The 288,358-nt window shown below is 41.6% G+C and overlaps 5 protein-coding genes across 6 annotated transcripts; 2 read left to right on the top strand and 3 right to left on the bottom strand.

The window, feature by feature from the left end:
* Positions 1-39,141: 39,141 nt before the first annotated feature.
* rxfp2l (relaxin family peptide receptor 2, like) lies at positions 39,142-70,968 on the top strand. Its single transcript, XM_039006110.1, has 18 exons — positions 39,142-39,269; positions 43,598-43,726; positions 46,491-46,562; positions 46,870-46,975; positions 51,099-51,170; positions 63,036-63,107; positions 65,134-65,205; positions 65,902-65,973; positions 66,078-66,152; positions 66,959-67,030; positions 67,950-68,021; positions 68,152-68,223; positions 68,515-68,586; positions 68,672-68,743; positions 69,429-69,658; positions 69,830-70,240; positions 70,456-70,668; positions 70,772-70,968. Exons 1-18 carry the CDS (start codon positions 39,197-39,199, stop codon positions 70,966-70,968), a joined length of 2,154 nt encoding a protein of 717 aa, XP_038862038.1. The 5' UTR covers positions 39,142-39,196.
* Positions 70,969-75,686: 4,718 nt separating this feature from the next.
* On the bottom strand, positions 75,687-103,689 carry LOC120056569 (stAR-related lipid transfer protein 13-like). The gene is made up of 13 exons (XM_039004755.1): positions 103,617-103,689; positions 97,984-98,065; positions 93,089-93,152; positions 89,911-91,247; positions 85,983-86,156; positions 80,711-80,870; positions 80,280-80,478; positions 79,138-79,348; positions 78,521-78,635; positions 77,951-78,172; positions 76,533-76,750; positions 76,110-76,286; positions 75,687-75,804 (listed from the first exon to the last, which is right to left on the bottom strand). Exons 3-13 carry the CDS (start codon positions 93,119-93,121, stop codon positions 75,687-75,689), a joined length of 2,964 nt encoding a protein of 987 aa, XP_038860683.1. The 5' UTR covers positions 93,122-93,152; positions 97,984-98,065; positions 103,617-103,689.
* A 26,929-nt stretch (positions 103,690-130,618) lies between these two features.
* LOC120057179 (protein YIPF6) lies at positions 130,619-136,974 on the bottom strand. The gene is made up of 7 exons (XM_039005656.1): positions 136,921-136,974; positions 136,034-136,162; positions 134,599-134,677; positions 133,997-134,039; positions 133,387-133,512; positions 133,046-133,203; positions 130,619-132,521 (listed from the first exon to the last, which is right to left on the bottom strand). The coding sequence occupies exons 1-7, from the start codon at positions 136,951-136,953 to the stop codon at positions 132,400-132,402; spliced, it is 690 nt and encodes a 229-aa protein (XP_038861584.1). The 5' UTR covers positions 136,954-136,974; the 3' UTR covers positions 130,619-132,399.
* Positions 136,975-137,386: 412 nt separating this feature from the next.
* Positions 137,387-175,760, top strand: LOC120057178 (oligophrenin-1-like). Its single transcript, XM_039005655.1, has 23 exons — positions 137,387-137,820; positions 141,221-141,316; positions 142,158-142,219; positions 142,679-142,750; positions 149,851-149,952; positions 150,176-150,286; positions 150,934-151,038; positions 151,228-151,357; positions 151,462-151,562; positions 151,789-151,880; positions 152,617-152,695; positions 152,958-152,991; positions 153,148-153,210; positions 154,144-154,218; positions 154,825-154,909; positions 155,671-155,729; positions 156,799-156,904; positions 157,302-157,461; positions 158,007-158,157; positions 159,733-160,071; positions 160,304-160,454; positions 163,821-163,871; positions 174,698-175,760. Exons 1-22 carry the CDS (start codon positions 137,667-137,669, stop codon positions 163,861-163,863), a joined length of 2,370 nt encoding a protein of 789 aa, XP_038861583.1. The 5' UTR covers positions 137,387-137,666; the 3' UTR covers positions 163,864-163,871; positions 174,698-175,760.
* A 12,955-nt stretch (positions 175,761-188,715) lies between these two features.
* Positions 188,716-254,407, bottom strand: LOC120057177 (androgen receptor-like). Of its 2 annotated transcripts, XM_039005652.1 has the most exons (9): positions 254,102-254,407; positions 252,302-253,750; positions 241,412-241,563; positions 230,409-230,525; positions 200,198-200,476; positions 199,842-199,986; positions 194,594-194,724; positions 194,194-194,345; positions 188,716-192,924 (listed from the first exon to the last, which is right to left on the bottom strand). In XM_039005652.1, the coding sequence occupies exons 2-9, from the start codon at positions 253,726-253,728 to the stop codon at positions 192,766-192,768; spliced, it is 2,562 nt and encodes an 853-aa protein (XP_038861580.1). In that variant the 5' UTR covers positions 253,729-253,750; positions 254,102-254,407; the 3' UTR covers positions 188,716-192,765. The 2 variants fall into 2 exon arrangements, with proteins under 2 accessions (XP_038861580.1, XP_038861581.1); XM_039005653.1 differs by lacking the exon at positions 252,302-253,750.
* Between the last annotated feature and the right edge of the window lie 33,951 nt (positions 254,408-288,358).

Below are 288,358 nucleotides of genomic sequence, written 5' to 3'. Positions count from 1 at the left end.
GTACTGTAAGGTTAGGTGTATACATGTACTGTAAGGTTAGGTATATACATGTACTGTAAGGTTATGTGTATACATGTACTGTATGGTTAGGTGTATACGTGTACTATATGGTTAGGTGTATACATGTACTGTAAGGTTAGGTGTATACATGTACTGTGTGGTACATCTGATGTTTTGTCTTACTATGTATAGTACCTGTCAAAGGTTTGAACACACCTACTCATTCAAGGGTTTTTCTTTATTTTTACTATTTCGTACATTGTAGAATAATAGTGAAGACATCAAAACTATGAAATAACACAGATGGAACTATATATTCTTCAAAGTAACCACCCTTTGCCTTGATGACAGCTTTCCACACTCTTGGCATTCTCTCAACCAGCTTCATGAGGGAGTCACCTGGAATGCATTTCAATTAACAGGTGTGCCTTGTTAAAAGTTCATTTGTGGAATTTCTTTCCATCTAAATGCATTTGAGCCAATCAGTTGTTGTCACGCCCTGGCCTTAGGTATCTTTGTTTTCTTTATTATTTTGGTTAGGTCAGGGTGTGACATGGGGGATTTATGTGTTTTGTCTAGTCTAGGGGTTTTGTATGTTTATGGGGTGTTTTCTAGTCTAGGTGTTTGTATGTCTATATGTAAGTTGCCTGTGTCTGCACTTGTTTAATATATAGCTTTACGTTCGTTTGTTGTTTTGCATAGTTTGTTTAAGTGTTCTTCGTTTCGTTAAATAAATAGAAGAATGTATTCTTATCACGCTGCGCCTTGGTCCTCCTCTCTTCATCCAAACGATGAACGTGACAGAATAACCCACCACAACCGGACCAAGCAGCGTGAAAGGAAGGAACAGCGCTTTGTGGAGCAATGGACTTGGGAGGAAATATTAGATGGCAAGGGACCATGGGAACAGCCGGGTGAATATCGCCGCCCCAAGGCAGAGCTGGAGGCAGCGAAAGCCGAGAGGCGGCATTATGAGCTAGCTAGCTCGGCAGCGCGGCTGGAAGCCTGAGAGGCAGCCCCAAAATTTCTTGGGGGGGCACACGGGGAGTGTGGCGAGTTCAGGTAGGAGACCTGCGCCAACTTCCCGTGCTTACCGTGAGGAGCCGAAGATGGAACCAGAGCCAGTCGGGGTGGAATTGGAGGTGAGCAAGGGGAGTGAAGCAGAGACTGTGAAGGAATTAATGGGGAAATTGGAGGAGAGTGAAATGAGGGAGTTGATGTGTTGGTGCATGAGGCACGACATCCGCCCGACGGAGCATGTCCGGGATTTGATGTTACCTGAGTCAGCTCTCCATACTCGTCCTGAGGTGCGTGCTAACCGTCTGGTAAGGAAAGTGCCAGTCCCACGCACCAGGCCTCCTGTGCGCCTCCCTAGTCCTGCACCTCCTGTGGCAGCCCCACGTACTAGCTCTCCTGTGGCAGCCCCACGCACCAGCTCTCCTGTGGCAGCCCCTCGCACCAGTCCTCCGGAGCCGGCGCCACGAACCAGGCCTCCAGTTCCAGCACCCCGCACTCGCCTTGAGGTGCGTGTCCCCAGCCCAGTACCACCAGTGCCAACACAACGCACCAGGCTTCCTGTGCGTCTCCAGAGCCCTGTACGCCCTGTTTCTCCTCCCCACACTCGCCCGGAGGTGCGTGTCCTCAGCCCGGTACCACGCACCAGGCATCCAGTGCATCTCCAGGGTCCAGTACTCCCTGTCCCTGCTCCTCGCACTCGCCTTGAGGTGCGTGTCCCCAGCCCGGTACCACCAGTTCCGGCACCACGCACCAGGAAAACTGTGCGCATCCAGGGTCCAGTATGCCCTGTTCCTGCTCCCCGCACTAGCCTTGAGGTGCGTGTTCCCAGCCCGGTACCACCAGTTCCGGCACCACGCACCAGGCCTACTGTGCGCCTCCAGGGTCCAGTATGCCCTGTTCCTGCTCCCGTCTGTCCAGCGCCGCCTGAGCTGCCCGTCTGTCCAGCGCCGCCTGAGCTGCCCGTCTGTCCAGCACCGCCTGAGCTGCCCGTCTGTCCAGCGCCGCCAGAGCTGCCCGTCTGTCCAGCGCCGCCAGAGCCGTCCGTCTGTCCTGAGCCGTCAGAGCCGTCCGTCAGTCAGGAGCCGCTAGAGCAGTCCGTCAGTCAGGAGCCACCAGAGCCGTCCGTCAGTCAGGAACCGCCAGAGCCGCCCGCCAGTCAGGAGCTGCCAGAGCCGCCCGCCAGTCCGGAGCTGCCTTTCAGTCCGGAGCTGCCCGTCAGTCCGGAGCTGCCCGTCAGTCCTGAGCTACCCCTCAGTCCTGAGTTACCCCTCAGTCCTGAGCTGCCCTTCAGTACGGAGCTGCCTTTCAGTCCTGAGTTACCCCTCAGTCCGGAGCTACCCCTCAGTCCGGAGCTACCCCTCAGTCCGGAGCTGCCTTTCAGTCCGGAGCTGCCTTTCAGTCCGGAGCTGCCTTTCAGTCCGGAGCTACCCCTCAGTCCGGAGCTACCCCTCAGTCCGGAGCTGCCCCTCAGTCCGGAGCTGCCCCTCAGTCCGGAGCTGCCCCTCAGTCCTGAGATGCCCTTCAGTCCAGAGCTGCCCCTCAGTCCGAAGCTGCTCCTCAGTCCAGAGGCGCCCCTCCGTCCAGTGGCGCTCTCTATGATGGTCTTCAGTCCGGGACCCGCTGCGAGGGTCCCCGCTCCAGAGGCGCCACCAAAGCGGGTAATGACTATGGTGGAGTGGGGTCCACGTCCCGCACCCGAGCCGCCGCCGTAAGAAGGCCCACCCGAACCCTCCCCTTCTGTGTCAGGTTTTGCGGCCGGAGTCCGCACCTTTGGGGGGGTACTGTCACGCCCTGGCCTTAGGTATCTTTGTTTTCTTTATTATTTTGGTTAGGTCAGGGTGTGACATGGGGGATTTATGTGTTTTGTCTAGTCTAGGGGTTTTGTATGTTTATGGGTTGTTTTCTAGTCTAGGTGTTTGTATGTCTATATCTAAGTGGCCTTGTAAGTTGCCTTGTTCTTCGTTTCGTTAAATAAATAGAAGAATGTATTCTTATCACGCTGTGCCTTGGTCCTCCTCTCTTCATCCAAACGATGAACGTGACAGTTGTGTTGTGACAAGGTAAGAGTGGTATACTGAAAATAGCCCTATTTGGTAAAAGACCAAGTCCATATTTTGACAAGAACAGCTCAAATAAGCAAAGAGAACCGACAGTCCATCACTACTTTAAGTCATGAAGGTCAGTCAATCTGGAAAACTTCAAGAACTTTGAACATTTCTTCAAGTGCAGTCGCAAAAACCATCAAGTGCAATGATGAAACTGGCTCTCATGAGGATCGTCACAGGAAAGAAAGACCAAGAATTACCTCTGCAGCCTCAGAACTGCACCTCAGATTGCAGCCTAAATAAATGCTTCACAGAGTTCAAGTAACAGACACATCTCAGACTGCGTGAATCAGGCCTTCATGGTCAAGTTACTGCAAAGACAACACTACTAAAGGACACCAATAAGAAGAAGAGACTTGCTTGGTCCAAGAAACACGGGCAATGGACATTAGACCGGTGGAAATCTGTCCTTTTGGTCTGAGTCCAAATGTGAGATTTTTGGTTCCAACCGCCGTGTCTATATGAGACACAGAGTAGGTGAACGGATGATCTCCGCATTTGCGGTTCCCACCATGAAGCATGGAGGAGGAGGTGTGATGGTGTGGGGGTGCTTTGCTGGTGTCACTGTCACTGATATATTTAGAATTCAAGACACACTTAACCAGCATGGCTACCACAGCATTCTGCAGCGATACGCCATCCCATCTGGTTTGCTCTTAGTGGGACTATCACTAATGAACAAACACACCTCCAGGCTGTGTAAGGGCTATTTCATCCAAGAAGGAGAGTGATGGAGTGCTGCATCAGTTGACCTGGCCTCCACAATCACCCGACGTCAGCCCAATTGAGCGTGTTTGGGATGAGCTGGGCTGCAGAGTGAAGGAAAAGCAGCCACAAGTGCTCAGCATATGTGGGGAACTCCTTCAAGACTGTTGGAAAAGTATTCCAGGTGAAGCTGGTTAAGAGAATGCCAAGAGTGTGCAAAGCTGTCAATAAGGCAAAGGGTGGCTACTTTGAAGAATCTCAAATATGAACACTTTTTTGTTTACTTCATGATTCCATATGTGTTATTTCACAGTTTTGATGTCTTCACTAGTATTCTACAATGTAGTAAAAATAAAGAAAACCCTGCAATGAGTAGGTGTGTCCAAACTTTTGAATGGTACTAGACTTGTTCTATAGCAGGGCTATTCAACTTTATTCTTACAGGAGCCAGATGTATAAAAGTTTAATTGCAGGGGAGCCGGATATTTTCCACACATGATTATTCTTCTGAATAACTGTATAAAAAAGCAACATACACACACCAATAAAGCACTTTTCTTTAAATGAAATGTTGCTAAAAGTAACTAGGAAAGAAGTGGAGGGCGCTCAACCAATGTGAGTCGAGGTTCAACCTCACTCACATTTTTTTATTTTATTTAAACAACTATTAAATGCTTATTCAAAGTAATTCGTTAGTTTTAAAATCATCTGAAAACTAAATAATGCAACGATATTTGTAAAATCAGGTCATTTCAAATTCCAGTCTGAAGGAAGCATGCTTTGAATTAATTTCCCTCAGTCATTGGGTGCTTTAAAAAAAATCACACACCCTTCTAAGGAGTCCTTGTGAGCATCAGAAAGGAACACGGAAGGCACTGTCATTTCTTTGTTGGCCTAGTATGGTTCCCAATCAGAGGCAGCTGTTTATGGTTGTCTCTGATTGGGGATCATACTTAGGCAGCCCTTTTTCCCACCTTCAGTTGTGGGATCTTGTTTGTGTGTAGTTGCTTTCTGCACTGCATATTAGCTTTACGTTCGTTTTTGTATTTTGATGTTTTTCGGTGTCATTTTTAATAAAGAAAAATGTACGCCTACCACCTGCACCTTGGTCTCATTCCAACAACGGACGTAACAGAAGATCCCCCCACCAAAGGACCAAGCAGCATGGCCAGGAGGAGCAGGGATCCTGGGCCCGGCAGAAAAGTGAGTGGAGGACATCATGGACCTGGGAGGAGGTTAAGACAGGGGACAAGACCCTGCCATGGAAGCAGGCGGAGGCAGCAAGAGAGGAACGGCGACGAAACCAGGAATCAAGGAAACGACGGAAGCCCGAGAGGCAGCCTCAAAACATTTTTTGGGGGGGTCACACGGGATGGCGAGCGGAGCAAAGGTGGGAACAAGAACCAACTCCCTGTAATTACGATGAGGAGTTGGTCACGGTTCAGATACCATATTTTCCGGTTCTGCGCACCCTTAGCCCGGTGCATTCTGTGCCTGCTTTCCGAACTTGTCGGGCTAAAGTGAGCATCCAGCCAGAATGGGTTGTCCTGGCTCAGCGCTCCTGGTCTCTAGTACGCCTCCTCGGTCCAGGATATCCTGCGCCAGCTCTACGCACTGTGTCGCCAGTGCGCCTTCACAGCCCAGTGTGTCCTGTGCCAGCGCCCCGCACTTGCCGGGCTAAAGGGAGCATCCAGCCAGGACGGGTTGTGCCAGCTCTACGCTCCAGACCTCCAGTGCGCCTCCACGGCCCAGTATATCCTGCGCCAGCTCTACGCAGGGTATCCCCAGTGCGCCTGCACAGCCCAGTGTGTCCTGTGTCAGCGCCCCGCACTTGCCGGGCTAAAGTGAGCATCCAGCCAGGACGGGTTGTGCCAGCTCTACACTCCAGACCTCCAGTGCACCTCCACGGTCCAGTATATCCTGTGCCAGCTCCATGCACCCGGCCTCCAGTGCGTGTCTCCAGCCTAGTACGTCCTGTGCCTGCTCCACGCACGAAGCCTCCAGTGGTGATCCATGGCCCGAAGCCTCCAGTGGTGATCCATGGCACGAAGCCTCCAGTGATGATCCATGGCACGAAGCCTCCAGTGATGATCCATGGCCCGGAGCCTCCAGTGAAGTGCCATGGCCCGGAGCCTCCGGTGGTGATCCATGGCCCGAAGCCTCCAGTGATGATCCATGGCACGAAGCCTCCAGTGATGATCCATGGCACGAAGCCTCCAGCGATGATCCGCAGTGCGGAGTCTCCAGCAACGGTCTGCAGTCCAGAGTCTACAGCGACGGTCTGCAGTCTAGAGCCTCCAGCGGGGGTTCCCAGTCCGGAGCCGCCTGCGAGGGTTCCCAGTCTGGAGCCGCCTGCGAGGGTTCCCAGTCTGGAGCCTCCAGCTCCGGTCCCCAGTCAGGAGCCTGCGGCGACGGTCCCTGTCAGGAGCCTCCGGCGACGGTCCCCAGGCGGGAGCCTCCGGCGACGGTTCCCAGGCGGGAGCCTCCGGCGACGGTTCCCAGGCGGGAGCCTTCGGCGACGATTGGTGGTTCAGTTCCTCCAGCAGTGATCTATGGTCCGGAGTCCGCGACAACGATCTATGGTCCGGAGTCCCCGGCGACGATCCCCGAAACCAGAGGCGCCTCCGAAGTGGGGGGAGCCTCAAGCGGAGCGGGGTCTGCGTCCCGCACCGGAGCCTCCACCGAGATGAGATGCCCACCCGGACCCTCCCCTATAGGTTCAGGTTTGCGGCCGGAGTCCGCACCTTTGGGGGGGGGGGGGGGGGTGGATACTGTCACGCCCTGACCTTAGAGAGCCTTTTTTATTCTCTATTTGGTTAGGTCAGGGTGTGACTTGGGTGGGCAAATCCATGTTTCTATTTCTTTGTTGGCCTAGTATGGTTCCCAATCAGAGGCAGCTGTTTATCGTTGTCTCTGACTGGGGATCATACTTAGGCAGCCCTTTTCCCACCTTCAGTTGTAGGATCTTGTTTGTGTGTAGTTGCTTTCTGCACTGCTTTACGTTCGTTTTTGTATTTTGTTGTTTTTCGGTGTCATTTTTAATAAAGAAAAATGTACGCCTACCACACTGCACCTTGGTCTCATTCCAACAACAGACGTAACAGGCACGCACGTGTTCCTAAGACTCGTAGCTTGCAGGAATGTGGTCATAATATTTTGCAGCTTAAACCGTTCAAAATCATGAAGAAAACAGAATCAACATGCCACATAGGCTCAAGAAACCACTAAAAACTGCTAGAAACCACACTATAGACAATCACAATGGCGCTTGTCATTTTGGCACTGAACATCGGATTTTGGCGCGAATTTGTTTGCAGATCTTTTATTAACGTCCAGAATTGATCAAAGGTCCAGTCTAAATTAATAAAAGGGCTGGATCTGGCCTGCAGGCTACCAGTTGAAAAGCCCTGTTCTATAGTTCTTGAACATTGATGCTGTACTGCCCTACCTAGCCTTAGCGTTTTGCATGTTGTTCACTTAAGTTTAAGCCATTTCACTATTGCTACTTATAGCACCCTTTTGAGTAACATTATATGGGACATGTGTATTGATGAATTGTGGTAACTATAGCTTATTGTGGATTTATGTTGATAACTGTCACTTGTTGTCACGTTCCTGACCTGTTTTCTGTTATTTTTGTATGTGTTTAGTTGGTCAGGGCGTGAGTTGGGGTGGGCATTCTATGTTTTGTGTTTCTATGTTTAGGTCATTTGTAATTAGCCTTATATGGTTCTCAATCAGGGACAGGTGTTTGATGTTTCCTCTGATTGAGAACCATATAAAGGTAGGCTGTTCACACTGTTTGTTTGTGGGTGGTTGTCTTCTGTGTCTGTGTATGTTGCACCACACGGGACTGTTTCGGTTTGTTCGTTCGTTTGATGTAGTCTGTTCCTGTTCGTGAGTTCTTCGTGTATTTATGTAAGTTCCATGTTCAGGTCTGTCTACGTCGTTTTGTTATTTTGTAGTTTGTTGAAGTGTTTTCGGTTTTCGTTTTTACTTTAATAAACTTCATTATGTCAAATTATCACGCTGCGCTTTGGTCCAATCCATACTCCTCCTCTTCGTCTGAAGAGGAGGAGGACAGCCGTTACAGAACCACCCACCAACCATGGATCAAGCAGCGTGAGAGAAACCAGCAGCAGCGGCCAAAGAACCAGGACTCGTGGACTTGGGAGGAAATATTGGACGGAAAAGGACCCTGGGCTCAGACAGGGGAATATTGCCGCTCTGTTGAAGAGAGGGAGGCAGCTAAAGCCCAGGAGCGGTGGTATGAGGGTACGCGACTAGCAAGGAAGCCTGTGAGTAAACCCCAAAAATTTATTGGGGGGGGGCTAAAAGGGAGAGTGGCGAAGTCAGGTAGGAGACCTGCGCCTACTCCCTGTACTTACTGTGGAGAGCGAGAGTACGGGCAGACACCGTGTTACGCAGTAGAGCGCATGGTGTCTCCTGTACGTGTGCACAGCCCGGTGCGGTACATACCAGCTCCTCGTATCGGCCGGGTCAGATTGAGCATTGAGCCAAGTGCCATGAAGCCGGCTCTACACATCTGGCCACCAGTGCGTCTCCTCGGGCCGGCTTACATGGCACCAGCCTTACGCATGGTGTCCCCGGTTCGCCTACATAGCCCGGTGCGGGTTATTCCACCTCCCCGCACTGGTCGGGCGACGGGGAGCATACAACCAGGTAAGGTTGGGCAGGCTCAGTGCTCAAGGGAGCCAGTACGCCTGCACGGTCCGGTATTTCCGGCGCCACCTCCCCGCTCCAGCCCAGTACCACCAGTGCCTACACCGCGCACCAGGCTTCCAGTGCGTATCCAGAGCCCTGTTCCTCCTCCACGCACTCTCCCTGTGGTGCGTGTCTCCAGCCCAGTGCCTCCAGTTCCGGCACCACGCATCAAGCCTCCTGTGCGTCTCCAGAGCCCTGTACGCACTGTTCCTTCTCCCCGTACTCGCCCTGATGTGCGTGCCCTCAGCCCGGTACCACCAGTGCCGGTACCACGCACCAGGCCTATAGTACGCCTTGAGAGTCCAGTGTGCCCTGTTGTTGTTCCACGCACTAGCCTGAAGGTGCGTGTCCTTAGCCCGGTACCTCCAGTTCCGGCACCACGCACCAAGCCTACAGTGCGTCTCAGCCGGCCAGAGTCTGCCGTCTGCCCAGCGGCGCCTGAACTGCCCGTCTGCCCAGCGGCGCCTGAACTGCCCGTCTGCCCAACGCCGTCTGAACTGTCCGTCTGCCAAGCGTCGCATGAACTGCCCGTCGGTACTGAGCCTTCAAAGCCGCCCGTCTGCCATGAGCCTGCAAAGCCGCCCGTCTGCCATGAGCCTACAGAGCCGTCCGCCAGACAGGAGCCGCTAGAGCCTTCCGCCAGACAGGAGCCGCTAGAGCCTTCCGCCAGACAGGAGCAGCCAAAGCCTTCTGCCAGACAGGATCAGCCAGAGCCTTCCGCCAGACAGGATCAGCCAGAGCCTTCCGCCAGCCATGACCAGCCAGAGCCGTCATCCAGCCATGACCAGCCAGAGCCGTCATCCAGCCATGACCAGCTAGAGCCGTCATCCAGCCATGACCAGCCAGAGCCGTCATCCAGCCATGACCAGCCAGAGCCGTCATCCAGCCATGACCAGCCAGAGCCGTCATCCAGCCAGGATCCGCCAGAGCCGTCATCCAGCCAGGATCCGCCAGAGCCAGCCAGCCAGGATCCGCCATCCAGTCCGGTGCTGCCGTCCCTCAGTCCGGAGCTGCCGTCCCTCAGTCCGGTGCTGCCGTCCCTCAGTCCGGTGCTGCCGTCCCTCAGTCCGGAGCTGCCGTCCCTCAGTCCGGAGCTGCCGTCCCTCAGTCCGGAGCTGCCGTCCCTCAGTCCGGAGCTGCCCCTTATCCCGGTGCTGCTCCTTATCCCAGTGATGCCCCTTAATTTAGGTGGGGTTATTTGGAGGGTGGTCATTGAGAGGGGGATAAAAAAGCGGGGATTTATTATGGTGGGATGGGGACCACGCCCAGAGCCTGAGCCGCCACCGTGGACAGATGCCCAACCAGACCCCGTCTCTAGACTTTTGGTGGTGCGTCCGGAGTTCGCACCTTGAGGGGGGGGTTCTGTCACGTTCCTGACCTGTTTTCTGTTATTTTTGTATGTGTTTAGTTGGTCAGGGCGTGAGTTGGGGTGGGCATTCTATGTTTTGTGTTTCTATGTTTAGGTCATTTGTAATTAGCCTTATATGGTTCTCAATCAGGGACAGGTGTTTGATGTTTCCTCTGATTGAGAACCATATAAAGGTAGGCTGTTCACACTGTTTGTTTGTGGGTGGTTGTCTTCTGTGTCTGTATGTTGCACCACACGGGACTGTTTCAGTTTGTTCGTTCGTTTGATGTAGTCTGTTCCTGTTCGTGAGTTCTTCGTGTATTTATGTAAGTTCCATGTTCAGGTCTGTCTACGTTGTTTTGTTATTTTGTAGTTTGTTGAAGTGTTTTCGGTTTTCGTTTTTACTTTAATAAACTTCATTATGTCAAATTATCACGCTGCGCTTTGGTCCAATCCCTACTCCTCCTCTTCGTCTGAACATGCAAACAACAAATGAACAAATGCACATTTGTGGCCTGCTGGAGGTCATTTTGCAGGGCTCTGGCAGTGCACCTCCTTGCACAAAGGCGGAGGTAGCGGTCCTGCTGCTGGGTTGTTGCCCTCCTACGGCCTCCTCCACGTCTCCTGATGTACTGGCCTGTCTCCTGGTAGCGCCTCCATGCTCTGGACACTACGCTGACAGACACAGCAAACCTTTTTGCCACAGCTCGCATTGACGTGCCATCCTGGATGAGCTGCACTACCTGAGCCACTTGTGTGGGTTGTAGACTCCGTCTCATGCTACCACTAGAGTGAGAGCACCGCCAGCATTCAAAAGTGACCAAAACATCAGCTAGGAAGCATAGGAACTGAGAAGTGGTCTGTGGTCACCACCTGCAGAACCATTCCTTTATTGGGGGTGTCTTGCTAATTGCCTATAATTTCCACCTTTTGTCTATTCCATTTGCACAACAGCATGTGAAATTTATTGTCAATCAGTGTTGCTTCCTAAGTGGACAGTTTGATTTCACAGAAGTGTGATTGACTTGGAGTTACATTGTGTTGTTTAAGTGTTCCCTTTATTTTTTTGAGCAGTGTATTTGGATTGTGAAGAGCAGGTCTCTCCAACTCTGTTCTTGGAGATCTACATGTTGCAAGTGCACCATCAACTACTTAGTTAGCTAGCTATTTACCCGAATAACTACCAATTTCTTTTATAGCTGTCGTTGTTGCTGTAGCCTGCTCATCTTCCTTTTTTCACAGCTGTCACAAATCCTGTTGTGCCCCTGCAACTTTGATTTTGTTGTGAAATGATATTTGCTTCCGTTATGTTTTATCATCTTTGGTATTATATTGTGTCCTTTTTTTATACGTGGTCTAATTTGTACAACTCAGAGCAGTTTGTCTTGTACTTTTTTTTTATCCTTTGAATGGTCAGTTGTTATGATACTCTCAACTCGTCCTGTGGTATAAGCACATTCATAACTGTTTTATAACACCTCAAATGAATGCACTGTAAGGTGTCTGCGCACACTCTATAATGGCATATGACATGGTTATGATGTCCATTATTCCATTCAATATAATAATGTTATACAGAAGTTGGTAAATTACATAACACCCTGTAATATAATTTGGTATGTCGATTCTTATGTAGCATGTAATAACATATGACATAAGTTGTCATGCAGACTGTGTAATAGCAATTGTTATTAAACACAGTTTACATTAGAGTATAGGACAACAGGATGAACATCTATAAAACCCATTATAACTCGTTTTTATAACATCTTATGTCGTTATTCATAATTATTTAAAATGACTTATGACAGCTTATGTCAGATGGTATGCTTTATATAGCTGTTATAAAGGCTTTATGAATTAATAATAAGGGCACCTTATTAGCGTAAGGTCTCTTAAATGTTTTTCCTAAACAAAATGTGCCTTTGTCTCTTTAAGAGCCCAACTAGGTTGCTAGCAGAGCTTGCATTCCCACTGTCTCAGAGGAGCTGATATGATTGGTGCTGATGAGGTCCATTTCACATAACTTAGTTCATGTGGGCCCAATGTCAGGAAGTATCACTTCCACACAAATGCTCCTCAATGGAAAGCACAAAAGGCCTGCCGCTTCAACTTGTAATCCAAAACTTGCATGTCTATTTACTTCTAAATAAACAGTTTGCTTACGCAAGGGATCCGAGCAAGGTTCCTCTCTGATGTTTTTTGTTTCATTGGCATTTTCACTCAGATACATAGACGCAACTTAGCTCAGAAATCTGACCAAATGTTTAAAGGTTGGTAGATTAAAAACTACTAGCAAATGATCATTTGAATCAGTTGTTGTTTTTATACAGTTGAAGGCCTAGTAAGCTATTGTTTACTCAGTGTTTTGTAGTTGGCCTGTGCTCACTTTTAAAGATAATTATTTATTTGATTAATTTATCTGTTCTGCAGAGTGAACACAATCAGGAGGCAGGGATGCAGCAGACAGGCATTCAAATTTAATTTCAGAGTTATTTTATGGCGTAGAGAATCCACTGCAGGCTAATTAATTACATGGGCAGATAATTGATGGTGTTGTGGGCATCCAGTCCACCATCCAAACCTCCCATGAGCTGTAGCTCAGTCAGTGTCCTGGGGTGCTGGAAGGCAGGTTTCATAGGACTATGGGGATCTCAGCAGCGAGCCAAATATCATAAGACATGGCAAACAAGCTATTCGATGCCTTAATTTAGTTGTGAGTAGAGAAAATTTCTTATTTGTAATATCAGGGAAACCTCCCATCACGTTGGACTATTCATGAGGGCTGAGGGGTTAACTTAGTGCCAGAAACATACTCAATATAAGCAATTACATGATACTCATCTTCTTATAACAGAAAGCCCTTTTGAACTTAGGGTGTAAATCAATGAAGAGTAAATGGTCCGTTGGGACTTGTAGAGACATCTGCCATGTCTGACAGTCATATGTCGTTGGATCTGTCGAGTCTCTGTTTTTTTCTCAAAGGCTTTCTTATCTTTTGATATGACATATTCATGGCAGTTTAGAAAGGGAAGCGCATAATGTTTTGATTTCCAATTTTTTTATTTTTTTATATACCTACACACGTCATAAAAATATTAATTATACTTGACAAGAGACATGATAAATGTGCTTGCATTAAGAGCAAAATATATAGAGACAGACAAAATAACTGTCAAAAGACAGTGCACATACAGCATGCAATAACAGCAGTTGTCTTTGACTGCAATTCTTCCCTTTATTTTCATATAGCCATACTAATACATTTTCGTATTCAGACAAAGTAGCCTACTGTAGGCCTGCCTATTCTATACATTCTATGTAGGCCTATTCTAACAATAATCAACATTAATTAATGACATTTTACTGCAACTGCATTATATATAGTAATTTGTACCATGTAACCGACCGAGTGTATATGTCTGTTTCCTAAGACTCACTGTTCTGATAGAAAGTGTGTAATAGTGTTAACCAGGAACTCACCCTCCCATTGAAACAAAAGGAGCATGTGATCCCTTCCCCCAATTACTGCTCTCTAATCAGATCATAATGTGTGGCCCCTCGGTGGGGCAGGCCTGATCACACAAGTAATGAGAGGATTAATTGTGTATCACAACAAGGTGCCCTTCTCGCATGATTGGGATGCGCTCAGACCCGGACGGCTCCACCATCTGAAATGGCCATTTGTCACTGAGGCAGCAGACTGGTGCCCGTCTGTATTAACCACATCAGTGAGCCATTATTTCCACAGGGCATCATGAGAGAGAACCCCACTGTTCCTGTCCTCTCAATCATCTGCCAACGCGAAGGACATCTCTACTGAAAATTGTTACGTTCACTTATTGTGTTTTACTATATGGGTGGTACAAGATAATTGTAGTATACACTGAACGGAAATATAAATGCAACATATAAAGTGGTTGTCCCATGTTTCATGAGCTGAAATAAAAGATCCCAGAAATGTTCCATATCCACAAAAAGCTTATTTTTTCAAATTGTGTGCACATATTTGTTTACATCCCTGTTAGTGAGCATTTCTCCTTTGCCAAGATAATCCATCCACTTATCCACTTGACAGGTGTGGCATATCAAGAAGCTGATTAAACAGCATGATCATTACACAAGTGCACCTTGTGCTGGGGACAATAAAAGGCCACTCTAAAATGTGCAGTTTTGTCACACAACACAATGCTAGAGATGTCTCAAGTTTTGAGGAAGAGTGCAATTGGCATGCTGACTGCAAGAATGTCCACCAGAGTTGTTGCCAGAGAATTGAATATTCATTTCTGTATGCCTCGAACATTTTTTTGAAAATTTGGCAGTACGTCAAACTGGCCTCACAAGTACAGACCACGTGTAACCACACCAGCCCAGGACCTCCACTTCCGGCTTCTTCACCTACAAACTGTAAGAAACTGTCTCAGGGAAGCTCATCTGAGTGCTCATTGTCCTAGGGTTGTGGCGGTCATGAAATTCTGTCAGCCGGTTATTGTCATGCAAAAGTCTTCCAGTCTCACGGTACTTGACCGTTAATTAACCTAAACATGTTTCGCATCTCCAGGCCTCCAGGCATACAAGCCGCATACAAGCATCTGATGCACGCCTTTGGAACGTCTACATTTGAAAAAGTCTAATAAATCAGTTGAATATACACCATCACAATGAATCCATAATTTATTTTAGGCAGGTCTAAAGAAATACTGTATGAAGAAAATGTATTTCAGAAGAACAGAATATGAGTTGGCCTACTCTAGCATTTCACAAATTCTGATTCAAATGATCAAAGCTTGATGATTAGTTTATTTGAATCAGCTGTGTAGTGCTAGGGCAAAAACCAAAACATGCACAATTTGGGGTCCCAAGGACCGAGTTTGGGAAACCCTGGCCTACTCCATGTTATCTGGCTATACACCATGCCATGGACTGTAGACTTGTTCATTTAGCAGACAAGAAATTCTTATATGTCCCGTTCCATTATTTTATATTATTTTATAGTAAGAAGAATATAATTGAACTTAGCTGAATAAAATAGAAAGGATATTTTTCACATTCCAGAGGGCATATGAAGTGGCTATGTTGAGTGTAAAAGTGATCATTTGAAACAGGTCCTATACACTAGATTTAGAATTATTTGGCAACTTTAGTTGTGATTGGTACAAACCATAGAATGCCTTTGAAATCAAAATATTTATGGGGTGCATGATGCGAATATAGGCTATTGATTATAGGCTCTGTTCCTTGCCTCAGGCTGTTCTCTCATCAAGTGATCATATTTTCACCCATCAGACTATTCTCAATTGAATCTTGTCTTTACTAATATGCTAAATTAGTTTTTATTTAGAATGGCCTACTATCAAATGGGCACCGTGGTGTATTTAAAAAAATAATAATAATTAACCTTTATTTAACCAGGTAGGCTAGTTGAGAACAAGTTCTCATTTACAACTGCGACCTGGCCAAGAAAAAGCAAAGCAGTTCGACACATACAACAACACAGAGTTACACATGGAATAAACAAACATACAGTCAATAATACAGTAGAAAAAAAAGTCTATATACAATGTGTGCAAATGAGGTAAGATAAGGGAGGTAAGGCAATAAATAGGCCATGGTGGCGAAGTAATTACAATATAGCAATTAAACACTGGAATGGTAGATGCGCAGAAGATGAATGTGCAAGTAGAGTTACTGGGTTGCAAAGGAGCAAGATAAATAAATAAATACAGTATGTGGATGAGGTAGTTGGATGGGCTATTTACAGATGGGCTATGTACAGGTGCAGTGATCTATGAGCTGCTCTGACAGCTGGTGCTTAAAGTGAGGGAGATATGTGTCTCCAGCTTCAGTGATTTTTGCAGTTCGTTCCAGTCATTGGCAGCAGAGAACTGAAAGGAAAGGCGGCCAAAGGAGGAATTGGCTTTGGGGGTGACCAGTGAGATACACCTGCTGGAGCGCGTGCTACGGGTGGGTGCTGCTATGGTGACCAGTGAGCTGAGATAAGGCGGGGCTTTACGTAGCAAAGACTTGTAGATGACCTGCAGCCAGCGGGTTTGGCGACGAGTATGAAGCGAGGGCCAGCCAACGAGAGCGTACAGGTCGCAGTGGTGGGTAGTATATGGGGCTTTGGTGACAAAACGGATGGCACTGTGATAGAATGCATCCAATTTGTTGAGTATAGTGTTGGAGGCTATTTTGCAAATGACATCGCCGAAGTCGAGGATCGGTAGGATGGTCAGTTTTACGAGGGAATGTTTGGGAGCATGAGTGAAGGATGCTTTGTTGCGAAATAGGAAGCTGATTCTAGATTTAATTTTGGATTGGAGATGCTTAATGTGAGTCTGGAAGGAGAGTTTACAATCTAGCCAGACACCTAGGTATTTGTAGTGGTCCACATATTCTAAGTCAGAACCATCCAGAGTAGTGATGCTGGACGGGCGGGCAGGTACGGGCAGCGTTCGGTTGAAGAGCATGCATTTCGTTTTACTTGCATTTAAGAGCAGTTGGAGGCCACGGAAGGAGAGTTGTATGGCATTGAAGCTTGTCTGCAGGTTAGTTAACACAGTGTCGAAAGAAGGGCCAGAAATATACAGAATGGTGTCGTCTGCGTAGAGGTGGATCAGAGAATCACCAGCAGCAAGAGTGACATCATTGATATATACAGAGAAAAGAGCCGAGAATGGAACCCTGTGGAACTCCCATAGAGACTGCCAGAGGTCCGGACAACAGGCCCTCCTATTTGACACACTGAACTCTATCTGAGAAGTAGTTGGTGAATCAGGCGAGGCAGTCGTTTGAGAAACCAAGGCTGTTGAGTCTGCCGATAAGAATGTGGTGATTGACAGAGTCGAAAGCCTTGGTCAGGTCGATGAATACGGCTGCACAGTATTGTCTTTTGTCGATGGCGGTTATGATATCATTTAGGACCTTGAGTGGTGGTGCCTGGAGAAGAGGGCATACTCTTATTTTGCCAAAGATTTCCCAAACGGCCCGCCCGGCGAAGTAAAGGTGCCCTCTGTAAAAAATACTATGAGAAAAAGAGACATACACTGTGAATGACCTTAAACTATAAATCCCATCTTGGTCTTTCACAGGCAGGCCAACCCAAGCTGCACTGTGCAAGTAGGCTAATAGTAGGCCTAATATTGAAAAGATAAATGAGGCTGTCGACTGAGTTATAAAGGTCTTTGCTCTCAAAGTCACACTTGTTTTAATAGAAAACAACTCAATTGGATGTTCTTAGTCCATAACAATCACATTAGGAAATAGTTTGAGTGTAGTTACCCTTTAATTCAAGTGCACAGGCACCTAGCACTGTTTGGTTAGTGGTTTTATGTAGCATATGAGATGAAGCTTACAAAACAAATTGCCGTTGGATTGATGCAAACAATCAGGATATCATTCTGCTAGGTAGGCATAGGCTACTTTGTAGCTAGTTAACATTAAATTGAGAACGTTATGGGGAAGCTTTTCCATCTACCAAAAGACGGTTAGGCCTATCATTAGCATCTCAATATTTTCCTGTTCCTTATTTTTTTTTTTAAACCTTTACTTCATATTGTGAGGCTACCTTGGTTCAAAGACATAGCCAAAATATCACCATAGAAACGTGGAGGCAATTATTTTATAAAGACTTCCTCAGGTGGTTGAGATGACTAAACTGAATAAAAAGAAAAAGAAACTTCACTATGAAACAAAGATAAATGACATAAAGAATAACAGTAAAAAGCTTTGGAGCACCTTCAATGAAATTTTGGGGAAAAAGGCAAACTCAGCTCCATCATTCATTGAATCAGATGGCTTATTCATTACAAAACCGACTGATATTGCCAACTACTTTAATTATTTTTTTATTGGCAAGATTAGTAAACTTATGCATGACATGCCAGCTACAAACGCTGACACTACACATCCAAGTATATCTGACCAATTTATGAAAGACGAGCATTGTAATTTTGAATTCCGTAAAGTGAGTGTGGAAGAGGTGAAAAAATAATTATTGTCTATCAACAATGACAAGCCACTGGGGTCTGACAACTTAGATGGAAAATTACTGAGGATAATAGCTGACAATATTGCCATTCCTATTTGCCATATTTTCAATTTAAGCCTACTAGAAAGTGTGTGCCCTCAGGCCTGGAGGGTAGCAAAAGTAATTCCTCTACCTAAGAATAGTAAAGCACACTTTACTCGCTCAAATAGCCGACCAATCAGCCTGTTACCAAACCTTAGTTAAGTTTTTTTTAATTGTGTTTGACCAGATACAATGCTATTTTACAGTAAACAAATTGACAACAGACTTTCAGAGCACTTACAGGGAAGGACATTCAACAAGCACAGCACTTACACAAATGACTGATGATTGGCTGAGTGAAATTGATGATATAAAGATTGTGGGGGCTGTTTCGTTAGACTTCGGTGCGGCTTTTGATATTCTCGATTATAGTCTGCAGCTGGTAAAACATATGTGTTATGGCTTTACACCCCCTGCTATATTGTGGGAAAGAGTTACCTGTCTAACAGAACACAGGGGGAGTTCTTTAATGGAAGGTTTTCCAAAATAATCCAAGTAGAATCAGGAATTCCCCAGGGCAACTGTCAAGGCCCCTTACTTTTTTCAATCTTTACTAACGACATGCCACTGGCTTTGAGTAAAGCCTAAACCTCAACTAACTCTTGTAATAAATAATGTGGAAATTGAGCTTTGAGGTAACTAAACTGTTTGGAGTAACCCTGGATTGTAAACTGTCATTGTCAAAACATATTGATACAACAGCAGCTAAGATGGGGAGAAGTCTGTCCATAATAAAGCACTGCTCTGCCAATCTCTTAAGGATGGGACCCTTTTTTTCAATTTTCTCATAAAATGACATACCGAAATCTAACTCGCGAGTAGTCGCGAGTGGAGCGAGTAGTCGCACTTCGCTTCGCTCCACAGGTAATATTACATTTCATTACAGTACAACGGTTTGATTTGTTTGATCTGAGCAATTTTTCTTAGCTAGCTACATAGCCGTCTTTGTATCAAAGATAATTGTGTAGTTTAGAGTAATTATCGAGGTTAGCTAGCCAGCTATTTTCGTCCTTCTAACGTAGTCAACACTGCTAGCTAGCCAGCTAGCCAACTTCTACCGAATAGCAGCACTGTAGAAACTATTACATTACAACGGAACGACTTGATTAGTGTAGTGTTAGCTAGCTACATAGTTCTCTTTGCATCTAAGATAGTTGTGTAGTTTAGAGTAATTATCGAGGTTAGCTAGCCAGCTATTTTCGTCCGCCGCGCCGCGCCACCGTTCTCCTACCTAGTCAACAACTGCTAGCTAGCTAGTCAACTTCTACCGACTAGCAGCACTGTAGAAACTAATACATTACAACGGAACGATTTGATTAGTGTAGTGTTAGCTAGCTACATAGTTGTCTTTGCTGTCTTTGTATCTAAGATAATTGTGTAGTTTAGAGTAATTATCGAGGTTAGCTAGCCAGCTATTTTCGTCCGCCGCGCCGCGCCACCGTTCTCCTACTAAGTCAACAACTGCTAGCTAGCTAGTCAACTTCTACCGACTAGCAGCACTGTAGAAACTAATAAATACATTACAACGGAACGATTTGATTAGTGTAGTGTTAGCTAGCTACATAGTTGTCTTTGCTGTCTTTGTATCTAAGATAATTGTGTAGTTTAGAGTAATTATCGAGGTTAGCTAGCCAGCTATTTTCGTCGCCGCGCCACCGTTCTCCTACCTAGTCAACAACTGCTAGCTAGCTAGTCAACTTCTACCGACTAGCAGCACTGTAGAAACTAATAATACCTTACAACGGAACGATTTGATTAGTGTAGTGTTAGCTAGATACATAGTTGTCTTTGCTGTCTTTGTATCTAAGATAATTGTGTAGTTTAGAGTAATTATCGAGGTTATCGAGGTTACCTAGCCAGTTATCGAGGTTACCTAGCCAGCTACACTTTCAAACAAAGTCAACAACGCAGCCACTGCTAGCTAGCCTACTTCACCAGCCAGCAGTACTGTATCATTTTAATCATTTTAGTCAATAAGATTTTTGCAACGTAAGCTTAACTTTCTGAACATTCGAGACGTGTAGTCCACTTGTCATTCCAATCTCCTTTGCATTAGCGTAGCCTCTTCTGTAGCCTGTCAACTATGTGTCTGTCTATCCCTGTTCTCTCCTCTCTGCACAGACCATACAAACGCTTCACACCGCGTGGCCGCTGCCACTCTAACCTGGTGGTCCCAGCGCGCACGACCCACGTGGAGTTCCAGGTCTCCGGCAGCCTCTGGAACTGCCGATCTGCGGCCAACAAGGCAGAGTTCATCTCAGCCTATGCTTCCCTCCAGTCCCTCGACTTCTTGGCACTGACGGAAACATGGATTACCACAGATAACACTGCTACTCCTACTGCTCTCTCCTCGTCGGCCCACGTGTTCTCGCACACCCCGAGAGCTTCTGGTCAGCGGGGTGGTGGCACTGGGATCCTCATCTCTCCCAAGTGGACATTCTCTCTTTCTCCCCTGACCCATCTGTCTATCGCCTCCTTTGAATTCCATGCTGTCACAGTTACCAGCCCTTTCAAGCTTAACATCCTTATCATTTATCGCCCTCCAGGTTCCCTTGGAGAGTTCATCAATGAGCTTGACGCCTTGATAAGTTCCTTTCCTGAGGATGGCTCACCTCTCACAGTTCTGGGTGACTTTAACCTCCCCACGTCTACCTTTGACTCATTCCTCTCTGCCTCCTTCTTTCCACTCCTCTCCTCTTTTGACCTCACCCTCTCACCTTCCCCCCCTACTCACAAGGCAGGCAATACGCTTGACCTCATCTTTACTAGATGCTGTTCTTCCACTAATCTCATTGCAACTCCCCTCCAAGTCTCCGACCACTACCTTGTATCCTTTTCCCTCTCGCTCTCATCCAACACTTCCCACTCTGCCCCTACTCGGATGGTATCGCGCCGTCCCAACCTTCGCTCTCTCTCCCCCGCTACTCTCTCCTCTTCCATCCTATCATCTCTTCCCTCTGCTCAAACCTTCTCCAACCTATCTCCTGATTCTGCCTCCTCAACCCTCCTCTCCTCCCTTTCTGCATCCTTTGACTCTCTATGTCCCCTATCCTCCAGGCCGGCTCGGTCCTCCCCTCCTGCTCCGTGGCTCGACGACTCATTGCGAGCTCACAGAACAGGGCTCCGGGCAGCCGAGCGGAAATGGAGGAAAACTCGCCTCCCTGCGGACCTGGCATCCTTTCACTCCCTCCTCTCTACATTTTCCTCTTCTGTCTCTGCTGCTAAAGCCACTTTCTACCACTCTAAATTCCAAGCATCTGCCTCTAACCCTAGGAAGCTCTTTGCCACCTTCTCCTCCCTCCTGAATCCTCCTCCCCCTCCCCCCCCCTCCTCCCCCCCCCTCCTCCCTCTCTGCGGATGACTTCGTCAACCATTTTGAAAAGAAGGTCGACGACATCCGATCCTCGTTTGCTAAGTCAAACGACACCGCTGGTTCTGCTCACACTGCCCTACCCTGTGCTTTGACCTCTTTCTCCCCTCTCTCTCCAGATGAAATCTCGCGTCTTGTGACGGCCGGCCGCCCAACAACCTGCCCGCTTGACCCTATCCCCTCCTCTCTTCTCCAGACCATTTCCGGAGACCTTCTCCCTTACCTCACCTCGCTCATCAACTCATCCTTGACCGCTGGCTACGTCCCTTCCGTCTTCAAGAGAGCGAGAGTTGCACACCTTCTGAAAAAACCTACACTCGATCCCTCCGATGTCAACAACTACAGACCAGTATCCCTTCTTTCTTTTCTCCAAAACTCTTGAACGTGCCGTCCTTGGCCAGCTCTCCTGCTATCTCTCTCAGAATGACCTTCTTGATCCAAATCAGTCAGGTTTCAAGACTAGTCATTCAACTGAGACTGCTCTTCTCTGTGTCACGGAGGTGCTCCGCACTGCTAAAGCTAACTCTCTCTCCTCTACTCTCATCCTTCTAGACCTATCGGCTGCCTTTGATACTGTGAACCATCAGATCCTCCTCTCCACCCTCTCCGAGTTGGGCATCTCCGGCGCGGCCCACGCTTGGATTGCGTCCTACCTGACAGGTCGCTCCTACCAGGTGGCGTGGCGAGAATCTGTCTCCGCACCACGTGCTCTCACCACTGGTGTCCCCCAGGGCTCTGTTCTAGGCCCTCTCCTATTCTCGCTATACACCAAGTCACTTGGCTCTGTCATATCCTCACATGGTCTCTCCTATCATTGCTATGCAGACGACACACAATTAATCTTCTCCTTTCCCCCTTCTGATAACCAGGTGGCGAATCGCATCTCTGCATGTCTGGCAGACATATCAGTGTGGATGACGGATCACCACCTCAAGCTGAACCTCGGCAAGACGGAGCTGCTCTTCCTCCCGGGGAAGGACTGCCCGTTCCATGATCTCGCCATCACGGTTGACAACTCCATTGTGTCCTCCTCCCAGAGTGCTAAGAACCTTGGCGTGATCCTGGACAACACCCTGTCGTTCTCAACTAACATCAAGGCGGTGACCCGTTCCTGTAGGTTCATGCTCTACAACATTCGCAGAGTACGACCCTGCCTCACACAGGAAGCGGCGCAGGTCCTAATCCAGGCACTTGTCATCTCCCGTCTGGATTACTGCAACTCGCTGTTGGCTGGGCTCCCTGCCTGTGCCATTAAACCCCTACAACTCATCCAGAACGCCGCAGCCCGTCTGGTGTTCAACCTTCCCAAGTTCTCTCACGTGACCCCGCTCCTCCGCTCTCTCCACTGGCTTCCAGTTGAAGCTCGCATCCGCTACAAGACCATGGTGCTTGCCTACGGAGCTGTGAGGGGAACGGCACCTCCGTACCTTCAGGCTCTGATCAGGCCCTACACCCAAACAAGGGCACTGCGTTCATCCACCTCTGGCCTGCTCGCCTCCCTACCTCTGAGGAAGTACAGTTCCCGCTCAGCCCAGTCAAAACTGTTCGCTGCTCTGGCACCCCAATGGTGGAACAAACTCCCTCACGACGCCAGGTCAGCGGAGTCAATCACCACCTTCCGGAGACACCTGAAACCCCACCTCTTAAAGGAATACCTAGGATAGGATAAAGTAATCCTTCTAACCCCCCCCCCTTAAAATATTTAGATGCACTATTGTAAAGTGGTTGTTCCACTGGATATCATAAGGTGAATGCACCAATTTGTAAGTCGCTCTGGATAAGAGCGTCTGCTAAATGACTTAAATGTAAATGTAAATGTAACTGCCTGTAGCTCAGGACCTGAAGCAAGGATATGCATATTCTTGATACCATGTGAAAGGAAACACTTTGAAGTTTGTGGAAATGTGAAATTATTGTAGGAGAATATAACACATTAGATCTGGTAAAAGATAATACAAAGAAAAAACTTTTTTTTTTTTGTACCATCATCTCTGAAATGCTGAAAGGCCATAATGTTTTATTCCAGCCCAGGCGCAATTTAGATTTTGGCCACTAGATGGCAGCAGTGCATGTGCAAAGATTTGGACTGATCCAGTGAACCATTGTATATCTGTTCAAAGTGTTGTATCTCGACTGCCCAAATGTGCCTAATTGGTTTATTAATACATTTTCAAGCTCATAATTGTGCACTCTCCTCAAACAATAGCATGGTATTCTTTGATGTTGTTGATACCTTGTGCTTGGGGTCATTGTCCATTTGGAAGACCCATTTGCGACCAAGATTTAACTTCCTGACTGATGTCTTGAGATGTTGCTTCAATATATCCACATAATTTTCCATCCTCATGATGCCATCTATTTTGTGAAGTGCACCAGTCCCTCCTGCAGCAAAGCACCACCCACAACATGATGCTGCCACCCCCGTGCTTCACGGTTGGGATGGTGTTCTTCAGCTTGCAAGCATCCCCCATTTTCCTCCAAACATAACGATGGCCACACAGTTCAATTTTTGTTAAATCAGACCAGAGAACATTTCTCCAAAAAGTACAATCTTTGTCCCCGTGTGCAATTGCAAACCGTAGTCTGGCTTTTTTATGGCGGGTTTTGGAGCAGTGGCTTCTTCCTTGCTTTCATGTCTTTCAGGTTATGTCGATGTAGCACTCGTTTTACTGTGGATATAGATATTTTTGTACCTGTTTCCTCCAGCATCTTCACAAGGTCCTTTGCTGTTGTTCTGGGATTGATTTGCAATTTTCGCACCAAAGTATGTTCAACTCTAGGAGACAGAAGGCGGTTCCTTCCTGAGCGGTATGACAGCTGTGTGGTCTCATGGTGTTTATACTTGCATACTATTGTTTGTACAGATGCACGTGGTATCTTCAGGCTTTTGGAAATTTCTCCCAAGGATGAACCAGACTTGTGGAGGTCTACAACATCTTTTCTGAGGTCTCAGCTGATTTATTTTGATGTTCCCATGATGTCAAGCAAAGAGGCACTGAGTTTGAAGGTAGGCCTTGAAATACATCCACAGGTACACTTCCAATTGACTCAAATGATGTCAATTAGCCTATCAGAAGCTTCTAAAGCCATGACATCATTTTCTGGAATTTTCCAAGCTGTTTAAATGCACAGTCAACTTAGTGTATGTAAACTTCTGACCCACTGGAATTGTAGAACTATTATTTATAAGTGAAATAATCTGTCTGTAAACAATTGATGGAAAAATGACTTGTGTCATGCACAAAGTCCTAACCGACTTGCCAAAACTATAGTTTGTTAGCAAGAAATTTGTGGTTGAAGTTTTAAGTTTTAATGACTTCAACCTAAGTGTATGTAAACTTCCAACTTCAACTGTAAATACACCTGTTCTGAAAGGCCCCAGAGTCTGCAACACCACTAAGAAAGGGGCACCACCAAGCAAGCGGCACCATGAAGACCAAGAAGCTCTCCAAACAGGTCAGGGACAAAGTTGTGGAGAAGTACAGGTCAGGGTCGGGTTATAAAAAAATATCAAAAACTTTGAACATCCCATGGAGCACCATTAAATCCTTTATTAAAACTTGGGAAAGAATATGGCACCACAACAAACCTGCGAGAGCAGTCCACCAAATCTAACGGAGACCAGGCAAGGAGGGCATTAATCAGAGAGGCAACAAAGAGACCAAAGATAACCCTGAAGGAGCTGCAAAGCTCCACAGCAGAGATTGGAGTATCTGTCCATAGGACTACTTTAAGCCGTAAACTCCACAGAGCTGGGCTTTACGAAAGAGTGGACAGAAAAAAGCCATTGCTTAAAGAAAAAAATAAGCAAACACGTTTGTGTTCGCCAAAAGGCATGTGGGAGACTCCCCAAACATATGGAAGAAAGTACTCTGGTCAGATGAGACTAAAATTGAGCTTTTTGGCCATCAAGGAAAACGCTATGTCTGGCCTAAACCCAACACCTCTCATCACCCCGAGAAAACCATCCCCACAGTGAAGCATGGTGATGGCAGCATCATCAGCAGGGACTGGGAAACTGGTCAGAATTGAAGGAATGATTGATAGTGCTAAATACAGGGGGGAAATTCTTGGGGGAAACCTGTTTCAGTCTTCCAGAGATTTGAGACTGGGACGGAGGTTCACCTTCCAGCAGGACAATGACCCTAAGCAAGAATGGGGGAGAATCCCAGTGGCTAGATGTGCCAAGCTTACAGAGACATACTCCAAGAGACTTGCAGCTGTAATTGCTGCAAAAGGTGGCTCTACAAAGTATTGACTTTGGGAGGGTGAATAGTTATGCACGCTCAAGTTTTCTGTTTTTTTGTCTTATTTTGTAACGCTCGTCGTTGTAAGAATGGTCGGATCAAGGTGCAGCGTGGTAGGCATACATCTTACTTTATTCAATGAACACTGAAAAACAACAAATACAAACAAAACGTAAAGGTTAGTAGGGCTAAACAGCACAGTACCAAAACAAGATCCCTCAAACTACAGGTGGGAAAAAGCTGCCTAAGTATGATCCCCAATCAGAGACAATGATAGACAGCTGCCTCTGATTGGGAACCATACCCGGCCAACAAAGAAATAGAAAACATAGATTGCCCACCCTAGTCACACCCTGACCTAACCAAATAGAGAATAAAAGGATCTCTAAGGTCAGGGCGTGACATATTTCTTGTTTGTTTCACAATTAAAATATTTTGCATCTTCAAAGTGCAAGGCATGTTGTGTAAATCAAATGATACAAACCCCTCAAAAATCTATTTTAATTCCAGGTTGTAAGGCAACAAAATAGGAAAAATGCCAAGGGAGTGAATACTTTCGCAAGCCACTGTATGTTATTACATGCTTCTTAATACATTCGTATACATTCCAGATCATATTACAGGGTTTTATGTCATTTACCAACCTCTGTCACATTATTACATTGAATGGAATGATGAACCATGTTACACTGAAACATGGGACCAACACTTTACATGTTGTGTTTATATTTTTGTTCAGTATAAAATGTTATTGATCCATCCTTAGTTTTCTACTATCACAGCCACTAAACTCTGTGACTGTTTTAAAGTCACCATTGGCCTCATGGTGAAATCCCTGAGCGGTTTCCTTCCTCTCCGGCAACTGAGTTAGGAAGGATGCCTGTATCTTTTGTAATGACTGGGTGTATTCATACACCATCCAAAGCGTAATTAATAACTTCACCATGCTCAAAGGGATATTCAATGCCTGCTTTTAAAAACAATTTTATCTACCAATAGGTGCCCTTGTTTGCGAAGCATTGGAAAACCTCCCTGGTGTTTGTGGTTGAATCTGTGTGAAATTCACTGCTCGACTGAGGGACCTTACAGACAATTAATGTGTGGTGTACAGGGATGAGGTAGTCATTCAAAGTTATGCTTAACACTATTATTGCACATGCAACTTATTGTGTGACTTGTAAAGCACATTTTTACTCCTGGACTTACTTAGGCTTGCCATTAAAGGAGTTAAATACTTATTCACTCAAGACATTTCAGCTTTTCATTTGTAATTTGTCAAAATGTCTAAAAACATAATTCCACTTTGACATTATGGGGTATTGTGCGTAGGCCAGTGACAAAAAAAAGTTAAAGGGTGTGAATACTGTCTGAAGGCACTGTAACTTTTCACTGAATCTCCAAACTGGTCATGAAATTTCAGCTGTATAATTTGCTGAAACAAATGGACAGTTTGCAGATCCAATGAAAAGTTATTCAGAACTTGTGTCAGCAAATCATATCACTGGAATTGGAAGAAAAAGGGTGGGACACCAACAACAAGATATTTTTAATTTTATTTATTTAACTAGGCAAGTAGGTTAAGAACAAATTATTATTTACCGTGACGGCCTACCCCTGCCAAACCCTAACCCAGACGATGCTGGGCCAATTGTGAGCCACCCTATGGGACTCCCAATCACAGCCACTTGTGAAATAGCCTGGAATTGAACCAGGGTCTGTAGTGATGTCTCTAGCACTGAGATGCAGTGCCTTAGACCGCTGCGCCAATCTGTCTGTAAACAATTGTTGGAAAAATTACTTGTGTCATGCACAAAGTAGATGTCCTAACCGACTTGCCAAAACTATAGTTTGTTAACGAGAAATTTGTGGAGTGGTTGAAAAACAAGTTTTAATGACTCCAACATAAGTGTTTGTAAACTTCTGACTTCAACTGTATATATTCATACTGATAATGTAAATTGGTACATCCACTGTATATCAACCGTATACCCACTGTATATTTGTATATCTGCTCATTCTCTTGTAGCTTTATGCTCACTCTACCTAGTTGAATATATTGTATGTGAACTTTGTTTAAACTTTGCTGTCTGTTTTCTGTCTCTAAATGTTGTCTATCACTAGAAGCACCATATCACCAAGCCAAATTCTGGGTATGTGTAAATATACCTGGTGAATAAAGGTGATTCTGATTGACACTCCAAATATACTGTATCTCAATTTAACTGTTTTCTACAATCGTAATCATTTGAACACAACGTGGAAAACTGCAGGACTCACATACACCTGGACTGGATAAATTTGGAGGCAGTCACACATCAATGTACATCACTTTAACACTATGGCATGATTTCAGTATTTTCTTCACAGTTTAACAGCCATTATATAAATTGCCTAACCCACTTCACAAGTCCCTGTTGAATTGATCTGATATTCAACCTGTAGGTCATGCAGTGTAGCCTAGATGTAATCTCGTCTATATGTCCTGGTGCTGATATGTAATGCATGCCAGTAATGGCAAAATGACGTCGTGTCAGATTTCTCTGAAGTATCATCCCCACAACTAATACACTGCAGCATCGCTCCACATAGATGATATGACTATTTCCTGTAATGCAGGATAGATAGAATAAGAGCTGATCTTCCCCAGGGATGAGGAGAATAATGTAGGGAGAGAAAGTAAATAACAAACGCATGAAAGTCAGCAGAGCAGAGAATTACTGACTGAAACGGTCATAGAGGGATAGGTGTTGTAGTAGTGCTAGTGGCCATTAGACAGAACTATCACCAAAACCACACTATAACACTATATACTGTAAAAAGCAACCTAGAGTGTATGAAACCTTGTGATTTTCATATCATCAGATTGTGTAGAATTATGAATCAACTCCAAGTATACATTGTCTAATGAAGCAGTTGTTTAGAATCGATGCAAAATACATTTGCTTAAATTGAATACGCAGATCCAAAAATGATGTTACCCCTTTACTTGTTTATACAGAGAATTGGGAAAGTTACTTATGAAGGCCCGGGTGCTTTTACCCAAGCAAACAAGAATAAGGTTTTCGAGTTGTTTTTTTTTTGAACTCCGAGGTTTTCCAGAAATCCTGGTTGGAGGTTGTGGATTTCCTTCTTTTCCCTCCTGATTCCGGGAATCAGCCATGAATTTTGGGAAAGTTCTCATATTCTTGCAACTCTAATCATGACAAATTAGTGCACATTCAAGCTTAAATGTAGTTTAAAACTTACTTGTGTTTGGAATTTGCAGGCATGCCAATTATCGGTACGTAATTAGGAAATCCTGCTGAGTACCGAATGCTGCAAAACATTTTTTCCTGCCATTTAGGATTGACAACACTGTTGGTTAGCCCTGATGTTCTTTCATAATGTGTAGAGTTTTCTATTCCAACATAATTATATTTTGTTTTACTTCATTGCAAAGACTCTTTTTTCAATGTACATTATAGTTATTTGGTTGGATAACACTTTGAACACTAAACGCAAACTAAACTGGGTGAGAATTTCAGCTCAACCTTGAACAGGCTCATCAATATCCAGAACACAACTTTGACTTAATGCTGCCACCAAGGGGAATTGTGAGATAAAAATCTTACATTTAATTACATGCTGCTGAGCAGTTGTAAAGAAAAGTAGGATCATCATAGTATCAAAGTATCATCAACTGCCACAGGTAACAACACAGTAGGATAGTAAAACCCCACAAAAACAATAAATAAATTAAACAATAAATTAAACAATTACAGAACATAAAAGCATAACGGTAAAACAAGTCTCCAAAATGTAGAATGTAATTCAATCGTAATGACCTAATTTGGATGTCCAGCTTGGTCACTACAGCTGGGGTGGCTATAAGGTGACAATAATGCATTCTCCTCCCCTCGGCAAGCCCATGTTCTATAAAAACAGATCAATTTAACATACCCCATTAAGTTAGGAATGACAGCTTGTCAGTATTGAACACCACAGTTCTTATTTCAACATACCCCTGTTCCTCCTTATACAGCTGACAGTTCATGGACTCACATATTTGCTGGGAAATGTATCTATTCTAGGCAGAACTGAGTTATTTCACATATTTGTACAAAATAAAATAATTATAATAAAATGTAAACTAATAAAAGTTAAACAAAACATACAACGCTAAGGTTGGTAACAGAATGACAGCACAAACAGCACAAACCTTCATCCTCTTACCAAACTGAGCATCTGCACTGTTCTTCAAGTAATTGTGTTTTTGTAAAATTTTCAGTGGAAATTGTTGAAAGTAGTTCTTGTGCATATAAACTCAGCAAAAAAAAGAAGCGTCCTCTCACTGTCAACTGCGTTTATTTTCAGCAAACTTAACATGTGTAAATATTTGTATAAACATAACAAGATTCAACAACTGAGACATAAATTGAACAAGTTTCACAGACAGGTGACTAACAGAAATTGAATAATGTGTCCCTGAAAAAAGGGGGGTCAAAATCAAAAGTAACAGTCCGTATCTGGTGTGGCCACCAGCTGCATTAAGTACTGCACTGCATCTCCTCCTCGTGGACTGCACCAGATTTGCCAGTTCTTGCTGTGAGATGTTACCCCACTCTTCCTCCAAGGCACCTGCATTTCCCGGACATTTCTGGGGGGAATGGCCCTAGCCCTCACCCTCCGATCCAACAGGTCCCAGACGTGCTCAATGGGATTGAGATCTGGGCTCTTCGCTGGCCATGGCAGAACACTGACATTCCTATCTTGCAGGAAATCATACACAGAATGAGCAGTATGGCTGGTGGCATTGTCATGCTGGAGGGTCATGTCAGGATGAGCCTGCAGGAAGGGTACCACATGAGGGAGGAGGATGTCTTCCCTGTAACGCACAGAGTTGAGATTGCCTGCAATGACAACAAGCTCAGTCTGATGATGCTGTGACACACCGGCCCAGACCATGATGGACCCTCCACCTCCAAATCGATCCCGCTCCAGAGTACAGGCCTCGGTGTAACGCTCACTCCTTCGACGATAAACGCGAATTCGACCATCACCCCTGGTGAGACAAAACCGCAACTCGTCAGTGAAGAGCACATTTTGACAGTTCTGTCTGGTCCAGCGACGGTGGGTTTGTGCCCATAGGTAATGTTGATGCCGGTGATGTCTGGTGAGGACCTGCCTTACAACAGGCCTACAAGCCCTCAGTCCAGCCTCTCTCAGCCTATTGCGGACAGTCTGAGCACTGATGGAGGGATTGTGCGTTCCTGGTGTAACTCGGGCAGTTGTTGTTGCCATCCTGTACCTGTCACGCAGGTGTTAAGTTCAGATGTACCGATCCTGTGCAGGTGTTGTTACACGTGGTCTGCCACTGCGAGGACGATCAACTGTTCGTCCTGTCTCCCTGTAGCGCTGTCTTAGGCGTCTCACAGTACGGACATTGCAATTTATTGCCCTGTCCACATCTGCAGTCCTCATGCCTCCTTGCAGCATGCCTAAGGCACGTTCACGCAGATGAGCAGGGACCCTGGGCATCTTTCTTTAGGTGTTTTTCAGAGTCAGTAGAAAGGTCTCTTTAGTGTCCTCAGTTTTCATAACTGTGACCTTAATTGCCTACCGTCTGTAAGCTGTTAGTGTCTTAACGACCGTTCCACAGTTGCATGTTCATTAACTGTTTATGGTTCATTGAACAAGCATGGGAAACAGTGTTTAAACGCGTTAGAATGAAGATCTGTGAAGTTATTTGGATTTTTACTAATTATCTTTGAAAGACAGGGTCCTGAAAAAGGGACATTTCTTTTTTTTGCTGAGTTTAGTTGTATGCTTTAAATTTGCAATGATTGTTTTTTGTTTGACATACATTTTAAAGTGAAAAACTGGAGTCTCAGTGTCACTCTGTCAACATGGAATTGCCCAGACTGCTTTCGTTCTATGATTAATGTTTCATAATTTGGGATATGCTTAGGAGATGTCTGCTGCTGGTAGATATATGGAGACAAGAAGGGTATAGGCCTACAGTACAAATATGCTGCTAAATGTACTTAACATTTTGGCTGAGGATAAAACAATCTTACTGTAGTTTGGTTCCATGTTAAATACTGATCTACACATTGCTCATATTGGGATAGCAGGTAGCCTAGTGGTTAGAGTGTTAGAGCGTTGGACTAGTAACCGAAAAGTTGCAAGATTGAATCCCTGAGCTGACAAGGTAAAAATCTTTCGTTCTGCCCCTGAACAAGGCAGTTAACCCACTGTTCCTAGGCCATCATTGAAAATAAGAATTTGTTCTTAACTGACTTGCCTAGTTAAATAAAGGTTAAACATATATATATATATATTACAGGGATGGATGTACTTCTTTACACCACCAGGTGGCAATCCAGCTCTGTAAATTCTTCATCTGTTTCTGCCACGTCAAGTCTTACCATGTGTCGAAACTCATATTTCAAACAGGCTGCTACCTGAACACTCCAATCACATAAATTACTCAACAAAAAAATCTAAATGCACATGTTTGCAAAATAAAGTTTATAAATCTGTCAATATATGTTTTATTATTTAGTCAATCATAATCACATGTATTGTAACATTATAGGTTTTTATACTTTGGGGATACTTTTTATAAGCCAATTGTAAGTTTATGCATGTACTGTAACTATGTCCTGTAAATTGGCACATTATACAGTCTATGACTAAACCTGTGGCTGTTCTGTAAATAGTGGATACGGTCTGTTTTCAAAAGCAATATTCTCTTAAACAATCATCTTTCCACATTAATTGGGTGAGGTGACTTGTGAATTTCCTTTATCCATACAAACTCTGGATAACCCTGAAGCAATTATTTTTCTATGAGTCCTATCCTACTACATTAGTTTACACAGCCAGACAATCTGAAGTGGTTTCAGGGATTAATCAAAAACATAAGATTATTAATACACAATTTCTGGTGTAGAGTAGTAATTTAGACTTGATCCCTCCGAGTTTCAGACTTACAATGAGAAGCCGCCCTCCTCAGCTCTCATTACCTGTGCATGACTGGCTTCCTGAGCATCACATCCTCATTGCTTTTTAAAAGAGTCCCAGTCCAACCCAGCTGGAGTAGGGATAACCTTTTCCATTAACAATAGGCTGCTCAACAAGGGTTGTTTCCTCTCATGCAGAGAGAGGGTACTTAAAATTCATGCAGTCCTCTTGGTATAATCCTGTCTGGGGATTATGGTTGGTTGTATTTGCCTTATGCTCATTAATAGACATGTTTGGAAACCACTTGCAGGCTGATCTCAGTTGTCTTATTGTACAGCATCAGTAAGATACATCATGAAAACCTTTTATAGCATTCTGAATGAATCTGTCAGTGTGGTAAAGTTCAGTGGTGCCTGTCAGTGTCACAAATGTCTTGTATGTCCACCTGACGCATCATCTCCCAAATCACCAATTTCTCTTGCATAGTTTAAATTAATATTAAAATACTTTTGATCATATCAAACCAAATGAAATCCAACTGTTAACAGTTTGATGCGAGATATGACGCCGTTAACTGCCACTGCTGCTGAGGGATGAAACAGAGAACATCAGAAATTCATCCAACGTTTGTCTCTGGAAATTGCTGTAAGTGAAAAGCTTGATAACTGGTGTCTACTGCACAGCATACATTATCATGCACCACCTGGAGTCTTTGTGCAGTGAACTTTATATTCTTCAATGCTGCTTTCATACAAGACCAGAGCCACAGGGTCCTTAACAACATGCAACATTTGGATGGAGAAGCATCTAGTGAGCTTAAATAACCTCACAGGATTAACAGACATTTGCAGGAGAATCAATGTCTATCTCAGGAGGGATGCTCCAGGTGCTATTGCTCACCGTAGAGACAGACAGAAGTTTGGGTCAGTCAAAAGCAAGCTACTCTGCTACTCTACCTGGCAAGAGGCCATCAAATGTTTCAAACAGAGCAGCACCTTCACCAGAAATTGACATTTGGCACTAGTTGCAGGTTGAAACGTTACATGTATAACCTTGACGTGTATGACCAACACAGAATACAGTTTTCTGTTGGTGTGTACACTGAGCAACTGTGTCTGAAATCCTCAATCACTTGCCAGAAGTGGGATTGGAATCCTCACCAGCTCTTGTAGTCTCTTCTTGCTCATCCTCTTTCTTTCCAACTGCTTCTCAATCACTTTAGCAATCTGGGCACATGAGTCAGCAATTTCTCTCTGAAGAAAATTAAACAGACAATGTATAATCATCTACATTGTTTCTGAGCACCTGTTCATCCAGCAAGCAACATAATCACTTCAGGGTTGGGTAAATGACTTGCATAGACATTAAGGCTGGAGATTAAATTAAACAACTCAAAGTTAAATCTCTAAAACGCACACACACAGACACAAAGAGTGAAACTGTTTTTTGAGTATGATTCTGTGTTTTCACATGCAAAAGTGATTGCTTTTGATAAAATCGCTTTATCTGCCTTCGCAACGAAAACTTGTTTGAAAATTAAAACATTTATTTTATGAACGATACACCATGCTGCCTTGATAACAACATGCCAAGCAGTGCAGATTACTGGTCGATTTGAGAAGGGCACTCCTCCCTCTTCGCTTTCGCCCGATGACATGACGGGCCCAATGATGTATATATACACTAGATGACAGACAGGGGGCGCTGTGTTGAAGCCACCGCACCTCCATCATGGCACTCCCCAAAAATTGAAAAAATATATTTTGGAAGCTATAGAAATGCATTTATTAATGTATACATTTGTTTTTGTCACATTTATTCCAACAGACACTTTAATGCATACTTTTAAATTATGTGAACTAAACATAAAAACAATAAAAATATAAAAACATTTTCCTTAAAGTATAATTTTTTGAAAGTTACTGTCCACACTACAATACAAAATACTTGAATACATGTAATTTTGTCCTTGAAACTTTAAATGAAATACTGTAGAATTCCATTCATTCCTATGGAAGAGTTCATTCCTGAGTATTACCATTATGGCTAACTGTTGGCTTCAAAGCCTCTCCATGGCCAAAACATAGCATCAGCAATCCAGGGTTTATATACTGTACGTCATAGGAAGGGCCATAGCCCGGTGTACCCCGGGCCAGATTAATCAAATCTGTCCATTGTTTAACCAACTTTTCAGAGAGACGGTAGGTATATGGTTCTGTTCGGCACTGAGGTAAAGCTAGTTTTGTATTGGATATGGATTTATCTCATCAATAGCTATTGAGCCAAGCATACCATGGCAATGGATTTGTTATATTTTGAATCAGGGGAGAATGGATAACAATCCACACTTTAAAACAATTATTTTAGGGTTTTTTTAAGATCGAAATCTGAATAATAAAAAATACTATAAAAACATGCATAAAAAAGGTGTGGATTGTTTTCCATCCTCCCCTGATTCAGAATACTTATTGTTATTTTCAGAGGTAGACTGACTCTGACAGCCTAATACTCAATCTAAACGTGAATCGATTCTCAATTGCGATGTGGTTCTAGAAACATAAAGCCCTTTACTTTGATATCACATCAAAATAATTTCATAAATGCAAAATATACACTTACTGTAGTGTACTGTACACTGTTTTAACCGGCTTTATCACAGTTGGACCCAACAGTATTTGTCAGTATAGCCGCGGGAAGTAGGGGGGCTGCAGTACCCCCTGAGAAATCAGAATAAAAAATATATATTTATATTAAAATATTATATATTTTTTACATAAGTAGTGTACTGGTTCCTTTACTAGTATTAGCGGACAGATATGGACATCTCTAGTGCGGCCAAAAACATATTTTATGCATCTCAGCTTTGGTAAAAAAGATTTTGTCTTCCTAATGTTTTGTACACTCAAAGCCAATTTATGCTTGCTCTGGAAATGCGAGCTGGAGGCACCGTGTGGAGGCTTTGATGCAATTGTGGAGCCTCCAGAGGCGTGCAGAGGCCAAATTGAGCTCTGTACCGCATCACTGTTGCGCCTCCCAAATGTTTTAGCAATGAGGGCTCTTTATAGCTCTGCGTTACATGATTGGTTGATGGTAGTTGGGGGCGGGAGGTCCTGTTGACAACTTCCATCACAACAGCTCTGCTCCGTGAAGCGCAAGAAGTATGAATGCCCTGACCACTGCAGAGGCCAGTATCACAGTAAATGCTGTACGAGTCTTTCCGTACATTTCATGTGTAGCCTAATGTGCATAAAAGGCTCTGCATGGTGCGAACTCAGCAGAAATCAGAGCATTCATACTTCTTGCGTTTCGGGGAGCTGTCATAAGCAGCCAATAAATTGGTCTGCACCGCACCACTCCTACAGTAGTGATTCAGGGCTAATCTCTATAGCTATCCAGCTAGTTACAAGCAACTGGCTGACTGAAAAGACCTTAACTCTTCTGAGATGTTAGAGCCTGTTTCCCAGTTCTTGACATAGGAGCTCAGTCAAGATAGCAAGAAGTAAAAAGACTGCACCTTTTTCCCACCTGCATCTCCATCCCAAATCTCCCCAGCAAAATTTGCCTACATTTAGGCTACTGTTTATATATGTATTTCCCACTATGTTGAGGTAAAAATCAGAGTATAATACTTGTATGGATGTCAACCCCAATACATATTCATGTCACTGTCGTAAATAAACTGCATTACAGTTAAAAACCACTTTGACTACCACAACCTACTATGCTAACTATGCTACCAGCTTTAACGAATCAGAGTTATCTTTTAGCAGTCAACTTCTAAATGTTATGCAGCAAAAACAAGCAAATATATCCAAATCGGATTTTAGTAACCACATTGTGGGCGAGTTACAATACATAAATCATGACGGATTTGACAAATACCAACTTTTTTAGATCAGATTTGTGAATGTGTGTCACGATCGTCTTTGGGTGAGAGATTGGATCAAGGCGCAGCGCGTGAAAAATACATCTTCTCTTTATTTTAAGAAGAAAAATGAAACAAAACAACAAACAGACGACCGTGAAGCTAGAAATACAGATAGTGCTGACACAAACACTACACATAGACAATTACCCACAAAACAGCTAAAGCCTATGGTTGCCTTAAATATGGCTCCCAATCAGAGAGAACAATAACCAGCTGTCTCTAATTGAGACCCAATTCAGGCAACCATAGACTTTCCTAGACACCTACACTGAACACTAAAACATCTACTCTACTAAACCCCCTAAACCATACAACACCCTAGACAATACAAAAACACACAAACTTCCCCATGTCACACCCTGACCTAACTAAAATAATAATGAAAACAAAGATAACTAAGGCCAGGGTGTGACAATGTGTGCCAATCCAGCATCCTATCCCCCACGGTCTGCATTCCATTGACCTCTTAACCGCATCTATCCCCATAACCTCCCCGATCTCTTTCCAGGAGTTCAAACAAATGTTTGTCTTTGAAATTCCTGATAAGGTACTATAAATACGTTTTTTATTTGTGTACTTGTTCTGATAGCCTTTCGTCAAAGTTCTCCATGTTTGTTGTCAAGGAAGTGAGCTTGTTTATACAGGATGTACCGCCCCCATCTACTGTCAACCAATCACGTCAATGTGAAGTTATACGGAGCGCTCCGCATTGTTACAAAATTTGAGAGGCGCACGACAATGAGGTACGGAGCTCGATTTGGACTCCGCAAGCCTCTGCAATTGTGTCAACCCCTCCATACGGAGCATCCAGCTCACATTGTTGGAGTAAGCATGAATTGGCTTGTATGGAGCTCGATTTGATCTCTACAAGCCTCCGGAAGGTCTGCAATTGGGTCACACCCTCTGTACGGAGCCTCTGGATCACCCTACCAGATCAAGCATAAATTGGCTTTAATGATCTTGATTTAATGAATTCTTATAGGATAAGCATTAGAATAAGCTCCTCAATATTTGAAACCATAGGTAATAATGTCTTTGTAGGAGCTGATCCATCGACAGTATTGTGGAATAATTCTAATGTTAAGGTAAGATTTGAATGGAGAAAGCTGATCCGAGAGAAGTGTTACCTTTCTTTCGAAAAAAAATAAAACATCAGTATCGACACATGCCTCAAAGAAATGCAAACATTTTCTATGCATGGTGTTTTGGGAAATGTATGTTATATCTTCAGCCGTTGTAGGAAAAATGCATTGTTAAACCACTCATAATCTTAAATTACATTGCTATTGGGAAACCGGGCCCAGGACGTTAGTGTGTTTAAAGCTAGCTAGATAGCTCTGCCAATTTATTCTTGATTACAGAAAAAATACTGAAATTTCTACGCATAATGCTACTACACACATTGATTAAACGTTGTTTATGAATGCTTGAATATGAGCGTTAGCTAGCTAGGCAACTTGGCTAGCTAGTTGAATAGCTGCTAAATAGTTAGCTAGCTACTCACAGAGAACCACACAAACAATAATAACGAAGAGGCTTTTCTCCATCATCATATTCCTCTCGATCTCGGGTGTCTGAACAAACAGCACTTTGTGAGACGATCTTCGGCATTGTTCCTAAAGTAAGCTAGATAAATCAAATGGGGTAAATGAAAACTCAAATATTTACTCAAAATACAAGGGAACGTTTTGGTTTACTTCTTTAGCATGCTGCTAGTTAGCTTGTTGATGAATGATTACGTCGACATAACCGATGTCATATCTGAAGGCATGTAAAAATGTTCCCTGCCCAGCACTCCTGATAGGTGGTGGTGTTTAAGTAAAAGAACTACAGTAAAAAATCATTGTAAACCCAATTGTAATGTCAGATTTTGTAATAAAGTAGCTAAAAAAATACAGAAATACAAAGCACTCTGTAGGTTCCGTTTGAAAAACTGTACAGTATATTTGTGTTGAATCTGAAACGGAATTTCAGCTGATGCAATAGGCATGGTTTCTCATTCTTGCATCTGGTGAATAATATGATTCCATCAAAAATATAGATTTAGATTAGTTAAAATATATATATATATATTATTGATATTATCAATTGTTTCTCAGTTGAGAGAGAATTGTAAGGTTTCATTGCACTCCTGTCTTTTCTATGATGACACACCGTGATCACCTCACTTAGTTTTGGAATCAGATATTGGATTTCATCCAGACAATAAATGAAACAATTTTCTGTATGAGCTGCACCTGAAATCTCAGCACCAATCCAAGGTATAAACAGTGATTGATCAGACAGATGCAATGTACAGTACCCAGGCAGGACGTAGTCAAGAGATGATCAATAACCAATAATGGCTATTGTTGTATTGTTCTCTTTTTTCCACATTGGCAGAGTAATTGTATAAGCGAATGTTCAGCCGTGTGTGTGTGTGTGTGTGTGTGTGTGTGTGTGTGTGTGTGTGTGTGTGTGTGTGTGTGTGTGTGTGTGTGTGTGTGTGTGTGTGTGTGTGTGTGTGTGTGTGTGTGTGTGTGTGTGTGTGTATGTATGTGAGAGACAGAGAACAAGTAAGTGAGTGAATAAGTGAGAGAGAGTAAAATGAGAGATAGAGAGTGTGTGTATGCAGCACACACTTAAATGCAAGAGGCTATGTGTTTGAGAGATCTGACACCAAAAGCTGGTGGAGTCAGTGCAGTGAAGCCTCATTCTCACTTGCGATCACTTGGATCAGGATTACGAAAAGAGAGATGCATCTCGTTACTGCTCCTATAATGCACCCTCTATGCATCTTCGGTTATCTTTCTCTGACAGCTGTCATAGGTAAGTCTTTTAATTTTGGTATCAATAATAGGATAATAACTGTATAGACTGGGATTCAGACATTGACAAAATCAATGATTATCCTGCTTCTATGAATCATGTCATTCTCATTAGTGAAAATGAGGAAAGGGAATCAAAGTGCTATTGGATGGCACTGAAAGTACACCTTATTTGTGATAACATACACAGGTTTGAATTGCCTGTTAATGTCTACTAAATAATATATGAATATCCCTCCTGAGTAGAATGGGGGCATTGACCCATAACATTACATTATATTTGTTTTGCATTAGTCCAATAAGTGAGTTAGTTAACACATTAGTTAAGAAATTTGATGAATTAGTTAAGAAATTAAGAGTTCTAGTATAACATCCATTATATAATCCAGGGTTTATATATGTCATTGGCTGTAACTCTGCCACCTTCCACCGTAGATGCGGAAATCTGACATATGCAGATGTGGTGGATTTGAGATGCAGCCCATGCAAATTCTTTTATATATTTAGCTTAAACTGACATATTTTGATGGGGAATGTTTTATTCTGTTATTTAGATTGACGCACGGGTACGTCAATGGACTCTTAAGGATTAAGACATTTGTTAAGAAATTTGTTGAGTTAAGAAATTAAGAATTAAAATGGCCTTCTTTTATAGGAATTGGCCATGCTTTTCATTAAATAGCAGTAAACTTATTGATTATAGACTGGTTATAGCGATATTGTTCAAATATATAAATGCAGCTGCCACTGTATTGAAGCCATTGTACGCAGTTTATCATAGCACACTACGCTTTATTACGGACGATAGGTTCAGTACAGCATTGTATTCTGTATCAGAAAGTAGGCTGGCCCTCTCTGAAGTGTCGTAGATCGATGCATTGCACTCTTTTTGTTTCTAAAGCCCTATAGCATGAACTTCCACCGTACCTTACGTCATTGTTATAGACGTACGAGATACCAGACCCAGTCTCCACTGAGTTCGGTAAATCAGCTTTTAGGTTTTTTGCACCTTGCTTGTGGAATGGTCTCCAAGGCTCTCTAAAGTTGGATGAATTGGTGTCTCTAGGGAAATTCAAAAAGCTCATTGAACACATTATTACTGAAAAATGTGTTTGTTTTCTATGAATGTGTTTTGCTTTTTGTGTATTGATGTGAATAGTGATGTGTGTACTTTATATTGATGTGTATTGATCTATATTAATGTGTATGCAGTGCTTATCTGTGAAAGAGATGACTCTCTGTTGAAATAAAGGTTATACACAGTTCCAGTCAAAAGTTGGGACACACCTACTCATTCCAGGGTTTCTCTTTATTTTTTCTATTTTCTACATTCTAGAATAATAGTGAAGACATCAAAACTATGAAATAACACATATGGAATCATGTAGTAACCAAAAAAGTGTTAAACAAATCAAAAATATATATTTTATATTTGAGATTCTTCAAGCCTTTGCCTTGATTACAGCTTTGCACACTCTTGGCATTCTCTCAACCAGCTTCATGAGGTAGTCACCTGGAATGCATTTCAATTAACAGGTGTGCCTTGTTAAGTTCATTTGTGGAATTTCTGTCCTTCTTAATGCGTTTGAGACAGTCTGTCAGGTAGGGGTGATATACAGAAGATAGCACTATTTGGTAAAAGACCAAGTCCATATTATGGCAAGAACAGCTCAAATAAGGAAAGAGAAATGACAGTCCATCATTACCTTAAGACATGAAGGTCAGTCAATGTGGAACATTTCAAGAACTTTGAAAGTTTCTTTAAGTGCAGTTGCAAAAACCATCAAGTGCTATGATGAAACTGGCTCTCATGAGGACCACCACAGGACAGGAAGACCCAGAGTTACCTTAGCTGCAGAGGATAAGTTCATTAGAGTTACCAGCCTCAGAAATCGGCAATTAACTGCACCTCAGATTGCACCTCACAGAGTTCAAGTCACAGACACATCTCAACATCAACTGTTCAGAGGAGACTGTGTGAATCAGGCCTTGATGGTCAATTTGCTGCAAAGAAACCACTACTAAGGGACACCAATAAGAAGAAGAGACTTGCTTGGGCCAAGAAACACGAGCAATGGCTATTAGACCGGTGGAAATATGTCCTTTGGTTGGATGAGTCCGAATTTTAGATTTTTGGTTCCAAACGCCGTGTCTTTGTGAGACACAGAGTAGGTGAACGGATGATCACCGCATTTGTGGTTCCCATCGTGAAGCATGGAGGAGGAGGTGGGATGGTGTGGGGGTGCTTTGCTGGTGACTGTCTGTGATTTATTTAGAAGTCAAGGCACACTTAACCAGCATGGCTACCACAGGATTCTGCAGCGATACGCCATCCCATCTGGTGTGCGCTTAGTGGGACTATCATTTGGTTTTCTATTTGACCAAGAAGAAGAGTGATGGTGATGCATCAGATGACCTGGCCTCCACAATCACCCAACGTCAACCCAATTGAGATGGTTTGGGACGAGTTGGATCGCAGAGTGAAGGAAAAGCAGCCAACAAGTGCTCAGCATATGTGGGAACTCCTTCAAGACTGTTGGAAAAGCATTCCTCTTGAAGCTGGATGAGAGAATGCCACGTGTGCAAAGCTGTCATCAAGGCCAAGGGTGGCTACTTTCAAGAATCTAAAATCAATTTTGATTTGTTTAACACTTTTTTGGTTATTACATGATTCCATATGTGTTATTTGATAGTTTTGATGTCTTCACTATTATTCTACAATGTAGAAAATAGCACAAATCAATAAAAACCCTTCAATGAGTAGGTGTGTCCAAACTTTTGACTGGTAATGTATATATTTATTATTGTATTTTTTTTAAATTATTATTATTTATTTAAGTATGACAAAATGCCACATAGCATTCCTGAACACAATAGGGTCTCTCTAGAGTAGACGTACACTAATTTAGATACAGATTCAAATATCATACACATATTCATTGGTGGTGGTTCACGCAAGCAGCATGTGGGTGGAGATTTTCACAGTGTGATTACAAGCAAGCAGCCACTTGTTGCAATGTTTGATTTTTGTAGCAATTTATTTGCTATATCTGTTTGGTTTAGATTAACCTTGTTGCACATTTTGCTGTGTTTGTTTGCAGATTGTGAAATAGTGTTAAACATGGAATGACTTGCTGTTGTTTTATGACAAGCACTTATGTAAGACCCACATTTAGGAACTGCACTGAACAGAAGCAATGTATGATAGAATGAACCACAATCTTTGAACACTGAGACAGATCACAAATTCTCCACATACAATTACAGTCTACAAGACTATTCAAATGAGCTGAAACCGGTTGTCTTGAATTTCAAAGATACAGAATTAAAATGCAAGATTTATTATCGGCACATTTTAATGCTAAGTGTATATTTCAATATTCAAGTCAGCATTTGAACTAACCCTTTGAGCATGAGGGAAATTAAACAGTTGAAAGAGTTACCCCATGGAGTGGTGTTTTGCTTGTGATTATGCAGAGCATCACATGTAGGATGTACATTGTGTAAAATTAAACATACAGTAGTAAAAGTGTGAAACTGTCTAATGGCTTCATTCCCTTGGGTAACTCATTCAAATGTACAAATACAAACCAATGAACTGTAAAGTTGACTTTTATAATGTCTTGTTTTTTTAGATACAGATGAAATGTGGAAAAATTGTGTAATAATTAAGGAAAAAAACTTCATCCAACCCCGGAGCTGTTCCACTGCCACCATAGGGAATGTGGGGGAACACAGGGGAACCTGCGTGATGTCTTGAGGATGTGAGGTCACACGAGTGGTGGCAGATCAGTCAGAGTTCTAAGCACAGCTTCCATCAGTCATGTGACCTGACAGCATCATGAACTCAGACATCTTGGAAAGGAGGCAAAACTATCATCATAGATGTCATGTATAATCTATTAATTCAACGTCTTTAACGTAGGACTGTGTATTTGTTATATTTCAAAAAGCCTATTCATTTGTTTTTATTTAATCACTGTACTTAACCATAGGTACTCAGCTAATAAATATCTTGCATAATTTAGAATAAACCTATGGTCTCTACATGAAATATGACAGTGACAAATAAGTGCACTTAGCTGTACTTGTTTACCTCCAAGCAGGCCATTTACAAAGCCATTGTGCTCATACAATGTTTCAATGTATCATACATTTTTCATTTCATATGTCTTCATTTCTCTATTTTCTATTTGACTTCATTATCTTGTTTTTGATTACTTCTATCCATTGATACTAGAAATACGTCCATGCTACTCGAAAAGGCTTTTAAGATATTTTTGGATTGAATCAGAGATGTTTTAGTGTCTCCTTTAAAATCCTCCACAGACAGCAGCCTCTACCCTGTCTGTCCACTGGGCCAGTTCCCCTGTGGCAACCTGTCTGTGTGCCTGCCCCAGCTTTACCACTGCAATGGGGTCCAAGACTGTGCTAACGGAGCTGATGAGGAGAACTGCGGTGAGCCTTGAACAACAGCAGCTACAAGAGTGTAGACAGATGGCTATTGTTGTCGTGTCTTTGCTATCATTAAATTGAAGACTTATAGTTTTTATCAAAGATTCCTGTAATTAGGGATTACGCGATCACTTGAGTAATAACGTAACTAATTAACTATGAATTCGAGGGCACCAGGGAAAGTTATTAGATTACAAAGTTATAATTTCCCAATATAACCTTTCAGATATTTTCATATCTGATCAATAGTCTTCTGATTAATGATTAATTTATTTTTACCTCACGTTAGTCTCATTCCAAATGTCGTAAATTGTTGATTATCTGCACGAACCCAGTCTTCACTATGAGTCATCCATACATCAATTGTCTTAAATCATTTATTTATTACTAACTAATTAATTCACAGAAATGCATAAACAAACAAACAAACTTAAAAATAGTTACATGAAATGATGGGAGAAATATGCCCTAGTGGGCTGAACCGGCATAGCGGCTTGTTAGACAAAGGGAAAGTTGCGTTCGACTAAGAATTCACTACAGAGTTCACAATTATAACAATTGACATGCTAATCCTTTACACATGAACGCTCACTCATTCGGGAACAATTGCAATCAATATATATATAGTTACGCTCGGTGTGTGTCGTCTTGATCGTTGGAGAGAAGTTCGTTTTGGTTGGAGTTCCTTCTGTCTCGGTTATTGTGGATAGTTCAGAGTGACATTCGTTATAGAATGGATGTTTCGGCGGTTGTCTTTCTTCGCGTTCAATGATACCGAATTCCTAGCTGCAGACTAGTAGTCAATATCAAGGACTTGTTCTTATTCATCTAAGAGTTTAACCACGTGGTATGGTTAAAGATTCAGCAATGGTACTTAACCTTCGTTCTCCCCATGGAGAGAAACATGGTCTCAATGGTAATTTCTCAGAGTTGAGCTTTTATTCGGATAGCAGAGAGGGGCTGTCCTTGGATGTCTGACACAACTGGCTCAGGGGCGGGTCCTCGGGTTTAGTTCAAATCAAACGGGATTTGTATTTTTCTTCATTAAACAGTCCAAAATCATATTACACAATTATACAAACAGTATCATACTCACTCATTCATTTTATACAACAAACAGATGTAAACCTCATATCTGAGGTTATTATATAAACAGCGGTATGGTAATGTAGTCCCACAGTCTCTCATGAGTTTCCCACATGGGGACAAACGGGCATGTTAATAGCTGGACTCCCCACCGATCTTTTATACTTTTGCAGGAATATGAAATATGTTCGTACCTCAAGTTCTGTGAGGTGGAAGAGAATTCCTTTGTCCTGAAAGTTTACCCTCTCTCTTAATACTGTTTGGCCATGAGGAGATTCTCAGGAATTTACGACGTCTCTCTGTGATCACAGCATGGGTTGAAGGAGGAAAGGGAGAGGCAGGGAGATGGGGATGGGGTTTGCAATACCCAAGCAGGCAATGTCATGACATTGTGCAGTATGTTTTTGTCACACACCAGATAGGTGCAGTGAAATGTGTTGTTTTACAGGGTCAGCCATAGTAGTACAGCGTCCCTGGAGCAAATTAGGATTAAGTTCCTTGCACAAGAGCACATCAACAAATGTCTCACCTTGTCGGCTCGGGTATTCGAACCAGCAACCTCTCAGTTACTGGCCCTAACCACTAGGGTACCTGCCTCCCTAGTTGAAGTGGGAGGGAGGGCAGGGGTGGTGGAAATAAGATAGCATTTAGAAGACAATTATTTCTGCTGCAATGCATCTGCTCTGAGATAGTCATCAAGCATCTAGTCCAGGGGTATTCAACTCTTACACTACAAGGTCCAGAGCCTGCAGGTTTTCTGTTCTACCTGATAATCAATTGCACCCACCTGGTGTCCCAGGTCTAAATTAGTCCTTGATTAGAGGGGAACAATGAAAAAGCAGGAGAACTGGCTTCGAGGTCCAGAGTTGAGTTTGAGGGATCTAGTCACACCAAACATGAACAAACATATAGTTAACTGACAAATTTTAGGAAACACTTGGGTAAATAAGGATCCAAAGTATATTGAAAGCAGGTGCTTCCACACAGGTGTGGCTCCTGAGTTAATTAAGTAATGAATTAATCAACAAAACACTAAATTATGGTATTTAGCATTTTATTAGGATCCCCAATTAGCTAATGCTAATGCAGCAGATACTCTTCTTGGGGTCCACATAAAACATAAAACATGACATAATACATATCATTAATAGACAAGTACATCACAAGGCCAGAGCTACATAAATAAAAAATAAGAATACACGCTTTCATATATTTAGGCCTTCATAATCATGTGATTCATAGACACTACTGAATGCAAGTACAACACACAAAAACTAAAATGGAAACGCAATAACAATAGGGTGACACTTTTCACTAAATACTGCTGACATGAATATAGCAATCTTGTTTCGCTAAATTCCCCTGACGTGAATAAAGCTACCTTGTTTCTATAGTTACCACCCATAATGGGTATCCTGGGGTAAAGTATAGACTTTTTTCAATTTCTCGTGGAAGAATGGTGTCGCATCCCTCCAATAGAGTTCCAAACACTTGAAAGAATCTATGCCAAGGCGCATTGAAACTGTTCTGGTGGCTCGTGGTGGCCCAACGTTATATGCTAGTGTTTCTTTTGGCAGTTACCTGTATGTCTATAACTTCACACATTTAAATTGCACACAAAAACACACACATAATGTATGCACAAAAATAAAAACATTCACTGTAATGTGTCCCTGTACAGTGGATAACAGCGGGTGGCCACATCTTTTTGATGCCTTTATGAAGAAAAATGTTGAAGATTCCAAGGAATGCAGTGAGTTGATGAGTAAAATTTTTCTGATGCAAATGCAACTATTTACATAGCCTAACTAATGTTGCACTGCTTTGAATTGATAATACTTTAACTAAACCTGAACTAAAGCAAAAAATGTGTCAACCCATTTTAAATATGAAATCATGCTTTGAGGTCATCCATTCACATCCTTCTGTTACTGTAAATAACATAAATAATTTAAGCAATTCTAAGAAACTTTTAGGAATTATATCAAACAGTAATTTCAGGAAATGGTATGTGGGACAACTGCGTGTCTGTGCATGTCTTCTGTGCTTCTGTCCTGCAGTACTGGACGTGTTCCCAGAGGTATGTTTCTGTGAGGGCAGGAGAATAAACTGTAACAAAAAGGGTCTACTCAGCGTCCCAGCTGTGTCTTCCAATATAACAGCTCTGTGAGTATATTGGATTCCTGCCCTTGGAAAGTCTAACCCTAGAGCACAGCGATTGGTATTGGGACGGCTATAGTATATTGTATACACATATACAGCATCAGTCAAAAGTTTGGACACACCTACTCATTCAAGGGTTTTTCTTTATTTTTACTGTTTTCTACATTGTAGAATAATCAGGACAAAATGTCAGGACAAAATGTGTACATCTATAGCTAGTTTTCCATCCAATTGGCGACAGATTTTCATGAGAATATTCAAAAGTCTGCATAAAGAAAATATGTGCATTTTCCCACTAGTGGTGTGATTCCACCAAACTGACTTGTTGCAGATAAAAATCTGTTTGTAATGACATAGTGCACATAAAATGTACTTTTTCGCTTAAGTATTCATGTACCGAATAGTTCAATGTGTTTCCATCGCATTTTCAACTCTCCCAATAGTTTTGTCACAAAAGCTGTTGCGTTAAATGTGCCTAATCTGGTTTTGGCACGTGTGCTCTAGCCAACAGCTCACAGATACAGTGCGGGTAGGCTGTGTGGGTAGGCTAGTCTACATGATGAGATTATAATGGATAAGAGTGAGAATATTTTTATTTATCAAAGGGTAGTCAACCATGGATCATCATGTCACCAGAATAAGACCGTCAATATTTATTGGAAAAGAGCACCAAGCTCATCACGTGCAATTTCACCACATTGTGAAGTTCAATCAATTACAGGCTAACAGTGCATTCGGAAAGTATTCAGACCCCTTGACTTTTTCCACATGTTGTTATAGCCTTATTCTAAAATTGATTGATTTGTTTTTTCCCCTCTGATCAATCTACACAATACCCCATAATGAAAAAGCAAAAACGGGTTTTTAGAAATGTTTGCAAATGTATTACAAATACAAAACTGAAATATGACATTTACATAAGTATGCAGACCCTTAACTCAGGACTATGTTGAAGCACCTTTGGCAGCGATTACAGCCTTCTACAGTCTTCTTGGGTATGACGCTACAAGCTTGGCACAACTATATTTGGGGAGTTTCTCCCATTCTTCTCTGCAGATCCTCTCAAGCTCTGTCAGGTTGGATGGGGAGTGTTTCTGCACAGCTATTTTCAGGTCTCTCCAGAGATGTTCGATCGGGTTCAAGTCCAGATTCTGGGAGGCCACTCAAGGACATTCAAAGACTTGTCACAAAGCCAGTCTTGCATTGTCTTGGCTGTGTGCTGTCGTGACGTTGGATTGATTAATGTGAAGACTGCTGTTCATCAAATGATTAACTGTTTATAATTACGTGATTAAATGAATCAGGTAAATATTAACTCAGTAACCTGTGACAACATGGAAAAGTTTGGCTTTATTGGGTTTCTATTTCCCAAATGAACTCTAAGAATATCAGAATATCGATTGTACAACAGTCGCTAATTAATACATTTCCTCTACAGTCTCATTCTGAACATCGCATAATCCGGGATTCTGCACAAACCCGAGTCCCACTAAATAAGTGCGTACCACACCAATTGAGGTGATTATTTATTTACTAACAAGCTAAAATTATAATATAAGATACACATACACACAGTCTGGGCTATTGATTAGAATTTAGTACAATGAAACAGGTCCCTAACACAATATTACACGTGTTACACAAAATGGGGATTTCAATAGAGAGAGAAAGAGAGAGTGGACTATGCTTAGTAAACTATGCTTAGTTTAACCCTAACCTTGCCCCGAACTGCCGGCTCTTATGGGTCAGAATATAATGATGTAATTACGTGTCGAAGGTCTCCGATGGGGTCTCTCTTCATGGACCGAGTTCCGACTTCTCCTCTGATGGCGACACTTGTGTTGTTACTGGGTGTAACTCTCTGATTGTCCACACGACATCAGTGCCCTTTCTCTTAGTGGTCTGTTTCCTCGCGCTTGTTCCAAAAGAGGGGTCTTCTGAGGACGACTAATCGGCCATATAGGTGGTTCCAGCGTGGGAATGAAAGCAGTGTAGACACACGATTCCTTGGAGAGAATAACCTGGTGGTGATGCTTGAATTCCCCCTCTTAGCCATAACTACTTATCCGTAGCATAGATTATTAAAAGGTTCCTTTGTCTTCTTCAACCTCGTGTTGCGTTTTGGGGTTACAACTAATCGGACCTTGGCTGCAGCTCGTGGTCATAATGTTAATTCTTAACTCACATGTTTTATACCCTCGGGTCAGAAATGGGCGTTTCCATCTTGAGGGCAAGTTCTCTGGGCATAACTAGTTACGAGGCAAAGTCTGGATTTTACTCAGATCCAATTTAGACAACTAACTTCACATTTCATCTTTACAAAAACACTCTCTTTGATCTGGACATTTTCTACACAAAGTACATTATGCAAACATCAGGTGCATATTGTGAAAACTCTTCACGTTACAATGTTTTCGTTATAACGTCATCATTTAACTTTTAATAACATAACGAAAACAACATTCGTTTTCATATTCCATCTATCGTCATTACCACCATTTTGTCTGACGAAGCATATTGTCCCAAAGTCCATTTATTGCATGTTACTGTTCTGAGGTAGGTTCTCCATAGGCCCATCATACATTCCATTCCTCCATACTGAGAGGACAAATGGATTTAGTCTGCTGCCTTAAGATATACAATGGGCAGGAGGTGTCATAAAACCCCCCACCTCCATACCTCTCGATCTCTCCCCCCCTGGAAGATGTGTGACAAATGTCTCTTGTAGGAGTGTGGTCCATGGTAACCTGACCCAAACAGGCCAGTCATGACAGTGCTTAGGGTCATTGTCCTGTTGGAAGATGAACCTTCGCCCCAGTCTGAGGTCCTGAGTGCTCTGGAGCAGGTTTTCATCAAGGATCTCTCTGTACTTTTCTCCGTTGATCTTTCCCTCGATGCTGACTAGTCTCCCAGTCCCTGCCGCTGAAAAACATTCCCACAGCATGATGCTGCCACAACCATGCTTCACCATAGGGATGGAGCCAGGTTTCCTCCAGACGTGACGCTTGGCATTCAGGCCAAAGAGTTGAATCTTGGTTTCATCAGACCAGAGAATCTTGTTTCTCATGGTCTGAGAGTCTAAAGGTGACTTTGAGCAAACTCCAAGTGGGCTGTCATGTGCCTTTTACTGATGAGTGGCTTCAGTCTGGCCACTCTAACATAAAGGCCTGATTTGAGGACTGCTGCAGAGATGGTTGTCCTTCTGGAAGGTTATCCCATCTCTACTGTACAGAGAAACTCTGGTGCTCTGCCAGAGTGAACATCGGGTTCTTGGTCACCTCCCTGACCAAGGCCCTTCTCCTCCGATTACTCAGTTTGGCCGGGCGGCCAGCTCTTGAAAGAGTCTTGGTGGTTCCACACTTCTTCCATTTAAGAATGATTGAGGCCACTGTGTTCTTGGTGACCATCAATGCTGCAGACATTTTTTGGTACCCCTGTGCCTCGACACAATCCTGTCTCAGATCTCTGCGGACAATTCCTTCGAACCAATGGCTTGGTTTTTGCTCTGACATACACTGTCAACTGTGGGACCTTATGTAGACAGGTGTGTGCCTTTCAAATTATGTCCAATCAATTGAATTTACCACAGGTAGACTCCAATCAAATTGTAAAAACATCACAAGGATGATCAATGGAAACAGGATGCACCTGAGCTCAATTTTGAGTCTCATAGCAAGGGTCTGAATACTTATGTAAATAAGTTATTTCTGTTTTCTATTTGTAACACATTTGCAAAAAAATAAAAAAATAAAAACTGTTTTTGCTTTGTCATTATGGTGTACTGTGTGTAGATTGATGAGGATTTTTTATTTAATACATTTTAGAATAAGGCTGTAACGTAATAAAATGTGGAAAAAGTAAAGGGGTCTGAATACTTTCCGAATGCACTGTAACCGAATGACAACATGCAATATAGAATTTGATTGAATAGTTTGGGGTAGGCCTCATCTCCGAATGCTCCACAGAGCCAGATGCTAATGACAGGTTGCCCTATGATGGAATCTTCCTGTTTCCATCACAGCTGTCATGATTAGTTTTTTAATACGGTATGACTTTACTCGCATAAAAACTGTGGATGGAAACGTGGTTTATGCACAGTCAAACTAGCAGCTATCTATACCTTCAGTGAGCTGAACAGCAACCAGATAACAGCTCTCCAACCAGACCAGTTCATCCGCTACAAACACCTTGAGAGACTGTAAGTGTGACCCCCTCTTTTTGACCTTTCCTTCTTTTTCTGCACTTAACTCTAAATTGTAAAGTGACAAGTATTTATTTATTTGTTAAGTTTGTGTTCAATCTGTTTAAAGGACCTGAATAGTCAAAACCATGTTTTTCTTCAAATTGGATGATATTTGGAAGAAACCAGATCAAAGTAAAGTAGGATGACCAAAGCATGAAAAATGACTATTGCTTGTACATTGATAAAGTTTGGTTCATCAAAAACTTGAATTCAGGAAGCCATATTATTGGGGATGTATGCAACATCACATTTAGCCATTCATTTTAATACACAAATGGTAACGTCTTCTTCTCTTAAAGAAGAACCACCTTGTAATAATCATTGCAGAAGGCCTGTTTGCAGAGGGGTGTGGTTAAAGGGGAATGGAAACACTAGGCTTTCGAACACCAGCTAACTGTAACTCTAAATCACCATATTGGCATTGTTGCATCACTGGCAGGAAAGTTATGTAATTCCTGAATGGACTGAGTCCATGACCTATGCGTGCATTAACAGTACATAACATCATTGACAGTTACATTCAAGTCAAAAAGCTTGGCTGAGAGGCTAGCTAGTTATCATCATAAGGGTTAGGCTTCATGCTTAGTCAACATTACTTACTACAATCAACAGCCAGCAGGCTTAGCTACTATTTCTAGGAATCATGACATATCACAGAAACAGATACCTAATGAAAATTTCTAGCCATGTAGTTAGCTATCTAGCTAGCTAGCTAATAATTATAGCTATGGGGAGCATATCTAGCTATCTAGCTAGCTATATTTTACTGGTAAAATAGCAATCCTAATAGCAAAGTCAGATAAATAAAAGTACATTTTTGCTGAAATCTATGGACTGATAGGGTTAATGTTGTTGTCCTGATCTCAATGACAGAGCACTGTCAAAGTTGTAAGAAACCTTCAGGTCCAGTGGAGGTGAGGCGCCTCCTGGTGGCAGCATTGACTTTCAAAAGAGAGGATGAGGCAAAGCGAGAGGGATAACTGGGCCCAAAATCTGTTTTCTGAAAATCTGTTTTCTTTGTTTTTGTCTCTCAGCAAGCGAGGAGTTTTTGTATGGCGTTCAATGAGTGTCCAATTTGGTTAACAAAAAATGGAAAGGCTTATTTTCTACATGTGGCTTGTTTGATCGAATAGAAGTTTCGTAAGGATTAGGTTGTTATGAGTGTACTGATACAAATAGGACACGTGACATTCTGGCAACTTGGAGAAAAAACACTTTACATCGGAGTTGTGTCATGGCTGAACAAGGAAATGGATAATATGCATCTAGCTGTTTTTTCTATGCATCGGCAGGACAGAATGGCAGAGTCTGGTTAGAAGAGGGTGTGCAGCTGGTGTGCGACCTCTAATATGAAGAAAGTCTTGAGGTTCTGCTCGCCTGAGTTAGAATAATACCTCATGATAAGCTATAGACCAGCGGTACTCAACTCTTACCCTACGAGGTCCGAAGCCTGCTGGTTCTGTTCTACCTGATAATGAATTTCACACACCCTGATTAGAGGGGATGTTACGTCCGTTGTTGGAATGAGACCAAGGTGCAGCGTGGTAGGAGAACATCTTACTTTATTTTTAAATGAACACCAAAAACCAACAAAATACAAAACGAACGTAAAGTTCTGCAGGCTATACATCAACTAACAAAATCAAGTTCCCACAAACTAAGGTTGGAAAAAAGTCTGCGTAAGTATGATCCCCAATCAGAGACAACGATAGATTGGGAACCATACCAGGCAAAACAAAGAAATAGGAAAACTAGATTGCCCACCCAAATCACACCCTGACCTAACCAAATAGAGAAATAAAAAGGCTCTCTAAGGTTAGGTCGTGACAGGGGAACAATGAAAAAATGCAGTGGAACTGGCTTCAAGGTCCAGAGTTGAGTTTGACGGCTGTAGAACATACTATTTACCAAGAGAGTTTTCTTCTGTATTTTTTGTAGCTGTCTATTTACCATCACAAACCGATGTTGGCACTAAGCCTGCACTCAACGAGCTGTATAGGGCAATAAGCAAAGAAGAAAATGCTCATCCAGAGGCAGGGTTCCTAGTGGACAGATTGATTTTAATGCAGGAGAACTGAAATCCATTTGGCCTTATTTCTACCAGCGTGTCACCTGTGCAACTAGAGGGATAAAAACTCTAGATCACCTTTAGTTCACATAGAGAGATGCAAACAAAGCTCTTCCCCGCCCTCCACAAATCTGACCATAACTATCCTCCTGATTCCTGCTTACAAGAAAAAACTCAAACAGTAAGTACCTATGATGCGTCAATACGGAAGTGGTCCGATGAAGCGGATGCTAAAAACAGGATTGTTTCACTAGCACAGACTGTTCCGGGATTCATCCGATGGCATGGAGGAGTTTACGACATCAGTCACCGGCTTCATTTCATTAATAAGTGCATCGACAACGTTGTCCCTATAGTGACCATACGTATATATCTGTGAGGATCAACGCTGGAGACAGGAAGCAGGTACAGGGAGAGCATTTAATGAATAACGGACATAAAACAGGACAGGAACAGCGTTCAGGTTCAGGTGGGTCCAATGAGGCGCAGGTGCGCGTAATGAAAGGCAGTCTGGCGCCCTCGAGTGCCAGAGAGGGAGAGCGGGAGCAGGCATGACAGTACCCCCCTCCCCCCCAGGATCATCAGGCTCCCACGCCTCAGCCGGTTCGCCAGGCTCCCCCGCCTCTGCCGGTTCGTCGGGCTTCTACGCCCCAGACGGCTTGTCCATCGCCCATTCCTCCACCGGCCCCCCAGGATCATCAGGCTTTCACGCCTCCACCGGACCATCAGGCTCCCACGCCTCTGCCGGTTCGTCGGCATCCCACCTGGGCGAACCTGATGGTCCGGTGGAGGCGTGAAAGCCTGATGATCCAGTAGAAGCGTGAAAGCCTGATGATCCCGCTGAGACGTAGGAGTCTGACAAACCGGCTGAGGTGTGGGCGATGGACAAGCCGGCTGGGGCGTAGAAGCCCGACGAACCGGCAGAGGCGTGGGAGCCTGGCAAACCGGCTGAGGCATGGGAGCCCGATAGCCCGCCGAAGTAGGACGTGGGGTGGGCGCCTGCCGAGCCCACCGGGGCAAGAAAAACCTCTCGAGCCAGCTAGGGCATGGATGCCCGACAAGCTAGCTGAGGCACCCCCAGTTCCCGGACCCGACGTCACCAACAAAAAAACAGGCCTCCCTGATGCTTCCAATTTTGGTATCTGCATTCTGTAAGGAGCGACGCTGGAGACAGGAAACAGGTACAGGGAGAACATTTAGTGAATAACGGACATAAAACAGGACAGGAACAGCGTCTGGACAGGGGACAAAGTAACAACATCAATGCAGACATAGTGAACAAACAGAGGAAACAGATAGATAAAGGGGAGGCAATCAAATAATGATAGAGTTCAGGTGGGTCCAATGAGGCGCAGGTTCTCGTAACGAAGGGGAAAGTTGTGCGTAATGATAGGCAGTCTGGCGCCCTCGAGTGCCAGAGAGGGAGAGCGGGAGCAGGCGTGACACATATCCAAACCAGAAGCCATGGATTACAGCCAACATCCGCACTGAACTAACGGCTAGATCTGTTGCTTCCAAGGAGCAGGAACTCTAATCCGGACGCTTATAAGAAATCCCACTATGCTCTCGACGAACCATCAAACAGGCAAAGCGTCAAATACAGGACTAAGATCGAAAACCTACTACACTGGCTCTGATGCTCGTAAGATGCGTACCAGGACGGGTACTCAGAGCATGCTCTAAGTGTCTTCACTGACATTTTCAAGCTCTCTCTGACCCAGTCTGCAATACCTACATGTTTCAAGCAAACCACTATAGTCCCTGTGCCTAAGAAAGCCAAGGTAACCTGTCTAAATGACTACCGCCCTGTAGCACTAACATCTGAAGCCATGAAATGCTTCGAAAGGCTGGTCATGCCTCACATCAACACTATCATACCAGACACATTGGACCAACTCCAATTCACATATAGCCCCAACAGATCCACAGATGACGCAATCTCTATTGCACTCCACACTGCCCTTTCCCACCTGGACAAAAGGAACACCTACAGTATGTGAGAATGCTGTTAACTGACTACAGCTCAGCTTTCAACACCATCTCCGGTCCAGTTCTAAATTGGTTTCGGACCTATTTAACCGGTCAACAGTTTTTGGTCACCTTGGTGAACTTAACTCAGAGAAAATACAGTACATGACATGTGGCATTACACAAGGTTCGATTTTGGGTCCTGCATGGTTCAGTTTATATATGTTACCCCTTGGCAGTGTTATCAGAAAGCCAGCATTGATTTTCACTGCTACACAGACGATACACAGCTTTACATTTCTGTGTCTCCAGAGGATTTTAGCTGCACAGATAAATTATTAGACTGTATTAGTAATTTAAATACTTGGATGGCTCACAACTTCCTCCAGGTAAATCAAGACAAGACCACTGTACTTGGAGCCAAAGCACAGACAGAGAATCTAGCCACACGTTTTAATTCATGGACAATAAAGATAACACACCAGGTAAAACACCTTGGTTTTATTTTAGATTGTTAACTACATTTCAAATCACACATTAGGAATGTGACCAAGATAGCTTTTTACCACCTGAGGAACATTGCCAAGGTGCAGCCATTTCTTTCTCAGGCTGATATAGAGAGACACATCCATGCTTTCATTACAAGCAGGCTTGACTATTGTAACGCTCTCCTGTCTGGTCTACCCAAGAAAACCATTAGTCAACTAAAACATACAGAGCACACATTACACACATTACACCGGTTATAAGGTCTCTGCACTGGCTACCTGTGAGTTTTAGAATTAATAAAAAAATTATTCTATTGGTTTTTAAATCAATCCACGATTGTGCACCCCAATACATGTTTGACATGCTTTTAAGTTGTGTATCCAGTAGGTCCCTCAGGTCCTCTGGCACTGGCCTTTAAACTATGCCAAAGCCTTGGACCAAGAGGCATGGAGAGGCAGCCTTTCGTTATTATGCCCCCAGCCTCTGGAATATCCTGCCCGAGAACCTGAGGGGGGCCGAAACTGTAGACATAATCAAAAAATATTTTAAAACATATTTTTAGCTTTGCTTTTCCTTTGCTTTTCCTTTTTAGTCGTTCAGTTTGTCATTCTTTTGTTTTTTGTGTAAATATTTCAGCTTATATTTTCATTGTTTTTTATTTGTTTTTTTTCTGTAAAGCACATTGCGTTGCATTCCATGTCTGAAATGTGCTGTATAAATAAAGCTTGATTTGATTTGATTTAATTAGTGCCATCCAAGCTCATCACTAAGGTAAGGACCCTGGGGCTGAACAGCTCCCTCTGCAACTGAATCCTGGACTTCATGATGGGCCGCCCCCAGGTGATGAGGGTAGGCAACAACAGGGGTGCGTGCTCAGTCCCCTCCTGTATTCCCTGTTCACCCACAACTGCTTGGCCTCGCACGACTCCAACACCATCATTAAGTTTGGAGAAGACACAATGGTGGTAGGCCGGATCACCGACGACAATGAGACAGCCTATAGAGTGAAGGTCAGAGCCCTGGCAGTGTACCTCCGCAGAAGTCAGAGCATTCATACTTCTGGCGCTTCGTGAAGCAGAGCTGTTGTGAAGGAAGTTGTCAAGGAAGTGAGTTTGTGTTTATACAGGACCTCCTGCCTTCACATACCGTCAACCAATCATGTCAATGCGGAGCTATACGGAGCCCTCTGCATTGTTACAAAATGTAGGAGGAGCAAAGCGATGCGGTACTGAGCTTGATTTGGCATTCTCAAGCCTTCGGAAGGTTCAGAAATTGCCTCACACTTTCTATACTGAAAGGCTCTGCATGGTCAATCCGTTGTCTCCAGCGGCCATACAGCATTTACTGTGATGCGGCCTCTGCAAAAGTCAGAGCATTCAACCTTCTTGTACTTCGTGGAGCAGAGCAGAGCTGTTGTGAAGGAAGTTGTCAAGGAAGTGAGTTTGTGTTTATACAGGACCCCCCCTCCCCTCCCCCACCTACCGTCAATCAATTACGTCAATGCGGAGGGCTCCATATAGCTCTGTATAGTTACAAAATTTGGGAGGCGCACAGCAATGCGGTATGTAGCTCGATTTGGCCTTCGCAAGACTCCAGAGGCTCTGCAATTGCGTCAAACCCTCCATACGGAGCTTCCGAATCACATTTCCAGATCAAGCATAAATTGGCTTTAGGGTGCATTGCCACCAGTGTGATTGCGCTCAGCGTTGTTTGAAAATTCAGAGTGTTGTCAGATTGTCTGTTCGCTGGCTGTTGCATGTGTGTGCACCACAGGAGATTGGTAGCACCTTCATTGGGGATGACGGGCTCGTGGTAAGAATCAGTGGAATGGTATCAAATACACCAAACACATGATTTCCATGTTCTTGATGCCATTCCATTTGTTCTGTTCCAGCCATTATTATGATCCGTCCTCCCCTCAGCAGCCTCCACTGGTGGGCACCAATGATTTGTATACGGTATACATAATTTGTGTGCACCCATCACTTGTGCCCCCCGTAACGTAACAAAATGTAGATGAAGGGGTCTGAATACTTTCCGAATGCACTGTATCTCTCTGTCCTCAGTTTTTCTTGCTAGGGGCTGGAACATCATAATGTCCTCCCACAAAGGTACTTGCCCTATCCAGAGTAGCCTACTCTCTCTGACAGCTGGAACTTCTAGCTAATCTTTTCACCTTCTTACATGGCTGTTAGCTAGCTAGCTACTTAGCTACAAATGCATTTAGAGTTAGAACAATAAATACATCAACATAGGTAGCTAACTAGCTAATATGAAGTTAACTAGATGGTGATATTTAATTCACTTGGCTAGCTATACAGTATGTTTCGCTAGCTAGCGAACATTACGTTAGCAGCTCATTTGAGTTAGCCTGCACACACAGTTCCTGTAGCTATCATTTTCAAAATATATTTTCTTACTTGAATAGGTTCTGATTGGAGGACTGACTGATCTTCTAACATGGTGTCTGGTGCGGTTGCTAGGTGATGCAACTGCAAGCCCTCTATAGAATCGCAATACATATCGTATTGGCACCTGTGTCGATAATATCGTATTGTGAGGTCCCTGGCAATTCCCAGCCCTAGTAGGCAAGGTTACGTAACCTTATTTAGTCCTACCTGCTATGGTGAGTTTTAAGTGTATTTTTTGTTTTTGAGATAGAATTACTGTCATGTTATTGATGCCAAATTACAAACCTTATTTGCACCTTCTCTTTTCCAGAACCAATGGGTCTGCCTGAACCTTTCAACTAGGTAAGCTGGTTCAACCTGGAACACTATTCTCCTTCTTTGGTCTATTTCAGTCATTGCAGGAAGTCCTGAAGAGCAGGAGTGTGTAGGGTTTTGTCTCAGCCCAGCTCTAACATTTGATCAACGTAATCTATTGACCATGATCAACATAACTAATCACGGCGATAGGCTATGATTTGTAGGCTGGAACAAAAGCTTATACACACTCCTGCCATTGAGATCTGAAGCTGTCCATTCTTTGAAGATATTATTCTGTACTATGGGTACAATTGTGGGAGGGATTCATTTAGATGGTATTGATATATAACGCATGCTTCTCTCTGAAGACATTCAAATAGCAGTACTGGTTGATGTGCAGGCCTAAGTAACCACACATCAGGGGTGTAAAGTACTTAAGTAAAAATACTTTAAAGTGCTATTTAAGTAATTTTTTTGTGTTTACTGTACTTTACTTTACATATTTTTGACAAATTTTACTTCACTACATTCCTAAAAAAATAATGTACGTTTTACTCCATACATTTTCCCTGACACCCAAAAGTACTCATTAAATTTGGAATTCTTAGGACAGGAAAATGGTCCAATTCATGCACTTATCAAGAGAACGTCCCTGGTCATCCCTATTGCCTCTGATCTGGCAGACTCACTAAACACACATACTTTGTTTGGAAATTATTTCTGAGTGTTAGTGTGGCCCTGGCTATCAGTAAATAAATACAAAAAAACAAAAAAATGGTGCCGTTTAGTTTTCTTAATTTAAGGAATTGGAAATTATTGTTACTTTTGATACTTAAGTATATTTGAGCAATTAAATTTACTTTTGATACTTACGTATATTTAAAACCAAATACTTTTAGACTTTCATTCAAGCAGCATTTTACTGGCTGACTTTCACCTTTACTTGAGTCATTTTCTGTCAAGGTATTTGTACTTTTACTCAAGTATAACGATTGGGTACTTTTTCCACCACTGCCACACACACTCAAATGGACCCACAGCTGGGGTAAGATTCTTCCATCATTCACACACAGTAGAGAGTGTAAACCCCCATGCTGTCAACAAAATGCTGTCCTCAATGCTGAAGTTGTATTGTGTATGGCTCTGTGGAAATGCTGTGATCACTCATCGTCTTTAATGTTGTGATTCACAGACACACGATGACCACGATTTGAATGCTGCAACTGAGACAGAATGACGTTGATGGACACACACTGAGACACTGAGTAGGACTGGACATGGGCTGGATATTTGTGACAACGAACTAAAAGGGGTGCAGAAGCACACCAGCACCCCATTTTATGTTTATTCCATGGCTAACCATCTGAGTAGCTACCCCTAATTCCACACTATGCCTTCTATGCCCCATGGTCCCATACGGAAAAGTTATATGTGTTACATATACAGTATATGTATATTACTTGTGTGTTTTATGTGGGCATATACAGTGCATTTGGAAAGTATTTAGACCCCTTCCCTTTTTCCACATTTTGTTACGTTACAGCCTTATTCTAAAATGGATTAAATAAAATAAAAACTATAAAAAATCATCAATCATGTGCAGCGGCTGCTCAAGACTTCAGCTAATTTAATCTTTTGGCACCACTCACAGGAGCGAGCACCACCTTGCAGAACTACTCCCATTGAAGTCTATGAGACCTCCGCCGCTTACCATGGCCTGTCTGTAAGCACCTTAAAAGTGTTGTGGTGTACTGTTCTTGCAACCTTTTTTTGTCGTCCTCCTGCTTAAAGGCGTCATCAATACCCCAATATCCCACAAAGCAAAAACTGTTTTTTAGAAATTTTAGCAAATGTATTAAAAATAGGAAACAGAAATACCTTATTTACATAAGTATTCAGACCCTTTGCTATGATACTCGAAATTGAGCTCAAGTGCATCCTGTTTCCATTGACCATCCTTGAGATGTTTCTACAACTTGATTTGAGTCAACCTGTGGTAAATTCAATTGATTGGACATGATTTGGAAAGGCACAAACCTGTCTATATAAGGTCCCACAGTTGACAGTGCAAGCCATGAGGTCTAAGGAATTGTCCGTAGAGCTCCGAGACAGGATTGTGTCGAGGCACAGATCTGAGGAAGGGTACCAAAAAATGTCTGCAGCATTGAAGGTCCCCAAGAACACAGTGTCCTCCATCATTCTTAAATGGAAGAAGTTTGGAACCACCAAGACTCTTCCTGCCAAACTGAGCAATCGGGGGAGAAGGGCCTGGGTCAGGGAGGTGACCAAGAACCTGAACCAACCATATACAGTAATTTATTACAACAATATCTAAACCACAAATACAATGTGATTCCATAACCTTTTGGGCAGCCACAACTATAGTGTACGATCCTTGCGACATGGGGCTGTGCATTATCATGCTGAAACATGCTGAAGCAATTGCGTTCATTGTCCGAAGCTTATTGCTGCCCATACCATAACCCCACCGCCACCATGGGGCATTCTGTTCACAATGTTGACATCAGCAAACCGCTCGCCCACACAACGCCATGAAACCCAGATTCATCCGTGGGATGAGTACACTTCTCCAGCATCCCAGTGGCCATCAAAGGTGAGCATTTGCCCACTGAAGTCGGTTACAATGTCGAACTGCAGTCAGCTCAAGACCCTGGTGAGAACGACGAGGATGGAGATGATCTTCCCTGAGATGGTTTCTGACAGTTTGTGCAGACATTTTTCGGTTGCGCCGCCACAGTTTCAACACCTGTCCGGGTGGCTGGTCTCAGCCAATCTCGCAGGTGAAGAAGCTGGATGTGAATGTCCTGGGCTGGCGTGGTTACACATTGTCTGCGGTAGTGAGGCCGGTTGGACGTACTGCCAAATTCTCTAAAACAACATTTTGGTAAAGAAATTAACATGACATTCTCTGTCAACAGCTCTGGTGGACATTCCTGCAGTCAGAATTCCAATTGCACGGTCCCTCAACTTCGGAAACTTTGGAACTCGCCATCTCTATAAACCCACCCTACCTTCAACCATTTTCTCTATGCTGCTTCCTTCACTTGTTATTCTCCTGATTTGATAATATCTAGACTCAGTAACACATTTAAAGGCGCTTACACATGGGCTATGGTAAACGACAAATGAACCGTGAGACCAGCGGTCCCGGGTTGTTGACAGCTCGAATGTTGTCATTAAAACATTGTTTGATTGGTTAACAAGATTAACTTTGCTCATTGGTCAATCATGCGCTGCGGCCGCTCAAGACTTGCAAGACTTGCACCACCTTGCAGAACTGCCCTGCCGCCTTATTGAAGTCTATGAGACCTCCGTACTTACCGTGGCCTGTCTGTAAGCACCTTAAAAGTGTTGTCGCGTACTGTTTTTGCTACCTTTTAGTGTCATCCTCCTGCTTAAAGGCGCTACATGGTCATTCCGCAGTCTGCATTGGCCATGCAGCATTTAGGGTGATACGGCCTCTACAGAAGTCAGGGCATTCATACTCTCCGAGCAGCGCAGCTGTTGTGAAGGAAGTTGTCAAGGAAGTGAGTTTGTGTTTATACAGGACCTCACGCCCTCCCCTACCGTCAACCAATCATGTCAATGCAGAACTATACGGAGCCCTCCGCATTGTTACAAGATTTGAGAGGCGCACGACGATGCAATACGGATCTCAATTTGGCCTCTGCGTGCCTCCGGAGCTTCACAATTGCATCACAACATCCATACGGCGCCTCTGACCACATTTTCGGATCAAGCATAAATGGGCTCTTACTCTGGGATTCTGACTGAATGCAGTGGTAAATGTTCTCCTCACAATTTACCTGTTAAATTGACAAGAAGGATGTTGATATAGCTGTGTTTAGGCATGGCTTCCTTGTTTTGAGTATGTTAAGTGTTTCCATTCTACTGGAGTTGACCTCTACTGGAGTTGACCTTACATTTAACCTAGCTTATGCATCCAGTTGTTTCTCCATTTTTAACTCACCCACCAAAAATCTAAATATGCTGTTTTACAATTTGTGTTATTTGAACTGGTCTATTTCTTAAACGGGAACAAATATTATGGGTGAGGTTTAGATAACTCAGATGCTATTTTTCTTGGGGAAAAGGATGACTGTTCAGGATCTTTAAATGGATGCAATTCAAGTTGTATGTCTAATGTGAATGCAGACAAATGAAAATCGTGTGAAGCGTCCAGGTCTAGTAGACATGAATCAGATTAAAAATCAGCAATAAAATTACACAAAATAATCATAGTTTGAAAAAACGTATTCATTCAGTACATTTGTCTATTCATCCATACTTATGAAAAGGTAGGATGCAGCCGTACTTTTACATTCAAGTTGTTAATTAAAACAGTTGTGTTCGTCTTATACTAACATAATGATAATACTCAATATATTTATCCTCACTCTGACAATCATCATGTAGTTTTGTCTCATAGACTACAAATCGAATTAAATTATTTGTCACCTTTGCCGAATACAACAGGTGTAAGATTATTGATGAGATCTTATTTTCTTTCTCATTAAACCAGGCCTTTGTCATTTAAACCTTTAACAATATATTTATATTCCACAGACACCTGGAAGACAACAGGATCAAAAGAATCTCCAAGCAGGCATTCTCAGGACTCTACTCACTAAGAAGACTGTATGTCCTAATTCATTATGGGCCACCGTCTGACCTGTGGTACCATGTGTATATCCCTACATCACCACAAATTGTTGTCCTGGATACATCATACTTCATGCAATTTTTTATTGAACATTATGTAGAATGTAGTACTGTAGTATGTGTCTTTAGCTCCTTGAAATCAAAGAAAACCAATCAGTGAATACACTGACCCTTTTACTGGCGCTTCCTTGAGAAGTGTTTATACATTCAGGTTCAGATACTGTAGTCGTCTTCCGATATAATCCTGAGACGTGTGAAGTGCCCAGGTCTAGTGGACATAAATCCGTCTGGTCTGTAATTAAGGGAACACATGAAACACCTTCATCCACCTCCTTCAGGATTCACACAGAGGACAGTCATTATGAATCAGGGCATCCTGGAGATTATACACTGAGTGTACAACACATTAGGAAAACCGTCCTAATATTGAGTTGCACCCCCTACTCAGAACAGCCTCAATTAGTCGGGGTATGGACTACGAGGTGTTGAAAGCATTCCACAGGGATGCTGGCCCATGTTGACTCCAATACTTCCCCCAGTTGTGTCGACTTGGCTGGATGTCCTTTGGGTGGTGCATCATTCTTGATACACACGGGAAACTGTTGAGTGTGAAAAACCCAGCAGCGGGCCTCCCGAGTGGTGCAGCGGTCTAAGGCACTGTAGCATTGCAGTGCTAGAGGAAATTCTACAGACCCGGGATAATTCCCGGGCTGTGCCACAACCGGCCATGGCTGGGAGTCCCATAGGACAGCGAACAATTTGCCCAGCGTCGTCCCAGTTAGGGGAGGGTTTGGCCAGAGGGGCATTACTCGGCTCATCGCGCTCTAGCGACTCCTTATGGTCGGCAGGCCATGCAGGCTGACTCCGGTTGCCAGTTGAACGGTGTTTCCTCTGATGCGGCTGGCTCCCCGGTTAAGCTGGCGGGTATTAAGGAGAGTGTTAGGCGGGTCATGTTTCGGAGGATACATGACTCCACTTTCGCCTCTCGCGAGCCCATTGGGGAGTTGCAGCGATGAGACAAGATCGAAATTGGGGAGAAAAAGGGAGGTAAAATAAAACCAGCATGCTCAAACCGGTGCGCCTGGTACCTACTACAACGTTGGTTTTAGAAGTGGGGGGGACATAATATATATAGCACCACATAATATATAACCAGCACCACATAATATATATATCTATATATTTTTTTTTACCCAGTCGGATATTTTTTATCCAGTCAGATAAACACTCCAAACAGCCTACCTAACTGCTCGGAGGTGTCCGCATGGTCCTAAAGCACACCGTGTCCTAGTAGTGTATCACATTCCAATTATACAACTGGGGGGGTCAAAAAGGCCATTTCAGAATGTGGGGGGGACACTACCATACCCCGTTCGAAGGCACTTAAATATTTTGTCTTTCCCTTTCACCCTCTGAATGGCACACATACACAATCCATGTGTCAATTATATTAAGGCTTAAAAATCCTTCTTCAACCTGTCTCCTGCCCTTCATCTACACTGATTAAAGTGGAATTAACAGGTGACATCAATAAGAGATCATAGCTTTCACCTGGAATCACCAGGTCAGTCTATGTCATGGAAAGAGCAGGTGTTCCTAATGTTTGTATTCCATTTTCTCTGACAGCTAGCCTTGGATAGTTGACAGGAAATCAACTCCTCCTTTTCACATACAGCTTTATGTTAGTGTATCTCCTCTGCGTTCCTGATTATTGGTGTAGGTTGTAGGGCTGGGGAAAACAAACAACGACATGGAAAATGTGTCAGTGCTCTGTCCCTATACACTCAGATAGAATTTGCATGAGGAACAGGTGGATGTTACCCTACCTTACCTCATTCCACATTTGCAAGCAGTTGAATATCTGCACTTTGACAATATTGTTTTATTTACTCTATGTTGTCCCATATCAAATAATAATATATGGCTTTTTATCTTTACATTTACCTCCTTATCTCTTTTGATGTGTTTTCCCCTCCCTGTAAAACTGGCCTGCTGTGATAAGATTTCTCAGTCAGAATCGGATTACGTTGTTGAAGGCTGGCATTTTTGAAGACCTTTGGAACCTGGAGTGGCTGTAAGTCAACTGGGGGGAGGATGTTTTCAGTGACCAGATACCTTCATTAGGAAATCCTTCAGTGCCTCAGTGGGATTCATGAGATTGTAGACAGTATTTATTTAATTGATACAAAAACACCTGTATATCTTGTTGGAAACTGTGCTACACTGGGCGGTTGTTTTCAGTGACCTCAAAGGGATAGTTTGAGGGATAGTTATTTTTTCTACTTATCCAGAATCAGGAAACTGATGGATACCATTTTTATGTCTCTGTGTGTAGTTTGAAGGAAGTTGGAGGTAGTTTCTGGCGCGATTGCTAACGAAGAATAGCGTAATGACTGGAAGTCTATGGGATCAGATTAATTGCTAAAGTCTTGAACTATCCCTTTAAAGCCACCTTCATTATGAAATGCCTCAGAGAATGCCTCAGAATCTTGTTTGTGCTGCACTATTTTCCAAAGAAAGCAATGAGCATAAAGTATGATACAGTGTGACATTTATGGTGTAGCTAACAATCCTCAGGTATGATACATGATGGTATGATATCATGGCCCATGTACTAATGCTCATTAACGTTGTTCTCTTTGACAACAGTAATTACAACAGTATAGCTGCAGAAGCTTTCTATAGATTTTTTTCTAAAGTAATGTGACAATTATAGGGTTTAGTGTGACAAATAAATTGATATATTTTCCTCTGGTCTGTATGGGTGTAGGATTCTTGATGAAAATAGAATAGCATCTCTGAGACAGAACTCGTTTGAGGGGCTGAAATCGTTATTTTTCCTGTAAGTATCGTGCCACTGTGCTTATTACTTTAATTAAGATCTCATGAGATACACGTCATCATTTAACCAACACGCTCTTTAAATGTAATTTAATTTGGCTGCAGGTCTTTGCTGAACAATTCCCTAGAATCCATCCCCAAGAAATCTGTCTGCCAGGAAATGCCTAGATTAAACTGGCTGTAAGTAACAACAGAATAACATCTAACCCATTATGATGGATAATATATTTGATTGTATTTGACAACTCTAAATCATGTTTTCTCATAATCAGGTGTATTATTTATGACTCTGTTAGCCATAATCACTCTGCAACAATATCTGTTTTCACAAACTCATTATTACCCATACGGAAAAACCACATGACTTCTCAATGAAAATCTCGATTTCACATGTGAAATCATGTGAAACCATGGTGTTTTGGAACACTTCACATGATGATATTTTACATGAAGTTTCACATATGGATTTTCATCTGAAAAACTTTCTGTGTTCAAATGTTGAGCAGAAATGTTCACATGTGATAACAAAAGACAAATGAGGTCAGTTCTTCACATCTGAAACCATATGTTAACACCATCTTTTCACATGTGAGGAGAATAACATGCTTTCACCTCACATGTGAACTGCAGGTTCACATGTGGAGTTTGCAGCTTCACATGTGAAAAACATATGAACACATGAACATTTTTCACGTGAAAATTGAATTTGCACTTTCACATGTAAAAAACGGTTTAATGTTGTCACGTGTAGTTTCATGTTATCACATGTTGAAATTTTGCATCCCCATGTCACATTTATTTCACATGCTTAAATGTTTTCACATGTAGTTTCATGTTGCTTTTACTTGTGACCACACTTTATTACATTAACTTCACATGAGATCAGAAGTGAAATTCATGTAGTTTTTCATGTAGTTTACCAACTACCAGATACCGATGCAGATATCATTCATTAATGCCAGAATGATCTGACATTTTTTTCACAGAGAACTGGAGGGGAACAAGATATCATCTTTGTGGGTTTCCAGCTTTCAAAACTGCACCACTCTGACAGTATTGTGAGTTTTGTTGAATTTAAACGATATAGTTTCCTAAATTTCTTTACAATATTTGTTCATCTTTGTACCAAATCCAATTTGATAGAATGCCTTACTGTCAATAATTGCATTTGAAACAATTCCATCTGCACTAGAGAGATGAACGCAATGAAAAAAGACACATGCTCGGTTTTCATAGGATTTATATTTCAAATTAAATTCTGCCATACTCTAAGGGGACATTTTCTGGTGTAAAACTAAGACTGGTAAATGGTGCTTATGTTAAAGCTATATACTTCAGTCTGGAGCATCTGCACTACTGCAGCTGGTAATGAAATTCAGTCTGAGGGAGAGAAACCATTGGAGCCTACACAAATTAAGTTGGCCATTTCTATCACTGGCGATTGCTTCTAAGTCCATGTGTGATGGTGAGAATAATGAGTAGTCAGGAAAGCAAAATTCCAATCTGATATACATGGGGTGCATTAGCTCTCTCAATTGAAGGTGATAGGGGAGGCCATGGGTGGTTGAGAGCCTGGAAATCCTCTGGCTCTTTGACTCATCCAACCCTAAGTGCTAAATATGTATCCTGTGATGTCAGCTTAAGTGTATTGAATTATTGAGGCAGGGCTGGACTTCATCTGGTGAGGAATGAGTAAAATCAATAAATCAAATCTGAACAGACAGGTAACATAAATTGAGTTTGATAGGTATTAGTGGGAGTAGAGCATTTGTTTTGCTTTCATACTGTATAAATAGTACATCATTCCTTTAAGAAATACGTACAGTAAAGTTACTATCAAATTACAATTCTAAATCAAATCTAAAAAGCAGTGTATCCAAATGACTGTGGACCTACTACTATTCAAGTAATGTCATTGGTCTTGTAGGGACTGTTCTTGAAAAGTAATGATCACTTAGAGAAACATTTATTTTGCAGGGCTCTTCGAAAAAACAGAATACAAACTATTGAGGAGGGAATATTTTCTGGCATGCCAAACCTGATAGACTTGTGAGTTAACTCTACTTCACACAACATTACATGGGTCAAATAATGTAGTAATATGTCCAAATGCAGTAATGTATTTCATTGTTGAAACTATTTTTTTGTCAATGGATTAATTTAAACTTTGTCATTCCAGGGACGTATCTTTAAACAAAATTGAGGAGTTCTCACCAACTATATTTACAAATCTTCAAAACCTAAAACAGTTGTAAGTATATCCAATGACTATTTGCATCCTAGCCCTGATATATATATTGTTTTGAAAGATGTTCTCGTTATGGATTTACTGAACGCGTTTGATCCGCTTTGTACGATCAAGTAGGCCAAAAGTATAACTTTATATTGTTGAGTTTCAGTTTATTAACTTTACTTTTCATCGATCTGGCATTGAGGCCATGTTGACCACAGAGTGGAGGGGCAATAAATCAAAGTGATATAACCTGCCCTGTATTGATGTCCCCCCCCCCCCCCCCCCCCCCCCCCCCCCCTTTTCACTCAGGAACATCTCAAATAACCCTCTGACTCATATCTATGATGATCAGTTTGACATGTTTGTCAATTTGCAATCTCTGTAAGTAACGTATTTCATACTTATGTAACATGGTTTGCTAGTTTTAGGGAATTTGAGAAATAGTGACTTTTCGGTTTCCCCTCAGGAGTATAGAGGAGGTCGACATACCAAACATCAGTATTCAGATGTTTCGCTCTCTTAGGAACTTGGCCCATATGTGAGTACCGGTATATCTTATGTCTTCATTTATTATTCTTATGTCATCGACATTTAATTTCATGTGTCCATACTGTATAAACAGCAAGGCACTAAGACTGTAGAAGCTGCTAATTGGAATTTCATAATTTCTAAGTAGCTTACTGTAGGCCTAGAGGGTAAAAACGGGCTAAATATAGTATGAGTAAATGTCTAAACATTTGTTGCCAATTACCTGCCAACAACTAATGAATTCATGGCTTTGTATGCATGCATAATACAGGACTATTTGAAAGTGTCTGGTAAGCTACTTACTTATTAGCAGCTTATACAAGCTTAATTAGGCCACTATACAGCAAATTGACGCCTAAAATGAACAGCTATCTTTCTTGGTGTGCAGTGAGGTCTTGTTACTGCAAATAATGTTCATTCAACAATAATGTTTAATCAGCACAGGTCAGGTCCACACTGCATACAAAGTACCAAAGCCTGGTTAGAGGCCAATTCAGCACTGTATTTAACTACATCCATTTGTCAGCTAATTATTCTCTGACAAAGCATACTGTATACCCTAAACAAACCTGTCAACTGTCAACCATATCAATATAAAAGTGAAACTGTCAACATGATCAATAATAAAACTTCAGAAGGAAGTTTGTTGAAAAGTGATTAATTGTGATATTGTCATCGTTTTCTTATTTACCCAGTTATTTTAAGAAATTTGAATACTGTGGCTACTCTCCTAATGTGCGAAGTTGTAAGCCAAACACTGACGGGATTTCAACATTTGAGAATCTTCTTGCGAACATCATCCTTCGCGTTTTTGTGTGGGTGGTGGCCTTCATCATCTGCTTTGGCAACGTCTTTGTGATATGCCTGCGGTCTTGCATTGCATCCGAAAACCAGCACCACACCATGGCCATCATATCACTGTGCTGTGAGTAGACTACCTCAACACAATGAGGGCAGCAATCACTTCACATAACTTGTACTTAGCTAACTAATTGTTTTTTGAGATACATTGAGCAGCAGACAGTGCATAAACAACTAATCTCATGAAAAGCTATGCATATGAACTAAGTGCCCTGAAATCCATCACATCTGTTAGGTGCTGACTGCTTGATGGGAGTATACCTGTTCTTCATTGGTGCATTCGACATCAAATACTGTGGAGAGTACAACAGACACGCCCAGCTGTGGATGGAGAGCATGCAGTGCCAGTTGATTGGCTCTCTGGCCATGCTGTCCACTGAGGTGTCAGTCATGCTTCTGACCTACATGACTATGGAGAAGTACCTGTGCATTGTGTTCCCCTTCCACAACTACAGAGCCGGACGTAAACAGACACTCTGCTACCTCATCTTCATCTGGGTCCTGGGTTTCCTAATCGCCGTCATTCCCCTCTGGGACAAGCAGACGTTTGGGAATTACTACGGCAGGAATGGAGTGTGTTTTCCACTTCACTCAGACGAGATGGAGAAACCAGGTGCCCGATGCTACTCCACTGGAATATTTCTGGGTAAGAGGAACATAGAATCCCCACCATCAGGGCTGATTCCTGCAAGATAATGAGGACAATATAACGATGAGGATACAATTCCACAGGCCTTGGATTTTGCAATAGCTTTATGCTGATTATGGTTTTGCTGACATAATTCTGTTTTATTCAATGCTTATATCAGGACAGTATATTGTAGTGTAATGAAAGCATGTATTTCACATTTTATCTTTCAGGGTTGAATCTCTTTGCGTTCATCATGATCGTCTTCTCCTACACCAGCATGTTTTACTCTGTACAGAAAACTGCTAAGACAGCAAGACAGTCCATCTACAACAAGGAGGTCTCTATAGCCAAGAGGTTTTTCTTCATTGTTTTCACAGATGCCATGTGTTGGACACCTATATTCCTCCTAAAGATCCTCTCTCTTTTACAAGTGGAAATAGCAGGTAAACCAGATACATGTGGTTGTATGATTACTATTAAATTGCTATAATTTTGTTTAATCTTTGTGGCCTCATCCCCTTCCTCCTCATCCTCCCTTTCCTCCAGGAACGATCGTTCTATGGGTGGTGATCTTCATCCTGCCCATCAATAGTGCCCTAAACCCCATCCTGTACACCATCACCACCAGCTCCTTCCAGGAGAGACTGAAACTCTGCCTGAAGGCCAAGTGCAAACAGACTGGGCTCAGGGAAACTTCCCAAAAAGTATCTGAAGTCTACCAGAACCCCAGCCCTCCTCCTTAACAAAAAGGAACCTCTCAGTCAGGGAGCTGGCCAACCCTCCTGGGTATGCAGGCTTTTATTCCAGTCCTTCTGGAACACACCTGATTCAGATCAAGATCTTGCGGATCATCTGATTAATAGGATCAGTGTGTTTTAGCAGGGCTTGAGCAAAGCCTGCATACCGAATAGCTCTCCAGGAGGAGGGTTGGCTATCCATGCTCTTATGTATTTGATAGGGAGAGTGATGTATTCATGTAATCATTCTTTACCAGCAAGAGAACAAATTCTCTGGGAACCAATTTATTGCCAAATGTTTTGTGTGAATACATAATGTACAGTTCCTGTAAACACAGATGTGCAGAATCAACGTATTTTCCCTACCCAAATTACACTGAGTATACCAAACATTAGGAACACCTTCCTAATATTGAGTTGCACCCCCCCCCTCCCATTTTGACCTCAGAACAGGTCTCTGCAAGGCATCTACTACCATACCCCATTCAAAGGCACTTTAATCTTTAATTTGTCTTGCCCATTTACCCTCTGAATGGCACACATACACATTCCACATCTCAATTGTCTCAAGGCTTAAAAATCCTTCTTTAACCTGTCTCCTCCCCTTCATCTACACTGATTGAAGTGGATTTAACAAGTGACATCAATAAGGGATCACAGCTTTCACCTGGATTCACATAGGTCAGTCTGTCATGCAAAGAGCATCTGTTCTTAATGATTTGTAAACTCATTGCACATGCATTGTAGAAATGTATTATAAAAAAATCAACAAATATGGAATTGAAACGGTGTAAATTAGTGATATGTTTCAGGTTTTAGTGTGTGACATTTGGTAAATTTCACATACTGATGCAGTGATACAGCTTGCTTCAAGCTCAACTGTGACAAGAAAATAAACAAGAATACAAATTATGGTGGTGAAAAAGGGGCCGGGGGATTTAGGGAGAGAATACACATTTCACAACATCTATTGCTTTTGTAATATGTTTACAGTCAGAGCCGTGTAATACAAATAGGTAGTAAATGGAGAATAAAGAGTAATAGATAAGACAAAGACGTTGTGGGCTAAGATGTTAAGTTATTTACTACTGCTTCAATGATAAGTATAACAGCCTGTTATGTGTTACAAAAAATGATTAAGTTAAAAATGCACTGTAGTTCACAGAACTGTGTTTATGGTTATTGTTTCCACACAATTGTTTAAATTATTCAATGAGCGTAATTCCAGTTAGGAGCACTGGTTACTAGTGTATGTACTGTATGTAAAGCATATGGCATAAGAAAACACTGATAAAGGTTAAAAGCATTCAGTCATTGCATAACTCGGATTAAGATTAGATCAAACAAAACATCATCCCTGTACATAATGCCCAACAGAAAAATATGACCATGGACCATGGTTACATTCTGTACAGACACTTATAGTCACTTACATACTGGTAGTCACATTCATAGGACTCAATCATACAGACATAAATAAAACACTGATTACTGAGACACAATAGATAGGGAAGATACCGAGTCAGTTGTACCTTGTACCTTTCAGTTGAATGCCTTCAACTGAAATGTGTCTTCCACATTTAACCCAAGCCCTCTGAATCAGAGCGGTGCAGGGGGCTGCCTTAATCAACATCCACGGCACCCAGGGAACAGTGGGTTAACTGCCTTGCTCAGGGGCAGAACAGCAGATGTTTACCTTGTCAGCTCGGGGATTCGATCCAGAAAACTTCCGGTTACTGGCCCAATGCTCTGACCACTAGGCTACCTGCCACACTTACAGCAAATCAGCAAGCTACACTAACGTTTCCTAAAGCTCGGGCTGTCTGTCCACTGTGGAGCATGCTACAATCCTTTCCCATTCTATAGCAAATTACCCATGAATATATATTTAACTGACATCAATGTTTGATTTATTTTAACGTTTGAGCTCCGCGCTTATATCTTATAGTTTGGGCCTTGGTGAAAAGATATTTGCCCATTTAAAAAAATGTCTCTGTTCCTATTTTTAAACTTCTGAAGATCTGGGGAAGAAGACTGATCCCTAGAGCTCAGCAGCTAAATTAAAGTGAGAGGAGGTTAACCAGTTAGACTTATAAAGATAGGAGTAAAAGGAAGAGACATAACAGGAAGTCCAGAGTAGAGCCCCCTCTTGAGATGTTTATCATACAGTGTGTGATGATAAACACTTGAGTAATACAAGCAGTTGATGAGAATGTACAGCCGAAGCAAGGCCTGGGAGGGGGGTCTACTAAGCTAACATGGAATTGTTTTAAGATGGTCATACCATGGATCATTTAGCTATTTGATTTCGAATTTTAGGACCCCTGTCAGTATAAAAAAAAAATATTAAAACCTTTTTTTAATAAAATATTGAATTTGGCCTTTACTACTATAACCCATAGAAATACATTGAGTAACACACAAATAAATGGCAAAACAGAGAGTCAAAAAAATATATCATAAGGAATACGTTTTTGAAGTGTCTGTCCGATATCTAGGAAATATAAGAAAGCTCACTAGCACCCACTATGGTGTCTCAGTAAGCAACCCTTTTCTCTCTAACATCTAAGTATGTTTGCATCATCAATACTGGGTTTAGCTATTCAAATAGCAAGGTAAGGTGCCATTCTTATGTTTGAGACGCAGCGAATCACAGTAGTAAAATACATTAGCTCTGTGAATTTATCACAAATTGCATAGCGTACAGAACAAACAGGAATAGATTTTGCATATATAAACTATTTTATTTACTTCAGAGTACTTTTGAATATGTTATCGTGAGTTAAACCTGTTAAGGCTAGGGGGTGCTGTTGTCACTATTTATGGAAATCGTGTAATTTTTGAAACGGCTTCCTACAAACTTCTTGATCGTACAATATGCATATTATTATTATTATTGGATAGAAAACAGTCTATAGTTTCTATAGCCGTTGAAATTTTGTCTCTAAGTGGAACAGAACTCATTCTACAGCAATTTCCCTGACATGGAGTCAGATTTCACACATTTTGGCCCCTGTTCTGGAGTCAGTTTTAAGGCCACTGTTATTCCTATGAGTATACGGACACTGCTTACGTCTTCCCCTGGATGCCTTTACGTGATGACGCTTTGAATGGTATCGATTGCCCAATCACAGCCACTATAAATGAAAAAATCCTGTAGGTAGGACCTCTTTTCTAGGTGCGTCATGCGCGCGGAGGATACCGACCTACTGTTTTTCCAAGCATTAGTGTAGCCTGTTATATTTCTCCGGTCATATTTTTACTCGTTATAGGAGTTAAAAACATCATAAGGTAGTTAATTTAAAGCGTTTTATAGCAATTTATATCCGTTTAGTGCGATTTTGGGACATTTATTTCTGAGCCACTGTGAATCTCTGGGCACCGTTCCAGTTCATGCCGAACGCAATGTGCATTTCTGCATGGCAAGAGGACAGCTTTCGACCAAAAGACGATTAGACCCAAGAAAGGATTCTTTGCCCAAGATTCTGATGGAAGAACAGCTCAAAGTAGGAACAATTTATTATGATAAATCGTGTTTCTGTCGAAAAATGTTAGTGGCTTAGGACGCCATCTTTTTTGACGTAGCTTCGCTTGGCGCAAACTGTATTGAAAAGTAAGGATAATTTAAAAAATGTAATTCCGCGATTGTATTAAGAATTAAATTGTCTATCAATCGCTGTCCACCCTATATTTTTTAGTCACGTTTATGAGTATTTATGTATACGACTAGATCACTGTCTAATATGGCGCACGGCATTTTCTGACCAGCTCGGCTACTTTTCTCATTGTATAACCACGATTTTGGTGGCTAAATATCCACATTTTCGAACAAACTGTATATGTATGTTGTAATATGATGTTACAGGAGTGTCATCTGAAGAATTCTGAGAAGGTTAGTGAAAAAATTAATATCTTTTGGCGATGTTGACGTTATCGCGCTCTTTGGCTAGAATCAATGCTGGGGTAACGTTTGCATATGTGGTATGCTAATATAACGATTTATTGTGTTTTCGCTGTAAGACACTTAGAAAATCTGAAATATTGTCTGTATTCACAGGATCTGTGTCTTTCGATTAGTGTATGCTGTGTATTTTTACGAAATGTTTTATGATTAGTAATTAGGTAAGACACGTTGCTCTATCTATTTATTCTAGTCGATTTGTGACGGTGGGTGCAATTGTAAACTATGATATCTACCTGAAATATTCACATTTTTCTAACAAAACCTATCCTATACCATAAATATGTTATCAGACTGTCATCTGAGGAGGTTTTTTCTTGGTTAGTGGCTATCAATATCTTAGTTTAGCCGAATTGGTGATAGCTAGTGGTGTTGGTGGACAAAGAAAAAATGGTCTCTTTTGCTAAGGTGTTTACCTAATAGATTTACATATTGTGTCTTCCCTGTAAAACATTTTAAAAATCGGACATGTTGGCTGGATTCACACGATCTGTATCTTTCATTAGCTGTATTGGACTTGTTAATGTGTGAAAGTTAAATATTTAAAAAAAAAATTTTTTTTGAATTTCGCGCCCTGGCTTTTCAGTGGGGGGGGGGGGTGCCGCTAGCGGCACCCCAGTCCTAGACAGGTTAATGCATAGACTTGTTTCTTGATTTTGTCAGGTAGATGTAACATAATGCTACAGATTGGCACTCTAAATTTGAGTAATTGTGAGCTGTAGGCAGCACGTGTCTGAGGTGGGCTGTCTGGCCATCTCAGAGCTCAAAGCTTTGTCTCTGTTCCTCTCGCTGTGAGCATAGGGAAGGAGCCCCGTATCCTAGCAACTTCCACTGCACAGAGATGGCCAAACACTTTGCAGTACCACGCAGGTGATCGTCCCCTGAAAAAAATGACAACACAAGGGCAAATAAGACATTCTGATCCAGTTACATACTTCAATAACAGCGGAGGTTCACCCACTCAGAAAGACATATCAATAGCATTCACATTTAGATTATCTTTCACACAACAAATCTATGTTGCATAATTCTTTTCATGGTAATTATGACTATGTTTAAATGGCAAGGTGCAAATTAATTGCATGAACTCGAGGTCAACATGTTGTGCGTAGGCATCAATTAGCCATTTAAATCATCACAAAAAACATGGTGTCCAATAGAAATGAATGCATAGCTGGTTTCCTACCGGAGGTCCGCTCTGCAGTAGTGCGTCAGCCTGGACCGGCCCATCCCAGAGGGCTCAATCAGGAACCGTGAGGTTAGCAGCACTGCCCGTAGCCCCGCTTCCAGGTGAACGTTGTCATGGTCCACAGAGGAGGACACTAGCAGACATAGGCCCCGAGGAAGGTCTCTACACCACCGCCTATTCAGGAGAAAAATACAGCAAGGGTCATTGCTGTCATCTTTGGTTTCAATCAACAGCCTGAAGATTTAACAATTCACCATACTGAATCAACAACATGTTGACTAACCCTGAGAAAAGGGCAGACATAAGATTGATTGGTCTCTGGCCACTGCCCTTCAGTCCATGTCTCCCAATGAGGCCTTGGATAGAGCACCTGGCAAGACAGACAATTATTAAACAGCTATTCTCGTCCGCCATGCGTACCTCAGCACTACGAAGTCCCTGCCGGGATGAGGTGCCATGCTGTCTGTCACAAAGTGATACACCTCTGTGTTGTCCTCTAGAGCCTCGATTACACGGCTGTGTAGTAGGTCATCATCCCACAGGTGGCGCTCACGTAGAACTCTGTGCAACACTGTCTGGGGCGGGGCCTCGATCTCTGTGGTCACTTTCCAAAGACGGATGGGATGGCCATCACCTACCTGAAGAGAACAAATGGATTGTGATTTTATGGTTTAGGACTGGACCGTATACTGTAGCTTTAACAAGCTAGCTAACGTGCCTTCACTCTTCAAAGTGGACAGGATTCACTTCATTCCAACAGCAAAAGAAGCTATGCCAAATGGTAAATTAATTTTCCAGTCATACAAAGATTGAAGGCCATACTGTCGTGACAATGTAGGGCAAAATTCAAACTCAATTTCTCGTCAAAATAAAATATTTGGCAAACATGCTCCTGTGATTGAATGACCGCTAGGGGGCCCCCAACCCGAAACATTTAGAAATAAAATATTTAATATATTTTGTGATGTTGAAAAATTGTCATAAATATATATATATAAATAGTCATCTATTTATTATTATTATTATTATTATTATGGAAAGGGAAAGGGGATATCTAGTCAGTTGTACAACTGAATGCCTTCAAATGAAATGTGTCTTCTGCAATTAACCCAATCTCTCTGAATCAGAGAGGTACAGGGGGCTGATTATTATTATTTGTTGTTATTTTTAATGGAACTCAGTCAGGGTCTCAACTTACTGTTAAGAGTTAGAAAAGAAGAATACAAGGTGCAAGGTGCAATTTTGAAATGCGGTAGTGAATTAGCAGTTTTCCACTCGTTATGTCAGTCACTGACAGTCACTCAGTTAGCCTATGTCAACTACATTTTTTTTGATTGCTAAGGTAGTCTAGTCAGCTATCTAAACCTTGTAGTAAACATCACCAAATTACCGACCGGGCACGCAGGGCATGTGCCCAGGAGCCCTGACCTCCAAGGGGCCCCCATTGATTTTGTTAGTCACTCTCACTCGGATATCTTATGAAAAATGTGTAGAATTGCAGGAAATTAGCTTAAAAACTGCAACACTTTCTCTCCGCCCATGGACAAATGTGTAAAATTGCATGAAATTCGTTTTAAAACTGCAAAATGTTCTTTACACCCCATGGCAAAATGAGTAGAATTGCAGGAAATTAACTTCAACACTGAAATGCACTAAAATGTTTTGCCCGTAAGGTGGAAGGGCCCCCCCAACCAAATCTCGCTTAGGACCCTCAAAAGGCTAGAGGCTCTTCTGCCTGCAGGAAAAACTAATATTAGTATGATTGAGCAGTAAATTCTGCTCTTGTATGAGAACAGACAGCATTAGTACCAGCATGCAGCAGAGTCACTGAGCCGTACCTTCTTGTAGGTCAGCTCTGTGTTCTCTGGGCCTGGGGCACTGTGCCATCCTTTGCTCTTTGCTATGGCCTCCCTCAGTACAGCTTGGATGTTATCCTCCAGGTAGGCTCTGTAATCCACAGGATTGCCCTTCATGTTCAGGCCCAGGCCGTAGAGAGGGAGTGGCTGGGCATCTGCTGCGACGTAGGACTTCCGCGACTGCAACATCATCTCATGAGGGATCTGTCACATCAAATAAGAGGGCAATTGGGTTATTTTTTAAATGAATTACAGAGATGTATATAGCGGTTTTCATGAATGTATAGTGTAGCCTACTGAATTCCTCTGAAAGTACATCAAGTTCATATCCGATATCACATTTATTCTATGTACGGTACACTGTGAAAACATGATTATTTCAGTCATTCTAAAACAAATCTTTCTTAAAAATAAACCAGTCACATTTTTTTTTACAATAGTCAATGCAGCTGGATGGTCTTTTGTTAGAGACTGATTGTCCTGAAGGATCATGCTATTCAGAACAGAGATAATTTACTTCAAGGACTGTAGATGCACTATTCTGTATAATACCTGGAATAATTTCTTGCATTCCACAATCATGTGGCTGAGCCCTTGACTGGCAGCCATGTTCTCACTCAGGTCCTTGTGGTCTGGTTTTCCACCTGCCCCCTTTCGGTGGATTAATCTGGCAGAAAGATGGAACACTGTCAACACACGTCACAGTCATCCTCTAAGCTTTGAGTTCAATCACAGTACAATGTTGTCAATATGCAGCATGTGATGAGGAAATAGTCAAGAGGAAAATTAATGGTCCAACACTGTCTGACCTCTGTAGTTTTGTTTGGGCTCCATTTTGACATGACACATCCATGAGGATGATAATAAGCAGAATGTTGGGGCATTTCTTTAACCCAGAGGAAAACAACTGGTCCAACACTGTCAGTCCTAGGTAGTTTTGTTTGTACAAAATGTTGACTTGAGTCATCAATCAGAATGGGTATAGCGGAGCCACTAAAGCACTCATGTTCCCTAATGGTGATGGATGTAGGAGTGCAAGAGAATACACCAGAGGGAGCTCTGGGAGTCATTTAAAAACAATGATCCAGCTGCAAAGGCATTAAGTGCCATGCAGCACACGCCAAAACAAATCAATACATGCCATGATACACACGCATACCAGTATATACCTAGGGGAGGTGCCCTCCTTCTTGGAGACGTTGAGGTGCAGGATGGAGGGGGCCAGGCACACGGCCAGGTTCCCAGCTGTCATCTGGTTCTCCTCAGCAGAAGCGATGTCACTGAGGAAGTAGAGCAGGGTCTGCAGGACCTCCCGGTTCTCGTCAGGCAGCAGGATGACTGCAGCCTGGGCTGCCTGAAGACGCATGTCCTTAGGGACACCTGGAAAATACACATGACAGATACCATCACCATCTTTGGAATCTCTGATGTTCTGATGTGTAAGATGGTAATTTGACCGAGAACACAGACCAAAGCTGGTGTCTGAACGTCAATTGTTATGTTCATTTTAAGATGCTATTTTAATATATGAGAATTAACCAATGATATCAGGCCACACCCGGTCATGATTACAGACACCTGTGTGTGTCTTTTGACACTATATAAATGAGTCACCCCGCAGTGTTTGTCATTATACCCTGATGAAGACAGCTTGTCTGTTGAAACGTTGGACATTAAATTTTTGCATCTGAGATCCTAGAGTGTGCAGCTCTCCTTTATTTTTTTAAGTTTTAAGATCTTAGCATGATAATGAAGAAACTGATGACATCTGAATGAACCTGGTAATTATAGCAGTAGACATTCCATATAGATTACAACCAGACATCAAATCTAGACGATGACTTAATGCCATGTTTGTAAAACCTCTATCCTAGCTGGGGGACATCATAGAGTACTGTATCATTATTATGCCTCTCAATAAGCTGATTGACTTCTCAGAGGAGACGATCTAGTCAATGATTTAAATCTGAGAATTATGTGCTGAGGGGTAATCTGAGGGGTAAGTAGACACAGGAGTTCAGTGCTTTCCAGAGTGGGTGGGGAGCACTTAGAGCAGGGATGGGCAACTTTGGGGCTACAAAAAATGTGAACTCCTCATGAGGGTCCCCAGTGACTTTCAGTGACTGACATAACAAGAGAAAAACTACTGATGCACAACTACCTTTCAAAATTGCACTATTCTAACTCTCAACAGTAACGTTTTTTTGGGGGGGTCGGTGGGGCCGCTTTTGTAAATTGATCCACGGGCCTACAAAAGGGGGGGGCCCACAGGCCGCCAGTTGCCCTCCCTGACTTAGAGCCACTGACTCACACTGGTAGATCTGCAGGAAGGTATCAGTGAGCTTGGTGGTGAGGACGGGCTCAGGCAGGTCTCTGAAGTACTGTTTCAGCAGGTCGGCCACATCGTAGGCTGATTGGCCCTGGTAGCTCACATGATCTGGAGAATTTTCATTCAGCTTACGCAGAGTCTGGATCCTAGACTTCACCCCAGACTTACGGAAAATGCCAACCTTGACAGGCAAAGTAGAGAAAAACTTTTATTAATGTCACTGATGTATTAGCATAATTCATAAACTTCAATGCATTATCATATATAATGTATCACCAAGTACATGAAATCTCACTACAATGGAAATAACATAATATATCTAGAGTGGAACACATACTAAAGTTATAAGGTTATACACACAATGTAGCATGAGGGAACATATGATCACTTTGAGGGGATGAGAGTGAATGTACCTTTTCCAGACATTGGCTGCGGAGGTAGCGCATGGCCTGCTGAATGCCCTGGGGTAGGGGTTGCCCACTCCTTTGGACATTGATGATTGGCGGGACACCAAAAACCTGCTTGTCCCTGTAGTGAGGGACCTTACTTCTCTTCATAAACTTAGGAATTGACCTGCCAAAACGGAGGAAAAGGGGGATTAGATTCAATCTTTTCATGTAGATATCAGCATGTAGGTTGTTAGCTGAAATACGTGTAATAATTCATATCTCGAAATTCATAGCATACTAACAGCCTCTGTAGCGATGTATTTTTTTTGTTGCATATTCCTATTTATTTCCGCAACAACCCACTCCCCAATCCAAAATTGTAATCAAGCTAGTTGCCTCCTAAAGACATGAATGACATCGGGCAAAAAGGGTGGGCTATCGCTGATCATAAATGTTGATGATTGATGCACATCTGCTAGTTAGCTAGCTCAATAACTTTTTTATTGATTGTGATTCATCTTCAGTGCTCATAAATAATAACTTAATAATATAATATTCATAATATTTCAACTCATGATATATGGCTGGCTGGCTAGTAGCCTGTGTGGATATTTTAGTATATGGTGGTTAGCTAAAGTCGACTACCGCTGTGGCTGCTGCTGACACACATGTGCAACTCCCAACTGAAGAAAGGAGGGAGTTGGGTCATAGGTGCAGCTCCTCTTTATGTCTTTCTGCCTCTCTCTGCTGCACATATCAGCCAACCAGAACGAATATTGATGATGATGTAAATCAAGTGTTATCAAGTGTTAATCAAATGTTCTGCTGCAGCTGTGGCAGTACTGTTGATATTTAAAATAGGTAGCTTGCTACACACACTCACGCATCTCAAGACATGTTTGGATACCTGCGCGCCCGGTATACCGGGAAACAGATGCAACCGATCATGCGGGAGCTCCAGGGCAAGATCAACAGGCGCAATCAACTGACGGGGTCCGGGGCGGGGGGTGGCGTACTTGATGACATGACAACGACTTGCGGGCAGTGGGATCAGAACAACAACAAAAACTGTATACAAAAAAAACTATATTCCCTCCCAAAACTGCACTTGGTGAGTGGGAGGGCAAGGGGCAGGTGCTCAAGCACAGGTAGACTATCTGTGCACGTGCCTGACTGTCACGTTCCTGACCTATTTCTGTTAGTTTGTTGTATGTGTTAGTTGGTCAGGACGTGAGTTTGGGTGGGCATTCTATGTTGTCTGTTTCTATGTTGGTTTAGTGTTGCCTGGTATGGCTCTTAATTAGAGGCAGGTGTTTGGCGTTCCTCTAATTGAGAGTCATATTTAGGTAGGTTGTTTCACAGTGTTCGTTGTGGGTGGTTGTCTCCTGTGTCAGTGTTTGTCGCACCATACGGGACTGTTCGGTTTGTTTGGGAGTTTTGTGTAGTCATTTTCCTGTTCGTGAGTTCTGTGTTTTATGTAAGTTCACATGTCCAGGTTTGTCTACTCCGTTTTGTTGTTTTGTTAGTTTATAGTCAAGTTCGTGTTTTCGTTGTCCTAATTAAATCATGTCATTCCAAAACGCTGCGCCTTGGTTCAATCACTACTCCTCCTCTTCGGTTGAAGAGGAGGAGGACTACCGTTACAGAACCACCCACCTAAATGAAGCCAGAACCAAGCAGCGGGGTAATCGGAGGAAGGGACAGCGCAAGAAGGAGGAATGGACATGGGAGGATGTTTTGGACGGTAAAGGTTGCTACACATGGGAGGAGATCCTGGCTGGAAGGGATCGCCTCCCATGGGAACAGCTGGAGGCACTGAGGAGAGCAGAGGCAACCGGAGAAGGGAACCGGCGTTATGAGGGGACGCGTCTAGCACGGAAGCCCGAAAAGCCCGTGAGTACTACCCAAAAATTTCTTGGGGGGGGGGGCTAAGAGGTAGTGGGCCAAGGGCAGGTAGGAGACCTGCGCCCACTTCCCAGGCTAACCGTGGAGAGCGGGAGTACGGGCAGACACCGTGTTACGCAGTAGAGCGCACGGTGTCTCCTGTACGTGTGCATAGCCCAGTGCGGGTTATTCCACCTCCCCGCACTGGTAGGGCTAGATGGAGCATTGAGCCAAGCGCCATGAAGCCGGCTCTACATATCTGGCCACCAGTACGTCTCCTTGGGCCGGCTTACATGGCACCAGCCTTACGCATGGTGTCCCCGGTTCGCCTACATAGCCCGGTGCGGGTTATTCCACCTCCCCGCACTGGTCGGGCGACGGGGAGCATTCAGCCAGGTAAGGTTGGGCAGGCTCAGTGCTCAAGGGAGCCAATACGCCTGCACGGTCCGGTATTTCCGGCGCTACCTCCCCGCCCCAGCCCAGTACCACCAGTGCCTACACCACGCAACAGGCTTCCAGTGCGTTTCCAGAGCCCTGTTCCTCCTCCACGCACTCTCTCTATGGTGCGTGTCTCCAGTCCGGTGCCTCCAGTTCCGGCACCACGCACTAAGCCACCTGTGCGTCTCCAGAGCCCTGTACACACTGTTCCTTCTCCCCGTACTCGTCCTGAGGTGCGTGCACTCAGCCCGGTGCCACCAGTGCCGGTACCACGCACCAGGCATATAGTACGTTTTGAGAGTCCAGTGTGCCCTGTCCCTGCTCCCCGCACTAGGCTTGAAGTGCGTGTCTCCAGTCCGGTGCCTCCAGTTCCGGCACCACGCACCAGGCCTACAGTGCGTCTCAGCCGGCCAGAGTCTGCCGTCTGCCCAACGGCGCCTGAACTGTCCGTCTGCCAAGCGCCGCATGAACTGCCCGTCTGCCATGAGCCTACAGAGCCTTCCGCCAGACAGGAGCAGCCAAAGCCTTCCGCCAGACAGGATCAGTCTGAGCCATCCGTCTCCGCAGCGCCATCTGAGCCATCCGTCTCCGTAGCGCCATCTGAGCCATCCGTCTCCCCAGCGCCGTCTGAGCCATCCGTCTGTCCCGAGCCATTAGAGCCGCCCGTCTGTCCCGAGCCGTCAGAGCCGTTAGTCAGTCAGGAGCCGCTAGAGCCATTCGTCAGTCAGGATCTGCCAGAGCCGCCAACCAGACAGGATCTGCCAGAGCCGCCAACCAGACAGGATCTGCCAGAGCCGCCAACCAGACAGGATCTGCCAGAGCCGCCAACCAGACAGGATCTGCCAGAGCCGTCAGCGAGCCATGAGCGTCCAGAGCCGTCAGCCAGCCATGAGCGTCCAGAGCCGTCAGCCAGCCATGAGCGTCCAGAGCCGTCAGCCAGCCATGAGCGTCCAGAGCCGTCAGCCAGCCATGAGCGTCCAGAGCCGTCAGCCAGCCATGAGCGTCCAGAGCCGTCAGCCAGCCATGAGCGTCCAGAGCCGTCAGCCAGCCATGAGCGTCCAGAGCCGTCAGCCAGCCATGAGCGTCCAGAGCCGTCAGCCAGCCATGAGCGTCCAGAGCCGTCAGCCAGCCATGAGCGTCCAGAGTCGTCAGCCAGTCATGAGCTGTCCCTCAGCCCAGAGCGGCTATTTATCCAGAACTGCCCCTCAGTCCAGAGCTGTCTCTCTGTCCGGAGCTGCCTTTCAGTCCGGAGTTGCCCCTCTATCCTGAGCTACCTCTCTATCCTGAGCTACCTCTCTATCCTGAGCTACCTCTCTATCCTGAGCTATCCCTCTGTCCTGAGCTATCCCTCTGTCCTGAGCTATCCCTCTATCCCGGTGCTGCCCCTTGTGTCGATGTTACCTAAAAGATTTAGTGGGTGTAAGATGAGGGTGGTCATTTGTAGGGGGAGATGTAAGCTGGGATTGACTATGGTGGGGTGGGGACCTCGCCCTGAGCCTGAGCCACCACCGTGGTCAGATGCCCACCCAGACCCTCCCCTAGACTTTGTGCTGGTGCGCCCGGAGTTCGCACCTTATGGGGGGGGTTATGTCACGTTCCTGACCTATTTCTGTTAGTTTGTTGTATGTGTTAGTTGGTCAGGACGTGAGTTTGGGTGGGCATTCTATGTTGTCTGTTTCTATGTTGGTTTAGGGTTGCCTGGTATGGCTCTTAGAGGCAGGTGTTTGGCATTCCTCTAATTGAGAGTCATATTTAGGTAGGTTGTTTCACAGTGTTCGTTGTGGGTGGTTGTCTCCTGTGTCAGTGTTTGTCGCACCATACGGGACTGTTCGGTTTGTTTGGGAGTTCGGTCTTTTGTGTAGTCATTTTCCTGTTCGTGAGTTCTGCGTTTTATGTAAGTTCACATGTCCAGGTTTGTCTACTCCGTTTTGTTGTTTTGTTAGTTTATAGTCAAGTTCGTGTTTTCGTTGTCCTAATTAAATCATGTCATTCCAAAACGCTGCGCCTTGGTTCAATCACTACTCCTCCTCTTCGGTTGAAGAGGAGGAGGACTACCGTTACACTGACCACAGGTAACATTAGATATTTTCCCTGGACATCTGTCTTTTTTTATATGAAAACTGTTTGGTCTAACGGTTTCCATTTTGTCTGTTGAATATTCACATAATGCTTTTTCAGCTGAGGGAAGAAGCTTAATTGGGTGACAGTACAAGAGGGGAGATACATTAAAGTTGGAACCTTTTAGTATGGAGAATAAAACCTGCTAATTCACTGCTGACAACTGAGCGTGTCCTAAAATGGCCATTGCAAAGAAAAGGGGGATACCTAGTCAGTTGTTCAACTGAATGCATTCAACTTAAATGTGTCTTCCGCATTTGAATCAGAGAGGTGTGGGTGGCTGCCTTAATCGACATCCACATCATCTGCGCCTGGGGAACAGTGGGTTAAGTGCCTTGTTCAGGGGCAGAATGACAGATTTTTTACCTTGTCAGCTCAGGGATTCGATCCAGTAACCTTGTGGTTACTGGCCCAACGCTCCTACCCGCCAGGCTACCTAGTTTCTTTATGTAGGAAAATGTGATTTATTTTGGAGAAGCATGAGTCATCCGAATAGGAAATAAGAGCCTGAACGAGAGACGATTGTGAAATTGTTCAAATCAAACTTTTTAACAGCCATCTTTATGAAAAGCAGATGTAACTGTTATAATCCTATACATTAGCTGCAGACATGTAGATCAAAGGCCTTGCCATATGGAACAATGAATACAATTAATTTTAAAAAGCAACATCCTGACCACAAACAAAGCAATACTTGCTTCTGAGTAATTGGAAACATGAATCTCTTGAAATGAACCTTTCATTCCCTGGTTAAATGCATATCAAAGGTCAGTATAATAGAGTGCACTTCCCTACGTATTGGCCTTTATCTCAATTTCAGTCTCCACTCTCCAGTTCCCAAGGGCCCTCCACTCACCAGCTCCAGCCATGTTTGTTGGGTTCGCAGTACTTCTCCATGATAGCAGTGAGCCGGAGCAGAGAGAACTTCTGCAGCAGGTTGAGCTGAGCGGCTGACTGGCGGTTAATCTCCTGGGAGGCTGAAGTCAGGCTCGGCCTGTGAGAGTTCTGGAAACTATACCACCTTAGCTTCCTAGAGAGAGGGGAAATGTAATGGGAATAAAGGTGAATGTTGATCGATAGAGATGCTATGAGCATCCATTTGTGGTATTTCTTAGAGACGGTTAAATTGTTTCATTCATGTGTCTTTACTATTATACTCTGTCTAAACTTCAAGAGCTATTTAAAATGTTGTAAAAATATGGATGAACCTGAACATGTTATCTTCATGTTTATAACATAATGTGTATAATAATGTACACTCAGTGACCAGTTTATTAGGTACACCACCCCGTTCACAAAAATGGTTCGCTCCTGCAGACAGTGAGTCACATGGTCGTGGCTTGCTATATAAAGCAGGCATCGAGGCATTCAGTTACTGTTCGATTGAAAATGAGTGACCTAAGTGACTTTGAGTGAGGCATGATCATCAGCGCTAGGCGCGCCGGTTCCGGTATATCAGAAACATGTAGCCTCCTGAGCTTTTCACGCATGACAGTGTCTAGCTTTTACCGAGAATGGTGTGACAAACAAAAAACATTCAATCAGCGGCAGTCCAGTGGGCGAAAGCAGCTCTTGATGACAGGTCGAAGGAGAATGGCAAGAATTGTGCAAGTGAACAGGTGGGGCACAAACATACAGTACAACAGTGGTGTGTAGAACTGCATCTCGGAACGCACAACTCGTCGGTCCTGGTCATAGATGGGCTATTGCAGCAGACGACCACACTGGGTACCACTCGTATTAGCTAAAAACAAGAAGAAGCGGCTCCATTGGGCACGCGATCACCAACACTGTGTTAAGCAGAGCGACACAGGGGAACACAAGAGCAGACTCAGATGAGGAAACAGGGATGAATAAACCAAATATTCATTGTTACACAGGGAGATATGGAGTGCAGATCCGGGTAAGCTCGGATGAGTTGCAGAAAAACCAGACATGGAGACTGAGGTTGGAATTAGCTGAGTAGAACAGGGTAAACAGGTCCTGAGGGGAATCCAAGGTAGTGGTGGTGAGTAAAATCCAGAGCAAGGTAGTTGGGTGGTGAGATGTGGAACAGGAGCCAGCGACAGAGCGGTAATGAGCAGAGATTACAATCTGGCAGAGCGGAAGTGGCAGGACTGAGTATTTGTAGAGGTCTTCATTATGGAACAAGTTGCAACTGGTAGGGATCTACTCTGACTCCAGCACACCTGTCTCCAACCACACAATCACACAGAGAGGGAGAGGGAGAGAGAGAGAGTGTACATGGATAGTACGTGCAGGTCAAGAAGACACAGGACGAAGACCAGAGAGTGCAGCAGGAGCAGATGTGACACACTGGGCAATTGAGGAGTGGAAAAACATTGCCTGGTCTGACGATTCCTGGTTCCTGTTGCATTATGCTGATGGCACCGGAGGGAATGACGGACGTTTTACAGGCTCCTGACCAATTGTGCAATTTTGAGTATGTTTTTGCGCTTATCTTAACTTCTTTTGTACATAATGTTTCCGCCATCTTTTCCTATGACCGAAAATAGCTTCTGGACATCAGAACAGCTATCATTAACCTCTATTTGGACGAGAACATCTACTTCAATGAGTCGGTTAAAAGACATTGATTATCGCGGACCAGGCCCAAATCCCTGACACTCGAAGGAGGAGACGGCGCTATAGAGGCTGACGTGTGGAAGACCTGGCGAGACTACATCGGATAGAGGATAAATCGCCTCTACCCTCCGTTCTATTGGCAAATGTGCAATCACTGGAGAATAAACTGGATGAGCTCCGTTCGAGACTATCAATGTGATCTGAAGAACTGTAAAATCCTATGTTTCTCAGAGTCGTGGTTGAACAAGGACATGGTATATTAAGGACACCTGCTTTTTCAATTTCATAGACAAACCAGGTGAAACCACGTGAAAGATATGATCTCTTATTAATGTCACTTGTTAAATTCACTTCAAATCAGTGTAGATGAAGGGGAGGAGACAGGTTGAAGAAGGATTTCTAAGCCTTGAGACAATTGATACATGGATTGTGTATGTGTGCCATTCAGAGGGTGAATGGGCAAGACAAAATATTTAAGTGACTTTCAACAGGGTATGGTAGGAAACACCAGTTTGTGTCAAAAACTGCAATGCTGCTGGCTTTTTCACGCTCAATAATTTCCCGTGTGTTTCAAGAATGGTCCACCGTGTGGGGGGGGGGGGGGGTCAACTCAATATCTCAATATTAGGAGGGTGTCCTTAATGTTTTGTACACTCAGTGTAAATCTAGCTGTCTTTTCTATACTTCGGCAGGACAGAACGGCTGCGTCGGGGAAGCTCAGAGGAGGGGGTGTGTGTCTCCTTGTTAGCAACAACTGGTGTGCGATCTGTAATGTTAGAATACCTCATGATAAGCTGTAGACCACACTATTTACACTATTTACCATTTTTCGTAGCTGTCTATTTATCACCACAAACCGATGCTGGCACTAAGACCGCACTTAAGGAGCTGTATAAGAACATAAGCAAACAAGACAATGCTCACCCAGAGGCGGCACTCCTAGTGGCCGGTGACTTTAATGCATGAAAATTGAAATCTGTTTTACCTCATTTCTATCACCTTTACTACACACACAGAGATGCATTCAAAGCTCTCCCTCAACCTCCATTTGGCAAATCTGACCATAACTCTAACCTCCTGATTCAGACATACAAGCAAAAACTCAAACAGGGCGTGCCAGTGACGCACTCAATACAGAAATGGTCCAATGAGGCGGATGCTAAGATACAGCCCTGTTTCGCAAGCAGACTGTTCCGTGATTCATCCGATGGCATTGAGGAGTTTACCACATCAATCACCGGCTTCAGTGCATTGAGGACGTCGTCCCCACAGTGACACTACATTTACAGTACTAGTCAAAAGTTTGGATACACCTACTGAATCAATATTTTTTTATTTATTTTTAATATTTTCTACATTGTAGAATAATAGTGAAGACATCAAAACTATGAAATAACACATGGAACACATGGAATCATGTAGTAACTAAAAAAGTGTTAAACAAATTAAAATATATTTTATATTTGAGATTCTTAAAAGTAACCACCCTTTGCCTTGATGAAAGTTTTGTACACTCTTAGTGCTTCTTTTGTAAATTATGTCTGAGTATTGGAGATTGCCCCTGGCTATGCATAAATAATTGAAACAAGAAAATGGTGCCATCTGGTATGCTTAACATAAGGTATTTAAAATAATTTTTACTTTTGATACTTAAGTATATTTTAGCAATTACATTTACTTTTGATACTTAGTATATTTAAAGCCAAATACTTTAAGACTTTTACTCCAGTAGAATTTTACTGGTTGACTTTTACTTTAATCATTTTATATGAAGGTATCTTTACTTTTACTCAAGTATGACAATTGGGTACTTTTTCTATTTATTTATTTCTATTAAAAATAGTTTTTTAAATGTTTTCTACTATTTCTCTTTTTTCTCTGCATTGTTGGGAAGGGCCTCTAAGTAAGCATTTCACTGAGTGAAACACCTGTTGTTTATGAAGCATGTGACAAATAACATTTGATTTGAGTCAGGATTTGGCATAAGTAGAATGAGTCCATGAGTCCATGGCCCATCCTGACTTGTGTCAACCTGCTGGTGTAATAGTATGGGGAATGTTTTTCTGGCACACGTTAGGTCCCTTGATACCAATTGAGCAACGTTTCCACGCCACAAAGAATTCAGGCTGTTTGGAGGCAAAGCAGGGTCTGACCTGGTACTATGTACCTAATAAACTGGCAGCTGAGTGTACGTTTACCTGCTTGGCCTGGTTAAGGAAGCGCCCACTCCTGAGTCCCTCCTTTCTCTCATCTCAACATCCTCCACCTCATTCAATGAGTTTCCTGTGCTGTCGTAGTCACTGGCCATTGTGCCTACATCTGACATAGACTGCTCCTCAAAATGGAGGCTGGAGGAGCATGCTGTTTCTCTGGTCTCGTCATTGTCCTCCTCCTCATGCTCGTCATTGAGCTCCTGACACCACTGGTCTATATTCTGCTGAAGGCCATGGACATGTTGAAGGATATCATCCAGATGCTCAAATACCTTTTCTCTCAACTCATCTGAACTGCCACTAGCCTCAGGCATATTGTCATAGATGCTCCCCATGGAGGAACACAAGTTCCTTCTTCTAGGAAACATGTTGAAGTCCTGGGAATCCTGACTGCTGCCCAAGGAGAGGTTGACGTCCTCCATCTGCCATCCACCCAGCTCGTGAAAGTTGGAAGTAGTGCACAGGCTCTCGATGGATAGGGATTTGGGGAATGTTCCTGACTTGTGGTCCATTGGCAGATGAACCAGACAATCTATTCCATTTCCATAGCCACTCTTCTGACTAACCTGTTTAGATCCCTTCCACCCTCCCATCTCATAGTCCTCTAGATAGAGCCAACTGTTCTTCACCTTAGCTCTGGCCACAACTGGGAACCTACTGGCTGTCATTCGACAGATCGTATGGGCCTTTCCGCTGTAATTTACACTGCTATTACCTGTAGTGTTCTTTTTTAAACCAGGTAGACTTTCATTGGGAGTGCAATGCAAACTGCCAGGGGTTAGTGGGAGCTGCAGCTGAGTGGTCACAACTTGGCCATCTGTTACTTCCCTCTCTTTCTCTTTTCTCTTGAACAACTCCATTCTCCTCAGGAAGGTCTTGGAACACCTCTTGGTCTTCTCTCTGCAGACAGGAACAGTAACCAGGTCTTTGGGAAATGCAGTTTGGTCCTCACTGCTCAGGGTGGGTCCGTTGAGAGATTGGGAGCCACGGGATTCATGGTGGGAGGTGAGGGTGTAGGGCTCTGCCGTGCTGGTGACCTGACTGAAGGGGGTTCCCCTGCTGGACGTGGTTTCTCTGGCACTCTCCACACTCAGGCTGCTGCTGCTGTGGGTGGAGGTGACCTCCAGGTTACTGAAGTCACTCATGATGCTTTCGCTACTGGCTGAGGCCCTCATGGGGAGCAGGGTGGTGGAGGAGAGGACCTCCACGCTGGGGGAGATGTGCGGGGAAAGGGTACGCAGTCGCGACCACGTTTTACTCTCTCGTTGGAAAGCCCAGCGGTCACTGATGGCACACAGGTCATCCTCCTCAGAATCTTCACTCTGCATCAGATGAGACAACAATTAGAGTGCATTTTTTAACATGGATAATTTACATTGACAAGGGCTATGTATACGTGCAAAGTAAATATAGACTTACTTGAGCATGTAAAATGGAATATAAAACAATGATAATATACACTGCTCAAAAAAATAAAGGGAACACTTAAACAACACAATGTAACTCCAAGTCAATCACACTTCTGTGAAATCAAACTGTCCACTTAGGAAGCAACACTGATTGACAATACATTTCACATGCTGTTGTGCAAATGGAATAGACAACAGGTGGAAATTATAGGCAATTAGCAAGACACCCCCAATAAAGGAGTGGTTCTGCAGGTGGTGACCACAGACCACTTCTCAGTTCCTATGCTTCCTGGCTGATGTTTTGGTCACTTTTGAATGCTGGCGGTGCTTTCACTCTAGTGGTAGCATGAGACGGAGTCTACAACCCACACAAGTGGCTCAGGTAGTGCAGCTCATCCAGGATGGCACATCAATGCGAGCTGTGGCAAGAAGGTTTGCTGTGTCTGTCAGCGTAGTGTCCAGAGCATGGAGGGGCTACCAGGAGACAGGCCAGTACATCAGGAGACGTGGAGGAGGCCGTAGGAGGGCAACAACCCAGCAGCAGGACCGCTACCTCCGCCTTTGTGCAAGGAGGAGCAGGAGGAGCACTGCCAGAGCCCTGCAAAATGACCTCCAGCAGGCCACAAATGTGCATGTGTCTGCTCAAACGGTCAGAAACAGACTCCATGAGGGTGGTATGAGGGCCCGACGTCCACAGGTGGGGGTTGTGCTTACAGCCCAACACCGTGCAGGACGTTTGGCATTTGCCAGAGAACACCAAGATTGGCAAATTCGCCACTGGCGCCCTGTGCTCTTCACAGATGAAAGCAGGTTCACACTGAGCACATGTGACAGACGTGACAGAGTCTGGAGACGCCGTGGAGAACGTTCTGCTGCCTGCAACATCCTCCAGCATGACCGGTTTGGCGGTGGGTCAGTCATGGTGTGGGGTGGCATTTCTTTGGGGGGCCGCACAGCCCTCCATGTGCTCGCCAGAGGTAGCCTGACTGCCATTAGGTACCGAGATGAGATCCTCAGACCCCTTGTGAGACCATATGCTGGTGCGGTTGGCCCTGGGTTCCTCCTAATGCGAGACAATGCTAGACCTCATGTGGCTGGAGTGTGTCAGCAGTTCCTGCAAGAGGAAGGCATTGATGTTATGGACTGGCCCGCCCGTTCCCCAGACCTGAATCCAATTGAGCACATCTGGGACATCATGTCTCGCTCCATCCGCCAACGCCACGTTGCACCACAGACTGTCCAGGAGTTGGCGGATGCTTTAGTCCAGGTCTGGGAGGAGATCCCTCAGGAGACCATCCGCCACCTCATCAGGAGCATGCCCAGGAGTTGTAGGGAGGTCATACAGGCACGTGGAGGCCACACACACTACTGAGCCTCATTTTGACTTGTTTTAAGGACATTACATCAAAGTTGGATCAGCCTGTAGTGTGGTTTTCCACTTTAATTTTGAGTGTGACTCCAAATCCAGACCTCCATGGGTTGATAAATTTGATTTCCATTGATAATTTTTGTGTGATTTTGTTGTCAGCACATTCAACTATGTAAAGAAAAAAGTATTTAATAAGAATATTTCATTCATTTAGATCTAGGATGTGTTATTTTAGTGTTCCCTTTATTTTTTTGAGCAGTGTACAATGCCATCCAGCAAACTCAGATATACTGTGAAAGTCAGATGCATGTATCAACAGCAGTGGATCTAGTGACTGGCCTGCACACAAAAAACAGAGACAGATCACATTTACAGGTCTACTCACCTGTTTGCACTGAAAATGGACCTCCAGTCTCATAGAGGCACATTTGTTCAAGGTTGACAGCCTCCTACGTGGAAATGAAAGAGATCAAATGAATAAACATGGGAAATATCCATGTTTCTGGGTTGTTTACAAGTGCAGTGCCAATCAAAATAAGCTAGCCATCTATAAAAACTGTTTTGTGTTTCAAATTTCTTAACAATGACAACCTGAAAGAGAGACATATCGTTGGCTAGATAGGTAGTTAAACTCGTAGGTATTGACAAGAAAAATTTGAATTCACAAAAACAAATCATTCTGTTTTTCATGTCAGTAGCTAGGTTCCATCCAATTGGCAACAGATTGTCTGGTGAATATAAAAAAAAATCTCCATGAATAAAATATGCGCATTTTCCCACCAGAGAAGTTTTTCCATCAAATTGTGCATGATGACATAGCACACATAAAAGTTAAATGGGTTTCCATCGCACTTTCAACTCTGCTGATGGTTTTGTCTCTAAAAATGTTGTGTTATATAGCGAATGTGCCCAATCTGGTATTGGCACATGCACTCTAGCCAACAGCTCACAGATACAGCCTGGTATTTGCTACATGATGAAATTATTACAGACAAAAGAGTGAGATCATTTTTATTTGTCAAACAGCAGCCAAGCATCAATCATCATGTCACCAGAATAAGACCCTCGACATTTATTGGAAAGTAGCATCAAGCCTCATCATCATGCACTTTCACCACCCTGTGAAGTTCATTATAACTTATTTCATCTGTAGCCTATTAAACTGTATGCTTTCCCAAGTCGTAGTGGGAGGACCACACAGCATATCATCGCGTGACTCCAAAAACACTTCAATGTGAGGGTTATTCTATCAATATTTGCGCATTAAAGCATTTCCACCGCCATATCACGCATAATGTGTAATATTTCCGGTATGTTTTAAGGACCACATACATACCTGGCATCCCTTAGTAATTGTGTTCCAGATCAGTTTGCATCTCATGTATATATTTATCTTTTCAAGGGGTTATTTTAGGGCCCATGCGATGGGACTTGATAGTGAATGAAAACACATATGCAAATCCCCCACCCCCCAAAATTGGAATTCAAGGAGGCTCAAACATCTTTGATGGATCAAAATGCATGACTTATCTTTGGAACAGAACATAATTCAGTGCAAGACTATGCAGACATGAAGGCCTTGTAGCCAGGCTGTTCTATTTTTACATCACTCCACCCCAGAGTGAATTTCACACCATGTAAATTGCTGCACCACAGATTTAAATGAGTCTATGTGTGAGGCATTTCACTAACAGGTTTATTTAGATTTTTTTCCCCAAATGATATGTCAAAAAATGTCAAGAGTCAGAAGGTCTACCATTAACTTAATTTTGCTTGATTCATGACTTTTTGCTGAAGATAGACAACAGTTCAACTTTTCTCATACAGCTCAAAGTTTCAATAGTTGGAACTTGAAGACAGTAAAAAAGTTTGTCTATCTTATTTTTTCATCGTTATTGTATCGTATCATATCGAAGGGCCCCTCTTCACCTTCATTATTTATGCTGGTGTCGAAGACAAGCTATGACATTCACAATATTTTTCCAAAAATTATCTTAAACATGTCGCTGCTTAATGGTAATCAATGTAACAACATCATTATATTTTCATAAGAAATGCGCTATCTTGAGAATTATTTTATTAGTCACACATGCCATGTTCTCAAAAAATTATCAATTCAATATTTTTTAGAATGCCCAGCTGTCCTATATTTTGTTAAGTATATTTGTATTCTGGGAACATAGATTCATAGCTACTCCTCTGAGGAGAACCTGATAGCATGTAGTGACTCTCAGAGCTTAAGCGATTGTGGGATTTAATTGGCAACTCAGTCATGTATTTCTACTGCTCTTACACACACATACACAAACACACACACACACACACACACACACACACACACACACACACACACACACACACACACACACACAGAGAGAGAAAGAGAGGAATCCTATCAACTCAAATTATAGTTTGCCCATACACCAGAATGCTGTTCAACAGAGTTAATTTATTCATAGATTTGTGCAACTGATGATCGAGTTAATGACTGTTCTAAGATAACATATTAAATTGTTTTAATCTTGTCATACCAAGGATTTTTTTAGCAATTTGATTTAGAATTTTGAGACCCGTTAACATAACAAAAAATATATTATAAAAAATGTGGATTTTTATTTTATTTGGTATTACTGCAATTAGCCAATAGAAATGCATTGAATAACAGATTCACTACATGGAACATCAGATAGTCCCCCAAAAAATATCAAAACAAAGTTTGTTCTGAAGTGTCTGTCCTATATCTGAGAGATACAAGAATACCGTACTTCCATAATAAGCCTAACAAGACTTCAGACGAGTCTTGTTAGGCATGTGGGCGTCCTAGAGTGTTTGTGAGAGTCTCATCTTTCAATATTGGTCATAATATTTTGTAGGCCAAACCGTTCGGAAGCTACAGATGTTTTCCTGAGAAGACCAATTTTTGGGATGTCTCATGGTCTGACAAACACCGCTCTAGCTCTGCCACCTTCCACTGCAGATGCAGAAGGGCGACATCAGTAGATGTGGAAATTTGAGACGCAGCCCATGCAACAAAAAAACATATCTCTAGCTTAAACAGACGGATTTTGATGGGGATCTTTGTATTATGCGAATTAGATTTCCTCATAGGAGCAGAAATTGTACGGTAAGGGTAATTTAATGAAATGCAAAATCATTACCAGCAATGCATACCCTGAAAAAGAAATTGAGGCAAACTTCTTGCAAGTTTGTGGCAAATTTGCTGCAAACGAAATAGTGTGCCACAAAATGTTGCAAGAAGGTTGCCACTAGTGGTGAATCTGCGGCAAACCTTTGGCCACAATAATATTTATTGCCACTAGTAACTAGTTCGGCTGAGTTTTTTTTCTCTCTAGATTCTATTTGAATCTGTGGCAAACCTGGCAAACCAGTATTTATTGGCACTAGCGGCAAACAGTTTACCAGAAACCGTTTCTGGCGGACACATGAGTTCCAAGACCAGTAACCATTGACAAGCAGTCTGGGGGGAAATAAAAATCTGTTGGAAAATGGAAACCAAGCTATGTAGCTAGCTACCTTCCGAAGTTGTCCGGTGAGTGTCTAACTTGTTCAACTTCTTAATAGACTTTGAAATTGTGTTAGCTAATTGATTACTAGTTAGCAATGTCATGTTTTATGGCATAGGGTGACACACATTTTATTGATAACGTTACCAGTTTCAATCTGTAAACCACTAACTGACATGCGCTTAGCTAGCTAGCTAGTGATTAGCTAGCTACCTAACATTAGCTATCAGATTTTACACAAGCTTACTAATGATTTGCCTTATATTTTTAGGGATATACTTTTTCACTTTTGAAAATGAATACCCTACCCCCTACCCGTGGTGTTGGAAGAGGCTGCTTTGGGAAGAGGAGGCATCAACACCCTGGAAAGATATTTGTGATGCACCACTCACTCAATATTTTTTGGGGTGATACATTTGTGTGTATTCTTCAAGCTTGATAAGGTAATTAAATGCATGTATTGTTCTCATAAATGTTGCCTATTAATTATTTGTTTGTAACAATTCGATCTTTCATTGTTTTAAACTAGCTCATCTTGATCATGTGTTCTTCCTTCTCTCTTTCTAGAAGCACTCAGTTACAAGTCATAAACACTGGTTGCGGCCTTCAATCAAACCGAGGACAGAGAAATGTATGTGCACCAGGTCAAGGAATCTCAAATGCATGGCTTTGAAATGTATTTTAACAATAATGAATTAAAAAATAAATAATAATAATTGCCATATTAGGCATAAACAATTTTATGTTGCTTTTCTTTCACCCAAGCCTTATACACCTCGGTCAGGAAGAAGAGACAGCTAGTAGACAACTGTCTCTTAATGATGGAGTCCCCAGTCTAGAGTGAAGATAATAATTAGTTAATTAATTTGAATCAATTGTTTTGAAGCTTGGCTGGAGACAAATCTTGTATACTGTGGCTCTATAGGAACAGTTGACCACACATTAAAAGGTAGATTTAGTAGGCCTAAATCGCAGTTTATGCTAGCTGCATTTGTTTATATAGCATTTATACAAGGCAGAAACATTGTTTCCTTGCTGAAAAATACATACAGTTGAAGTCGGAAGTTTACATACACCTTAGTCAAATACATTTAAACTCAGTTTTTCACAATTCCTGACATTTAATCCTAGTTAAAATCCCCTGTCTATTGGTTGATAGCTCATTGCTCTGTTATCACTTGGGCCATGTCAATTCTGTAGTTGCCTGTTTAAACTTCCTAAGGTCAACATCCCCCATAATGTTCACATTTGTCTCATGTTGTAGCTACCAAAAATATTAAATAAACAATTTATTTGGGAAACATTCAGTCTTTGCTCTTTTTCTATTAGCATGCTGATGATTTCAGTTGTTTTGGATGTATCTTTATCAATAAAGACATTGAATACATACTGTTTAGTATATTTAGTATGTTTAGTTTACTCTGTGAGAAGCAAGTTAATTTAAAGTTATATTTGGTCATGTATATTTGACATTTCAATGTTAATACACAAAGCAACCAAACCCCTGATTTAATTAGCATATTCATAATTTGCAGCAAACAGTACAATTTTTGCTAGAAGTTTCCCAGAATTGTTTGCCAGAAGTTCACAAGTCACTGCAAATTTGCAACAGTTTTTTACATATGAAAAGATGAGCTTGCTGCAAATTGGCAAAAGATTTGGCTGAACTGTTTGTCAGAAGCTTGTTTTTTCGGCATTAATCATAGTATGAAACTTGGATGCAGACGTGAAAGGTACTGGAAATGTAATGTCTTACCTGCATAGTGACTTCAGTGAATCCTGGTCCAGAAACTCATGGTCTTTTTTCACAGAGGAGATGTCTAACGGAAACAGTGCCGCTGTAGATCAAGAGACATGGATATGTTAATACCTGTGTGTTTTGACACTATTACAATGGGAACTTTACTCTCTCTGCACCAGAGACACCAGAATAACAGCATACGGCCATGTCAAAGTATATGACTGTATGTTTTGCGGGTAGGTTATACTGTTGAGTGATTTGATCAGGTTCTAGGAAAACATGACCAACCTCTGAGATCAAAACCATTTCTTTCTTTGAAACATCAAAGACGCCTTTGGCTGAGGCCAATATAAAATTCATTCCACAGGGCATGTGCAGACATTCATTTTGAGAGACATGTTGCCTGCAGTCGTTGGCAATACATACAGCTGAAGTCGGAAGTTTACATACACCTTAGCCAAATACATTTAAACTCAGTTTTTCACAATTCCTGACATTTAATCCTTGTAAAAATTCCCTGTCGTAGGTCAGTTGGGATCACCACTTAATTTTAAGAATGTGAAATGTCAGAATAATAGTAGAGAGAATGATTTATTTCAGCTTTTATTTCTTTCATCACATTACCAGTGGGTCAGAAGTTAACATACACTCAATTAATATTTGGTAGCATTGCCTTTAAATTGTTTAACTTGTGTCAAACATTTTGGGTATCCTTCCACAAGCTTCCCACAATAAGTTGGGTGAATTTTGGCCCATTCCTCCTGACAGAGCTGGTGTAACTGAGTCAGGTTTGTAGGCCTCCTTGCTCGCACACGCTTTTTCAGTTCTGCCCACAAATTTTCCATAGGATTGAGGTCAGGGCTTTGTGATGGCCACGCCAATACCTTGACTTTGTTGTCCTTAAGCCATTTTGCCATAACTTTGGAAGTATGGTTGGGGTCATTGTCCATTTGGAAGACACATTTGTGACCAAGCTTTAACTTCCTGACTGATGTCTTGAGATGTTGCTTCAATATATCCACATAATTTTCCATCCTCATGATGCCATCTATTTTGTGAAATGCACCAGTCCTTCCTGCAGCAAAGCACCCCCCACAACATGATGCTGCCACCCCCGTGCTTCACGGTTGGGATGGTGTTCTTTGGCTTGCAAGCCTCCCCCTTTTTCCTCCAAACACAACAATGGTCATTATGGCCAAACAGTTATATTTTTATTTCATCAGACCAGAGGACATTTATCCAAAAAGTACCATCTTTGTCCCCATGTGCAGTCTGCCTTTTTTATGGCTGTTTTGGAGCAGTGGCTTCTTCCTTGCTGAGCGGCCTTTCAGGTTATGTCGATATAGGACTCGTTTTACTGTGGCTATAGATACTTTTGTACCTGTTTCCTCCAGCATCTTCACAAGGTAGTTTGCTGTTGTTCTGGGATTGATTTGCACTTTTCACAACAAAGTACGCTCATGTCTAGGAGACAGACAGACCTGAGCGGTATGACAGCTGCGTGGTTCCATGGTGTTTATACTTGCGTACTATTGTTTGTACAGATGATTGTGGTACCTTCAGGCGTTTGGAAATTGCTCCCAAGGATAAACCAGACTTGTTGAGGTCTTGTTGAGGTCATGTCTGATTTCTTTTGATTTTCCCATGATGTCAAGCAAAGAGGCACAGAGTTTGAAGGTAGGCCTTGAAATACATCCACAGGTACACCTCCAATTGACTCAAATTATGTCAATTAGCTTATCAGAAGCTTCTAAAGCCATTACATCCTTCTATGTAATCTTCTGACCCACTGGATTTGTGATACAGTTATTATAAGTGAAATAATCTGTCTGTAAACAATTGTTGAACAAATTACTTGTGTCATGCACAAAGTAGATGTCCTAACCTACTTGCCAAAACTATAGTTTGTTAAACAAGAAATGTGTGGAGTGGTTGAAAAATGAGTTTTAATGACTCCAACATAAGTGTATGCAAACTTCCGACTTCAACTGTATATTCTGAACAGCTTTAAATAGTTACGACTAAATCAGCAAAACAATCATGTTTGACAAGCCTTCACATTACTGATCAAGATATATTCCATGACTCTGGATGGTATTGGCTAATCTTTTTGACAACAGTTTGATGAAACCGGTCTTTAATGCAAGCGTCTGGGATACTTAGGCTGAGGGACTGCTTGAGCTCGGGGGTTCGGTGCCGCAGTGCGCTATGTTGAATGGGTGTGATTGGTTGGTTAATTCTGTGTGGCTCTACGAGAGGTTATTTTGTGTGCATGGGTATGTTAGAGAAAGAAAACTGTGTGTCACACAACATTCCTGAGTCTTCTCATTTCAAGCTTTTGTTTCTCTCTACTTCCTTTGCAGTGGCTATACTGTTAGGTGAGGGTGCTTCCCTTACATCTGATGAGTACTAATTCCTAGCATTTTAAACAAAGTTCAAAAACGATTAAGATAGGTTGAGAATAAAATTCAGTAGCGAAAGGAGATTATTTGTTAACATTACCACAAACACTAAATCTTTCAATCAGAATTATTTTACTATAGCTTCTTCTTCTTCTTCATTTCTAATTCATGTGAATTATCACTAACATTGAACCTTGGGCCTTTTCAAATTTGCCAGACTTTGATCTATGATTTACATGTTGAGTTCATGCTCCATAGAATGGGAATAGCTACAACCAGCAAATTAAAAGTGATGCAGACAAGAATAATCAGTTATTGCAATTAAATTAGCTTTCAACCTGGTGAAAGCAGCATATTCAATTATCATGTTTGCTAGGCATGGGGACAGCTTGATAAGAAGACTACTGAGCTGAGGGAAATATCATTGCCCATTGGCAGCTTCTGCATCATAACTGACATATAGCTTAAGAGTCAGGTATATATTCTGCTACCCCGATTTAAGCCAACTCTACCCAGTAGTGTAAATTACTTAAGTAAAAATAAAATACAAAAGTACTACTAAAGTAGTTTTTTGGGGTATCTGAACTTTACTTTACTATTCATATTTGACAACTTTTACTTCACTACATTCCAAAAGAAAATAATGTACTTTTTACTCAATACATTTTCCCTGACACCCTAAAGTAACTAGATACATTTTTAATGCTTAGCAGGGTAGGAACATGTTCAAATTCACTCACTTATCAAGAGAACATCCCTGGTCATCCCTACTGCCTCTGATCTGGCGGACTCACTAAACACAAATGCTTCGTTTGTAAAGATGTCTGTGTTGGAGTGTTCCCCTGACTATTCGTAAATAAATAAAAAGAGAAAATGTTTTGCTGTCTGTTTTGCTTAATATAAGGAATTTGAAAGGAATTTGAAACTTTTTATACTTAAGTATATTTTGGCAATTACATTTACTTTTGATACTTACGTATATTTAAAACCAAATACTTTTAGACTTTTATTCAAGTAGTATTTTACTGGGTGATATTCACTTTAGTAATTTTCTATTAAGGTATCTTTACTTTTACTCAACTATGACAACTCCAAGTCAATCACACTTCTGTGAAATCAAACTGTCCACTTAGGAAGCAACACTGATTGACAATAAATTTCACATGCTGTTGTGCAAACGGAATAGACAAAAGGTGGAAATTATAGGCAATTAGCAAGACACCCCCAATAAAGGAGTGGTTCTGCAGGTGGTGACCACAGACCACTTCTCAGTTCCTATGCTTCCTGGCTGATGTTTTGGTCACTTTTGAATGCTGGCGGTGCTTTCACTCTAGTGGTAGCATGAGACGGAGTCTACAACCCACACAAGTGGCTCAGGTAGTGCAGCTCATCCAGGATGGCACATCAATGCGAGCTGTGTTGTAAGAAGGTTTGCTGTGTCTGTCAGCGTAGTGTCCAGAGCATGGAGGCGCTACCAGGAGACAGGCCAGTACATCAGGAGACGTGGAGGAGGCCGTAGGAGGGCAACAACCCAGCAGCAGGACCGCTACCTCCGCCTTTGTGCAAGGAGGAGCACTGCCAGAGACCTGCAAAATGACCTCCAGCAGGCCACAAATGTGCATGTGTCTGCTCAAACGGTCAGAAACAGACTCCATGAGGGTGGTATGAGGGCCCGACATCCACAGGTGGGGGTTGTGCTTACAGCCCAACACCGTGCAGGACGTTTGGCATTTGCCAGAGAACACCAAGATTGGCAAATTCGCCACTGGCGCCCTGTGCTCTTCACAGATGAAAGCAGGTTCACACTGAGTACATGAGCACGTGACAGACGTGACAGAGTCTGGAGACGCCGTGGAGAACGTTCTGCTGCCTGCAACATCCTCCAGCATGACCGGTTTGGCGGTGGGTCAGTCATGGTGTGGGGTGGCATTTCTTTGGGGGGCCGCACAGCCCTCCATGTGCTCGCCAGAGGTAGCCTGACTGCCTTTAGGTACCGAGATGAGATCCTCAGACCCCTTGTGAGACCATATGCTGGTGCGGTTGGCCCTGGGTTCTTTCTAATGCAAGACAATGCTAGACCTCATGTGGCTGGAGTGTGTCAGCAGTTCCTGCAAGAGGAAGGCATTGATGCTATGGACTGGCCCGCCCGTTCCCCAGACCTGAATCCAATTGAGCACATCTGGGACAACATGTCTCGCTCCATCCACCAACGCCACGTTGTACCACAGACTGTCCAGGAGTTGGCGGATGCTTTAGTCCAGGTCTGGGAGGAGATCCCTCAGGAGACCATCCGCCACCTCATCAGGAGCATGCCCTGGCGTTGTAGGGAGGTCATACAGGCACGTGGAGGCCACACATACTACTGAGCCTCATTTTGACTTGTTTTAAGGACATTACATCAAAGTTGGATCAGCCTGTAGTGTGGTTTTCCACTTTAATTTTGAGTGTGACTCCAAATCCAGACCTCCATGGGTTGATAAATTTGATTTCCATTGATCATTTTTGTGTGATTTTGTAGTCAGCACATTCAACTATGTAAAGAAAAAAGTATTTAATAAGAATGTTTCATTCATTCAGATCTAGGATGTGTTATTTTAGTGTTCCCTTTATTTTTTTGAGCAGTGTATATAGCAGCAAATGTGGATTGTTTCATATCATTGTAGTACATGCCCCTGATGAGCTAAAAGTTAAACGATGGAAACCTTTGTTTGTACTGTAGGAGCTAACCAAACACAACAAGTCTCTCTGGACCATAGTGGTCATATTAACTTGGTGGAACATTTCGTAAAACTTCAATTAATAGCCTGTGCGTTTATTTGCTTAAAATCACTTAACACAACAGGAGCTTATTAGAGACAGGCGTATATTTCCTTAATGCACACAACCTTTGCTCATTTGCATAGTTAATTGTTTAATTCCAGCATTCGCATCCAGCATTTGAATTAACTTAATTTCATGCACTAATGTGTTAGCATTTGCAAACTCTGTCACATTTATTTTGGTTAAGTATGCCATTTAAAAAATAAAAACACTGTCCCTTGACATAGTAATTATTATCCTCTGTGTATGTTCGGCAGTTTGAAGATTTCTGGGGGTCTGTACTCCCGAAGTTGTTGACCGTTTTTGAGATTGACAGTTAGCTAGCAGTTCTCAGCTGTTAGCAGCCAGTGGCTAGCAGTTTCTTAGTGGCGATAACAATGGATGATTGCCATAATTTGTTTGAGTCATTACTTAATTATTTATTACCTTCATAGACCTGGGCATACTGCGGAAATCCAGCTGCCTGCAGCCAATTACAAGCTTCTTTAGCCTCCAGTTCTGAAAAGGAAAAAACAAAACACAAAGATACGCAATGTATTGTACTACTGTTACAACCTAATGACTTCTAAATTAAGAGTTAGGTGGTTATGACCTGACTTGTTACACAAAGCTAGAAATTCCGCAAAACTATCTACTTTACATATTTCTCCAACCAGATTCGGGGAGCTTGATGGAAGGCAATGGTGACGGCCAAATGAAAGACCACAATGCACATACAGATGCTTATCTAGAATTGGTTTAGCATTTTATTTGGCTTTACCACTTTCCAGTTTACCAGTACTGTCACTGCTGGTGCATGACATTGGCTTGACACAAGCTAAAATAAATTCATAGAATCTAAATAAGTCTGGGTGGGATATGCGGAGAAACTGACATTACTTCCTCCGGAAGATTGTCAATGTGGCCTTTTAGCAATGTGGTTGGTTCAGACAACCACCTGGTAACAAAAAAAAGTTTAAATAATATTTATTTTTATACAGCGCTTTTCATACAGAATCTCAAAGTCACTTTTAAAAACAATACAGTTCATGGGAGATGGTCTTCCACCGAAACAGGAGATGTAGTAACATCCTAACAGCTGCGTGTGACAAGGCAGTTGTTCCTGAGAAATGGCGTCCAGCTGCGCTTGAGACCTTGGCGTTAGACAACTACTTCACTAATTACACACTGAATGGAAATGTGCAATTTAATGTGTATCACAAATAGCTGTCGATTCTGTGACCATCTGAAAAAAAGGGTCATTGTGGTTTCTATTCTGATCCGCTGTATCAATGTCTTTGCTACAATGTTTCAGCGCTGTTTTCAGATCCAAGGACAGCGCCTCTATACAATGTTTCGATCTGACATTCAATTTTCCTATGCATAGACCAGACGTGCGCTGTTTTCTGAACCATGGACCGCTTCTCTAGAAATCAAGGTTCTGGGACTATCAACCAGCGCTTAGGTAGTTTTGCTTTACATGGCAGTCAATACAAAAATAACTAACGACCAAAGAGCCCCTAAAATGTCACTTGACAACCAGTGTTAGTGAATGTAGCGTCATGTTTTGTAAAATAAAAAATAGTTTGGGAAATAATCTTGATTTTTAATGCTGGTAACCCGTTGTATAAAAGCAACAATACAAGCAACAATACACTGGAGGCCATGACCACACCAGAGCCATGATACAAATGTCATGGTCTCATGTATTATTGCTTAAGTATATGTTATTGGAGCATTATTTCAGTGATACTTGTAGTCATGGTAATAAAACAATAGAACAAACCACACAAAACACTAAAAACATAATTTAAGGGTAGGGAAGATGCAAACCGCTGTGCTCCTCTGCCCCCTGCTGGTGACAACAGGCATAAGGAATTCCCAAAGTAAATCCTTGGAAGACTCAACCTAAAATAATCTAATCTACAGATATGGATCAAAACAATATCTAAACCATGTTTTATGAATACAATGTGATTCCATAACCTTATGGGCAGTCACAACTATAGTGTACGAAAATAAATATTCTTATACGTTTCTGTGCATTCTCAAAATGTGTACATCACATTTTAGCCACTTAGCAGAAACTCTGTCTAGTGATTTACAGGAGAAATTAGGGTTAAGTGCCTTGCTCAAGCCAAATTGACAAATGTTTCACCTTATTGGCTCAGGGATTCAGAACAAGCAACTTTTTGGTTACTGGCCGAAGGCTCTAAACCGCTAGACTATCTGCCATCACAAATGATAAACCTACACTAGTCTACGTCATCTCAATCTAATCTCAAAAGGAGATTGCAAGTATCATCTACAGTATATACAAGAAACAACTAAGTAGTCCTAAGGTTGCCTAACACGAAATGCATCTAGAAAATAATTCATCCCTACGTGTGAGATTTACGCATTGATTTAAAGTATATACACTACCGTTCAAAAGTTTGGTGTCACTTAGAAACGTCCTTGTTTTTGAAAGAAAAGCACATTTTTGGTCCGTTAAAATAACATAAAATTGATCAGAAATACAGTGCAGACATTGATAATGTTGTAAATTACTTTTGTAGCTGGAAACAGCAGATTTTTTATTGAATATCTACAGTACATAGGCGTACAGAGGCCCACACTCCTGTGTTCCAATGGCACGTTGTGTTAGCTAATCCAAGTTTATCATTTTAAAAGGCTAATTGATCATTAGAAAACCCTTTTGCAATTATGTTAGCACAGCTGAAAACTGTCGCCCTGATTAAAGAAGCAATAAAACTGGCCTTCCTTAGACTAGTTGAGTATCTGGAGCATCAGCAATTGTGAGTTCGATTACAGGCTCAAAATGGCTAGAAACAAAGAACTTCTTCTGAAACTTGTCGGTCTATTCTTGTTCTGAGAAATGAAGGCTATTCCATGCGAGAAATTGCCAAGAAACGGAAGATCTGGTACAACACTGTGTACTACTCCCTTCACAGAACAGCGCAAAATGTCTCTAACCAGAATAGAAAGAGGAGTGGGAGGCTCCAGTGTACAACTGAGCAAGAGGACAAGTACATTAGAGTGTCTAGTTTGAGAAACAGACGCCTCACAAGTCCTCAACCGACAGATTCATTAAATAGTACCCGCAAAACATCAGTTTCAACATCAACAGTGTAGAGGCGATTCCGGGATGCTGGCCTTCTAGGCAGAGTTTATCTGTCCAGTGTCTGTGTTCTTTTGCCCATCTTAATCTTTTCTTTTTATTGGCCAGTCTGAGATATGGCTTTTTCTTTGCAACTCTAAATTTTCTGGAATGCATTTCAAAGCAATAAATGCATAGAACAAAAAAAAGAATGTTTTCAGTTCATTTTGCATGATGAAATACTTACCCTTTTTATAATTTTTTGTATGGGGTTGTGAGATTTATATAGATTATTGAAATATATGATCATGTATTTTAAAATCTAAGTCACATTCTTTTATATATAAGGCCAAATATGGCCATATATTACTTTTTCGTATGGGTAACCAATGAGCCTTTCACACAAAGACCTCTAGCATGAGTTTACTGTACTATAGTCTACTGTAAGTTGTCTAAATTGGCCCTCTCTTTTCCTCTCGGAGGGACTCCACCTCTTTGCGACATTCCTTAACTCCCTTACTCCCCAAGCTCAGACTGAATATCATAACTGGAGGCCTGTGTTCCCAAGCACCATTACTGTTTCACTGTGCTCTCCACCAGGGAAAGCCTGAAACTCCAGCAGTAACTGGAAAATTGTGAAATACGTCTTCACAACACCAACTTTCAGAAGGAATAGAGCTGTATCTGAACAACTGCCAAATTACCAGTCTACTCAGTTATTCAGGACATCAACATTTCTATCAAGGGAGAAATGAACTAAATCTGTGTGGCCCATATCATCATTGAGATGATTAGAGTAGTTGTAAGGAACCTGTAGTTAATTAATGAGTTTCAAGCTGAAAGCCCTGTAGAGTGAGCTGTGTGGGTTCCTTCCCATGCAGATCTCCTTTCCCTTACTGCCATACAGCAAACTGGCTCCAGGAAAAGGTCTGGGGTACTGTAAATGCAGACTCATTGGGATCACTCATTGGAAACAGATTAAACCAGTACAAACCCCCCACTGAAACTAAAATAGCTACAAGAGATACACTTCCACCATTGAGACTTGGTTAGCCTAATGTCCTCATAATGGATTCATGGGTTTCTATCACATATTTAAGCCAAACTAGCAGAATCGTCTCTGCTGTGGAGTCATTAAGTAACATGATTCATTTCCAAAGGGAAAGTCAAAACCTAAGACACCCAAAAACAAAACAAATACTACAGTGACTGACGTTTACAGGAATCTCCTATTGTTATGTCAGAAAGCTCCCTCACCAAAATAGTACACTATTCCATATCCCGCCTCTCATCTCTAAACATCCACTGTCCCTTCCCTGTGATCAGTTCGAGAAGCAGCTGGAAGGCTGTTGAAACTTCAAACAGATTTGCCTTGAGGCAAGTGCAGCATCCTGACCAGCGCTACCATCTGTTTTTCCTTCCCTACGGTGTTCAATTGAGCCGCCTGCCAATTGGAGTCTAGTCCTTCCCTCATGCTGAGTCTTAAAGCCGCCCTCTGAACCTTGACACCATCAGACACCAGAACAGCTGAGACTTGGGGAGTCTTAACACATCTTCATTCAGAGCTCCTTACAAGGGAACACTGATCATGTTCTTCTCTGACTTGTGTACTTCACTGCCACTATCTACAGTGCACAAGCTTTACAGCCATACAATAATTAAGTATATAATATGGATGCCATATTGTAATTCTACAAGTGATGATTGAAGTAATTAAATTGGCAGCAGATCTTTACAAAGAAATACAGGTCGCTGCATTCGTATAAATCATATTACAGTATGAGACACTTCAACCACAGTCTTTTCGTTCATCAGCAAATTTACGTCAATCATGGCGTTACTGGCTCAAATTCTTTTAGTTGCCAGCATATGGAGCTTTCGCTTATGTTAGCCTAACTGTGTTTCATAATCAAAGTAATCTAAAAATACCCAATATATCAGGTCATTGAGCATTTTTATGAGACTTGTTGCTATGCTTGATTAGATTTTATGACTGTCTGAATGTAAATGTGGCTGTCTCTTCAGGGGTCCAAGGGGAACAGAAGGGAGGACTGTCATTCTGGACGTGAGAGGTGAGCAGGAGGCCTGCCTGCCTGTCTTTCACAGGTTGACTGGAAGGTTAGACAGAGGAGATGTGGGTCTCTATGAGAGAGCAGTGTGGTCTTATTTTTTCTGGAGTGAAGTGAAAGTTAACCACAGAGCAAGATGCTGTTTCCCCATCTGGGTGTGAGGTGAGAAAATGGTCAGAACGGTCGGTGGCCGTTCTGCTTTGGGTTGGGGGAGAGAGTACTGATCAGGAAATGTGTCTGTCTCTGGTAGTGGAGGTGTTGCTTCTATGTTTGACACCACGGAGAAACAGAGCCATGGTGGAACGGGGTGGGGTAGGATGGATGGGAGGCTGATGGCCGACAGGAAATCCCCAGCACTGGGTTTAAACCACAGTGTCCTGAGAGGATCTACATATTTTATGATAGTGTGTTCTCTGTGCTGCTGAGAGCATCAATTACTATATAACACATCATTTATGTGCTATCTTATGATCATGTTCTTCTCTGACTGTTGTACTTCTCAGGGAATTTCTGAGGACCATGAAACCAGAAAATAAAATAGACAACATTGTGTATGGCCCTGGGGCACGCCTTTGGTTTTAGAAGTGTGGGGGTCCTCCCATTTTTGGGAGCATCTAAAGCTCATTTTCTGCATTTCTACACAATCTAATATGGCCCATGGCCCTTCTAGCGGTATCTATTTAGAACAACAAAAAGTAAGCAAAAACACCTACAGGCATCAGGCTAGGTAAGAGATCAGTATTAAAAATGTTTAAGCGATTGATAAGACTGAAATAGATCTAGGATAATTCAATAATCAATATTGTGTTGCACATTTAACCAGTAGCCTAACAAATTGACAACTCTAACAAGTAAAGTACAAAGACAACTTTTGATTATCTTTAAGACCCACCACCCGCCAACCCCTCTTTTACGCTACTGCTACTCTCTGTTCATCATTTATGCATAGTCACTTTAGCCGTATCTACATGTACATACTACCTCAATCAGCCTGACTAACCGGTGTCTATATGTAGCCTCGCTACTCCATATAGCCTGTCTTTTTACTGTTGTTTTATTTCTTTACTTACCTATTGTTCACCTAATACCTTTTTGAGCTATTGGTTAGAGCCTGTAAGTAAGCATTTCACTGTAAGGTCTACACCTGTTGTATTCGGCGCACGTGACAAATAAACTTTGATTTGATTTTGACATCCTCTTGTCAAATTTCAGCCAGACCACCCAGCCAGGCCGAGCCACCTGCACGCCCACCAGTGTATCTAATAACTCAGCTCTCTCCCCAACAACTTCCTTCCCATCTTTTTTTTGTTCTGTAATGTCTCAAGGAAGCGTTTTGGAAAACAAAAGTTAAAAATAAAAAAACACACATACACCTCCACATTAACACACAGAAACAGTACATCCTCCATATCATTCCTATCATAGGCCTAATAGTCCTGTAGAGCTCTTTTTACTTGCACACAATATAGCTGGGTCACCCCGTCCTGCCCCTAGGGGTCCACGGCCCTGCAGCGCCCCAACCAAACACAGCCCACTCAGATAGGGGATCATTATTGGTTTCAAGTGTGTTAGGCCAAGGTCAGCGTGACAACCAACACAACGGCAGACCCCCAGGGCCAGGTCTGAGCAGCCCAGCAGCTAGGGATTGCCTAAATAGGTATCTCCCCTGATGTAGGCATGTTTTCAAGACTCCTTTTGCTGAACAGTATTCCAGATAAGGCATCCAGACCTTATGAAAGTTGCACAGTATACCCTTAATCTTGTAATAAATCAAATCTAGTGATAAATCACTTGACATTTCTTCCATCCATTGTGGGAGGATAACCTACCTTCCAATTAAAGGCAATGCATTTCTTAGCTGCTGTAAATGCTAGGTTACACAGTTTCTTCTGATAACAGTCTCCAGTATCAACATTTCCAAGCAAACAAAAACAGGGAGAAGGGAGAATATGACATGCTGAGATAAAATAACACACTCTTTGCCATAATTCAGCCAGCCTTCACAAGACCATAACATATGCAAATATGTCCCCCTTTGTGTTTTCAGCAGAATAAGACCATTTTTGAGTGCATGATATTCAGTTTCACTTAAACTGCAGTAATTTATGTCTGAGATTATATGCACATGACTGAGCATTCTAACATACAGTATCTGTATCCGTTCATCATCATCATAATAATCATCATCACCTATAGCGTCTCCCAGGTCTTCCTCACATTTTTGTTTTACATGTTTTGTACCATCGGGTAAAGCCTCTATCAACTCTTGATACAGTTTGAAAATCAACTTTAGAGGTTTGTCAGACTGCCTTAAAAATAGTTTCAATCTTTGAAGCTTCTTGCTTATCCAGTGTTTGCTGCACAGAGAGAATTAAGTGTTGTATCTGAAAAAGTTCACCTCTGCGCCGTCACAGACTGGTTTCCCTGGCTGCCTGACCTTGATGAGACCCCTGTCACCACCTGATCCTACTCAGATGATGCATGACAAAGAATTACCTTGGTGTACATTTATGCACTATAGAATAGAAATGGTTCAATAATTGAAATGACCATTATTCCCAGATCTCAGACTGTAGCCATCAACTCAAGATGGAACTTTGTATCCATTCACTGATTGTTATAATATATATATTTTTTAATTCACCTGAGCTCCATAGGCTGGTCTTCCCTGGCTGTCTGACCCTACACTTGTCACCATCTGATCCTGCTGAGACATGATCAGCACAGTGTTGTGTACTTACTGTGCACCATGACAGTGAAGCCTATCGAGCTGTTTATACTGTGTCGGTGTGAAAAGTAGGGAATTAGCTAAGGAAACGGAGAGCTCAATAACGTTACATTGCTATACTGACTAATAAAAACTCACATTGTGACAAAAAAACGTCAGAATATTGGTCTTCAATTGTAAAGATGCTGGTTTCATCGTTTTATTTAAGTCTAGTGTGATTGAGGGGAAATTAATAGCTAAAGTTATTGAGCTAGCTAGCTAACGTTAGCCAACTTTTGGCTGGCTCTAGCTAATGGTACATCATCAAATGTACTTATGTTGAAACGGGACAAAACGAAGGCTACATAACATTTCCATATATACAACAGCTGTTAGATACTGCTACCTGACAGACAGCTAGAGGCTAGCTAGAGCTGACCTGGCTGTGGTAGCTACTAGCTAGCTGCTAGTAGTTTATTAACTTCAGTCAAGATTGGATGAAACATTAGCAAACGTAACATGTCAGTTACACTACTAGCTCAGCACTGGGAATATTTTTTTCCTTCTGTCAAACAGCAGTTACCTTGCCAGCTAGATCAGTCAACTAAAGAGTAGCCAGTTTCTGCACTGCTTGCTTTTACACCTCAGAGAAAAAACTTAACACAGAAAGCAGCTGCCTCTGTTCATCTCTCCCGTGCTGGTCCTATAAGCAAAGCTTGCCTTCACACAGCCTGCCCGCACGCTCTATGGTGTCAATTTCAGAATGTGGGGGGGGGGAGGGAGGGGATCATGTCCCGCCTGTCCCCAGTGAAAGTTGCGCCCATGGTATGGCTTAAAAAGCCTTGCAGTGGTGCCAGTTCCACATTTTTTGTTTTTTTATTTATTTAACCTTATTTAAATAGGAAAGTCAGTTAAGAACAAATTGTTATTTTACAATGACAGCCTACCCCAGCCAAACCCTCCCCTAACACGGACGACGCTGGGCGAATTGTGCGCCACCCTATGGGACTCCCGATCACAGCCGGTTGTAATACAGCCTAGGATTGAACCAGGACCACTGCGCCTCTCGGGAGCCCAACATATTACATAAAAATCTCCAAATAGAAGAATTTAATGCTTGTGCCTTTTTTCATACAACTTAAAACAATGCCTTCTCTTTAAAACCAAATCCAACTTTCCATTTCGGACAACTTTAATAATTCACTGAATTAATGCAAATGTTTTAATCAGTGCTTTACCATAGACACAAGAATAACACTGTGGTCCCAAGATAGAGAGGGAATATTCACCCAAGTAACCACAAATCCCTGCGTTCCCATTTCTCCTTCAAAACGGAATAATTCGTTTTGTTCATAGGAGATGTAAGGCTGCCATTGTTTCAAACCAAATGTTGCAATAGAAGGCCAAGCAACTACAATGTGAGCCATTGATCACCAAGGGTTCAAAGCCCACACGACCAACAAGTTGTACTGTACATTTCTATTTGATTAAAATTCCAGCAGGATTGAGCGTGTGTGGTGACATCAGGAACAACGCAGAGTTCAAAGGTATCATTCTCTCTACGCAGTGGATGGCTTTAACATTAGTGTTAAGCCTGCGGCATTATAATATACCACAAACATAAGGTAAAGAGCTGTTTCATTTTTCACTACAATTGGCTTTAAAAATAAATACAAACTATTTAGAAATGGATGAAAGTACTGACGAAAGTAGACAATTTCTTTAGAAGACAGAACATGTGATGTTTGCAAAGCACATCATAAGCTTTTGTAAGAAGAAATGTATCAATCATATCGTCTAAATTGTCCCTCTCTTTCTCTCAGTGGGACTCCATAATATACTTTTGTAAATAAACTAGCTAAAAATAGTATCAGCTATTCAGAGGGGAGTCTCATACGCACCATTTTTTCCAAGCAGTTGTTGAAACTGAATCCGACCACTCATTAATTAACAAATTAAAAGAGCATTGAAGCACAAAACACTCAACAGTAGCCTTGTAGTGGTCAAAAGTGTACAGATTCCAGAAGTGATTGGGAGTTAGAGTTACACAAATCCAAGAAAAATACGTTTCAAGCAGGCAAAATAAAATAAATTAAGGAAACAGAAGCCATGAACTCCAAAGTTATGGCCACTATTCTATATGTGAACGACCGTACCAGCCTAAAATAACCTGGCCTTCCTGACACCTTTCATGCTGAAAACCATCTGGTTCCTCTTGAACAAATGTCCCACCTCAAACACCCCACCCCCTTCCAGGAGGGCCATACCATTTGAGCTAGTGAGGGGATGAATTACAAACTCTTAAAATGGCCTTAACAACCACAACTAATACAGAAAGATAATTCCTTTCTTCCTTTCAAACTACAACTGATGGCGCAATTGTATATTTGTCATAACTAGCCTACATTTAGGCCTAATACAGCTTCACCGACAAGATTTCAGTAAATAGCTTTCTTATAAAATCCATGATACTGTTGAAAAAGCTATTAACGCTAAACTGAGTGTACAACGCATTAGGAATACCTTCCTAATATTGAGTTGCACCCCTTTTGCCCTCAGAATAGCCTCAATCCGTCAGGGCATGGACACTACAAGGTATGGCTGAATATCATTTGGGTGGTGGACTATTCTTGATACACACGGGAAACTGTTAGTGTGAGAACCCCAGCAGTGTTGCAGTTCTTGACACACTCAAACTGGTGCACCTGGCACCAACTACCATGCCCCGTTCAAAACCACGTAAATTGTTTTGTCTTGACCATTCACCCTCTGAATGGCACACACACACACACACACACACACACACACACACACACACACACACACACACACACACACACACACACACACACACACACACACACACACACACACACACACACACACACACACACACACACACACACACACACACAATCCATATCTCAATTTTCAAGGCTTAAAAATCCTTCTTTAACCTGTCTCCTCCCCTTCATCTACACTGATTGAAATGGATTTAATAAGTGACATCAATATATAGAGATCATAGCTTTCACTTGGATTCACCTGGTCAGTCTATGTTATGGAAAGAGCAGGTGTTCCTAATGTTTTGTACACTCATTGTATCTCTGAAGCTGTCACAAATGTTATCTCAAACCAAACATTATGTACTGTAGCCTGTGTGAGCTTTTTTCAGACAAACCAACTTTTTTGAAACAAGTCAACAAGCCAAATTTGACGAGAGTAAACAACGTACAGGTAACTGCCAAAATAAAACAAACACCCACATAAAGTGTCTTAATATGGCATTGGGCCACAACAAGCACCCGAAACAGCTTTTATCTCCAAGCCATCAGACTGTTAAATAGTCACCACTAGCCGGCCTCCGCCCAGTGCCCTGCCCTGAACTTTAGTCACTGTTATTAGCCGGCTACCATCCGGTACTCACCTTAGAGACTGCTGCCCTATATGTACATAGTCATTGAACACTGTTTACATACTGTTTTACCCACTTCATATGTCTATACTGTATTCTAGTCAAGGCTCATCCTATATAGCTACTGCTGTACACACATTTTCTTTTCATAAACTGTCCATGATGTCTATACACACATTCATATACATATACAGTGCCTTTGGAAAGTACTTTTCCCACATTTTGTTACGTTACAGCCTTATTCTAAAATATATATTTTTTTTAAGAATCCTCAGCAACCTACATACAATACCCCACACCGACAAAGCAAAAACAGATTTTAAATGTTTGTTAATTTATTACAACAAAAAATAAAAAATAGCTTATTTTCATAACGATTCAGACCCTTTGCTATTGAGCTCAGGTGCATCCTGTTTCCATTGATCAACCTTGAGATGGTTCTACAACTTGATTGGAGTCCACCTGTGGTAAATTCAATTGATTGGACATGATTTGGAAAGGCACACACCTGTTTATAGACCAGGTATCCCCCTTTTCCTTTCTTTTCCTTTCCCACAGTTGCCAGTGCATGTCAGAGCAAGAACCAAGCCATGAGGTCGAAGGAATTGTCACTAGAGCTCTGAGACAAGATTGTGTAGATGCACAGATCTGGGGAAAGGAACCAAAACATTTCTGGTTCATCGTCCAACAGGATAACGACCCTACGCACAAAGCCAAGACAATGCAGAAGTGGCTTCGGGACAAGTCTGAATGTCTTTGAGTGGCCCAGCCAGAACCCAGACTTGAACCCGATCGAACATCTTTGGAGAGAACTGAAAATAGCTGTACAGCAACGCTCCCCATCCAACCTGACAGAGCTTGAGAGGATCTGCAGAGAAGAATGGGATAAACTCCCCAAGCTTGTAGCGTCATACCCAAGAAGACTCAAGGTTGTAATCGATGCCAAAGGTGCTTCAACAAAGTACTGAGTAAAGGGTCTGAATACTTATGTAAATGTGATGAGGGGAAAAAACTGTTTAATACATTTTAGAATAAGGCTGTAACCTAACAAAATGTGGAAAGTCAAGGGTTCTGAATACTTTCCGAATGCACTGTATATTTATATTGCAGACTCTGACATTGCTCATTCTAACATTTCTATATTTCTTAATTCCTTTCTTTTTTCAATTTGGGTGTATTCTTTTCTATTGTTAGGTATTGCTGCATTGTTGGAGCTAGGAACATATGCATTTAGTGACACCTGCGATAATGTAACATTTGATTTTAATTTGGGTGGGGTTTGGGGTGTTAAATGACATACTTCTTCTTCTCATTTTTCCTTCTACTTGTTCTGTCCCGGTCTGTACAGTATCTTTGCCTTTTGAGAGGTCGAGCTCTCAAGGCCAACGGACCTCGCTGTTACCATATTGTAGAGCAACAAAGTTTAACCTTCCACATAAAGCTCCGCAATAGCACACTATATGATGGGATACTCTTCATAAGTATTTTCAGATCTGATAGTTCTAGCCGAGGTAAAGCCATTAGTGCCTGATATTCATGATCAGATCAAAGTTCAGAAGCAGTTTGGAACTTTCTCTTCATTTTCCATTTATATGACTAATCCATGACAGACATTTCCTTACATACAGGCAGATGGGTTCAGAGGGAAGTATGGACTTCTGGGAAACTACAGTGAATATGTAACACAGACAGCAAAGGGAAAAGGTGTGGTACAGATGAGCTGATCTCTCAGGAAATGGGTTGTTAGTGGAGGCTGGGAAACTAGAACATGTCATAATCCTCCTAAACACGTGTCTGCTTCACTGATTTTTTTCATTGCATAATATGTTAGATAGGTGCAAATAAATCTAATATTTTACGCGGTACTAGTCAAACACACAAAAAAATGCACAAATTGTCACATTGCTCACGTGTCCTAAACCTGCAGCTGCACCTCAAATTCAATTTTGGAAAATAAATGCAACAGAATGAGTAACTACAAATCAATCATAGAAAATGCCGGACCACACACTATTTATAGTCTCTTCCTCTACCAGTATCAGGTTTGAAGGTAAGACCTAGGTGCAGACAGTGTCGAAGTAACAAAAGTTTATTAAATTAAACATGGGCAGGTAAAGGTACAGGACGGCAGGCAAGCTCAGGGTAAAACTAGAAAACAGGAACTATAGACAAGACAGGAACAAGGGGGAAAACGCTGGTAGGTTTGATGAACAAAATGAACTGGCAACAGGCCGGGCACATACCCGGTTGACCAGGGTGTCGGTATTGGAAATCTGCGATGAGGCCTGGGTCCAGGATGTCTCTGGCGGGGACCCAGCGCCTCTCTTCTTGGCCATAACCCTCCCAGTCAACCAGGTACTGGAACCCCCTGCCCCGAGGTCGAACCTTCAGGAGACGCCTCACAGCGTAAGCATGTTGGCCGTCGATGAGATGGGGAAGCGGGGTGGGCCTGGAAATAGGAGACAAAAGGCTGTGAGACATGGGTTTAACTCTGGACACCTGAAAGGTAGGATGTATACGAATGGTCCGGGGCAACAGAAGATGGGGATAATGATTTTGGAGATGGGAAACGGGCCGATAACCCGGGGTGAGAGTTTGCAGGATTCCACCCCGAGGGGCAGATCCCGGGTGGACAGCCATACCTTCTGCCCCGAGACGATACCGGGGAGCTGGGGTCCAGTGGCGATCCACTTGTTGTTGATACCTGGAGGTGGTCTTGAGGAGGGCCGACCGGGCTCTCCTGCAGGTACAACGACAGCGGCAGACAAACATCTGGGCAGAAGTTATGCTGATATCTTCTTCCTGCTCAGGGAAGAGCGGGGGCTGATACCCCAGGGAACACTCAAAAGGAGATAGGCACATGACAGAGCAGGGAAGGGTGTTGCAGGTATATTTGACCCACACCAGTTGCTGGCTCCAGGTGTTGGGGTTGGCGGAGACCAGGCAGCGCAGAGTAGTCTCTAGGTCCTAGTTGGCTCGTTCCGACTGGCCGTTGGACTGGGGGTGGAACCCGGAGGACAGGCTGGCCGACAATCCAATGAGGGTGCAGAACGCCTTCCAGAACCTTGGACGAGAACTGAGGGCCCCGGTCAGAGACCATGTCGACTGGTTGTCCATGGATCCAGAAGATGTGCTGCACCATGAGCTGGGCCGTCTCTTTGGTAGAGGGTAGTTTGGGGAGAGGAATGAAGTGGGTGGCTTTGGAAAACCGATCCACCACACGTCAAGATGGCGGTGTTGCCATCAGATGGGGGAAGACCCGTGACAGAGTCCAGGGAGATGTGAGACCAGGGACGGTGAGGGACAGGCAGAGGTTGGAGGAGACCAGCCGGAGCTTGTTGAGGAGTCTTGTTTTGTGCACAAACGGCAACGAATGCGAAGACATCAGGGACCATGGTAGGCCACCAAAAGTGCTGTCACACAAAAGCTAATCTCCGACAGGAGCCCGGGTGGCAGGTCAGTCTGGAGGAGCGGGCCCACTTCAGGACCGCGGAGCATACTGCACCAGGCACAAACATCCGTTTATCTGGTCCAGGGCAGAATGCTAGGACAGGAACACCCCCACTCTTACATCAGAAGCATTGGCCTCTACCAGGATGAACCAAGATGGGAGCAGTGGTGAAGCGATGTTTGAGGTCTCGGAATGCCCGGTCAGCAACAGGGGACCATGTGAACGGAACCTTGGGAGAGGTGAGAGCCTGGAACACAGCAGGGGCATTGGTGAGGCCAAATGGCATGACCAAATACTCGTAGTGGCTGCTGGCCATGTTGAAGGCGGTCTTCCACTCATCCCCCTCCCGTATCTGCACCAGGTGGTAGGTGTTCCATAGATCCGCCTTGGAAAATATGGTGGCCCCCTGGAGCAGCTTAGAGGAGATGAGTGGTAGCGGATCTTCACCGTTATTTCATTGAGTCCCCGGTAGGGTCTTGTCCTTCTCCACAAAGAAGAACCCTGCGCTGGCGGGAGAGGACAAAGGACAGATCAATCCTGCAGCTAGGGAGTCCCCAATGTAGGTCTCCATAGCCTTGGTCTCCGGTCCCGACAGTGAGTACAGTCATCCCCGGGCGTAGTGGTGCTAGGGAGAAGGTCAATCCCGCAGTCATATGGTTGGTGCAGCGGAAGCGAAGTGGCCCGGGCCTTGTTGAACACCTCCCGAAGGTCCTGGTACTCTGCGGGAATGGCAGAGAGGTCTGGGGCAGGTTGCGCAGACTTCAGACAATGGGCGTGGCAGAACGGACTCCAGCCCATGATTGCACCAGTAGACCAGTTGATGAGGGGATTGTGTCGCTGGAGCCAGGAGAATCCCAAAACCACGGGAATCTGAGGAGACTTGATGAGTAGAAATGGAATAGTCTCGCTGTGATTCCCTGACACCGTAGGTTGATGGGAGTGGTATTATGAGTGATCCGGGCTATAGCGCGCCTGTCCTGCGCTCAACATCCATGGGAATGGAGAGGGGCTAAGTGGGGATGTTCAGCTCGGAAGCCAGTGTGGCATCCAAAAAGTTCTCATCGGCCCCAGAGTCAATGAGGACCCAGAGAGATTTAGACTGGTTTCCCCACAGCAGAATGACATGAAAAGGGTTGTGAGCAAGAGAAACTGAAAAGTTCTCCATATGGGCCACCAGCGTACTCGCTCCTACCGGTGAGCCTGGTCTTTTAAAGGGTAAGAGGACACAAAATGACCAAGAGTCCCGCAATACAGACAACTCTTCGTGTTGATCCTGTATTGTCGTTCCGCTGGCGACAGCCCAGCTCTGCCTAGTTGCATATGCTCGAGAAGAGGTGACTCAGCCGTCTTCAGCGACTCTCGGGGGACGTTGGGAAGCTTCGGGTTCTCTCGGCAACGGGACCATCAGGGACTTCAGGAATGACTCGGAGGCAAGGTGGATTCCCTGTACGTGCGAGTGAAATCGAATATCCTCTCCCTCTGTCGTTTCCGTAAACGCCCATCAATTCGGATGGTCAAAGCGATGAGGGAATCGAGATCCGTAGGTAACTCCCGAGCAGCAAGCTCATCCTTGACCTCCTCTGACACGTCGTGCAGGAACATATCGAACAGCGGAGATGCCCCGTTTTCTCCCGGAGAACGGGGCATCTAAAACCTTCTTCACCTCTCCCACAAACCTCCTAAAAGGCTAACACATATGCCCGGCTGTTGTTCCCATACAGCAGTATTCCAGGTGAGAGCCCTCCTGGACATCAGCGTGATGAGGTTGGCTATCTTGGAGTGATCCGAGGGGAAGGATGAGGGCTGAAGCTCGAAGACAAGGGCACACTGAGCTAGAAACGCCCGATAGGTGCTTGGCTCTCCATTGAAGCGTTCCGGGGAGGTAAGCGGGGCTCCCGAGAAGGTGGAGTGACCGATGAGATGGCACTGCTAACAGCTAAGTTACTGAAGGGCTGTGAGGTTACCACCGTGGTAGGCTGCCTCCCAGACAACCCGCGGAATTGCTCCAGCAAAATGTCCAACGCCCAGTCATGGTGTTCAGCCAACATTTGGACCCCCTCCATAAGGCCACGAAGTAATTCCTTGTGCCTACCGATGGTGGCTCCTTGGGAGCATTGCACCGCTGGCCCGAGTCTGCTGGGTCAGTCTTGGCCAATTCGTACTATCAGGTTTGAAGGTAAGACCCAGGTGCAGACAGTGTCGAAGTAACAAAAGTGTATTAAATCGAACATGGTCAGGCAGGCTCAGGGATGAACAAAACAAACTGGCAACAGACAAACAGAGAACACAGGTATAAATACACAGGGGATAATGGAGAAGATGGGCGACACCTGGAGAGGGGGGTGGAGACAATCACAAAGACAGGTGAGACAGATCAGGGTGTGACAACCAGGATGATATGTGCCCAATACTTCACCACCAATGTCATTCCTCAAATAGCAGCTGGGCCCCTGTGATGCTGTGTCCACCACACGGCTGCACAAGACTTTCTTTCACCCTTGTTTTAAAACAACACCTTCATTTAAAACATGCTGGGTGTCTGTCTATGCATTTTAATACTCATTTTAATATGTCTGAGGGCACCTGAAGACAGCGTGAGCTTGTGCTGAACAAACAATGCATCAGATAGTCTCTCATTCCAATTTCATCTCAACAGGATTTGTACTTCTTACTTTGTGCATCTTCTGCCCTAACCACTGAATCATACCACCGACTATAGAACATGAGAATTTGTGAAAATCCTGTGAGGATTGAACATGCTTTTTCAGTGATATTATAGAGGAGAAACACTTTCACAAGACAGGTATAGAATAGGGACAATCATCAACAACCTCCAAAGGATTTCCATCACCTTTCACCTGTCAGAAAAAGAGCATTACCATAAATAAGATGCTTAAATTAGTGCTCACATGATAAAGCCCTTGCAATTACAAGTAGGCCTGCCGTAATGTACATTTGCATTCTGACATAGAGTCCTATGCATGAAACTAGAGTGTAATTCACTCACATATGCTTTCCTAAACATTGAAGGTATCACTGAAATGCCATTCCATTCGCTCCATGCTGGTCATTCTTATGAGCCGTCCTCCCCTCAGCAGGCTTCTGTGCACTGAAAGTAGCAATAACATAATCAAAGTATTTGTTTAAAGGAGACACTTCTAATCTGTTTTACATTTGTGCTTTTTTAGAAGCTCTGAAATATTTTAAAAGTACAAAAAGCACTGCCTTAACCCCTCACTATGTTAGTAATGGCACTTGGCTGTCTCTAGGGAAATCATGGCCAGTAAACCTTAATCCTGAGTCTGAAATTGGACAGTAGCTGTTGGTTTATTAAGACCATATAGCTCTTTCTACTATACAACTGGTTTCAAATGGGTTCAAATGAAAAGGATAAGAGGAAATCACAAAGATAATGAAAAAAAAGTTGCACAAAAGGGACTGCTCGTGTTGTTGCATTTCACAATATGAGAAGCATGTCTTCCTGTTGTTAGCAAAATACACATGATATACCACAGCTACTGCAGCTCATGAGACAATAGTGTTGTGAAGGCTGCGTTATGGCTGGGTTCCCGGTTGGAGCCTGCTGATTAGACCAAACAACCCTTCTATTACAAGAGATAGTTGTAAATCATCTGGACATCAAATTAAATCAAATTGTATTTGTCACATGCGCCAAATACAACAGGTGTAGTGAAATACTTACTTACTTAGTATTTACTAAAATAAATAAAAAATATAAATAAAGAAGAAAAATGGCATCATGAGGGAGGAATATTATGTGGCTATATTGAAGCAACATCTCAAGACATCAGTCAGGAAGTTAAAGCTTGGTCGCAAATGGGTCTTCCAAATGGACAATAACCCCAAGCATACTTCCAAAGTTGTGGCAAAATGGCTTAAGAACAACAAAGTCAAGGTATTGGAGGGTCCATCACAAAGCCCTGACCTCAATCCTATAGAAAATTTGTGGGCAGAACTGAAAAAGTGTGTGCGAGCAAGGAGGCCTACAAACCTGACTCAGTTACACCAGCTCTATCAGGAGGAATGGGCCAAAATTCACCCAACTTATTGTGGGAAGCTAACCGAAACGTTTGACCCAAGTTAAACAATTTAAAGGCAATGCTACCAAATACTAATTGAGTGTATGTAAACTTCTTACCTACTGGGAATGTGATGAAAGAAATAAAAGCTGAAATAAATCATTCTCTCTACTATTATTCTGACATTTCACATTCTTAAAATGAAGTGGTGATCCTAACTGACCTAAGACAGGGAATTTTTACTAGGATTAAATGTCAGGAATTGTGAAAAACTGAGTTTAAATGTATTTGACCAAGGTGTATGTAAACTTCCGACTTCAACTGTACTGCAGGTAGAGTTAAAGTGACTATGCATGGATAATGAACAGGGAGTAGCAGCAGCGTAAAAATATGTGTGGGAGGACAATGCAAATAGTCCGGCTAGCCATTATATTAGCTGTTCAGCAGTCATATGTCTTGTGTGTAGAAGCTGTTAAGATGCCTTTTGGACAAAGACTTGGCGCTCCGGTACTGCTTGCCGTGTGGTAGCAGAGAGAACAGTTTATGACTAGGGTGGCTGGAGTCTATAGCAATTTTTATGGCCTTCCTCTGACACTGCCTGGTATAGAGATCCTGGATAGCAGGAATCTTGGCTCCAGGGATGTACTGGGCCATACACACTACCCTCTGTAGTGCCTTGCGGTCGGAGGCCGAGCAGTTGCCATACCAGGCGGTAATGCAACCAGTCAGGATGCTCTCGATGGTGCAGCTGTATAACTTTTTGAGGATCTGAGGACCCATGCCATATCTTTTCAGTCTCCTGAGGGGGAATAGGCGTTGTCGTGCCCTCTTCACAACTGTCTTGGTGTGTTTGGGCCATGATAGTTTGTTGGTGATGTGGTCACCAAGAAACTTGAAGCTCTCAATCCGTAGCCTAATAGGCAATTTCACTATGTTAACATATTTTAATATAGTTTATAACTCTGTCTTCAACAGCCCTCTGTTGTAGGTTACACTGTGGTGTACAATCTCTTTGCAGGAACTAAAGTAAACTAAAATGAATAGGTTGGATCAGGCTTTGCAACCACTTGTTGAGTGGAGCTTGGCAGTAAAGAAAAGTAATAATATGTGTTTTCTACGCACATTTCAGTATATCTAGGCTACTGAAACAACACACAATTGATAGCCTACATTTTAAGACAAAAGTCAGAAATCAGTGAGTCTATATGACCCACATATTGGCTACATAAATAATATCATCCACTATCATCCACATAGTGGCCTTTCAAAGATTACATTTCAAGTCTATTATATATAGATTTTTATAAACTGGGTGGTTAGAGCCCTGAATGCTGATTGGCTGACAGCCGTGGTATATCAGACTGTATACCACAGGTATGACAAAACATGTATTTTTACTGCTCTATTTAGGTTGATAACCAGTTGATAATACCAATAAGGCACCTCAGGGGTTTGTGATATATTGGCCATATACTACACCCCATCCTGCTTTATTGCTTAAATATATCATAGTGTATATTAAATAAGGATAACAAACAGCACAGTTTGCAGTGGTAGTCTATTTTAATACTAGATTAACCAAATTATATTATAGATTTAGGCATAGCCTATTTTATGATTTACCTGCAACAGATGGGTGTTCCTTAATTCCTTCGCAATAAAGCATTCGCTTTATTCATGTAGTCTTGAGTTGGAAAAGTTGGAAAAGTTGGGGAATTTTACTATACATTCTCAGCAGAAACCCTTGTCCATGATAACTTTATTTTGACTTTAAAACATCTTGACCTAGGCCCATTTCGAGATGTAGGCATAGTCCGTGAAGTCATTTGTAGTTATGTCCTGTATTCTACGAAGATAAATCAAATTCAGCGATCTTTCTTTCCCGCTGCGAAAGCGCTCCCTCTGAACATTTAAATGTAGCCCTACACCGCTGAGGTACACACCTTCCAAGAAGGGCATGGCACACGACGCGTAGCCTACATCCACTCTCTGGTGTGGTGTGGGATATGAAGTTTTTGGCTATAATTGTCCTGCAAATCCTGATGCCTAGCGGATTTAAAACAGCAGTGTAGATTTAATTTGAAGATGAACAACAATTGATCAATTGAAATACTTCTGTACTCCACGTGACTGCCACTTTCTAAATAGTGGCAACCCCTCTTTTTCGGGCACACTACTGTGCAAATGAAATGCTCCTCTGAGATTACCATATGTAGTGCTACTACCTGCAATTGAATACCTATGTTTTTATTCCAGAAGACCAGCTGATGGTAATAAACATCTAACCTATTAGACAACATGTCCAACAACAACAAAAGAGATGCACATATTTTGCTCCCAATGCTCAGATCCTAAAACAATTTCATCTGAATGATAGTCAGTCTCTTATCCTTACCTCCATTCTTGTAGCCCCATGATGAGGACATCACCTGAAAGAAGGAAAATAGTGCATCTAATTTTCCATACTTGGGTTAAGATGTAATGTTTTGCAGCATCAAATGCAGTAACTCCTTATTTATTTTCAAACATATGATATGACATTTGAAATGTGGTGTAAACCCTTATGAAAAAAGATTGCAGCCGGAGTGTAGTACAACTGCAGTATGCTGCAGATACTGCATCCAAAATAACCGTTTTTTTTGCATTACACTGCAGTTATTCTGCCATTACTGTGTCCAAAATACCACAGTCGACTGCAGTTACTGCACTTTTACTGCAGTTTCAAAACTGACATCTTTTTTTGTAAGGGAATACATTGTTAGAAACATTATTTAGGTTACAACTTTGTCATGTTAGTCATAGGGCCAACATTCTTGAAGTAAAATTAGACAAATTAAGTAAGACTTGAAAAATGTACTAGACTGACATCTATACTCAACAAAAGGAACCACTTGTCACGCCCTGATCTGTTTCACCTGTTCCTGTGATTGTCTCCACCCCCTCCAAGTGTAGCTTATTTTCCCCAGTGTATTTATCCCTGTGTTTCCTGACTCTCTGTGCCAGTTTGTCTTGTATGTTTAGTCAAGTCAACCAGTGTGGTTTTCCCATACTCCTTTTTGCTATTCTCCTTTTTCTAGTCCTCCCGGTTTTGACCCTTGCCTGTTTCTGGACTCTGTACCCGCCTGCCTGACCATTCTGCCTGCCTTGACCACGAGCCTCTCTGCCACTCTGTACCTCCTGGACTCTGATCTGGTTTTGACCTTTTTGCCTGTCCACGACCATTCTCTTGCCTATCCCTTTTTATTATTAAACATTGTAAGACTCCAACATTCTGCCTCCTGTGTCTGCATCTGGGTCTCGCCTTGTGCCTTGATACCACTATTCTATGTAGTTCCTTTGATTTTTGATGATGTCAGAACTTTCTAAAATAAGCATGATTGGCTCCATGTGAACTCGATGTGAACCCGTTGCTGCGGTAACTCTGGGGTAATACATCCTTGAGAGCATGCTCACTGAAAACAAGCCAGTATTCACTCCATTCCCACACCCACTCCCAACTGACTGGAAAGTCTGTTACTTTGGGAGTCACTTACATGATGAACCGACTACTACTATGAAACCGTAAGCAAGTTATGAGAACTCTCATACTTTAATGTTTCTTTCTGAAAAAGAGTATACAACTGCAACTATATACATGTGTAGTTTATAAAAAAATAAGTGATGTTTCAAATAAGTGATGTTTCAATATGGAGTATCAAAAATACTTAAATGTACATTTAAAAACAGATGCTCTCTATCACATTAATTCTTGTCCTTACCGGTACATGTATTTCAAACAATATTCCAAAACATTGTTTACATAAAAATAAAAATCTTACTTTTGCCCTTCCAAACAATGAGCACAAACAGCTGAACAAGGCCATGTTCAGGTGTCCTATGAAAGGCCACAGGTCCTGGATGTGGGGTTAAAGGGGGGCCAAATGTGCTGGGTCCTGCATGGCTGTTCAGTGTCCACCACAGCCAGCTCTAGAGCTGTAGCTGGGAGGCAGAATATCAAGAGGCAGGCTGAGGGAAGTGGGCAGGGCTTGGGACAGTAAATCACAGCAGTAGCACAAGCCTGTTCCAAATGATGGTTGGTGCATACCAATGGACTGAATCACTGGACACTGGTTCTCTCTCTCTCTCTCTCTCTCTCTCTCTCTCTCTCTCTCTCTCTCTCTCTCTCTCTCTCTCTCTCTCTCTCTCTCTCTCTCTCTCTCTCTCTCTCTCTCTCTCTCTCTCTCTCTCTCTCTCTCTCTCTCTCTCTCTCTCTCTCTCTCTCTCTCTCTCTCTCTCTCTCTCTCTCTCTCTCTCTCTCTCTCTCTCTTCAATGATGGTGAACACATAAGCAAGCATCTCTTGACTGACGTAGAATGCACAATGGTCCCAATGTGCGCTGACCAAGGAATGTCCTCTGGAAACATGCTATACCCACACACTGTGGGATGATTGACAACTGAACAATGGACAATATTGTTATACACTGCTCAAAAAAATAAAGGGAACACTTAAACAACACAATGTAACTCCAAGTCAATCACACTTCTGTGAAATCAAACTGTCCACTTAGGAAGCAACACTGATTGACAATACATTTCACATGCTGTTGTGCAAATGGAATAGACAACAGGTGGAAATTATAGGCAATTAGCAAGACACCCCCAATAAAGGAGTGGTTCTGCAGGTGGTGACCACAGACCACTTCTCAGTTCCTATGCTTCCTAGCTGATGTTTTGGTCACTTTTGAATGCTGGCGGTGCTTTCACTCTAGTGGTAGCATGAGACGGAGTCTACAACCCACACAAGTGGCTCAGGTAGTGCAGCTCATCCAGGATGGCACATCAATGCGAGCTGTGGCAAGAAGGTTTGCTGTGTCTGTCAGCGTAGTGTCCAGAGCATGGAGGCGCTACCAGGAGACAGGCCAGTACATCAGGAGATGTGGAGGAGGCCGTAGGAGGGCAACAACCCAGCAGCAGGACCGCTACCTCCGCCTTTGTGCAAGGAGGAGCACTGCCAGAGCCCTGCAAAATGACCTCCAGCAGGCCACAAATGTGCATGTGTCTGCTCAAACGGTCAGAAACAGACTCCATGAGGGTGGTATGAGGGCCCGACGTCCACAGGTGGGGGTTGTGCTTACAGCCCAACACCGTGCAGGACGTTTGGCATTTGCCAGAGAACACCAAGATTGGCAAATTCGCCACTGGCGCCCTGTGCTCTTCACAGATGAAAGCAGGTTCACACTGAGCACATGTGACAGACGTGACAGAGTCTGGAGACGCCGTGGAGAACGTTCTGCTGCCTGCAACATCCTCCAGCATGACCGGTTTGGCGGTGGGTCAGTCATGGTGTGGGGTGGCATTTCTTTGGGGGGCCGCACAGCCCTCCATGGGCTCGCCAGAGGTAGCCTGACTGCCATTAGGTACCGAGATGAGATCCTCAGACCCCTTGTGAGACCATATGCTGGTGCGGTTGGCCCTGGGTTCCTCCTAATGCAAGACAATGCTAGACCTCATGTGGCTGGAGTGTGTCAGCAGTTCCTGCAAGAGGAAGGCATTGATGCTATGGACTGGCCTGCCCGTTCCCCAGACCTGAATCCAATTGAGCACATCTGGGACATCATGTCTCGCTCCATCCACCAACGCCACGTTGCACCACAGACTGTCCAGGAGTTGGCGGATGCTTTAGTCCAGATCTGGGAGGAGATCCCTCAGGAGACCATCCGCCACCTCATCAGGAGCATGCCCAGGCGTTGTAGGGAGGTCATACAGGCACGTGGAGGCCACACACACTACTGAGCCTCATTTTGACTTGTTTTAAGGACATTACATCAAAGTTGGATCAGCCTGTAGTGTGGTTTTCCACTTTAATTTTGAGTGTGACTCCAAATCCAGACCTCCATGGGTTGATAAATTTGATTTCCATTGATAATTTTTGTGTGATTTTGTTGTCAGCACATTCAACTATGTAAAGAAAAAAGTATTTAATAAGAATATTTCATTCATTCAGATCTAGGATGTGTTATTTTAGTGTTCCCTTTATTTTTTTGAGCAGTGTATTTCTATTGCTCATGTCATAAACAGTACTGTGTTTTCTACTTTCCAGGATAGCGCACAACATATTTTAATTAATATTGTCATGAAGACCTGTCATGAGGAGACAAGCATGCCGATCAACATGTGTCTCAGGCTTATAAGTAACAAGATCTGAATATTTTGTATTTTTAGATTTCCAATATATTAAGTCAACAAAGCTCAAAGACTGCATAATATGGTGTTTCCATCCACAACAATAACATAAACGTGGTTCCAATTTAATAGAGTCCGCATGGATCCCTTGAACTGTTGATGTACAGGCTTTATAAAATACATTTGATTGAATTTGAATTGGCTGGTAATGTCCTTCAATCAGATGGTTTTCACTCTTGACTACATGCAGAATACATAACACAAGTTTATTGTTTGTGGTATTATCATGAATGCAAAGAGAAGCTATCACCTTACAGACTGACAAGCATAATGCAGAATAAATAATGAACTGTCAACAATGACAATAATGGATTTGTTCTATATTGTGGGGATATATTCATCGTCAATATATTCATGGTCATTCATCAGAAAACACTTGACCTGGTAGGGATTACATGCCAGTCATACTTAGAATTTCTCAAGTGCTCTTGGAATTCATCACAGTGCCTTTTGGAAATGTTCTATACTACGTGCATTCATTACATGTCTTTGTTTTCATTACACAAATGATACAATGTGTATGTGTGTTGTCTGCTATAAGAGAAGCCCATTGGTAATTGAACACACCTCTCTCTACGGCTAAATGTACCTGTCCATTCAACAAAAGGACAGTGCTGCTTGAGTGACATTTCTAGAACACTGTTGAGGTTGTTATAACAGATATATAGCGGGTGATTTGATAGACAGATACAAAAGAAAAAGTGTCTGCTAGGCAGGCAGCTAAGCCTGACTTCTCGACTCAGGGGAAGTGGCAATCTTACCTGCTTTTTTGTCCTCTACAAGAATATCAAACTATCGCTTCCTGGGCCAATATAGTTCATTTTACAAAGATCCCTCTAAAGCTTTAGTGGACTTATATAATGCTGGTGAGATGGTGATGGGAAATAACTTCAATTAAAATGCTTTAGTGGGATCTATGCTGTCTTTGTTCTGTTGGTGATGGTCTTCAGTCCAATCAAGGACTTTAGATGAGTGTCAGATAATAGAGGGTGGCTCGGGTATTTGTGGGAACTTCAGTAACTGTGGAGAGAAAAACCCATCTAACTGAAACATGTTCTGTAGACTACACTGAATGCAATATGTCATTGAGATAACTTTAGAAAATACTCCTTGAGGGATTTCTCACACTTTATTACCAAAATACAAGTGGATGAAAATGTACAATACTGTGATTAGTCAGTGTAACTCAGCACCGTGTAGCCTAAGTAGCTTCCGGAAAACTACTAATTTGACAGAAAAGGGAACATGCATTTTCTTCCCTTCACTTATTTTAGGTGTAGTTACAGTCTTATATAAGTACAAACTTCATGATGCAGGCAGAAACATTTGCAAGAGGTTAAGATTGTTTTTGCAGACAAGCTACAGGTAACTACCAAATAAAGGAAACACCAACATAAAGTTTCTTCACTGCACCTTGTCATAGATTCTACAAGTGTCTGGAACTTAATTGGAGGGATGCGACACCATTCTTACACGAGAATTTCCATCATTTGGTGTTTTGTTGATGGCGGTGGAAAATGCTGTTTGCTGTAAGAAGTTTCACAGAGGTTATTTAACTACCTGTATTATATGCAAAAATGCTTTTTAGTTAAACTGCTGCTGTTGTAGTCCTCAGTTCTTATTGCACACATTGGAGTTATACTATTAGTGACATGAAAAACACATACCAAGGCAAGGACTTTTATTCTTCCAAATCCCTATATTTGAACAGTTCAAAATCAGAAACACTACATGTCGACTGTATGTCTTTGGTATGACCTTTACAAAACCATGTGATCAAAGGTCATGAACTTTCTACTGCAGTCGACTGGAAATTTGCTCCTCGCCAACAGCAAATTGAAGTCGGAACCAAAGCATTGTGGGAGACAACCTTCTGGGATTTTTGGAAGCAAAGGGCACTACAGGCTCTATATCCTTACAATCGAATCACGTAGGCCTTCATGTGATCCACATGAATAAATGAAATATCCTACTTGCAACAATATAGCTATCTCAATGTTACTGTAATGTAATGTGCTATGTTATAGCCTACAATTTTTCTTGTCTGTAATAATGTCACCAAACATTCAAATTTGTTGATTGTCTAGTATGTGTGAATAAAATGGAATAGATATTGTAGGATATGTATGGGTTATTGTAGGGGATTTCTACACAATTGTAGAGGCTTAATCTGTGTCCAGGACACCGTCCCTTAATGAGAAACTACCCGACACCAGTCGTGGGGTCAATACCAAGTGCATTTGACTGCTTTTCATATTGTTTACCCAGTAACTTATGTGAAGTGATGTACATGTATAGTCTAATCCTTTTCTGTACAGTGTGTTTTGTCCTTCATGTGATTAAATACAACTGTGTTCTTTACATGCTTACTAAAGGTTGAGAATTAAATAAATACACTGCAGCCTGAAGTGATGCTGACATGCAATAATTACCATACAGTAAGAATCTTTGTGGACCATATTTAATCACATCTGTTACAATTCCATGTTGCGCAATCACAAATAATGAGGAAGGTACAAGGGCATAAAGTAATGACAAAGAAAAGAGCATATCCCATATAATGCAATAACACATATGTTCTCATTCTAGTAGCCTATGCACTCAATTCCTGGTTATATTTTGAGAAAACCATCACAGATACAAAACAAGTATTGTGAATGTTAGAGCTTGGGCTGGTGTCTAATTTCTTTATCAGGATATTCATTCCTTGGACCATGCTGATCATGTTCAGCTTTGTGTAGAAGTGGAATTTCAATACCATCCACCTCGTCGGCAATAACAAAGGCGAATCCCATGTCTGCCACTGACGCATTTCCTAGAAACAGCAGAAGTCATCCGACAGCAGATGCATATGTGCCTCTTCCGGCTTTACTTGTAAACTACTTCCGGCTTACCCCTAAAACTTACCACTAAAGCCCAATATCTTCAAGCCAGGAATCCCTCTGCGTGATGCCACTTGTCAGTTTTAAGGGGGAAATTCACCCTTTTTCAACATAAACTTACTTTTGCTTACTAACCTTTGCCTGCTCATAGATGTTTAAAAATCACGATGCACACCAGATGTGATCAGTGGCCGTGTTCGAGAGCATAAAACCGTGATGCATCATGGGTAAATGGTGACTGACTGATCTACAAGTAATATTGAGTAGTTGAGTCTAAACTCGCCTTTAAATGGGACTGTTCCTCTGCCCAGGCTTTCCTGACACATGCCCGATCTTAGTACACCTGGATAGGTATTTTAGGTAACAGCTAACCACAAGGACCAATGGCCAATTGTAAGTGGTAAATGGCAGAGCGATTACCCCCATGTACAATACATTTGATGACTGTACTTAAGGTGTACTTTGTGATTCATGCTACACAAAGATCTTGACTGGCATCTGAACAGAAAAAATGATTTTGCACCATATTACAGAACCAAATAAAAAATAAAAACAATTATAGAACCAAATACAAATTATTCAGATTTTGGAGAATTACAGTTTATATTCACATTTCTGTTTTAATAGAATTATATTAAATTACTGAGAGAGAACAGGGCATTTATAAATATATAATAACATAACTTTCCCCAGAAAATGTTAACTACAGCCACCTACTGTACATAATTTTAAATGTTGCTCATATGAAAATTGAGCAACACTGCCACTTACTATCCTTGGATAATCAAATCTTAATTTCTAAATGAGAATACTACTTGTAAATAATCTAAATAAAACAGAAACCTAAGAAATGTTGAAAATGAGGCATAAGGCAGTGTACAGTATACATACACACTGGCATCACATATTAGTCAGTGATATAGGTAAATGGACCATGTCACATAGAATATAGATCTCATGGTCCCCTTTACTCCTGCTAGTGTACTAGTAAGAAGTCATCTCTTCATGGGAGACACAGAGAGCCTGTTTAATCAAGCAGATAGTCCCTGTAAGGATATCAGAAAAGCCTCACTTTGACTCTTTTGTATGCATTGTACTCCACTGTATTTCTTAGCTGAGCTTAGCAATAATGGAAACAAAAAAAGAAAGAGGCAAAGCACTGTGCACTTTGGTCAAATCTCACTATTTTCCTTGTGGCACCAAAGGAAAATGCACAACGTTTTACACCAAGAGTACCCCCAACACATCATGGTCCTCGTCTTCCACAAATTACATGGTGTTGATTTGTATCCTTCTATTCCAAAAGGATTGTGTTAAGTTCAGTTTAGAGACAAGTCCACTGCTACGCAGACGGTGAGAACGTGAGAATCATCCATCCAATAACGAAGTAAAAGAGGAAGACGGGATACACCACCAAAGCTTTGCGATTAGAAGGCTGGCTATCTGCTAAGAAAGCTGTAGAGGCTGGGGGAAAATAATATACATACATTCAGTTACATGTTATCAGTGACTTGTTTTATGATTAAGCAATAAGGAGGTGTGTTTTATGGCCAATATACAATGGCTAAGGGTTGCTTGGACACAGCCCTTAGCCATGGTATATTGGCAATATATCACAAAGCCTCGAGGAGCCTTATTGCTATTATAAACTGGTTAACAATGTAGAGCAGTAAAAATACATGTTTTGTCAAACCAGTGGTATACAGTCTGATATACCACGGCTTTCAGCCAATCAGCATTCAGGGATCGAACAACCCAGGTTATAATAAAGATTAGACTGTATAATCTATTAAAATGTAGTACTAATGTTATGAGGAACACTTGAACAGGTTTAATCTTTATGCAACAGCTCCACCTACTGTAAGTCAGTATGACTGCAAACAGTCAATGTGTTTGTAGAGGTGTGTAGAGGTGTGGCACCAATAAACGTAGTCAACCAAATAAGACGTGTAATATAGTTGTCTCCTTATGAAAAGGACTTTCCTTACCAAACGTGGACCAACTGAATGATGCTGTGACCACAATTAGTCGGACGATGAAGCTGACCATCCCAGACCCACCCAGCAGCACCAGCCTACAGACAACCATTGCCACAGTCAGAGGCATGATGCAGTAGCCTAGCACACACAGGCTCTGGAAAAAAGATCTAGAGGAAAGAAAAACAGGAATTTGAAATGCACATATTTCTAAGTTTTCAATTAATAAATAAAATTCACCTCAAGGAACTAATCATATTACAGTACTTGCATGTTCAAAAGCATTTTTAATTTGACTATAATGATTGGAAGCTGGCTAGAAAGTTGGGCAGATGTAAATGATGGATACGTACATGGTGCCTCCCAGCAGCTTTGAGTTCAGTGTGATGATGACAGATCCAAACCAGATGATCACAAACACCTCTGCAAACTGGGGCCCTCCATCTTCCTTACTGTCAACTGAACCCCCCTGCAGCATCCTGAAAACAAGAAAGAAACATTATAAATCCATAGCACATCCTTTTCCAGTTGTCTTTCATTCTTAAATGGCAATCATCACTTGAAACAATAACAAATAATTTTACCTGCCCCCATTTTAGTAAAAAGCTAAAGGGATGGGGCTGGAGAAAAGCAACCATTCTCAAATTCATATACAGGGCTATGGATACAAAGACCATCTATTACATTAAAATGATCGTTTTAACCATATTTTGAGGCTATATAGTGTTTGCTTACATTTACTTTGTTTACAAACATTGGAGTAAAACAATTTTACATTTTGGGTTCTGATGGGGTATGACAGTGGAACCAAGCTCATGAGGCATTTCTAAGTTATATTCTTCAAGAATCAATGGGTACATATGATTCATTTATAAGTCCAAAAATGGATGTAGCAACTGCAGATTGCCCCTTTAAAAAAGTATCAGTCATATTCTGCTACTACATTGACACACGAATACTCACAGAGCCAGTGTCACACAGAGCAATAATGGGCCCCACAAGTCCCCTGGAAAAGAGGAGGAAGTTATCACAATCTTCCTAGAACATCAAACACAATTACCATTGTCACATTTGTCTAGGTAGTACAGGAGGAACTTAAAATAATATTACTAGAACACCTGGGTTTTCACTAGTTACCACTGCTACAAAGTCAAAATTGTCTATATCGTAAACATTTATGAAAACAAAAATTTGCTTTTTGGTCTTAATTTAAATGTAGGCATAAGGTTAGCAATGGAGTTAAGGTTAGGTTTAAAATCAGATTAAAAAAATAAAAAAAAGGATTGGGGAAAAAAAAGGAAATTATTGAAAGCCATAATTATGACTTTGTGGCTATGTTAAGTAGTGATGACCAAACACCTGGCACATTTAGTTTGTCACATTTTCCTAGGTACTATTACAAATGTCAGTTTAAATCATGTTTGTTATATACATACTGTTATTCTTGTACGTGTTGGATAGATATCACTAAGTAAAGTACAGCTAGGTCACATGATGTAATACCAATTTATTGTGTTGGAATAGTATAAAAGATTAATTAATCTTTCAAAGTATATAGTACTCACAGTCTCTCAGTAGCGTTGAACTCTTCTTAGGATACATCACATGAACAAACTTTTTCCCCACTGCTTTCAGATCTCGTAACTGTAATTGAGACATGAGAGGGATTTTAGAAGAGGTTTTAAAGGTCTAATGCAGCCGTTTCTATCCCTATATCAAATCATTTCTGGGTGACAATTAAGTACATTACTAGCTAGGTTTCCATTCAATTGGCAACAGATTGTCATGTAAATATTCAAAAATCTGTATAAAGAAAATATGTGCATTTTCCCACCAAACTGACTTGTTGCGGATAAAAGTCAGTGCGTGATGACATAGTGCACACAAAATGTACTCTTACATTATCATGTACCGAAGAAAAATCTAAAGTGACAAAACTCTACTGATAGTTGTTACGAAAACTGTTGTGTTGAATAGCAAATGTGTCTACTCTGGTCTTGGCATGTGCACTCTTGCCAACAGCTCACAGATACAGTGCGGGTAGGCTGTGTGGGTAGGCTAGTCTACATGATGAGATCATTATGGATAAGGAATATTTTTATTTGTCAAACGGTAGTCAAGTATCAATCATCATGTCACCAGAATCAGACCCTCAATATTTATTGGAAAGGAGCATCAAGATCACTGTGCACTTTCACCACCCTGTGAAGTTCATCATAACTTATTTAATCTGTAGCCTAGGTTTCCGCGAGTCATAGTGGGAGGACCACACACCATATCAAGTTTACCTCGATATGATGGTTATTATATCAATATTTGCGCACAAAGGCGTTTCCACCACCTCCACTTCTCGAATAATTAATTTTACAGACACGAAAAGATCCCACCATGTCAAACAAACAAATGACCTGTTGCCATTTTTTTTTTTTTTAAATGTACCGAATCTACCTGTTTCCATCACATCTGTAGTGATTTAAAAAATATATATGGTATGACTTTACTTGCATTAAAAACTGTGGATGGAAACATGGTCATAGTGATGGATTTCAATTGGAATGGTCAAAATGAAACAACAATAGCTTCTTGGCAAAGACCAATTTCTCAAGCAAGAATTTTGCTAGGACTGTCTGGGAGGGGTCTGAATGGGGAGGGGAAAACTGAAAACTAGCAGTTATTGACAGAGGTTTACAATTGTCTTTCTTATTGGTCTGTTAACAACAGTAATTTACCACCTGGTGATATCACCAGGGAGACAAACTCCATCCCACCAAAACAGGCAGAAATTTCAGGCAGTCTTTTTAAACAGCTTTTACACTAAAAGGGCATTATTATAATTGTCCCAATATTATCCCAACGCTCATAGTGTGGAAATATATATAAAACATATGAAAATCTAATTTTTGACTGCACTGGGCCTTTAACATATAATGTAAGCCAAATTAAAAAGGGGTCATGTAAGATGGAAGTGTGCACAGTATGGCATGAAGAGGGAAATCTTACTATGGTGTCTTTGACAGGTTCATCCAGTGTGGAGTATTCATCATCATGACTGGGGGTTCCAACAGGCACATTGATCTCCCCCTCAACAGGGATGTCTCCTGATATGGATACATCTGACAGACCTGCAAACTGGAGATAATAACAGGAAAAGGGGTTGTACAACTGAATGCATTGAAATGAAATGTGTCTTCCGAATTTAAGGTGCGGGGCTGCCTTAATCGACATCCACGTCTTCGGCGCCCGGGGAACAGTGGGTTAACTGCCTTGCTCAGGGGCAGAACGACAGATTTGTACCTTGTCAGCTCGGACGCTCTAACCACTAGGCTACCTGACACCCTAAACACAGATAACGTTACACATAAATACTTCTCAATAATGACAACAACCGATTTTTGGCATTTAGCCAATGCACTTTCGTCGTGATAATTCACTGCAGTCTTATTACATATTGTTAGCAAGCGCAAATATAATTACTGTACTTTAGCTAACGTTAGTAACGTTAGTTACACAGTTAGCTAACTAGCTAACATTAGACAGCTAGCGTTACAGTTGCTATAGTTCTCCCTCAGGTTTTGGAAGCCATTTAGTACTTTTGCATGGACAGTGACTTTTCAGAAACGAACACCGACTTTCATTGGAGTGCTTGTCTCTCTCGCTCTCTCTGTGTTGACGCGTTTACCTAACGTTAGCTTAACTACAATAGCTAACAGCTAGCTAGCTAACTTGAACACCCATGTTGACATTCCCTTACTAGCTAATAGTATTTAATATTGGCATCAGAAACGCTTAATAGAACGTTCATGTATAATATGAAAAACAAGATATTAAAGAATTCATACACTGTTGTACAATAATACCGGTAGTTACATTATGTACTTTATTCTTACCATAGGTTTACTTAACTCATCCACTTCCGCCATTTTCTCTGTCCAGACGGATATGAGACGTCATGCTTTGACCATGATGTCACGTGGCTTGATAACTGGCTACATGCTGGAGAGAAAAAACGTACAAAAACTAGACAAAGTAGACACACTTTTATGTTTGCATGATCTCCAGAATTTCTAAGATTAGCACCTTTTCAAAAGGAATATATTCCGGTTAGAATGCAATACTAGTATAAACAGTGACTGATACAAATAATGGGATGTTTGATGCCAATATGGAGGGGTTTGCGTTGCAATTTTCAAGAGCATGGGCGCTGCGCTATGTGGGGTTCGGGGATCAAAGTATATTGTCTTGACTTGTCAAATTGATATGAAGTAAGAGACAATAACTACAAGTAAAATATTACAATATGGAAAATATTTGGTGTAGTTGTCCCTTTAAGAATTATACTATGGGTGTGAAAGGAGGAGGTCCTTGGCAACACAGACCCAGATAGACACGAAAATACATTGTAACAAGAATCAGCTAACATTGTTTACCTAATGAATTAATGCGTCAAGGAACCAAAGAAGAGTCACTGTGTGCCACGGGTCCAAGGATTCGACAGCATTCATATCTGGAGGAGTGGGCTATTCAAATCTCAATCTGGAAATGTTATCAACAATGTTCTGCACTGATTCGATGCATTAATTCAGATTTCTAACTTAAACATCTAGGCTACTGTACAGCATTCCAAAAATAAGCAATGGGGCATCCTCCTCTTGAGTTCAGCGACTGCTATGAGGACAGTCCGGATTTTAGAGAAAGACTAAAATGCTATGAATTAGAATTGGAAAGAACAAGCAAATTTCTCAAAGATGTAATCAAAGACGGCAACAGTGTAATCAATGCAATCAAGGGTAAGCTTCTCTCTTTCTTCACCCTTTTTACTATTTTCTATATAGACTGTTTGTGGGTTTTAAATGTTTTTCTATGTAGTATGTCGAAGAAGAGGAACCTGCATTGTTTAGACACAGCTAACATACAAATTAGTTGAGCAATTGTTTCCAAAAAACAAAGCCTGCTTTGATATGATATAATGAAGCAATAAGCACGATGGGGTGTAGTATGGCCAATATACCAGGCTAAGGGCTGTGCATATATACGAACCACGACGCAACGCGGAATGCCTGCATGGATACAGCACTTAGCCTTGTATGTTGGCCATATATCACAAACCCTCCAGGTGCCTTAATGCTTTTATAAACTGGTTACCAACGTAATTCGAGCAGTAAAAATAAATGTTTTTGTCATAGCTGTGGTATATCAGACCATATACCAGGGTGTCAGCCAATCAGCATTCGGGGCTCGAACCAGACAGTTTATAATCTGTTGGAGCTCCTGATGGATTCCTGTAAAAATACATGTGTGAACAGATCCATAACATCATCAATGGAAAAACATTGCCAATTCATTGTGTGCCAAATAGTGACCTAATATGACTGTATTGGTATTGATTTCTGTTCAATTTTGATTTAACAAAATTTTACAGTAACACAAGTTCAGTATTTGTCTAGCAGCTGAATGACAAGCTAACAGTTTCAACCAGTTTATCAGCCTAACTAACATGTTACTTTTCTTGATAAATAATTTGTGGATGACAGTGGGCTGTGACGGCAGACTATCAATTATGTAACTAACAGAACATGTAAAAAATCATGACCTAATATACAGACAACCTACAGCTATAGTGTAACTTAACTCTGGTGAACTCTGGTATGTATGACTCATCCTATGCTGACTTGCGCATGTGACACTTTTACTGTGCTTCATAAAGTCAGTCAAAATCCACAGAGCATTTTAGGTAGGCTTAAATGTTTGTTTCAGTCATACAAAAAATATGACCTGACGTTTGCACAGTCAATAACCAAACCCAAACCACATGCTAAGCAAGCGTAAGTGAACATTGGCCTTCCTCAGTGATTCCTTGTTTGACGCAACTGCATAAGCAACATGAACCTGTAGCATAAACAAAGTTTTTTCATTGTTGTCGTGCTGTGCCTTATCCGTGCCATGGTCCTGTCTCTTTTCCTTCCTGTTTTCTCCTCCACCAAAACCACTGCCATGTGATATTTTACTCTACATATAAGGAGAAAATGCTGCCTTTGCAGATCATAAAAAGTGCAGCTTAAGGATTCTTACCCATCCCTTCCACATTACATAGCTGTGCCCCCCCCCCCCCCCCCCCCTCCCCTCATATACTCAATATAGCACATCCCCTTACTGTCCAAGGTCCCTGAGCATTGCGCATAATGTTATTGCACAACCCTATAATTTCAATGTCAATGATTCCATGATTATTTTACACAGTTACATTTTGCTTATCACTTTTCATTATTGCACGTTCCTGAATGAGTGAGTCAGCGCCTAATGTCCTTATTTGTTCTTAAGGGTCAGTGGGTGTAGCACAAATTAGTTTTTGTAGCGTTTGTAGCGCTTCCTGGACAGCAGGAGCACAAACTCTGAGTTTAGCATATGGGAGGGGTCCTCTGCTATTTTGTTTGCCATCCTCAGCATATGTGTGGTAGCTGTCCAGAAAAGTTGTGTTGGTAGGGTTGCTGATAATTCTTTCTTGCAGTTTCAGCAGACTTGTCACACTGGCTTTTGCCTGTACAATGACACTGTTCTACCACGCAGTGATGCAGGTGCGGGACACATACAAACTAAATATACTTTAAAACCAAATTGAAGCTGTAGAAATTATAATGGACCTACATTCATACAGTTTCTTGACTGTCCAGCTTGCTAATCACCCAAATGAAAGGTCAGGGCCACTGGTTGGTAGTCATTGTGTTCCTTGGGGCATGGCTTTTTCTTGATGTGGATGATATGAGATGTTTTCCAGTCATGTGTGTGTGAGAGAGAGAGAGAGAGAGAGTTGAGGGGTGACTGGAAGATGGGTTGCAAGACTGGGCCAATGGTTTACTGAAGGCTAGCCTCAGTGTGTCACCAAAGTACCACTGTGCTAATCCCAAACGTCAGCTCTTGGATGTTCTCCATGAGTACCGCTGCCTTTGTTGGTATAGGACCAAATTTACTGGAACAGTATTTGCATTGTTAGACCCACCGAGATTCCGTTCTGTAGCCCAATTCACAAAAGTCAAGCTTTTTATCTCGAAAACAGAAACTGTCATTGTAAGGAGAGATGCAGTGTTGCTGAGTATAGGATATGTCACTTATTCTGTCTTGGTGATAACTGGGAGTCACTTGAAGAGAGTTTTTGTTGTCGAGGTATTAGGAGCTGAAATAAGAGTTCCCCCCAACACCCATCTGGGTGCAAACACAAGTCCTCTAGTATAGTATATCATTTATTTTTTTAATCACTGAAGTGAGGAGGTTGACTTTCTATAAAGAATTGAAAACCCTAATTACAGAATTGCCTTTGAATGAAAGGATGGGCTATGTTATTGTTGGACTAGTCTGTCTGATATGTTCTGCCTCTTCATTGGCACACCCCTGAGGTAAAAGGAATTTGACACACCTATGCTAATGTAATGACTGTCTTCACTCATTAGAATGCTGAAAATAGATTATTTATAAACTGGGGGGTTCGAGCCTTGAATCCTGATTGGCTGAAAGCCGTGGTATATCAGACCATATACCATGGGTATGACAACATTTATTTTTACTGCTCTAATTACGTTGTTAACCAGTTTATAATAGCAGTAAGGCATCTCAGGGGTTTGTGATATATGGCCAATATACCACGGCTAAGGGCTGTGTCCTAGCACTCTGCGTTGCATCGTGCATAAGAACAGTCCTTAGCAGTGGTATATTGGCCATATACCACACCCCCTCGGACTTTATTGCTTAAGTATATTATTTGTATTTCTGATAGTTTTTGGTTGCTGAATTTCACTATCTGATATGTTCTCATGCTGCCTGTCTGGGCTAGTCATGGGAACCAACCAGTACCTGTCTCAAACTTTGACAATAGTCCTGAGTTAGCTCAAACCAAGAGTTGTCTAAGAGGAAGTAGGTGGGCCTCCTTATTCTTATTATTCCAGGCAGCATGACTTCCTCAAACATACCTTTTCTGTTTAGTTGCTCTCCAAATACTGTGCTTATTTATTTATGGCTGAACTGTAATGATGACAGTTCAATCACATATAAGCTCCATGTTTGGCAATCACCAAAATAAATATCACAATTTAATTGATAATGTCCTAATTACACCCTTTATCCTTTTATATCTAAATGTAAAGTGCTACTGTTATTATGTTGATTGTGTCGATAAAGTGTAATGTGTGTTTTATGAAGGTTATTCAGTGGCAGTGCAGAAGTTCTCCCAGACACTCAGTGTGTTCCAGTTCGACTTCATTGGTGATTCTCTGACAGATGATGAGATGAACATTGGTAAGTTCATATAGTGCTTTGTCATACATACACTTACTATATTGGTCAGCCTGAAAGCCATATTACATTTACATTACATTTAAGTCATTTAGCAGACGCTCTTATCCAGAGCGACTTACAAATTGGTGCATTCACCTTATGATATCCAGTGGAACAGCCACTTTACAATAGTGCATCTAAATCTTTTAAGGGGGGGGGGGGGGGGTTAGAAGGATTACTTTATCCTATCCTAGGTATTCCTTAAAGAGGTGGGGTTTCAGGTGTCTCCGGAAGGTGGTGATTGACTCCGCTGACCTGGCGTCGTGAGGGAGTTTGTTCCACCATTGGGGTGCCATATAGAGATATTCTGCATATCTCTATATGGCTCTAGTCTAGTCAGCCTTATTACTTTTCTCCCCAGCATTGACTGGTTGGCAATAGATTTCTTAATGTTTCTCAAAGTTTCAGTGTAATTGACTTCATTGAATTAGGAAGTTCTTTTTTGTTGTTGGTGATGGCACAAAGCCTTTATTGATTTCACTTCCTCCCTTGTTCAGTGCATATTAACCTGTCATCTTCTAGGGAACATGTTTACCCCATTAATTACACTATATAATAATGAAACAAGAACTCTGCCAAATATATTCACTATACAGTTACATAACACAGGCCACACCATAATGTAATGTGACATTACAAGACATACTGTAAATGTATTGTGACACCAGCACACAGGTAGAATGTCTTGATAACACATTACCTTTTTGTCAAAACAGTGTCCAAGGTTAAAGAATATGTAGTTATGTACATGTGTCCTAGTTATGATATGTAACCTAATATCTATCTTTCTCTTTGTCTACAGCGGAGTCTTTCCAGGAGTTTGCTGGTCTCCTACAGGAAGTGGAGGATGACAGGATGATGCTGGTGGGTTATCAGCAGCACCTTTTTGACCCTCATACAACCAGAGGTGGAAATAAGAGAAACCCCAACTGGAACTGGCTTCCTGGGATGAACTCTGTCTCTGGTCTTGTCCTCCTTTGGGCCTGTGCAATATAAATAATGATGTCATGATACTGCATTATCAGTGTGCAGTGAAAAGCAGCAGATCCTGTTATACTGGGCTTTCTGGATGCTTTACGGATTTTTTAAAAACACAGCTACTCTATAATTACAGCTGATGCTCTTTTTGAGGGGAAGAAGAGCAACACCTGCTGGAGTACAAGATAATTCCCGGGTTCATTTCTAGGCTTCTAATTGCTTGGTTACCTTTTTCATCCAATTTCTTATCATAACTAATCTTGCATGTTTGTAATGTAATGCATGGCATGCTTTTGCCAAATGGCCAACAGAACACTCAATGTTTCATGTTTTTTCCTCGTTCAGGTTCAGAATGCTTGTGATCTGCTTATCAAGCCACTGGAGAAGTTTCGCAAGGAGCAAATAGGAGTGACAAAGGTGAGTTCATATTTAGCTTTATATTAATTAATTTATAATATTTAGTGTGGTGGATACTTCAGTATTTACATTTGACAAATATTGGTTGTTGGATTGGATTGTTGAGTATACCTACTTTTCATTGAACAGTCATGTGCCCATGTAGCACTTTTTCACTTTAACTAGATGGGAGATAAACAGGATCTGAGTTTTGGCAGTGCATATAAATCACGCTCATGTGCTGCTGAGGTGACACGGGCCCCCTTCCCCTTCCTCCATCTCCTCCAGATTTGCTTGTTGTGAAAATTCAGTGCGAAGCTCATGACACCAACCTACTTATTCAGCAAGACATTCAGTCAAACACAATGCATTTGTTTTTAGTGTACCTACCCAGTCCCACCATAAACTGACCCAGTTGATCAACTTTAAACTTTTTTACCATTGCAAAGACTATTCAAATGTACTCTTTCTATCTATACTTGGTCCTACTGCAATGCAGGTTGATTGAATTGAGCCTTTAGATTAAGTGAATAAATAGCCAAAGTCAGTGGATGTGCTGTAGTAACACCACTAGTGTCCAACTACATAAATGTAGAAAGACATGTCCTGGAGGAAGGAGCTTCCAACTGGGCACAAACTGGTTGAATCAACGTAATTTTTCAACGTATTGTGATATGGAATCAAAGTGGAAAATACGTTTATAGGTATTGCGTGTTCGAATGTCATCGCGGACAACTTTAGAATTTTAACTAATTGGCAACTTTGCAACTACTTAGCATGTTAGCTAACTCTTCCCCTTAACCCTAACCTTAACCCTTTAACCTAACTCTTAACCTTAGCCTCTAGCCTTGCTGACGTTAGCCACCTAGCTAACATTAGACACAACAAATTAAAATTCATAACATATCATACGAATTGGAATTCGTAACATAACAAACAAAATTGATGATGGACATCTACAAATTAATACAAACCATACAAAACGTAACATATCATACTAATTGGAGTGTAACGGATTTAAATGTACTATGTTACATCTACCCCTGAGTCCAGGTTGGTTTGGGCTCCTGAGTGGTATAGTGGTCTAAGGCACTGCATCTCAGTGTTAGAGGTATCACTGCAGACCCTGGTTCGATTCCTGGCTGTATCACCACCGGCCGTGATTGGGAGTCCTATAGGGCGGCGCACAATTGGCCCAGCATTGTCCGGGTTGTAAATAAGAATTTGTTCTTACCTGACTTGCCTAGTTAAATAAAATAAATTAAAACTGAGCAAATGAAATGTGGCCATACTTCAGCAATGATGATATTTAGACCTATGTAGCATTTTACAAAGTCATCAACAACAATTGTTTGAATTCAACCCAGAATTGTTTAAAATAAACAGTCTAGGGTTTCAAGCTCTGGTTGATTTCAAATTTAATGTGATATTGAATTATTAAGTAATGGGACAAATTCACTTATGTGTATTAAAGTAGTCGAAAGTTTAGTGTTTGGTCCCGCATTTCTTGATGTAATTAATCATTGCGTGCTAGGAATATGGGACCAAATACTAAGCTTGTTAATTTGTCCCAATACTTTTGGTCGCCTAAAATGGGGGAAAAATGTACAAAAAGTGCTGTAATTTCTAAACAGTTCACCCGATATGGATGAAAATACCCTCAAATGAAAGCTGACAGTCTGCACTTTAATCTCGTAGTCATTGTATCATTTCAAATCCAAAGTGCTGGAGTACAGAGCCAAAACTAAAATCTGTCACTGTCCCAATACTTTTGGAGCTCACTGTAAGTGAAAGTATAGGACTAACTCAAGTTACACTTTATTTATAGTGCATTTAAAGTCAGTGGCACAGATGGAACTACACGCATAAAATACATCTCCTTCAAATGTTTATATTTGGTTGTGTTGACAACCAAACACACTATCACTTTTGAAATCCAATAAATAGCCTATTAACTTGTCGACAAGTTAACAAATGATATTGGATTCACATCTCACACTCAACCAAAAGTAAAATAATGTGATTAAGCCTGTGGCTCAGATGGAAATATCCAAGCAGTAGATACATCTCCTCCTTTAAATGTTGATATTTGGTTGCATTGTCAACCAAACACAATTTAATATTACCTTTGTAATGCAGTAAATAGTTTCCTTAATTTAGGTTATCTTACAAAGGAATGTAATATTCTACCTTAAAATGAGTAACACATCTGTGGCCACATGTTGAGGTTACTAAAACTATAAAGGTCTTATGTAATCATATATACTATGTTCAAGATCACATTCATAAGTCATCACAGGTCTGTGGAGATCTTCACCATTGCTATAATAATCTGCGCTGAATCTCAAATGGCATTGATCACTTGCACCATGTACTTTTAATGTCATCTCAACTGCAATCCCAGTCATTTGGTTCTGCTTTTAGATGAATCACAGCAATGTCACATTAATCTGTTGTCTAAATAAACAAAATGTCTGATATTGTATTCCCATTTTAACTTTGCTGTGCTTTTAAATGGTTGAAAGCACAGTGATAGACATTTGGGTGACAACTAAACCAAAAATCAGACATTGTTTTCCATGGGAATTTGGTTGTGCTTTTAGATAGTTGAAAGCATAGTGATAACACATAGGAAATTCAACTGTCTTTTTAAAAGGGTGAATATAATTTGTAATCCCATTGATCAACGTCTCAACCACATTGAATTTATGTAGTGTGTCCAGATCTATCTAACACACATTAGTCTCAGCATTTGTACTAAATACATGGACATTGCTTTCAAGAAGTGGTAGATTGCCTTTATCCAACTAAATATTTGTGTGACTCTCTTCCCTTTGCCAAGTAAGCTATGGTCTAGGTTGTGGACTGTAGTGCTTTGGCATCTGTAATCAACTGCAGATGACCTCAGCTGAGACGCTAGCTCAAACAAATGCTTGGCATCCCAAGCGTGTTGGCAGTACTATCTACACCAGGGTTTCCCAACTCTGTCTTTGAGGATGTCCAGACAGCCCACATTTTTGTTATAGCCCTGCACTAACAGACCTGATTCATCTAATCAACTAATACTCAACGCCCAAACCTTCTATTTTAACAAACTAACGCAATGGTAAATCTTAGCGCTGACGGTAGCGCTATAGGTCCGGGGGTGTGTCAGAAATATTTTTGCTAATTTCACAGCAGGAATTATGGGAACAATAGGTGACTGTGCTACGAAAAGGCTGGGTTTTGATTCATATATAAGTTGTCGGTAGGAGTTGTGGGACAAGGGCTTGACCATTCACTGGCCAATCAACTTGTTCCAAGGATTAATACTTCATGTGGTTGTCTCAAGTTGTGTATGTTATTGACTGCCTTTGCGTTGCCATCAACTCCAATTCGGCTGGAGGCACGGAATATTTGTGTCCTCGTCCGTTTATTAAAGGCCCAATGCAGTCAAAATTCATTTTTTCCTTTGATCAATTTGATCAGTGTTATTTCCTAATAGTTGCTGTTTGGAAACACAATCTACACAGGACCTTCTAACCAGCAGGTTTGCATGGGTGTGGCATTTTGGCTGTCCATGGTGATATGACCATCCTGTAAATTGGTCAATAGACCAATAGCAGCAAAGAGTTCCAAACCTCTCTGCCAATAACAGCTAATTTTCATTTTTCCCTTCCCCATTCAGATAGGTCCCAGAGACAGTCCTAGCTAAATTCTTGCTTGAGAAAAGTATTTTTTTTTGCTAAAAAGCTATTTTTGCCCATTTTAATGGAACTCTATTACAATAAGGTACTTAATTGTTACCCAGAAAATTATATGCGTTGTTCTTGACCCCATTTCACACGGGCTATTTTGGAACCATGTTTCTTGGGCTAGCCCTGAAAAGTCAGCGCTAACCCTGCTCAGGAGCAGGGCCAGCTATCCCTAGGCTAAGGTTGGTGCTTGCCCACTTTAGAATGTGCAAGTGTGAACACTCGCTCAGCCCCAGGCTAAAATCTCCCTTAGCCCTGGGCTAAGGTGCAGTGTGAACGCGCCTCACGTAGGCGCCTCACATATGCCCATCATGGAATGAGAGATGAGACGATGACGGTGACACACGTGCTGTATTTAGAAACATCTAAGTTATTTTCATTCGATTAAAAACCAAGCCCTCAGTAGGCTACCCTTACCCTACTATAACGAAAGCTGGTTAAATAGCAATGTGTCTGCTGTCTTTCTGGCCATGCATTAGCCAAGTAGCCTATCATAAAAGGTGTCTAAATGGTCATCTTGTGAGGCTTTTACTGGCATGCTTTTGAGTTATTCACAATTCACATACAGTAGGCCTACCTGCATACTCCATTTTGCTTGTATCCATCCCCATTTCCAAAGAGTGCCTCTTGTCCAGTTACCAAAGACGTGCTCCTCCAAAATTACTCAAATTATTCTGTCCTATTGTAGATAAAAAGGGGATGCCCGCTTACTGTTTTGCTGCTCCCAAACATTATTTTTGAATAAAGCTTTGGTGATTAAGATTTATTTCAAAGCGGTCTCATGAGCCAAACCTTTATTGATAGTATTGGGTACTGGTGAATGCATTGGGCAGAAAAAAAACTGCCTTCATTGATATGTACACGGGCACAAAGAGCACATTTCTGTTGTTCCATGAGCATTTGGGCACTGTGCGTCATGGATATTACATTACCAAACGCTTTAATGCTAAGACCTACTTTTGGTGAGTCAAATCTCCCTATTTACGCTGAATGAAATTGTCACTTTTGCGCTAGTTCAAATATTGCCACTCCTTTCACCTCAGTGCAAGCGAGATGATACTGGGGCAAAGGTTGGAAAATGCCAGAGTGCCAGTTTTTACATGCTGTAATTGCCAGCTAACGTGTGTTTTGACACTTGCACCGCCTTAGTGCCAGACAAAAATAGAGCCCTTTGAGTAGTTGAATCAGGTGTGTGAGGGTTCAGTGCAGGGCGAGAACAACACTGTGGACTGTTTTGTAGTCCCCCAGGAGAGAGTTGAGAAACACTGATCTCAACTGATCAAGGCCAGTTATGGCTGTGTGGAGCAACATGTGCATGTACAAACTCAAATCAAATCAAATTGTATTTGTCACATACACATGGTTAGCAGATGTTAATGCGAGTGTAGCGAAATGCTTGTGCTTCTAGTTCCGACAATGCAGTAATAACCAACGAGTAACCTAACAATTTCAAAACAGCTACCTTATACACACAAGTGTAGAGGGATGAAGAATATGTACATAAAGATATATGAATGAGTGATGGTACAGAACGGCATAGGCAAGATGCAGTAGATGGTATCGAGTACAGTATATACATATGAGATGAGTAATGTAGGGTATGTAAACATTATATTAAGTGGCATTGTTTAAAGTGGCTAGTGATACATTTTTTACATGTATGGCAGCAGCCACTCAATGTTAGTGGTGGCTGTTTTAACAGTCTGATGGCCTTGAGATAGAAGCTCTTTTTCAGTCTCTCGGTCCCTGCTTTGATGCACCTGTACTGACCTCGCCTTCTGGATGATAGCGGGGTGAACAGGCAGTGGCTCGGGTGGTTGTTGTCCTTGATGATCTTTATGGCCTTCCTGTGACATCGGGTGGTGTAGGTGTCCTGTAGGGCAGGTAGTTTGCCTCCGGTGATGCGTTGTTGTGCGTTGTGCAGACCTCACTACCCTCTGGAGAGCCTTACGGTTGTGGGCGGAGCAGTTGCCATACCAGGCGGTGATACAGCCCGACAAGATGCTCTCGATTGTGCATCTGTAAAAGTTTGTGAGTGCTTTTGGTGAGAAGCCGAATTTCTTCAGCCTCCTGAGGTTGAAGAGGCGCTGCTGCGCCTTCTTCACCACGCCGTCTGTGTGGGTGGACCAATTCAGTTTTTCCGTGATGTGTACGCAGAGGAACTTAACTTTCTACCCTATCCACATCGACGGGACAGGAGGCTGAAGAAATTTGGCTTCTCACCAAAAGCACTCACAAACTTTTACAGATGCACAATCGAGAGAATCTTGTGCTCCCTCTGCTGTTTCCTGAAGTCCACGATCATCTCCTTTGTTTTGTTGACGTTGAGTGTGAGGTTATTTTCCTGACACCACACTCCGAGGGCCCTCACCTCCTCCCTATAGGCCGTCTCTTCGTTGTTGGTAATCAAGCCTACCACTGTAGTGTCGTCTGCAAACTTGATGATTGAGTTGGAGGCGTGCATGGCCACGCAGTCGTGGGTGAACAGGGAGTACAGGAGAGGGCTCAGAACGCACCCTTGTGCTGAGGATCAGCCGGGTGGAGATGTTGTTACCTACCCTCACCACCTGAGGGCGGCCCGCCGGGAAGTCCAGTACCCAGTTGCACAGGCCGGGGTCGAGACCCAGGGTCTCGAGCTTGATGACGAGTTTGGAGGGTACTATGGTGTTAAATGCTGAGCTGTAGTCGATGAACAGCATTCTCACATAGGTATTCCTCTTGTCCAGATGGGTTAGGGCAGTGTGCAGTGTGGTTGCGATTGCGTCGTCTGTGGACCTATTGGGGTTGCGATTGCGTCGTCTGTGGACCTATTGGGGCGGTAAGCAAATTGGAGTGGGTCTAGGGTGTCAGGTAGGGTGGAGGTGATATGGTCCTTGACTAGTCTCTCAAAGCACTTCATGATGACGGAATTGAGTGCTACGGGGCGGTAGTCGTTTAGCTCAGTTACCTTAGCTTTCTTGGGAATAGGAACAATGGTGGCCCTCTTGAAGCATGTGGGAACAGCAGACTGGGATAAGGATTGATTGAATATGTCCGTAAACACACCAGCCAGCTGGTCTGCGCATGCTCCGAGGACGCGGCTGGTGATGCCGTCTGGGCCTGCAGCCTTGCGAGGGTTAACACGTTTAAATGTTTTACTCACGTCGGCTGCAGTGAAGGAGAGTCCGCAGGTTTTGGTAGCGGGCCGTGTCAGTGGCACTGTATTGTCCTCAAAGCGAGCAAAGAAGTTGTTTAGTCTGTCTGGGAGCAAGACAAACTGTTACTATTATGACATTATGATCTTGCTATTATTATTGTTGACACATGATGTCTCACACTGAAAAACAATTCAAATGTTTTGTCGAATTATTGTGTAATTAATTGAATAAACTTCTGTCTATCTTTTAGGAAAGAAGAAAGAAGTTTGAGAAAGAGAGTGAAAAATATTACTCTCAGTTAGATAAACATCTGAATTTGTCAGCTAAGAAGAAGGAAACTCAGCTGCAGGAGGTTGGTGGAAATCCCTCAACAGAGACTTCCTGTAAAGAGTTTAATGGAACTCTGAAGGGATTAAAAGTTTTGTTTGTAAAATGTGAATATTTTATTCTAATGCTCCCTAATTGGATAACTCAACTGGCTCAAGCTCACCGGCTTAAAGTTTAGCCAATAACAACAAATATTAAGACTATTCGGAAACAAGCTGCTTTGTAATCACCATTTCATTCCTCCAAAGGCTGACGAGCTGCTGGACAAAGAGAGGCGGAACTTCTATGAGTCGTCAGTGGAATATGTGTACCAGATCCAGCAGGTGCAGGACAGGAAGAAGTTTGATGTGGTGGAGCCTGTGAGTGTTTTCTTCCTCTCGGTCGTCCACACTTCCTGTTTACACCTCCCTGTGTTGCTGCACGGATACACACACACACACACACACACACACACACACACACACACACACCACACACCACACACCACACACCACACACACACACACACACACACACACACACACACACACACACACACACACACACACACACACACACACACACAGAGACAGCTACAGATGCTGCCTGTGTAAGCTATTAAATGATACGGCCACAGTGGATCAGTGGCACACATCCTGAACAACCATAATTACCTCTGAACACCATTGCACATTGAGACAGGCAAGTCTAACATGGCACACTAGGAAAGAATTACTCACAATCTCATTGATTTTGATTTCTCATTTGAACCAATGGCTAGATTAGCAATAGGTCAGTGTTAGAGTACGGTATGAGTGAGTGTTAAGAACAGCCTTTGATCAGCTATGAGAGTCTAGAAGTCTGGTACGCAAGGCTACTGTAGTACGGAGGTGAACTCTTACACTTCACTTCATTAAGTATTATAAAATGTATTTGCCCATTATAAGAATATAGTGAACGGACCATTTTTGAATAATTATCAATATACTAATAATCGGTTGTATGTTGGGTTGTTTTCAATGAACAGGTGCTGGCATTTCTTCACAGTATCCTAACACTCAACAACCTGACGGTGGAGATGACTCAGGACTTCATGCCCTATAAGCAGGAGCTGCAGCTCAGCTTGCAGAATGTGAGTAGCTACCGATGGTAATGACAACATTAGTTAAATGAGACTCAATAATGATGATGCCTAAACCTGGAGGCGATAGATATATTAATGGTGATGGGTCTAGTTAGGACTCCAGGAAGCTGTCATAGGGCTTCCCAATAACCATCCAACATGACCGTGAGTCTGAGTGTGTTTTGATGTGATCTGCAGACGCGGAACCACTTTGAGAGCACTCGTGAGGAGATAGAGGAGCTGATGAAGAGAATGAAGCAGCAAACCCAGATTGGTAAAATGCACAGCAAACCAGTCATTGAGGGCTACTTGTACTCTCAGGAGAAGTGTAAGTATGCATGCTATAGTTTGTAAACCTGCTACATTCCTCTCAACATGTTGTATCCAATAAGCCCTGACCTGACATGATAAACTATCACCCTGCTCTCTCAGGGGCCTTGGGTGTGTCATGGGTGAAGTACTACTGTAAGTATCACAAAGACAGTAAGCTGTTTGTCATGGTCCCTGCTGAACCAAAACCTGCAACCAAACAGGTAGGTCATAAAATGGGTCATATAATCTGTATAAGACACTTGAACAACTATTTGTCACATCTCTGATAATTGATCAGACTCAATGGAATTATTTAAATGCACATGCGCTCATATATTACTTGTGTTTTTACTGTTTTATTAACTTTCTGCAAAGTTTTAATGTAGAGATTCTCTCTAGTCCTCTCTCCCCCACCTTTTAACTACACACTATCATGGTTTCTTCCAGGGCCCCACAGAGCTGAAGCTTAAATCCTGCTTCCGCAGAAAGACAGAGTCCATAGACAAGCGCTTCTGCTTTGATATTGAAACTTACGAGAGGTTAGTACAAATGCTCCACTTTGAGACTTCGAGATGAGGTAGACTTTGTATTAGATGATACATGCCTTGTGGGATAAACAAGTTTGAGCAGTGAAGTGAACAGGTGGTCTACAAGGACACTAAATGTGTGGGTACAGAGTGGATTCTAGCCCAAACAATCAGTTGGCAGCAGGCTCCTCTATATCCTGCTGGAAGCAGATGGCAAACTCAGTGATTTCAGGGGAAGGGAACACCATGAACTCATGTATACAAGCAACACATTCTGTACAATATGCACAGCAGAGGGACACAAGCCATACACTGACATTTCATATCAGACCGAGGGATGTCAGACACCAGTTCATAAAATGTTGATCAATCAGGGCAGACAAATACAGGTAACTACCAAAAGGAAACACCAACAAAGAGTCTTAATAAGGTGTTAGGCCACCACGAGCCGCCAAAACAGCTTCAATGCGCCTTGGCATAGATTCTACAAGTGTCTGGAACTATTGGAGGGATGCGACACCATTCTTACATGAGAAATTCCATAATGTTGTGGTTTTGTTGATGGTGGTGGAAACCACCTGCTTTCAATATACTTTATATCCCTCATACTCAAGTGTTTCCTCTTTTTTGGCAGTTATATGTAGATTTAAGTTCATTTTTATTTTGACTATGGGTTTCATGTAACAAAACTGTAGACAAATAAATGAAATATATGCCCTAACTGTGACACTTGTTCCTATAACCATAGAAACACACCTGTCACACTCCAGGCAGTTTCGGAGGCCAACAGGAAGTTGTGGATGGAGGCCATGTACGGAAAAGAGCCTGTGAGTTTCTTTGCTGCCTCCTACTGGAGGGTCCATACAACCACCCTGGTCCAAAAGTTATTCTGTACTGTAAAGGCATTGTGTTTATAGTCCTCATCTTGCTGTTTACTTTGGTTTTGATAAACAATAATATGATTATAAAAGCAGCATCTCTTTATAATAATAGCATATATTCTGCATCATACAGATCATTTATGATGGCCACAGAAAGCTCCACATATACTTCTGTTTCTTGGTGTCTTACATTTTCCTTTCATTCCAGATTTATCATTCCCCAATTCACAAGCAAGCTGAAAGTATGTACCATTACCAGTGTTCATTTTTTTGAATTTTACTGCAGTATATTATAGTGAATTAAAATGTATTCGTCTCATTGAACATCCTTACACACACACATTTGTATGTAGTGCCACTGCTTGTGAAATCTATAAAATGTTACTTGCCTTCCACAGTGCAATTGAATGAAGTTGGATTCAAGTTTGTGAGAAAATGCATCAACTTTGTTGAAACTGAAGGTAAAGTTACCAGAAAGTTCCAGTACACACCATGTGTTTTCTCTTTGTATGTCTCGGATCAGATTTCATGCCAGTTTTGTCATAGTCTAGTCAGTTTGCCTCATTGCCCTTTAGAGGGCAGAGATGAGTTGTGTTTGGAATGAGATCTGCTAAAGCCTCACTGCTATCCTGAATGAACCTTCTCACCAAAGGCCAGCACTAAATAAAAACACACTGGCTCCAATGTGACGTCCGGCCAGGAGAGCATAACTTTGGCATGTAGCTCAACATAATAAACTTCCTTACAGTAGAGTACTTCAGTCCGTACTAAATGAGCTGTTTTACTTTGTTTACATCAATGGAACTATTAATAACGCACCAGTACTGTGCATAGCTTATTAATAATCATGCTTGCAGGTAGGCAACAAAGGTATTACTCCAGAGGGAGTCTATTCACATGTGGCATCAGAACACTTTTAACAGTGTGGTCACCTCATATTCAACTGTTTCGATTTCTCAAGCAGCTTAAATTCTTTAGATTCCATGGGCCTTCTCACTTCAGCCCTCCCTAATTCACTCTTCTATACTCTACTTTAATTTAGTAAAAATACACTCAGTCTGTATTTATGAGTTTGGTGAAGCACCAGCACTATGATATGCTCCCTGTATCTTTCACAACCAGTAAGATATGCAGGCATCATATAATAACATAAACTCCAGCTGTCCACTGGAGCAGTGAAGCAAATCATTCATTTGAAAGAGGTTGAGACGTAGGCTAGCGTTGTCAAGGCGGTGTCTGCTACGTTCCCATTTTCACTCCAGTTCAGACAGGCCTGCACTGAGGAACAGCCTGCACATTTCCACTGCTTGGAATTTCTCTGGAGGAAACTCCCCCTTTAGTTTCCTTTTACCTCAACCCCATCCACTCTCTCCATCTCCTGCTCTCTTTTACAGGACTCACACAAGAAGGAGTGTACAGAACTGTTGGCAGCAACATCCAAGTCCAGAAGCTTTTAAATGTATTTTTTGGTGAGGAAATTACCCAGTCAACATCTGTGCTCTCTATTGAGTTGGGATTGAGGAATGCATAGAAACAGAAGGGCTGTTTTGAAGCAGAATAAAATGATTAAGTTGTTAAATTTACCTGTTTTACTGGCACACACAACAGGATTTGAAACAATATTAAAAAGTACTAAGTAAATATTGTTTTATTTCAAATTTATGGACTAGTTTATAAGTAATTTCCTCGCCCCTAAGGCAGATGACAATTAATTGATCCGATATTTAAGATGTGCCATTGCAAAGGCTAAATTTATTATATTGTATCCATGTTTGCAGCCCTCTATAATGATGTTGTGGAAACATTGAAATGTTATATTTACTTGCCTTTTTGAATGAAGGAATACAATTAATGGTTGCATATAAATAAATAATCTGAGACAAATAAGCTCATTAATAAAATAGTTTAATTAACTCTAGACCAATACATTCAGATATTTCAACTGGCTGGACCTACTGTAGATAACTTGCCAGTTATTTTTTTTTTTTATATATATATATATATATATAGCTATATATTTTATTTTGACCATTACTGCATATTTGTTTTTAATTGGTTCCCTCCTCTCTCTGTAGACCAGAAATGCCCAGGGGATGTGGATTTCCACAGCGGTGACTGGGACATAAAAACCATCACCAGTGCCATGAAGTTTTATCTCAGGTGTGTTCCCATCCTCTTAAATCATCCAGCAGGTGACACACAAGAGCCAGCTGCTCTGGAACAACAAGTTCAATAGAATTATGTTACACCAGCCTTTGTCCGAAGCCCATTAGCACTCAGCTTCTACATCAGAGCCATATAAAATTATATACGGCTCTGTATTGCGTGAAGTGTACAGTATGCACAGTATAGTATGTACATTTTGCAGTTCTATGGCATTTCCAGACTGTATATTCTGTATATGTTTTATATGAAAATATTATGTTTCAAGTTAGTTATGTCTAATGATTAGAGATACTTTGTAATAATCTATGTTGGCTGAGGATGAGAGGTTTTTCTCTGCTCCATGAGCCTAGTATAATTGTTTGCTGTTTGAAGTACTCCGTTACAAGGCCTCTTGGCTTCAAGGCCAGGTTTTTATCCTCCCCCAATACCCATCATGATGATTTACTCACATGTCTTTTTGCCATGCTTGGAAGAGGCCAGGCAGCTGTTTGAAGGAGCTTGCTCAAGGCCTTTGGTCTCTCATGCCTTAACACTGTGCTGATAAATCTAATTTCAGATCAGGAAATAAAAATGTTGATAAAGAGAAATTTGCCAGTGAACTCTCATTCATTCAGAATGAGTAGCACTTGTTGATGCTGAAAGTGCATGAGCAACACATGAGTAGCAGTTGTTAAAAAGGGTGTTTTAGGGTATGATGTAAGTGTTGGAGTATTTGTACTGTACTTGTTTACCTGATCGCGTGTGTTCATCCACAGGAGTCTAGCAGAGCCTCTGATGACCTACGGTCTCAACAGGGACCTCATCATAGCAGCAAGTAAGACGTGTTTTCGCACTTACTGACTTAAAAACAACATTGGGGAAACAATTACTGAAACCCACTTCAAGATAAGATATTATCTGATTTGTATATGGCTTACACATTTAAAAAGAAACTGCACCAGTCCCCTAAACTGATGGAATTCTGTTATCATAACAGACGTCAGATTTATAGATTCTTTAGCATAGTCTCATTGCACATAAAACGTACGTTTCCTTCTCATGTGAGGGCATGTTTTTGTAGGACACATTTTGTCTGACACTACTGTACATTTGTATTGTACAAGTCATTACATTTTTAAGGTTGGCTTTGGGAGCTGAGCAACAGGTTGTTTACTTCCACATCTTGTCGTGTGTTTGCCAAATGCTCTCTGTAGAGTTAATTCATTGTGCATTTGTTCTCCATCAGAGTGAGTTCATTCTCAAGTTCTACAGGCTGGGTTACAGCTATAAAAGGGAAGAAAAAAAGTACACAGGCACACATCTGTGTGTTCCTTACATAAGCAATAACAAAGAACAAATGCATTTTCTTTTATTAGGTCTTTCCAATCAATTAGAAGTTCCAACCTCCAGATAGCTTATTCAGTTCTCCTGCGGGTGATTCTAGTCCCTGCCTTCTTTTGTGTTCCGTTTCTCCACAGACTGGATCCACAGTATCCTAGTGGGTGTGTGAAACTCCATATTTTGTATTTGAAAATGCCATAATTAAATGGTAAAATCATTGTAATGGTATGTTGTACACCAGCTCTAATCCTCTTAACTGAGACAAGCCCCCATGCCCCAGGAGACCTATTGTTCAACTGAATGAGGTCCTCGTTTCACATTACACCACAATGCAGCTGTGTGGAGCTGGACCCCTGAAATGTTTTGACTGGGATTAGGCTTTGCTGATTTATTTGCTCATGCACAATGTCTATGCATGTTTAATTAACACCCCATATATACATAATGGATTGTGTAAAATCGGCAACAGATAAATGCCCTAAAAGCAGTGATGTTTAGGTCAGTCTCAGTTGAGGATAATATAGAAATTATTGAGCATGTAAAAAGTATTTCTCGTCTCTTAGAATCGGATAATCTAGATGATCGACTGGGTGCAATCCACTGCCTGACGTACAAACTCCCAGAGAAGAATCGAGAAATGCTAAGCCTACTGATCCAACACCTGGTCAAGTAAGTTGTGCTGCAGCCTCTGTGCCTTGCCTCCTAACTGATGCAGTTACAAGGGTTATTCTTATTTAGGCCTTTTATTGTGGTGTAATTACATATCTGTTGTGTTGCCCGTGGGCCCAGTGAAGGGGTTAACTGGCATCTGTTCAGATGATTACTGTATCGGACCTAGAAACTTGTATCTATGTATAGCACTTGTAATGTACTTTTCAATTGGGAAATACCTGTCCAGTCCTCCAATATCATCAATATCCTGTTCATTCATTTATGATAGTTGTGCAATTATAAATTGACATTAACTGGCATTAAGTTTTTCACTATTTGAGAGATGTTTGTTCCTATTGGACATGTCTTTAGAGAGTCATGTTGTTTACGAACTTGTCTGGATTGCTATTGACAGTGTCTGCGGTAACAGTGGGGACAACCTGATGACTCCCTCCAACATGGGTGTGATCTTTGGCCCCACCCTGATGAGGGCAAAGGAGGAGACTGTGGCAGCCATGTTGGATATAAAGTTCCAGAACATTGTTGTTGAGATTCTCATTGAGGACTATACCAAGGTGAATTTGAAAGATTAATTTACCGCTCCTCCCTTGCAAAGAGGTCAAGAGTCATGTGATGGTTATTTTATGCTCTGTGGCATCATAAACATTCAAGTAGGCCATGGTACATTCTCGATCAGTGAATCTCAAAACACTTTTTCTCTCGGGGGGGGGGGGGGGGGGGGGGGCTCTCTTCCATCATTGGGGAACAATTTAGCTAAAAAGAAAAAACGTCAGCTGACATGGGCTACTTGATCTGGACATTTCTGACAAGTTATAAATGGCTTTCAAAGGTCTGCAATGCCTGACATGACAAGAGGAAAACTGATGATGTACTACCCATTTTCGAAATTGCACCTTGTGTATTCTACTATTACAACTTTCAAGAGTATGTTGAAAGCCTGAGTCGGTCATTCAACTTACTCTTGAAAGTTGGATTAGTAGAATGCACAAGGTGCACAGTTTAGGAACCACTGATCTAGATACTATTTAATGCGTATTCTCAAGTATAATGTAATGTATATTAAATGTAAGTCCTTTTAGATGAGCTGGTGTGATTACAGATCTTCTGCAGCGCACCAGATGAGAGTTCCACAGCCCCACCGATGCCTCCTCCAAGGATCACCCCAAGGAAACGGCAACCAATCACCATCGCCAAGCGTCCGCTCCGCATCTGCCTAGCAGTTAATTGTGGCCAGCTCCAGAACACTGAGAGTAATTATTTGCCTCTGGTTTAATCATCATGATCCTCCTCATCATCACCATAACCATTATTATCATTACCATCCCTTGTCCTGCGAAAGCAGATTATATTTAGATTATTACAGTGTTCAGTTGGTATGAGTAAGGTGATTTATACAGTAGGTGGCTGATGTTTATTCTGGACACAGTATTACTGATGTGTGAATCCTAAGTACTTGTGAATTGCTAGCATAGAATGATAAAAAAAAAAATATATATATAACCTTTATTTAACTAGGCAAGCCAGTTAAGAATGAATTCTTATTTACAATGATGGCCTACCCCGGCCAAACCCTAACCTGGACAACGCTGGGCCAATTGTGCGCCGCCCTATGGGACTCCCAATCATGGCCGGTTGTGATACAGCCTGGAATCGAACAAGGGTCTGTAGTGACGCCTCTAGCACTGAGATGCTGTGCCTTAGATCGCTGCGCCACTCGGGAGCCAGAATACAGCATGTACTTTTATTTCTAAATGTTTGATCTTTACATTAATTGCATGCCCTCTGAGGGAAAAGTGTGAGTTATGTTATCAAGTTAAAACCAATTTTGTTGAATTGGAAACAATAAACATAACAAAATGTCATGTCATATCTAGATGTTGGCTTACTCCGACCTCTTCCTAAGCCAAGCTTAACCATACTTTTTATTTGTTAACTGCACTTAGAGAGGCAGATGGAGGTCTTGTGTGCTCACTGAATGGAAGTTTTTGCTTCAGGCTAAATCATGTAATTTATACCTCTTGTAACTTTGTGTTAAATGTCTCTGTGTGAGTCAGTCCTTTCATTTACTGTGGTATGGATAGATGTGGAGCACTTGCTACGTGTCCTCCCCTCATTGTGTGGTATTTTATTTATTGCTATTCTCTGAGTTCCTGCGTGGAGTTACCAAATAACCAGCTCCGCTTTGCATGACAAGTAACTACCACCTGTCTGAATCCATCGCAGCATTTGAATAGTGCATGTACCACTGGAAACCTGGCCAACAGCATGACTCGAGATGAGACAAAGAGTACACCGAAGTCGTCTGTTTACTTTTTAATCTCCTAGATGAATAGATAATTGTTATATGCAATCCTCTTTCCTAAAAACATAATTTTTCTCTGGATCACAGACTATATTAATCCACAAAATGCTTTGTTTTTTCTCTCCATTATTTAATAAATCTGCCCAAATGCCCACATTAGACATTGCTTTCATAATACTCAGAATGCATGAATGAATGAAAGTACTAATTAAAATAATATATCTTGGTTTGTGTGGGTCATTTGTTTGTATTAGTTAAACATGGTTAAATCACATATACCACATGTATAGTAGCAGTATGCTACACGTGATTGGTAGGAGCTCAGGAGAAGTAATGATCATATCAAGTTCTAAATCCGTTGTAAAGCAGCAACCTCTGCATTATGACTGTGGGGAATTAACTGCATGTTCTTTAACCAATACACCCACCACAAGAAGGTGGTACAGGAATCGGGCTATGATGAAAATGTGTTGCACTTTATTTGTATTTTGATTTAACTATGTTTTGAAACTGTTTGTCACAGATGAGCAGAAAGGCAGCAGGCAGAATGGCAGCAGACCAGAGGGGGTGGATTTTGGCGGGGACACCCCAACGAGCCCCACACCTCTCCAAAGGACCAAACCCATTACCGCCCCTCCACGGCTCCATAGGGACACTCAAAGGCAGGCCCTCCTGCCCAAGCCATCCACCCGCCAGGACAGACACTCAGACTCTGACGTTGCCAAACTTGTCGCTAAGCTACAAGACGGAGATCAGAGGTCAGATGCAACAGCCAATGGTGAGATAGGAGTCACTGTGAACCGAGCGCAGTCCTTCCAATGTAGGAGACCACCTCCTCGAAGTGTTGCAGTCATCAGAGAAGGTAGCAGAACAATCTAGCCTACTACATCATCTCACAACACAAACACACTATGAATTCTAGACTTTTATATGTGGCTTAACCACAGTGCCTAGCTGGTCTGGGATATTGATGCCATATCATGTGCAATGAGAAGAGAAATTGGAAAGTGGCTTTTCATACATTGTTAGCTTTTTTCATTTTGAATCTACATTTTACAACAGTTTACCTAAGATTTTCCTTCCTTGCATTGCAGCAAAAAGTGACGGCATGATAAAACCGAGGTCTCTAGCTGAGAAGCCTGCCATCTGCAGACCTCCAACCAGACCCCCTGACCCCCCTAGCCGATACCCTGCACCCCACAAGAGCCCCACTGCAGCCCCCAGCGAGGACACCCCAGCGTCGTAGTAAGTAGATCTTAGAACTCAGACCCAGACACTCCATCCAGACTGATTCAAATTGTAATCAAGAGAACAATCACAAAATGTTAGCTATGAGTTTCCTTTTGGTCTTCTTCCAGTCCTTGTAAGTCCCTTGTTAAATGTTTCCCCTGTCAAATTGAAATATCACATGAAGTTGTATCCCCTTTTCCTAATGAACCCTCCACACATACCAATTCCATTGACTGCATTTGTTGCCAACATTGTCTATCTGGTTTACTCCTCTCCAAACATGTGTTATTCTGTTTTGGAGTTGAGTTGTAAAGCATTATATAGTCAAGAGTTTTTAATTTTTTTAAATTTTATTTCACCTTTATTTAACCACGTAGGCTAGTTGAGAACAAGTTCTTATTTGCAACTGCGACCTGGCCAAGATAAAGCAAAGCAGTTCGACACATACAACAACACGGAGTTACACATGGAATAAACAAACATACAATCAATAATACAGTAGAAAGGTCTATATACAGTATGTGCAAATGACGTAGGATAAGGAAGGTAAGGCAATAAATAGGCTATGGTGGCGAGGTAATTACAATATAGCAATTAAACACTGGAATGGTAGATGTGCAGAAGATGAATGTGCAAGTAGAGATACTGGGGTGCAAAGGAGCAAGATTAATAAATAAATACAGTATGGGGATGAGGTAGTTGGATGTGCTATTTACAGATGGGCTATGTACAGGTGCAGTGATCTGTGAGCTGCTCTGACAGCTGGTGCTTAAAGCTAGTGAGGGAGGTCTCCAGCTATAGAGATTTTTGCAGTTCGTTCCAGTCATTGGCAGCAGAGAACTGGAAGGAGAGGCGGCCAAAGGAAGAATTGGCTTTGGAGGTGACCAGTGAGATACCTGCTGGAGCGCGTGCTACGGGTGGGTGCTGCTATGGTGACCAGTGAGCTGAGAAAAGGCGGGGCTTTACCTAGCAGAGACTTCTAGATGACCTGGAGCCAGTGGGTTTGGTGACGAGTATGAAGCGACGGCCAGCCAACAAGAGAGTACAGGTGTGGGCAGCGAAATGGTTGAAGAGCATACATTTAGTTTTACTTGCATTTAAGAGCAGTTGGAGGCCATGGAAGGAGAGTTGTATGGCATTGAAGCTCGTCTGGAGGTTTGTTAACACAGTGTCCAAAGAAGGGCCAGAGGTATAGAGAACGGTGTCATCTGCGTAGAGGTTGTTCAGAGAATCACCAGCAGCAAGAGTGACATCATTGATGTATACAGAGAAGAGAGTTGGCCCGAGAATTGAACACTGTGGCACTCCCATAGAGACTGCCAGAGGTCCGGACAACAGGCCCTCCGATTTGACACACTGAACTCAATCAGAGAAGTAGTTGGTGAACCAAGCGAGGCAGTAATTTGAGAAACCAAGGCTGTTGAGTCTGCCGATAAGAATGTGGTGATTGACAGAGTCGAAAGCCTTGGCCAGGTCGATGAATACGGCTGCAAAGTAATGTCTCTTATTGATGGCGGTTATGATATCATTTAGGACCTTGAGCGTGGCTGAGGTGCACCCATAACCAGCTCGGAAACCAGATTGCATAGCGGAGAAGATACGGTGGGATTCGAAATGGTCGAGAGAGGTTGAACAGGCTAGTAATAGGGGTTGCAACAATTTCGACAGATAATTTTAGAAAGAGAGGGTCCAGATTGTCTAGCCCGGCTGATTTGTAGGGGTCTAGATTTTGCAACTCTTTCAGAACATCAGCTATCTGGATTTGGGTGAACGAGAAATGAGGGAGGCTTGGGCGAGTTTCTGTGGGGGGTGGTGGGCTGTTGATCGGGGTAGGGGTAGCCAGGCCAGCCGTAGAAAAATGCTTATTGAAATTCTCAATTATAGTGGATTTATCGGTGGTGACAGTGTTTCCTAGGCTCAGTGCAGTGGGCAGCTGGGAGGAGGTGCTCTTATTCTCCATGGACTTTACAGTGTCCCAGAACTTTTTTGAGTTTGTGCTACAGGATGCTAATTTCTGCTTGATAAAGCTAGCCTTAGCTTTCCTAACTGCCTGTGTATATTGGTTCCTAACTTCCCTGAAAAGTTGCATATCACGGGGGCTATTCAATGCTTATGCAGAATGCCACAGGATGTTTTTGTGCTGGTCAAGGGCAGTTAGGTCTGGAGAGAACAAAGGGCTATATCTGTTCCTGGTTCTAAATGTTTTGAATAGGGCATGCTTATTTAAGATGGTGAGGAAGGCACTTTTAAAGAATAACCAGGCATCCTCTACTGATGGGATGAGGTCAATATCCTTCCAGGATACCCGGGCCAGAACGATTAGAAAGGCCTGCTCGCTGAAGTGTTTTAGGGAGCGTTTGACACAGGGGTGGTCGTTTGACCGCAGACCCATTACGGATGCAGGCAATGAGGCAGTGATCGCTGAGATCTTGGTTGAAAACAGCAGAGGTGTATTTGGAGGGCAAGTTGGTTAGGATGATATCTATGAGGGTGCCCGTGTTTACGGATTTGGGGTTGTACCTGGTGGGTTCATTGATAATTTGTGTGAGATTGAGCGCATCAACTTAGATTGTAGGATGACCGTGGTGTTAAGCATGTCCCCGTTTAGGTCACCTAGCAGCATGAGCTCTGAAGATAGATGGGGGGGGAAATCAATTCACATAATGGTGTCCAGGGCACAGCTGGGGGCAGAGGGTGGTCTATAGCAAGCGGCAACTGTGAGAGACTTGTTTCTGGAAAGGTGTACATGAAGTCTTAGTCAATGTATTTTCTTATTATTCACTAGTCTTTTCAGAAATTCCCTGCTATGATTTCAGCTTCAGTGTCCTATTCGATATCACATTGTAGCAACAAAATAACCTATATTTTGCTACTCACCATTGACCCTTGTACTCTGTTCATGCCTGCCCCTGTTGTTTTACAAGGGGTATGCCGTGCAATGCCATAATATATTTAGGGAGATATTTTCTGCCCACTAAATACAGCTAAAATGCACAAAAGAAAAACAATGTTACTAATAATACTTTCACTGTAATGCATCTCAAAAGCTCTCTTTTACAATGTCCATGTGATTGTGGCAATCATTTATGTGGATCTCAAGTTAACAGTGTGCTCCACAGATGTAGGTAATGAGATCACAAGCTGCATTATTCCAAACTCATTTTGTATTAGGTGACCTGTCTATTTCAAATACTACAGTTGTTTTGTAACATCCTATTCTAAGTAACATGTCATTTTCACATTGCCAGGGCTGTTTAGTGGGCAGAAAATGTTGCCCATAACTTTTGTCATTGTACTCCAGCAGTGTTTGGTATGCTGTAAGACCAACATGTCTCAGGGATCATCTGGGATTAATCTGTCTTTCTCTTACTCTTTTTCCAGTGTTGCTTCCAAAGCCAAGTTTTTTGAGAATGCTTCAAGGTAATTTGGAAGGTAGGTTTGAAAATAAACTCAATCTCTACATGCCCCTTTGCTCCATGAAATCCTTATGTAGAGTAAATCAGCAAGATATGCATGTTACATGATGAGATGGCAGTGGCTACTGCCATGGTTGGCAAGGTCTCAACATGCTGCAAAGCCAAGTTGTTTAAACATTATGCTTCATGCTGATGGCTGAGAAATAAATCAATGAGTTCACTTTAAAGATGAACTATTGAAAGTAACTTGCTCTTAAAAATGAAGTAGTCACTGTCCCTGGTCTCAGCTTGTTTGGCCGTTTATAATTAAAGAGGAGCTGAGAGGTTGCCTTGAATGATCTCAAATGAATGTTGAAAATTATCCATACTTGGCCATACAACTATGTCCATGCTTGTATGACTAAAGTGATAAGCCCCCAACTTTAACTGCCACAGACCTACATGTCTTTCCCACGAACAAGCTTTAACAAGTGATTGAGCTCATGATTAGGCTCTATTTTCGCCTGGCGCTAAGGAGGCGCAAGTGTCAAACACACTGGCATTTTCCACCCCTTATGCCAGGTTCAGCAAATTACCAGTCTAACATCAGCTCGCTTGCGCTGAGGTGGAAGTGGTGGCAATATTTCAGGTGTGTCCTTAAAAACAAGCGCAAAATTGACAATTTCATGCAGTGCTAATGGGATGTTTTAAGACCCACAAAAAGCGGGTCTTAATGGTAACACAGTTAGTAATAGCATGGATTATGAGAGCAGTGCCCATGGAATGTACCTTTTTGTGCCAGTCAATCTCGTATTTCAAAACATAAAAACGAAGGTTACGTATGTAACCACGCTTATGTGAGCTATATGGATCGCTCCAATATATTGGTATCACTCCACGGCGGAGGGACACATCCGAGGTGAGGATTTACAGAATTACTCCCATGTACACCTGTGTCACGACCGGGGTCCGCCCCTATATATAGACCCCATGGCCGCGACACACGTTCTCTACATAATTTTTGAGGCGCCTCTAGCTCCATAGAGGATTGGAGTGATCCGAATAGCTCACATAACCGTGGTTACATACGTAACCTTCGTTATGTTTCACTATATTGGATCACTCCAATATATTGGTATACCCGTACCAGATTAGTCGGTGCTAGAGGGACCTGGCCAACCAGCGGAACAGTCCCAGCGTGGGACCAAGACTCAGGGGCCGTCAATGTGGAAGTCCCCTTCCGGGGACTGTGCCGCCCAGGTCCGCTGAACCAACCGCAGAGGGAGGTGCCACATTTACCCGATAGTACCTAGCAACGGTGCCCAGCTGGCCGCAGCACAGATATCAGCGAGGGGCACTCCTCTCAGTAGAGCCCAGGACGCAGCCACACCTCGTGTTGAATGTGCCACCACAGATCCCAGCACTGGCTTGCCAGCCAGGCGGTATCGTGTCCACGATCCAGTGAGAAAGAGCTGGTCTGTTGTTCTCACTGACCGTGTCCGCTCCACAAAGGCAGCCAGTGCCCTCACAGTGCACAGCATGCCAGAGGGAGGCCCAGACTCCCCCGCCACTGCCGGGGGGGTCGTAAGCAGATCGGATAAAAAGGGATGTTCACATGACTGTCTGATAGGACCTTCGGCAGGAATGAAGGGTTGGGGCGGAGAGATATACTCCTCTCCCCAGGGTCCATCCTGTAGCACTCAGAACTTACTGAAAGAGTATGGAGCTCACCCACCCTCTTCATGGAAGTAATCACTACCAAGAAAACCACCTTCATAGAGAGGTGTTTCAGGGAGGCAGACTCCAACTGTTCGAAAGGCGGCTTTGCCAAGCTGCCAAGAGCACATACAGATCCCAGCTCGCCATTGAGCTGGTCCTAGCTGGACCCAGGCGACAAACCCCCTTCATAAACCAGGAGACCAAGGGATGGCGCCCCACTGGCCTGCCCATCCACCCCGCATGGTAGGCAGATATAGCGGCCAAATACCCTCTCAGTGTAGAGGCTGCCAAGCCCTCATCCAAGCGAGACTGCAGGTATTGGAGGACATACTGCACCCCGCATGACTCGGGCACAACCTCAATACTAGTGCACCAAGAGCAGAACAACCATCAGCGCAACTGGTATGCCGCGGTTGTAACCAGCGCCCTTGCGCTCTGTATGGTGTTCATTACACCCTCCTGTAGTCCTAAAATAGACCATTGGTGCCGTTCAGTGGCCAAGCCCACAGACTGAGGCGGTGCGGCCTCGGATGCCACAGAGTTCACCCGACCTGAGACAGCAGGTCCGGTCTCAGGGGAAGTTGCCAAGGTGTCCCAGACAACAGGGACAGGAGAAGGCTGAACCAGGGTCGTCTGGGCCAGTATGGGGCCACCAGAAACAGACGATGCTCTGCCATCCTGGTCCTGTCCAGCACAGCCTGGATCAGGGGAAAAGGGGGGAATGCGTAAGCTCCAGCTCTGGCCAATTGTGAGCCAGAGCATCCAAGCCCAGAGGCCCTGGTGGCTCCGACATGGAGTACCACAGGGGCCAGTGTGCATTGTCCAGGGAGGCAAACAGGTCCACCTGCAACTTCCCGAACTTGTCACACAGGTGCTGCACCACCTGGGGATGTACAGCGGGGAGAACAAGTATTTGATACACTGCCGATTTTGCAGGTTTTCCTACTTACAAAGCATGTAGAGGTCTGTAATTTTTATCATAGGTACACTTCAACTGTGAGAGACGGAATCTAAAACAAAAATCCAGAAAATCACATTGTATGATTTTTAAGTAATTCATTTGCATTTTATTGCATGACATAAGTATTTGATCACCTACCAACCAGTAAGAATTCCGGCTCTCACAGACCTGTTAGTTTTTCTTTAAGAAGCCCTCCTGTTCTCCACTCATTACCTGTATTAACTGCACCTGTTTGAATTCGTTACCTGTATAAAAGACACCTGTCCACACACTCAATCAAACAGACTCCAACCTCTCCACAATGGCCAAGACCAGAGAGCTGTGTAAGGACATCAGGGATAAAATTGTAGACCTGCACAAGGCTGGGATGGGCTACAGGACAATAGGCAAGCAGCTTGGTGAGAAGGCAACAACTGTTGGCGCAAGTTCAAGATGACGGTCAATCACCCTCGGTCTGGGGCTCCATGCAAGATCTCACCTCGTGGGGCATCAATGATCATGAGGAAGGTGAGGGATCAGCCCAGAACTACACGGCAGGACCTGGTCAATGACCTGAAGAGAGCTGGGACCACAGTCTCAAAGAAAACCATTAGTAACACACTATGCCGTCATAGATTAAAATCCTGCAGCGCACACAAGGTCCCCCTGCTCAAGCCAGCGCATGTCCAGGCCCGTCTGAAGTTTGTCAATGACCATCTGGATGATCCAGAGGAGGAATGGGAGAAGGTCATGTGGTCTGATGAGACAAAAATAGAGCTTTTTGGTCTAAACTCCACTCGCTGTGTTTGGAGGAAGAAGAAGGATGAGTACAACCCCAAGAACAGCATCCCAACCATGAAGCATGGAGGTGGAAACATCATTCTTTGGGGATGCTTTTCTGCAAAGGGGACAGGACGACTGCACTGTATTGAGGGGAGGATGGATGGGGCCATGTATCGCGAGATCTTGGCCAACAACCTCCTTCCCTCAGTAAGAGCATTGAAGATGGGTCGTGGCTGCGTCTTCCAGCACGACAACGACCCGAAACACACAGCCAGGGCAACTAAGGAGTGACTCCGTAAGAAGCATCTCAAGGTCCTGGAGTGGCCTTGCCAGTCTCCAGACCTGAACCCAATAGAAAATCTTTGGAGGGAGCTGAAAGTCCATATTGCCCAGCGACAGCCCCGAAACCTGAAGGATCTGGAGAAGGTCTGTATGGAGGAGTGGGCCAAAATCCCTGCTGCAGTGTGTGCAAACCTGGTCAAGAACTACAGGAAACGTATGATCTCTGTAATTGCAAACAAAGGTTTCTGTACCAAATATTAAGTTCTGCTTTTCTGATGTATCAAATACTTATGTAATGCAATAAAATGCAAATTAATTACTTAAAAATCATACAATGTGTCCAGGAGTGAGGAAATCTCCAGCCGCAGGGTTTTCTTCAGGGGGTCGGCCACCGTGGTGACACGAAGGCCCCTGAAGAACGGAGGCCGGCACCGGAATTGGAGTCAGTACCCCTCGAGCATTGAGGACAACACCCATGGGGATCCCACTTTACCCTTTGAGACTGGGAGAAGCGGCAGGGGAAGGGTGTGTCAGGGGACCTGCCGGGGCCCGACTCTCCTCTGGCGCCCTGAGCGCATGGGTCCCCCAGGCACGTCCCTATGGCGGTGACGGTTGACACCTGTCACAAAGGGAAGCCATAAGCTCAGCCAAGAAGGCCACGGAGCAGGGGTCCGACGCCCTGGGAGACCTTATGTTGTGACCCGCCCGGAGGAATAGGAACCCGGTGAGGGATAAATTACCCAGTACCTCTGCAAACCCATGGGAAGGCCCCTGTGGGAAAAACAGGCAGACAAAAAAAACAGCAACCAGGTAATGGATTTGATTTGTGTTTTTTTGTTTTTGTTTTATGCCAACTGCGATTTTACCTAGCAGGTTTAATATCCAAGCAGAAAACAAAAAACAGCACCGTATGATGTTAAGGAACTCCAAAGTTAATGTCTCAACGTAGTGGCAGCCCACCACCATACTCTTACATTCTGCAGAGAAAGAACAAGAGAAAGAACAAAAAAAGCCTGTAGGGGAATTAGCAGAGAACCCATGTATAGTAATTAGCAGAGAACCCACGCCTGTAGGCGTGGGGACAGCATGTTAAAGCAATTCACAAAACAAGCCAGTCGGCAAATTGTGTAAGGTAAATACAGTTTGTGGCCGCAAGAGCCACCAATATATTAATAGATGCTGTCACGCCCTGACCTTAGTTATCTATGTTTTCTTTATTATTTTGGTTAGGTCAGGGTGTGACGAGGGTGGGTATGCTTGTTTTTGTATTGTCTAGGGGGTTTTGTATATCTAGAGGTTTTGGTATATGTAGGTCTATGGTGGCCTGAATTGGTTCCCAATCAGAGGCAGCTGTTTATCGTTGTCTCTGATTGGGGATCATATTTAGGTTGCCATTTTCCCTTTTGGTTTAGTGGGTTCTTGTCTATGTGTAGTTGCCTGTTCAGCACTCTTTGTATAGCTTCACGGTTCGTTTTGTTCAGTGTTCATTCTTATATTAAATAGAATGTACGCATACCACGCTGCGCCTTGGTCTCCTCCCTACGACGGCCGTGACAGAAGAACCCACCATAAAAGGACCAAGCAGCGTGAAAAGGAGGAGCAGCGTTTCATGGGGAAATGGACCTGGGAGGAGATACTGGATGGAGCAGGACCCTGGACACAGGCTGGGGAATATCGCCTTCCGAAGGAGGAAAGCGGAACGGCGATATTATGAGGAGAAATATAAACAAGGCAAGCACTAGAGGCAGCCCCAAGAATTGTTTTTGGGGGGGCACACGAGGAGATTGGCTGAGTCAGGTTGGAGACATGAGCCAACTCCTTGTGCTTAGCGTGGGGAGCGTGTGACTGGTCAGGCACCGTGTTATGCAGAAATGTGCACGGTGTCTCCAGTTCGCATTCATAGCCCGGTACGATCTATTCCAGCTCCTCGCATTTGCCGGGCTAGAATGGGCATCCAGCCAGGACGCATTGAGCCAGCTCTACGTTCCAGATCTCTAATGCGTCTCCACGGCCCAGTGTGTTCTGTTCCTGCTCCCCGCACTCGCCCTGAGGTGCGTGTCCTCAGCCCGGTACCACCAGTTCCGGCACCACGCAACAGGCCTCCAGTGCGCTTCCACAGTCCAGTACGGCCTGTGCCTCTTCCCCGCACTCGCCCTGAGGTGCGTGTCCTCAGCCCGGTACCACCAGTTCCGGCACCACGCATCAGGCTTCCAGTGCGCTTCCATAGTCCAGAGCTTCCGGCGACGGTACCCAGTCCGGAGCTTCCGGCGACGGTACCCAGTCCGGAGCTTCCGGCGACGGTACCCAGTCCGGAGCTTCCGGCGACGGTACCCAGTCCGGAGCTTCCGGCGACGGTAACCAGTCCGGAGCTTCCGGCGACGGTAACCAGTCCGGAGCTTCCGGCGACGGTAACCAGTCCGGAGCGTCCGGCGACGGTAACCAGTCCGGAGCGTCCGGCGACGGGCCACAGTCCGGATCTACAAAGGCGGAGGGATCAGTGTAAAGATGGGGGGCGGCGTCCAGAACCAGAGCCGCCACCGAGGGTAGATGCCCACCCGGACCCTCCCCTATAAGTTCAGGTTTGTGGTTGGGAGTCCGCACCTTTGGGGGGTGTACTGTCACGCCCTGACCTTAGTTATCTATGTTTTCTTTATTATTTTGGTTAGGTCAGGATGTGACGAGAGTGGGTATGCTTGTTTTTGTATTGTCTAGGGTTTTTTGTATATCTAGGGGTTTTGGTATATCTAGGTCTATGGTGGCCTGAATTGGTTCCCAATCAGAGGCAGCTGTTTATCGTTGTCTCTGATTGGGGATCATATTTAGGTTGCCATTTTCCCTTTTGGTTTAGTGGGTTCTTGTCTATGTGTAGTTCCCTGTCCAGCACTCTTTGTATAGCTTCACGGTTCGTTTTGTTGTTTTGTTAGTTTTGTTCAGTGTTCATTCTTATATTAAATAGAATGTACGCATACCACGCTGCGCCTTGGTCTCCTCCCTACGACGGCCGTGACAGATGCACACAGAGTCGTAGTGTAACACTAAAGAAATATAAGCACGACAAACCACGGGCGGAAGATGCAGATCAACCGCACGCAGCGAGTGGAGCACTCAAGAGGAGGGGCTGGTCATGTGGCCAGCTGCTCCAGGCTGTAAACAGCCAGTGAGTATACTTCTACGCAAGATATTACACTTACCAGTGACTTACCAAGCAAACTTCAGAAAGTTTGTACCTCAAACCTTACAGATGTCCGCCGAGAAAATGAAAGAACGTGTGTCGCGGCCATGGGGTCTATATATAGGGGCGGACCCCAGCCGTGACACAGGTGTACACGGGCGTAAATCTGTAAATCCTCACCTCTGATGTATCCCTCCACCGTGGAGTGATACCAATATAATGGAGTGATCCAATATAGTGAAACATAACAATTGTTTTCTGCCCATTTTGTTTATTTTGATACAAAACCAAGCATCAAATCACATTTTATTGGTCAAATACACATATTTAGCAGTTATTGCGGGTGTAGTGAAATGCATAGCCTAACCTCCCCTTAACCCTTTAGACTCGTGGGAATTGGCCTATACAGATAGGGATAAATGTAAACGTTTCGTACAGAAGAATATAGTAGCAATTGAAAGGGAACACTGGAGATTATGGGGGAATTATCAGACCAAATGTGAGGACACAACAGTTCACCTGACACAAAGCTGAATCCAAACATTACACTGTTGATTTTATGTGCATTTTAGATTTACTGTACGTTGACATATTTGTTTATAACGAAATCTGAAAATGCTTTGGATACATTCAGTAACATGATAAGAGTATTCCTGGAAAATGTGTTGTAGGTACGACATAAGACAAAATAATTACAAGGATTTGAGTGAGAGTACTAACTGGTGTCTCCAAATGGCCACACACCTCTCCAAAGTGCGCACATTTCCTAAGTAATTTCAATGCCCTTTTCAAAGAACAGTCTTCAACTATAAGGTGCTGTTTTGAGCTCTCCTATCCTTGCCATTAAGGAACTAGAGCAAGCACAATTGTAGTAGTTTTGTTTGGAACACAACCCTGCATCCCTGCCATCACAAAGTTACTGTTGTTGTTTACGCAATCCAAAGTTATAAAATACGATATATCAGTGTTAGGTTTTCACAATGCAATTCAGAGAAACATAACGTAATTTTGGTGCGGATAGAAAGGAGTCATGAGGGCATTCAGGTGCGTGTGCCGCGGTACATTTTCTTCACAGACAAACATGATTCTGTTCAGAACAACCCAGGGTATGATGCCATGTCATCTGGTAACTGTACATCAAACATTGTGATCATAAACATTGACACTGTATATGTTTTATGACATGAAATGTGATGTTCATATTTCGACTCACGGGTGTTTGACTTGCTCATGTGACATAAGTATTTATAATCCTCAATGTCTCATCTTTTAAAATATATAGTCCTCTTAGACCTTTTTCACAATGACGATAGCAAAGGGACATTTTCGACAGGTTCTCGAGAGGTATCGATTCTCTAGAGACAATACTGTTGTGTAAACTTGTGAAATTATCACGTCTCGAGCACTACCTCAAAATGTTTAGATATGTATGTCAAAATGTTGAGATATGCAAGTAAAACTGCGTAAGTCAATATTCATACGAATAGAATGTTTTTTAATTTGTAACATTGTGTGGTGATTTCAAAGGTGGCACAACAGATCCCAGAGTGGTGGTATGACTAATAAACCAGCTGTAAATAAAAACTGTTTTATATGGGCTTTGATGTGAATATTTTTTTTTATCCGGTCATATGGTTTAAAATATTTAAAAAATATGAAATCCTGGAAAAACCCTAGGGGGATGAAAACATGAACATCCTGTCAAACAAATCATGAGGCGAATCAGTCTAAACAACAGTGCTTTGTCCCTCTTTTCAACGCTTTTGTGTCAATATTTTTTATTAAACCAAATCAAAGTGCTGGGGCAAATGCCTGCTCGCCACACGTCTACCAGCGGCCCGCTGCAGCATAGATAGATGGAAATCGACACAAAATGGCACAAATGAAGAAACGCAACCTTTATTTTTGTGTGGCGGGAATGGGCTTCCATATAAATCTGCTCAACATCTCAACTCCCGGTGAATTATACCCACGTTTTCAGTTGCAATTTGCTTTTGCCACATGAAGCCTAATGATTTGCATGATATTGATCAAAATTAAGCATGTTTTGTTGTAAGTTAGGCCTACAGTACTTTTATATTCGTATTAGAGGGGTAATCATTCATTTTTGATAGGCTAGCATTACTTGGTGAAGAGATTTTGTTAGCTATTAGTAGGCTAACTCTGCTTTTGCCTTGAGGCTAAAATGTAAAGTGTAGAGACAAGAAAATAAACTATTTTTAAAGGGGAATGGAAACACATTAGGAAGTAAAGCTAAGCAAAGAAATTCCATCCACTAATACTAAACATGTGCATTTAACATAGAAACATCTCTATTTTTAGGATTTTGATAATGAACCAGGTTTATTAGAGGTATGGATAGTGCCATCTTGAATTGTAGTGCCTGTAACTGTATTAAGACATAACCTATTTAAAACAACTTGTTTCATTTGATTACAAATATTCACTCTCTTTTGAAGCCTTATCAATAGTGAATTTAATCTTGCTTATTGACAACGTTTGGCATGTCCATGGCTCAGACATGGCAGACATAATTCAATTTACTATAGGCCTAGCCCCTATATCAGTGTGAATGCTATGTTTAACAGTATATTTCCATATTGAAGCCATACAATTAGGCTTCTTACATGTTCAACATATTTAGAAAAGATGGGATAGGCCTACATACATTTTGTTTCTGTAGGCTATTTTTAACTAACTAGCCTATAATGTACTAACATTTGAATTGGAGTTGATTCCAACGCAATACATAAGACTGTAAATACACAACTTCAAGAAACCGCATATTTAGTCATGGAGCACGTTCCCATTGGTCAGTGAAGAGTCAATCATCAACACATACAACTTGTTTATTCATCAAAACCCAGCCCTTTCCTGCCTCTCTCATCTACTGCGCCCATAATTCCAGTTGTAAAAATATTGAAAATATTTTTTATACCACTGAACCTAAAGTGCTACCGCCAGTGCTAAGATTCAACATTGCGTTAGGTTTGTTAAAATAGAGCCATGAGTAATGTTGTGTTTTCCTGGTGTCAGGTGTGACCTGGTAACTATGAGTTAAACCTTGAAAGAACCACTTGAGTTTCAGAATAAATAAAGCTCAGGCACCGATGGGATGGCTGTTGTTTTGTCCTAAATTTAGCATAGAGGCCAACCTCAAATGATCAGTAGTCTCAGTGACCGTTTGGATCAAATCCAGTAAATCATTGTATGCTGTTACAGGTAACTACCAAGATAAAGGAAACACCAACATAAAGTGTCTTAATAGGGCGTTGGGCCACCAACAGCTTTAATGCACCGTGGCATAGATTCTACGAGTGTCTGGAACTCTATCGGAGGGATGCTAAGTGTTGTGTTGAAGGTGGTGAAAAATGCTTTCTCAGGCTCCGCTCCAGAATGTCCCATAAGTGTTCAATTATGTTGCGATTGGGTGACTGAGACGGCCATGGCATATGGCTTACATCGTTTTCATACTACTTCATCAAACCATTCAGTAACCATTCGTGCCCTGTGTATGGGGGCATTGTCATGGTAGCCAAAATAATGGCATGCCCAGAATTTTTATACATGACCCTAAGCATGATGGGATGTTAATTGCATAATTAACTCAGGAACCACACCTGTGTGGAAGTACCTGCTTTCAATATACTTTCTATCCCTAATTTACTGGAGTGTTTCCTTTATTTTGGCGGTTACCTGTATATACAGTAATGATAAACTCCAATCATCAATTATAATAGTATTTAATAATTAAATAATTATTGTATACACAAGCCAGGCTGGTAAAGCAAATGCAGAATAATAACGTAGAGGGATGTTCTTTGAAGCTGACAGGTTAATGTAGACAATAGTATTGCTTGCCAACTGTAACTGTTGGAGAAATTCTAAATGTATTTTTTAAATAATATTGTATCTGACATTGTTGCTTATTTCATGTTTAATGGGTTGTTCTGCTTTCCTCATGTAGCTCATCGGTCTCACCTCCAGCATCTACTTTACTCAATGTGAAAGAGGAGGTATGATGTCCTGTGATTTCACCCCCCCCTCCCCTCTTACACTTTGTGAACAAGCAGACAGAGGGAGAGTAATGGTTTGACTGAGCTACTGCAGAAGCGATTTAGAGCTAGTTGAGATAATAGCTCAGCTTCATACGTACAGTATACCTGGAAATGGGTTTCAAACACGTTACTGGTTTGAAATAGGCCTTGCTAAGCTTTTATGAACAAATTTTGCCCTTAAACCAGAAGTAAATGTCCGGGCCCTCTCCACATTTGTTTTTTAAATAATTTTCCTTGTCCCTTTGTGATCAAAACCACTCTTTATTTTCTCTTAGAATTTAAGTTGATGAGTCTGTTTCCATGGCCTCTACTCCTGTCACTGACCTGTGGAACTGCAGTGAGTATCTGGACACATACTGTACTGTAGTGGAACAAAGGAAACAGAGTGCATTTTGTCCTGTCAGTGGACACCCTCCTGCTTGTTGCTATAAGGGACCCAATTAACATGTTGTTTAATTTGTGATAAAGGAGCTCCAGTCTAGATATGAAAACAATCTGTTTATTAAAGGAGGCCTTTATATGTCTCTGTCTGATCCAAATCTTGGAGATTTTGGCAGCTGGATCGATATTTATACATTCTATGGGATCAACCCTATAATGATATAATTTAAACAAAAACAATTTACCTGTTAACTAAATTATGTAATGTTAACTAAATGAATCCTGGTCCAAGTGGCTAGTTCCAGTATACAGTTATTTGACTTTTAAACTGCTCGAAAACAAGCTACTGTAGCTACCTAATACCATTTGGATTCACATACAAGTAGGCTATACTGTAGTACCCTACTGTAACAGGTTGAAATGAAAGCAAGCGACTCGGTTGTAGCACAATATTGTTAACTACTGTAGTATCTTAAAGCAAAACTGAGAGCCAAAGGTGCAGATTCTAAGTCTCAGTTGTTATTTTACTGCTGCCGTTTAATTATTTGTGACTTTTATTTTCAACTTTTTACTTATCTATTTTTTACTTAACACTTATTTTTCTTAACTTCTTAAAGCATTGTTGGTTAGGGGCTTGTAAGTAAGCATTCCACTGTAAGGTCTACACCTGTTGTATTTGGCACGTGACAAATAAAATGTTATTTGATTTGAGTTATATGATAGGACTGTTGACTATACTCCTTCTGTTCATGATGCACTTTGATGATTGAAAACAGACCACAGGAATTCTGATGTGCTGAATACCATAATTAATTTGGTTAAGCTTAAAGTCCTACTATACCAGCCATGATAGCAAATAATAAGTAACGAATAATGATCCACTCTCTGTCACACTATGTTAGATGCTGTTAGAGGGAAAGTGTCTCTGACAAAAAATCACAACCATTCCCATGTTCTTAAGAACCCTTAAAGCTGGAATCCCTAAATTCGTAGTGGTGAAACTGCCATGTTATTTGCGATATTACAACAACAAAGACACTTCAACAACCAACACAGTTTTTTCCCCCCTTCGGACATCATTGCACACACAATAGAACAGCACAGTATGTACAACGACTTGTTTTTACCACGATGCTAGATGCTACTATCCTCTTCATAATCAAAACAAATAAGATATATGCCTGGGGCGACCATTGATACTGTTTCACCTTATTCAAATCTCAGCTTTAAGAACTCGTAACTAAATTATTTTGGATAGTGGAAGCCAAATTAGCACTGGTTTATTTGAAGGCTCAGCAGTCCTAGTTTTTGCCATTGTTATTTTGTTGAAACTGATGGTTGGCATCTCCCCATTTCCATTTGGATACTGTCATTCATACAACACTCCAACATGAATGTTTATTAAGTAGTGACATGTATGTAGTGTGACTAAGACCATCATTTACAGTTGAAGCCGGGAGTTTACATGCACCTTAGCCAAATACATTTAAACTCAGTTTTTCACAATCCCTGACATTTAATCCCAGTAAAAATTCCCTGTTTTAGGTCAGTTAGAATCACCACTTTATTTTAAGAATGTAAAATGTCAGAATAATAGTAGAGAGAATGATTTATTTCAGCTTTTATTTCTTTCATCACATTACCAGTGGGTCAGAAGTTTACATACACTCAATTAGTATTTGGTAGCATTGCCTTTAAATTGTTTAACTTGGGTCAAATGTTTCAGGTAGCCTTCCACAAGCTTCCCACAATAAGTTGGGTGAATTTTGGCCCATTCCTCCTGACAGAGCTGGTGTAACTGAGTCAGGTTTGTAGGCCTCCTTGCTTGCACACGCTTTTTCAGTTCTGCCCTCAAATTTTCTATAGGATTGAGGTCAGGGCTTTGTGATGGCCACTCCAATACCTTGACTTTGTTGTCCTTAAGCCATTTTGCCACAACTTTGGAAGTGTGCTTGGGGTCATTGTCCATTTGGAAGACCCATTTGCAACCAAGCTTTAACTTCCTGACTGATGTCTTGAGATTTTGCTTCAATATATCCACGTAATTTTCCTCCCTCATGATGCTGTCTATTTTGTGAAATGCACCAGTCCCTCCTGCAGCAAAGCATCCCCACAACATGATGCTGCCACCCTCGTGCTTCAAAACAGTTCTATTTTTGTTTCATCAGACCAGAGGACATCTCTCCAAAAAGTAAGATCTTTGTCCCCATGTGCAGTTGCAAACCTTAGTCTGGCTTTTTTATGGCGGTTTTTGAGCAGTGCCTTCTTCCTTGCTAAGCGGCCTTTCAGGTTATGTCAATATAGGACTCGTTTTATTGTGGATATAGATACTTTTGTACATGTTTCCTCCAGCATCTTCACAAAGTCCTTTGCTGCTGTTCTGGGATTGATTTGCACTTTTCGCACCAAAGTACGTTCATCTCTAGGAGACAGAATGTGTTTCCATCCTGAGCAGTAGGACGGCTGCGTGGTCCCATGGTGTTTATACTTGCGTACTATTGTTTGTACAGATGAACGTGGCACCTTCAGGCATTTGGAAATTGCTCCCAAGGATGAACCAGACTTGTGGAGGTCTACGATTTTTTTCTGAGGTCTTTGCTGATTTCTTTTGATTTTCCCATGATGTCAAGCAAAGAGTCACTGAGTTTGAAGGTAGGCCTTGAAATACATCCACAGGTACACCTCCAATTGACTCAAATGATGTCGATTAGCCTATCAGAAGCTTCTAAAGCCATAACATCATTTTCTGAAGTTTTCCAAGCTGTTTAAAGGCACAGTCAACTTAGTGTATGTAAACTTCTGACCAACTGGAATTGTGAATTATAAGTGAAATAATCTGTCTGTAAACAATTACTGAAAAATGACTTGTGTCATGCACGAAGTAGATGTCCTAACCGACTTTCCAAAACTATAGTTTGTCAACAAGAAATTTGTGGAGTGGTTGAAAAACGAGTTTTAATGACTCCAACCTAAGTGTATGTAAACTTCCGACTTCAACTGTACATAGTAATTACATTGGCAGGTACTGTACAGTGTACCCAGTGTGGGTACACAACCCACATAGGACCAGCAACTGTTAAACCGGTTTGTGGCTTGTACCATTTCAAAGACTTGCAAATTAATTCACAATGGAGATTACGGTGTCATTTTAAGAATGCGTTATATTAAGAGGGGAGGTTTATGCAAAGCTAATATGTATTAAAATGTCAATGTATCACAGATGTGAGGACTGTAATTTACCTACCTGAACTTTAGCACTATAACTTTAGCAACACTTACTATGAAGGAAACCATTTTATCTAACATGTTTTTAACCACCTTTTTTGCACTTAACGTGGGTCCTTTAAAAAATATATATTTTCTATCTACATTCGGATAACTTGTCTTTATTGATTTAATTTAATTGATTCATTAATGAATGTTTCATTTGTGGAATGTTGTGAAAATGAAATTTTAATAAATCGTTTAAGCAGTGAAGGGAATTGTTAGGAATCCTGGGTTGTGTGGAAGGTGATGAGCATTTTATTTAGTTGTCTTTAAGGATTTCTGTTTTAGAATAATTTGTGAAAGATTGACAGCGCAGTTAAGATCTTGTCATTGGTGTTCCCAGAGATTTTTCATCTTTAAATTGAGTCTCAACTCCCATTTTATTTCTGTGAACATTTGAACCATGAAACATACATTTACTTGTATGTGTCTGACCTGCTTGACCGTGTCTGTAATTTGTTCTTACAGGAACAACAACTGTATTCATCTGTCTTTGTATGAAAATTATATGATTGTATAAAACCAATATGCTCTTCAATGTCCTGTCATTTCTTATCTAATGTTTACATTTTCCTTTTCTTTATCCCTTATATGCATTCTATAATGAGTTTTTCAAGAAACATTTCCCATGTATCAGCATGGTTTAGGTAAACATTGAAAAATAAAGTAACATTTTTTTTTTACTTTCCACTCTGTCTCAATAACAATGAAAAGTGGAATCAGAATGGTTAATAAGTGGAGCAAAAGGGACTAGTGTGGTCATATCCAAATCCCTATAACACAAAAAAACAACTATAACTCAGATCCAGGGCAAGATAATACTGTATAAAAAACAACTATAACTCAGATCCAGGGCAAGATAATACTGTATAAAAAAACAACTATAACTCAGATCCAGGGCAAGATAATACTGTATAAAAAACAACTATAACTCAGATCCAGGGCAAGATAATACTGTATAAAAAACAATTATAACTCAGATCCAGGGCAAGATAATACTGTATAAAAAACAACTATAACTCAGATCCAGGGCAAGATAATACTGTATAAAAAACGACACACACATTGCTGCTCCCAAATGACCTTTTTAAGAAAGTTTATAAAAATGGATTTAGTAAGTCAGAATTTGAGAAAAGGGAGATTTCGATGAACAGTGGCAATGATACATGTAGCAGTACAGCTTGTCGCCAGTCCTCTTCTGGCTGTGCCGGGTGGAGATTATAACGGAACATGGCCAAGATGTTCAAATGTTCATAGATGACCAGCAGGGTCAAATAATAATAATCACAGTGGTTGTCGAGGGTGTAACAGGTCAGCACCTCAGGAGTAAAGTTGGCAGTTGGCTTTTCATAGCCGATCATTCAGAGTATCTCTACCGCTCCTGCTGTCTCTAGAGAGTTGAAAACAGCAGGTCTGGGATAGGTAGCACGTCCGGTGAACAGGTCAGGGTTCCATAGCCGCAGGCAGAACAGTTGGAACTGGAGCAGCAGCACGGCCAGGTGGACTGGGGACAGCAAGGAGCCATCAGGCCAGGTAGTCCTGAGGCATGGTCCTAGGTGTCAGGTCCTCCGAGAGAGAGAAGGAAAGAAAGAGAGAGAGAATTAGAGAGAGCATACTTAAATTCACACAGGACACCGGATAAGACAGGAGAAATACTCCAGATATAACAAACTGACCCTAGCCCCCCGACACATAAACTACTGCAGCATAAATACTGGAGGCTGAGACAGGAGGAGTCGGGAGACACTGTGGCCCCATCCGACGATACCCCTGGACAGGGGTAGAGTTGTAGTGAGTAGAGTTGAGTAGAGTTGTAGTGACGTGTAGCAACTGATAATGTAATAACTGGCAATAATGTAATAGCTGCTAAAAATGTAATAACTTGTGCATGTATAATGTTATAAATGCTGCTATTGTCATAAATAATGTGCTAAATATGCTGAACGCATAATGTAATAACGTTTTAACATTGATGTAATAATGTAATAATGTTGATTATTACATGGTAAAGTAGATTTAAAAAATCTATAGTGTAATAACGTAAACAAATAATGTAATAACAACCTAAAATCACACTCTTTCTTTAATGGAATGCAGTATCTCACACTTGAGGAACACTTTGTATTTGCATTAATTGCCAAAGCAGACTTGTTTGACATTGCAAACATCCAGTGTCGTCAAGAAAAAAAGACACACCTCGCAGTGATATTCAAAATTCTCACTCCTCCTTATCCCAGGATTGACCAGGCTACTGTCTCCATACAGTAGAAAAATAGTTATGAGGCAGCGCGAAGCCCCACCCACACCACCCCTATGACCGTCAGAGAGGAGTATCCCCAGATGGCTAACCTTTTTGTTCATTTTTGTTTTTCCAAATCCCCATGGATAACCTTTTAGTTAATTGTTATAATTGTGGAGAAAAGTTTGGTTAAGTGTTTTATAAGATTAATATGTTGGTTAATTAAAGATTTTGGTTCATTAAAGATTTGAGCACAAGTTAAAATAGTGGCACATTTGTTGAATAAAACTGTGATTGTTAAGTGTTGAACAATGTTTGATTAAATAAAATACTTTTCATAAAAACAATTGTTGAAAGTGTCTTGGATTGTTTCAACATTGTTTTAACAGTAAACAGCATCTTAGGAGTTTTTGCATTTGATTATATTGGGGGGGGGGGGGTTTAGGGTCTGTTGGGTGTGTATTGGGGAGTCAATTGTGTCAATTCAAAGTCTTGATATTACTGCGAAAGTAAGCTTCAGAGCTAGGATTAAGGAATGTGGTTTGGTGTATAGTCAGCTATTACTGAAGCATTACACTTGATATGAGTTTGAGTTTGAGTTTGAGTTTATTTTTACAGGGACAGTGCACATTAATCAACGTTTCTGCATATGCATGAAAATAAATAGTCCATTTAGTTTTACATGTTTAATTGGTTGTTATTACAATATTGGTTAAAGTTATGACACAATTTATGTTTGTTTTTTACCCACTTCATAATGTAATGATCAACGCATAAAAATAATTATTACATTATGCACAAAAACGTTATTACGTTCAGCATATTTATTACATTATTGGCAATGTATTACATTAGCACCTTTTATTACATTATAAATGCAAAGGTTATTACATTATGTGCAGCTATTGCATTATTGGCGGTTATTATATTATTAGCTACTACTACATGTTTTTGGGGTTAAGAGATATCTATTATTTTGAATGCTGGAGAGTAAACAAAAGTATTTAATATATTGTATAGTTAAATAAAAACAAAGGCTATTAAAAAAAATATATATATATATATATATATACAGTATATATATATATATATACACACACTACCGTTCAAAAGTTTGCGGTCACTTAGAAATGCCCTTGTTTTTGAAAGAAAAGCAAATTTTTTTGTCCATTAAAATAACATAAAATTGATCAGAAATACAGTGTAGACATTGTTAATGTTGTAAATGACTATTGTAGCTGGAAACGGCTGATTTTTTATGGAATATCTACATAGGCGTACAGAGGCCCATTATTAGCAAACCTCACTCCTATGTTCCAATGGCATGTTGTGTTTTATTTTTTATTTTTTTATTTCACCTTAATTTAACCAGGTATGCTAGTTGAGAACAAGTTCTTATTTGCAACTGCGACCTGGCCAAGATAAAGCAAAGCAGTTCAACACATACAACAACACGGAGTTACACATGGAATAAACAAACATACAATCAATAATACAGTAGACAAATCTATATACAGCAAGTGCAAATGAGGTAGGATAAGAGAGGTAAGGCAATAAATAGGCCATGGTGGCTAAGTAATTACAATATAGCAACTAAACACTGGAATGGTAGGGTGTGCAGAAGATGGATGTGCAAGTAGAGATACTGGGGTGCAAAGGAGCAAGATGAATAATTCAATCAAATCAAATTTGGGGATGAGGTAGATTGGACGGGCTATTTACAGATGAGCTATGTACAGGTGCAGTGATCTGTGAGCTGCTCTCACAGCTGGTGCTTAAAGCTAGTGAGGGAGGTCTCCAGCTATAGAGATTTTTGCAGTTCGTTCCAGTCATTGGCAGCAGAGAACTGGAAGGAGAGGCGGCCAAAGGAAGAATTGGCTTTGGGGGTGACCAGTGAGATATACCTGCTGGAACGCGTGCTACGGGTGGGTGCTGCTATGGTGACCAGTGAGCTGAGAAAAGGCGGGGCTTTACCTAGCAGAGACTTGTAGATGACCTGGAGCCAGTGGGTTTGGTGACGAGTATGAAGCGAGGGCCAGCCAACGAGAGCATACAGGTCGCAGTGGTGGGTAGTATATGGGGCTTTGGTGACAAAATGAATGGCACTGTGATAGACTGCATCCAATTTGTTGAGTAGAGTGTTGGAGGCTATTTTGTAAATGACATCACCGAAGTCGAGGATCGGTAGGATGGTCAATTTTACGAGGGTATATTTGGCAGCATGAGTGAAGGATGCTTTGTTGTGAAATAGGAAACCGATTCTAGATTTAATTTTGGATTGGAGATGTTTAATGTGAGTCTGGAAGGAGAGTTTACAGTCTAACCAGACACCTAGGTATTTGTAGTGGTCCACATATTCTAAGTCAGAACCGTCCAGAGTAGTGATGCTGGACGGGCGGGCTGGTGCGGGCAGCGAATGGTTGAAGAGCATGCATTTAGTTTTACTTGCATTTAAGAGCAGTTGGAGGCCACGGAAGGAGAGTTGTATGGCATTGAATCTCTTCTGGAGGTTAGTTAATAGTGTCCAAAGAAGGGCCAGAGGTATACAGAATGGTGTCGTCTGCGTAGAGGTGGATTAAAGAATCACCAGCAGCGAGAGCGACATCATTGATGTATACAGAGAAGAGAGTCGGCCCGAGGATTGAACCCTGTGGCACCCCCATAGAGACTGCCAGAGGTCCCTCCGATTTGACATTCTGAACTCTATCGGAGAAGTAGTTGGTGAACCAAGCGAGGCAATCATTTGAGAAACCAAGGCTGTTGAGTCTTCCAATAAGAATGTTGTGATTGACAGAGTCGAAAGCTTTAGCCAGGTCGATGAATACGGCTGCACAGTAATGTCTCTTATCGATGGCGGTTATGATATTGTTTAGGACCTTGAGCGTGGCTGAGGTGCACCCATGACTAGCTCTGAAACCAGATTGCATAGTGGAGAAGGTATGGTGAGATTCGAAATGGTTGGTAATCTGATTGTCTAGCCAGGCTGATTTGTAGGGGTCCAGATTTTGCAGCTCCTTCAGAACATCAGCTATCTGGATTTAGGTGAAGGAGAAGTGGGGGAGGTTTGGGCGAGTTGCTGAGGGGAGCGCAGGGCTGTTGACCGGGGTAGGGGTAGCCAGGTGGAATGCATGGCCAGCCGTAGAAAAATGCTTATTGAAATTCTCAATTATTGTGGATTTATCGGTAGTGACAGTGTTTCCTAGCCTCAGTGCAGTGGGCAGTTGGGAGGAGGTGCTCTTATTCTCCATGGACTTTACGGTGTCCCAGAACTTTTTTAAATTTATACTACAGGATGTAAATTTCTGTTTGAAAAAGCTAGCTTTAGCTTTCCTAACTTCCCTGAAAAGTTGCATATCACGGGGGCTATTCGATACTAATGCAGAACGCCACAGGATATTTTTCTGCTGGTCAAGCAAGGGCAGACAGGTCTGGAGTGAACCAAGGGCTATATCTATTCCTGGTTCTACATTTTTTGAATGGAGCATGCTTGTTTAAGATGGCGAGGAAGGCACTTTTAAAGAATAACCAGGCATCCTCTACTGACGGGATGAGGTCAATGTCCTTCCAGAATACCCCGGCCAGGTCGATTAGAAAGGCCTGTTCGCTGAAGTGTTTTAGGGAGTGTTTGACAGTGATGAGGGGTGGTCGTTTGACCGCAGACCCATTACGGATGCAGGCAATGAGGCAGTGATCGCTGAGATCTTGGCTGAAAACAGCAGAGGTGTATTTGGAGGGCGAGTTAGTTAGGATGATATCTATGAGGGTGCCCGTGTTTACGGATTTGGGGTTGTACCTGGTAGGTTCATTGATAATTTGTGTGAGATTGCTAGTCCAAGTTTATAATTTTAAAAGGCTAATTGATCATTAGAAAACCCTTTTGCAATTATGTTAGCACAGCTGAAAACTGTTGTTCTGAATTAAGAAGAAATAACATTGGCCTTCTTTAGACTTGTTGAGTATCTGGAGCATCAGCATTTGTGTGGTTAATTACAGGCTCATAAAAAAACATGAGCTAGCGCACACCCAGAATAATAGTTTGTGTGGAGGTGCTGACTAACGGCGAATAAACTATAAACTATCAAAATAAAGAAAGTCACACACTCCATGTATAATCTTACAGCCATTTCATGGGTATTTACCAACGTTTCGGAATCACTGTGCCTTCCTCAGAGTGACTACAGGCTCAAAATAGCCAGAAACAAAGAACTTTCTTCTGAAACTCGTCAGTCTATTCTTGTTCTGAGAAATGAAGGCTATTTATTCCATGCGAGAAATTGCCAAGAAACTGAAGATCTCGTACAACGCTGTGTACTACTCCCTTCACAGAACAGCGCAAATTTGCTCTAATCAGAATAGAAAGAAGAGTGGGAGGCCCCGGTGCACAACTGAGCAAGAAGACAAGTACATTAGAGTGTCTAGTTTGAGAAACAGACACCTCACAGGTCCTCAACTGGCAGCTTCATTAAATAGTACCCGCAAAACACCAGTCTCAACGTCAACAGTGAAGAGGCGACTCCGGGATGCTGGCCTTCTAGGTAGAGTTCCTCTGTCCAGTGTCTGTGTTCTTTTGCCCATCTTAATCTTTTCTTTTTATTGGCCAGTCTGAGATATGGCTTTTTTTTTGCAACTACCTAGAAGGCCAGCATCCCGGAGTTGCCTCTTCACTGTTGACGTTGAGACTGGTGTTTTGTGGGTACTATTTAATGAAGCAAAAGTGGGAAAAATATTGTATGTAGTTTGAAAGAACAAAACTTTTGAATAAAGCTGTAACCTAACAAAATGTGAAAAAAGTCAAGGGGTCTGAACACGTTCCCGAATGCACTGTATATACAGTACCAGTCAAAGTTTAGACACACCTACTCATTCCAGGATTTCTTTCACCATTGTAGAATAATAGTGAAGACATCAACACAATGAAATAACACATATGGAATCATGTAGTAACCAAAAAAGTGTTAAACAAATCAAAATATATTATATTTTTGAGATTTCTCAAAGTAGCCACCTTTTGCCTTGATGACAGCTTTGCACACTCTTGGCATTCTCTCAACCAGCTTCATGTAGTGGACACCTGGAATGCATTTCAATTAACAGGTGTGCCTTGTTAAAAAAAAAAAAGTGAAATTTCTTTCCTTCTTAATGCGTTTGAGCCAATCAGTTGTATTTTGACAAGGTAGGGGTGGTATACAGAAGATAGCCCTATTTGGTAAAATACCAAGTCCATATTATGGCAAGAACAGCTCAAATAAGCAAAGAGAAACAACAGTCAATCATTACTTTAAGACATGCAGGTCAGTCTATCCGGGACATTTCAAGAACTTTGAAAGTTTTTTCAAGTGCAGTCGCAAAAACCATCAAGCGTTATGATGAAACTGGCTCTCATGACGACATCCACAGGAAGGAAGACCCAGAGTTACCTCTGCTGCAGAGGATAAGTTCATTAGAGTTAACTGCACCTCAGATTGCAGCCCAAATAAATGCTTCACAGAGTTCAAGTAACAGACACATCTCAACATCAACTGTTCAGAGGATACTGCATGAATCAGGCCTCCATCGTTGAATTGCTGCAAAGAAACCACTACTAAAGGACACCAATAAGAAGAAGAGACTTGAAACACAAGGAATGGACATTAGACCGGTGGACATTAGACATTAAACCGGACTGTTGGAAAAGCATTCTGCATGTGTGATTCCCACATGAAGCATGGAGGAGAAGGTGTGATGGTGTGGGGGTGTTTTGCTGGTGACACTCAGTGATATATTTAGAATTCAAGGCACACTTAACCAGCATGGCTACCACAGCATTTGGAGCAATACACCATCCAATCTGGTTTGCGCTTAGTGAGACTATCATTTGTTTTTCAACAGGACAATGACCCCAAAAATACCTCCAGGCTGTGTAAGGGACCAAGGAGAGTGCTGCATCAGATGACCTGGCCTCTGCAATCACCCAACCTCAACCCAATTGAGATGGTTTGAGATGAGTTGGACTGCAGAGTGAAGGAAAAGCAGCCAACAACTGCTATGTGGGAACTCCTTCAAAACTGTTGGTAAATAATTATTCATGAAGCTGGTTGAGAGAATGCCAAGAGTGTACAAAGCTGTCATCAAGGCAAAGGGTGGCAACTTTGAAGAATATAAAATATATTTTGATTTGTAAAAAAAAAAATTGGGTTACTACTTGATTCCATGTGTGTTATTTCATAGTTTTGATGTCTTTGCTATTATTCTACAACATAGAAAATAGTAAAAGTAAATAAAAACCCTATAACGAGTAGGTGTGTCCAAACTTTTGACTGGTACTGTATATATATTTACAAATATAATATTTGTACACAAGTTTGATGTCATTGGTGTTACTGCCTTGAAAATCAATCACTTATTACAAAGATATACACTGACCTTGAGCATTCCCTCCAGTACTAAACTGCTATCTGGTGTTGGGCATACACTGAATATACCCCCTCCACACCACCACAGGGATGCTGGCCCATGTTGACTCCAATGCTTCCCACAGTTGTTTCAAGTTGGCTGGATGTCCTTTTCTGTGGTTGGCCATTCTTGATACACACAAAAAACTGTTGAGCATGAAAAACAAACCGGTGTGCCTGGCACGTATTACCATACCCTGTTAAAAGGCACTTTTTTATCTTGCCCATTCACCTTCTGAATGGCACACATACAAAATCCATGTCTCAATTGTCTCAAGGCTTAAAAAACTTTTTCAACCTGTCTCCTCCCCTTCATCTACACTGATTGAAGTGTATTTAACAAGTGACATCAATAAGGGATCAAAGCTTTCACCAGGATTCACCTGGTCAGTCTGTCATGGAAAGAGCAGTTGTTCTTAGTGTTTTGTATACTCAGTGTATATTAAAGAAAGTTATTAGCTAACCACTTTTTTAGTATTTCATACCATCTAAAGTCATAACATATCTAAAAAATAATAATAATAATAACAGCTGTGATGGAAACAACAGGTTTCGGTACAATTGTATAAATGCAGACAGATAATTTGTTCATTCTATATGGTGAGATCGGTAAAAAGAATTATGTGAGAAATGGCGGCGGAAACGCCTTTATGAGCAAATTTGATATAATAACTTGGGAAATCAACTTGGAGTCACGCAATGGTATGTCGTGTGGTCCTCCCACTACAACTCGGGAAACCATGCAGTTTATTAGACTACAGATTAAATACATTATGATGAACTTCACAAGGTGGGGAAAGTGCACGGTGATGAGCTTGATGCTCATTTCCATTTCCAATGCTTTTTATCTGCAACAAGTCCATTTGGTGGGAAAATGTGCCTATTTTCTTAATGAGTATTTTAGAATTTTCACATGAAAATCTGTTACCAATTGGATGGAAACCTAGCTATTGGTGTTACTCAATTTAAGAAAGTCCTCAATTACCAAAAATGTGTAATTGATGTTACCATCATTGATGTTACTACTCCTACTGGTGGCACAATGTTATCATAATGGTTAAACATTGAAATCATTAAGCTGCCATATTAGTTGATTTAGTATGGGAAGATGTACCCAAATGCATTTAAATAAAAAATGCAAGAATGACCAAAATGTCTTTCTGAGAAATGTTTAGGCTAATTACTGCACATGAAGTGTTTATTGGTGAGGTTGGGTAAAAAAAAAATAATGCAGGCGGGTGCTGGTCAATAGCTAATTTCTCATGACAGAACATAAACATAAATGTTGACATCTGTTGGCGATATTTGCTTAATCTGAGATAGGGGAACAAAAATCTTCTGGTGAAGAGCAGCATCACTAATTATTTTGATGAATCAAGTTAGTGCTTGAAGTGGAGGCGGGATTTTAACCAGAATTTTCATAGTGGTTCTGTAGTGGGGATGGTCTGAATCAGCTGTTTCCATTAGCTCATATTTTTACTTCATCCCCCAAAATAAACTGAGTAGATCGCTAGCTGGTGCACACAAGATGGCTTCAGAGATTTTAGAAAAATATTAGGAAAGTTAACATAAAATAACTTCAGTATATAAATAAAGTTCACACACACACTACATTTTTGATCGTTTTTAATAATATGCAAAGGAACACAAACAAACAAAACCCAATTTACACTAAGACTTATCTGACACAATTCATATCAATAGCTGAAAATGAACAATCAATTTACAGATTATGGGTGGAGGGGGGGGGGGGGGGCATTTTTAAATAATGACACATTCACTAGTAGTCACTTCACATGACAAATTGTAGAAATACTACAAACTTTCAAATATTAGGTAACACCATTTTGATGGTCAGAATTGCCTCAAATATCTTTAAAAAGTTATGCAAGTTTGCAGTTTAAAAAAAAATCTCACAAAACACATAGAGTACATCGTCAATACTACAGAAGGTAGTTAAAAAGCATTAACAATTGATTTCCCAATAATTTTTTAAAATCAGTTACATGTGCACAAAGTCATTGTACCATTTACACAAAACCAGGCTAATATGGTTTATAAATACATACAGCTGTGTCCATTTTGACATTTTAATATACTTGTGATGTAATTTACTTATATATAACATTTTACATACCAGCATTACCACTAATAACAACAGTATGAAAACATCAATTCTAGGAACTGGATTTTCTTTAAATAGATTTTGTCATTATGATTCAATGTTGGTCTACCATGGTACATTTAAAGTAAAGTTTATTATGGCAAATTGTTTATTGCTTGGCAGTGCAATCCTGTTCTCCAAGTCAATCAAAAAGGCATGTTGACAATGTTTTATATGATAAACAAAGCAGTCATAGCATGACTACTGGGTGTATGAAGAGAAATAGCTTTATCTTTGTGATAATTTCCTTAAATCAGAGACGATTTTACCAACTAATTTACCTCGTCATTTACCTCAGAATTCAAGTTAAGTAATGTGGCCTCAGTATGGTAGACACAACTGCTGATCATTTTACTTTACAGACAATTGAATCATAACAATTGTACCATATATTAATCTAAAATAATATATGGTACAAAATCTCTATGCTTTTTAAGGCAAATCTATGGCTTTAATATTGAATTACTACTCATAGAAATATTTTTTGCTGATTTAAGGTGTCTGATTTGGGATGTTCTTTTGAGGAAAACCCTGTAATGAGTATATTTTATTATCAAGATGATTAACAAAGGAATACGACAATACCAATGTAAAGTATGTGCCCATGACTTTTACAAATTGTCATCTGATGTATTAAAACATTTTCTTATCAATATTCAAATTAATTGTTTTATTGCTTTTATGTAGGCATAGCCAATGTCTCTATGACGAGAAAAGATCAGATGTTTTCAGATGGGCAATTGTAACCTAGGGCCAAATTCAATTAAATCTGCCATAGCAATATTTATGCAGTATCCTTGTTTACACAACTGCTGTCATGCACACGTGTCTGAAAACTGAAAGCACTACCGGCTGTTTCTATCAAAACCATTTTGCCATTTTGTTTACAACGGAAAAGGTATGTTTAGATTTGTGCTACTGCTTGAATATTGCAATGTGGTTTCATTGAATTGAGATCCATATTATTGCAGTACATTTATAAGAATTATGGTGGTCAACAAGTAAAGTTCCTCACAACACAAGAACAACAACAACTTGAACTTACATTTGTACAAATGCATTTGATTATGGTCTCAATTGACTAATGGTAATATGCGTTAAAGGATTTAAGTCACAATGTATACAGTTGATTTGGATTTTTATGCACAAGCTATTGAAGAAATATATAACAGCACTATAATCGACTGGTTTTCTGCATGCCCAGAGTAGACTGGAGTTCTAACGCTTCCATTCTTGCATGCGTCACATGCATGTGTCTGAGAATGAGTGCAATTGTTGTGAAGGATGCATGTTATTGCCATTTATGGTGACAGAACAACAACAAAAACTACTGCTGTCAAATTATCTTTTGATTCATCCCTGGACATTTTTATGGTGTCAGGCAAAGAAAGGTGCAAGCAATCACTGCTTAAAATCTGAGAAGCATGTGTATTGTAACACTAATTGATTACAGTAAGTGCTACCTGTTGTAGGTTTGATGTGGTCTATTTAGGGACAAATATTAACAGTCACTTTTATTCTATAAAGCACTTTCAACTTGGCCTAGGTTTCAGTCTGGAGTCATATATTCTAATTATCAGCTATGGTGTTGTTATAAATGGGTAAACACCTGCAAGTAATTGCATAGTGCTTGTGGCTGTCAAACGTAAAGTGTATTCTGACAACCCATTCTTTCCACAGCCTATAGTATTTAGAGCGTCAAGATGCTTCCCAGCAAACTCCATTTAACATTACTGGTTCAGCCAATGTTGAACCACCATTTGTTCAATCAGATGTCGAGGCCATGAACATGTGATCTTTCTGGAGTTTTGCTGTTTTCCAGATATTTGCATGAAGATTTCAGCATTTGAAAGGCATTTAAATTAATTTCTAAATATGATAATGCATTTCACCTAGTCTAAAATATGAAACGGTTTGATTTGATGTAGCAATTTAAGATACAGTTGGCATATAAAAGCAAAGTCAGGGACTATCCCGTGCTATCATTGAATCCCATAGTTTAGCACCTGTTGACATTTTTGTTGAGGTATCTGAACAAAAAGACCACACTCACTTAGTTTAAACATAGTTTGCATGTTATGGATCTTATAACAGAGCTTTTCTTGATTGTTTTGTTGTTTTTCACTACTTTTTGAAACAAGCAAAAGTACAGATTATTGTATAAAAAGACTTGTTTTGGTATAATAATGGTGTAATGTCAGAATGTTTTGCTAGTGCAGAGAATAAAATGTCCCTGTTTGGCACTTAACTGCAAAACCAGAATGAATCATCAAGAAAAGACGATGTCTTAATAAGAAATCATGTGAAAAAAGCGGTAATATTTGACTTGACTCAATCTAAACTAATGAAATGTCAACATGCTTTTACAGGTAGAATGGCAGATTGGAGATTACTCTGAACACAATAACTATCATAGCTGCACTGAACTTGCAAAATGTACACCTGGCATGCATTGTTTTCAATAAAGATCGAAGCATTCTAACATCTACAAACACATGGAGCATGAACTAAATAATGCAAATATTCAGGCCATGTTAAACCTTATAAGAGCATTTTCAGCATTGAGAGATTATGGGTATGCTCCATTTGACCAAATCATTTGGCCTCCTGATACTACACGAAGAGACAAAATGTGCAGCCAAGTTGTAGCAGGTTTCATACTATATCTTTATAGTATACTTTTAAAGATCCACTGCCACTAAATATATCTGAAAATGTATTATTTGCAATTGTCTCACTCTGTGTGTCTATAATTAGTAAGTCACATTTGGATGAATTATTACAACATTTCCCATAATCAGATGAAATTATGACGTACCATTAGAATGTATTGTTTGTTCACTGACTAAATAACTAGCAAGAAAGTTGTAAGTACTGTACAATAAATGTAGTGATGTATGCGTTGTATATATATATGCAATTTAGCTAGTAAATACAGATAGACTATTGTGTATGTATGTGAGTATGCTGTAAACGACTAATTCCACATTCCTTTTGGTAGTTGTTTTTTAAATGAACATAGCACAATCTCATGAAAGTTCCAAAAGTAAAGATATGCATAGATATTTTTAACAATTTCTGCATTTGTTAGTTTTATTATTTAGTTTTATTCGTTTTATTTTCATTCAGTCAACGAATGGTATTCTTCTGTTTCTTACATTTGACATAACCCCACTGGTCTTGTGTGATATTTGTTCTTGAAATACAGGACAGATAGGGCCGTCAACACGGTGACACCTTGCAACTCTTGATATAAATGCTAAAACCTTGCTGCCTATTTGAGAAAATGATCTCAATTATGTCTGATAAGCAGCTAAACTACCGTGATGATGTAATGATTTAAAAATGGTATGTTGAGCTATTCGATAAAAAAGAAAAGGAGCTGAGAGAGAGAAAACAATGGCAGGGAAACCAAGAGCCTTGGCTCTGTAGGGTTATAGAGTCAGCTTGGATCGGATCAGATTTTCTCGGGAGGATGGCAAATCCTGCTACTTGCTACTTGTGGAAAAGGATTGGTTTGGCCAAGCCTGCCAGGATCTTTGGCACATGCACTGAGATTATCTCGGCAATCATCTCTGGAAAGCTGACCTTGGTGGGCAGAGACTGGGCCTGGATAAACAGATCAAATGTAAACTGCTGGAGTTTCCTCACGATCTGGTTGTTGGAGAGATGGACAGAGACAATACAAAGTTACAATTCTGTCACTTCAAATTAACATTTGGAAACGGCGCCACTCCAAAATGTTTAAGACGTCACCTCATTTCACCTTTATATTTTTGTCCGGGCAGGCTAACGTGTTTCGGCAGTTGTGCCTTCATCAGAGCATCAAGAGATGTGCCAAAGCCATCGTTTTTATGCAAATGCATAAGTGTTAATTACAATTGCCTGTGTGAGGGTGGTACATAGTGGTATTCAAGCAATTGTTACTATATATACAAATACATATTCAAATACACAGATCTGCTGATAAACAATAAACTCGACAAATAGCATTTAGGTATTCATGATGTAGGAAATTTGAGATATGTTGGCGCAATTAGTTACTAACTAATGCACAATAAAGCTTACAAAAATAGATGCATTGGGGTATGGAAAATAAACATCTGCATAGAAAGATTGTGATTGAACAAGTTTGGGAAACCCTGGTCTAAACAATGAGTTCTCATTCAGATTATTCTTGTAGACTATTTGGCCGCGCTGTCATTTGTATGCTCATGTATATTTTCCCACATTCAGTCGCAATATTTCTATCCAGACGTACATTTTTTATACCCCAAAGCATCTACTTTTGTAGTCTTTATTGTGCACTAGGAAGTAATTAATTGTAAGAAAATATCTCAAATTTCCTACATCATCATGAATACCTAAATGCTATTTGTTGAATTTATTGTGCTGATCTGTGTATTTGTGCTGTATATTTGTATATGTATTTCTATATATATATTGTAACAATTGTTTGTTGGCTAATGTTTTGAATACCACTATGCACTGCCCTCACACCGGTATGGGCAATTGTAATTATCACCTAGGCACTTGCGTAAAGAACGATGGCTTTGGCACATCTCTTGATGCTCTGATGAAGGCATAACTGCCGAAAACGTGAAATGAGGTGACGTCTCAAAAAAGAGGAATGCCATCGTTTCCCAATGTTCTTGAACTTGGTTCATTTGAAGTCATTGTCATATATGGCAGAGCACTCAGCGAATAAGGTGAGATAGCACACCTGTTACCCACTCCATTACAATTCTGTCGCATTATCTGTTTTTGTTTAGTTAAACATGACAAAGTTAGACTTTTATCACTTAGATAAAATATGTCATTAAATCTTGGTACTGTAATTTAAGATTGTCATTAAGGCTCGATACATTCTATGATAACAGAATAAATAAAATACAGTTATTGAGGATGCTCATTGTCTCTTACCGGTTGGAGGGAATCCAGGAGGCGGGTGAGCTGATAGAACCTCTGAGAGCAGTTGGACTTCCTTCCATAGTTAATGACGCGATCAAGTTCATTGATGTAGGTCAGCCGCAATTCATCAAAGTACTTCTGACTCTTAAGACCATCGACTGGAACTGCGAAGGAGACAAGCAACGTTATTGTTAATTTGTCCACAATATTGCATTTCTGTTGCTCAACTATTGATAATACACTGTTTGGTTTTATAAATCAAAGCTATCTCTGATTGTACTGGATCATTTCGACAGTATTATGAAAATGGCTTAGACTAGGACATTGCTTGCAAATCAATTTAATGAAAAAAGGAAATACACAATGTGAGGCTCTCTACATTATTTTAATTGGGCTGGGCAGCAACACTCACTGATGCTGAAGAGGAGCAGGGCCTTCATGCAGAGGAACTCTTCCTGAGTGACTTGCAGCAGGACAAACTGCTGGGAGAGGTGTCTCATCCGTATGCAGTGCTCGAACATGCTGGAGATGTGCATCCGATGGCTGGGGACGAGAGAGAATCATATCAAATCAAATTGTATTTGTCACATGTGCCGAATACAACAGGTATAAGTAGACCTTGCCGTGAAATGCTTACTTACAAGCCCTTAACCAACAATGCAGTTCAATAAATAGAGTTATGAAAAGATTTACTAAATAAACTAAAGTTTAAAAAAAAAAAAAATCTAAAAGTAACACAAGAAAATGACATAACAATAACGAGGCTATATACAGAGGGTACCGGTATGTGCGGGTGTACAGGTTAGTCGAGGTCATTTGTAAAGTGACTTTGCAAAGATAATAAACGGGGGGGGGGAGTCAATGTTAATAGTCCGGCTGGCCATTTGATTAATTGTTCAGCAGTCTTATGGCTTGGGGAAAGAAGCTGTTAAGGAGCCTTTAAGTCCTAGACTTGGCGCTCTGGTACTGCTTACCATGCGGTAGCAGAGAGAACAGTCTATGACTTGGGTGACTGGAGTCTTTGACAATTTGTTGGGCTTTCCTTTGACACCGCCTAGTATATAGGTCCTGGATGTCAGGAAGCTTGGCCCAAGTGATGTACTGGACCATACGCACTACCCTCTGTAGCGCCTTACGGTCAGATACCGAGCAGTTGCCATACCAGGCGTCGTTGCAACCGGTCAGGATGCTCTCGATGGTGCAGCTGTAGAACCTTTTGAGGATCTGGGGACCCATGCCAAATCTCCTGAGTCTCCTGAGGGGGGAAAGGTGTTGTCGTTCCCTGTTCACAACTGTCTTGGTGTGTTTGGACCATGATAGTTTGTTGGTGATGTGGACACTAAGGAACTTGAAACTCTCAACCCGCTCCACTTCAGCCCCTTTGATGTTAATGGGGGTGTGTGTGGCCCTCCTTTTCTGATAGTCCACGATCAGATCCTTTGTCTTGCTCACATTGAGGGAGAGGTTGTTGTCCTGGCACCACACTGCCAGGTCTCTGACCTCCTCCCTATAGGCTGTCTCATCGTTGTCGGTGATCAGGCCTAACACTGTTGTGTCGTCAGCAAACTTAATGATGGTGTTGGAGTCATCCTTGGCCACGCAGTCGTGGGTGAACAGGGTGTACAGGAGGAGACTAAGCATGCACCCCTGAGGGGCCCCAGTGTTGAGGATCAGCGTGGAAAATGTGTTGTTGCCTACCCTTACCATCTGGGGGCGGCTCGTCAGGAAGTCCAGGATCCAGTTGCAGTGGGAGGTGTTGAGTCCCAGGGTCCTTAGCTTAGTGATGAGCTTTGTGGGCACTATGGTGTTGAACGCCGAGCTGTAGTCAATGAACAGCATTCTCACATAGGTGTTCCTTTTGTCCTGGTGGGAAAGGGCATGATGGTGTTGATGTGAGCCTTGACCAGGCTTTCAAAGCACTTCATGGCTACCAACGTGAGTGCTACGGGGCGGTAGTCATTTAAGCAAGTTACCTTCGCTTTCTTGGGCACAGGGACTATGTTGGTCTGTTTGAAACATGTAGGTATTATAGATTCGGTCAGGGAAATGTCAGTGAAGACACTTGCCAGTTGGTCCGCGCCTGCTTTGAGTACACATCCTGGTAATCCGTCTGGCACCGCTGCTTTGTGAATGTTGACCTGTTTAAAGGTCTTTCTCACATCGGCTACGGAGAGCATGATCACACAGTCGTCCGGAACAGCTGGTGCTCTCATGCATGCTTCAGTGTTGCTTGCCTCGAAGCGAGCATAAAAGGCATTTAGCTCGTCTGGTAGGCTTGCGTCACTGGGCAGCTCGCAGCTGGGTTTCCCTTTGTAGTCTGTAATTGTTTTTTAAGCCCTGCCACATCCGATGAGCATCAGAGCAGGTGTCGTAGGATTTAATATTAGTCCTGTGTTGACGCTTTGCCTGTTTGATGGTTCGTCTGAGGGCATAGCTGGATGCCTTATAAGCATCCGGATTAGTGTCCCGCTCCTTGAAATGGCAGCTATAGCCTTTAGCTCGGTGCGGATTTAGCCTGTAATCCATGCCTTCTGGTTGGGATATGTACTTACGGTCACTATGGTGACGACATCGTCAATGCACTTATTGATGAAGCTGGTGACTGAGGTGGTATACTCCTCAATGCCAATGGATGAATCCCGGAACATATTCCAGTCTGTGCTAGCAAAACAGTTCTGTAGTGTAGCATCCGTGTCATCTAACCACTTCGGTATTGAGCGAGTCACTGGTACTTCCTGCTTTAGTTTTTGCTTGTAAGCAGGAATCAGGAGAATAGACTTATGGTCAGATTTGCCAAATGGAGGGCGGGGGAGAGCTTTGTATGCATCTCTGTGTGTGGAGTAAAGGTGGTCTAGAGTTTCTTTTCTTCTTCTGGTTGCACATGTGACATGCTGGCAGAAATGATGTAAAACAGATTTATGTTTGCCTGCATTAAAGTCCCCGGCCACTAGGTGCGCTGTTTCTGGATGAGCATTTTCTGGTTTGCTTATGGTCTTAATACAGCTCATTGAGTGCGGTCTTAGTGCCAGCATCGGTTTGTGGAGGTAAATAGACAGCTACGAATAACATAGATAAGAACTATCTTGGTAGATAGTGTGGTCTACAGCTTATCATGAGGTATTCTACCTCAGGCGAGCAATACCTCAAGACTTCTTTAATATTAGACACCACGCACCAGCAGTTATTGACAAATAGACACACACCCCCGCACCTCGTCTTACCAGACGTAGCTGCTCTGTCCTGACGATGCAAGGAGAAGCCAGCCAGCTCTATATTATGCGTGTCATCGTTCAGCCGCGTCTCGGTGAAACATACGATATTACAGTTTTTAATATCCCGTTGGTAGGATAGCCTTAATCATAGATAATCCAGTTTATTTTCCAATGATTGCACGTTGGCAAATAATACGTAGGGTAGTGGTGGTTTAACTACTCGTCTGTAAATTCTTACAAGGCACGACAAAGCAGTATATCCTTTGCGTTCGGACTCATTAAAGAAAAAATCTTTGTCCAGTTCGAGGTGAGTAATCACTGTTCTGATGTCCAGAAGCTCTTTTCGGTCATAAGAGACGGTAGCAGCAACATTATGTACAAAATGAGTTATAAACAATGCAAAAAATAAAAATAAAAATAGCACAGTTAGTTAGGAGCCCGTAAAATGGCAGCCATCCCATCCGGTGCCATTATTGGAAGAGAGGAGGGAGTGGGGCAGTGAGGGTCAGGGTGAGATACAGTATAAAGAGAATGAGCCAATGAAAAATCAGAGCGGGGTTGGGGAGTTTATCGGGAATATATTAAGAGAGGGATAATCTGTGAGCATGTTGTTGTGAGAGATAAAGATAGAGGGGGCAAATAGGTGAGAGGGTAAGAGAGTGAGACCCTTATGTGAAACTGTTGCAATGATTACAATTGTAATCCTCCCTCTTTATGACCATAGTTATATGCTCATATGTGACCTTTGACCTACTGCCCAGCGGGCAAAGCTGGATGAAATCTGTTTGTAATGATGTCATTTCAACTAGTTTTGCCTGCTGGGTTGAGTGTGGTCTGATAATACAGAATCACAGTGATTGGTACTGAATGCTGCCCAGGATTATTTTCAAACAAACTGAAAATGTGACCTGATTACATGATTTTTTATGATGACATTGTACATCTAATGTATAAATAATTTACAGACATAGTTCACAGTAATAGATGTTAATATACTTACTTAGCTACATGGATCACTAACCAGGTTTCTATCCAACCTTTTTATGTGAGTAAAGTACATATTGGATAAAAAATGTCATGACAGGCCTGATGGAAACAGAGAATTTTTCGGTTAACTTTCCAAATGTCAACAAAACTCAATACGCTAGACAAGGTGGGATCTTTTTGTGTCGGTAAAATTAATTATACGATAAATGTCGGTGGAAGCGCTTTTATGCGCAAATATTGATATAATAACATCATATCGAAGTAAACTTGGGAGTCATGACCATCAACGCTTGGCTGCCATTTGACAAATAAAAATAATCTCACTCTTTTGTCCATAATAATCTCATGTAATATATTGATTAGAGTGCACATGCCAATAACATAATGGGCACACGCTATATAATACAAACATTTTTGTGAGAAAACCATGAATTGAGTTGAAAATGTGTTGGTATTTTTTATTTGGTACATGGGATTTAACCGCAAAATGTATTTTTATGTGCACTATGTCATCACGCACAGACTTTTATCTGCAACAAGTCAGTCTGATGGAAACACATCTCTGGTGGGAAAATGCGCATATTGTTTTTATGCGGATTTTAGAATATTTGAATGAAAATCTGTCACCAAATGGATGGAAACCTAGCTAATGATAATAAGGGTGCTTTAGTTGTAACATTTACAGTATATTACCAATAATAAAATATTTAATTTACCTCATGGCAGGGTAATAATATCTCAACATTTTTCTGCACTGTTGTATCTGTACATATTCCTCAGTAATGGCTATTCTGGCAAAATCCCGGGACCTTTCAATAAATGCCCTGGTTTTCCAGAAATCCTGGTTGTTGGGTTCCAGATTTCCTGCTTATCCCCTCCTAATTCTGGGAACCCTACAACCTTGATTTTGGGAAAACTAGAGAATTTATTGAAAGTTCCCAGAATTATGCAACCCTAGTAATGACACTTTAAATACCATTGAACTACCTTAGTCACTTACAATACTTGCGTACCCCGTAATATTCAGATTTGAACTAAATATCACTACTTCTCTTAAAACCTGCACCATAGGTGATGTAATGCTGAAAAAATCGAATCTTCCTCAGGGCTTATCATGTGACTAAAGAACACCAAATAAGGAAATTAAATATAAATGTTACTGAAAGCCAGGCTTGTAAGCCCGTGTGCACATGGAATTCTAGACATATCGGTGAGAGAGAGACAGAGAGAGCGAGAGGCAAGTAGAGAGAGAGAAAGAGCGAGAGAAAATGAGAGCGACAGGGACAAGGAGCAAGACAGACATAGAGGGAACAAAATTGGCATCTGCCGTACTTATGACAGACAGAAGCCACTGTAGGAAATCTCCACCAACATAATGGGACAACACTGAGTTGTGGCCCTGGGGGTAATAAGATAATTTCACAGAAATAATTGAATTCAGTATCACATAGCTGCACATACTCATTGAAAACAAGGTCTGGGGCGAAGTAGAGCATTCTGGCATTGACATTTTTGTAGGACCTCCATCCCAAGCCGAACACCATCACCCCCATCCATGAATGCTGGATTACTGTCATCTGGTCATCCACATGCAGATTCTGAAAACCTGAGAAGAAAATGAAAAACCAAATGGAAATGGATTATTATCAAAACATGTCTCTGATGAATTCTTAATGCCTTCACTACCTGCAAATTGCTGCAATGCCATTGCAAAGTTGTTATAAATCAGATTATGATATCTTCTAAGGATCACATGGACATCTTCAAGGACCACATGGAAATATGTTTTGTATGATTCTTCTATTCCAGTACTGTACCTGGCATGCCTTTGGCCCACTTGACCACTTTGACCAGTTGGCGCTCCCCAAGTTCGTTGAGGCTGGTGAGCAGCAGTGCAGCTGAGTCCGGTTGGCAATGGTCATGTCCCGCATTAACCACCTCTGGCTCGATGGACTCCAAGATGTTGAGGAACACCAGCTGGGAATGGAAGGTCAGGCCGGACTGGGGAGAGACACACTGGATGGCATCAGTGGGGCCTTGGGTGGGCAGATCCTCCTCCGGGCTCTTCAGCTGTCCAATCTTCTTCAGTTTACGTGCTACATATGGTCAAGAAATGGAACATGGATGAGTAATGGTAGAAGAATAGTGTAATATCTGGTGTAGCTGTTAACAATTGCCAAATGCATGATACAACTGTACATAAATGACAGTTCAGATTGTGAGGGAAATTAGCAATATACAGTTGAAGTCGGAAGTTTACATACACCTTAGCCAAATACATTTAAACTCAGTTTTTCACAATTCCTGACATTTAATCACAGTAAAAATTCTCTGTCTTAGGTCATTTAGGATCACCACTTTATTTTAAGAAGTGAAATGTCAGAAGAATAGTTGAGAGAATTATTTATTTCAGCTTTTATTTATTTCATCACATTCCCAGTGGGTCAGAAGTTGACATACACTCAATTAATATTTGGTAGCATTGCCTTTAAATTGTTTAACTTGGGTCAAACGTTTCGGGTAGCCTTCCACAAGCGTCCCACAATAAGTTGTGTGGATATTGTCCCATTCCTCCTGACAGAGCTGGTGTAACTGAGTCAGGTTTGTAGGCCTCCTTGCTCGCACACTCTTTTTCAGTTCTGCCCACATATTTTCTATGGGATTGAGGTCAAGGCTTTGTGATGGCCACTCCAATACCTTGACTTTGTTTTGTGTCCTTAAGCAATTTTGCCACAACTTTGGAAGTATGCTTGGGGTCATTGTCCATTTGGAAGACCCATTTGCGACCAAGCTTTAACTTCCTGACTGATGTCTTGAGATGCTGCTTCAATATATCCACATAATTTTCCTTCCTCATGACGCCATATATTTTGTGAAGTGCACCAGTCCCTCCTGCAGCAAAGCACCCCCACAACATGATGCTGCCACTCCCGTGCTTCACGGTTGGGATGGTGTTCTTCGGCTTGCAAGCCTCCCCCTTTTTCCTCCAAACATAACGATGGTCATTATGGCCAAACAGTTCTGTTTTTGTTTCATCAGACCAGAGAACATTTCTCCAAAAAGTACCATCTTTGTCCCCATGTGCAGTTGCAAACCGTAGTCTGGCTTTTTATGGCGGTTTTGGAGCAGTGCCTTCTTCATTGCTGAGCGGCCTTTCAGGTTATGTCGAAATAGGACTCGTTTTACTGTGGATATAGATACTTTTGTACCTGTTTCCTCCAGCATCTTCACAAGGCCCTTTGCTGTTGTTCTGGGATTGATTTGCACTTTTCATACCAAAGTACGTTCATCTCTAGGAGACAGAATGCGTCTCCTTCCTGAGCGGTATGACGGCTGCGTGGTCCCATGGTGTTTATACTTGTGTACTATTGTTTGTACAGATGAACGTGGTACCTTCAGGTGTTTGGAAATTGCTCCCAAGGATGAACCAGACTTGTGGAGGTCTACAATTTTTTCTCTGAGGTCTTGGCTGATTTATTTTGACTTTCCCATGATGTCAAGCAAAGAGGCACTGAGTTTGAAGGTAGGCCTTGAAATACATCAACAGATACACCTCCAATTGACTCAAATTATGTCAATTAGCCTATCAGAAGCTTCTAAAGCCATGACATCATTTTCCAAGCTGTTTAAAGGCACAGTCAACTTAGTGTATGTAAACTTCTGACCCACTGGAATTGTGATATAGTGAATTATAAGTGAAATAATCTCTGTAAACAATTGTTGGAAAAATAACTTGTGTCATGCACAAAGTAGATGTCATAACCAACTTGCCAAAACTATAGTTTGTTAACAAGAAATTTGTGGAGTGGTTGAAAAACAGGTTTTAATGACTCCAACTTAAGTGTATGTAAACTTCTGACTTCAACTGTATATTCTCATATACAGCTGAATACATGCGGCTCAGAAACACACAAGAACACGTATATAAAAGCATGCTCCCCCCATCCACACATACTACCAAATACACTCACAATTTAAATTATGTAATTTTAATAAAAATTACATTTGTAATTCACCAAAATAATGGCAATACTGTTCCAAGGTGCCAAGATTAGTCACTGTGTTGTCAGTAAAAACATGAGACAGAGAGACACCTGCTAACATGCCAAAACACAAACTTCCACTTTGGAAGGGTCAAAAAGACCAAAAGTTCAGCATGTTTTCAACAGCCTGTTTCCAGAGCAAAAATGGCGGACATTTAAAAAACTAATTTGAGTAGGAGCCTGACTAAAACGTTATCTCCTTATCAAGATGCAATATAACCAGTCTGCTTCAACACAAAACAGTTTCACAATGCAAAACATTTCCTTGCGCTTTATATGGGGGACAAATTAAGACTCATAATATTGCATGTTGAGTTCATTGGTTTCCTGCTTTCTCAGATTAAATCAGTTCAGTAAAAGTTGGTGAAAAACAAGGTCACGTTACTTCAGCTTGAGCACAACACTGTTAGTGTGCTCTTTCTCCAACGGTAAACAGCTAGAGCTTCCTCAACACAGCCACAAGAAATGGGCTCTATTCTGTAATGCTGGAGCAGTAAGGTGAGCTGGCATGATGAACTAGATGTCAGCCATCTTTCATCAAATCAGCTTAAGATGAAGCTACAGTAGCAACATTTTGAAATTGATCAACAGAAGCAGGTTCCTTGAAACTATGTTGGAAAAATATGCATCAAGTTGTTATAGATGTAGCTAGTGCCGTGGGTGGATACGATGTGGAGGCTAAGGACAAGGGCAAAGTTTGCAACTACTATTTTTGAAGATTAACCATGATACTGAGTTTTAAGTTTTATCTTTACTAATATTACCAAGTATCTTATCTTTACAATCTGACCCAAGTAGTACATCTGGCCATAATAAGTGCACACCAAGGCATTCGCAAAATACCAAAAAGCACTTTTTCTTATTTTAATTTTTTATACAGTTTCTTTTTAAAGCAGTTTCACCAATGAAGAATCCTTAATTGGTGAAACTGCCACATCTGTTTGAGATATTACAACAAAAAAGAAATTACTGCAAAAAACGAACACAGTTTCTTTCCCATGGACATCATTGCATGTGGAATAGAACTACAGAAGAGTATTAGGGACAAGTGAAGAGAAAAATAAAGAAACGGTGATGGTACTTGGATAATGTTTTTGGCAAAAAAGTGAATACATATTAGGAACTCCGTCATTCCTCCTCCTCAGACCTCACTTAGTCAAGTATCAACCTTCGACTAGTTAGGCGTCACCCCTCCTCTTCAACCCTCGTCACCCCTGCATTGGTCAGTTTACACCCCTACTCTAGTTAAGCCTCACTTCTCCTTCTCATCCCTCACCCTTGCACTAATTTATTCAAAATCATTTGATTTTCAATTTCCAAATACAGTGCATTCGGAAAGTATTCAGACCCCTTGAAGTTTTCCACATTTTATTACGTGACAGCTTTACTTCAAAATTGATTAAATAGTTGTATTTCCTCATCAATCTACACAAAATACCCCATAATGACAGAGCAAAAACAGGTTTTTAGACATATTTGCAAATGTAAAAAAATGAAATATCATATTTACATAAGTACTCAGTACTTTGTTAAAGCACCTTTCGCAGTGATTACAGCCTCGAGTCTTCTTGGGTATGACTCTGCAAGCTTGGCACAACTGTATTTGGGGAGTTTTTCCCATTCTTCTCTGCAGATCCTCTCAAGCTCTGTCAGGTTGGATGGGGAGCATCGCTGCACAGCTATTTTTGAGTCTCTGCAGAGATGATTGATTGGGTTCAAGTCTGGGCTCTGGCTGGGCCACTCAATGACATTCAGAGATTGTCCCGAAGCCACTCCTGTGTTATCTTGTCTGTGTGTTTAGGGTCTTTGTCCTGTTGGAAGGTGAACCTTCACACCAGATTGAGGTCCTGAGTGCTCTGGAGCGGGTTTTCATCAAGGATCTCTCTTGACTTTGTTCCGTTCATCTTTCCCTCGATCCTGACTAGTCTCCCAGTCTCTGCCACTGAAAAACATCCCCACAGCATGATGCTGCCAACACCATGCTTCACCGTAGAGATGGTGCCAGGTTTCCTCCAGACGTGATGCTTGGCATTCAGGCTAAAGAGTTCAATCTTGGTTTCATGAGACAAGAGAATCTTATTTCTCATAGCCTGAGTCCTTTGCCAAAAGCACCTAAAGTCCAAGCGGGCTGTCATGTACCTTTTACTGAGGATTGGCTTCGGTCTGGCCACTCTACCATAAAGGCCTGATTGGTGTAGTGCTGCAGAGATGGTTGTCCTTCTGGAAGGTTCTTACATCTCCACAGAGGAACTCTGGAGCTTTGGCAGAGTGAGCATCAGGTTCTTGATCCCCTCCCTGACCAAGGCCCTTCTCCCCCGATTGTTCAATTTTAGTGGCCGGGTGGCCAGCTCTAGGAAGAGTCTTGATGATTCCAAACTTCTTCCATTTAAGAATGATGGAGGCCACTGTGTTCTTGGGGACCTTCAATGCTGCAGATATGCTTTGGTGCCCTTCCCCACACCTGTGCCTCAACACAATCCTGTCTCAGAGCTCTACGGACAATTCCTTCAAGCTCACGGCTTGGTCTTTGCTCTGACATGCACTGTCAACTGTGGGACCTGATAGACAGGTGTGTGCCTTTCCATATCATGTCCAATCAATTGAATTTACCACAGGTGGACTCCAATCCAGTTGTAAAAACATCTGAAGGATGATCAATGGAATCAGGATGCACCTGAGCTCAATTTCGAGTCTCATAGCAAAGGGTCTGAATACTTACAGGCTGACTACACCACTCGCATCGCGTGTGTGAGCGTTGCAAAAAAACATTTAGAAATCTATATTATTCAATTATTGCACCCACACTGCTCACTCGCGCCAACGAGTGTTTGCGTTGCCAAGGGCTAAAATAGAAGTCAGTTCTATTTCTGACGCTGAGCTGCAAGTACTGCCTCTCCCATCTCATCATTGGTTTATAGAATCAGGTACCCACGTGCCATCTCCTCATTGGTTATACCCACGTGGGTGACTGAAGACGAACGAGGTCAGTGGCGGTAATGCACCTAATTTCTGAAAGTTGCCAATTGCAATATAAAGTCAAGAGAAGAAAAGGCCTGGAAGGATGAGAGATGACTAGAAATGATTCAGTTGACCGTTTTATGTGTGGATTAATTGGTGGAGTAGAGTACCTTGTGCATTTCAGGTAAAATAACAACACAATGTTTATATCTCAATACCCAAATTGGTCAATACCCAAATTTGGAAACCCAAATTGGTCTACACGGACAAGTTCTGGCCTGGTTTAGATCTTACCTGTCGGAAAGATATCAGTTTGTCTCTGTGAATGGTTTGTCCTCTGACAAATCAACTGTACATTTCGGTGTTCCTCAAGGTTCCGTTTTAGGACCACTATTGTTTTCACTATATATTTTACCTCTTGGGGATGTTATTCGAAAACATAATGTTAACTTTCACTGCTATGCGGATGACACACAGCTGTACATTTCAAGGAAACATGGTGAAGCCCCAAAATTGCCCTCGCTAGAAGCCTGTGTTTCAGACATAAGGAAGTGGATGGCTGAAAACTTTCTACTTTTAAACTCGGACAAAACAGAGATGCTTGTTCTAGGTCCCAAGAAACAAAGAGATCTTCTGTTAAATCTGACAATTCATCTTGATGGTTGTAAAGTCGTCTCAAATAAAACTGTGAAGGACCCCGGCGTTACTCTTGACCCTGATCTCTCTTTTGACGAACATATCAAGACTGTTTCAAGGACAGCTTTTTTCCATCTACGTAACATTGCAAAAATCAGAAATGTTCTGTCCAAAAATGATGCAGAAAAATTAATCCATGCATTTGTTACTTCTAGGTTAGACTACTGCAATGCTCTACTTTCCGGCTACCCGGATAAAGCACTAAATAAACTTCAGTTAGTGCTAAATACGGCTGCTAGAATCCTGACTAGAACCAAGAAATTTGATCATATTACTCCAGTGCTAGCTTCCCTACACTGGCTCCCTGTTAAGACAAGGGCTGATTTCAAGGTTTTACTAATAACCTATAAAGCGTTACATGGGCTTGCTCCTACCTATCTTTCCGAGTTGGTCCTGCCGTACATACCAATACGTACGCTACGGTCACAAGACGCAGGCCTCCTAATTGTCCCTAGAATTTCTAAGCAAACAGCGGGAGGCAGGGCTTTCTCCTATAGATCTCCATTTTTATGGAACAGTCTGCCTACCCATGTGAGAGACGCAGACTCGGTCTCAACCTTTAAGTCTTTACTGAAGACTTATCTCTTCAGTAGGTCATATGATTGAGTGTAGTCTGGCCCAGGAGTGTGAAGGTGAACGGAAAGGCTCTGGAGCAACGAACCGCCCTTGCTGTCTCTGCCTGGCCGGTTCCCCTCTCTCCACTGGGATTCTCTGCCTCTAACCCTATTACAGGGGCTGAGTCACTGGCTTACTGGTGCTCTTTCATGCCGTCCCTAGGAGGGGTGCGTCACTTGAGTGGGTTGAGTTACTGACGTGATCTTCCTGTCTGGGTTGGCGCCCCCCCTTGGTTTGTGCTGTGGTGGAGATCTTTGTGGGCTATACTCGGCCTTGTCTCAGGATTGTAAGTTGGTGGTTGAAAATATCCCTCTAGTGGTGCGGGGGCTGTGCTTTGGCAAAGTGGGTGGGGTTATATCCCTCCTGTTTGGCCCTGTCCGGGGGTATCTTCGGATGGGGCCACAGTGTCTCCTGACCGCTCCTGTCTCAGCCTCCAGTATTTATGCTGCAGTAGTTTATGTGTCGGGGGGCTAGGGTCAGTTGGTTATACCTGGAGTACTTCTCCTGTCTTATCCAGTGTCCTGTGTGAATTTAAGTATGCTCTCTCTAATTCTCTCGTTCTCTCTTTCTTTCTCTCTCTCTGAGAACCTGAGCCCTAGGACCATACGTCAGGACTACCGGGCATGATGACTCCTTGCTGTCCCCAGTCCGCCTGGCCTTGCTGCTATTCCAGTTTCAACTGTTCTGCCTGCGGTTACGGAACCCCTACCTGTCCCAGACCTGCTGTTTTCAACTCTTAATGATCGGCTATGAAAAGCCAACTGAGATTTATTCCTGATTATTATTTGACCATGCTTGTCATTTATGAACATTTTGAAAATCTTGGCTCTCTCTAATTTTCTCCTTCTCTCTTTCTTTCTCTCGGAGGACCTGAGCCCTAGGACCATACGTCGGGACTACCGGGCGTGGTGACTCCTTGCTGTCCCCAGTCCGCCTGGCCTTGCTGCTATTCCAGTTTCAACTGTTCTGCCTGCGGTTATGGAACCGCCACCTGTCCCAGACCTGTTGTTTTTCAACTCTTAATGATCGGCTATGAAAAGCCAACTGAAAATTATTCATGATTATTATTTGACCATGCTTGTCACTTATGAACATTTTTGAACATCTTTGCATAGTTCTGTTATAATCTCCACCCGGCACAGCCAGAAGAGGACTGGCCACCCCTCATAGCCTGGTTCCTCTCTAGGTTTCTTCCTAGGTTTTGGCCTTTCTAGGGAGTTTTTCCTAGCCACCGTGCTTCTACACCTGCATTACTCGCTGTTTGGGGTTTTAGGCTGGGTTTCTGTACAGCACTTCGAGATATTAGCTGATGTACGAAGGGCTATATAAAATAAACTTGATTGATTGAATACAAATCAGCTAGCAACAGCAAGCTAGCTAAATAGGACAAATTAGCTAGCAAGTGCAAGCTAGCTAGCTAAATTGCCATAAATGTTTAATACTTTTCGACATGTCCCCAAATTAATATAATTGGTTTAGAGTTTGTTTTGATATTTTAACCTGCGTGACATGATCGCGTTTGGTGTGGGGGGACAAAATACATTTATGCACGATGGCGCACGCACGCAGCCGGTTTGGGTTCAGTGTTATGTAAATAAGGTATTTCTGTATTTTATTTTTAATACATTTGCAAGAATATCTAAAAACCTGTTTTATATTTATCATTATGGGGTATTGTGTGTAGATTGATGAGGGAATAAAAAATAAAAAAATTGTAGAATAAGGGTGAACAATCAAGGGGTCTGAATAATTTCCAAATGCACTGTACATGCTCAGCGCCAAAAACAACAACATGAGGAGGTACAAATGATCTAAACTCAGCAAAAAAAGAAATGTCCTCTCACTGTCAACTGCGTTTATTTTCAGCAAACTTAACATATGTAAATATTTGTATGAACATAACAAGATTCAACAACTGAGACATAAACTGAACAAGTTCCACAGACATGTGACTAACAGAAATGGAATAATGTGTCCCTGAACAAAGGGGGGATCAATATCAAAAGTAACAGTCAGTATCTGGTGTGGCCACCAGCTGCATTAAGTACTGCAGTACATCTCCTCCTCATGGACTGCCCCAAATTGCCAGTTCTTGCTTTGAGATGTTACCCCACTCCTCCACCAAGGCACCTGCAAGTTCCCGGACATTTCTGGGGGGAATGGCCCTAGCCCTCACCCTCCAATCCAACAGGTCCCAGACGTGATCAATGGAATTGAGATCCGGGCTCTTCGCTGGCCATGGCAGAACACTGACATTCCTGTCTTGCAGGAAATCACACACAGAACGAGCAGTATGACTGGTGGCATTGTCATGCTGGAGGGTCATGTCAGGATGAGCCTGCAGGAAGGGTACCACATGAGGGAGGAGGGTGTCTTCCCTGTAACGCACCGCGTTGAGATTGCCTGCAATGACAACAAGCTCAGTCCGATGATGCTGTGACACACCGCCCCAGACCATAACGGACCTTCCAACACCAAATCGATCCCGCTCCAGAGTACAGGCCTCGGTGTAACGCTCATTCCTTCGACGATAAACGCGACTCCGACCATCACCCTGGTGAGACAAAACCGCAACTCAGCAATGAAGAGCACTTTTTGCAGTCCTGTCTGGTCCATCGACGGTGGGTTTGTGCCTATAGGCGACGTTGATGCCGGTGATGTCTGATGAGGACCTGCCTTACAACAAGCCTACAAGCCCTCAGTCCAGCCTCTCTCAGCCTATTGCAGACAGTCTGAGCACTGATGGAAGGATTGTGCGTTCCTGGTGTAACTCGGGCAGTTATTGTTGCCATCCTGTACCTGTCCCGCAGGTGTGATGTTCGGATGTACCGATCCTGTGCAGGTGTTGTTACGTGGTCAGCCACTGCGAGGATGATCAGCTGTCTGTCCTGTCTCCCTGTAGCGCTGTCTTAGGCGTCTCACAGTACGGACATTGCAATTTATTGCCCTGGCCACATCTGCAGTCTTCATGTCTCCTTGCAGCATGCCTAAGGCACGTTCACTCAGATGAGCAGGGAACCTGGGCATCTTTCTTTTGGTGTTTTTCAGAGTCAGTAGAAAGGCCTCTTTAGTGTCCTAAGTTTTCATAACTGTGATCTTAATTGCCTACCGTCTGTAAGCTGTTAGTATCTTAACGACCGTTCCACAGGTGCATGTTCATTAATTGTTTATGGTTCATTGAACAAGCATGGCAAACAGTGTTTAAACCCTTTACAGTGAAGATCTGTGAAGTTATTTGGATTTTTACAAATTATCTTTGAAAGACAGGGTCCTGAAAAAGGGACATTTCTTTTTTTGCTGAGTTTATATATAAACCCTGGATTGCTGATGCTATGCATTGGCCAATGAGAGGCTTTGAAGCCATCGGTCGGCCATATTGGCACTCCCCAAAAGAAGGAGTCCTCTTTACAACTGAATGGAATTCTACAGTATTTCAATTAACATTTTAAAGGACAAAATTACATGTATTTAAGTATTTTTGTTGTTGTAGTAGGAACAGTAACACTAGTACTTTCAAAAAACTTTACTTTATGGGGGAAAAAATTATATATGTTTTCAATTTTTATTTTTATGTTTACCTCACATAATATAATTTCAAAGTATGCATTAAAGTGTCTGTAATATAATAAATGTGGTAAAATAAATGTAGACATTAATAAATGCATTTCTATAGCTTCCAAAATATTTTCTACAATGGTGCCAAAATGGAGTGACGGTGGTTTCAAAATATTGCCCCCTGGTAGTCATCTAGTGTATATATGAATCAATTTGAGGTAGAGAGGCGTCATGCACCCATCCTTTTAGAGTGGGCACAAAGTATGTGAGGATTGAGGGGGATGGTCCGGGAGTGCGGCTGTGTCTCCTGTACATAGGTTGGAGAATTTAGCATTTTGTAAACCCCTGAAACAGCTTTTCCCCCAATCTTGAGCCCAGTGGCAAACCGTGACTATAGGACCTAGGCCATCAGAGGGACCAAAAATCTTCCAATACGTTGTATCAAAATCAAAAATCAAAAAAATAACAGAAAACATAGCATCTCTTAATGCGACCGACATTATATATTTTGTAGTCAGACCGTTCTAGTTGTAGTGAAGGAGGAGCAATGATTTTTGATGACATTATGAATGAATCAAATAGTCCTGGCCGCGCTTTGGGCTCCTGCACACACAGAGACAGAACCGGCATGGACACAACATGACACACAGCATGCACTGCTTACACAATGTATGGTAACCAACACCACTATCACACTATCACCAATAGCTTCAACAACATTGTCACATCCAAGGTGACAGGCTCATGGTGCTGAAAGGACAGCAACCGTAATACCTGTGCACTCCATGGCGCTGAAGGCCTAGCCAATGGCTGGCTGAGCTAGCTAGATTTTTCTACCCAGAGACCACCTAAGACAATTCTGATTGGATACTTTTTTCTATTCAGTATTAACCCTTCTCTTTCCAACACAAACTGAAGAGATTAAATCAGAAAAGTATTACAATTATTGTAAAGATGAAATAAAAAAAGATATATACACTGCTAGAGCCATAATCATTATGCTTAATTCTATTCTACACATTCCAGAGGGTGTCATTCTGACTGTTGTAAATCAACAAGCTAACATGCCTAGGATATGACATTCAAATTACAGCACAGTACATGGGATCATAACACACACTATCAATACAGGCACATACTGTATAATGCCATCATAATTAATACACAAATATCATGATATCATAAAGTGACAGATGACATTTAAACCAACTATTTTTCTGCATATCTAAGCATACCTATTGAGCTGTCTGTGTCATCCTGACTGGTGTTTCTTTTTGAAAGAAACAAAATATACTTCTCTCCATCTCTGCTAAAATCTGTGTAAAAGATTGAAAGTAATGAAGGTGAGTCTTATTCAGTACATTTAGTAATTGATTGTTTTTCTAAAGTCTAGCAACATTGCAAGCAAGCATGCCAACTAAGAAAGTTAGTGGCAGCAAGTAACCTAGCGGTTAAAGGAAAATTCTACCCAAATACTATCTTTTGGTATTTGTTTCATTAGTCCATTGTTGACATAGTCACAAAATGTTCTGCTTGTCAAGTTTTCAAGATATGTAACTTTCAAAATACAGAAAACATTCCTGTATGATGACACTACAAAACGCACAATACGGGGATGATTTCTGTATTTTGTACCAAAAGATGGGTAGACTTTTCAAAATCTACCATCTGGCCTTAAGCAAGGCAGTTAACCCCTAACAACAACTGCTCCCCGGGCACCAATGACGTGGATGTCAATTAAGGCAGCCCCCCGCACCTCTCTGATTTAGAGGGGTTGGGTTAAATGCAGAAGACACATTCAGTTAAATGCATTCAGTTGAGCAACTGACTAGGTATCCCATTTCCCCTTCCCTTAGACAAGCTACTCTAACTTGATTGATTGCCTGAAATGGCTTGGTAAATAATTATGCTGTTGGGAGATTGGGATGTTAACAAACTATTAGCCTTTCTTGTATTTTGTTTCAATCAAAGCATATACAGTCAGAAGTTTACATACACCTTAGCCAAATACATTTCAACTCAGTTTTTCACAATTCCTGACATTTAATCCAAGTAAAAATTCCCTGTTTTAGGTCAGTTAGATTCACCACTTTATTTTAAGAATGTGAAATGTCAGAATAATGGTAGAATTACTAGAATTTTTACTAGGATTAATGTCAGGAATTGTGAAAAACTGAGTTTAAATGTATTTGGCTAAGGTGTATGTAAACTTCCGACTTCAACTGTACATACATCACCACTTTATTTTAAGAATGTGAAATGTCAGAATAATAGTAGAGATCATTATTTATTTCAGCTTTTATTTCTTTCATCACATTCCCAGTGGGTCAGAAGTTTACATACACTCAATTAGTATTTGGTAGCATTGCCTTTAAATTGTTTAACTTGGGTTAAATGTTTCGGAATCCATCCACAAGCTTCCCACAATAAGTTGGGTGAATTTTGGCCCATTCCTCCTGACAGAGCTGGTGTAACTGAGTCAGGTTTGTAGGCCTCCTTGCTCGCACACGCTTTTTCAGTTCTGCCCACACATTGTCTATGAGATTGAAGTCAGGGCTTTGTGATGGCCACTCCAATACCTTGACTTTGTTTAGTGTCCTTAAGCAACTTTGCCACAACTTTGGAAGTATGCTTGGGGTCTTTGTCCATTTGGAAGACCCATTTGCGACCAAGCAACCAAGCTTTAACTTCCTGACTGATGTCTTGAGATGTTGCTTCAATATATCCACATAATTTTCCATCCTCATGATGCCATCTATTTTGTGAAATGCACCAGTCCCTCCTGCAGCAAAGCACCCCCACAACATGATGCTGCCACCCCCGTGCTTCATGGTTGGGATGGTGTTCTTTGGCTTGCAAGCCTCTCCCTTTTTCCTCCAAAAATAACGATGGTCATTATGGCCAAACAGTTCTGTTTTTGTTTCATCAGACCAGAGGACATTTCTCCAAAAAGTACCATCTTTGTCCCCATGTGCAGTTGCAAACCATAGTCTGGCTTTTTTATGACGGTTTTTGAGCAGTGGCTTCTTCCTTGCTGAGCGGCCTTTGAGGTTATGTCGAGGTAGCACTCGTTTTACTGTGGATATAGATACTTTTGTACCTGTTTCCTCCAGCATCTTCACAAGGCCCTTTGCTGTTGTTCTGGGATTGATTTGCACTTTTCATACCAAAGTACGTTCATCTCTAGGAGACAGAATGCGTCTCCTTCCTGAGCGGTATGACGGCTGCATGGTCCCATGGTGTTTATACTTGCATACTATTGTTTGTACAGATGAACGTGGTACCTTCAGGCATTTGGAAATTGCTCCTAAGGATGAACCAGACTTGTGGAGGTATACAATTATTTTTATTTTTTTCAATTTCTTTTGATTTTCCCATAATGTCAAGCAAAGAGGCACTGAGTTTGAAGGTAGGCCTTGAAATACATCCACAGGTACACCTCCAATTGACTCAAAGGATGTCAATTAGCCTATCAGAAGCTTCTAAAGCCATGACATCATTTTCTGTAATTTTCCAAGCTGTTTAAAGGCACAGTCAACTTAGTGTATGTAAACTTCTGACCCACTGGAATTGTGATACAGTGATTTATAAGTGAAATAATCTGTCTGTAAACAATTGTTGGAAAAATGACTTGTGTCATGCACAAAGTAGATGTCCTAACCGACTTGCCAAAACTATAGTTTGTTAACAAGAAATTTGTGGAGTGGTTGAAAAATTAGTTTTAATGACTCCAACCTAAGTGTATGTAAACTTCTGACTTCAAATGTACAACATCTTTAAGGTCCCTCAGTCAAGTATTGCATTTCAAGCACAAATTAAACTACAAAGACCAGCGAGCTTTTCGAAAGCCTCATAAAGAAGGGCAGTGATCAGACATTAAATATCTCTAAAAAGTATGCTTTGGATTATGTTGTAAACCACCCAGATGCGTCAAAGATACAGTTGTCCTTCTGAACTGAGCTGCAGGAAAGGAATGAAACTGCTCAGGGATCTTACCTGTAAAATAGTTACAGAGTTCAAATGCAGTGATGGGAGAAAACTGAGGATGGATCAACAACATTGTATTGACTACACAAAAATGACTTAAATGACAGTGAAAAGAAAAATACAAATATACAAAATAAAAACCATGCATCTTGTATGCAACAAGGCACTAAAGTAATACTGCAAAAAAACATGGCAAAGGAATAAAATGTTTGGCCTAATGTTTGGGGCAAATCCAACACATCACTGAGTAACGCCTCCTTATTTTCAAGCATGGTGGTTGCTGCATCATGGTATGTGTATGCTTGACATCGGCAAATACTGGGGAGTTTTTTCAGGATAAAAAGAAACCAGATGGAGCTAAGCACACGCAAAATCCTAGAGAAAAACCTGCTTCAGTCTGCTTTATAATAGACACTGGGAGAGGAATTCACCTTTCAGCAGGCCAATAACCTACAACACAAGGCCAAATCTACACTGGAGTTGCTTACCAAGAAGCCAGTAAATGTTCTTGAGTGGCTGCATGTAAACACAACAACTCCACTTTCTGGATCTGGGCCAACCTATTACAATCTTAGAATTGTGGTACACCACCATAGCTTAATATCACTAAATAGCATTGGTTGGTTTAATAATTCAAAGGTATCCATGACCATTTCAAACATATTTCCTAAATGTAAGCAAATGAATTGGCTATAACTCATTGATCCTGCTTTGTAACTAGACCTACCCCATCTAATTTACGTGCTAGCTAGCCTGTAAATAAAATAACATAACTAGCAAGCAAGTGAGGTCCTCTAGTTTTTATATGTAAATATATAATTTTCCTAAGATATTGTCGCTACACCCGCAATAAAATCTGCTAAATATGTTTATGTGACCAATAACATTTGATTTGATTTGTAATTGCTTGACTTGACATGTATTTTGGCAAATAGACATGCTCATTGTACACTGAACAAAAATATAAACACAACATGTAACAATGTCAACAATTTTACTGAGTTACAGTTCATATAAATGTCAATTAAGGCACCTCTATGATTCAGAGGGGTTGGGTTAAATGCGGAAGACACACTTCAGTTGAATGCATTCAGTTGTACAACTGACTAGATACCCCCTTTCCCTTTCCCTTATAAGGGAGTCAGTCAATTGAAAATAAATTCAGTAGGCCCTTATCTATAGATTTCACATGACTGGGCAGGGGTGCAGTCATGGGTGGGCCTGGGAGTGCATAGGCCCACCCACTGGGGAGCCAGCCCCAGCCAATCAGAATTATTATTTTTTCCCACAAAGGGGCTTTATTACAGACAGAAGTACTCCTTAGTTTCATCAGCTGTCTGGGTGGCTGGTCTCAGACGATCCCGTAGTTGAAGAAGCCGGACGTGGAGGTCCTGGGCTGGCGTGGTTACAAGTGGTCTAAGGTTGTGAGGCCGGTTGGACGTACTGCCAAATTCTCTAAAACGACGTTGTAGGAGGGTTATGGTAGAGAAATTAACATTCAATTCTCTGGCAACAGCTCTGGTGGACATTCCTGCAGTCAGCATGCCAATTGCACGCTCTTTCAAAACTTGAGACATCTGTGGCATTGCGTTGTATGACAAAACTGCACATTTTAGAGTGGCCTTTTATTGTCCCCTGCACACGGTGCACCTGTGTAATGATCATGTTATGCACAACATTTTAGAGAAATAAGCTCTTTGTCCGTATGAAACATCTCTGGATCTTTTTTTTCAGCTCATGAAACATGGGACCAACACATTACATGTTGCATTTAGAATGTGGTGTAATGCAAGGGTGAGAACGGACTGATGCACAGATGAGAGAGATGACGCAGAGGGGTGATACCTGACAAATGCAGGGGTGAGGGTTGAGGAAGAGGGTGCAGGATTGATACTTGACTAGGGGAGGTAGGGCCAGCTCCAGGCATAAGCGACATAAGCGGCCGCTAGCTTTAAAACTTCAACAATTTCTCTCCACCCCATGGCAAAATGTGTAGAATTGCAGGAAATGTGCTTTAAAACTGCTAAATGTTCTCTCCGCCCCATGACAAAATGTGTAGAATTGCAGGAAATTAACTTTAAAACAATTCGTTTTGGGTTCCAACCAAATCTCACCTAGGGGCCCGAAAAGGCTAGAGCTGGCCCTGAAGGGAGGGGTGAGGGTTGAGGTCGAGGGGTGACACTTGACTAGTGCATGATTGATATTTGACTAGGGGAGGGGTGAGGGTTGAAGAGAAGCAGGGGTGACACTTGACTATTGCAGGGTTAAAACTTGACTAGGTGAGGGGTCAGGTCTGAGGAGGAGGAATGATGCAATTCCTAATATGTATCTGTTCAATTCTGTTGATTTCACTTTGGCCAATACCTCATCCAAATCCGTGTGGTTCCTGCTTCTGAACAGACCCAATGTGCAGCACAACATCTTCAAGATCCTAATACTTATAAGAATATGGTAATTTTGTGTTAAAAGAGCAAGGATTTCCTTGTTACTAAAGCCAATTCTATAATATAGTTTCACCAGGTCATCTAACTCAATGGTGGCACACAGCAACAGGGAGCCAGGGAAGCATGCAATAAACCAAATCTCCTACTTTAATCTTGAAATATTACTGCAATTTTATTCTCACAATTTCGACTTGATTCTTGAAATGTTGATATTTTCAAGTATTATAGTATCCATACAAAAAAAGAATAATCTAAGTGCATCAGCATTTATTTATTTTCTGCTTAGCCCTAATACTCTTCCGTATAGAACGTATTTTACCACACTGCTGGAGGCTCCTCTCCGTTTCATCAACAAAACAAAACAATACCAAAGACGCTGGAGGCGAACAGAGGCCCTGTTTCCCCTAATGCGGATTTGAACTTTAAAGACATTCAGGTTCAAGAATCACCTGTGGTAGAGGAAGGGAAAACATGAGAATAATTCAAGTTTAAACATAATAAAGTACGACGTACCAAGGGAGAGCATACTCTTGACAGGGGAGACTGTAATAAGATAACACTGTAAGCTATAGTGAAAAGCCTACTTTTTAGTTTAATTATGATATAAGAGAGCTTAGAATTCCTTAAATGTGAGTGACGTTATCGTATGGTACTATGGTACTGCAGCTGCGATGGGGTTATGGTCCATTTCAATTCAGGGCCTTGATCCAACAAAGCTAGTATCAGGAAGGTTCTGTGGCAAAACAGCATTCTTTTCTGAAATGTGAAAATTAAGGTCTGGATTATTAGTTGTTTACGTTCCACATTCTGATCTTAAACGTCTGCCATTATCTAATCTCATTTCAGGTTACTATGGAAGTGGAGAATGTTTCCATGTAAACAACAATTCCAGTTTTGCAATCATTTTGTGCAATACAACAGGAATAGAGTAAGAGACTAACAGGCTTGAACAGCGTGGTCTTCTAATAGGTACTGCCAAAATAAAATCCCATTAAAAATACATTTGACCAGATGGGCCTCATCTGGTAGAGAAGCATGGGATAAATGAAAGGCCAGTGTATCTCTTACTCATCAAAATCTAATCATGTTATGTTCTTGCCCTAAATCATGTTGAATAAAAAGAAGACCTCTCTCTGATGTACAGAACTCTGCTTTAATTGGCGCAATAATTTGTGTAAGCATACGGTACAGTAGTGTACCCACAATCAACAACAAGCACCTAAACTGTGAGTCATTTGGATACAATCCGAAGTGAACTGCTAAAGATACAGATGGGTTAGGCAACGTCTCTAAATATTATTTCTTAACTAACAATACAACTACAACTTTATATCCCAAGGAGGATGGAGATGGGAGGCTTTCCTTTCAGCTTCTGGCAGATGTTTGACTGTTGACACCCTCCACTGAGAAACTGAACAAGTCTTATCCATGCCTTTGAATTGTAGCCTACTGACGTGATACATCTCCTGCCCTAACTCAGTCAATCCGAGTGAAATAATTATCACAAACAATCTGTGCCCTAACCAACAATTGTATAACTATAGTCACAGACTAGACAAGTATATAACCCACCATTCACTCAATCTAATTATTTCTGCCAGATAACACCAACACTCTGAAGTTCCTGAGCTCTAGGTTCACACTGTTATTTCAGCTGCCTCTATATGCTTGGCACCTGTGTAGGAGTGTGAGTGACAGAGAAATGCAAATAGTTGCTTCCTAACTATCTGATCAATAACCTATAGGCATTTCAAATACTCTAACTGAATGGTAGGATACATTCTCGCTGCTTTTACAAAGTTTTGTTGAAGTCTAAGGTGAGAATAGTTTTCCTGTGCATAGTTACTTCTCAGGTCAGAAGTTTAGTTCAGGATAAGGGATTTGCTTATAAATGGGATCTTCACTCTGCTTCTCCACAGATCCCAGGCTTAAGAAGCCCCTGAAGGAAGGACTATTGATGTCCCTCAACATGTGGCGCATGCATAGTAGCTCTAACCTGGATACAATCATGAGAACTTGAGGCTTCATCTTCTCAGGCTTTGTATTTGTGGCATTAACGAAGGGCGTTATGCTTAAAACGTGCACAGTAATAATAATAACAGTATTAGACACATGTGTCATGAATTAGAATAAATTAGCAACAATTATAATATTGCTTAGTGTGTGCCTCAACGGGCTTGGCCATCATTATCACCACTGGGTCAAGGCTCTGAGAACAATTTCAGTTCTAGCTTGGCATATCGCTTTTATGAGCCCAGGCCCAGAATAGACCCATCCAGTAATGATATACATGTGAACACCTGTTTAAAACCTTCTCAGAGCTTATTCGCGTTAAATACATTATTGGAAGCATGGTGGAGAAATCATGGCATATTGATCCCCAAAACATATCATGTACTGCCAATACTTGAGCAATGTTTAATCATAATTTAGCCAAGCCATGCATAGAAACCCAGCCACAGGACAGGAAGAAATGTATCTTGAATATTACCATAATTGTTCCAAATGCTTAAAAGATGACACATGGATGCAATTAGAGCCAAATGTTCCACCAATAAAAAAAACATACCAGTTGTGGAAGATACAGTTGAAGTCGGAAGTTTAGATACACTTAGGTTGGAGTCATTAAAACTCGTTTTTCAACCACTCCACAAATGTCTTGTTAACAAACTATAGTTTTGGCAAGTCGGTTAGGACATCTACTTTGTGCATGACACAAGTCATTTTTCCAACAATTGTTTACAGACAGATTAGTTCACTTATAATTCACTGTATCACATTTCCAGTGGGTCAGAAGTTTACATACACTAAGTTGACTGTGCCTTTAAACAGCTTGGAAAATTACAGAAAATGATGTCATGGCTTTAGAAGCTTCTGATAGGCTAATTGACATCATTTGAGTCAATTGGACGTGTACCTGTGGATGTATTTCAAGGCCTACCTTCAAACTCAGTGTCTCTTTACTTGACATCATGGGAAAATCAAAAGAAATCAGCCAAGACCTCAGAAACAAAATTGTAGACCTCCACAAGTCTGGTTCATCCTTGGGAGCAATTTCCAAATGCCTGAAGGTACCACGTTCATCTGTACAAACAATAGTACGCAAGTATAAACACCATGGGACCACGCAGCCGTCATACCGCTCAAGGAGAAGCGTTCTGTCTCCTAGAGCTGAACGCACTTTGGTGCGAAAAGTGCAAATCAATCCCAGAACAACAGCAAAGAACCTTGTGAAGATGCTGAAGGAAACAGGTATAAAAGTATCTATATCCACAGTAAAACAAGTCCTATATTGACATAACCTGAAAAGCCACTCAGCAAGGAAGAAGCCACTGCTCCAAAACGGTTTGCAACTGCACATGGAGAAATGTCCTCTGGTCTGATGAAACAAAAATAGAACTGTTTGGCCATAATGACCATCATTATGTTTGGAGGAAAAAGAGGGATGCTTGCAAGCCGAAGAATACCATCCCAACCGTGAAGCACGGAGGTGGCAGCATCATGTTGTGGGGGTGCTTTGCAGCAAGAGGGACTGGTGCACTTCACAAAATAGATGGCATCATGAGGGAGGAAAATGGAAAATTATGTGGATATATTGAAGCAACATCTCAAGACATCAGTCAGGAAGTTAAAGCTTGGTCGCCAATGGGTCTTCCAAATGGACAATGACCCCAAGCATACTTACAAAGTTGTTGCAAAATGGCTTAAGGACAACAAAGTCAAGGTATTGGAGTGGCCATCACAAAGCCCTGACCTCAATCCTACAGAAAATTTGTGGGCAGAACTGAAAAAACGTGTGCGAGCAAGGAGGCCTACAAACCTGACTCAGTTACACCAGCTCTGTCGGGAGGAATGGGCCAAAATTCACCCAACTTATTGTGGGAAGCTTGTGAGAAAGGCTACCCGAAACTTTTGACCCAAGTTAAACAATTTAAAAGGCAATGAGTTTAAATGTATTTGGCTAAGGTGTATGCAAACTTCAACTGTAACTAGGTGAGCAATGTGAGAGGGAGGCTGGAACCTTGGCTAGCGAATCAATGACCATGGCAACAGTGGGCAGAGCAGGCCATTTGGTAAGGTCAGGCAGAGACAGTGGACACACCATGTCACAGGGATACACCTTGATGACAATATTAGCAGCTTACAAATGTAGCAATCATTTACTGTATTGTTACAGTATTAGTATGGATGTACTTCAACACAGCAAAAAATTATTTCAATGTTTTAGCGTGAGGATTGCTATAGTTTACTTTGTAATGTGTTATGCTGTTTTTGGAAAAGTCGTTTACCGGGGGTATAGCGCAAAGAGGAAAATCAACATTTAAAATTCTAAATGGTGAGTGGAAGCATTTCCTGCACACTGGAACTCCTGTATGTGACAAAAAAACATATACACTACCAGTCAAAAGTTGTAGAACACCTACTCATTCAAGGGTATTTCTTTCTTTACTATTTTCTACATTGCAGAATAATAGTGAAGACATCAAAACTATGAAATAACACATATGGGATCATGTAATAACCAAAAACGTGTTAAACAAATCAATATATATATTTTATATTTGAAATTCCAAATTCAAATAGCTACCCTTTTCCTTGATGACAGCTTCATGAGGTAGTCACCTGGAATGCATTTCAATTAACAGGTGTGCCTTCCTAAAAATTATTTTGTGGAATTTCTTTCCTTCTTAATGTATTTGAGCCAATCAGTTGTGTTGTGACAAGGTAGGGGTGGTATACAGAAGATATCCCTATTTGGTAAAAGACCAAGTCCATATTATGGCAAGAACAGCTCAAATAAGCAAAGAGAAAATACAGCCTATCATTACTTTAAGAAGGTCCGTCAATCCGGAAAATTTCAAGAACTTTGAAAGTTTCTTCAAGTGCAGTCGCAAAAATCATCAAGTGCTATGATGAAACTGGCTCTCATGAGGACCGCTACAGGAAAGGAAGACCCAGAGTTACCTCTGCTGCAGAGGATAAGTTCATTACAGTTACCAGCCTCAGGTTGCAGCCCAAATAAATCCTTCACAGAGTTCAAGTAACAGACACATCTGCCATTACTAAAGGACACCAATTAAGAAGAAAATACTTGTTTGGGCCAAGAAACACAAGCAATGGACATTAGACCAGTGGGAATTTGTCATTTGGTCTGGAGTCCAAATTGTAGATTTATGGTTCCAACCTCCGTGTCTTTCTGAGACGCGGTGTTGGTAAACGGATGATCTCCGCATGTGTATTTCCCACCGTAAAAGCATGGAGGAGGAGGTGTGATGGTGTGGGGGTGCTTTTCTCGTGACACTGTCTGTGATTCATTTAGAATTCAAGGCACACTTAACCAGCAAGGCTACCACAGCATTCTGCAGCGATACACCATCCCATCTGGTTTGGGCTTAGTGGGACTATCATTGTTTTTTCAACAGGACAATGACCCAACACACCTCCAGGCTGTGTAAGGGCTATTTTATCAAGAAGGACAATGATGGAGTGCTGCATCAGATGACTTGGCCTCCACAATCCCCCGACCTCAATCAAATTGAGATGGTTTGGGATGAGTCGGACCACAGAGTGAAGGAAAAGCAGCCAACAAGTGCTCGGCATATGTGGGAACTCCTTCAAGACTGCTGGAAAAGCATTCCAGGTGAAGCTGGTTGAGAGAATGCCAAGAGGGTGCAACGCTGTCATCAAGGCAAAGGTTGGCTATTTGAAGAATCTCAGATATAAATTTTACTGTATGTTGATTTGTTTAACACTTTTTTGGTTACCACATGATTCCATATGTGTTATTTCATCGTTTTGATGTCTTCACTATTATTCTGCAATGTAGAAAATAGTAAAAGAAAGAAATACCCTTGAATCAGTAAGTGTTCAAAAACTTTTTACCGGTAGTGTATATATATTTTTTTCTTTTTTTAACTTTCCTTTTGGTAAGATCATTATGTTGAAAAGTTCCATCTGGCTTTACAGAGATACAGTCATTATTATCTAAATGGAAACCATACAGGTGTATGCAATTAACATCCAGGTAACCTGGAAGTAAAATCCTGATGGTACAGAATGGATCACCTGAATTATGGGGTCACCAATGATCTCTTCTAGAACAGGTGCACAGATGTACCTTATTATGGACGGGACTGCAGAACTTTGACCAAAATAGAAAATATATACCTTTAATACCTGTCAGTGCAGAGTGGCCCAGTGACTTCATCTTTATAGCTAGCTTATCATGACCACAAATTAATTATGGTCCCATGCACTATGCATGCTTTCAAAGTGCTTTTCATAGTGCTACGTGACAACAATGCATCGTGCAGAGGGGACTACAAATTAAAGTGGCAATACATTTGGTGGTGGACATTCAATAATACTATTTCCTAAATAGAATTAGCTCAAGGAAATGTAGAGTGATCAATCAGTTCACCCTTGGATCCCAGTATTATTGTTAATTTATTTCTCAATCTGAGTAATGAACAGTGCCTCAGTAGCTGAATCTTAATATGATGGTAAATCATGACATTCTATTTCAGATGTAATAAGTAAACCTTCCTGTAATTTAGATAAAGATAAATAATTAAAACATTCCCAAATATATTAAAAATTGTGGTATCTTGGCACTGATCTTTGGATAACACATACAATAGTAAGTAGGTCAGGTTGAGCTGCCCTTAAGATCCACGCCCCCTTCAAACTGATGCCAATACAAACAGAGGCATCCATACAAGACATGACATTAGTTAATTTTCTCTGCAAATAACTTAGTCCTAATTTAGAGGAAAGATAAAAATATACAGTATACTGATTTCCGAAATCTTTACGGAATGACTCAGACGAGCAGAGGATATCTATTAATTAAGATATGTACACATGGTATTTGGAATTATTTCTGATTTGTAGGTATAGCAAAAAATAGTCAAATTGAGCTCTTCCTGGTTTGAATGAGGTTTGAATCATTTATTGTATGGTGGTTGCAGTATATTCATCTGTTTCCACAGAGTACAACTTGTGCTTGGCCAACAAGTGTACGTGAATTAAATATAACAATGTTACATAACACAAAATATAACTACATTATGCATAAAATAAGATAATTTAGATGGAATTGATCCCGATAAAACTAAATATATCATAAACAAACTTGAGTAACTAACAACTGGAATGGCTTATGTTTAGGCATGCTAGCAAGTAGTTATTGTTCGGGTTTCATGTCTTAACATTACTATGATTGTAATGGTAGTCTTCGTCCTCCTCATCTGAGGAGTAGGAAATGTCAGACCAAGATGCAGCGTGGTGAGTATTCATATTTATTTCGAATACTTTTAAGAAAGAACAAAACAATAAACAAACGAAATAAACGAAGACGCTACAGTCCCGAAATAGTGAACACACGAACATGAACAACATAACAGGAACAATCACCCACCAAAACACACTACAAAACAGGCTACCTAAATATGGCTCCCAATCGGAGACAATGACAAACACCTGCCTCTGATTGAGAACCATATTAGGCCAAACGAAAACCCCACATAGAAACACAACACATAGAACCCACCCAACTCACGCCCTGACCAACTAAAACAAAGAAAATACAAAAGAACTAGGGTCAGAACGTGACAATGATCTGAATTGTCTAACAGTACATTTTATATCTTTACACATTTTCATGAAGATAATGGGGAACTATTATATGCTAGCAGATAGTTAAAATATTTTGCACTTGCTTGTTACTTTCCTGCACAAAGTTTTGTCAGAGAGTGGGTATACGGTGCATTCAGAAAGTATTCAAACCCCTTGACTTTTCCCACATTTTGTTACTTTACAGGCGTATTCTAAAATGTATTAAATTGATTTTTTCCTTAATCAATCTACACATAATACCCCATAATGACAAAGCTAAAACAGTTTTTTAGAAATGTGTGAAAAGGTATTCTTGGGTATGTTGCTACAAGCTTGGCACACCTGTATTTGGGGACTTTCTCCCATTCTTCTCTGCAGATCCTTTCAAGCTCTGTCAGGTTGGATGGGCAGCGTTGCTGCACAGCTATTTTCAGGTCTCTCCAGACGTGACGCTTGGCATTCAGGCCAAATAATTCAATCTTGGTTTCATCAGACCAGAGAATCTTGTTTCTCATGGTCTAAGAGTCCTTTAGGTGCCTTTTAGCAAACTCCAAGCGGGCTGTCATGTGCCTTTCACAGAGGAGTGGCTTCTGCCTGGCCATACCATAAACGCCTGATTGGTGGAATGCTGCAGAGATGGTTGTCCTTCTGAAAGGTTCTCCCATCTCCACAGAGGAACTCTAGAGTTCTGTCAGAGTGACCGGCCAACTCTAGGAAGAGTCTTGGTGGTTCCAAACTTCTTCCATTTAAGAATGACGGAGGCCACTGTGTTCTTGGGGACCTTCAACGCTGCAGACATTTTTTGGTAGCATTCCCCAGATCTGTGCCCCAACACAATCCTGTCTCTGAGCTCTATGGACAATTCCTACGAGCTCATGGCTCCTCTGACATGCACCGTCAACTGTGGGACCTTATATAGACAGGTGTGTGCCTTTCCAAATAAGGTCAAATCAATTGAATTTACCACAGGTGTCCAATCAAGTTGTAGAAACATCTCATGGAGGGTCAATGGAAACAGGATGCACCTGAGCTCAATTTAGAGTCTCATAGCAAAGGGTCTGAATACTTATGTAAATAAATATTTTCTTTTTCAAAAATTTCTAAAGACCTTTTTCGCTTTGTCATTATGGGGTATTGTGTGTAGATTGATAATACTTTAAAAAATGTAATCAATTTTAGAATAAGGCTGTAACATAACAAAATGTTGAAAAAGTTAAAGGGTCTGAATACTTTCCGAATGCACTGAACGAACTCCTCAAAAACATGTAATTAATCATGGGATTTGCACTGCACAAAGGCAAATGCAGAGAGGACGTTTAAAGCTCAAATGGAATTTGGGAAAAGGTTCAAGTCTCAAATCATCATTCTTTTTTTTAGCAAGAGAATGGAGGGTGGGAATCGGGAAACAGGAAGCACCTCTAATATTCCAGGAGTTGGTGTAATTGCCTTCAACTGTTACTGTACCCTACTAGACACAACACATTTAATCCCAGGGTTGATTACTAGGCCTCAGCCGACATAGAAAGTCTATCCTGTAACCATATACATCTTTTTTTTAGCTGCAAATGGGAAGGTTAGGAGCAGGAAAATGACACCCAGATTATATTTTCAATGCTTTTTCTCTTTCAATATACCTCTGCTAAATTAAATAGCTTCAGTGGATCTGTAAAATTAACTGCCATATCAATGTTCTATTTGGAGAAGTAATTACAGTTTTGAGAGTAATTACGTAATATGGAATTCTGCATTCCAAAAGAAAACCTCCATGCAATGATACATAACTAGTCTCTTCCATTTTGCAGTAAAACAAATTCAACCAATGCGTTAGTCCGTAATCAGAGAAGAATCTTTCACATTTGAAGCCTTCGTCTGAGCTTTCAAATTACTGTCACAAACTTACCTGTGCACATAAAAAAATCTATGAGAGGAGCGCTTGAGGGGAAGGAAGGCACTTTCTAACTGCAACTGGAATAGAGGTGCCTTTCCCTGACAATCACAGCATCACATCGCATTTTCCCCCATGGGCTTGTCAGCGTCTGGTGGCTAAATTACCAGCATTTCTGCTCCTTTAATTCACGTCTCATGTCAGCTTTGTGCTTCTCTGTGCAATTTTCACCGTTAACAGAATGAGAAAATGGAAGGGAGTGAAAATTGAACACAAGAACGGAAATTTGTCCAGCACATGTCCATCTTTGAGACCTAATACGACAAACAGCTCTGGGTGACTGTAAGGGAAAGTGAATGAAATAGGTCTAAATTGCCTGGTGGCACAGTCAGAGGCTTGATTAACAGTAGTATTTCCCTTTGTGATGCAGCGATTCAAGAGAGCTGGCTAAGATGTGTAGTACTGGTTGCAACATTCACAAGAAATCAGGTACTTAGACTGAAAGGGAGCATTGCAGAAAAATCATCCATGCTGAGTTTAACCCTGTAGTTCAGTTGTATGCCCTAAAATGAGAAATGTGCTCATGCTGTATATACACCGAGTGTACAACACATTAAGGACACCTGCTCTTTCCATGACATAGACTGAACAGGTGAATTCAGGTGAAAGCTATGATCCCTTATTAATGTCACTTGGTAAATCCACTTCAATCAGTGTAGATGAAAGGGAGGAGACAGGTTAAAGAATAATTTTTAAGCCTTGAGACAATTGAGATATGGATTGTGAATGTGTGTCATTCAGAAGGTGAATGGGCAAGACAACATATTTAAGTACATTTTAACGGGGTATGGTAGAAGGTGCCAGGCACACCAGTTTGAGTGTGTCAAGAATTGCACTGCTGCTGTGTTTTTCACGCTCAACAGTTTCCCGTGTGTATCAAGAATGGTCCACCACCCAAAGGACATCCAGGCAACTTGACACAACTGTGGGACACATTGGAGTCAACATGGACCAGCATCCCTGTGGAACGCTTTTGACACCTTGTAGAGTCTATGCCCCAACAAATTGAGGCAGTTCTGAGGGTACTAGGGCTGTGGCAGTCATGAAATTTTGTCAGCCCATGATGGTCAAGCAAATAACTGCCGGTCTCACGGTAATTGACCATTAATTAACATAAACACATTTAGCATCTCCTGGCTTCCACGCATAGTCTACAAGCCACTGATGCAGACCTTTGGAACATCTACATTTTAATAAGTCTAATAAATCCATTTAATATAGCCTACACCATCACAATAAGTCCATTATTTCTTTTAGACAAGTCTAAAGAAACATGATATGAAGAAAATGTAGTATATTTCAGAAGAACAGAAAAGCATACTCTGAGCTGTCCTTATGTTAGGCCCTGATCTGGCTATGCCATATGGATATGGGCTATACTAGTTAATTTAGCAGACAAGATTTGCTTAGAATTCTGTGGCATTATTTTATATTATTTTATAATATGAACTATTCAATTTAACATAGCTGAATGAAATAGAAAGGATGTTTTCTCCAAACAATTTCTGAGGGAGTGCGCACATGCGGCTATTCTGTGTTGAGTGGTTAACAAAGAAACAGGCCTTGCTATATGCTTAATTTAGAGTTATTTATGCAACTTTAGTTGTGATACAAACATGATGCTGTATGATGCGACTAATGATGATTTGAAAAAAGTTGCACGAAAGGCATGAGCTCTGCTTTGTTTCTTGCACAGGCTGCACACACTTCATCAGTCTCTCATTCACAATTTGACCACCACTTGATAAAAGCCTCGAATTTCCCGGCGGCATCCCCCTAGAATCCATGCCTTTTGCAGCCAGTGGCCATTGTGCCCTTGGGCTGATTACAATAATTATAATTCCCTTCTCCCAGCTGTGTGTTCCGAAGCACCTCTCACTCACATGCCTCTCTCAGATATCGCAATTCTTATTAGCCAATGCCCGTCATGTGATTGGGTTCTTCTCAGAGGCATCTATCTCAGCTCTGAAGAAGGCTACAAGTAAAGACAGATACATCGGGGACTCAACTGCGCACGTCCTTCTTATCGAAATCCGAGGCGCATATTTAAGATGTTATAAGAACTGTCCACATTTACTTTTTGTCAGCCAACAAGATGAGTAGGCTTAACGAACAGAAGAAGCACTAGCCTATGTCAATCTACTATCCCCCATAGTACAAAAGTTGACCTATTCTATTGGTCACCTTGTCCTTCTGTGCGATAAATAAGTTGTGGGATGTGATAGATCCTAAATTAATACAACCACTCGCATCAAATAACCTTTAAAAAGTAATGAGGCTTGGCCTCCCGAGTGGCGCAGCGGTCTAAACCACTGCATTGCAGTGTTGTGGCATCACTACAGCCTGGGGTTTGATTCCAATCTGTGTCACAACCAGCCGTGACCGGGAGTCCAATATGGCGGCACACAATTGGCCCAGGTTTGGTCGGGGGGGTTTACTTGGCTCATCGCGCTCTAGCGACTCCTTGTGGCGGGCCGGGCATCTGCAGGCTGACAACGGTCATCAGTGGAATGGTGTTTCCTCCAACACATTGGTACAGCTGGCTTCCGGATTAAGCGAGCGGGTGTTAAGAAGTGCGGCTTGGCAGGTCATGTTTTGGAGGATGCATGACTCGACCTTCGCCTCTCCCGAGCCCGTTGAGGAGTTGCAGCGATGAGACAAGATCGTATCCAGAGAAAAAGTGGAATTCTTTATTTTTGCAAAAAAAATGTTTACTTTCTTTTAAGCAATGAGGCTGATGCAACAGATCAGAACGTTTATCTTAAAATGTTGAACTATTAGGCTATTTCTTCACATTGTAAGCACAGCAATATACACACGGCCATAGGCTATAAGCATGAATGTTCCAAAATGCAATCAATTAGCGGGAAAACACCATTCTCAAAAGTGACCACAAATGCGATTATTCATGTAATGCTTTATTATAAAAGTGCATTTTTATGGTGAAAATTATCTTCCCCATACTTGAAACTCACACGCCAATTAGGCTCTACACCGGTTGTAAAGCAGATTAATGTGCTTAATTTTAAGAAGTTATTTGGACACTTTAGTTGTGATACAAACCTTATCAAAACATATAGGCCTATGGGCTAGGCTACATGAGGTGTGGGACTATGATTTGAAAAAAGTTGCAGAAATTAAGCATGCACTGTTTCTTGCTCTATTGCACACAAGCTGGGCATCATTCAAGTGAAATATCATTCACAGGTGATAGGCTAATATTGTTACCCATCAGACTATTCTTGATTTAATATTGTATTTACATATACTAAATAATATATGTGTGAAATTAGTTTTGATTTAGAATGGACCATTATCATGCACCTGTCTCAGAACGTGGGCAGGGAAAAAAATTAATGTACTTTTTATGCACTTTTATAGCGAATGGAGGACACTTTTCCCATGGTTCATTTTCATGCCAGCCAGGTAGGCTTTACTCCTGTTGTAAAGCAAAGCAATGTGCTTAATATTAGGAAAGTTGAGAAATAAATATAGTAGGCCTAGCCTATAGAAAGCTGATTGGATCCTCCTCTTTTTAAAAGAGGTCATCAAAACTCTGTTTTCTCACACAATTGCATAGCCTATAGAAATGTTGTGCAACATGAGCTCATGGGCTCTCATGAAGTGTTTGATTTGATTTTTGATTACATTTGCTTTGATGTCAGAGTGATTAGAGGGACAAAGTCCTGAGTACCAGGCAGTTAGCAAGTTTGGTAGGCTACTAATGACCATCAGCAGCATCAGAGCTTGGAGAAGCCTAGTTACCGTTACTAAACGGTCAGATGGAATTTGACTGCGGTTATTACTCGTGACTGCCGGTGTGGCGGTAGTCCTGGTCCCGTGTGGCTCAGTTGGTAGAGCATGGCGCTTGCAACGCCAGGGTTGTGGGTTCATTCCCCACGGGGGGACCAGGATGAATATGTATGAACTTTCCAATTTGTAAGTCGCTCTGGATAAGAGCGTCTGCTAAATGACTTAAATGTAAATGTAAATGTAGTACAGTCACCGTAACAGCCCTAGTTGCAACTCAATATTAGGAAGGTATTCTTAATGTTTTTCACATACACAAACCTTTGTCCATGATAATCGATCAGTGGGTGGGCGGATGGATCGTTAAGTACTTTATATTTCTCATTGACTTAATAATTGACATGATAGTTGTATTTACCTCCGAGGGTCATCCCAGCTTCAAAACACTTCCTCAGTCGACATGATGGGCAGTTCTTCCGTCTCAGCTTATCGATGGTGCAGTCGTTTCTGCTGGCACACAGGTATTTCTGTTTACCTAACAAAGACAAACAGAGATAAGAATAAGAGAATACGAAATTCTATTTTGAATGAGGAGGACAGTTACATCATGGTTGTAACATGGTTGTAAGTCATAAATGATTACCACAGAAACCAATGGTTGGAACCGGTTCAGGAAACAGAACCGAAAACCGGAAAATAACAAAAAAAATTGAGGAACAGAACCCGAACCAAAAACGAAAGTGATCTATACTGTTCCGGAACTGTTATTTTAAAAGCATGGGAACCGGTTAATAACGTTCTTTTACGTTCCGGGCATTTTTTTCCAGTCCCACAACAAAGCGCCTATGCAAAGCCCTCACTCTGTCGCTCAGGAAGTTATTCCAGCGTCTGTCTGCCACCTGGAAATCTTTTACAGTGTGTGTGTGTGTGTGTGTGTGTGTGTGTGTGTGTGTGTGTGTGTGTGTGTGTGTGTGTGTGTGTGTGTGTGTGTGTGTGTGTGTGTGTGTGTGTGTGTGTGTGTGTGTGTGTGTGTGTGTGTGTGTGTGTGTGTGTGCGCGCGTGCTACCTGCCCCTCCCCCTATGAAGCATAGGTTACTGTAGCCTACTGACAACGTTACAAGCGTAATTCCCGAAATTAGATGTTTAATTAGAGAAGACTGGATTGACTTTTTCAATGCTAGGTAATGATACTAACAAAAAGGTAAGACGTACTTTTAATTCTAGTGCAGCTCTGCATACAGAAGCTTTTTAACTAGCTAGCTAGGTAATGTTTTCTCTGGTCCAATGCTAAACCAACTCGGAAGTTCAAAGACATTCAAAGCTCCTCCAATTCTGTGGGCTTAATTCAGATAATGGATGTCATAACAAGATGCCCAGCACTTCAAGGCAAGCTTCCTCCATCCTCTCTCGCTCTCTCCTCACCCTCAACATTTCAGTTGCATCTTGTGCCCTACACTGTGACTGGCAGCAAGGTGTGTGTGTTTCTTTCATTATGATTCATCCATGCTGTTACGGCTAAATACAATTTTCTCTTAATTACTTTCCTATACAGATTAAATCGCTTACCCACTCAACAGCAAGCTCCTCTATCCACACTGATTTGTGAAGTAATTTAATGTAGAGCTAAATGTTTAAAAATATATATATTTCAGAGGCATGAAAAGGAATGGAAATCAATAATAATATTGGTACTTTTTTGGGGTTCGAATCGGTTCAGAACTTTATTTTGCTGGTCGGAACAGTGGAAAAAAAAAAAATTCTGTTCAGAACGAAACGATTGGAAAATAATTTTGGTTCCAACCCCTGACCGGAACAGTCATATGTTTTGTCATGTCCAGTGTGGTGATCATAAAAAGCAGGAGCTTGGACTATAAAAGCTCTTTCGTTGAAGAGTCAATTGATATGCTCTTTGAGTAGCACATTGAATAAATCAAATCTGTAATTTTACAGGGCATGGTTTGATGGCATTTATGGGGCTTCCGCTCACATTTCAATAGTGAAAGGAAAATACTGAACCAAACAAATTAATACCTAGAGTAGGAGTTGGAAGGCAGAATTTATAGATGGTCTTTTCTGTTATTTTCATTACAGATTATGGTCAATTAAAGAGAAAATATATTGCATCTGAAACAGTGTGACATCAAAATCATTTTGAAATAGTAATTAACCTGTTGGTTAATTACTTAACCTGTTGGTTAATTACTGAGTGGTTGTTTTGGACCCGGTACTTCACTCCACCCAGTCTGTCTTACAAAAAAATACAAAACATAACTTGAAAGCTCTGATTGCTTAGGGCATTTAGCCATTTTGGCACAGTGACTCACTACCCAAACCAGACGTAACTTGTTTTAAGTGGTCAAAATACGTCCTAATACTATGTAGTGGACAAACTCGAAATCAGACAGGAAATATATTTACATTAATGGATAGTAAGAGACTTCAGCTTTCTCCTCATATGTACTTTACATAATTCCTGTAAGATGAAAAATGAAGGCATGACAAGTAGCACAAGCCCTGCGCTTTTAAAATGGCTGTGTTCCTATGGGAATTTGCACATGTTTAGAACGCCACCATTAGGTAAAAGATCTGGGGAAAAAATGTGTCATTTAAAAAAAAATCATTTTATCCATTTAACTGTAATTGGTGACATATTTTATTTAAAACCTGGATATTCAAATGTGTTATGTCCCAATTGTCCCCACTGGGGGACAAAAACTAAAAAAACATATTTCAGGGGTTTTTGGCCTGTTGTATCTCGGTCACAGTTCTTACCTTTCTAACAGTACTAAGCATGTGTTCGTAGGAGTTATAGTTTTTCGAAACCAAAATGTAGTATTCAATATTATGCATCGTTTAGAAAATGCCAGCAGAGGGCATCAGTTTAAGAGGTTTTAATGAGATCTAATTGTCAGTAAAGGCCTGATTAGCTTGCCTTGGTAGCTCGTAATGTTTGTGTTAACCTCGTCCCCAGGCTATTGCGCACCGCACATATAAGTCTTGGTTATCAACAATTAAAAGTTGGCCTTAGTGGGAGTGACCATAGAATTCTATATTCGTCATCTTTAATTTTAGCGAATCACACAACTGCGCGGTGTGGCTCCGTAAACAGAGGTACACAAGACACGTACGGGAAGGGTTAGGGGGGAGATGTTGTTGGAGATGATTGATTGGTGATTAAGCCGATTAAGCCAATGCTATTAGACGGGTTGGCTGACAACGTTGGAAGCCGTGCTTTGTGGCCAGAAGCTGTGCTTTGTTAAGATTCTGAACGGTCAGATAGCTAGCAACAAGAAGCTGCCATGTGAGGAATCATAGGTGGTTCGTTTCAGATAGTTTTATCTTGTTCTTGATACCATGTCTTGTTTTGAGGTGTTTTGACCGATTTCATGTCAATGCTAATATGGCAAAAATTCACTAGCTATTTAACCAATAACTTTAACGATGTATTTGAGAGAAAACCAGTGCTCATTGTGCAAATGTATTGATGTTGTCACGACTTCCGCCGAAGTCGGTCCCTCTCCTTGTTCGGGCGGCGTTCGGCGGTCGATGTCACCGGCCTTCTAGCCACCGCCGAACCACTTTTCATTTTCCATTTGTTCTGTCTTTGTCTTATCACAACTGGCTTCTCTCAACCAATTACTTGTTTATTATTTAACCCTCTGTTCCCCCTGTTCCCCTGTGTTCGTGAGTGATTGTTTATTGTAATTCGGTCCGTGTTTGTGGGCTATCATTGTTGCCTTGTATATTTGTATTTTTTGAATAAAGTACTTTATTACTCATATCTGCTGTCCTGCGCCTGACTCCCTACACCAGCTACACATAGGACCGCTACAGATGTTTTCAATAATCATTTGGAAACTATATACTGAACAAAAATATGAATGCAATATGCAACAATTTCAAATAGTTAAGGTTCATATAAGGAAATCAGTCAATAGAAATAAATTAATTAGGCCCTCATCTATGGATTTCACATGACTTGGAATACAGATATGCATCTGTTGGTCACAGATACCTTAAAAAAATTTAGATAGATATAAGACTCTAGCTTCAGTGATTTTTGCAATTCGTTCCAGTCATTGGCAGCAGAGAACTGGAAGGAAAGGCGGCCAAAGGAAGTGTTGGCTTTGGGGATGACCAGTGAAATATACCTGCTGTAGCGCATGCTACGGGTGGGTGTTGCTATGGTGACCAGTGAGCTGAGATAATCTCCTCCGCAATTGATAAGGCTGTTGATTATGGCCTGTGGAATCATGTACCACTCCTCCTCAATGGCTGTGCGAAGTTACTGGATATTGGCGGGAATTGGAACACGCTGTTGTACACATCATTCCAGAGCATCCCAAACATGCTCAATGTGTGACATGTCTGGTGAGCTGGGACATTTTCAGCTTCCAGGAATTGTGTATAGATCATTGTGACATGGGGCCGTGCATTATCATGCTGAAACATGAGGTGATGGTGGCGGATGAATGGCATGACAATGGGCCTCAGGATCTTGTCACAGTATCTCTGCGATTTCAAATTGCCATCGACAATTTGCCATCGTCGTGGTCTGCGATGCCATACACACACGACGCCAAACACGTGGTCTGCGGTTGTGAGGCCGGTTGGACGTACTGCCATTTCTAAAACAACATTGGAGGAGGCTTACATTAGAGAAATTAACATTTAATTATCTGGCAACAGCTCTGGTGGACATTCCTGCAGTCAGCATGCCAACTGCACACTGTGGCATTGTGTTGTGTTGTGTGACCAAACATTTTAGAGTGGCCTTTTATTGTCCCCAGAACAAGGTGCCCCTGTGTAATGATTAGGGTTGCAAAGGGTCGGGAGCTTTTTTGTATTTTTCTGAAATTTTCATGGGAAAATTTGGGGGCATTTTGATTGAATTCATCAAAAAAGTTAGCTGAACCGTTAGCTGAACAGTGAACCTTTTTTTGTGGGATACACATAAGGCAATTCTAGGTCTTTAAATCAAATCAAATTTTATTTGTCACATACACATGGTTAGCAGATGTTAATGCGAGTGTAGTGAAATGCTTGTGCTTCTAGTTCCGACCATGCAGTAATATCTAACAAGTAATCTAACCTAACAATTTCACAACAACTACCTTATACACACAAGTGTAAAGGAATGAATAAGAATATGTACATAAAAATATATGAATGAGCGATGGCCAAACGGCATAGGCAAGATGCAGCAGATGGTATAGAGTACAGTATATACATATGAGATGAGTAATGTAGGGTATGTAGAGATGAGTCAGTATGTTGGCAGCAGCCACTCAATGTTAGTGATGGCTGTTTAACAGTCTGATGGCCTTGAGATAGAGACTGAAAAACAGCTTCTCTGTCCCCGCTTTGATGCACCTGTACTGACCTCGCCTTCTGGATGATAGCGGGGTGAACAGGCAGTGGCTCGGGTGGTTGTTGTCCTTGGTGATCTTTTTGGCCTTCCTGTGACACCGGGTGGTGTAGGTGTCCTGGAGGGCAGGTAGTTTTCCCCCGGTGATGTGTTGTGCAGACCTCACTACCCTCTGGAGAGCCTTACGGTTGTGGGCGGAGCAGTTGCTGTACCAGGCGGTCATACAGCCCGACAGGATGCTCTCGATTGTGCATCTGTAAAAGTTTGTGAGTGTTTTTGGTAAGAAGACAAATTTATTCAGCCTCTAGAGGTTGAAGAGGCGCTGCTGCGCCTTCTTCACCACGCTGTCTGTGTGGGTGGACCATTTCAGTTTGTCCGTGATGTGTACGCCAAGGAACTTAAAAACTTTCCACCTTCTCCACTACTGTCCCGTCGATGTGGATAGGGGGCTGCTCCCTCTGCTGTTTCCTGAAGTCCACGATCATCTCCTTTGTTTTGTTGATATTGAGTGTGAGGTTATTTTTCTGACACCACACTCTGAGGGCCCTTACCTCCTCCCTGTAGGCCGTCTCGTCATTGTTGGTAATCAAGCCTACCACTGTAGTGTCGTCTGCAAAGTTGATGATTGAGTTGGAGGCGTGCATGGCCACGCAGTCATGGGTGAACAGGGAGTACAGAGGGCTGAGAACACACCCTTGTGGGGCCCCAGTGTTGAGGATCAGCGGGATGGAAATGTTGTTACCTACCCTCACCACCTGGGGGCGGCCCATAAGGAAGTCCAGGACCGAGTTGCACAGGGCGGGGTGAAGACCCAGGGTCTCGAGCTTAATGACGAGTTTGGAGGGTGCTATGGTTTTAAATGCTGAGCTGTAGTCGATGAACAGCATTCTTACATAGGTATTCCTCTTGTCCAGATGGGTTAGGGCAGTGTGCAGTGTGACTGCGATTGTGATTGTGTTGTTTGTGGACCTATTGGGGCGGTTAGCAAATTGGAGTGGGTCTAGGGTGTCAGGTAGGGTGGAGGTGATATGGTCCTTGACTAGTCTCTCAAAGCACTTCACGATGACGGAACTGAGTGATACGGGGCGATAGTCATTTAGCTCAGTTACCTTCGCTTTCTTGGGAACAGGAACAATGGTGGCCCTCTTGAAGCATGTGGGAACAGCAGACTGGGATAAGGATTGATTGAATATGTCCGTAAACACACCAGCCAGCTGGTCTGCGCATGCTCTGAGGACACGGCTGGGGATGCCGTCTGGGCCGGCAGCCTTGCGAGGGTTAACACGTTAATGTTTTACTCACGTTGGCTGCAGTGAAGGAGAGCCCGCAGGTTTTGGTAGCGGGCCGTGTCAGTGGCACTGTGTTCTCCTCAAAGCGAGCAAGGAAGTTGTTTAGTTTGTCTGGGAGCAAGACATCATGGTCCGCGACGGGGCTGGTTTTCCTTTTGTAGTCCGTGATTGACTGTAGACCATGCCACATACCTCTCGTGTCTGAGCAATTGAATTGCGACTCTACTTTGTCTCTACACTGATGCTTAGCTTGTTTGATTGCCTTGCGGAAGGAATAGCTACACTGTTTGTTTTCGGTCATGTTTCCGGTCACCTTGCCCTGATTAAAAGCAGTGGTTCTCGCTTTCAGTTTTGCGCAAATGCTGCAATCAATCCACGGTTTCTGGTTGGGGAATGTTTTAATAGATGCTGTGGGTACAACATCACTGATGCACTTGCTAATAAACTCACTCACCGAATCAACGTATTCATCAATGTTATTGTCCGACGCTATGCGGAACATATCCCAGTCCACATGATCGAAGCAATCTTGAAGCGTGGAATCCGATTGGTCGGACCAGCATTGAACAGATCTGAGCACAGGCGCTTCCTGTTTTAGTTTCTGTCTATAGGCTGGGAGCAACAAAATGGAGTCGTGGTCAGCTTTCCCGAAAGGGGGGTGGGGGAGGGCTTTATATGCATCGCGGAAGTTAGAATAATAATGATCCAGGGTTTTTCCAGCCCGGGTCGCGCATTTGATATGCTGATAAAATTTAGGGAGCCTTGTTTTCAGATTAGCCTTGTTAAAATCCCCAGCTACAATAAATGCAGCCTCAGGATATGTGGTTTCCAGTTAACATAGAGTCAAATTAAGTTATTTCAGGGCCATCGATGTGTCTGCTTGGGACGGGATATACACTACTGTGATTATGATCGAAGAGAATTCTCTTGGTAGATAATGTGGTCGGCATTTGATTGTAAGGAATTCTAGGTCAGGTGAACAAAAGGACTTGAGTTCCTGTATGTTGTTATGATCACACCACGTCTCGTTAATCATAAGGCATACACCCCACCCTTCTTCTTACCAGAGAGATGTTTGTTTCTGTCTGCGCGATGCGTGAAGAAGCCAGGTGGCTGTACCGACTCTGATGACGTATCCCGAGTGAGCCATGTATCCGTGACACAAAGAACGTTACAATCTCTGATGTCTCTCTGGAAGGCAACCCTTGCTCGGATTTCGTCTACCTTGTTGTCAAGAGACTGGACATTGGCGAGTAGTATACTCGGGAGCGGTGCACGATGTGCATATTTTGTTTAAACTATCCCCAATTCAATGGAATTGCAACCCTCTGCATGCTCAGTGCATTCTTCCATCACATGTGAAGTGCACTCTTCCATCACATGTACAGCTGATTCTCAAGATCTTGCACACTAATGAGATGCTATTGAGCCCACACTGTCTGAGCCAAGGACTACATGCTTTCTGGTAAGTTTTGATTAAAATACTGGGTGGGGTGAATATATTTTATCTGACATACATTATTTTTTGTTAACTAGTAAATAGTAGCCTACAGCAAAGTGTGTTTAAATAATTTCTAACTTGTTAACAATTTCTGCTAGTTAGTTTTTGTTACCATGTGGGTTTTAGCTTGCTTGAGCCTGCTAACTGAAGAGTGTTAATTCACCTGTTTCCATACATGTTTCCTTTTATAACATTTACCTTACAAAGGAGTTGTTTAATCTAACTGCTTAACTATTTATCTGTACATGGAATTGTATTTATTTTTACTAATTTTTTCCTAATCTTTACAGGAAAATGCCACGGGCACTATCTGATGTGTGGAGACATTTCCCTGCAGCTAATGTAGAAGGAAAAGCTGTGTACATTTGCAAATACTGTGCCAAATCATATGTGAAGAATGCAACAAAGATGTAGAATCATCTGGCCAAGTGCACAAAGTTCCCTCCGAGCTCACAACAAGCAACCTCTGACAAAAGTCCCTCTACTTCTATTCGAGGTGAAAATTATGAATCAGACACCTTATCGATAGTAACAGCTCATGGTCCTCCTGGAATCAGAAGTTTTTTTACTCAATGGAGGAACGTAGTCAGAGAAATGCTGATGAATGTCTTGCTTGAGCTCTGTATGCAACTGGTTCACCTCTGATGCTCACAGGCAATATGTATTGGAAAACATTTCTGAATGTTCTTCGCCCAGCATACACCCCTCCAACCAGACATGCTTAATCTACTAATTTGCTGGATGCAGAGTTCAACAGAGTTCAAGTGAAGGTCAAGCAAATCATAGAGAAAGCAGACTGTATTGCAATCATCTCTGATGGGTGGTCGAATGTTCGTGGGCAAGGAATAATTAACTACATCTCAACCCCTCAACCAGTATTCTACAAGAGCACAGACACAAGGGACAACAGACACATCGGTCTCTACATTGCAGATAAGCTGAAGGCAGTCATCAATGACCTTGGACCACAGACGGTATTTGCACTGATGACAGACAATGCTGCGAACATGAAGGCTGCTTGGTCTAAAGTGGAGGAGTCCTACCCTCACATCACACCCATTGGCTGTGCTGCTCATGCAATGAATCTGCTCCTCAATGACATCATGGCACTGAAAACAATGGATACACTCTACAAGAGAGCCAAGGAAATGGTTAGGTATGTGAAGGGTCATCAAGTTATAGCAGAACTCTACCTCACCAAGCAAAGTGAGAAGAATAAGAGCACCACACTGAAGCTGCCCAGCAACACCCGTTGGGGTGGTGTTGTCATCATGTTTGACAGTCTCCTGGAGGGGAAGGAGTCTCTCCAAGAAATGGCCATATCACAGTCTGCCGATATAGACAGCCCCATCATGAGGATCCTCCTGGATGATGTATTTTGGGAGAGAGTGGTAAGCAGCCTGAAACTCCTGAAACCTATAGCAGTAGCTATTGCACGGATTGAGGGAGACAATGCCATCCTGTCTGGTGTTCAGACTCTGCTTGCAGATGTATGAGAAGAAATCCGTACTGCCCTGTCCACTTCACTGTTGCGCCAAGCAGAGGAAACTGCAGTTCTGAAATACTTTAAAAAGCATGAAGACTTCTGCCTGAAGCCCATACACGCCACAGCGTACATGTTGGACCCCAAGTTTGCTGGCAAGAGCATCCTGTCTGGTGCAGAGATCAACAAGGCCTATGGTGTCATCACTACTGTGTCTCGTCACCTTGGCCTGGAAGAGGGCAAGGTTCTTGGAAGTCTGGGGAAGTACACTTCCAAGCAAGGGCTTTGGGATGGAGATGCAATATGGCAGTCGTGCCAACATATCTCATCAGCCACCTGGTGGAAGGGACTTTGTGGATCGCTTTTTGAGCCTGACAACGACCCATCCTCAACAAGGTTGGAAAGTGACAGTGAAGATGAGGCCTCAGAGTCTAATGTTCAAGAAGTGGACGTTAAGGAGGTCCAGGGAGAAGACATGGAAGCCTGAGAGAAAGACAACCAAAGCTTCAGTTTCTAGACTATCAGTTTACGTGTGTTGAAAACGTTTTTGGGAGATGCGATAGATCATTGGAGATCATTCAATATTCCCTTTCTTTTGTTGTTCAGTGAAATCATCCCATGTGAAGAATCAACTAATTAATTAAAGTTCAATTCGTAACTAAATTGATTTTTTGATTTCTATTGGAAGGATTTAATAATTTGCAATTATGTCTACTTATGATAAGGTAAAATGTTTATGTTTCTGTCTCCATGTGATATGGTAAATATATCCAATGCATAAAACATCTACATTTAAATTGTATTCATATAAATGTACATATATTTCCATTAATTCCCATATATTCCCACTGAAAGTTTCCACCTCTGAATATTCCCCAAAATGTGCAACCCTAGTAATGATCATGCTATTTAATCAGCTTCTTGATATGCCACACCTGTCAGGTGGATGGATTATTTTGGCAATGGAGAAATGCTCACTAAAAGGGATGTAAACAAATTTGTGCACAAAATTTGAGAGAAATAAGCTTTTTGTGCGTATTGAACATTTCTGGGATATTTTATTTCAGCTCATGGAACATGGGACCAACACTTTACATTTACACTTTGCATTCATATTTTTGTTCAGTGTAGTTTACATGTTGTCAACAATCTAAGCCAACACTGTCTGTTTTGCCCCATAGTTGCGCAAATGTCGGTTTTGTTGCTAAACAACTAACCTGTTTATGCGCTGGGAGTTTCTGGTGATTGTTTTTTATTGATCTGTGTCAGATCTTGTAGAAACTCTGTTAGGTGCGTGACTGTAATTGCTATTTGAAGTTGGAAAAGTAGCATACCGATGTCAGGGCAGATATCTGGATATTCGATTAGCTGTGCCCATCCCTGCTCATAATCATGAGCTTTTTCCTCAGAAACAGGATTTCATATGTCATATGACTCACAGGTTGATTCACTGAAAAAATGTAATGACTTTCCATATGAGGATTTCCCAGATGGTTAGACTAGGATGAATGTAACTTCTGGCAATTTTGTAAAAAATTTACATAGATTGGTTTTGACATATTCCAAATAAACCATGTCAATACTATGGACCTTGGGTATTTTCCTCTGAAATACATAGAGATTAAGAACAATTTTTCTTATGGCATCATTATATCTAATACATTATTTCCAAAAAGCATGAGAGGTGGATCTGGTTTATGGATCCCATTTCCACCATTGATGCTATGCTCTTTCTTCTGTGTGGAGAGGTGCAATGGCATATTACTTTATCAAGTCTTACCTTCTGCAGCTCTCTTGAAGAACACTTTGCAGCTGCCACAGGTTAGCGCTCCATAGTGGCAGCCAGATGCTTCATCTGCACAGATCAGACAGGTCCTCTGGGGCGGGAAGAAGAACTCCATGGGGAACATGTGGTCTCTGCCACCCTCAAACCTTTAGGAACATATTAAAGGCTTTTAGAAATATCACAAACAAACACACAAACAGTACAGAATTACTCAACAGCATCATTCAATGAGCACATGTGCTCCTATTACCCTCTGCCTTTCTCTTTTGCCACTTTGATAAGTTGTTTCCTGACATTTTAACAGAAGTGACCATAACCTAATGCTTGAGGCCTGTAATTTTTCCTTCAGGGGTGAAACCATTGAGAATGTACTAATGGAATATTCAAATTAATCAAAACTACAATAGTGTAACAGCAGAGCTTGATTGTCATTATATGACAAATTTACAAGCACAGAACAATTGCTAACATTATGAAAGGCACGTCGCTTAAGCAAGTTGTTCTTTTGCTAAAAAATAAACATGGTGATATACACTGACTATACAAAACACATACATTCAATGACATAGATTGACTAGGTGAATACATGTGAAAGCTATGATCCCTTATTTATGTCACTTGTTAAATCCACTTCAATCAGTGTAGATGAAGGGGAGGAGTCAGGTTAAAGAAGGATTTTAAGCCTTGAGACAATTGAGACATGGATTGTATATGTGTGCCATTCAGAGTGTGAATGGACAAAACAAAATATTTAAGCGTCTTTGAACTGGGTATGGTAGTAGGTGCCAAGCGCACAGGTTTGATTGATTCACACTCAACAGTTTCTCATGTGTATCAAGAATGGTCCACCACTCAAAGGACATCCAGCAAACTTGACACAACTGTGGGAAGCATTGGAATCAACATGGGCCAGCATCCCTATGGAACGCTTTTGACACCTTGTAAAGTCCATGCCCCAACAAATTGAGGCTGTTCTGAGGGCAAAAAGGGGGGGGGGGGGGGGGGGTGCAACTCAATATTAGGACGGTGTTCCTAATGTTTGGTATCTCAGTGTATACGCCACTGACACTTAACACCCCACACAAAAGCTGACACCCAATCTGGACCATGGTCCCTGATCAAAATTAAACGTGATTGCCTCTGGCTGGCATTCTATACGACTCCTCACATTGAGGCCTTATGTCCAATACTACTGCCATCAAGTGTATACCTTATTTGTGTGGTTCTTTAGAATTTGTGAAAAGTTCATTTGATTCACAGTTCCAGATTATTTAAGCATTTTCACTTTTCTCCCTCAGATTCACAGTTTCTGAGTGAGATCCTCATCGGGTGAACCAGACTGGGTAAGAATTTATCTGATTTCTAATTAGAGCTGGGCAGAGGGTGTGATGACTTGAGAGTGTGGGAAAGGTGTGAACAGCAGTGCCAGGGCCAAGGGGGGCAAGAGGGGTGCTCTACTGCAGCTGTCAGCACAGGAAGAGATTGGACAGTGTGTACAGACATAACTATACCTCAATGACGTATAGCGTTAGGTGTCAAGGCTCTATGTAAAAAACACAAGGACAAAGCTTATAACCAAGCAGCAAAACAGTCCTCTCTACAGTATCAGCAGTAGGCTAAATGCCCACTGGCTCTTGGTCAGAATCTAGAGCCAGAAAAGCCAGCTGTTAGAGAATAAAGCACAAAGCTCAGTTTCAGTGCCTTAATATGATGAGTATAATTCTGTTCTGATGACCTGGTCTGATGTTACTGGAAGATTGAAGTAATTCAGTGTTTCCCATATATTCACTAAGCAGCAGCGTACCACTAAATTGTTCCTAAAGCCAGACAGGAAGTATGTAGAAAAGATAATTAAACTATATATTTTTTAATAATATAATCTTTGAGAACTAGAAATCACCCAAATAAAAGCAAGACACTGAGGGAGAATTGAACATTCTAAAAATAATGTATTTAAGAGTATTTTTGTCATGGCTGGATTACTGACGGGGAACACAGGGCACATGCCTGATTGGGGTCCCGAATGGTTTTGTTATACTATTTGAGCATACCAACACAGAATTAGCCACAGCAAAATGCATAGGATTGCATGACAAGGGGAAATACTGGTTAATTAATCCATAGATATTGAGAGTGACTGATCTGGTTAATCATAAATCAGTAATAAATGTAGGTACTTCAAATGTGTGATGAAATTATTAATGTAATCAATGCAAGGATATAAATGTTACTCTATGCTGCTCTTATCCACTTTAGCTATAAACCTTTAAGGAATTAATTGGAATTATTGGAAATCCAAAATGAGGATATGTGATGATGATAATACTTCTGAACATTAATACGTTGATGGCATATCCTGTGGATGTCAACATGGCGTAAGAATATGAATGTAAACTAGGGCATGGCATGGCAAAGCAGGGGGGAAACGGAAAAGGTTAGAAAAGTGGAATTCCTTTCACCCAGACTGGTTCTGACAATTTTGACAACACAGAAAAATCTCCACATATAAATTGTATTGTTAAAATCATTGAGGATAACAAACAAGAAACCAAACAAAAAGTCCAACTTTTATATTGTATTGTATTCCTTCAGAAATTACCGTTCACTCTGTCACAGACCTGCCATGTACCCACAGCATTTTGCAGATGTTCTTTGTACCCACCCCATCTAACCCAGACATCTAACATTTCCCCCGATGAAATGTAGCCTAGGTGAATGACTACTCAATATGAGCAAAATAAGATATTCTGTATTTTATGTAAGCTTATTGCTGGAGTAGAGGAGGGCTGATATGAAGAATGTAGCCCATAAGCCAATTGGAGCTACTGTAATAGCCATATGGTTTGTAAGTTCCAGATCTGATATAAATCTTGCATCATAACACTTAGACATTTCAGACTGTGGAATCCAGATAATACACTGGGAGTGGTGTGTGACTTTGACATATGAATTGTCATTAGCACAGCACTTGCACGCTTAAGGTGCAATTTGGAGAGTAATTTAGAATCTCAGGTAAATTCACCATGAGTGGATCAGATGGTTAGGTCATCAACATCAGCAGTGGCCTACTGACCATTAGTGCATCCAGCCCTTTGTTCTCAAAAAGAGCACAAGTGCGCACATGCCGCCACTCGCTTGTATTGGAGTGTATAAAAACAATGCCATAATGATTTTGAATAGTTTTGTTCTTAGTTTTGAATAGTGAATGTAGGAATTATTGAGTGAATAAAACATTAAGAACACCTTCCTAATATTGAGTTGTGTTAAGTCTAATTTTGCCCCTTCTAAGTCAGTGGCATATACACTGAGTATACCAAACATTAGGAACACCTTCCTAATATTGAGTTGCACCCCCCATTTTGCCCTCAGAACAGCCTCAATTCGTCAGGGCATGGACTCTACAAGGTGTCAAAAGCGTTGTTGACTCCAATGCCTCCCACAGTTGTGTCAAGTTAGCTGGATGTCCTTTGGGTGGTGGACCATTCTTGATACACATGGCAAACTGTTGAGCATGAAAACCCCAGTAGCGTTGCAGTTCTTGACACAAACCGGTGTGCCTGACACCTACTACCATACCCCGTTCAAAGGCGCTTAAATCTTTTGTCTTGACTGGCACACTTACTCAATCCATGTCTCAATTGTCTCAAGGCTTAAAAAACATTTTTTACCCTGTCTCCTCCCCTTCATCTACACTGATTGAAGTGGATTTAACAAGTGACATAAATAAGGGATCATAGCTTCACCTGGACTCACCTGGTCAGTCTATGTCATGGAAAGAACAGGTGTTGTAGTTATTTTTCAATGTAACTACAAACTCAAACCCTCACCCTGAAATGTTAAGTAAATATGGTCAATGTAATGTGGTGGTAACTATTTGTATTGTTATTTTAAACCTGAAATTTACAGTGTAAAGAACTATACCGTCTGTGTGATATTGGGTGGAAACGCGGTTGGCTGCAATAATGTGAAAAATGTAGAACAACTGCATCTTCATTAATAGTGAAAAATATGCAAATAGGCATGGTGATGACAGCTAAAGGTAAGTAGCAGCCCAAAAATACAAGTGTTAGGTGCCAGTGACTGCTGAGTAAGGCAAAAAATCTATTTTCACACCAAACAGAGCATAATTGCTGCAACAGAAATGGACAACTTAATTGACCCTTTGCCTAACAAGCCCTTTTGAGGTCTATCTTGTTTTTCAACACTTCCATGTTCATATTTACTCACTGTACTGACCTTTTTGGAACTACAGTATATATTCTTAATTGAGAATATACATGATATATATTATTGCTGGCCAATTGTAACATTTACAGTGCCTATAGAAAGTCTATATCTTTAACTTTTTTCATATTTTGTTGTGTTACAAAATGGGATTGAAATAGATTTAATTGTAATTTTTGTGTCATTGATCCACACAAAATACTCCATAATGTCAAAGTGAAAAAAAAATGTATACTAATTAAATAACTACCATAGAGTCGCTGCATAACTATTCATCCCCTTTGTTGAGGCAAGCCTAAAAGAGTTCAGAAGTCAAATGTGGCTGAACAAATGATATTTTGTTATATATCAAGTTATATTGAATGACTGCCCCTTCCTCTGTTCCACATACTGTACATAAAATATCTGTAAGGTCCCTCAGTCAAGTATTGAATTTCAAGCACAGATTCAACTAAAGACCAGGGAGCTTTTTAAAGCCTCATAAAGAAGGACAGTGATTGGTAGATGGGTAAAAATAACAAATCAGACATTGAATATCTCTTTAAGCATGGTCAAGTAAAGAATTATGCTGTGGAGGATGTATATGGATGGACGATGTATCAAACCACCCAGACACATCCGAGATGCAGTCTTCCTTCAGAACTGAGCTAAAGGACAGGAAGGAAACTGCTTAGGGATGTCACCATGAGGCCATTTTAAAACGGCGACAGAGTTCAATGGCTGTGATGGGTGGATCAACAACATTGTCGTGACTCCACAATAATGGCCAAAATGACAGAGTGAAAAGAAGAACACAAATATACAGAATAAAAAAATTCCAAGACATGCATATGTATGCAACAAGGCACTAAACTAATATTGCAACAACAAAAAAACACGGCAAAGAAATACACTTTTTGGCTTAAATGCAAAGCCTTATGTTTGGGGCAAATCCAACACAACACATCACTGAGTAACTGCCTCCTTATTTTCAGCATGGTGGTGGCTCCATCATGGTAATGGTATGCTTGACATCTGCAAAGACTGGGGAGTTTTTCAGGATGAAAAGAAACGGGCTGGAGCTAAGTACAGGCAAAATTCTAGAGGAATCCTAACCTGATTCAGTCTGCTTTACACCAGACACTGGGAGAGGACTTCCTCTTTCAGCAGGATGAAATAGGAATTTCTGCAGGAGCTGATTGTGGACTATAGGGAAAGGAGGGCCGAACAGGCCCCAATTAACATCTACGGGGCTGAAGTGGAGCGGGTCGAGAGTTTTAAGTTCCTTGGTGTCCACATCACCAACAAACTATCATGGTCCAAACACACCAAGACAGTTGTGAAGAGGGCACGACAACACCTTTTCCCCCTCAGGAGACTGAAAAGACTTGGCATGAGTCCCCAGATCCTCAAAAAGTTCTACAGCTGCACCGTCGAGAGCATCCTGACCGGTTGCATCACTGCCTGGTATGGCAACTGCTCGGCATCTGACCGTAAGGCGCTATAGAGGGTAATGTGTACGGCCCAGTACATCACTGGGGCCAAGCTTCCTGACATCCAGGACCTATTTACTAGGCGGTGTCAGAGGAAGGCCCAAAAATTGTCAAAGATTCCAGTCACCAAAGTCATAGACTGAGCCCCAAGCCATAAGACTGCTGAACAATTAATCAAAATGGCCAACCGGATGGCCAACTGGATGGTTGATTTGATGTGATTTGATAATAACCTACAACACAAAGCCAAATCGACACTGGAGTTGCTTACCAAGAAGAGAGTGAATGTTCCTGAGTGGCCAAGTTACAGTTTAGACTAAAATCTGCTTGAAAATATATTGCAAGACTTGTAAATTGCAGTCTAGTCATTTTCCCCAAAACCCTGACAGAGCTTGAAAAATTGGGAAAAGAATAATGGGCAAATATTGCACAATACGGGTATGCAAAGCTCTATGAGACTTACTGATGAAGACTCAAAGCTGTAATCAAGGTATATTAGTGTTTAGTTTTTAATTAATCTTAAACACATTTTTGTACGTTTCTTCCACTTTGACATTAGTTTATTTTGTGTATAACGTTGACCAAAAAATGACAATTAAATCAATTTTAATCCTACTTTGTAACAAAATGTGAAGAAATCCAAGAGGGGTGTAGACTTTCTATAGGCACTGTACCCTTTACCCTCTGTAACATCTATGTAACATGGTTGGTGAAACACTACTTGACCAAAAGTATGTGGACACCTGCTCGTGGAACATCTCATTTCAAAATGATGGGCATTAATATGGAGTTGTTCGGACCTTTGCAGCTATAACAGCCCCCACTCTTCTGGGAAGGCTTTCTACTAGATGTTGGAACATTACTGCGGGGACTTGATTCCATTTAGCCACAAGAGCATTAGTGAGGTCGGGGCACGGATGTTTGGCGATTAGGCCTGGCCCACAGTCGATATTCCAATTCATTCCCAAAGGTGTTCAATGGAGTTGAGGTCAGGGCTCTTTGCAGGCCAGTCAAGTTCTTCCACACCGATCTCGACAAATAATTTCTGTATGGACCTCGCTTTGTGCACGGGGGCATTGTCATGCTGAAACTGGAAAGGGCCTTCCCCAAACTGTTGCCACAAAGTTGGAAGCACAGAATCGTCTAGAATGTCATTGTATGCTGTAGCATTAAGATTTCCCTTCACTGGAACTAAGGGGTTTAGCCCGAACCATGAAAAACAGCCCCAGACCATTATTCCTCCTCCACCAAACTTTACAGTTGGCACTACGCATTGGGGCAGGTAGCGTTCTCCTGGCATCCGCCAAACACAGATTCGGACTGCCAGATGGTGAAGTGTGATTCATCACTCCAGAGAACATGTTTCCACTGCTCCGGGGAGCTTTACGCACTCTAGCCGATGCTTGGCATTGCGCATGGTGATCTTAGGCTTGTATGCGGCTGCTCAGCAATGGAAACCCATTAAATGAAGCTCCCGACGAACAGTTTTTGTGCTGACCGTGCTTCCAGAGGCAGTTTGTAGCTCGTTAGTGAGTATTGCAACTGAGGACAGACAGGTTTTTTAACGCGCTGTGCACTTCAGCACTCGGCCGTCCCTTTCTGTGAGTTTGTGTGGACTACCACTTTGCGGCTGAGCCGTTGTTGCTCCTAGACGTTTCCACTTCACAATAACAACTTTTACATTTGACCGGGGCAGATCTAGCAGGGCAGAAACTTGACAAACTGACTTGTTGGAAAGGTGGCATCCTATGACGATGACAAGTTGAAAGTCACTGAGCTCTTCAGTAAGGCCATTCTACTGCCAATGTTTGTCTATGGAGATTGCATGGCTATGTGCTCGATTTTATACACCTGTCAGCAATGGGTGTGACTGAAATAGCCGAATCCACTAATTTGAAGGGGTGTCCACATACTTTTGTAAATATAGTGTAGTTCTAGTCTATTAAAAGAATATATACCCTTGGATCATACAGTACATTTCTTATAAAATTATCCAACCGAGGAAGCTATTACAATGAGGAAAGGGGGATACCAAGTCAGTTGCGCAACTGAATGCATTCAACCGAAATGTGTCTTCTGCATTTAACCCAACCCCTCTGAATCAGAAAGATGCGGGGGCTGCCTTAATCGACATCATTGGCGCCCGGGCAGCAGTTGTTGTTGGGGGTTAACTGCCTCGCTCATGGACAGAATGGCAGATTTTTACATCTTCCCGGCCTGGTGATTCAAACCAGCGCGCATTCGGTTACTGGCCCAACGCTCTTAACCGCTAGGCTACCTGCCGCCCGCACACAAGAACATCATGTGTAATTGAAAATACATGGTCTGGTTGTACCTTCACAGTAATAAGCTGGCTATATTTCTAGGAACGTATACACACAATGTACACCAGAAGAAGGGGGGGGGGGGGGGGGGGTTACTGTTTATATGGACAAAAATACCACTCTTAAAAGCACTCAATGTGATATATTAGGTCTATGTTTGGTTGAATTGTAGTTACTGCTGTTATACTGCAGCCCAGAACAATGTACGTGTCAATGCCACACTGTGAAGCATTTTCTGACAGAGACAATACTATTTTGTCTATGGGGGGTAATTCAATAAACAATGAAATTCACATGGGAACTCAAGCTAGGGATGAGCTATAATGGGCCTATTCGACCATGTTAAAACGTATACAGATGAGCTCTCCAAGAAAGACAAAGGGATTCTAAAATAAGGCCATGTGTATGAATAATGTTGGGCTGCTGTCAAACGGACAGTAAAGTACGTCACCATAGTTACCTTATATAGAACTATCTCTATCTCATGACATTAATCAAAGTAGTCCTAAATGTACATATTTCTGACAATGTGGAAATGAGGAATACACGCAAACCTGCAAATCTGATGCTATTGCTACCCATTACAATACATGCAATTGTTTGATTATAATTTCAATACCACTTCAATATCTTAGAAACATCTTGTAAATGCAAATAGCAAATTAGAAAACTACAGGGCAAAATGAATCAACAAGTAAGACCACCAAATATGCACTATTATCCTGAGTTGGAGAAATATTACTCCCTTTAACAGATATTATAGAGATGCTTCTTTGTCTTCTGGTTGAACATATTTGCTGTATTGCTGAGTTTCAAGTTGCAGACAGAGACATGTCTCTCAACCCACATCTAAAAATGATTTCTTAATATCTTCATGATCATTTCTCATGCTTAAAAATGGTACATACAATTAGTATTTTACTTTAACAAGCTTTATAGAAGGAATGGATGTGTCCAACTGTATTATTATGTGATTACTGTATATTGTGTAACCACATTTGAACTGCAAATCAGTCTGATTTAGAGAAAGATTTCTCACAGGGCAGGAAGGAAGAAATTTGTTTTAGATATTTCCTGAATTTAAATGAATAGAGGTCCACGTCTCATATGATCATGTTAGTAAACAGTTTATACTGTAAACATGATTTTATAGCATTTCTTGTTCTGAATATATGGGAGTTACGAACATCGGTAGCTTTTTTTGGAGTGAAATAAAAAACATTATGACCGGACCGATAACAGATTCTCCCTCCATTCAGTGTTAGGGTATGTGATGTCTTGTGTGTAAGAGAAGAAAGTCTGTTCATTGAATTGTTACTGACCCTTAGAAGTCAATCTTCACAGAGCATCTAGTTTGTATATAATGTCTTCCTCTTACTCTGTAGGCTACATGATAAGTTCTTGAAACATTACAGTTCCCCTTTAAAGTTGAGATTGTTTTGACTACCTCTCTGGGCAAATTTCTGAGCACATACAGTACTGTTGAATGAAAATGATGTACACCATATACATTACACTATACAGTTACAGCTCTCATTTAGCAACCTTTCCTCAGAAATAAAGAGCAGGATGTTAAATGAGTGTGTCAACCTCCAGGTGAGAGCAACATGAACATTTGCTCAGATATTTGCTAAAAAATTAGCTCAGAAAGGAAGTAAAATTCCTGTTTTCTGGTAATTTGAGATTCCTGCTTCTCAAACGTAAACAATATGTAAAACCAGATATTGAATAGTAAACAATGGGATTCTAGTATTGCGCAATGATCCTGATCACGGAACTTCAGACCATGCTTGGTCCATTAAGGGCTCTCTTGCACGTCATTTTATCCATCCTACTACAACTACACCAATCACCAAACCACTGTGAGTAAAACATTAAGACAACTAACATGTGCTCAAGGACCGTACTCAGTGTAATATAGACACTACAAATGCAATGCTTGCTTTGCAGAGATTTTGCATGATATTAGTTGCACATTCTACATGCAGGTTGACCAAATTTATGTTGGAAACAGTTCATTTTCAAAGTAGCCTAACAAATGTATTATTTTACTGTTGAGAATTGTTCCATGGAACTGTACACAACAAATATTTAAATCATGTGGCTTGTGGCTTTGTGTCCAATTAAATCAGAGGAAAAAGATATACACACATGAAGCCTAGAACGTCCTGTTTAAAAAAGCAAAACTGACAAGCACTCTGGGCATACACTATTCAGAGCTTATAACTATAGATGCTCAAAGTAGGCTACAAAGTAGGCTGATAACATCTTTATTTGCTGTAATGACAATGAGCAAGTGCCTAACAAGTCACCTTGTTTGCCTTGTCTGCAAAGTCCCTGAGAGAAAGACATGTGCATCAATGGGAAACCCCAAAGCTGACTGGAGTGTGATCATGAAGATATTGAGGTGAAACTTTGCAATTCCTCTATGTTTAAAAAATCTGAACTGGTAAAATGTGGTCTTTTTTCTGTTCCTTCAACACTGTTCACAGCTATCCTTTTCAGAATCAATAGTGGTCTAACTCATGCAGAAGTCATTGTTACTCCAGATGTTGTACATTCATGAAGATAATACAATACAGCACTATATCATTTGCAATATAACCATTTGACAATGGGGTCGTTGATTTTGTTTTTGATCAAATACATCATAAATATAACAGTAGTCTACTATAGAGTAAGTACATTGTGATAGTCTGTTGGAAGAGGGAATGAAGAATTATGCAGCCCATAACATTGTAAAACGTGACAGGTGAAAGATTGCTTTGTTACACTACATTTAAACATGTAGGTTAATTACCCCTTAATAAGGGCACTGTAATGTAAAGTGTTTGTGAATTTGTGAGTTTTAATAACCTTCTTACCTGGCATCTGTGTAAGAGACATCCAGCCAGTCCCCGACCTCATTCTTTAAGTACGGGGAGTTGGGATAGGGCATCCTCCCTAGCATCCCGCCCGGGTACCACTGCTCAGAAGTTGGCCGCTCTCTGCGCACCAGACCACCACCCCGCTCATATTCATAAGGGTTACAAATGAACGCGGAGTCTGGTCCCGCACTGTATGGATTCATACCCTGCCTCGGTCCATATTGTGTGTTGTCATTGTCATTATACCTGTTGTACTGATAGCCCCATGACGTTCCGGCAGGTTCATTACTAATGGCCTCATATTTTATCTTGACACTGTACTGTTGTTGTAAGTAGTCAGCATATTTGTCCTCCATTGTTTCTCCAGTTTCACAGACATGTGCTGGGATGACATGAGACGAGAATCTGTCTGGGTCAGTTTGACTGAAGTGTGCCAAGTGTGCTGGCAACAGTGGGTCAAAATGACAAGATGCAGAGCGTGCTCTTGTATTCAAAGAATTCTCTGTTTCTTTTGAAGTCGGGTCATCACTCTTTTCATTCAGTCTAAAGTCCTGTTCATCTGTGGATGGATGTCTGGAGCTAAGGTGCTCCATGGTCGCCACTTCTTCTGTAAGGTCATTTGCTGGGGAACTTTTAAACATCTCAACTCGTTTATCACTTTGTAGTGGCCTGGCATTGCGCTCACTAGGGCATTTGTATTCTGTAATGGAGACGTTTTCTTCAGCTCCAGAACAATTCAATAGAGGCACCTGAAACAAATAGTTGCCTTGACTTTGGTCATTTGCACTGGATGGTGCGTAATTTGGTCCCAGGTCATTCATCTCATTCAAGTCCATGGTCAATCCCAGCGACACAGAGACAGCGTTGCAGAGCTCCCTCGCCGTTTCTGATATGGTGGTGCAGGCAGAATTGGAACAACTGTTCGCCACACGGGCGTAACTGTTAGGACTTAACTCCACTCCGTGATGGGGCACAGCTGGTTGACAGCACTGTTGTTTAGTGTTGCAGGCTAACGGTCCAGAGCGACAGGATCCGTATCCATTCGCGTTTGGATAGTCTGATTCGTTCACAGAGGAAAACCCGGTTTTGTTTCCTGTTGAGCTTTTGGAAAAATGGATACGACTTGCATCCGATTCGAGTGTTCTGGAAAAACTAATGCTGTCATCTTCCCTCACTTCAATGTCAGAATTGCGAGCCGTCCCTGACGATATTTCTTTTCGGGGTGATTGCCGGTTAGTTTGGCGCATCTCCCAGGGGTGTTTATTCTGCATGAAACTGTACGAACTAGAAAAGTCCAAGGTTTCGGTGACAGTAGTGTTACTAGGCAGTGTAGCTTTCACGTTGTGGAAAACGTTTTGGAAAGGTCCGCGAAAAACTATGTTTGGGGAGTCACAAACTCCTCCTAATCCAACTGGAATCTCCATAGTCCAAAAAACGGCGTTTACGCTGATAGGCCGTCAGAGTTGAAAAAATGTTTAAGAAAACGGAATTTATCAAATAGGCCACATTAATAAGAATTTAAAGTCATAGCCCTATTCCAGTGAACAAAACAGTGAGGCAATAATAGGACTGAGCCTAAAAAATAGGAGGATTGCCCTATTGCGTAATTTAACAGTCTTTTGTCAGAAGTTTGTAGCCTAAACCACACATTATATACCCAGTTTATATAAAAACGTTTATGAAAACGAATATGTCGTTATTTCATAAATAAAACATTTGATTAACATTTTGCTCACGGATCCATACATTTTGACATATAGTCAGCAGAAATATCCTTCATGACAGATTTGCGCTCACCATTCATGAAGGCGAAAAGGAGTTCTGTCGATGGACTATAATCGTGTTTTTTCTTCCTCTTGAGAGAGTGTGCAATGATAAAAATTGTCTGTGTCCAATATGGCAAATGCGTTGCCGGAGAGAAGCGCTGCCTGTTTCACCTATGAAACTCCTCTAGTTGGCCTATCCTAACGTTTAATATTAATTTAAAGGTTATAGCCTACAAACGAGTGAAGCACCAACAAAAGTCATCAAACAACTGAACACCCCGATAGAACAGTTGAATGCTTGGTTTTAAGAATGTTTGGTTTGCTGCAAGTTTGTGTATGGACGAAGTTCGCTTCCAAAGTCCTTGAGTTCCTTTTTGCCGTCAGCCTGTGAGTTTGGCAACATTCCCTAGTGACGAAATACATTCCTTGGATTAAGGCCAGTAGGCATACATAAAGTCATTCAAAATATATCGATAGGAGTAGGCTAGACAGTCAATGTGAATATTAAATATGAAAATCATGCAATTACTTACTTAGATAGGGTTGAAATCGGGACCAACCCACGTAGCCTATAATAAAAAGGTTGGAGTTGGCTAAGTCAGTGTAGTGGACATGCAGTGGCAGAGCACAGGTCTAATTTTGCCATTATGCATGATGATACATCACTGCTCATCATGCAATGCTTGTAGCTACTAAAAATACATGGCGTTTACAACAGCCACCACCACAGGCTTACATCGCTGACACAGTTATCCAAAACAACTTTCAACCACTCTCCTTAGGCAGTAGCAGGTGAAGTTTCACTCACAAGAGCAACAAGAGCAACAGCATTAGTGCCACCTGGGATAAGAATCCATCCAACTGGAACATAACTGGTCCAACATGCTCCCTCAAAAGGTTTTTCCTAAATGCAGAGTGCATGGGCCAATATATGTCTTTCCCAAAACATAGATTGTTGTATAACAAAACATTTAATAATTCCTTATCAAACATCATAATGACTTACCTATATGAACACCCTTTGATTATGTAATGTAATAACTATGTACATTTCATCTAATGTGTCAAAAAAAACACATGTAAAGAGAAAATGAGCACACACACAACAAATATTAAAAGAACATTCTTGCACAGGTTCATTTCATTGATAGTGTAGGCCTAATAGATACACAATTCAGCACCTCCAGGCAAGGATGGTTTGGGAGTAAATAACTCTATTAAGCCCATAGAACACAAATAATGATATACCACATTAGTCCATGGGCCAGCAGAAATATTTGGCCACTTTGTGATGACAAAGGTTTGATGGTATTAAATTATTGCCCACAAGCTCCTGATCAAATATGATATATGATAGCCACTCCAAAAGAATAGCATTTTTTGTTTTTCACACTTTTATATATATTGTTGTATGGGAGTCTATGCAATAGAATGTTCGCAGGCTGATAAAGGAATGTTGAGACAAGTTGGAATGTTCACATGCTCATTGAAAATGACTGTATCAAACAACAATGAAACATTCTATTGGGTGGACCTCATGTTAAAAACCATGGGATTTGGTTATTTTTTGCCATCAGATCTAATTATTTACCTGAACTGACTCATCATTGAAACAAGAATGTTACAAATAGCAGAACTGCATATGTGTTTTACGGAAATTGGTCATACTGGGAAATAATACAAGTCAAAGAAAATACAAATCTGGTAGCATATTGGTTTGATAGGTTCCACCTGTAATAGTCTGTTCTGTAGCAATACTCAGCATGCTAAGAGGAAAGGTGTGCTCTGTCATTTGTTGAGTTGTCCCAGCAATTTAACACAAAGATTTAGGTAAACACAAATTACCTCCAAAAAGGAATATTGGTGATTATAATCTCTTCCGTCCCTGACCATCATGATTTTAAAATGATTATTTGATTAAATATATCTTGTAGCCATTAGTTCAGTGGTTGGTTGACAAATGTAATAAAAATGATGCAATTGGTGGCTAGAAAAAAATCCTGCCTTTTAGCAATTGGACCATTGCTTATGCCCTCGACAACCGTCAGCAGCCACTAACCAATACATGCAGTTCCTTAAGAAAGTATACACAACCCTTTACTTTTTCTAAATATTTTTGTGTTACAAAGTGGGATTAAAAAAATACGCTCTAAAATACGCTCTAATGTCATAGTGGAAGAAAAATTATAACATATGTAAAAAAAATATTTATAATCTAATAAAACAATAATATATCTTTATTAGGTAAGTATTCAGACCCCTGATTGAATACATGTTAGAATCACCTTTGGCAGCGATTACAGCTGTGAGTCTTTCTGGGTACGTCTCTAAGAGCTTTGCAAACCTGAATTGTAAAATATTTGTACATTATTATTTAAAAAATATTTCAAGCTCTGTCAAGTTGGTTGTTGAGCATTGCTAAACAGCTATTTTCAAGTCTTGCTATAGATGTTCAAGATGATTTAAGTCAAAATCGTAACTGGGCCACACAGGAACATTCAATGTCGTCTTGGTAAGCAACTCATATTTCGCCTTATATTTTAGGTAAATGTCCTGCTGAAAGGTGAATTTGTCTAACAGTGTCTGTTGGAAAGCAGACTGAACCAGGTTTTCCTCTAGGATTTTCACTGTTCTTAGCTGTATTTGGTTTATTTTTATCATAAAAAAAATCCCTGGTCCTTGCTGATGACAAACATACCCATAACATGATGCAGCCACCACCACGCTTGAAAATAGTGTTACGCAGTGATGTGTTGTTGTTTTGGATTTGCCCCAAACAGAATGCTTTATATTCAGGACAGATTTTTGCAGATTTACTTTAGTGTCTTATTGTAAACAGGATGCAGGTTTTGGAATATTTTTATTTTGAACAGGCATCCTTATTTTTTTTTTATTCTCATAAATCTACACACAATACCCCATAATGACAAAAAAAAAAAGAAATATTACATTTACAAAAGTATTCAGACCCTTTACTCAGTACTTTGTTGAACACCTTTGGCAATGATTACAGTCTCGAGCCTTCTTGGGTATGACACTACAAGCTTGGCACACCTGTACTCTGCAAATCCTCTCAAACTCTGTCAGGTTGGCTGGGGAGCGTCGCTGCACAGCTATTTTCACATCTCTCCAGAGATGTTAGATCAGTTTCACGTCCGGGCTCTGGCTGGGCCACTTAAGGACATTGAGACTTGTCCCAAAGCCACTCGTGCGTTGTCTTGGCTGTGTGCTTAGGGTTGTTGTCCTGTTGGAAGGTGAACCTTCGCCCTAGTCTGAGGTCCTGAGCGCTCTGGAGCAGGTTTTCATCAAGGATCTCTCTGTACTTTGCTCCGTTCATCTTTCCCTCGATCCTGACTAGTCTCCCAGTCCCTGGGAGAGGTTCTTCCATCTCCTCAGAAGAACTCTGGAGCTCTGTCAGAGTGACCATCGGGTTCTTGGTCACCTCCCTGACCAAGGCCCTTCTCCCCCGATTACTCAGTTTGGTTGTGCGGCCAGCTCTAGGAAGAGTCTTGTTCGTTCCAAACTTCTTCCATTTAAGAATGATGGATGCCACTTGTATTTTTATTTATTTTTATTTCACCTTTATTTAACCAGGTAGGCCAGTTGAGAGCAAGTTCTCATTCACAACTGCGACCTGGCCAAGATAAAGAAAAGCAGTGCGACAAAAGCAACAACACAGTTACACATGGGATAAACAAACGTACAGTCATTGACACAATAGAAAATCTGTATACAGTGTGTGCAAATGATGTAAGGAGGTAAGGCAATAAATAGGCCAATAGTGGCGAAGTAATTACAATTTAGCAATTTACACTGGCGTGATATACAGTTGAAGTCAGAAGTTTACATACACCTTAGCCAAATGCATTTAAACTCAGTTTTTCAATTACTGACATTTAACCCTAGTAAAAATTCCATGTCTTAGGTCAGTTAGGATCACCACTTTATTTTAAGAATGTGAAATGTCAGAATAATAGTAGAGAGAATGATTTCTTTCATCGCATTCCCAATGGGTCAGAAGTTTACATACACAAAATTTTGTATTTGGTAGCATTGCCTTTAAATTGTTTAACTTGGGTCAAACGTTTTGGGTAGCCTTCCACAAGCTTCCCACAATAAGTTGGGTGAATTTTGGCCCATTCCTCCTGACAGAGCTGGTGTAGCTGAGTATGGATTTTAGGCCTCCTTGCTCGCGCACACTTTTTCAGTTCTTCCCTCAAATTTTCAATGGGATTAAGATCAGTGCTTTGTGATGGCCACTCCAATACCTTGACTTTGTTGTCCTTAAGCCATTTTGCCACAACTTTGGAAGTATGCTTGGGGTCATTGTCCATATGGAAGACCCATTTGCGACCAAGCTTTAACTTCCTGACTGATGTCTTGAGATGTTGCTTCAGTATATCCACATAATTTTCCTCCCTCATGATGCCATCTATGCATCTCATGATGCCCCCACAACATGATGCTGCCACCCCCGTGCTTCACGGTTGGGATGGTTCTTCGGCTTGCAAGCATCCCTATTTTTCCTCCAAACATAACGATGGTCATTATGGCCAAACAGTTCTGTTTTTGTTTCATCAGACCAGCGAATATTTCTCCAAAAAGTACCATCTTTGTCCCCATGTGCAGTTGCAAACCGTAATCTGGCTTATTTATGAAGGTTTTGGAGCAGTGGTTTCTTCCTTGCTGAGCGGCCTATTCAGGTAATTGGCTGAATTATTTAGATTTTTGCATGATGTAAAGCGAAGAGGTACTGAGTTTGAAGGTAAGCATTGATATACATCCACAGGTACACCTCCAACTGACTCAAATTATGTTAATTAGCCTATCAGAAGCTTCTAAAGCCATGACATCATTTTCTTGTATTTTCTAAGCTGTTTAAAGGCACAGTCAACTTAGTGTATGTGAACTTCTGACCCACTGGAATTGTGATTAAGTGAAATAATCTGTCTGTAAACAATTGTTGGAAAAATTAGTACGCAAGTATAAACACCATGGTACCACGCAGCCGTCATTCCGCTCAAGAAGGAGACAGAAGGAGATCTCCTAAAGATGAACGTACTTTGGTGCGAAAAGTGCAAATCAATCCCAGAACAATAGCAAAGGACCTTGTGAAAATGCTGGAGGAAAAAGGTACAAAAGTATCTATATCTACAGTAAAACTTGTCCTATATCGACATAACCTGAAAGGCTGCTCAGCAAGGAAGAAGCCACTGCTTCAAAACCGCCATAAAAAAAGCCTGACTACGGTTTGCAACTGCACATGGTGACAAAGATCGTACTTTTTAGAGAAATGTCCTCTGGTCTGAAACAAAAATAGAACTGTTGGCCATAACGACCATCGATATGTTTGGAGGAAAAGGGGGACGCTTGCAAGCTGAAGAACACCATCCCAACCGTGAAGCACGGGGCCGCAGCATCATGTTGTGGGGTGCAAAATGGCGTAAGGACAACAAAGTCAAGGTATTCAAGTGGCCATCACAAAGCCCTGACCTCAATCCTCTAAAACATTTTTGGGCAGAACTGAAAAAGCGTGTGCGAGCAAGGAGGCCTACAAACCTGACTCAGTTACACCAGCTCTGTCAGGAGGAATGGGCCAAAATTCACCCAACTTATTGTGGGAATCTTGTGGAAGGCTACCTGGAACGTTTGACCCAAGTTAAACAATTTAAAGGCAATGCTACCAAATACTAATTGAGTGTATGCAAACTTCTGACCGACTGGGAATGTGATGAAAGAAATAAAAGCTGAAATAAATCATTCTCTCTACTATTATTCTGACATTTCACATTCTTAAAATAAAGTGGTGATCTTAACTGACCTAAGACAGGGAATATTTACTACGATTAAATGTCAGGAATTGTGAAAAACTGAGTTTAAATGCATTTGGCTAATTTGGCCAACTTCAATTGTATAACTGACATACTTAGGCCATAATTTTGGGTTGGGTTTCCTTGTTGTAATACACATTTTAAGCCATTATTGGTCTTATTACACCAATTATTTATTCAGTTATGGACATGCAAAATCAATGCAGTTCCTTCCCATTGAAATTAATGGTGGCTTGAAAATAGGTTGTTGGGACTGATTATTGACAAAAATCTATGACAACTCTATATAGTTAAAAGTTCTTGGGTCTCCCAAATGGGTCTCCTTGTTCTGTAAAATTTGGTGTATTTAACAGGGTACCATGTGATAATAGAGCACATCCCAATACTGCCCACAATGGCGCGATATACCCCAAAATGCATGCATGTATGACCTTTGACACCCCAAGGTGGGCCCATAGATGTCATTACCATTCCAGTTGTTTCATACCTTAATGTGTTGCATTATGAAGTTCTTAACTTATCAAATAGCTTTAGCTTGAGAAAAGTGTTCCCTGATAATACAAAATTACATTTCATACCCTGATCCTGTTGACCCTACTAACCGCATCAGGGTCATAACATATAATGCAGTCATAGCCACATTTATCTACCTCCGATAAATATATTTTTTTATTTTAATTTAACTAGGTAAGTCAGTTAAGAACAAATTCTTATTTTCAATGACAGCCAAGGAACAGTGGGTTAACTGCCTTGTACAGGGACAGAACGATAGATTTCTTTACCTTGTCAGCTCGAGGATTCAATCTTGCAACTTTTCGGTTACTAGTCCAACGCTCTAACCACTAGGCTACCTGCCGCCCCGGCATTACATTTTGGAATGGCTATCATTCCAGAATATAATCCACAGACATGGACCTTAATGAAAACCATCATTAGACTTTGCCACCCCAAAGTGGACAAGTATGTGAAATTTAGCCCTCTGGTCAATGCACTACATAGGGTATTTTTAAATAGCAAACTGAGTTCATTGTCGAAATTCTGAATATTTAAACAAGTACTAAAATATGTATCATCATATTTATCAACTCCATTAACTTTCTATACAACATCACAACCCCACCCATCCATAGACACGGGAAGTAATTTTGGGGTAGGGGGAGGGGGAGGGCTGGACAAATCTTTTTTCCCATGCTTCGCTGCAGATGGCTATATCGGTTCGCTAATACAGGACTATTAAAGGCCCAGTATTATCTTTTTTTAAAAATTAATATTTGTTATTTATTTTCAGATTTTTCAGGGGGTGTTGCAGCACCCTCAGCACCCCTACTTCCCGCAGCTATGCACCCATCTATTCTAGGCTAGGTCAAAATCTCTAATGATCTTTCTGATTATTTGTCCTATGTATGTACTGTATAAGGATAATGAAACCTTAAACTAACATATTTCTCAACATGCTCACAACCAGCCATTGGATACAAATTATATATTTTTTTAAATGGCATGTCAAGTTATAGACAAATACTCTATGGACAATTATATTTATTATCTACAATTATTTCTATTCAGCAATTCAAAAATAACAGTTTTGAAATGTGTATCTTGTAGTTTTTGCTATTGGATTAAATGGAAGTTAAAATGCCTAAATGATGAGCCTATCATTATCTGAATATTGGGAGCTAAACTAAATGTTCTTATGGTGTTTCAAGGTAAAGGTTGATTTTGCCTGAATGACTCAGGGGTGAAAGATGTTTGAATGCACAATCAAAAGATTCTGAACATGGACATTACATGTGTTATCAGTTTAGAGTTTTGGACTTAGAGTTTAGAAAATATATCATTTACATCTGAACATTTTGCAAAAGTGATTGAAAGAAAAACTGTCATTAGATAATATTGCTCCAGTTTATACCTAAACTGACTGTTCAAATATGTATAGTCCTCCACAATTTCTTGCCTGAGAGGTAAGAACAGGGAGTTCTATTATGTGCAAAATATAAAATATGCAGGCAATAACCCAACAGGGAGTACTGATTAAATCAGTGAATAAAGAAGAGCTTTCATCTATGAATTACAATTATATGATTGAAAAACTATTAAAAGAATCATATTTTGTTTCTCCAGCTGAGTCCATGGACTATCCAGACCCCCCTGAAACATACACAATATAACCAGCTACAATGCATGCACTATAATTTGTAATTAATTATGTGATTGACTTCAAATAACAATATTTCATCATGTCTGCTGTATGATGTCCACAGCTTTGTCCCGACACCATGTGTGTCACGCTCTGACCTTAGAGATCCTTTTTATGTCTCTATTTTGGTTTGGTCAGAGCGTGAGTTGGGGTGGGCATTCTATGTTTTGTGTTTCTATGATTTTCTATGTTTTGTCCGGGTATGGTTCTCAATCAGGGACAGCTGTCTATCGTTGTCTCTGATTGGGAACCATACTTAGGTAGCTCTTTTTTCCACCTGTGTTTGTGGGAAGTTGACTTTGTTTAGGGCACATAGCCTTTGAGCTTCACGGTTTGTTTTTGTAATGTTTATTGTTTTGTTCGGCGTCATTTTGATTTATTAAAGAAAATGTACGCTCACCACGCTGCACCTTGGTCCAGTTCCTTCAACAGCCGTGACAATATGTAGTATTTGTTTAATGAGATGTTCTGAATTTTGTGCCGGTACATGTACATTCTTTTCCATTTAAAAGTCCTCTTTTCACAAAAGTCCCCTTTTCATATACTGTGAATAATTCAAATCAACTGTGGTATTCTCACACAAGTCATTGAAAAATACCATCCCACGCACAGTATACTAGCTCCTGTATCATTCCATGTATTATGTTCTAAAAGGCTATATACACGGTTGATGTTCTTTGTCAATTTAACCCAGTAAGTACACATGGATTATGGTATTGATTCTGGTAAGTATTGGTAAATATGGATAATTATATAAAAATGGTATTTGATAGTGGTGGGTATCTCAAAATATAGCGCATCATGGTAATTGGTGAATAGAGTATAGCTAGCTAAAGTTCAAACGGTTCGGCTGATAATATGAAAAGAAGAGCAAAGGCTAAAGGAGAAATATTACCATATTTATTGTCTATAGGAAACTCAATCATTCTCTTAGGACGAAGTGGCCAGGGAAAAAGAGTGAGATGGTAATACATTTAAAATGTTAAGAAATTAAAATGGTGTCATCATCCTAATCAAAATGTATTTAAATCTTGAGGTGCAATCAATTAAAATATATCCTCACAGGAAGATAATCCATCTTGAATATACTACTTGAATATATGGACCGAATAATGACGACTCAAACTTCTTTGAAAATATTTGTAATAATTGTGTTAGTCTCCAAGATATAAATAATTATATTGTAATGGTAGGGGACTACAACACAGTATTAAGTACATCTATAGACTGTAAAGGTAATCATACTACCAACTATCACCCTCAGGTGCTCAAAATGATCGCAAATATTATGAACACATTGGAACTAGTTGATATATGAACGCTTAAAAACCCGGACCTTGTAAGATATACTTCAAGGGCCTCCCGAGTGGCACAGTGGTCTAAGGCACTGCATGGCAGTGCTAGCGGTGCCACTAGAGATTCTGGGTTCGAGTCCAGGCTCTGTCACAGCTGGTCGTGACCGGGAGACCCATGGGGCGATGCACAATTAGCCCAGTGTCGTCCGGGTTAGGTGAGGGTTTGGCCGGCAGGGATATCCTTGTCCTATTGCACACTAGCGTCTCCTGTGGTGGGCTGGGCGTAGTGCACGCTGACACGGTCGCCAGGTGTACGGTGTTTCCTCCGACACATTGGTGTGGCTGGCTTCCGGCTTAAGTGTGCATTGTGTCAAGAAGCATTGCGGCTTGGCTTGGTTGTGTTATGTTTCAGAGGACGCATGGCTCTCGACCTTTGCCTCTCCCGAGTCTGGATGAAAGTTGCAGTGATGAAACAAGACTGTTACTACCAATTGGATACCATGAAATTGGGGAGAAAAGGGGGTAAGAAAATTATTTAAAAAAGAAAAAGCTAGTCAGATCGATTATTTTCTGGTATCTTTTTCTATTGTGCTGAAAATTTTAAAGTATTGATGGAAGATCAAATGTGATCGGACAATCAGCGTATAGTGTAACTATGACAGATTTTTCACGAGGACGGGGATATTGGATATTGACTGACAGTATATTCTTAACAAAAACAAAATAATTTTTTCTTGCAAAATATAGGTTCAGCGGATCCACTTATCGTATGGGATGCTTCTAAGTGTGTCTTTACAGGCCATTCAATTACATTTTCATCCAAAAAACAAATCAAATCAAATTGTATTTGTCACATGCGCTGAATTTAACACACCTTACAGTGAAATGCTTACTTACAAGCCCTTAACCAACAATGCAATTTTAAGAAAATCCCCTGAAAAAGTAAGAGATAAGAATAACAAATAATTAAAGAGCAGCATTAAATTACAATACCGGAACTATATACAGGGATTACCGGTACAGAGCCAATGTGTCAATGTGTGGGGGACACCGCACCGCAGTTACAGTTGAAGTCAGAAATTTACATACACTTAGGTTGGAGTCATTAAAACTCGTTTTTCAACCACTCCACAAATTTCTTGTCAACAAACAAGACCTCAGAAAAAATGGAGACCTCAACAAGTCTGGTTCATCCTTGGGAGCAATTTCCAAATGCCTGAAGGTATCACGTTCATCTGTACAAACAATAGTACGCAAGTATAAACACCATGGGATCACTCAGCCATCATACCGCTCAGAAAGGAGACGTGTTCTGTCTCCTAAAGATGAACGTACTTTGGTGCGAAAAGTGCAAATCAATCCCAGAACAACAGCAAAGGACCTTGTGAAGATGCTGGAGGAAACAGGTACAAAAGTATCTATATCCACAGTAAAAAAAGTCATATATCGACATAACCTACATAACCGCTCAGCAAGGAAGAAGCCACTGCTCCATTACCGCTATAAAAAAAGCCAGATTACGGTTTGCAACTGCACATGGGGACAAAGATGGTACTTTTTGGAGAAATGTCCTCTGGTCTGATGAAACAAAAACAGAACTGTTTGGCCATAATGACCATCGTTATGTTTGGAGGAAAAAGAGGGAGGCTTGCAAGCTGAAGAACACCGTCCCAACCGTGAAGCACGGGGGTGGCAGCATCATGTTGTGGGGTTGCTTTGCTGCAGGAGGGATTGGTGCACATCACAAAATAGATGGCATCATGAGGTAGGAAAATGATGTGGATATATTGAAGCAACATCTCAAGACATCAGTCAGGAAGTTAAAGCTTGGTTGCAAATGGGTCTTCCATATGGACAATGACCCCAAGCATACTTACAAAGTTGTGGCAAAATGGCTTAAGGACAACAAAGTCAAGGTGTTGGAGTGGCCATCACAAAGCCCTGACCTCAATTTTGTGGGCAGAACTGAAAAAGCGTGTGCGAGCAAGGAGGCCTACAAACCTGACTCAGTTACACCAGCTCTCTCAGGAGGAATGGGCCAAAATTCACCCAACTTATTGTGGGAAGCTTGTGGAAGACTACCCGAAACGTTTGACCCAAGTTAAACAATTTAAAGGCAACGCTACCAAATACTAATTGAGTGTATGTAAACTTCTTACTCACTGGGAATGTGATGAAAGAAATAAAAGCTGAAATAAATAATTATCTCTACTATTATTCTGACATTTCACATTCTTAAAATAAAGTAGTGATGTATGTACAGTTGAAGTCGGAAGTTTACATACACCTTAGCCAAACACATTTAAACTCAGTTTTTCACAATTCCTGACATTAATCCTAGTAAAAATTCCCTGTCTTAGGTCAGTTAGGACCTCCACTTTATTTTAAGAATGTGAAGCAGGAGCCGAGGAACAGTACAAAGACCCAATCTCTTAAAAAGTCTTCAATGTCGTGATGCACAAATAGGGGTCAAATGTATTGCTCATAGAATTAAAAAGTTATTCATGTTTGATTTCAAGGTTGGTTCTCTTTGGGTGTGGCATATTGATTGGAATTACCCTTGTTGATCAGGAGGTGTTGCACCCGTTGTCCTCGTTAGTCAGAAGGTATTTCACCTGTGCTGGCACAGCTGATATTTAAGGGCTGCTGGCCTTGTGCTTCTGTTGGAAAAAGAGATGTTGAAAGAGGTACACTTCTGTTTAGCTTTTCCGTTTTAGGTTGTTGAACAGAGCCTTTACATTTGTGTTTTCCCTTGTTTGAGATTTCTCCACTTTTGTTTTCACTCCCTATCCTAAATTGGTGTGCTTTTTTATGTTGTCTGATATCAGGCAAATTCAGTGGGTATCCATGGTGTGGATCTTTTAAGACCCAACTGGAGTTGCTTGGCCAGCACTCAGTAGAACCCCTCCATGGATGCCTTTAATAACCCATTTTAAAACCCCAGCTGTTATGTTTTGGTTGTCAGTGGCTCATTTGCTTGTCGCTCAAGTCACTTCGAAGCAGTGGAAAGTTGCAGAGTAAATAAAGCCATGGACTTTGAAGTGAAAATATTTAAGGGAAACCCCAATTGGGAAGTACTAGACCGATGTACCAAGGCATCCACATTGTTAAGCATTTTGACATCAGTATAGCACCTTCCCAGTCAAAAGCAATAGAGTAGCTTGAGGCTGTTTTGGTGGAGGGGAAGGTGGAAGGGAATCCTGTCAAAGAGTGAGGCTGATGAAAAGGTTGCTACGGGCAGTGGGGTGAGTCCCGTAGACCTGCAACTGCGGGAGGTAAAACTAAATGCAAAATGATAACATAAATGCAACTCAAGCATAAGGAAAGAGTGTGGGGACAGATTGGAGCAACATAAATTAGAGCTTGATCTGGCCATTAGTTTAATTTAAAACAGAAAAAATTGGAGGCCACCAAAGCAGCACAAAAACTGGAAGCACTCCGGCCATGATGCACCTCAACAGAGTTCGACCTTGGTCGAAAAGCCGGCTTGTACTGCCTTTCAATGAAAAGGAGGTGGACATGTATTTTGCTCTGTTTGAGCGGATTGCCACGTCCCTAAAATTGCCGCAAAATATCTGGTCACTTTTCCTCCAAATTGTTCTTGTGGGAAAAGCTCAGAAAGTGTATTCTGCTTTTTCTCATGATCAGAATTCTGATTATGACACTGTTAAAGCTGCTATCCTTCGGGTTTGGGCCCAGAGGGATACAGACAACAGTTCCGCAAATTGTGAAAGAATCAGAAAGCCATCTTGAATTCGCATGGGAACAGCATGCCTATCGAGCAAACTCTGCGAGTTCATGCTTGAGCATGGCATTGCACAACAAGGCAACAGTCCGTGGAGTTTGCCCTGTATATTAGTACCTAAGCCAGATGCGTATTTGCATTTTGTTCTGATTTTCGCACACTTGATGCCGTCACTAAGTCAAACTTGTACCCTTTGCCCAGGGTTGCCGATTGTGTGAGCCACGTTGGTGCTGCTAAGTACATTAGCGAGTTCGATCTGCTGAAGGGATATTGGCAGGTCCCTCTGAGCACGCCAAAGAGCTGTCTGCTTTTGTCAGTCCTGACGGTTTGTTTTCCTACCTTCGTCTTCCGTTCGGTTTACGAAATGCCAGATCATACTACACGGTCTACACGCGTATTTGGACGATGTGGTGGTATTTAGCGCCACCTGGCAAGGACATCTTCAGAACATTAGGAGTCTGTTTGTCAATTAGTAAAATCGGCCAAGCAACATTGAAGCATCTCCGGAAAGTGTGGAGGCAAGGAAAAGTCAGACCGGTCCTGGCAAAAGTGGAGGCCATCAATAACCTTCTTGAGCCAACTTCTCGTCAGGAGCTGCACCGATTCTTTGGGATGGCCTCCAAAGGCAATTCACCCTACTAGGCATTTTGCAAAAACTTTGCCCAGGTTGTTGCCCTGCTTACATATTTGACCAGTCCCAAAATTATTTCTGTTGGAGCCCTGACTTTCAAGAGGCAGAAGACAAAGACTCTTAGTCTCCGCACCGGTGCATCAATTTCCATCGTCCGTTCTCTTTGTACAGTACACAGATGACATTGGACAGATGACCAGGACAGCTGTTGCTCAATATGCAATAATGTGACTAGAATGACGTTGTAAACAACTGCCAATTTTCCGGGACATAGGCATGTCTTATATGGGCAGAAAGCTTAAATTATTGTTCATGTAACTGCAGTGTCCAATTTACAGTAGCTATTACAGCGAAAAAATACCATGCTATTGTTTGAGAATAGTGCACAACAACAAAACACTTATCACGGCAACTGGTTTGATATATTCACATCTGAAGGTAAATAATGTACTTACATTCAGTAATCTTGCTCTGACTTGTCATCCTGAGGGTCCCAGAGATAAAATGTAGCTTAGTTTTGTTTGATAAAATACATTTTTATATTCAAATGTAGGAACTGGGTTCTACAGTTTGACCCCACTGCTGTCTCTGGCTCTTCACCCAACCCATCTGGCCATCTAGCTGTGTGTATGGTTAGTGTATGTTCTGTAGGAAAGTTAATGATCTATCATGTATGACATTCCTGGGAGAGTGTAAACTTGAATGTTTTATTACCATAGCATTTTTGTATGTTCTTTATAGTTTTGTACTTGAAAACGTATAAATTGACCAATTCGGCACATTTGACCAAACTCCTGGCAGATTTGATCCAAAATATTGTGTAGTGATGTAATTCTTCACTGGATCAGTCTGAAACTTTGCACACACTGCCGCCATCTTGTGGACAACATCTAAATTACACCTAGAATCCTACATCAATGTCTGGCCTTTCTCTTGCATTTCAAAAATGATGCAAACATCTGTTTTGAGAAAACGCATGTTTTTTTGTTTGTATTATCTTTTACCAGATCTAATGTTTTCTATTCGCCTACATTAATTTCACATTTCCACAAACCTCAAAGTGTTTCCTTTCAAATGGTATCAAGAGGAGCTGGTGCTCGAACATCCAGTGGGGTACTTTTCAAAGAAGTTGGCCTCCTATCATAAACACTACTCCACCATCGAGAAAGAAAGACTTTCTTTAATCTGGGCTCTATAGCACTTTGAGGTGTATGTGTTGGGTCTCTACCCCTCTAGTGGTCTATACTGCTCATAACCCTCTCATTTTCCTGCAAAATACGAGCTCCACAAATAGGTGACTCCTTCACTGGAGTCTTATATTGCAGGAGTTTCCCCGTGAAATCAGACACATTCATGGTAACGATAACTTGTTGGTGGACTGTCTTTCAAGGGTGGGCAGTCAATAAGATATTTGTGTTCTGTGTTTCACCAGTGAGTAGACCTGGCGCACATTTTGTTTTGACTGCATGTTTTGCCGTATTGGGATGTAAGAGATTTTCCCTCTGTTTTCAAAAATTCGGATTTTTAGGTGGCTACTTTATTTTCTAAATTATAAAATATATATTTTTAAATTATATGATAAAGAAAAATAGAAAAGAAGTGGCTGTTTGGACTTGTATGGTAGACAGCCAATAAACACCATGTTTATATTGGGGTAGAGATGCATCTATGTTGATCATGTTGTGATAGGGGTGTTGTTATTCAACAAGGACATGGAATTTGTCACAATTTCACCTTACAGTGAAATGCTTACTTACAAGCCCTTAACCAACAATGCCGTTTTTAGAAAAATAAGTGTTAAGTACTTACTAAAATACACTGAAAAAATAATAATATATATGTAAAATGTAAACAGAAAAAAATGACAAATTATTAAAGAGCAACGGTAAAATAACAGTCGCGAGGCGATATACAGAGGGTACCGGTACAGAGTCAATGTACAGGTTAGTCAAGGTAATATGTTTTATGTAGGTTGAGGTAAAGTGACAATGCATAGATAATAACAGAGTAGCAGCAGCGTAAAAATGGGGGGGTGGGGGGTGCAAATAGTCCAGGTAGCCATTTGATTAGCTGTTCAGGAGTCTTATGGCTTGGGAGTAGAAGCTGTTAAGAACCCTTTTGGACCTAGACTTGGCGCTCCGGTACCGCTTGCAGTCTATGACTAGAGTGGCTGGAATCTATGAAAACAAAACCTTCTCTGTTTCCGGTTACTTGCCTTTTTGGAGTGTTTTTGGAAGATTATCTAGTTTGATGGGAGACACTAGCCAGTTAGTTTATTGGCTCAGTCTCTCTCTCTCTCTCTCTCTCTCTCTGTCTCTCTCTTTTGCTCTCTCTCTCTTTTGCTCTCTCTCTCTCTTTTGCTCTCTCTCTCTCTTTTGCTCTCTCTCTCTTTCGCTCTCTCTCTCTTTCGCTCTCTCTCTGACTCTCTGTGTGTGTGTCTGCCTAACTGCGGTCTAGTTGGCACCCGCTTTTCTAAATCCTGTCCAGTTGGAACAGGTTAGCGTGAATACTGCTCTTTTGGTTTTGGGAGTAGAAGCTGCTAAGAACCCTTTTGGACCTAGACTCCGGTACCGCTTGCAGTCTATGACTAGAGTGGCTGGAGACTTTGGCAATTTTTAGGGCCTTCCTTTGACACCGCCTGGTATTGAGTTCCTGAATGGCAGGAAGCTTGGCCCAGTGATGTACAGGGCCGTACATACTACCCTCTGTAGTGTCTTGCGGTCAAAATGATGGTAGTGCGTCAGGATGCTCTCGATGGTGCAGCTGTAGAACGTTTTGAGGATTTTAGGACCTATGCCAAATATTTTCAGTCTCCTGAGGGGGAATAGGCATTGCGTGCCCTCTTCACAACTGTCTTGGTGTATTTGGACTATGATAGTTTGTTGGTGATGTGGACATCAAGGAACTTGAAGCTCTCAACCTGCTTCACTATCGCCCGTCGATCAGAATGGGGTCGTGCTCGGTTCTCTTTTTCCTGGAGTCCACAATCATCTCCTTTGTCTTGGTCATATTGAGGGAGAGGTTGCTATTCTGGCACCACACTGCCAGGTCTCTGACCTCGTCCCTATAGGCTGTATCATCGTTGTCGGTGATCAGGCCTACCACTGTTGTGTTGTCGGCAAACTTAAGGATGGTGTTGGCGATGTGCCTAACCATGCAGTCATGGGTGAACAGGGAGTACAGGAGGGGACTGAACACGCACCCCTGAGGGTCCCCCGTGTTGAGGATCAGCGCGACAGATGTGTTGTTGCCTACCCTTACCACCTGGTGGTGGCCCGTCAGGAAGTCCAGGATCCAGTTGCAGAGAGAGGTGTTTAGTCCCAGGGTACTTAGCTTAGTGAAGAGCTTTGTGGGTGCTATGGTGCTGAACGCTGAGTTATAGTCAATGAATAGCATTCTCACATAGATGTTCATTTTGTCCAGGTGGGAAAGGGCAGTGTGGAGTGCAATAGAGATTTGATCATCTGTGGATCTGTTGGGGCAGTATGCAAATTGGAGTGGGTCTAGGGTTTCTGGGATAATGGTGTTGATTTGAGCCATGACCAGCCTTTCAATGCACTTCATGGCAACAGACGTGAGTGCTTCGGGTCGGTAGTCATTTAGGCAGGTTACCTTAGTGTTCTTGGGCACAGGGACTATGGTGGTCAGCTTGAAACATGTTGGTATTACAGACTCGGGTCAGGGACAGGTTGAAAATGTCATTAAAAACACTTGCCAGTTGGTCAAAGCATGCTCGGAGTACATGTCCATCCGTCTGGCACTGCGGCCTTGTGAATGTTGACCTGTTTAAAGTTCTTGCTCACATCGGCTACGGAGAGCGGGACCTCACAGTCGTCCAGGAACAGATGATGTTCTCATGCATGCTTTAGTGTTGTTTGCCTCGAAGGGAGCATAGAATGAATTTAGCTCGTCTGGTAGGCTTGAGTCACTGGGCAGCTCGTGGCTGTCCTTCATCTGTAGCCACCATACTGCAGAACGAGCAATGTCGAAGTGTATCACGAGTGGGGTAAATTTCTCAAAACCAAGTGAAATTGCAAAAAAGTGTCTGTAGCATGACATTTAGATTTAAAAAATATATAAATTGGTTAGAATCCCGCTCCTTGAAAGCGGTAGCTCTACTCTTTAGCTCAGTGTGGATGTTGCCTGTAATCCATGGCTTCTGATTGGGGTATGTACATACGGTCACTGTGGGGACGACGTCATCGATGCACTTATTGATGAAGCCTGTGGTGTACTCATCAATGTCATCGGGAGAATTTCAGTCTGTGTATTTCAGTCTGTGCTAGCAAAACAGTTCTGCATCTTAGCATCTTCGTCATCTGACCACTTCCGTATTGAGTGAGTCACTGGTACTTCCTGCTTTAGTTTTTGCTAGTAAGCAGGAATCAGGAGGATAGAGTTATGGTCAGATTTGCCAAATGGAGGGCGAGGGAGAGCTTTGTACACATCTGGGTTTGTGGAGTAAAGGTGGTCTAGAGTTTTTTTTTCTTCTGGTTGCACATATAACATGCTGGTAGAAATGAGGTAAAACGGATTTGAGTTTCCCTGCATTAAAGTCCCTGGCCACTAGGAGCACTGCCTCTGGATGAGCATTTTCTTGTTTGCTTATGGCGGTATACAACTCATTGAGTGTGTGCGGTCTTAGTGCCAGCAATGGTTTCTGGTGGAATGTAGACAGCTACAAAAATTATAGATGAAAACTCTATTGGTAATTCGTGTGGTCTACAGCTTATCATGAGATACTCTACCTCAGGTGAGCAAAACCTTGAGACGTCCTTAATATTAGATTTTGTCCACCAGCTGTTATTTACAAATAGACACAGACCGCCACCCCTTGTCTTAGCGGAGGCAGTTGTATGTTATCCATGTTGTCGTTCAACCACGACTCCGTGAAACATAAGATATTACAGTTTTTAATGTCCCGTTGGTAGGATAGTCTTGATCAGAGCTCCTCCATTTTATTATCCAATGATTGCACGTTTGCTAATATGAATGATGGTAGAGGTGGATTACACACTCGCTGAAGATGTACAAGCTCACCACAATCCATAGACATCATTCTCTTTATAGAGTCATTTGTGAGTACACATTGATTATCATGATATGAACATTTACATGTTGTCATTTAGTCAGCATTTTTACTTTTACTAGAATTAGAATATCGTTATTTATGATTGGATTAGCCATCCATTCAAATGAACGGTGTTTAGCGAGGAAGTTGGGTTTTCAGATAAAATAATGCAGTTGTGCTAGCTTGTATGATTATGAGTGTGCATGAATACAAATGTGTTTTTACTTACCTCTGGTTGATTTTCATTCAATATACTTCTCTCTGAGTTGTCTGCTTGTCTTAATTGTGAAATGTTTCCACTTTAAAAAAAAGTAGATTACTTTATTATATTGCACTGCAATAAACTTGAAAGTATTTGGTATTTACCTAGTAAAAGAAACAGCTTCATTTTACACCCATCATACCGTACCTACCCTGTAAGTGTAAAGGTGGCATCATGTACACTGAAACACAACACGCAATAATTTCTAAGATTTTGCTGAGTTACAGTTCATATAAGGAAATCAGTCTATCAAAATAAATTAATTTCTATCGATTTCACATGACTGGGAATACAGATATGTATCTGTTGGTCACCGATACCTTTTTAAAAAAGGTAGGGGTGTGGATCGAAAACCAGTCCACCATTTGACCACCATTTGCCTCATGCAGAGAGACACATCTCCTTCGCATAAAGTTAATCAGGCTGTTGATTGTGGCCTGTGGAAATGTGTCTCACTCCTCTTCAATGGCTGTGGGAAGTTGCTGGATATTGGCGGGAACTGGAACACTTTCGTACACGTCGATTCAGAGCATCCCAAACATGCTCAATGGGTGACATGTCTGGTGAGTATCCAGGCCATGGAAGAACTGGGACATTTTCAGGAATTGTGTACAGATCCTTGCGACATGGGGCTGTGCATTATCATGCTGAAACACGAGGTGATGGTGAATGGCATGACAAAGGGCCTCTGGATCTCGTCACAGTATCTCTGTCATTGAAATTGCCATCGATAAAATGCAATTGTAATTGTTGACCTTACCTTCTGCCTACCAATACCATAACCCACCTCCACCATGGGGCACTCTGTTCACAATGTTGACATCAGCAAACTGCCATCTGCCCAGTACAGTTGAAACCACGATTAATCTGTGAAAATCACACTTCTCCAGCTTGCAAGTAGCCATCGAAGGTGAACATTTGCCCACTGAAGTCGGTTGCGATGCCGATCTGCCGTCAGGTCAAGACCCTGGTGAGAATGACAAGCACGCAGATGCGCTTCCCTGAGACGGTTTCTGACAGTTTATGCAGAAATTCTTCAGTTGAGCAAACCCACTGTTTTATCAGCTGTCTGAGTGGCTGGTCTCAAAACAGGTGAAGAAGCCAGATGTGGAGGTCCTGGGTTAGCGTGGTTACACCTGATCTGCGGTTGTGAGGCTGGTTGGACGTACTGCCAAATTCTCTAAGACGATATTGGTAGAGAAATGAACATTCAACTCTCTGGCAGCTCTGGTGGACATTCCTGCAGTCAGCATGCCAATTGCATGCTCCCTCAAAACTTGAGACATATCTGGCATTGTGTTGTGTGACAAATCTGCACTTTTTAGAGTGGCCTTTTATTGTCCCCAGTACAAGGTGCACCTGTGTAATGATCATGCTGTTTAATCCGCTTCTTGATATGCTACACCTGTCAAGTGGATGGATTATCTTTGGCAAAGGAGGGGATGTAAACACATTTGTGCACAAAATTTGAGCAAATAAGCTTGCATTTCTGAGATCTTTTATTTTAGCTCATGAAACATGGGACCCACACTTTACATGTTGCATTTATATTTGTGTTGCAAGCAACAAATGATGGAAGCAATGCTATCTGATATAATTGCAATTCTACATATCTGCACATTTCAAAGCTGATCTATCCCCTACATATTCTTTTTTTAAAGGTCTGAAGAGGCTTTTCCCCTTGGATAACCCCAACTATTCCAATGCCAAATGTTTGATGCACTTAAAAAGTCATAAATATATCAGATTGTCTGTGATCTCACATCGTAAGTCATTATATATTTTTTGCTCAACTTCAGATCAGTTTTGCTCATACTGTGAGCATCATTGGGAAACTCTTCTTACATCACTCTGACCATCATAGTTAAAGCATTGTTTCATTTCTGTTACATTCAAAATTTAAGTCAAATTGACCCAGAACTTCAAATGTGTCACCTTCTAAGTGTTTTTGTACAGGTTATATATACAGTGCATTCGGAAAGTATTCAGACCACTTGACTTTTTCCACATTTTGTTACGTTACAGCCTTATTCAAAAATGTATTAAATAGTTTTTTTCCCTCATCAATCTACACACAATACCCCAAAATGACAAAACAAAAACAGGTTTTAAGAAATGATTGCAAATGTATATAAAAAAAAATGGAAATATTACATTTACATAAGTATTCAGACCATTTACTCAGTACTTTGTTGACGCACCTTTGGCAAGGATTACAGCCTCGAGTCTTCTTGGGTATGACGCTACAAACTTGGAGATTTTGGGGGTTCCAAACTTATTCCATTTAAGAATAATGGAGGTCACTGTGTTTTTTGGGGACCTTCAATGCTGTAGACATTTTTTGGTACCCTTCCCCAGATCTGTGCCTCGACAAAATTCTGTCTCGGAGCTCTACGGACAGTTCCTTTGACCTCATGGCTTGGTTTTTGCTTTGAAATGCACTGACAATCAATTTAATTTACCTCAGGTGGATTCCAATCAAGTTGTAGAAACACCTCAAGGATGGTCAATGGAAATGGGATACACCTGAGCTCAATTTCGAGTCTCATAGCAAAGGGTCTGAATATAAATAAGGTATCTGTTTTTATTTTGAATACATTTGCAAAAATTTCAAAAAAAATGTTAATGCTTTGTCGTTATGGGGTACATTGAAGAATCTCACATATAAAATATGTTTCGATTTGTTTAACACTTTTTTGGTTACTACATGATTCCATATGTGTTATTTCGTAATTTTGACATCTTCACTATTATTCTACAAAGTAGAAAATAGTAAAAATAAAGAAAAACCCTTGAATGAGTAGGTATTTCCAAACTTTTGACTGGTATTGTGTATATACATTTGAAGTCGGAAGTTTACATACACCTTAGCCAAATACATTTAAACTCAGTTTTTCACAATTCCTGACATTTAATCCTAGTAAAAATTCCTTGTCTTAGGTTAGTTAGGATCACCACTTTATTTTAAGAATGTAAAATATCAGAATAATAGTAGAGATAATGATGTATTTCAGCTATTATTTCTTTCATCACATTCCAGGTGGGTCAGAAGTTTACATACACTCAATTAGTATTTGGTAGCATTGCCTTTAAATTGTTGAACTTGGGTCAAATGTTTTGGGTAGCCTTCCACAAGCTTCCCTCAATAAGGTGGGTGCATTTTGGCACATTCCTCCTGACAGAGCAGGTGTAACAACCAGGTTTGTAGGCCTCCTTGCTCGCACACGCTTTTTCAGTTCTGCCCACAAATTTTCCATAGGATTGAGGTCAGGGCTTTGTGATGGCCACTCCAATACCTTGACTTTGTTGTCCTTACCCATTTTGCCACAATTTTGGAAGTATGCTTAGGGTCATTGTCCATTTGGAAGACCCACTTGCGACCAAGCTTTAACTTCCTGACTGATGTCTTGAGATGTTGCTTCAATATATCCACATAATTTTCCTACCTTATGATGGCATCTATTTTGTGATGTGCACCAGTACCTCCTGCAGCAAAGCACTCCCACAACATGATGCTGCCACCTCCGTGCTTCACGGTTGGGATGGTGTTCTTCGGCTTGCAAGCCTCCCCCTTTTTTCCTCAAAACATAGTAGTCATTATGGCCAAACATTTCTATTTTTGTTTCATCAGACCAGAGGACATTTCTCCAAAAAGTACGATCTTTGTCCCCATGTGCAGTTGCAAACCATAGTCTGGCTTTTTTATGGCGGTTTTTGAGCAGTGGATTCTTCCTTGCTGAGTGGCCTTTCAGGTTATGTCGATATAGGACTAGTTATACTTGCGTACTATTGTTTGTACAGATGAACATGGTACCTTCAGACGTTTGGAAATTGCTCCCAAGGATAAACCGGACATGTGGAGGCCCACGTTTTTTTTCTGAGGTCTTGGCTTATTTCTTTTGATTTTCCTGTGATGTCAAGCAAAGAGGCACTGAGTTTGAAGGTAGGCCTTGAAATACATCCACAGGTACACCTCCAACTGACTCAAATTATGTTAGTTAGCCTATCAGAAGCTTCTAAAGCCATGACATTTTCTGGTATTTTCCAAGCTGTTTAAAGGCACAGTCAACTTAGTGTATGTAAACTTCTGACCAACTGGATACAGTGTGATACAGTGAATTATAAGTGAAATCTGTCTGTAAAAAATTGTTGGAAAAATGACTTGTGTCATGCACAAAGTAGATGTCCTAACCGACTTGCCAAAACTATAGTTTGTTAACAAGACATTTGTGGAGTGGTTGAAAAACAAGTTTTAATGATTCCAACCTAAGTGTATGTACACTTCCGACTTCAACTGTATATATATAAACTCAGCAAAAAAAAGAAACGTCCCTTTTTCAGGACCCTGTCTTTCAAAGAGAATTCGTAAAAATCAAAATAACTTCACAAGTCTTCATTGTAATGGGTTTAAACACTGTTTCCCGTGCTTGTTCAATGAACCATAAACAATTAATGAACATGCACCTATTGAACGGTCGTTACGACACTAACAGCTTACAGACGGCAGGCAATTAAGGTCACAGTTCTGAAAACCTAGGACACTAAAGAGGCCTTTCTACTGACTCTGAAAAACACCAAAAGAAGAAAGAAGATGCCCAGGGTCCCTGCGTGAATGTGCCTTAGGTATGCTGCAAGGAGGCATGAGGACTGCAGATGCCTAAGACAGCGCTACAGGGAGACAGGACAAACAGCTGATCGTCCTCGCAGTGGCAGAACACGTGTAACAACACCTGCACAGGATCGGTACATCTGAACATCACACCTGCGGGACAGGTAGAGAATGGCAACAACAACTGCCCGAATTACACCAGGAACACACAATCCTTCCATCAGTGTTCAGACTGTCCGCAATAAGCTGAGAGAGGCAGGACTGAGGGCTTGTAGGCTTGTTGTAAGGCAGGTCTTCACCAGACACTACCGGCAACAGCGTCGCCTATGGGCACAAACCCACCATCGCTGGACCAGACAGGACTGGCAAAAAGTGCTCTTCACTGACGAGTCGCGGTTTTGTCTCACCAGGGGTGATGGTCAGATTTGTGTTCATCATTGAAGGAATGAGCGTTACACCGAGGCCTGTACTCTGGAGCAGGATCGATTTGGAGGTGGAGGTTACGTCATGGTCTGGGGCGGTGTGTCACAGCATCATTGGACTGAGCGTGTTGTCATTGCAGGCAATCTCAACGCTGTGCGTTACAGGAAAGACATCCTCCTCCCTCATGTGGTACCCTTCCTGCAGGCTCATCCTGACATGACCCTCCAGCATGACAATGCCACCAGCCATACTGCTCGTTCTGTGCGTGATTTCCTGCAAGACAGGAATGTCAGTGTTCTGCCATGGCCAGCGAAGAGACTGGATCTCAGCACGTCTGGGACCTGTTGGATCGGAGGGTGAGGGCTAGGGCCATTCCCCCCAGAAATGTCCGGGAACTTGCAGATGCCTTGGAGGAAGAGTGGGGTAACATCTCACAGCAAGAACTGGCAAATCTGGTGCAGTCCATGAGGAGGAGATGCAGTGCAGTACTTAATGCTGCTGGTGGCCACACCAGATACTGACTGCTACGTTTGATTTTGACCCCCCCCCCCCCCCCCCTTTGTTCAGGGACACATTATTCAATTTCTGTTAGTCACATGTCTGTGGAACTTGTTCAGTTTATGTCGCAGTTGTTGAATCTTCTTCATACAAATATTTACATGTTAAGTTTGCTGAAAATGAAGGCAGTTGACAGTGAGAGGAAGTTTCTTTTTTTGCTGAGTTTATATATAAATTATATATTTTTTTACAAGTTCATTACCCCTACCTACAGGATGCAAATAAGGGTCATGGTGAAGAAATTCAATTAAGTAGTGTTTTGGTGATTTAAAAAAATCAGCATATGATACTAATATAAGGACTGAATGCATGTCTAATTTACACATCTCCATCTGGCTTTTGGGGGTCATCTATTTTTTTACAGAGCTACATCTATGGGTTTTTATGTTTTTCTGTCATGCGTAATGTGAAATAACCTATATCATAATTTGGGCTTTTTTGAGCATGGGCTCTGGTAGCGTCAGACTTTAATTTTAATGCCGATCAAAGCTCTAATCAAATCCAGACATATGATTTAAGCAATAAGGCCAGAGGAGGTGTGTTATATGGCCAATAAACCACGGCTAAGGTCTGTACTTATGCACGACGCAAAGCGGAGTTCATGGATACAGCCATTAGCCGTGATATATTGGCCATATTTCACAAACCTCAGAGGAGCCTTATTGCTATTATAATCTAGTTCCCAAGGTAGTTAGAGCAGTAAAACTACATGTTTTGTCATACCTGTGGTATACGGTCTGATATATATGGCTTTCAGCCAATCAGAATTCAGGGCTCAAACCACCCAGTTTATAAAATGCTTTATATGCTTTAGAATGACACTTCCAGTTTGGGTGGGAAATACTGGGTTACCCGGGAGAAAAGTGATTATTCTCGGGATGGAACATTTGTAAAAACCGAGAAAATATTTAACCCTAGTCTGTAGCTTATTCTTTAGATGTTTGGGGCTTCTAGTGAACCATGGTAAACCATGATAATCAAAGTGACACTGAACTAGCACACTTGCCAGAGTCTTTAGGGTGTCTATAGGTTTCCATCCAATTGGCGTCCGATTTTCAAGCAAATATTCTTGAATCTGCATAAAACAATATGCACATTTCAAGGCTTCCTTTAGAAAAAATGTTGGTGCAGGACAACATGACCGGGAAGATTTTAATAAAGCAGGGATATTGGCAAAATTAGCCACATTTATTTGTCCTTAACAGCCAATAACAAACTACAAAAATACTATTCTTTGTGTTTTGATGTGTAGCATATGCAAAACTTTATAGTCTTTTTATTTTATTGGTTTTTAGGCTACTTTCCTAAAACAATAATTGTCTACCTTACGGTTCAGCTGTCTGAGATTTGAGCACTAAATGCATCAGGGAAAATCATGCATAGGCCTATAGGCTTAGGTGTCTACTGTATGATTTTAATATTTAAAAAAAGATATAGCCTATACGAAAGGAGAGAAGCTTAGGCCTAGCCCCAGAGAGGTAGAGAGAGTGAGATATGCTGGCAGCATGCTACGACACAACATGCATTTCTTTGTCAGATGGCTATTGCGTCTGCTACACAAATATAGATGTACTGGAGGCCAACTCGTACATTTTCGGTCAGAATATTTGTGTCAAGATTAGCTTTATATTGTTAGATTATAGGAGTAACTCTGGTATTTCTGAAACATTCTTCCTCACCTCAAGTTCAACTGTCGAAGTCACTCGGCTTGCAGTAGCTAATGCTTAACAATATCAAAAGTATGTCAAACCATTGTTTATAGGGAAAATATGAGGAGGCAAACACAGTATTACAGTTGGAACTGTCACGCCTGCTCCTGCTCCCCCTCTCTGGCGCTCGAGGGTGCCATCCTGCCCATCATTACGCACACTTGTCACCGTCGTTACGCGCATCAGCGCTTCATTGGACTCACCTGGACTCCATCACTTAATTAATTGCCTCCTCTTTATCTGTCCATTCCTCAGTTTGATCCCGGTGTTAGCATTTAATGTCGTTTTGTTCCCCCTGTCCAGACGCTGTCCTTGTTTTGTTTCATGTCGGTTATTTATTAAATATTCACTCCCTGTACTTGTTTCTCACAGGAACGTAATTTGGCCAAAGAAAATGGCTCAACAGAATGAAACAAAGCAGTTATGAACTGGTTTAAACCTTCACAAAAGTTTTGTACAGGCTATATTGCAGCAATTACCAGCAAAGGCAAGTGCCTACCATACCCAACAAATGACAGAAATAGGCTAATGTTGTTTATTTTTCGACAGACCTACTTGTAACCTACAGTATCTTAAACTAAATAAGGTAGCCTGCATTCTTCTCATTTTAGTCCACTACAATATGAAAACTTATATTAAATTCCCCTTGCAGGCTTTTCACTATAGGCATACTGTTTTTCTCGAACTTTTGTTTTTCTTTAATGAAAAATGCCTCCATCATCGCAATCAACGGTAACCTTGGCCAAGGCTCCTCTGTTGCTCTTTTAAGCAGGCACACTTGCATGCAAGGCACACCTGTATGCAAGACTTGAGAGAATGGTTCTGAAGTGAAAATTTGGGGTGTGGGCTATGATAGACAGCCTTTCCTGGACAATTTGGCCCTCTATAATTTAATTTCACTGCCTTAAATAAAATTATCAGCCAAATACCCGGCAATTACCAGCTAGGGGAAACAATGGCACGTTTTCCCATCAGAGTCGTTTACATCAAATTGACTTGTAGCAGATAAAAGTCTGTGCGTAAATACATAGTTTTATGTGTACTAACTTCAGGTCATTCCCATGTAACGAATAAAATAAATAAATTAAATGGGTTTCCATCACATTTTCAACTCTAGGCCTACTGATGGTTTTGTCACATTTGTTTTTGCATAGGTATAGCGAACATGCCCACTCTGGTATTGCCACGTGCTCTCTAGCCAACATCTTGCAGATACTACATGACAAGATTATTATGGACAAAACTGCAAGAGTATTTTTATTTGTCAAAAGGCAGCCCAGCATCGATCATCGTGTCACCAGAATTAGACCCTCGATATTGTTTGAAAGGAGCATCAACCTCACTGTGCACAACTTATTTCATCTGTAGCTGAATGATATTGTTTGAAAGGAGCATCAACCTCATCACTGTGCACAACTTATTTCATCTGTAGCTGAATGATATTGTTTGAAAGGAGCATCAACCTCATCACTGTGCACAACTTATTTCATCTGTAGCTGAATGATATTGTTTGACAGGAGCATCAACCTCATCACTGTGCACAACTTATTTCATCTGTAGCTGAATGATATTGTTTGAAAGGAGCATCAACCTCATCACTGTGCACAACTTATTTCATCTGTAGCTGAATGATATTGTTTGAAAGGAGCATCAACCTCATCACTGTACACAACTTATTTCATCTGTAGCTGAATGATATTGTTTGAAAGGAGCATCAACTTCATCACTGTGCACAACTTATTTCATCTGTAGCTGAATGATATTGTTTGAAAGGAGCATCAACCTCATCACTGTGCACAACTTATTTCATCTGTAGCTGAATGATATTGTTTGAAAGGAGCATCAACCTCATCACTGTACACAACTTATTTCATCTGTAGCTGAATGATATTGTTTGAAAGGAGCATCAACCTCATCACTGTGCACAACTTATTTCATCTGTAGCTGAATGATATTGTTTGAAAGGAGCATCAACCTCATCACTGTGCACAACTTATTTCATCTGTAGCTGAATGATATTGTTTGAAAGGAGCATCAACCTCATCACTGTGCACAACTTATTTCATCTGTAGCTGAATGATATTGTTTGACAGGAGCATCAACCTCATCACTGTGCACAACTTATTTCATCTGTAGCTGAATGATATTGTTTGAAAGGAGCATCAACCTCATCACTGTGCACAACTTATTTCATCTGTAGCTGAATGATATTGTTTGACAGGAGCATCAACCTCATCACTGTGCACAACTTATTTCATCTGTAGCTGAATGATATTGTTTGAAAGGAGCATCAACCTCATCACTGTGCACAACTTATTTCATCTGTAGCTGAATGATATTGTTTGAAAGGAGCATCAACCTCATCACTGTACACAACTTATTTCATCTGTAGCTGAATGATATTGTTTGAAAGGAGCATCAACCTCATCACTGTACACAACTTATTTCATCTGTAGCTGAATGATATTGTTTGAAAGGAGCATCAACCTCATCACTGTGCACAACTTATTTCACCTGTAGCTGAATGATATTGTTTGAAAGGAGCATCAACCTCATCACTGTGCACAACTTATTTCATCTGTAGCTGAATGATATTGTTTGAAAGGAGCATCAACCTCATCACTGTGCACAACTTATTTCATCTGTAGCTGAATGAACTGCATGCTTTCCCATGATGTGGTGACATTTTTTATCAGACATGTCGGCTACTTTACTCGGATAAAAACGTTGGAGGGGAAACCTGGTTAATTTCAAGCCAATTTGAGGATGCTGGAATTATATTTTTGGATGAATATTGCACATTACTACAGGAGACTTTTGAAGTAGACCAGTGCTTGACTTGGGCAGGAGCTCACTGGAGCTGAGTACCTGCACCTCAAATCTTCTACTGCTTGAGCTCTTGTTCCTCTTATAGAATATTAGCTCAAAGGTATTGTGGAGCTCCTGCCCCTAAGTATAAACAGTACTGGCACCCAAAATGAGTACCAAAACCTATTTTCGGTCCAGGTAAAGCACTGAAGTAGCCTAATCAGATTAAAACATTGTGACTGTGTTTATGCCACATATAAAAAGTAATTAATTAGATAAATGATAAATATTTAGGCTATATTGAAGCGTTCGATTCTAGGTGCCCGAGGAATAGCCGTTAGGATTGGAGAGGAGGCAGAGCATGTGTTAATCTTTCCTGAATAACTGGGCCTGTCAGGAGCATATGTGGCCACATGATTACACCACAACTTGGGAGAATGATGATCTGCAACAGACAGCGCATTCAGTATCAGAGGCTACTGTGCCTTCCTAGGTCTTATAAACTGTCGAGAGTAGACCCACAACTGATCCAAATCAATGAAACATTCAAATCACTGGGCTTTTGCCGCTGTTTTCACAGCAGCCTGGAGTAGAATGTTGTACTCACTTGAAAACAATAATGCAATTATTCATTGCATTGTGGTGTTGTAGGCTAGTCTATGTAGGATAATTGTATTGTCTCTAAACAACTGTTCTTACATAAGAGCAATGATGCTCCTGTCCTCTCTAATGCCTATCAGCAATTCCTATTTGTTCTTGTCAATTCATATAAAAAATGTACGCAGCTTTGAATGTTTTTGTGTAGTAGTTTGACAACCCTCCCCTATTTTGGACCCCACCCCCCACCCCCTCCCATTTACTCTCTGACCACATCTCTATGGGGACAGTCCAGTTTCCTAACAAATATGTGTGACTGAGGTCTGTGCTCATTAGGCTGCCAGTAGCATGCTGGATAATATATTAGGTTTACTTTTAATTCTGTTTTTAAAGGGGAACCCTCTGGAGGCAACAACCTTCTTCCTCTTGTACCACACAGCTGAAGAGTGAATGGCTAAGATGTACAATCAAGAAGCAGGTGGCAAGACATTGGTTTGAGATATCTGTAATTCTATCATTGCAGCACCAGAGCCACAAGTTCTGTTGCTAATCAAGCTATTTCTATTTATACTTAGGACACACTTAGACCAATAGTACATTCGTTTTTACCAACTTAGAATAGGGAACAAAATGCCCAGATTTACACTAGGGCTGTTCCACGAATAGAGTGTATTTTGTGTCCCTTTAAAATGTTAAGTTGAAATTGTGTTACTAAATATCAAATTTTAAAAGCCTATTATATTGAAAGGAAGTACCCTTTAATATAGACCACATGGAAAAGTCAATACATCTGATGGTTAATATGAATTAAGACTCGATAAAGTGTTAGGGAGTGTTTTCCGACTTGTAGGAAGATTTTAAACATTAACCCAACAACTTCCTCAAGTTTTCACCATCATTGTAAAGCCCTAGTTACTTTGTTGCTTCGCAAAGTCATTTCTGAGGATTAGTGATTCATTTACATTTGTCTACCCTGTTACATGAACTGAAGTCTCGTTTTAATATGGTGAAACTATTCCTTTTTAAATAATTTTTTCAAAAGGAACATTCAACATCTAATAGTCAAATTATAGGGTAAAAGCAGGTGAGCTACTTCTAATATTTTTGGCCATTGTCTGGTGTTTTGTGGTGGTAAACTAAACGGGTCAAGCATAACACGTCAATCCTGTTACCAATAGATAGATAGGTCAGAAATGTTTTAACAATTAAAACATTTTGTGAAGCTTGCATTCAATCGCCCCTCACTGATATACTCAACAAGCTTCCATTTAACCTTTTGAAATAGGAAAAGGTATTTTTTTGTGAAGTTGAATGTGCTCTTCATGACAAAATGTAAAAATTAAGTGAAATAAATATACATTTATTTTTAACGAAATTACACATAAGGCACTATATTGGTGGAATGGCCCACTAGCTACCTACTTGACACTATTTTGACACCCACATTCACTTAAATTGTACTTTTCATTTTGACTTACTAATGAACACCTTTTATTTTCCTAAATATTCAGTCACTCTAACACCTAAATGGATGCCTTTTTCTGGAGGGAACTGTTATTTATTGCTCTTAACTGGAGACAAAGGTGTTCATCCATTTCTTGATTCACTTATAATAGGCTACTTTGCCACAAATACTCACCCTTAAGTACCCAGGTGAAACAGACCATTGAAGTTAAGTTAATATCAAATAAAATGTTATTTGTCACATGCTTCATAAATAACAGGTGTAGACTAACAATGAAATGCTTACTTTATGGTCATTTTCCAACAATGCAGAGTTAAAGATAAAGATTTTAAACTAGAAATAGTTACACGAGGAATAAATACGCAGTGAATAACGGACAACGATAAAGAGTAAAGATAACATGGTTAATTGAGGAAGCTACAGTGACTGGACTCTTTCTACATTTTGTTATGTTGCAGCCTGAATTTAAAATGGATTACATTTAGACTGTTTTGTCACTGGCCTACACACAATACCCCATAATGTCAAAGTGGAATAATGTTTTTCGAAATGTTTACAAATGAATTCAAAATGAAAAGCTGAAATGTCTTGTGTCAATAAGTATTCAACCCCTTATGTTATGGTAAGCCTAAAAAAGTTCAAGAGTAAACATTTGCTTAACAAGTCACATAATAAGTTGCATGCACTCTCAATAATAGTGTTTAACATGATTTTGTTATGACTTCCTCATCTATGCATCCCACACATACAAATATCTGTATGTGTGGGAGTAGTGAATTTGAAACACAGATTCAACCACAAAGACCAGGGAGGTTTTCCAATGCCTTGCAAAGAAGGGCACATATTGGTAGACATTGAATATCCCTTTGAGCATTGTTGAAGTTATCAATTACACTTTGGATGGTGTATCAATACACCCAGTCAATACAGGTATTTCCCCATAAAGCCAATGGTGACTTTAAAACAGTTAGAGAGTATAATGGCTGTGATATGAGAAAGCTGAGGATGGCTCAACAACATTGTAGGTACTCCACAATACTAACTTAATTGACAGCGTGAAAAGAAGGAAGCTTGGACAGAATACAAATATTCCAAAGCATGCATCCTGTTTGCAACATGGCACTAAAGTAATACTGCAAAAGATTTGGCAAAGCAGTTAATGTTTTGTCCTGAATACAAAGTGTTGTGTTTGGGGCAAATCCAATACAACACATTACTAAGTACCACTTATTTTCAAGAATAGTGGTGTCTGCACCATCTCCCCTGCCTGTTCGGGCGGTGCTCGGCGGTCGTCGTCACCGGCCTACTAGCCGCCACCGATCCCTTTTTCGTTGTCTGTTGGTTGTGTCTTATTAGTTTCACCTGTGTCCTGTTGTATGTGTTTGATGAGCGTCCTTATTTATAGTATGTGTCCCCGCCCTTGTTTTGTGCGGGATTGTTTTGTGTTACGTGTGTTGTTAAGGTAGAGGTGTTTATGTTCTGGACCTGCACCCTGTGTTTTGGGTGGTCCAATTTATTTAACCGCTCCCTGTGTTTGGGCTTGTGGTTTTTTGTGTGCCGTATTAAAGTGCACCTTTTTTCCCTGTGGAACTCTCTGCGCCTGATTCCTTCCTCACCCGCCTAGTCCCGCCTAGTCCCGCGTGACAATTAGCCAACACAACGTGCCATTGGAACACAGGAGTGATGGTTGCTGATAATGGGCCTCTGTACGCCTATGTAGATATTCCATAAAATATCAGCCGTTTCCAGCTACAATAGTAATTTACAACATTAACAATGTCTACACCGTATTTCTGATCAATTTGATGTTATTTTAATGAACAAAAAATTTGCTTTTCTTTCAAAAACAAGAACATTTCTATGTGACTCCAAACTTTTGAACGGTAGTGTACGTAAATGACACATTGCTGTATTTTAATACATTTTGAATTCAGGCTGTGACACAACAAAATGTGGAATAAGTCAAAGGGTAAGAATACTTTCTAAAGGCACTGTACAGTATGTACAATACATACTGGATAGGTAATGGTAAAGTGACTAGTTAACAGGATAGATAATAGTTAGTAGCACCGTATGTGGTGAGTTTGAAAGTGTTTGTGTGTGTGAGGGGGGAGACCTGAATGTGGTAATTCTGACATCATAGTATTTAGGGACCTGAATGTGGTAATTCTGACATCATAGTATTTAGGGACCTGAATGTGGTAATTCTGACATCATAGTTGTCACGATCGTCGTCAGGGTGGAAATGACCGGACCAAGGTGCAGCGTAGTAAACGTACATTTTCCTATATTTTTAAATGTCGCCAACAAAACAAGAAACAACAAAAAACGAATGTGAAGCTGACTAGGGCTATACAGGCCACTAACACAGACAACTACCCACAAACACCAAAGGAAAAAAGGCTGCCTAAGTATGATTCCCAATCAGAGACAACGATAGACAGCTGTCCCTGATTGAGAACCATACCTGGCCAAAACATAGAAAAGAAAACAACATAGAAATAAAGAAACTAGAATGCCCACCCTAGTCACACCCTGGCCTAACCAAAATAGAGAATAAAAGCCTCTCTATGGCCAGGGCATGACAATAGTATTTAGGGACCTGAATGTGGTAATTCTGACATCATAGTATTTAGGGACCTGAATGTGGTAATTCTGACATCATAGTATTTAGGGACCTGAATGTGGTAATTCTGACATCATAGTATTTAGGGACCTGAATGTGGTAATTTCCATAAAGAAATCACTGGTGCTTTTTACCTCATGAGACCATTTTCTCATTGGCAAAATACATTTCTAGAAACTTCACCGCTTCAGTGGTTGTTTTATATTTGAAACTATCCAAGTGGAACATGGGAACTATGGAGCACAGTTCACACATTGAAGATAAGGTGACAGCACTCTGGTTTCCTCCTTTCTAAAAATGCTCATTGAGACTGACCGCTTTTCTATTCCCCAATCCAAAATATGTTACTGTCTGTAGTAAAAAAGTGAATTTAAATTGCATTTTGTCTTGCTCCGCTGGCATTCTTATGCACTGGTTAGAATGTCAGCTCCAGCGAAGTATCTAGATTTCTGTGGATCCCT

Source organism: Salvelinus namaycush, chromosome 12 (assembly GCF_016432855.1).
Source record: "Salvelinus namaycush isolate Seneca chromosome 12, SaNama_1.0, whole genome shotgun sequence".
Classification (NCBI taxonomy): Eukaryota; Metazoa; Chordata; class Actinopteri; order Salmoniformes; family Salmonidae; genus Salvelinus; species Salvelinus namaycush.
This window is presented reverse-complemented; position numbering and strand designations above follow the sequence as displayed.

Coding starts and splice junctions, on each gene's coding strand:
- rxfp2l (XM_039006110.1), top strand. CDS start 39,197: ATGCATCTCGTTACTGCTCCTATAATGCACCCTCTATGCATCTTCGGT. Junction 46,976..51,098: donor TCTTCCAATATAACAGCTCT/GTGAGTATATTG, acceptor CTATACCTTCAG/TGAGCTGAACAGCAACCAGA. Junction 67,031..67,949: donor TGCACCACTCTGACAGTATT/GTGAGTTTTGTT, acceptor TTTATTTTGCAG/GGCTCTTCGAAAAAACAGAA.
- LOC120057177 (XM_039005652.1), bottom strand. CDS start 253,728: ATGGAGATTCCAGTTGGATTAGGAGGAGTTTGTGACTCCCCAAACATA. Junction 230,526..241,411: donor CTTCAAGAGAGCTGCAGAAG/GTAAGACTTGAT, acceptor TGTCTTTGTTAG/GTAAACAGAAATACCTGTGT. Junction 200,477..230,408: donor AGCTGGGATGACCCTCGGAG/GTAAATACAACT, acceptor GACCATATGTAG/CACGTAAACTGAAGAAGATT.
- LOC120057179 (XM_039005656.1), bottom strand. CDS start 136,953: ATGGCGGAAGTGGATGAGTTAAGTAAACCTATG. Junction 134,040..134,598: donor TTCAACGCTACTGAGAGACT/GTGAGTACTATA, acceptor CCTCTTTTCCAG/GGGACTTGTGGGGCCCATTA. Junction 133,204..133,386: donor AAGCTGCTGGGAGGCACCAT/GTACGTATCCAT, acceptor TCTTTCCTCTAG/ATCTTTTTTCCAGAGCCTGT.
- LOC120057178 (XM_039005655.1), top strand. CDS start 137,667: ATGGGGCATCCTCCTCTTGAGTTCAGCGACTGCTATGAGGACAGTCCG. Junction 150,287..150,933: donor AGTTTGATGTGGTGGAGCCT/GTGAGTGTTTTC, acceptor TTCAATGAACAG/GTGCTGGCATTTCTTCACAG. Junction 152,992..153,147: donor AATTCACAAGCAAGCTGAAA/GTATGTACCATT, acceptor TGCCTTCCACAG/TGCAATTGAATGAAGTTGGA.
- LOC120056569 (XM_039004755.1), bottom strand. CDS start 93,121: ATGAGACTGGAGGTCCATTTTCAGTGCAAACAG. Junction 80,871..85,982: donor AACAAACATGGCTGGAGCTG/GTGAGTGGAGGG, acceptor CCGTTTTGGCAG/GTCAATTCCTAAGTTTATGA. Junction 80,479..80,710: donor GCAGCCAATGTCTGGAAAAG/GTACATTCACTC, acceptor TTGCCTGTCAAG/GTTGGCATTTTCCGTAAGTC.